The sequence below is a fragment of the Canis lupus genome, chromosome 32 (assembly GCF_011100685.1).
Source record: "Canis lupus familiaris isolate Mischka breed German Shepherd chromosome 32, alternate assembly UU_Cfam_GSD_1.0, whole genome shotgun sequence".
NCBI lineage: Eukaryota > Metazoa > Chordata > Mammalia > Carnivora > Canidae > Canis > Canis lupus.
Window position 1 is genome coordinate 1,756,160 of NC_049253.1, and position 264,672 is coordinate 2,020,831.

The 264,672-nt window shown below is 39.3% G+C and overlaps 1 protein-coding gene, 1 long non-coding RNA gene and 1 pseudogene across 5 annotated transcripts; 1 reads left to right on the top strand and 2 right to left on the bottom strand.

Annotated features, from left to right (window-relative positions):
• Positions 1–13,384: 13,384 nt before the first annotated feature.
• On the bottom strand, positions 13,385–25,191 carry LOC111093665. The gene is made up of 2 exons (XR_005382510.1): positions 24,983–25,191; positions 13,385–15,020 (listed from the first exon to the last, which is right to left on the bottom strand). It is a non-coding gene; the product is annotated as an uncharacterized LOC111093665 (long non-coding RNA).
• Positions 25,192–49,069: 23,878 nt separating this feature from the next.
• Positions 49,070–230,678, bottom strand: SYNPO2 (synaptopodin 2). Of its 4 annotated transcripts, none has more exons than XM_038581761.1 (5): positions 230,399–230,678; positions 89,295–89,446; positions 84,687–85,498; positions 80,039–82,230; positions 49,070–52,667 (listed from the first exon to the last, which is right to left on the bottom strand). In XM_038581761.1, exons 1-5 carry the CDS (start codon positions 230,501–230,503, stop codon positions 52,128–52,130), a joined length of 3,801 nt encoding a protein of 1,266 aa, XP_038437689.1. In that variant the 5' UTR covers positions 230,504–230,678; the 3' UTR covers positions 49,070–52,127. The 4 variants fall into 4 exon arrangements, with proteins under 4 accessions (XP_038437689.1, XP_038437688.1, XP_038437691.1 ...); XM_038581760.1 differs by having other exon boundaries at positions 49,070–52,670; XM_038581763.1 differs by lacking the exon at positions 230,399–230,678 and adding an exon at positions 173,568–173,636 and having other exon boundaries at positions 49,070–52,670.
• An 11,181-nt stretch (positions 230,679–241,859) lies between these two features.
• LOC100684713 lies at positions 241,860–242,711 on the top strand (annotated as a pseudogene).
• Positions 242,712–264,672: the final 21,961 nt, after the last annotated feature.

The following is a 264,672-nucleotide window of genomic DNA, read 5'->3' on the forward strand; positions in this document are numbered from 1 at the left end:
CCCTTCTATCTTCTCCCTGCTTCCCTGTCCCTCTCCAGAAGTCTCATAGTAATAAATACTTTAAGTCATTTCCTGGGTCATCTTCATGGGTTTTCCCATGAGCATGTATGCATTGCTAAAGTATGTGGTTTGTTTTGGGCTATTTTGGAACTTTATAAAATATTAACAAATTATCTATGTTCTTCTGCAACTTCCTTTTTTCACTGGAAAAATGTTTCTAAGATTTATCCATGTTATGTTATAGCTGCTGGTTCCTGATTTTCACTACCATTTAGTATCCATTGTATAAATATTCCACGCTTTTACTAATCCGTTCTCTTACTGAGAGGTGTTTGTTTTCTTCCATTAGAAGCAGTGTTCCTATAAACACTTGTACATGTCTCTTGGGGTCATTTATGCAAGAGCGTTTCTTAATAAAGCTAGGAGTTCAGTTCAGAGCTCATAATGATTATACCAATTTATGTTCCTACTAGCAGCAGATATGAGTTCTACTCCATTTTGTTCCTCCACACCTGGCAGATTAGACTTTTATAATGTCACCAAATAGGTGTAAAATGTGGTTTCATTTGTAGTACCCCAATAACTACAGTAAGGTTGTGTCCTTCCCAAGTTTATTGGACATTCATTCATATTTCTCTTTGAAAAATGTCTGTTCTTATCCTTGTCTCTTTTTCTATTGGGTTGTTTGTATTTTTCATCTTGATTTTTAGGAATTGTTGGGCAGCCCGGGTGGCTCAACAGTTTAGCACCGCCTTCAGCTCAAGGCGTGACTCTGGAGACCCGGATCGAGTCCCACATCGGGCTCCCTGCCAGGAGCCTCCTTCTCCCTCTGCCTGTGTCTCAGCCTCTCTTTCTCTCAGTGTCTCTCATGAATAAATAAATAAAATCTTAAAAAAAAAAAAAGGAATTGTTAAGTAGTCTGGTAACTAATCCTTCCTTAGCTATTTGTATAAGTGAATATTTCTCTGTTTTCCTTCTTCAACTTTGTTTTGACATCTTTTTTTTTATAGATTTGGTTTAAACAAAGTTTAACCTTTGATGTATTTGAATACATCAATCTTTTGTTTTATGATTGGTGCTTTTCCTGTCTTTTCTAAATGGACGTCATAAATCTATTTTCGTCTAAAATTTACAAAGTTTTGCTTTTTCACATTAAAACCTTATTCCATCTGAAATTAACTTTCTTGGCAGGTATGAGGTAGTGATCCAATTTCTTATACTCAAATGGGCAACACTTGTCCTAGCTTCAATTATAGAATGTGCATCTTTCCTACCTAGAAATTCAACTCTGTCATATATTAAGTTTTTATTTATGTTAGGTCTGTTTCTATGACAGCTGTTATTTTCCATTGGCCCACTAATCTATTTCCATTTAAATATTGCACTCTCTTAAATTATATAACTTTATAATGAACCCATATTTAGCAAGGCAAGTACCCTCTTCCTGTTCTTCTTTAATAAGATTTTGGCTCATTGTAGATCTTCTACATACATTTTCAAATTATCTTATTCAGTACTGTGAGAGCAGTGACATTTTACCATACTTGCAAGCCAACAAGTTATCTTACCACAGACTCATAGACACTGGCAGAAGATATGAACTCCTGAGCTGGAGATAAAGGACTTTACTTAAGATACAGCAAGTAGCATAAGCTTTATGTTTGCATCAGTTCTTGTTTCCAACTCCACTTGGGCAGCATGGATGGGCTCAGATGGATGCTTACATATGCACTGGGTGGCATTATAGGAGAGAAACCCTAAACCTAGGGAACCTGAATCTTTTTTAATTGGCAGTAAGTGTGACTGCTTTTTGCTCCAGAAGGAGACACTGTATCTTTTATTAATTAATTTTATTTTTATTTTTAAAAATATTTTATTTATTAATTTGAGAGAGAGAGAGAGAGAGTGAGAGAGCATGAGCAGGGGGGAGGGGCCAAGGAAGAGGGACAAGCAGACTCTCCACTGAGAGGGGAGCCCAATGTGGGTCTTGATCCCAGGACCTTGATCATATCCTGAACCAAAGCCAGATGCCCACCTGACTGAGCCACCCTGGTGCCCTGGAGTTACTGTATCTTCCAAGGCTATTCACTATGCAAACATCCCTGACAACTCCAGAACAAAAGACAGTGTCTCTTACCTTATGTATTCTCTTATCTTTAAACTTTCTGCTGTATCTGGAGTATTACACATTTTCATTCCTCCTATTGTTGATTTTTTTCCTTTACCTTTTTGTCTGAATCAAATTTGCGAGGGGATTGCTATTTTTATTAGTCTTTTCAAAAGCCAACATTTCATTTTTGTTTCTCTTCTATTACATGCTTGTTTCTATTTCCATTCTTTTCCATATGATTTTCCTTTTCCAACTTTCTTTGGGTTTATTTATTTTTAATTCCAATATTTAAAAATGTTTATTACACTCTTCTCTTTAACTCTTGAGTTACCAGAATTGTGTTTAAAACTTTGCAACTGGAGAAATTTTTAGCTCTCATCTTATTTTTATAATTTCTGTGTTCTCATGATAAGCTGTCAGTCACAACAAACAATTCCAAATTTAAAAGGCTTAACACAGTACATGTTTATTTCTTGTTCATTCAAAGTCCATCCTAAATATTTCTATGTGTGACACATAGAATAGGTTTCTTCCTTTTTTTAAATTGCCAACATTCTCAACATGCAGCTCTGTATGTTTTAGATGAAGAGGAAGCAAGAGTGTAGAAGATTGTACAGGATATTCTGTGTTCAGGCCTAAAATACATGCATCACTTCTACCTACATTCCACAGGACTGATCTAAGTCTCCTAAATATAAAAGAGTTTATAAAACTGGGGTTTAAGTCCACACCCAGGATTGATAGGAAAATCAGAACCCTTGCCACAATTTCTAATGGTCAGAAAATGTGTTCTGTCTGATACCAATTCTTTCCAATTACTGGATGTAGACTTCTATATGTATCAATGAAATCAATTTACTTTTATTGTTCACATTATTTGCAACCTTACTGGTTTTTCTTTTTATATTCCCCCATTTTATTTTTTATTGAAATACATTTGATGTGCAACATTGTGCAGATTTAAGGTGTATGTGCCAATTTTATCAATTTATATATAAATAATATAAATCTCTAAGTATGATTTTTTAAAATTATATCCTGTTATTTTTATAGAGTTTTCTTCTTTATTATTAGTATTTTTTCCTTTAAAGAATAATTTTGTCTGACATTAATTATGGCTATATTACTTCCTTTTGGTTAAATTTGCCTGGTGTCCTGAAACTCTGACTAGATATATTTTGAACTTTATTGGTTTTCCTTGTGTCTTCAACTCTTTTTAACATTTTTCCCATCTTTTATCTCTATTGCTTTTTTCTGAATAATTTCTCTTTTTGCCCAAGAATTTTCCATTTTATTAATTCTGTCCACCATAGTATTTATCTGCTGTTTGTTACATTGAATATTTACTTTTAATTGCTATACTTTTATTTCTGGATCTCTTTTCCCAAATCTACCTAATCTGTTGCTTATTTGTGAGGTTTTTACCTCCTCTTTTCACCTTTTAAGAATTCTTTCAACATATAAATTTATTTTCTAGTATATTCTCTGTATTTGTACATTTCCAGGACCCAAGTTCCAATTGTTTATAATTTCTATGACACTGTTTGTGGTGGCTTAGTTTCTCATGTGTTTTTGTGATTTTTCTTTTATTGTAAACTTTTCTTCACAATACAACACAATCCTTTGGACTTTCCTAACTTATTCCTGTGTTTCTTTCTGGCACATATATGAGGCCATTACAGACCTGAGTCTGGTTTAAATGGGTCCAGAAATGAAAACTTTTAGCTTGTGATTTTCCATATCATATAGACAGTGAAAATTTTGATTCTAAATCCATGGTTGAATCTTCCAGTGGCTACAAATTCCCAGGAGAGTTTTTGGCCCGTATTTAAATCTCTTTTAGATAGTTTTCTTTGCTGCTTGCCTCTGTGAGGAAGGGTTGTTTATTCAATTATTTATAGTGAATACTTTTCCTGTGTACCTGGCTTTTCCTGAGCACCTAGCTTTTCCTGAGCGTGGCTTTCATGCTGGAGGGTCACTAATGGAGATTTCTGCTCTGGGAAGATGCAAAGTTCAAGGCATCCTGGATATATACGTTCTCCTAGGGCACCCAGTTGCTTCTTACTTACTTCCCTGGACTCATACGCCTGCTTAATTCCTGGCAGCTTCTTCCATTTATTAATAAAGTGCTTTTAGGATTTTATCTGGCATTTTTCAATGAGTTAAGAGAATTCTGAAAGAATGTCTTTGTTATTTTTTTAAGTGGCATTTAAATACTGTTGAAAACAGTACAGCTATTTGTGGGAGAAATCATCGTTTTTGTAATCTACTGCTAAAGCTTGGTGCCTCAGTGAATTGGTGGGTCCCTTCAAATGACTCTACCAATGATCAGAATTAGTGAATTCTGAATGGCATATAGATTGGGACTACTGTTCATATGAGGCATGTGAAAATCCAGTGCTTGCTCTCCTACTAAGTGACTTTGTTAAACTTTCTGGTGTGAAGCCACCTTTTGGGGCTTAAGCTTTCTCCTAAGATGCATTGATTTATCTAGTATATCTTCTCGAGTATTATGGGTTACAGAGATTCTGGGAGATACTGAGCTCTTTGACACCTACCCACTGGCAGCAGGAGCCCCTTAGCCAGTCACCTATAGTCTCTTTATCCCAATGTGCCACACAAATACCATTTTCTGTGTGCACTCTGTCATGGAAAAGGTTAAGAAGTATGGTCTAGAAAACCTTCTAACAGTCTTTCTGTCACTAAAACTCTTGATTCTAAAGTTAACTTTAGAAGGGATCAACTATTAATGCACTTTTCTTCTCTGGGCACTTGTTCAATGAATGAGCATATTGTACCCAAGAGAAAGGAGGGTGGGTTTTGCACAGAGTTACTTTGAACTAAAATCTTCAAAAGGAGTTGCATATCTTTTTGAATGAGGAAAATCCCAAGAATTTTGCACTAAGTGACTTGTTTAGAGCTAGTAATGGCATTCTAGGATAATAGTTTTGCTGATTTGAATAAGCCAAGGCCCTTGGTGGCTCCTTGACACAAATCATTTTTTTTTCTAATAACTAGTTTCATTGTGCTTCTTCACCTCCTCACTTTTTTCCCCCATGAGTACAGTGTTATAGACACAGCTTACATGACTTTATATCCTTTTCTTTCTTTTTTTTTGTCTATATTTAATAATTTATTCCTTTGTTTTACTTTTTTCAATCCCTCCATTTCCCTGGTATTTTTGAACAGCTTGAAATAACAGAAGCTGATTTCACTTCCCAAAGACTCATTTGCATAAAACCTATGAAAAACAATGATTGGTTTTATTAATACCTGAAAGTATGGGTCCCAAGATGCTCCACTTCTGGCTGTTTCTAGCATGATCCTGAGTCATGCTTTAAGAACAATGTTTAGCACTCAGCAATGCAGAGTTCAGTCTGGCCCAGAACTGAACCGCATTCAGTCTGGCATTGTTTATTTTGGGATGTAGTGAGTTTTTAAAACAACAGATTCCTGTCTCCACTCCACTTCTGCAAAATCTGAACCTCCATTAGTAGGGGTCAGAGAATGCAGTTTTACAAAACTTTAGTTAGCTTTTGGGATGACTTCTATGGAAACAGCTGAAAGAATGAATCACTTGGCTGGAAAATGGAGGAAATATTGAATATATATACATTATATATACTTTATATATAATATATATAATATCTGTAGTTTTTAACTGTATAAAATAAATATACATTTGTCCTTGAAGGATATAGCAAATATTTGCCTGATAAGGAAGACTGTAGTAGGATATTTTGGTCAGAACAAGTGGCATGAGTGCAGAGTGAGAGTCGATGGTATATCTTTGAGAACCATGAATTGTCTAGTGTGACTAGGCTGATGCCAGATACAAGAGGTAGAAATGACAGAAGATGGGTCAGGAGAGTATATTAGGACTAAACTGTGAAAAGACTTGAGTGATAAGGAATTGCATTTTTATTTCATAGCCAATAAAAGTTACCAAAAGATTTATAAACATGACAATAAAAAAAACATGACAATAATGTAGCAAGGTTTTTATTTCATAATATAATCATGACAGCAACATGGAGGGTAAATCCAAGGGAAAGCAATGAAACCAATTACAGATTATTAGAGTAGCTCAAAAGAATGATTATAAGGCAGAAGCCAGGGACACGGAGAAACGGGGCATAGATTTGAAATTATTCATTTACTCAGTAAATATTTGTTCACTATGCGGTAGGCCCTGTGCTAGCTGCTAGAAAAAAAACCAAAACAATCTATGAATGTTCTAAGACAAATTAATATGTAGCATGTGGTGTGCATGTGAATGTGCAAGTGTATGTATATGAATAGAAGAGCTATTTTTTAAATAATGGTGTTTTCTTTGTGGAAGAAATATAAATAAATTCACATTTTTATTGGACATTATTGAGTTTTCTTTTTTTAAAAATTTATTCATGAGAGACACACAGAGAGAGGCAGAGACATTCGCAAAGGGAGAAGCAGGCTCCTCTCAGGGAGCCCAATGCAAGACTCGAACCCCAGACCCCAGGATCATGCTCTGAGCCGAAGGCAGATGCTCAACCACTGAACCACCAGGCATCCCATTATTGAATTTTCTTTATTTTTTTTTAATTTTTTTTTATTTTTTACTGGGGCCTTCCTTCTGCTTTTCTTTTTTTTTTTTTATTTTTTATTGGTGTTCAATTTACTAACATACAGAATAACCCCCAGTGCCCGTCACCCATTCACTCCCACCCCCTGCCCTCCTCCCCTTCCACCACCCCTAGTTCGTTTCCCAGAGTTAGCAGTCTTTACGTTCTGTCTCCCTTTCTGATATTTCCCACACATTTCTTCCCCCTTCCCTTATATTCCCTTTCACTATTATTTATATTCCCCAACTGAATGAGAACATATAATGTTTGTCCTTCTCCGACTGGCTTACTTCACTCAGCATAATACCCTCCAGTTCCATCCATGTTGAAGCAAATGGTGGGGTATTTGTCATTTCTAATAGCTGAGTAATATTCCATTGTATACATAAACCACATCTTCTTTATCCATTCATCTTTCGTTGGACACCGAGGCTCCTTCCACAGTTTGGCTATCGTGGCCATTGCTGCTATAAACATCGGGGTGCAGGTGTCCCGGCGTTTCATTGCATTTGTATCTTTGGGGTAAATCCCCAACAGTGCAATTGCTGGGTCGTAGGGCAGGTCTATTTTTAACTGTTTGAGGAACCTCCACACAGTTTTCCAGAGTGGCTGCACCAGTTCACATTCCCACCAACAGTGTATGAGGGTTCCCTTTTCTCCGCATCCTCTCCAACATTTGTTGTTTCCTGCCTTGTTAATGTTCCCCATTCTCACTGGTGTGAGGTGGTATCTCATTGTGGTTTTGATTTGTATTTCCCTGATGGCAAGTGATGCAGAGCATTTTCTCATGTGCATGTTGGCCATGTCTATGTCTTCCTCTGTGAGATTTCTGTTCATGTCTTTTGCCCATTTCATGATTGGATTGTTTGTTTCTTTGGTGTTGAGTTTGAGAAGTTCTTTATAGATCTTGGAAACTAGCCCTTTATCTGATATGTCATTTGCAAATATCTTCTCCCATTCTGTAGGTTGTCTTTGAGTTTTGTTGACTGTATCCTTTGCTGTGCAAAAGCTTCTTATCTTGATGAAGTCCCAATAGTTCATTTTTGCTTTTGTTTCTTTTGCCTTCGTGGATGTATCTTGCAAGAAGTTACTATGGCCGAGTTCAAAAAGGGTGTTGCCTGTGTTCTTCTCTAGGATTTTGATGGAATCTTGTCTCACATTTAGATCTTTCATCCATTTTGAGTTTATCTTTGTGTATGGTGCAAGAGAGTGGTCTAGTTTCATTCTTCTGCATGTGGATGTCCAATTTTCCCAGCACCATTTATTGAAAAGACTGTCTTTCTTCCAATGGATAGTCTTTCCTCCTTTATCGAATATTAGTTGCCCATAAAGTTCAGGGTCCACTTCTGGATTCTCTATTCTGTTCCACTGATCTATATGTCTGTTTTTGTGCCAGTACCACACTGTCTTGATTACCACAGCTTTGTAGTACAACCTGAAATCTGGCATTGTCATGCCCCCAGATATGGTTTTCTTTTTTAAAATTCCCCTGGCTATTCGGGGTCTTTTTTGATTTCACACAAATCTTAAAATAATTTGTTCTAACTCTCTGAAGAAAGTCCATGGTATTTTGATAGGGATTGCATTAAACGTGTATATTGCCCTGGGTAACATTGACATTTTCACAATATTAATTCTGCCAATCCATGAGCATGGAATATTTTTCCATCTCTTTGTGTCTTCCTCAATTTCTTTCAGAAGTGTTCTATAGTTTTGAGGGTATAGATCCTTTACATCTTTGGTTAGGTTTATTCCTAGGTATCTTATGCTTTTGGGTGCAATTGTAAATGGGATTGACTCCTTAATTTCTCTTTCTTCAGTCTCATTGTTAGTGTATAGAAATGCCACTGACTTCTGGGCATTGATTTTGTATCCTGCCACGCTACCGAATTGCTGTATGAGTTCTAGCAATCTTGGGGTGGAGACTTTTGGGTTTTCTATGTAGAGTATCATGTCATCGGCGAAGAGGGAGAGTTTGACTTCTTCTTTGCCAATTTGAATGCCTTTAATGTCTTTTTGTTGTCTGATTGCTGAGGCTAGGACTTCCACTACTATGTTGAACAGCAGTGGTGAGAGTGGACATCCCTGTCTTGTTCCTGATCTTAGGGGAAAGGCTCCCAGTGCTTCCCCATTGAGAATGATATTTGCTGTGGGCTTTTCATAGATGGCTTTTAAGATGTCGAGGAATGTTCCCTCTATCCCTACACTCTGAAGAGTTTTGATCAGGAATGGATGCTGTATTTTGTCAAATGCTTTCTCTGCATCCAATGAGAGGATCATATGGTTCTTGGTTTTTCTCTTGCTAATATGATGAATCACATTGATTGTTTTACGGGTGTTGAACCAGCCTTGTGTCCCAGGGATAAATCCTACTTGGTCATGGTGAATAATTTTTTTAATGTACTGTTGGATCCTATTGGCCAGTATCTTGTTGAGAATTTTTGCATCCATGTTCATCAGGGATATTGGTCTGTAATTCTCCTTTTTGGTGGGGTCTTTGTCTGTTTTTGGAATTAAGGTGATGCTGGCCTCATAGAACGAATTTGGAAGTACTCCATCTCTTTCTATCTTTCCAAACAGCTTTAGGAGAATAGGTATGGTTTCTTCTTTAAACGTTTGATAAAATTCCCCTGGGAAGCCATCTGGCCCTGGACTCTTGTGTCTTGGGAGGTTTTTGATGACTGCTTCAATTTCCTCCCTGGTTATTGGCCTGTTCAGTTTTTCTATTTCTTCCTGTTCCAGTTTTGGTAGTTTGTGGCTTTCCAGGAATGCGTCCATTTCTTCTAGATTGCCTAATTTATTGGCGTATAGCTGTTCATAATATGTTTTTAAAATCGTTTGTATTTCCTTGGTGTTGGTAGTGATCTCTCCTTTCTCATTCATGATTTTATTAATTTGAGTCTTCTCTCTCTTCTTTTTAATTAGGTTGGCTAATGGTTTATCTATCTTATTAATTCTTTCAAAGAACCAACTCCTGGTTTTGTTGATCTGTTCCACAGTTCTTCTGGTCTCGATTTCGTTGAGTTCTGCTCGAATCTTTATTAACTCCCTTCTTCTCTTGGGTGTAGGATCTATTTGCTGTTTTTTCTCTAGCTCCTTTATGTGTAAGGTTAGCTTCTGTATTTGAGTTCTTTCCAGTTTTTGAATGGATGCTTGTATTGCGATGTATTTCCCCCTTAGGACTGCTTTTGCAGCATCCCAAAGATTTTGAACGGTTGTATCTTCATTCTCATTAGTTTCCATGAATCTTTTTAATTCTTCCTTAATTTCCTGGTTGACCCTTTTATCTTTTGGCAGGATGGTCCTTAACCTCCACGTGTTTGAGGTCCTTCCAAACTTCTTGTTGTGATTTAGTTCTAATTTCAAGGCATTATGGTCTGAGAATATGCAGGGGACGATCCCAATCTTTTGGTATCGGTTCAGACCCGATTTGTGACCCAATATGTGGTCTATTCTGGAGAAAGTTCCATGTGCGCTTGAGAAGAATGTGTATTCAGTTGAGTTTGGATGTAAAGTTCTGTAGATATCTGTGAAATCCATCTGGTCCAGTGTATCATTTAAAGCTCTCGTTTCTTTGGAGATGTTGTGCTTAGAAGACCTATCGAGTATAGAAAAAGCTAGATTGAAGTCACCAAGTATAAGTGTATTATTATCTAAGTATTTCTTCACTTTGGTTAATAATTGATTGATATATTTGGCAGCTCCCACATTCGGGGCATATATATTGAGGATTGTTAAGTCCTCTTGTTGAATAGATCCTTTAAGTATGATATAGTGTCCCTCTTCATCTCTCACTACAGTCTTTGGGGTAAATTTTAGTTTATCTGGTATAAGAATGGCTACCCCTGCTTTCTTTTGAGGACCATTTGAATGGTAAATGGTTCTCCAACCTTTTATTTTCAGGCTGTAGGTGTCCTTCTGTCTAAAATGAGTCTCTTGTAGACAGCAAATAGATGGGTCCTGCTTTTTTATCCAGTCTGAAACCCTGCGCCTTTTGATGGGGTCATTAAGCCCGTTCACATTCAGAGTTACTATTGAGAGATATGAGTTTAGTGTCATCATGATATCTATTCAGTCCTTGTTTTTGTGGACTGTTCCACTGAACTTCTTCTTAAAGGGGAATTTTAAGAGTCCCCCTTAAAATTTCTTGCAGAGCTGGTTTGGAGGTCACATATTCTTTTAGTTGCTGCCTTTCTTGGAAGCTCTTTATCTCTCCTTCCATTTTGAATGAGAGCCTTGCTGGATATAGTATTCTTGGTTGCATGTTCTTCTCCTTTAGGACCCTGAATATATCCTGCCAGCCCTTTCTGGCCTGCCAGGTCTCTGTGGAGAGGTCTGCTGTTACCCTAATACTCCTCCCCATAAGAGTCAGGGATTTCTTGTCTCTTGCTGTTTTAAGGATCTTCTCTTTATCTTTGGAATTTGCAAGCTTCACTATTAAATGTCGAGGTGTTGAACGGTTTTTATTGATTTTAGGGGGGGATCTCTCTATTTCCTGGATCTGAATGCCTGTTTCCCTTCCCAGATTCGGAAAGTTTTCAGCTAGAATTTGTTCAAATACATATTCTGGCCCTCTGTCCCTTTCGGCGCCCTCGGGAACCCCAATTAAACGTAGGTTTTTCTTTCTCAGGCTGTCGTTTATTTCCCTTAATCTATCTTCATGGTCTTTTAATTGTTTGTCTCTTTTTTCCTCAGTTTCCCTCTTTGCTATCAACTTGTCTTCTATGTCACTCACTCGTTCTTCCACCTCGTTAACCCTCGTCGTTAGGACTTCTAGTTTGGATTGAATCTCATTCAATTGATTTTTAATTTCTGCCTGATTAGCTCTAAATTCTGCAGTCATGAAGTCTCTTGAGTCCTTTATGCTTTTTTCTAGAGCCACCAGTAGCTGTATAATAGTGCTTCTGAATTGGCTTTCTGACATTGAATTGTAATCCAGATTTTGTAACTCTGTGGGAGAGAGGACTGTTTCTGATTCTTTCTTTTGAGGTGAGGTTTTCCTTCTAGTCATTTTGCTCAGTGCAGAGTGGCCAAAAGCAAGTTGTATTGGGAAAAAGAGAAAAAGAGAGGAGAGAAAGAAGGAAAGAAAAGAGAAAGAGAAAAGAAAGGGAAGAAAAAAAAACGGAAAAAAAAAGAAGAAAAAGAAAGAAAAAGAAAGGAGAAAAAAAAGGGGGTGGGGGAAGGAAACAAATCAAAAAGCAAAACAAAACAAAACAAAACAAAACAAAAAAAAAAAGAACCACCGGGGAGTATCTTCTGATTCTGTGTACTTTAAGTGCCTTGGCTTCTCCTGGAAGTTGTCCGTCTAGCTGGTGTTCTGGGGGAGGGGCCTGTTGTGCTGATTTTCAGGTGTTAGCAGTTGGGGGAGCTGCTGTGCCCCTGCCTGGTGCAGGGCTCAGTGGGGGTTGTTTACCCCGTGAGGCCGCAGGAGGAACAGCCCCAGTGGCGGGGCAGCTCTGGAAACCTGGATTCAGCCCCCGCAGTAACTCCCGAGCTCTCGGTCTGCAGGGCCTGGAGGCTCCGGGGCGGGGCCGCTGATCTGCTCAGCTGGGGCAGGAGCGTCCTCGCTGTCCTGGGCCCTCCCGGCCTCTGCCTGTCCCGGGGGAGGCCGGATCCTGGGCTGTGTCCCGGCGCCCTGTGCTCCGGAGCCTGCGCTGGTGGATTCGCGCTCCCGGGCCGCGCAGCCCCCTCCGCGGAGCCGCCGCCCGCGCCCCTCCGAGCTGCTCCTGGAACCGCGCAGCCCCCTCCGCACGGAGCCTCTTCCTCCGCCCGAGCCCCTCCGAGCTGCTCCCGGGGCCGCGCAGCCCCCTCCGCGGAGCCGCCGCCCGAGCCCCTCCGAGTTGCTCCGGGTCCCACCGGGTCCCCCGTGCGCGCTGCAGCCCTTAGGGAGCCCGGCGCATCTCCCGGGGCGCAGGTGTCCGTCAGTGTCCCCGGGAGCCCGAGGGCATCCCCGCCCTCCTGGGTCCTGCTCCACCTCCCCGCGAGCCCCTTTCCCCCGGGAAGGTCGGTGCAGCTCCTGCTCCTCCGGGACGGGGCTCTCCTGTCCTGGGGACACTCGCCCCGGCCTCAGCCCGGCTCCTCGCGGGCCCCTCCCCCTTGGAGGCCTTTGTTTCTTTATTTCTTTTTCCCCGTCTTCCTACCTTGATAGAAGCGCGAACTCTCCTCACTGTAGCGTTCCAGGTGTTCTCTCTTTAATTCTCAGGCCGAATTCATAGATTTTCAGGATGATTTGAAGGTTTTCTAGGTAATTTGGTGGAGACAGGTGATTTGGGGACCCTACTCTTCCGCCATCTTGCTCCTCCCCCCCCATTATTGAATTTTCTAAGGTGTCTACAATAAGAATGTGTCACATTTTTAAAATGTTATAATTTTAAAATGTATATATTGGTTTGCCTCTCAGAACAGTAGTGAGAAGATAGATGTATGAACAAACAGCTATATAGTTATAAGGCAATTGTTATAATAGAGAAATATTGACAAATTGCTGAAAGTATGAGAGCCCTAGCATCGAAGTGTGCCATCAAGAGACAGGGAATCTTCATGAAGGAGGCAGCATTTCAAGTGAAGCTTGTAAGATTTGTTGGAGTCCCAGAAAATAAATACTCCAGAAAAGGGCAATAGCATTGGAAGATTAATATAAGTAAATAAGCAGACATCAGATTCTGAAGAGTCTTGTATTTTTTGCAGAAGTGTTCAGAATTTATTTTATATACTCCATTTTGAAAATGCAAGCAGGAGAAAGATAAGCAGATGTTCATGCCATAAATGAAGTTACACATTAGCAGTACAGATGTTAGGTTGAAGTGATGTGGACCATGGGATGAAATTAGAGGCAGACAGGAAAATCAGTAAAGAGACACTTGTGATAGTTTAGGTGATAATTAACAGGTAACAGTGATTTGATTGGTTGGGTAGTATGTGTCTGCACACATGTGCACATATGACACATGTGTTTGATGGGTAGATGGCCAAAGGAGCAGAAATTACTTTTTTTTCCCTTAAATGAGAGGATAATGGTGTTATTCACCATAATAGGAAATACATGATTAAGAGACTGATGAGAAATTATGGTGAATTTAAGGTACATGTGGGATCTCCAAATGGAAAATTTTAGTAGGCAGATGTGTATATGAATATAGACCTCATGAAAGAGATAAAGAGTTAAAAAGTCTGTAAGATTCGATGATTGCTTATATGCAATTGGAGGGGATGGTTGTGAGATACTCAAATACAAGATAAAGAATGAGGAAAAGTTTCTTTCTACCCCCCACCCCCAAGAATGAGGAAAAGTTTAAAAGAGGAGTGAAATACTGAGTTTGACCTTGGACATGTTATAAATTATTGTGATTATTAAAATGTAAACTCTCATGATGCTCCAGACTGTCTGGGTTCAAATCCCAGCTCTAGCACATGTTGAGCATCTCCCCATGAGCAAATTATATAACTTCCATGAGGCTCAGTTTCCTCATCTATATAATAGAATTAATATTAGTCTTAACCCATAGAATAATTGCAAGAATTAAATGAGATAGCTTGTGGAAGGCACGAGAAGTAATATCTGGAGCATAATAAGCGTTAGTTATTATTTGGATTACTTGGAAAAATGAAAGAACTTGGGTCTTAAATGGTGAAAAATGTAGCTATGTGAAACTCTTCTTGTACGAAGAAAACGTTCTTTGTTGTGTAGTTACCATAGAGAAGATAACCTCTCTATCTTTATTTTGGTCCATGTATCAAAATGGTGCAAAACAAGTAGTTTTCAATAGAAAGAATAACTGACATGCAGTCAAGTTTTTGAAATTCAGTTTGCAGTTGTTCAGAAATAGATGATAAGAAAACAAATTTGTGATTGTTTCTCAAGACAGGACTTTGTTGTATCCATCATGACCATGAGGCTCTCTTGCTGTTTTCCAGGCATGGTAGATTATTTTGATCTCCAGGTAGGGTAGTTGGAAGACACCTTTTTCATTTAATGTCCTTAATCATCATTTCCTTTTTCTTACGAGTAAGTATTGCAGATCCAGAAGTGAGCCACCAAAGGGAAGAGAAAGCCTGGAATATGATGTTGTTTAGTCATATCCTCTGAATTACTGAGTCATGTTGTTATATCTTTTTGTTTCTTAGAAGAAACTGCAAAGGGATCCCTGGGTGGTGCAGCAGTTTGGCGCCTGCCTTTGGCCCAGGGCGCGATCCTGGAGACCCGGCATCGAATCCCACGTCGGGCTCCCGGTGCATGGAGCCTGCTTCTCCCTCTGCCTGTGTCTCTGCCTCTCTCTCTCTCTCTCTCTCTCTCTCTCTCTCTGTGACTATCACAAATAAATTAAAAAAATTAAAAAAATAAAAAAAAAGAAGAAACTGCAAAGAAATGAGTATTTAGGCTTTCAAGGTTTTCTTGATCTTATCTTCTTAAATGCAAAAAATAAGTGGATTTTAAGAGAGGTGGATAAATTTTGAAGTTTTTTTTTTTTCTGAAAGAATAAATGAATCATATGGTCTGATTATTTAAATATCTACCTCTGGTGATAATAAAATTACCAGCCGATTCACATATCTCTTCAGATCTTTATTCTTAGAAGAACTAATACTTGTGTCTATTGCATCATTGTTCTAGGTACTCTGCATATTTTAATGAATTTAATGTGCACAACAGCTCTGAGGGTGAGGTAGGAGCTATTGTTACATACAATTTTAGAGATCAAGAAATTAATTTGCCCTAGTAAGCGGCAGTTTGACTCAAAAGTTTATGAGCTTAATCCTCATACTCTAATGTATATTATTTTAAAAGAATTGATGAAAAATCATGATGAGGGTTATAGATATGTGTTTTGAGTTATAGATGTATTTTTAAAGAGTTTGAAAAAAATATATAAATATATTAGGAGCCTCATTACATATCTTTAGTAAAGGTTGTACAAAATCATTACAATTTTTAAAAGTATTTTACATGTCTTTTGGTATTCACAACAACTCTATGGGTAAAGCAGAAAACAATACTTTTGTCCCCATTTTCAAATAAGAAAATGAGATTCAACAAGCTTGCATGGCATATGGTAGAGTTGGGACAAGAATATAGATTTGTCCGGTGTCTTACCCATCAGGCCATCTTCCTACTTTCATAAACAGTAATCCCATGGCACCTTTGCAGAGTAGAGAAATCATAGGGCAAAATGTGACATTTTTTGAAATAGATGTTTTGCTGAACCACAGGTAAGTACAAAGTAAGGTAAACATTTACTATTGGTACTGAATTTAATGCCAAATCTAAATTTCAAGTGAAGAGTAGCTAAATCATTTTATTCATTTACGTATATATCTATCATCTATCTATCTATTGGAACTATAAGATCCAATCTTATCAATTCAGTTTTAGAAATGACAGTTTTTCAAAAGGAACATTTTGGAAATTAGACTATCTTCATTGCCTGTTGCTCTTTTAAATATTTTTTCTTAAATAAATTTAAAGTGTTTCTAAGAAGAATCAAAAATTATATTTGATCTCATTTAAAGCCATTCTAAAAACCAATCTCTCCATGTTATTATTCACTGAGAGTAGTTTTGAAATAATTACTTATGATTGTATCATAGATTAGTACAATTTATCCCTTTTTGTTCGTTTGTTTTTAAAATTCACGATACTCTTGGGAGGTTAATCATGTTGCTCTGCTACACATTGTGCATTAATAAAATAATAGTGTTTAGAACATTCTAGAGCTATCTTTTCCAAGTTGCTACTTCAATTCAGTAAACCAGGTTTCCTTCCAGTCATAGTGATTTTCTGGAACCTACTCTGAAAGCAAGAACAATAGATATGCCCTGAGTTTGTTACAAATCTGAGACATAACTATTGGAGAAAATTGATAAATGAGATATAGAAAGGCAAATAAATTAAGGAAATGGATGAGGGTGGAGAGGGAAGTGGTAGCAGTAGCTAAAAAATTAGGACAACTTTTTTCTTGCTAGTTTACTCTTCCTGAAGAAAAAGTCTAATCAAAAGTCTAATCAGTCTATGCTCTCAAAGGACTTAAGAACATGCCTTCTGGCTAGCAGCTTCATCCTTGAGTTAAATTTTGTCTACAGTGAAGCAGACCAGATAATGAAGGAAAGGCTAGCTAATGAAGTCACATAAAGTTGATCTATTTATTTTTTGTTTGTTTTTTTCTTTATTTGGTTGTGTTTTTTTTAATTTTTATTTTTTATTTTAAGAATGTCAAAGTTATTCCAAGTTTATGGAGAATCCGAATGGTCTTACAGAAAATAAAGCCTTAGGCCCTGATCAAGTAGACTGATGCAATGATAAGCATTGCACCACATAGAAATAAAAGGTGACAGTGGCTTTTTTTTTTAAGATTTTATTTATTTATTTGAGAAAGAATGTACATGTGCACACACACTAGCCTAGTTTTTGAGGGAGTGGAGGACAGAGGGGGAGGGAGGGAAAGGGACAAGCAGACTTAAGCTGAATCCTATGAGGGCCCCATCTCAAGACCCTGAGATCAGGACCTGAACCTAAATTAAGAGTCGGACGTTTAACCAACTGAGCCACCCAGGTGCCCTGTGACAGTTGATTTTTAAGTTGGTGTGTAGTGTCCATGTATATAATCACTCCGTAAATTCCCTCACTCTGTATTATGCATGAGACAATCCTCTTTTTTACATATACTTCTCAGCATACAATCTTTCTTATTCTGACGGATATTTTTTAAATTTACCATATCTCCCATACCAAAATTGTGGTGAAGGTGAAGTAGTGTAGCTGAGGGTAATGGAGTATCCACCCTTCCTTGTCCATGTCCTCCTATAGACAGTCTTATATGTGTCTTCCTAAAAATCAAATAAATTCTCTGTTTGCCTATATTTTATTTAATTTTCTCTTTCTCCTCTATGTTCTTACAGCATTTAACTCATGCTTCTGCTATGGAATCTGTTACCTAATATATATGCTTTATATTTGTCTCTACTGCTTGATAATAGCCATCATATTATATTCATCTTCATATTGTTCTCTTACACCCAGCAAAATTACTCCTTGTGCATAGTAGACATTTAATAATTGTGAGATTAATCCATGAGAACACTACTTCCCTATATTTTCTTTACCTCTATTTTTTTGTGAAGCATATTTTCTTCTATTTTCCTTTTTAAGAAACAAAATTAGATTTTGTTATATGAAGAATGTGCTAAATCCTAGATCATTCCTTTCTTGATGATTAGTATAACAGTCCACCAACAGGAAGCCCCCAAGAGATTTTTAGAACCATACCTGAAACAGATACCAGAAGCAGATATCAATGAGTCTAGATATATGTCAGAAAGAAAAGTCATCATTAGTTGATTATCACTTTCTGTGCAAAATTTGTCCTAGTCCTGTTCTTGTAAGGTCCTGCAAGCCCTGTTCTTGACTGGCATGTTGATTAGCCTTAATGCTGTGGCTAGAGAAAAGGGATGGTTAGTGGTAGCAATGGACATACTAGGCACTGTACTTTCCACATGCATTATTTCATTTAATCCTATGTGGTAGGCACAAAGAATGTAAGTGATTATCCCAGTATCACACATTAGCACGTGAAGGAGCCTGGCATCCAAACCCACATAGTTTGCTTCTAGCCCTTACACTTAACCACAACATATTCTGTTCCTGTCAAGTTTCCCTTTCTGGAGAAAGAATGAATTGAAATGATAAAAGGCAAATTGAATTTTCTCATGGAAATAAAATTAGTATGGAGCGTTATTTGCTAGGTATGTTTAATGGTCCTTTTCCTAATATTTTTTAAAAGATTTTATTGATTTATTCATGAGAGACACAGAGAGACAGGCAGAGACAGGCAGAGAGAGAAGCAGGTTCCATGCAGGGAGCCCGATGTGGGATTCCATCCTGAGACTCCAAGATCACGCCCTGGGCCAAAGGCAGACGCACAACTGCTGAGCCACTCAGGCGTCCCCCTTTACCTAATTTTTAATAAAAGTGACTATGAATATATTTAACCTATTGAACATATTTAACCTATTGAGTGCATGACATGTACCAATATGTGTATGTGAATTAGGGCAACTAAGTAATGAAACATCTTAAATTATAATAAATGTACACTATTTCATTATACTGTTTGGAAGGGTTCTTCTTAATCTGTGCCTTATTTTCTACAAAGCAGAAGAGGAAGTAATAGTTTTTACTATAACTATGTAATTCAGAAAGCCTTCTCTGGTGGGATATTTATAGACATTCTCAAGGAGGATATTGTGAATACTGGGCCACTTCATAGATTTTTGCAGTTTTTCTTTTCATTCAACAAAGCTTCCCATAGAAAGAACAAATAGAGAAGATCAAATTTTTAATTATTATATTTTATACATGTTTCAAAATGAAGATCTATTCTTCTTTTATTACTTTTTTAGATCTTTCTATCCTTGACTTATTTCATTGTCATTCATAACTTTATCTTAGCTGAATTTTTAACTATTTAATTCTTTACCACAATTTCACTATACAGTTGATCTTCGAATAACATGGGAGTTAGGGGTACCAATACCCAGGCTGTTGAAAATTTCTGTATAATTTTTGTCTCCCCTGGAACTAAATCGTTAATAGCCTATTGTTGACCAGAAGCCTTACCAATAACATAAATAGCCAATACATATTTTTTATGTTACATGCATTAGATGCTTGTATTCTTAAAGTAAGCTAGAGAAAGGAGTTATTAGAAAATCATAAGGAGGGGATCCCTGGGTGGCTCAGTGGTTTAGTGCCTGCCTTTGGCCCAGGGCATGGTCCTGGAGTCCCGGGATTGAGTCTCACATTGGGCTCCCTGCATGGAGCCTGCATCTCCCTCTGCCTGTGTCTCTGCCTCCCTCTCTCTCTGTGTCTCTCATGTATAAATAAATAAAATCTTTTTTTTTTTTTTAAAAAGAAACTTATAAGGAAAAGAAAATACATTTATACCACTGTACTATAAAAAAATCTGCATATAAGTAGACCAATGCAGTCCAAACCTTTGTTGTTCAAGGGTCAGCTGTACAATATATTTTAACCCTGAAAGCATTAATGGTGTTCAAACTGAAACATGACTCAGATTGATTCTGAATCCAGAAGTATAAAACTTTTAATCTTGCTTTCGAATCCTGCATTTTGTTTTCTGATTGTGTATAATGCTAATTTTCAAATGGGTAATTTTGCCCCCTGGGGTCGGTCATTTGACAATGTCTGCAGATATTTAGCTGTCAGGACTTGGGGTATTACTGGCATTTAGTGAGTAGAGGCCAGAGATGCAGCTAATCATCCTTTACTCCACAGGAACCCCCCCCACCCAACTCCCCCAGTTATCCCATCCAAAATATCAAGAGTGTTGAAGATAAAAATCTTGATTTATTCACACCCTTATTGAGAACATTGCTTTGCTACCTTTTCAGCTACTCTGAAGGATTTTTAGACATTGTACAGAAAAGTTAATAGGTCTGATTTGTGAGGGAATTTTTACATTCAAACGAAAGTCATGCTTCAAAGTCAAAGAGACAGGGGATCCCTGGGTGGCTCAGCGGTTTGGCACCTGCCTTTGGCCCAGGGTGTGATCCTGGAGACCCGGGATCGAGTCCCATGTCAGGCTCCTGGCATGGAGCCTGCTTCTCCCTCCTCCTGTGTCTCTGCCTCTCTCTCTCTCTCTCTCTCTCTATGTCTATCATAAATAAATAAATAAATCTTAAAAAAAAAAAAGTCAAAGAGACAGAAGACAGAATGAAAACTAGACCCTAGCTTGAGGAGCTTGGTTTTTTCCCAGGAGAAGGAAGTTTTTCCATAATGAAAGCAGGAAAGAAGGAAACAATGGGTGAAGGTGCAGATAATGTTGAAGATGTGCAGATATAAATTTCCAGATATTTGTATCAAATGTCTTCTGTTCACTCTTGGGATAGGAGGTTAGATTATCTGTTGGGAGACTGAAAGGTAGCAGTGGTAAACTAGGTTTAAGAATAATAGAAGTTGAGGGGATCCCTGGGTGGCGCAGCGGTTTGGCGCCTGCCTTTGGCTCAGGGCGTGATCCTGGAGACCCGGGATCGAATCCCACATCGGGCTCCTGGTGCATGGAGCCTGCTTCTCCCTCTGCCTGTGTCTCTGCCTCTCTCTCTCTCTCTGTGACTATCATAAATAAATAAAAATTTAAAAAAAAAAAAGAATAATAGAAGTTGAGGGGATCCCTGGGTGGCGCAGCGGTTTAGCGCCTGCCTTTGGCCCAGGGCGCGATCCTGGAGACCCGGGATCAAATCCCACGTCGGGCTCCCGGTGCATGGAGCCTGCTTCTCCCTCTGCCTGTGTCTCTGCCTCTCTGTGTGTGTGTGTGTGACTATCATTAAAAAAAAAAAAAAAAAAGAAGAAGAATAGAAGTTGAAATAGCTTCTGTAGAGAATGGGCAGTGGCTGGGTTTGAAACTAAAGGGACAGGTGCATCTTGATTCAGAGAGCTCATAAACTTTGTGCTGGAAATAAACAAGGGCTCATTTCTTGCTGAGTAGACTAGAATGCAAGGCAGTGTTCTAGCTATAGCAAGGCACTTGGGAAACCAATAGAAAACTAAGGAGAAGCACAACTGGACAAAAACAATGATAGTTAAGGGAAACAATTGTATCTTTTTTTTTTAATTTTTATTTATGATAGTCACACACAGAGAGAGAGAGAGGCAGAGACACAGGCAGAGGGAGAAGCAGGCTCCATGCACCGGGAGCCTGATGTGGGATTCGATCCCGGGTCTCCAGGATCGCGCCCTGGGCCAAAGGCAGGCGCCAAACCGCTGCGCCACCCAGGGATCCCGAAACAATTGTATCTTGATTGACACGGGAGGTCCCAGGTTTATGGTGCAAGATTGATTCTTAGTCCCAGCTGCAGATGGGAAGGGAGGTCTTACTCATGTTTCAAGCATTAGCTCCACACTTACTAGAATAAAGTGTAGCGTGTTGTTGTTGTTGTGGATGCTCAATAAATATTTGTTGAAATGAATAAATGCCACATACTGTACTGGGCACTGAAGATATATACATTGCTAAAGAAAACAGTCTTTTCTTGTATAAGCTGGTTTGATTCATATTTTTGGCCTTTTGAGACTGAAAGAGAAATACATGATATAAGCAAGAAGCACAGTGTTCTCTAACCAAAGGAGGGCCATTTGATCCAATCTCAAGAGTTCAGAGACATATTCCCAGAGGAAGTGAGATTTGTACAGTATGTCAAAGATGGGGCAGTATCACTTTATTCTTGTAAGGATGGGTCCATGTGGGCTAAGGTAGGCAGAAATTCACCCCCTTCCCTGAATTCCTTTACCTTCCTCACCAGAGAAAAGTTGTTCAGGTCTGGAAAATCCAACAGAAGCTTCTAGTCTGGGTAAGCTTTACACACATTAATTGTGAGCCACCTCCCTATCTTAAATACTTTAGCAAGTACCATATGTAGAAATTCCAAAGTTAAATTGCACTAAATTAAGGACAGTTGATTGAAGATGAGATGAAAGTCCTGAATTTGGGGTGGGAGACAAGGATTTTATGTTAAGTATCATCACGAGTAATGTTATTAACCATAGCAGGGGAGCTGTTGAATATTCCTACTTCAGTTCCCTTTTAGGCAGCATGAAATTTGTATTGTCTCTCATGTGATATTAATCAGTACCAAAAAAAGGACTCAGAATGCTTGGAGCAAGGAGTACTAAGAAAATTCATTTTCTTATTCAAGATACATGTTCAGGTACATTTACTGGAAAACACATTTCTCTGTACTAACCCATAATTTAGATATTAGATTATAGAGCAAAAATAGCTCTATAATATTTTTCTAATGAAATAAAAAAATTTTTCTCCTTCAGGCTTATGTTTTAAATTGTTGGACTTAATTCTTGCTAATGTGTCTTTTTTATGTTAGATGTGGTATACATGCTATAAATAACCTGATAGTTATTAGAATATTTCCCAGGGAATCTGATTCATAAAATGAGGCTGAGGGAAAGACAGTCCTTTGTTTGTATCAGATTCCAGAAATCTACTAGTTCTGAGGAAAAAGCTAAAAAAGTATTTTTTGTAAGTTATTTTATATTTTTCAAGACACTTTTTAATCATATATTAATTTAATCATTCCTCATAATCATTCTGAGTTAAGTATTATAATTTTACCCATTTTTATACTTTAAGAAAGTAAGGGGGTTAAAGAGCTTGGCCAAAGACCCAGGAGTTACTGGGGTACAATCAAGTTACATGGGTTGCCTCACTCACAAGGATCAAGTCTGTGCTAGCTAGCCTCCTTCTTGTGGAAAACTGCTTCTCTACCTTCACCTCCCATGTATGTTCTGACTAGGAGCTGCCTCATCTTGTGACCTCAATTCCCTGGACAACACTAACTGACCTTGGAGTGGCCACTTGACCTAAACTGGACTAATAATAACTCTGCTGGCCAGCTCATGAATACATGAAGGGAGCCTAGACAATTAGAACCTTCCCTCACTTTTTTTTTTTTTTCAACCTGGACAAAGAGAGACATGGAGGTAGGTGAGGGAGGTGATGTGGAGAGAGGTTTCTCTTCTCTGTCTCGGATGCTGTCCTCTGGGAGCCAGAAGAAGCCACTGGAAGTTGACCCAGTAGGCTCATCGCGAGTGCTGGTCCAGGAGAAAGAAGCTGACAGACAGAGAGGCACCTGGCAGCACTCATCTCCCTGATCCAGTTTTCCTTCATGACAACAGTGTTTTTAACCTGCTGCCTGTCTGGTTTCCTGAACCAATAAATACCTCCTCTTCCTTCTGACTAAGCTAGTTCTAGCTGGGTTTTTGCAACTTCCCACAAGGTCCTGACACACAACTATGAAGAGGCAGAACCAGAATTCAAATGGATTCTCTTTCCCCCATTTCCATGCTGTTTCCACCAAACTACAATATCCATCATGCCTCTGTTCTGGGGTTCTTAAGTCCTTCTGGAATTAATGTTCATTTACACTGGGCATAGTAGATGAGTTGTGCCAGGTGCAAGTTTCTGGCTTTCTGTCTTGGCTGTCATGATTTATGCTTCCTGAAAATTCCAGAGTGGTATTTCTGGTAAGAAAAGTTAAACAGCCAGGTGGACTCAGGATAAGCTAAGTTCTGGGCTGAAGGAAGTTGGTCAGATTTTGCACATTTAGAGCTGCCTGGAACTCTTTGTTGTTAGGTATCTGATCCCATTTTCCCCCTTTCAGTGAGAAAAGCCAAAAAAGTGGGAACATGAAGGTTTTTGTCTGTGTCTCTCTCTGCCTCTCTCTCTGTCATGAACAAATAAATAAATAATCTTTAAAAAAAGAACTATACCAGATCATTTGATGTAATTATACCCCTTGCTCATTGTATTCACTAGAGTCAAATGACTGATTCTTCCTGAATGACAGGAGGCAGTTCTTCACTCTTCTGAATTCATTATGTATGTTACCACTGCATATTCCAACACCTTTTATTTATTTTTTTTAAAGATTTTATTTATTTATTCATGAGAGACATACAGACAAAGGCAAAGACACAAGCAGAGGGAGAAGCAGGCTCCCTGCAGGGAGCCCGATGTGGGACTCGATTCCAGGACCCCAGGATAACGACCCTAGCCAAAGGCAGACGCTCAACTGCTGAGCCATCCAGGTGTCCCTCCAACATCTTTTAAAATCTTATCTCTAATCCATTCCACTTGTTTTAAGAAAAATCTTGGTTATTCAGATGTCATGGAATCCTTGACCCAGATTCTTATTCTCAAATAACATATAGATTTACACTAAAAAAGCATGTGCATTTATAGACATATAATGCATGCATTATATACATATAATTAACTAGACTTTATCTTTAATAAATTACAAGATTTTTTGGCATAAAAGTAGGACACTCAATTAAATAATTTTTTCAAGCCTTATAGTTCTTATTATATTCTTCAAATAACTTTGTGATTGATAAATCTTTTTAAATTCATTTCAACTTAGAGGAAAATAAATTCATTTATAAGGACTACATCATGCTCTCTATAGTCACAAATTAATATATTCATAGGATATATCATTTATGACAAGAAAACATCTCTGCTTAGTTCTTGACCATTGGGTAGGGCCATTGTCATTGAACTAATTGCATAATAGCAACGACAACAGTAACAGCAACAAATACTGATTCAATATAAATATTTAATGAAGAATACTAAAGACAAAACCAACCTGAGTTCCATAATTCAATTAAGAGAGTGACCAAGATTACAGTGAAGATTTTTAGAAGGTCAAATCAAATTCTGCTTGTGTTCTCACTGACCTGCAATGCTGTGTGACAGGATTCAGTGCCAAGTCAGTTTTAGCTGTCTCTTTTTTCCTTACCATGCTCGCAGCTTCTACTGCCATAAGTAGAGGCAATAAAAGGCAATACAAGTCAGAGGCAAAAACAATTAAAGGGAAGCAGACTCTTGCTTGAGTTTTCGAGTTTCTCTTCATCCTGGTTTATGTACTTTCTGTGAATATGTATGTGATTTCTTTTTCTTTGCCAAGTCACCTGATTTCTCAAGTCCTGGCTTAGGAAATGTGATGAGTAGGGAGGCATGCCATTGGCTCACAGAAAACTGTGTTACAAGTGCCATTTGTTTTATTTTTACTGAACTAACTTTAATGTGCCATGTAATTACAAAGCTTGATTATTTATATTCTGAGGTTAACAAAGGTAAGGATTAGTCTATTTTTTTAATTCCCATTTCTCCTAGAGCAGTTCTGCTTTGCTAACCTCTTACATTCCAAGGTATCATTTGCCAGGACAATGATTGACATTTTGATATCCGATGCACAAATGATCTCTCCAGAATAACTGGAAATTTTAATATTTTGGGGATCTGAAATAATCCATAGAGGTAAGCTATAGAATTTGGTGTAGAATTTGTTTTTTCCCCCAAGAGAGACAAAATGCTGATATTCATCTAAATTTAGTGGATGATTTAGAAGAATTTAAGAAATCACTTCTTCCTAAAGAATTTGTTAAAGGCTCTGAGTAGCTGAAAAGTCAACAACAAAATTACTCTCAATATTACACACGTCCACACTTTCCTCACTTATAAAAACCAAATTTAATTACACATCAGATACTGCACTATTTGCTATATATACATTTATTTTTTATATATACATAATTTTTAGTTTATTTTATTAAAGATTTTATGTATTTATTCATGAGAGATACACAGAGAGAGACAGAGACATAGGTAGAGGGAGAAGCAGGCTCCAGGCACAGAGCCCAATGCGGTACTCAATCCCAGACCCCGGGATCACGCCCTGAGCCAAAGGAAGACGCTCAACTGCTGAGCCACCCAGGAGTCCCTATATATGTAATTTTTATACATATATTTCCTTTGCTTAAACTTCACAGCAATGTGCACGGATTAGGCATAACTACCCCTCTTTTGCAAATGAGAAGGCTGGGACTATGCAATTAAGTATCTTTCCCTCATTCGCAGCTAATAAACAACCAGGACTACACACCTAACCCCTATGTTATACTCTTTCCTTTAGGGGGGCTTATTAAAAATAGCAATAAAACAAATTTAAAATTTGACATTCCGCAGTATTGTGGGAAGGAGACCCGCCTGGAGCTCTATTTCTTCCTCATCACTAATCTGCATCCTAGTAAGTGAGGGCATTCTTCCTAAACTATAGCTCCAAACTGTTATATTTGGTGAGAATTCTTTAATTATACTAGCAGATTAGGACGTGAATTCATAAATATACTGTAACGGTTCAAAAACAGACACAGACACACTTATTTCCACCTAGACAGAGTCACAGTTTGAAATCCTGTTTGTGTGGACATCATTGAACTCCATCTCTTGAATTAACTATCCCAGTGCCTGTGTTGGAATAGTTCAAAAAAGAACATTTCTGGAGAACATATTTGTAATGTAGTGGTAGAGATACTCTGATAAAGAGTGAATTACTTTTTCTTTACAGATATTTTCCTTTTTTCTTAGTTACCTATTACTGTTAGCTGCTGGTAATTATAAATAAGAAATTGTCTCATATTTTTAGGATTTCTTAGCATTAGATCATTGTTTCTAGATGGAAGGAAGTTGAATGTTTGGAACTTAAGTGACTTACTCAAGATTACAACAAAGTCTGTCAAAAGAGAACAAGAAACTTCCTGCTTGTGTCAGATGCTGGCAGCTCAATTTGCCTTCTTGCCATTGCTTTCCCTTCAAGCCCATGGGCTTTTTCATATGGGGTAAATGGGCTTGTTCTTGGGTATGACCACCACTGCTGCTCTCTGAAATGACATCAACTTGAATCAAAGTTTATTTCTTATGGTTGGCATATAAACCTCATTGTTTTATTATGAGATATCAAATCTAGAAGTGAAGATTCCTTGTCAGTTGCTAATTTCTTTGGACAAACCTAGCCTTAAGAGTTGATTGTTCCTGGCAAAGGTTTTGAACTTCAGGCAGTCTTGAGTCAAGCCATAAGTAAGCCTAAGGAATAAGACAGTGTGACCCATTGCCCTCTTATTTCAAAACATAGTTTGCACCCACTAGGTATCTACCTGGTATGACGTAATATATCAGGCAGGGCACTTTTAGCTCTGACTCACACAGGTATCACTGTTCTCTGGGCATGAATGATTTCTATAATTCATTTATCGTGAAATAAGATTTAATTCAGAGTTCTTTAGAGCTTAGAAATTAATTCTGCATATGTTCTGATCATTCTTAATTTTATTTCTGTCTGTTGCCAATTCTATAATATCATGTCATTTATCCTGTATAGCAGTTTTCTCATGAGCTTTAATTATATAAAATTTGTTTTGTTGACTTAGACTTTATATCTTTTACGGGGCAAGCCAGAGATGACACCAACTGAACTGGAAGGACAGGCCTCTTTGTTGGTTTCTCTGAGTACACCAGACATTGATAGACAGTTTCACTTTCCTTAAATATCACTTCTTACTTCCACTTTCATAGAATCCTGTGGGGTCCCCATGGAATGACAATATTGTTGATTAAATAAAATTAAAACTTTGAATAATGTTTCTAAAACTCATCTGATTGCTTCCTAACTTATATAGGTAATAACATTCACTGCACACCAGAATACATGTCCCCTTTGAGCCCTGTGTCCACGTCATATGGTGTTTCTTTCGCCATTGCACCATCCACACCAGTCATTCTTAAAGTGTATGCCCCCCCTCCCTAATTTCTGCTCCTTTAAAAATGCTGTAAAATGTCCTTCAGTAGATTTATTATTTGCCCACAATACTTACTGAACTTGTCTTCAACAAGTTGAGCACAGAAATAAGAGGGTAAATGTGCTTACTGTGTGGCGCTACTCACCACTTTCCATCAGTGATCAGAAAAAACACGAATATTCCCCTAACCATATATACCAACTTACTGCTTCTGCAATGTTATATTTTATCTTCTATCCTATTATAAAAGATTCTTTGTCCACACTCTTATGTAGAGTCAAGCCCTCCACCTGTGCATGGGATCCCATCTTGACAGCCTCACTTAATTCAGGTTCTTTGCCTGTTATCATTAGAAAGATTTTCTCTAACAGCCTAAAATAGCAGCTCCTCTGCACCATTACCTTCTATCCTCTCAGCCTGTTTTACTTTTCCTCAAGGCATTTATAATGACCTGAAATGATATTGTACATTTATCTGTCTCCTTCTACTTAGAACAGAGGTTGGCAAACTATGGCTGGAGGGCCAAATCAGGCTGCCATCTATTTTAACAAAATTTCATTGGAACACAGCCATGGCCACTTGCATGTCCTTCAATGACAGCTTTCCCACATACAATGACAGAGTTAAGTAGTTGTGACAGAGACTATGAGGCCCACAAAGCCTAAAATATTTATTATCTGGAACTTTATAGAAAATGTTGGCCAACCTCTGCTTGAGAATATAAACTCCACAAAGGAAAGTATTTTGTTTTGTTCCCTCCCTTAAGCCCAGTGCCTAGAAGAATAGCTGGCACTTAACAGAGGCTCAATAAATATTTGTTGAAGAGAGAATGAATGGACAGGTCCTCTATGGCACCATCTTATCCTTTACCCTCTCTGATTCAGTCTTCTGTTTTTATTATCCTTCCTCCATTTTCCATAAACTCTGGCCTCTGATTTGTTTCTTCCATTAACCTTTTTCTTCGTATTCATCAGCTTTTCCATTTGGAGGAAAAGTCCTAAAAATAGCTCAACAAAATTTGGAATAAAGGTTAGCTTAAAGGAATTTTTTTCTTTGGCAATAATATCAAAAATGTGTCCACTGTTTCCTTGCTAGCATCTGTATCATTGTGTTCATTCTGGAGCAGAAACTCTGTCAGGAAGAAATAGTATTTGTTTTAATAGTTATTCTTCACAAATAGTTACCTAGCATATTGCTCAATGCTTTTGGTAATGTTTGCTAACAATGTTGTCATTCTTTACCATTTTATTTACTCCATGTTTTGTGGAGTAAATTCTCTTTATATTTTGTTGACTGAGCATTTTACTTGTTATTATTAATGTGTTTAATGCTTACCCTATCTTCAGTTTTTGCTCATGAAACTTTATCCAAAAAGTAAACACTCCTGACACATGCAGTTCTTTTGATTTCACAACTTATCCATGCCGGAGATACTTTCCATACTAACTTTGATTTCTTGCAGATGTGGAATAAAACCAGTACTAAATAAATGAACTTTCTATGCCTATTCTTAAAACAAAAGAAAACAAACAAAAATTTATGCTGGATCTGATTACTCCTAGGTGACTAAAAATTCTGTGAACCTGTGGATACTGGAATGTACTGGCAGCAAAGAGCCTGGGTTATCTATTGGAATCTTAGATTGTGTTTTTGAAATAGGAAGTTAAATCGTTAATGTGTCCAAAAATAATCTCAAGTGTAAATTATTATTGCTCCCATAGAGGGAAGTTCACAATTGCATAACATCTTATAAAGGTAAAAATGTGACTCTCATTATACAATTATTCACATGTTGTGAGTGAATGCATCAAATCTGATCCATCAGAGCTGTCCTGACATGATCATTTCTGTGATTTGGTTCTAATACCCAAGAGACTTTCATGATTCATCAGTCAAGGTGATTTGCTGCTGTCTTATTATGAGTGGTGATGAGATTACTTGATCCTTCTCTCTGTGTCAACCTCTGACCTCATTTATTTAATTGAGTTCTGAGGTTTACTCCTGGCAGGTCTCCAGATCACATTCAATCTCCCCTAGTTTCTTAATTATAATTTATATGTGTCTTATAAATTGTGATAATGGCAGAGAAGCCTGATGAAAGATATTTACTTCTAAATATCTAAATACATTTCTAAGTTTATTTCAAAATTTAACATATGTAAGTAATAAAAGTTTGATTTTTAATAATAATAACATCTCTAAGTAACTTTGATATATTCTAGTTTTCTAATTACCAAGCTGGCAAGGACAACTAAGATATCAGAAAATAAAAAGATTAGGGATCCCTGGGTGGCGCAGCGGTTTGGCGCCTGCCTTTGGCCCGGGGCGCGATCCTGGAGACCCGGGATCGAATCCCATGTCGGGCTCCCTGCATGGAGCCTGCTTCTCCCTCTGCCTGTGTCTCTGCCTCTCTGTCTCTCTCTGTGTGACTATCATGAATAAATAAATAAAATAAAAAAAATAAAAAAAAAAGAAAATAAAAAGATTAGCCTATGCCATGCAATGGAAAGGTTTTTTAAGCTGTTGTTTTTCATTTTGTTTTTGAGTTCCAATGGATTGTTTTTGCTTATTTTTCACAAATCTCTGTTATTAGGTACTCAATCTAAAGTAATAAAATCTACTAAGTTTATTGCACACGTTTATCATTTTCTGGTGAACCAGAAACTACATAGTATATGACAGCATGGCAGAGCTGAATCAGTTCCTAGGAATCAGGAGACCCAGTCCCAGAATGGCTTCTATTGTGTGATGTTAAACAGGTCACATAACTTCTCTGGGATTTGGTTTCCTCATCAGTAATGAAAGAGGGTTGAATTAGGTGATCCTCTCTTCCCTTCCAGATTAGTAGTATCACACTCTATTTTAGGGCCTCTGGAAAGGCTTTGTGTTGTGGAAAAAAAAATTCACAAGCTGGAATCCAGGTATACATTCCTATTTCCATTTTTTATTACTTATTTCAAGATTTCCTTGAAAATGAGGATAAAAATTTAATTTATTTAGCTTATTCATCTTTTGTTATTCCAAAGGCACACCCAACCACAGGGTCAGTAAGAAAATGTTCAAACATTTGTAAACAATCAACTTTCCTAATGTGAAGGCCAACTCAGCGGAATCTTAAACAGGGCAAGGCAATGAAAACAGTCTAAGCCCTGGCTTGGACTCCTTTAAGGGGTCCAAAATTCAGATTCGTTGTTAACCATATCTTCTTCATCTCTGTTTCTTCTACAATAATATTTTATTGCTTAAGGCAAAAAGAGTAGAAAAAGACAATACAACTGACTCACTGAAGTATAATCTCAGCATAAAGATTTAAACACGGTGACTCTGTATTAGGCTGATCACCAAGCAGGATGATCAGGCAATCTGCCTCATATTAGCCTGCACAAACTGTGAAGGGCCACCTGGTGTTTTAGGTGCCCAGACTGAGCCTGTTGCTAAAAACAATTTATAACGTTGGTTGCTAAAAATCTCAATTGTATTCACAAGCTGGAATACTCAGGCTGTGAATTATATGAAAGAGGGAATGAATCCAGAGAGGTAAGCAAAGGGCATCATTTGAGAGTTTTTCCTGACCTGGATGAACTTGAGGGTTAATTTTGTATCTTTGCAGTTTTATAGGGATGGGAAAGGAAGCCCAGGGTTTGCCTAACATGGGAAGCTTAGTAAGAGACACACCCCCTCCATAAAACTGGGACACACCAAAGGACTATACTCTAATTAAAAGGGTGAACCAGAAATAAACCTGCATGTACCACACACACTGCCCCTCCCTAGGTATTTCAAGAAAAACTGCCTGTATTCAACCTTGATGATAAGCTGAATTTTTAAAAATCTCCTGAGCATTTCTAACGATCAACTAACCCTCATATATGCTTGAATATATAACTCCTACTACTAGAGGTGGCCTGAAAAATCTTAAGCCAAGTTACTTTCAAGTGATCCTAGACTGGTAATGCTAAGGCACTTGACAGAAACAAGTGGGAGTCTCTTTCAGACTAAGGGTCCCCATCAATAAAAGCCTAAGGAATAGGAACAACTCATTAAAAACAAAACACATAAGGAAACAAAATACCAAGAGTGAGAGCCAACAGACAAGAGACAGAGAGGTCTGCAAACATTTTGGAGTTAATAGACACATATGTTAAAAGAAGTATGAATTACAGATTTTAAGAAACAAAAAAAGAAGAGTTTAAATTATGAGTAAAGAGCAAGCACAATTAAAACAGAGCCTACAGAAATAAAACATAGTGAAATGAAGAACTAAATGTATGGGTTCAATAGTGGGTTTATTTTTTTATTTTTTTAAGATTTTATTTATTCTTTTATGATAGACATAGAAAGAGAGAGAGAGGGGGGCAGAGACACAGGCCGAAGGAGAAGCAGACTCCATGCTGGGAGCCTGACACAGGACTCGATTCCCGGGCCCCAGGATCACGCCCCGGGCCAAAGGCAGGTGCTAAACCGCTGAGGCACCCAGGGATCCCCTCAATAGTGGGTTTAGACCAGTTCACAAGAGAGTTAATACTCTAGACCTGAAGATACCAGTTCAGTGAGTAAATGAGAAGGAAGGTTAAAAAGCAGAGGATAAAAGAAAAGCAGCCTTAATCCAAAATAAATCTAGTCACCATCCCAGAAGGAGAAGACGGAGAATGTCCAACTGTCCCAACAGCAGTGTTTTCTGAAAATATAATGATTGAGACCTAATAAGAGATATCAGGAAAACTAAAGAAGCCCAAGTAAGATATATAAAATGATACCTATACCTAAATGTATCACAGTGAAATGCTAAGTTTAAAAAAAGTCTTACACGCAGCTCTGGGGATGGGGGATGTTGGAGTGAGAGATGGGGCAGCAGAGAATCACAAATTGCAAATTGCAAAAGGCACAGAAAAATCAAGCGATGAGCATTTTGAGGCTTTTGAGTTTCCGGGGTAGAGTAATAATGGAGTTACCGAAAGCAGTGAATAGAGAGGTTTAATAGGTTTCATATTTACCAAAGCTCTGTCATGAATCAGGAGACCTTAGTTGTATGCCTTAATTCTCTGACAGTCTGACGATGTGGATATAGATATCTTCATCATATAGTAAGAAAAATGAAACTGAAAGACATTAATTTTTCAAGACCATAAAGCTAGTAAGTGGTCAAAGGAGGTTTCAAACCCATGTCCATTTGCCTCCAGAGCATGTAGATAGGGGAGTTTTGCTTTATGGCTAGAAGGAACAAGGGAAAGAAGAGAGTCAGTGAAAAAGGAAATAAATTCATATTGGCATTTTTTATGGATCCCTGTCAGAGTTACTGGGAAGAAGAGAGTTCTGAAGTTAACCATGACCTAAATGAACATTATAAAAGCACAGTTTTCCAACATTTGAGATTGATCACGAAGGCCATGACATGTATTACTTTATAACGAGGATCACTAATACTAAAGTCTATGTTGTTCATTCATTCCATAATTCGACAAATACAAATTGAGCTCCTAGTTTGGGTCAAGAACAGTGTGGGGTACTGGGGATGCAGCAGCCCTGATCCCTGCTTTCACAGAACTTATATTCTACTAGAGGACATGCAAAATAGGAAATTTAAATGAATTATGCTGAGTGATAAGTAAAGTCAAGTTGGGGTGCTATTGTAGGAATGTAGGCAGCAGAGTTGTTTGGGCTGTGGAGTTGCAGGGTTGTTGGGGTTGCAGGGAGGTAAGAAAGAATGATCCCAAAAGTTTGAAACTTGAAGGACAATGGTGAAAATTAAGTGCACTTGGCACAACTTTGAGTTGCAAACAGTACGGTTGCTTGGAGGATAAGATGAGAAGAAAATATAACCTGTTATCCAGCATTTTATCTCCATCAGAGTTATAGCTTGTTGGTGTTTTTAACCCCCACCCTTACCCCCCACCTTCTAAGGAGGGAGGGTACTGGTAATGGAAGTGTGGTGCAACGAGGCCGGTCCCTGTTGGAAGGGACACCTTTGCTAGTAACCTGGCAGGAAAGGGGACTCTGGAGAAGAAAAATAGAAAATTCCTATGAGGAATTTTCAAGTGGTCAACTGTAGAGTATGTGCTATTAATGACCTCTTCCTTTTTTTTTTTATTTTCCATAAAATCTTATAAAAAGTCCACAGTTCTCAGCAATAATTTTTATGAAGTAGATTCATTACTTTTTTTGGTGGAGGCGGAGGTTGGGGAACTCAAAGAGAAGGATGAGGGAACAGATGAAATCCAGGTTACATTACACATGATCTCCTAATTTAAGCCCCCAAGGATAGTTTTTCAACCAGAGCGGAGAGGGTGGGGAAGATAGAATAAGCCTTGAATAAAAATTAAAAAGGCTTTTCCTCTAAAAACTCCGAATGACATTAGGGTAATGTGGCTTAACCCAGATGCCAGAGTAAGACACAAACTGGGGAGAGAATCTCCTTCCCACTTTGGCCAAAGTCTAGGCATGGGCTGTAGAGCAGGCTTGCAGCAGTCTCTCTGAGCCCACCATCTCTGCTCCTGAGCAGCTGCACAAGGTCTGTCATGAGAGGCATGCCAATGACCTAGATATTTCAGGAGACACATTGTGGGCATGTGGACTTGCTATTGTGAACCTGGTTTTAAAGATAGGAGATAGCAGGACAGAGAGGTTAAGAAACTTGCTCAAGGTCACCAAGCAAGAAAGTGACAGAACTGGGATTTGAGCCCAGGACATGTGACTGCAGTCATGTTCCTCACCACCGTTCTAGACTGTAATTAGGAGGTGGGTTCTGGAAACCAGACACCTGTGCTGATCCCAGGCTCCACTGCTATGGAAGTCAACTAGACAATGCAAGGAATTATCTACTTTGCTCATCACTGTACACTCAGCAGCTATTAAATGGTAGGTATCCAGTAAATATTCGTAGAATGAGTAAAATCAGATGTATCACTGCATATACAGGATGTCCTCTTTCATCCAGACCAGAATTCTCTACCCTGTACAAGTCATTAGAACACACAAGCCAGAGCAGAAATATTTTAAATTGTTTTGTTTTGAAAGATTAAAGAGAATTCTAATAGATTCTGGAATTAAAGGAACATGACATACCAACCTTACAGATGGGTAACCAGACCCAGAGTGGTAAGGGACTCTCCCAAAGTCCCACCATCGGTAGGGACCAGAATGGAGTTAGAATAGGCAAAACCAACACATATGGGGGTGGGGGAGGGAGAAAGTCTGGCTGGACTCAGCATGTCCAGTATGTAAAGATGACAAAATATAGAAAAACAGTTATCATAATTTCAGCATAAGCTATGTGTCATTTAAAAACACTTAAATGTTATATGAATTACAGAATGAGAGCAGTGGTGACAGGATACTCTTCTCTGTGCTTGGGCCTCGGAATTTGAATCCTGCTCAAGCTACACCAGGAACGGGACTCGGATCCCCCACCCCCAACTACCAGTCCATGTATTACTTTTTCTCCCTATTGTCACATGGAGCTATTGTGCCAGGGCCTGACTTGCTTCTGAAGGAAATGCTGAAGGAGGGGTGGGGTTGGGAGAAGGAATGTGTATGACGGGTCCCCACCCATTATTCCTTTCTCCATGCTCAGGGAAGCCACAAGTGACACAAGGAAGAATGGAACACATTAGTCATGTTCCTTGCCTTTGTCACATGTTCTTCTCTTTTTCTCTTGCCTCTAACTCCCTCTTCTCCTCACTTCCCAACCACAACAAACATGTTTTACTGTGAAACTGCAGCCATGGCACAGGATCCCTATGAACCTGGTGTCATTGAGTAAGCTGCAGTGATACATTTTCAGTTGGTAGCTCAGAACCATGATATTCTGCTATTCTTTTATTATTTATTTATTTATTTATTTATTTATTTATTTATTCATGAGAGACACAGAGAGAAAGGCAGAGACACAGGCAGAGGGAGAAGCAGGCTCCCTGCAGGGAGCCCAATGTGGGACTCGATTGATCACAGAATCCCAGGATCACAACCTGAACCAAAGGGAGACGCTCAACCAGTGAGCAACCCAGGTGCCCCAGTATTCTGCTATTCTTGAAGTGTTACCTTTTTCTTTCCTTGTTTTCTAAGTCACTCCTCTTTTAGGGTTCTGGGTGACAGGAGAGGAGGGAGACTATAGGAGACTCTTTCAGAGGCTGATCACCCTCCTGCTTTACTCCAAGGGACTCGCAAGAGGAGGCTTTGAGTCACTCCCACTCAACACTCAGAGCCAGCCCAAGAGGAAACAAACCTGTGCCACCGCCCGTCAACCCTCCCCAATCACTATTGATTTTTCTTTAAGCTTTGTTTACAAAAATTCCTGACCACAGATAATGGTCCAAGTCCTGGAGCCAGGGATGGCCGCAGATTGTGTGGGGCCTGCAATGCATACGATGTGAAGACCCCCTTGAAGAACAAATGACCTGAAATTTAAAAAAATAAAATTAGCGCAGGACTTTAAAAGAGGCCTCTCTAAATCAGGTCCCTTATACTACATTAAACTAGCTAAAATTCTGTTAGCTTCAGGCTAAATTCTGGGAGAGCTTTCAATTCTGAAAGGTTTCATTTTATGACCACAAATAGATCGTGAAGGCAAAAGATTGTTTTATTTGCTTTTTCCACTTCTCTAGCATTTGGCCACAGCACTACTTAGGGTGGATAGTAAGTATTGGTCAAAGAATCGTGTTTGTGCCTAGGAAACCATCCGGCAGACCTTGTGCCGCACCAATGGGATCACCACGACAAAAGTGTTGTTGAAATGGTCTGCCCTGGAAGCAGTGAGAACTTAAAGAAGGAGAAAGTCAGTTCTATCTGGGGCAGAGGCACAGCTATCACAAAAAGCTTCAGAGACAGGTCAGTCTGTGAATGGAGACTAGAAAGATGAGTAAAGGTGTGGGGATGGTGTTGAAAGGCATTTCAAGCGGAAAGCATGTGAGCCAGAGCGTGGAGGTTTGAAACCACATAAGGAGTCGAAGGAACTGTGAATGCTTTGGTACAGGCGGAGGAGAGAGGGCAAGAAGGGCTGTTAGCAAGACGGAAGCTTTAAAGGCAAGAAAATGGGAAATACCAGAGGGATGCACAGGAGTTTGGACTTTAGCCTGTAAACCACAGGGGCCATTAATGGCTTGAAAGGCAATAACTCCATGTACGTTTTTGTACTATTATTTTGGCACTTGAATGAAAAACAGATTGAGGATGTAGGCAGCAAGACCTTAGGACCTCACTGCAGTCATCTTAGTATAAGGTCATAAGGTGCAAGTATAACCCTCTGAGCAGGCACAGCGACAGGCCTGCAGGAGGGCGAGGCAGATAATGAGAAACACTATGAAGAGGGGACTCACAGTTTGATGATCTATATGTTGAATGAGGGTTCAGGTGAGGAGAAAAACCAGGACAATGTGTCCAGTCCTGTCCTTAGCAGTCGGATGGGTGGCTGGTGGCACCAGGGAGTGTGGAGAGGAAGTGGGCACTGAGTGGGAAGAGGGTGAAGTCTCTTCTGCAAGCATTCCATCAGTGGTGTTCTGGAATCACTCAAGTGGTGAAATCTAATGAGTAAATAGACTCAAGGATGGAGCCAATGAGATCATTCAAGTTAGACTTGAATATGGATCATCCATCACCACAGTGTATGTGGGAATGATTCAGGTGGTTGTCAACTGTATTACCAGGCGAGGACCCTAGAGAGAGAAGAGCAGGTGGCCTGGGACGGAGCACTGATGTTTACAGCAGGCAAAGGCCATTCCTGTATTTGCTGTGTTTGGAAGTTCTGGAAAACTCCTCCCTGTGTCGAATGGCACAAATGCTCCTATGTAATTTCCAAAGTGCTCTGCTAGCTTCTTCTCTTCTCTGGCTAAGAAATTTTGAGCTGCTTTCGGTTTAATCCTCCCTCCCTTTTCAGGTCTATGCTCAAATATAATTTCTCCAGAGTATTGGGTCCTCCTGCCCATATCACAGCTATTTCAATGGGTAGATGGACTGACCGATGAATTTTTTGTCTCCCTCTCTAGTCAGAAGCTCTGTGAAGTGAGTGTGTATAGTCTAGCACATGCTTATTCCATGTCAGTTACGTTATAGATGGTCAGTAAATAGTTTCAGTTGGTCTGACTCATTACAGATGGTCAGTAAACAGTTTCTCAAGCAATAACTGTGGATGTAAGTGGGTGTCTGCCCGCAATTGCCTCCAGGCAAGAGAGCTAGATGGCAAATCCAGTTAATCCCCCTGGGAGAAGTCATTGTTGATCCCTACTTGGTCCTTCTACATGATGCCATTTCTATAAGGGTGTCCACGATAAAAGTTATTTGGCGCCAGCAACAGGACTGTCATTTCTTAAAATCAGTGTTTAGTAAATCTTGCCATGTAGTATGTGGAGAGTTGTGTTTGCTTCCTGTTGGTTTTATTCAGAAATAAGTTGGTTTTATCCAGAAATAATTTATTCAGGAATCCTGGCACTGGGTCATTAGTTTTTTGGATGCCAAGAATAAAAAGGCCAGGATCTGGAGTCAGACTGCCTGCATTTGAATCCTAATCTTCCACTGACAAACGTGAGATCTCGGGGAGGTAACTTGACCATTCCATACCTTACTTTCCTTGTCTATAAAATGGAAGTCACAGTAGTAACTTCCTTATAGGGTGATTGTGGAGACTATATGACTTCATATGTAAACCAAATCTGGCACATGTTGAGCAATCCCAATGATTTGTAGCTATTATTATTGTTATCTGGTGGCTCTTTTACTTTATGAACAGTTTTCCACAGTAAAGCTTAAAATGTCCATACTTAATTCAGTAAGTCCAAATATGGACATATTTTTAATTTTCCCTCCTAAATTTCTCACTTGAGTCTTCTTCATCTCAGTAAAACATAATGCCATCCATGTAATGGTTCAAACCATAAAATCTAAAAATAAACTGTAACACCTCCCTTTTTTTTACTGCCCACATTCAAGAAGTTTCCAAGATCTGGTGAGTCTATCTTCCAAATAGAATTATATTCTGTCTGTGTTTTTTTTCCCATCTCTAGTGACTCCACTTTAACCACAGTTTGCCTGCACTTTGTAAGAGCTTGCTAGCTAGCTGGTCTTCCTGCTTTTATCCTTGACCTTCTTCAATCCCTGTCCCTCATTTTTAAATGCACTAGGTATTAGATGAAAAGGTGAAAAAGTCATCATCTCTAACTTTGAGTATAAGGGAAGTATTATGGAAATGCAAGGGAGAGGGAGTGAGTGGTAATTTGGAGAATTAAATGCTTAAGTGAGTGATATCTGAGCTAATTCTTAAAGAATGAACAAGTCGATAGGCTAGGAAAGAAGGGTATTTTAGACAAAGGGAAGAGCATGCTCAGATACATAAGGAAAAGAATATGAACAGCAGGATTGTGGGAATGAATTGTCTGTAGAGCAGCTGGAACAGTGGTGGGAAGTGGAATGGAAGGATAGATTGGTGCTTGATAAGACAGGGGGCAGGCCTTCAGGAAAAAGGAAGAGAAAAACATTTTTTAAAAAGATTTTATTTATTCATGAGAGACATGGAGAAAGAAGCGGAGACATAGGCAGAGGGAGAAGCAGGCTCCTGCGGGACTCGACCCCCAGACCTGGGATTATGCCCCAAGCTGAAGGCAGGTGCTCAACTGCTGAGCCACCCACATGCCCCAAGAAAAGCATTTTTTGAAGAGTTTAAGTAATTCAACATTAACAGATGTGATTTTTAGAAATATGATTGGGATAGAAAAAAAGATGGAACTGGAGACAGAGAGACATGGTCTGATGCTATTTTAATAGTTCAGGTGACAGGTGATGAGGACCTGAACTTGGTGAGTGGCACAGGAGCCAAGTACTTCTGTACTCCACTGGGTGACCTTGGCCATTTTGTTCTGGGTAGGTCTCAGTTTCCTTTCTATAAACTGAGAGTTTTGACTAGATAATCTCTACAATTACTTTCAGCATTATGATCCCATATATGCCTTAGAATGTTTCTTTTGTCATAGGTTTATCTGCCTAGTTTCCCAAACATGGAGATACCATGCCATCTACATCTTTTTATCATGTGCATATAGACAAGCATATAGAATGGACTGAGGAGGGCTGCCCTGGTGGCTCAGCAATTTGGCGCCGCCTTCAGCCCAGGGCCTGATCCTGGAGACCCGGGATCGAGTCCCACGTCCGGCTCCCTGCACGGAGCCTGCTTCTCCCTCTGCCTGTGTCTCTGCCTCTCTCTCTCTCTCTCTCTCTCTCTGTATCTCTTTCATAAATAAATAAATAAATCTTAAAAAAAAAAAGAATGGACTATACAACAATTCTTTTTTTATTTTTTTTATTTTTTTTTATTTTTTTTAAACTTTATTTATTCATGACAGACACACACACACAGAGAGGCAGAGACACAGGCAGAGGGAGAAGCAGGTTCCGTGCAGGAAGCCTGACATGGGACTTGATCCAGGGTGTCCAGGATCACACCCCAGGCTGAAGGCGGCGCTAAACCACTGGGCCACCAGGGCTGCCCCAATTCTTTTTTTTAAAGATTTATTTATTTATTCACGAGAGATAGAGAGAGGCAGAGACACAAGCAGAGGAAGAAGCAGGCTCCTCACAGGGAGCCAGATGTGGGACATGATCCCTGATCCCAGGATCACGCCCTGAGCCAAAGGCAGATGCTCAACCGCTGAGCCACGCAGGCATCCCTGGAATAATTCAATTCACATCACTGATCTACTACTTTCTAGTGGTGTGACTGTCAGTTATTTATGCATTCTGTGTCTCTGTCTCTTCATCTGTAAAATGGGGATAATAACAATACCAACTGCCAAAAGATAAGATTAAATGAGACAATAAAGTCGAAGTATTTAGTATAGGTTTTGGTACATCGTGAGTGCCTATGAAAAGTGGCTGTCATCACCATCATCACTATCATCTTTGTCGTCATCATCATCAGCATCATTCTTATGACTAGTAGAATGCTTAATACCTAAAAAGTACATGATACATTCCTGATGAGTGGTTGGATAAGTGCAGTAAATGAGAATAACAATTCAAGTAAATTATTTCAAATAAATCACTACTTAAATTTTTCCTTGCTTATGTAAATAAGATTTGTGATGATTCTATGAAAGTAGATTAGCAACCATTAGGTCTCCCATGCAGATATTCAGCTTGCCATATTTAGGAAGCTTCATTTAGAGTGACATATATGATGAAGTCACAGTAGGTCAGAAGATAATGTAGCAGAATTGTCTGGTGTTTAATTTTTATTTTTTTAGAATTGTCTGGTTTTTATGACACTCTAAGATATTTTCTGATTTTGAAAATCAACAATCATGAAATTCTTACAAATTTCTGTGTGTCGTAACTTTTCACATATCATTCTGTTGAAAGATTTTCACATCTTGCTTGAGCTTGAACTATTTGTGTGGGTATATAATAGCTTGGCAATTTCCAGATTACATAGCTGCTTTAGTTAGAATGGGTTATTATTGTAGACAACTCTGGCTTTTTCTGTTTTACTCTTTTAGAAGTACACATTATTATACATCTTCCACTACTGTGTTCTTCTTCACTCTATGTTTCTACATTTTGGAAGGATTTCAGAATGGAGATAATGACATAGTGCTACATAAAGCTGTTCCATCAATTGCCAATGACATCATCTCTGTCTGTAAAACAGGAAGGAGGGGGGATGTTGACATGGCCCATGTCTAGAACTACATAACATTTGCTCAGGTCTATAAACATTAAGTGCCTTAAGAGCTTAAAATGAAATTAATAATAGAGCAACATTAATGTTTGGAAAGGGCATTATACCAAAAGTAGGATAACAGTGCCATCTTAAATCTAGCCGATGTTGGGTTAAAAAAGCTCTGTAATCAGTTCTTTGAAGAAAGAACACGACATTGAAGGAAAGAGAACCTGGAGCTTATTTTGTTTTTTTAAAATCCTTCCTGTATTTTATTACACAATCACTAGGTCCTCTTCTAATTTTAATAGTCTGTGAATGACTGATGCCATGTTGGACAAATCTGCCATGATGACTACCTGATGACCTGAAGCCTTGAGCACAGTCCTCCTCTCCTACTAACACACACACACACACACACACACACACACACACATTTTTGTTTAACCACACCCTTAAGTATATCCTTGAGGCATAACGTCTTCAGTGTGCTCTGGAGATGTGATTATGACACACAGTTCTCCTCAGATAACTCCTCCCACATGGTCCACCAGCACAGACTCCCCAGCCTCTGGGGCTCTAAAAGCAGATTTGATGGGAGCTGGGTTTGCTGAGCTCTACCAGGATTATGGAGATCTACTGGTCTTGCAGCCAGCCACCCAAGGCATACTTCCTCCATAAATGCCCTTCATAAACCATTTCCTGTCAAGTTGGATTTGCCAGTCTTTTTCTTCAGTCCTGTGACTCTTTTGACCTTTGGAGGTTGTTCTGCATATACCTCTCTTTCACAGAACAGTGAATTTTGAAAAACTCCCTAAAATATTCCCATTTTAGTTCTTAATCTCTTGAAAATAATCTTTTGCTTCAAAGCATTTTTGTGGCATGTTTAATTTGAAATGCTTTGAAATACAGACTATTTAGCAAAAGACAAAGTCTTCAATCATGATACAGGAAAAGAAGCTAATTGGTTTAGTTTTATGATATGGCATCCCTACATCTGTCAGATGCAAAAAAAAGAAAAGAAAAGAAAAAAACTTATTTCTGTCAATAAGAAAACAACTGTTGCAAAGATTGTGACCACATCTGTAACACATATTGATGGCTTGCAGGAAGGTTGGGTCATTCTAGCACTCGCTCGGCCATCACCATCTTCCCAGAAGTTAGGGAAATGGATTGCTGGGAGTGATTCTTTTGATACAGTTCCCTGTTCTCTGCTCTGTTGGGACAATTTAAAAGAGGAAGCCAGCTGGCAATCACAATGTGTGCTTGGGTTGGGGATAGGAGGAGGCACAGTGACAAAGAGAGAAACAGGTAGTAATGAGGGAAGGAAGGGACACTTTGGGGTGATTTAGGGTTGATGATTTATTACACAGTGTTCTAGAAGGCAAACGGTGCCTGCCTTTTCACACAGGAAGAATGGACAGCTCTGTGTCCTCCTTTCCCCTTGTGCCACCCTCTCAAATCTATCTTCGACAGTGCTGCCAGAATAAACTTCCTACAATAAGGCTAGATCATGCCAGTTCCTTGTTTAAAATCCTTTAATAGTGCCCCATTGTTGCCCTACAGAAGGAATCAGCAAACTACAGCCAAGGAGCTAAATTTGGCCTAACACTTATTTTTGTACAGACAGTGAATTTACAAATAGCTTGTCCATTTTTAACTACTCGAAAAAAATATTTTAAGAAGATTTCATGACTTGTGAAAATTATATGAAAGTCCAGTTACAATGTCCATAAATAACATTTTATTAAGCCATGTTCATTTGTTTCATACTGGCCATGGCTGCTTTTGCAGAGCAGAGTTGAAATCACATGGTTCTGCAAGCCTAAGGTATTTACTAAATGGCTTTTTACCAAAAAAAGTTGAACCTTCCCTGTAGGATAAAACCCACTGCTTTCTGATTCTCACCTTATTATCCAGGAATAACACAGAACTGCCTGGAGTACACTCCTCTGTCTGTAATGGCCTCGCTCTTGGCTGTACTCATCTCTACCAGTTACCCCTACTCAGCCTTAAGATTCAACTCTGCCATAAATTCTTCCAGAAAGCCTTTTGTGAGGACCCTCCACACTTAAGGTTGAATTATTTTTGTTCCCCGGCAACAGAGGCCACATTTTATTCATTAATATATCCTGCAGCAAACATTGGGTATGGCACAGTGATAAAAGGTAAAGGACTGCTGATCATTCGATAAATGAAAGAATCCATCTCCTCTTGACAGTAGTTTCTGGAGCTGCCAGTAGAAGGGCCTTGTGAGCCCCTGTCAAAAGTAGTACATTCTAGAAGAATTACTAAAGGTCTGCTGATTGAGACATATCAATCTCCATTCTCGGGCTTTATTCTTAAACTGTAGAGAGTCTATAACTATAGACTGTGGTGACCCTATTTATATTAGCTTTCTACTTGGGGAGAGGATTTGAGTTTGCTGTCACTTTAAATCTAATTCTAAATATATTCATTGTGCCAAGAAAAAAAGTCCAGGGCAGGAACAGAAATACCATTTCATGTTAATTAAACCTACTGGCTGCTCATGCTGATAAAATTTAATGTTTCCCTTTGTCAGAGAAATTAAAAATCAGAACAAGTATTACATGGGATGCCAGGGTAGCTCAGTGGTTGAGTGTCTACGCCTTTGGCTCAGGTCTTGATACCAGAGTTCTGGGATCAAGTCCTACATCGTGCTCCCCTCAGGGAGCCTGCTTCTCCCTCGTCTATGTCTCTGCCTCCTTCTCTGTGTCTCTCATGAATAAATAAAATCTTAAAAAAAAAAAAAAAAGAACAAGTATTACCTGCTAATTCTGATGTCTTCATGAAGGCCCCATTGTTGTCATTGATAACTTCAAATAATAATAACTAAGGGAAAATGGGTAATTTAATGCCTGAAGGGAGGTTTCTCTTAAAAAAAAAAAAGATTTTATTTATTTGAGAGAGAGTGCGAGAGCATGAACAGGGGGAGGGGCAGGGGGAGATGGACAAGCCGACTCCAGGCTGAGTGGGGAGCCAGATGCAGTGCTCAATTCCAGGACCCAAAGACCATGACCTGAGCCAGAGTCAGATGATACTTAGCTGACTGAGCCAGCCGGCGCCCCCTAAAGGGACATTTCTTAAAATGAATGCAATGTACATGTTTTAAATATCAGTGTCTTCATGGTAGTAAAAATATTTGTTTCATACTCACAGCTAAAATTCACACATATATCCTTTTTTTGATTTTGGAATGGACCTCTTCTAATGTGCTTTGTTTTAAGAATAATTTTATTTAAAAAAGAATAATTTTGGGATCCCTGGGTGGCGCAGCGGTTTGGCGCCTGCCTTTGGCCCAGGGCGCGATCCTGGAGACCCGGGATCGAGTCCCACGTCGGGCTCCCGGTGCATGGAGACTGCTTCTCCCTCTGCCTGTGTCTCTGCCTCTCTCTCTCTCTCTCTGTCTCTGTGACTATCATAAATAAATAAAAATTAAAAAAAAATTTAAAAAAAAAATAAAAATAAAAAAGAATAATTTTATAGCAGGGTACTAGAGAAATAAAAATGTATAACAAATTCTTTTGAAAGTTCCTCAGGCAAAATATATATAGAATTTGTTCCTATTTCTGATTTTTTTCTACATGATAGCATTTTATTTTATTTTTTTAAGATTTTATTTATTTTTTCATGATAGACACACACACACACACAGAGAGAGAGAGAGAGAGAGAGAGAGAGAGAGGCAGAGACACAGGCAGAGGGAGAAGCAGGCTCCAGGCAGGGAGCCCAACATGGGACTCGATCCTGGGTCTCCAAGATCATGCCCTGGGCTGAAGGTGGCACTAAACCCCAGAGCCACCCGGGCTGTCCCATGATAGCATTTTAGACCTTGAACAGTAAATTCTTATTTCCTTTGTAATGTCTTCCTTTTTATGCAATATGAGAAACCCAGATACTTCGCTTATTCAAACATATTATAGAAGAACCAGTTGAGTCTCCATGAGAAATGATTTTCAGATAACACCACTGGAGAACACTACAAGACATGAAACATCTACCCTCTTTTTTGGTTATTTTCTTTTTCAAGTTCATGCTAGGGCTTAGCTGAACATTGAAGTTTAGCTGTTCTATCACAAAATCAATGTTCTTTTTTACTCTTCTCAGCCCTCTAGTAATTATCAACTTCAATAAATAATAGGCATTTTATATTGCTAATGATCAGGGCTGTAGTTATTGTAGACAGGAACCAGAGAGGGATCATCTAAATTCTTTTTTTTTTTTTTTTTTTTTTTGAGATCATCTAAATTCAAGGACAAAGAGGCATTTAACCTCGCATAAAAGCCCAAATAAGTTATGGGAATATATGCAACCCTCTCCCCTTTATTTATTTATTTTTAAAATAGTATCCTTCTCTGTCCTGTGTACTAGTCTAGCAGATAGCTGTGGTATGAATAACATATAGATCAACAGGAAAAACAACCAAGGCAATCTTTTGAAATGAGCTTAGTTCTGATAGGTCAAGGATTAATCCCAGGAGCTGCAAAGTTTCTGCTGACTTCTGGTTTGGTTTTCTAGACTGCTCTGAAAATGGTTGCTCCATAGAAGTGGGAATAGGGGCAGTGCAGTGTCCTTTCCTTAGTTTAAGGATGGCTTTTTACTTTCTAACACATGCACTGTATTTTGTGAAAAAATATCCCTGCAGAATACATCTATAGCTCAATTGTCTAAATAAATGATTTTTTCTAGAAAAGGTAGTGTTGAAGAAAGGCTAAGGAGAATCCTATCTATACATCTGAATGTTCATAGTAATGGAGACAGAGTTCTTCAAGGGCAATGTGGGTTTAAAAACGATTTTGCCTTTATCTACATTATCAGGAGGGAAGAAATTTTCTCTGCCTTTCAAAGTCCTTCTAGTTGTGCTAGGACTCAAAATGACATGAGACATATTTGCAGGAGAAAATCAAATTTAATTCCATTCATATGAAATATCCACACAGGCCTGAAATTCTAAAGACAGGTTAAATGAAGGATTATGTCCTTCTGTCCTTCTCATATAGCCCCAGGGGTTGGGGATTTTGAAAGGAAGGAATGAAATTCACAGGAAGATGAAAAAGAGTAAATGTTTGGTAAATAAATGTTCACTGGGCCACAAAGAAACAATGGGACATAGAGAGGAGTTTTAACAAACAGATTTTGCTAAATTCCTCCTTGTTTACCACCCCTAGTTCATATTATAATGTAGTTACCTGTGGTGATTAATCTCTTCCTGGAGTGGGTCATCCATCTGAATTCTTTGTAGGCAATCGAGAGGGAAGGTAAATAGCTTTTTTCTGAATCTGCTGGGGTTTGATTACGTTTAACTCAAAATAATCTTCATGCCAAAGTGGCCCATCATGGGGGGTGGCCTGCCCTTGGTCCCTACAGTATACTCTATTATAATTTATTTGGTAATTTGGGGGCAAACCTCACACATACTCAAATCATCTTGGTAAGATAGTCATTCTTTATAAAGTTTTTCCAGACTCTCAAGTAAGAAATGCAAATCTTGGGCTGGATGGATGGCTCAGTCGGTTAAGTATCTGCATTTGGCTCAGGTCTGATGGCAGGGTTCTGGGATGGAACCCTGCTTCAAGCTCCCTGCTCAGTGGGGAGCCTGCTTCTTTCTCTCCCTCTGTGCCCCCCTCCTCTCTGTCCTGCTCAGTCTCTTTCTCTCAAAGAAAAAAGAAAAAAAATATTTTTTTAAAAAAAGAAATATAGGGCAGCCCCGGTGGCGCAGCGGTTTAGCGCCGCCTGCAGCTCGGGGTGTGATCCTGGAGATCCAGGATCCAGTCCCACGTCGGGCTTCCTGCATGGAGCCTGCTTCTCCCTCTGCCTGTGTCTCTGCCTCTCTCTTCGCTCTCTCTGAATGAATAAATAAATAAATCTTTAAAAAATAATAAAATAATAAAATAAAATAAAATAAAAAAAGAAATATAAATGTTGATGTGATGAGCATTGGATGTTATATGCAAGTGACGAATCACTAAAGTCTACCTCTGAAACCACATATTAGCTAACTAGAATTTAAATAAAAACTTGACCAAAAAAAAAAATATATATATATATATAAATTTTGAAATCGTTGAAGAGTTAAATGAAGCTTTTTCCTCTTGGGCAAGATGGGAGCAGAGGACAGAATTCATGAAGACTGGAGATAGAAAAGTCAAGGAGAAAGAAGTTATAATATAGCAAATCTTCACAACTTCAGAGAGAAAAAATACCACAGCAAGATTTACTGGAGGCATTTCCTCTTTAAATGCCCTTTTGTAATTACTTGATTTTTGTAGAGAGATTGCCAGATCCTTCCTAGAAATATAAACTGTCACAATTTATTAGGCTGTAAATAATGAAATGCCCCTTCGTGGAAAATACTGTCCTATTACATTTGAGAAGTCACAAATTGTGTTGTTTTCCAGAACCACTGAGGAAAAGGGAGTAGTTGGTACTAAATACTTTTGGTAGTAAATAGACTGGGGAAACTGGCTAGTTTTGAAGCAGCTCAATAAAGAGCCAGGGAACTGAACTGGCCTTGCCTCAGGCTGTCTCTTGGCTCTACGTGGAAATGACATTACCTACTTCCTAAGTATGTTTTGAAATTCATGATCTACTAAGCATTAGGCATTCTTCAGAGAAAAGGGGATTTTTCTATGGTATTAGCATCTTAAGACAATATAGTGTTACTAGTCTTAGGTCATTTTAATCTTTAAAAGAGTCTTCATTTTTGAAGTATGCTTCCAGTGCTGGCCCTTTAAAAAAATTTTTTTTAAGACTTTATTAATTTATTCATGAGACACAGAGAGAGAGAGGCAGAGACATAGGCAGAGCTCTGATCCCAGGACTCTGGGATCACGACCTGAGCGGAAGGCAGACGCTCAACCACCCGGTGTCCCTAAAATATATTTATCAGAATGCCAAAAACAGCCATTCTATTCAGAATTTACAAAAAAAAAAAAAAAAAAAGAAAAAAAGTCAGAAAGCTGTGGTATGATATTGGTATGATACCAATTGACCAGGGAGCTCCTGTTCCAGTTGATAGTTTTAATCTCATCTAGGAAGAGCCAAAGTCATTTCTGGAATGACAAACATGATAGATTCTCTGAGTGAGTCCAGAGCAGCTTCAGAAACCCAACCAACATGTTATCAAGTCATATACCATTGGCTATTCTTATACTTAAGAGTAATTTTCAACATACTATGAAGGAAAGAATTAATAAAGAATAATATTATGTTTGAACCCCAAACTTTTAACTTACATGTCAAATTGACCCATATTTTTAGGTAAGGTTTTCTAAAGTTTTTAAGTGTTACAGTTAAAATTTTGCAATCAGCATCAAATTCTTTTGATGTATCTCGAAGCTAATATAGAAACTAAAATTCAAAAATATGCAGTAGATAAGATTAACAATGCACTGTATATAAGTAAGAATATAATGTATATCATGATATATATCAACTTTCAGATTTAGATTATGTCAAATCCCAGTTTTTTGGAGTGAAAATTAATTCAAAATCATGTTTTATAAGGAAAAATTAAAACACTCTTTAAGTTTATTTTCAAGTCTTTTTTATTACTAATGTAGTTTTGATATTCAGTATGCATTTCAAATACAGTCTTTTGGGATAAACACAGTTGGAAATGTCAATCTAACTGGCAGGGGAACATAGTCATTTTTAATAGAAAAGTGTGGACAGTGTAGATACTTCTACTTTGAATAGAAATCAAATGTGAAAATCTACTTTCTCTGAAAAAAATAAACATTTCTGTAATTCATCTCTAATTATAATAACTGAGCCTATCTGCTACAATTTTTCATCCAAAGTTTCAATTCATTAATACGTATATATGCTTGAGCCCTAATAGGGTGACCCTTTGCAATGTGAGTGATGGTGCCAAAACATAAGAGACATACTCAGAAATAAATGGACTCAAATCTGTGCATCTATAAAACTAAAAATACTAAACAAAATTTAAATCATTTAATAGCAGACAGTTCATACACATGCAATGATGTGATATTTAAACTCCAGATGTAGGAAAGGTGACAAATTAGTGTCTCTATAATTGGCATACTGTAACATTTTAGGGCATGCTTTTTAATCTGTGGTTAAAAAAAAAAGGACCTCTGTCTACCTACGTGATTGCTACGGTAGAAAAATGTCTTAACAAATGTGGTATAAAAAAAAAAAAAAACAAATGTGGTATATATATTTACAAGCAACAGCTCTTTTAAAAATGCTGTTTTTATCTTATAGATATAAGGTATTCTTACCCATAGGAATTGGATATCAGCGTGGCAGGTCTCCTGTCTCAAACACTAGCTTGAATCCAAGCAATCTAACTTTACTCGTTTTTAAATAAACTGGCGATTCAATTTCCACAATACATTCTGTGATGATTTGACATTGGCATTTCTGCTTCTTCAGAATTCTATCTTCAATATATGACTCCTTAAAATATCAGTTTCTAATAAAAATATCAGATGTTCATTTCTTTGTGAGTGAAACACGTACAACTTTCCTGCCATGTATTGTCTTTCCCTTGACATCTAGAATAAACTCAGATAGCTTCACACAAAGATAATTTTGATCTAGTACATCCGAAGATGGGGATGGCTATTTTATTACAATAATGTTTAACTTTAAAATGTCTGCGTTTTCATTTTGGGTCCAGTGAAAGTTTTAGTGACTAATACAATAAATGTCAATTTCTGGAGTTGGAGTATATTAAATCCTCGGAGTAATGGAAACCACTTCTAGCATTTATAAAAGAAAGCAACAAAATAGGATCTGATCCTGTCAGGCAGTCTTCTCTGCCAGATGATCCTTATTTTAAGATGCAGACATCTAGAATGATTCAGCCAATATCATCAAGTTTGAAGCAAATAAGACTTTTATGTAGGGGATTCTTGAGAATTTGCTGACATACTGATAAATATACCAGGCATTATTTTTGAAGATTTCATAGAAAGTCTTAGGAGTCATCAATAATTATGTTTTATAATTTGAGAGAACTGACAGCATATAAGTTTAAGGGAACTTAACAATATAGCTTTAGCAGTATGCATTTTTTCTTTTCTTTTTAACTAAACAAATCAGTATCTGATTGGGTCTATCAATAATAGAACTTACTATCACCTCTTCAGATTTTTTATATTCTACTTCCAAGATAAGGGATCACTTTGACCCTAGAATTTTTTTCTTTTTAAACTTTATCCTGTGAAAGACACCATTATAATGATAAATTCAGGAGTTAAAGAGCAAAACAAGGCAAAACAATCACATTTAAAAATCTAAGAAAGTTTTCAGTACCTAAAATTTTTTTTTTTATTTTAAAATGCTGTCAATTCTATGACGTTAGATGCTTTGAATTTCCTTGTACTGAATACTTTGTGGATATGGCAGCAAGGAGCAGGTGTTTGATTGTCTCATGGTCCTGCTAACAAGGCATGGGTCATGAAATTGACCAAGCAGCTGTTCAGCTTCCTTTGAACATCCTAATGATGGCTTTGTTTTCTGTAACTAAATAAATGGTCATGACCTACGGTTGCATAATAACAGACACATCCATCTACCACTTCCTTAAATCCATGAACAGTTTTTTTTTCCTTCCCATCAACCCTCACTCCACATAACACATAGCACAAAACCTGTCCCCCAACAATTCCTTTTGGACCTTTAATTACATAGGTAGTGACACTGATGATCTAACCCACTCCTAAATTAATCCTATGTTTATATGATGAGCAACAAAAAATGAATAATACACCAAAGGCCATTCTACCAATGAGAGAATCTCAGAATATCAGGGTTATTAAGGATGTAAGAGATTAAATAATCTGATCTTCTCAATTGACAAATGAGAATACCTGAACCCAGAATCTATTTCTGTCTCAGGCTGCTGGCTTTAAATGGATTAAAAATAAATTCTATACCTAAATCTTTCTATTCCCCATACATGACACAATTTGCCTCAAAAATCCTTCTGAACTGTATAATTATCTTCTGTCAAATATTTCTTTCATTCTGAGAACACCAATATTTCAGTTCTAAAAGACTGAATTTCATTGGTTTTTTGATACTGTTTCAGAGAAATGCTTAAAATAACACCAAGGAAATCCTTTTTTATATAATTATTATTCAATGGCTTGCTCCACTGAAAAATTCTCCAACGTTATATTCCTTGCCGTTACTGCTAATGACAATTAGTACATCATGTTTCATTAATTCCTTCCTGGACTAAGACACTTAGAAGAAAATACTTAATATCACTTTAAATGAGCAGTGTTTAGTTGCCTAGACTACCACATATTAATGGAATAAATGGAATTAAGATTATGAATTAGATATAAGTGCCAGCACATCAATGTAGAAAATGAATTTGTTCCTCAAAGAAATTCTCTGTCATGAGCAGACAAGGAAGAGATCACTCTCACATGCATACACACACACACACACACACACACACACAGAAACTCAAATAAATGACTTCTGAGAACAAGCCAAGACCAAAAGTGAATCAAAATCTACTGGAAAAGTGAAGCATTCTACAAAGGAACATTTCAAAAATTACTATTATACATGGCACATGATCAGTTTTTCTAATATTCATGTCTGGCGTCTCCATCCCCTTGGGTGTGGGTTGTAGTTGCAATCAGCTATTGAAAGACAGTAATCAGATCTAGTTTCCATGGACATTATTTCAGAATCATTTCTGGAAGGCTGCCTATAATATACATATGGCAACTGTGAACCATACTGGTAATTGGTAGACATATTATTATTAAATGAGGATGCAACATTATACTCTTGCCTTGCAAATGAGCTCACATTGGCCTTTTGGGCTTGAGGAACATAGGACAGTCTCTCATTCCAATCCTCTGAGCGTCCTGGAAGTACCTTCCTCTTGGCTGCTGAGACCACATTTGCCACAATGGACTCCTGGATGTTTCTGGGCTTAAAGGCATCATCCACTAGACCAAGAGGAGACTTTGCTGCTGCTTCCCAAGGAGTTAGTCTCTTGTTTGCTTTCTCTAGCTCATCAGTTGATTTGCTGGAGTGGTTATAAGCAGGCTGGTATACCCAAGGAGATGCTGTGGAGATGGTGGGTGGGACTGGTCTTCCAGGAAGAGAAAGGGAGTGTCCAATCTGCTAGAAACAATGAAAATGTTAGTATAACTCATTCATTTTGGTTTGTGCTGATTAACTGTTATTCCAAAGTAATCTTTGCAACATTACTGAACACAAAATCAGACCCCCAAAATACTTAGCCCTAAAGCCAAGACAGGCTGCCTCTGCCTTGTGTATTATTAGCTCTGGCCTGGGACTTGGTTTCTTATTGCTCTCCATCTCTGAACCCATAGTTCTAATCGCTACCATCTCTCTTAAGCACAACCACCACTGCAGGGACTCTGTTATGACGGGGAGCCACCCTTACTTATCTGCCCTCCACATAATCATATCTATATACACAGCCTGTGCTCATTCAGGTCCTGTTTTCCTGGTACAAAATAAACAAAACATATTTCACTACCCCCAGAAACAGACCATGAGCTACTGGACTCTTTACCTTTCCCAAGAGACTTCCAATCTGTTATCTTATTTTGGTCCACCAAATAAATCAACCCCCCACCCCCCACATACACACACAAAAACAAGAGCTACTTAGATGATGTATTTAATGTTACTGATCTGATGGAGTGGATGATTTTTTTTCTTCTCAAAATCTATTTATACTTTGCTGAAGATCCTGTGGATTTCCATTTCCTAAGCATGGGATATTGCCTATGTCTCAGAGAAATACTGCTGCTACTTGTTTCATTTGTGTTTTGCTTCTTTCTATGTGGGTAACATTCCTTGCTTGAGAGTTTGTGTCCCTGCAACATTCCCCTGTGTATGTTAAATGTTTGGTTTGTCAGTGTGCAGAAATATAATTTATTGAAAGCTCTTGTATTCTCTCTCTTTTTGCCCCCCTGTGTTTCTAGGAACCCTAAAGACTAGTTATCTACGTTAAGTCCTCACACAGTCCCATCTGCATGAACTCTCATGGACAAGCTTCTGGCAGAAAGTAGCAAATGTACACCTAAGGGAAATGAGTCAACTTTGAAAGTATTGTAACATTGTGTGTTTCTGGAATAGAAAGCATCCTCATGCTTAAAAATGCATCTAAATTTCATAAACTGTTTCCACAGCTTTTCTTTCTTAACTCAGTCCTTAAATTTTTTTTTTTAAGATTTTATTTATTTATTCATGAGAGACACAGAGAGAGAGAGAGAGAGAGAGGCAGAGACACAGGCAGAGAGAGAAGTAGGCTCCATGCAGGGAGCCCAACATGGGACTCGATCCTGGGACTCCAGGATCACACCCTGGACTGAAGGCAGGCGCTAAACCGCTGAGCCACCGGGGCGGCCCAGTCCTTAAATTTAAAGTGAATACCAATACCTGGATTTGACAAAACTATCTTACATTCAAATGGTATGGTTTGTTTGTTTTTTCCATTAGACCTACAAAAAAGGTAGATGGTTCATTCTGGGTTTGCATATCAAGAATAAAGGGGTCAATATACTGAATCTTGCCTCTCTCTTTTTTATCATTAAAATTTCACTAATAATGGTTGGATCCTAACAAATCTTGTTTTCATTAATCTCTTTATCCTAATCTATATCTAATAATAAGTTCTCTGGACTATATAATCAGGGAGGGGAGAAAAGCCTAATTTGAGTTACCATTTTGGACTTGATTTCCATTTCACATGATTCATGCATTGGTTTCATTCATTCAACAAGAATTTTATTGAACACCTAATATTTCCCAGGATTATCTATGAGTCTGGAAATGCAAAGATGATTTAAATGAAGTCCTTGCCCTCCAGAAACATATAAGAGTACTGTTGTTGGCTTTGCAGTGGCAAGTTATTCAATCATGGAAGATCACTTTAGAGACTCTTTACGTATTTTGACAGGATCAATAGGGGATTTTCTAAACTGTGAGAAGTATTAACATACAATATGATAAAGAAATATTCAGCTCTTGTCTCCCATAGTATATGTCTATGTCTCCCTTTTGTCCTTACTAATGGAAGAGAGAGGACACATTGGCCTATAGAATCTTTGGACAGTTTTCAAATTCCAATAATATCTGCTTTATGATATCTCTTTGATCAGTTATAGCACCTCAAGGGCCTCTTTTAGTCAGGGCTTTAAAACATCAGAGACTTGAAGAGATGTTAATAAAGGCATCTAAGATTCTACAGAAATACAGGAAGTGATCCAGAATACACACACAGGTGATTAACATCACTGGCTCATAACTGGAAAAAGAAATAATTAGCAATATATTTGGAAGAATTAAGTAGAATGTGGACACATCCACTTCAGTGATAGGGCTTCCAAAACACTGGATGAAAGTGGAAATTTTATTTTCCAATTTTTTCCTCCCCCACTTCTTAGCTTGAAAATCTTCAGAAGAACAGAAACTTAACAGAAGTTAGCCTAAAAGCACTGTCGAATGATATTCTAATTACAAAGAGATCAGTGATTTTTTTTCCACCAAGGCATCAATGTTAATCAGTTGAATATGTGAGCAAAAAAGTAGAACTTTGAAGTATGATATTGCAAGAGTGAGTGAAGGCTCTCTGAGGAACAATTTTAAATAGCATCAAAGTTAAAAAGCATCTCCTGGAGAATATAAATATACCAAATATAGCAGCAGGACTGGTTGTTGGAGGAAGAGAGCAATCACCTGAATGAACAAAATGACTGTTGCTGTCCTGAGACAGCCAACCATGTCTTCATATTCCTTTGAGAGCTAACAATAGAACATAAACTTACAAACTGCCATAGATGAGAGCTGCAACTGTGGTCTAACTAAAGAGTTCTTAGGTACGTTGTTGTTTCTGTTTATGCCCAAAATATTGCAGGTTTCTAGTCCCTGCCTCCTCCCAAACCCCTAATTTTAACGTATTTCCCCAAAGCAATTTTCTCATCTTGTTCTTTGGTGTGTTTCCTTCTGTTAGTCTCTGTCCCAAGGCTCATGCTGTTCTCTGCCTGGTGGGCTAACAGAAGCCATGTGATATACCCCAAGCCGGAAATGACAAAAGGGACCTGGAAATAACAGTTGTTTCTTCTATTTTGGAGCTTGAACGTCTGATGGAAGAACCCTAGCATAACATAGGTTAGATCCTTGGTTTTTGTTTCCACCGTGGGTTGTTATTATTATCTGAGGAATTTTAATTTTTGATATGTGAGCACTTAACTGTAGCCAGTATGTTAAATTAGCATTATATATGACGCATCATCAAATTGCTTCTTTCTTCTTGTCTCCTGTCACGCTTTAACTTTTTTTAATGAAAGAAGTTTTCCACTGTCACTGGATGAAAACTTAACAGGTCCTGTGGTACTCTGCTTTCTTTCGGAATAGTCCTGTGGCCACTCTAAGTTACCCAAACTAGTTTATTCCAAAATAGAATATCCCATCCCTTGCAGTAACAAAACTCTAATCTCAATTTAGAGTTAAATCTCTTCTCCCTGGGACCTGTTTCAGGAAGATCCTCTTCCTTCACAGAAGGCATTGTGATTGGCCTCTTCATGTTTTCTTTTCTCTCCTCCCTCAGCTTGCTAACTGGGATTTCTTGTTCCCTGGACTCAGAGTATAAGGATGGAGAAGAGACAAAGAGCTGAAGGGAATTTTTACTTGCTGTGGTAACATTGTATTCTGGCTTTTCACTCTCAAGAGCCAAGTAGGCCCAGATAAAGAAACTTTCATGGGATCTTTAAAGATTCCTGGCACAGGGGACATTTTGCTTATAGTCCTCAATTCATGCCAAGCCATCCCTATTCTAACAGGTAACTTGTGACTCGTTCTGCACCCCTGGGAAGCTGAAGCTATGGGTCCTTTTGAAGAGGCCTTGAGACCTCCAGCCCTCCTTTGCTCCTGGCCTGCTGTGGTCCATGGGGAACACACATCATTTGCCTTTGGGAGTACAGAAACAGATTTCCTGTTTTTTTTTGTCCAAACAATGTGTCAGTCCATGTCTCACCTTCCAGATCTCTTGGGAGTGTCAGTCCCCAATCCTCAATGCCCTCCTGTCCATCCTCATGCAGATATCTCATATCAGGCTCTCTAAGAAGTGACTTTTTAAAAAGAATTTTTTTTATTTTTTAGAGAGAACAAATGGGGGGAGGGGCAGAAGGAGAGGGAGAGTTAAGCAGATTCTATGCCTAGCACAGAGCCTGACGCGAGGCTCAGTCTCACAACCTTGAGATCACAGCCTGAGCCAGTATCAAGAGTTGGATGCTTAACCTACTGAGCCAGCCAGGTGCCTCTCTAAAAAGCTACTTTGAAACTCTTCTCTAACAGGAGTGGAGGTGAGGCGGTAGGACTCCCTCTAATCCACCTACTTCAAGCCCACTCCCCATGATCTATGGCTACCAGAATTCTTCCTCAAGAAATCCTCTCTCCTGGGGATCCCTGGGTTGCTCAGTGGTTTAGCGCCTGCCTTCGGCCCAGGGCGTGATCCTAGGGTCCTGGGATCAAGTCCCACATTGGGCTCCCTGCACGGAGCCTGCTTCTCTCTCTGCCTGTGTCTCTGCCTCTCTCTCTCTCTCTCTCTGTGTGTCTCTCATGAATAAATAAATAAAATCTTAAAAAAAGAAAGAAAGAAAGAAAGAAATCCTCTCTCCTTGTTGTACTCTGATCCCTTTTAATAATCTGGACCTGACTGAGGGGTTCCAACAGGAATGGCTCCCTGCTGTGTTCTTTGCCGAGGCTGTAGTTTCCCTCTGAAATCAGACTTTCGCATTTAATATCTCTGCTATCTGAGGGCCTCAGGGGAACTTTCACTTTAATATCCTGTCATATAACATTACCATTTTCAGTAGAACACTAGAGTCTTTTTCTTATTTTTCTTTTAAAAATGAAATATAGGCTAAAAATAAAATGAAAAAAAAAGTTCTATTGATTAATTTCAAGAAATTGGAATCGTCTTAAGAGTTGAAACCTTACACCTCATTCAGGCCTTGCTCTCTAGAAGAGCCCCATTCTAGAGAAAGGGGTTCACTTGTTTTCAGGGCACCTTGGCCAATCCTTGGGCTTTAATGGTTGAGAACTTCCTCTTTACATCGAACCAAATGTTGCCTCTCATAACTTTTACCCCAGTGATCCTAGTAACATAAAATCATCTGCTTCCACTTCCATACAGCCTTTTCTTCACATATTCCCAACTGCTTCCACCCTCTTTGGAAATCTTCACCATGCTGTTTCTATCCTTCATTTTCAAACTAAGGAGAAATAACATCTATGGTGGTCATTTTTTTCAAGGTTTCTGCATCCTCTTCTTCCAGTTTGTTAGGTAAGGCAAATGCAGATATAGTATCTTTAACTTTGTGAGAGAGCGAGTGCACAAGCAGGCAGAGTGGCAGGCAGAAAGAGAGGGAAAAGCAGACTCCCGCTGAGCAGGGGGCCCAATAAATCCCAGGATCCCAAGATCATGATCTGAGCCAAAGGCAGACACTCAACTGACTGAGCCACCCGCGTACCCCTATCTTGATCTTCTTAAGTAGATGTATATACATAAATATAAACACCAAAAGCAAACCAACGAAAACATCATTCAAACTGACTGAGAGGTCTTGTCATCTGGCAGATGGCATAGCTAATGTTGCATGTAGAACATTCAGTCTGTGTGTATTTAGAGTATGTGTCCCTTAAGTGCTCAATACAGGAAAGTGCATGCTACTCTTTAGTCAGTCAAATACAATGCCTACAGCAAAGGCTGCAAAGATTCCCACTGAACTCACAAATCACCTGGTGTGAAATATTCCCACTAAAGGCTAAACACAGAGGAGGCATTTTCCTACCTCTACCTTTAATTATAGCCAACACTAACAGCTCATACTGTGTGCCAAAAGGTGGCCTAATTGCCTTACATAGAGTATTTCATATAATCCTCAGAACAAACCCATGAAGTAGGCCTTATTATTATCTCTATTATCAAGGACAAGGACATGGACAAGGATGAGGAGACTTAAGGAAGGTAAGTAATGATAACTAACTAACTTCCCCAAGGGTAGAAAGCTAGAAAGTGCTGGAGTGGGGAAACTAGACCCACGCAGTTTCAAACCAGAGTTCTTAGTCAAATATTATACTGTACTTGCAATGAAATAATTTTGAGAAAACGTCTCTTTAAAAAAGATTTAGGGGATCCCTGGGTGGCTTAGCAGTTTAGCGCCTGCCTTTGGCCCAGGGCCTGATCCTGGAGTCCTGGGATCGAGTCCCGCGTCGGGCTCCCTACATGGAGCCTGCTTCTGCCTCTGCCTATGTCTCTGCCTCTCTCTCTCTCTCTCTCTCTGTGTGTGTCTCTCAAGAATAAATAAAATCTTAAAAAATAAAAATAAATAAAAATTTAAAAAATTAAAAAGATTCAAATCCAAGCAAGCTAAATGAAATGAGATCTTAGAAATTTTGGAAAGAATCACTTAAATGTCAATCAAGTTTGGATTAATTACTGTAGCCATCTTACCATTTGTCACAAGAATAGGTAGCTGGCATCTAGGGAATACCTCACATTAAATGCGCTCCCTTTATATGAAGGTGAGACACACACCGGTCAGCTGAAAAGCTTGGAGGAGCTGAAGGCCTTTCTCAGTTTACCATGACCAACTTTTCATGTCAGTTCAATGCTGATTTATCCACATAAAACAGTTAATGAAGCAGCTTAGTTTAGCTTCCTTATTAAGCCGTCTGATAATCAATTTAACTGGTAGGAAACACTTGACCTTTAAAAAAGGAAGTGTTGTCTGAGGCTTACAAACAATGAAGTGAATTCTAAAGCAATGCAAATAGCTCTAGAGGCCAAAGACGTTTAATAGGACATATTTTGATGTTTGAACTATTTCTTTCTTTTTTTTTTTTAAGATTTTATTTATTTATTCATGACAGAGAGAGAGAGAAAGAGAGAGAGAGAGAGGCAGAGACACAGGCAGAGGGAGCCCTAAGCAGGCTCCATGCAGGGAGCCCGACGTGGGACTCTATCCCAGGTCTCCAGGATCATACCCCAGCTGCAGGTGGCGCTAACCCGCTAGGCCATCAGGGCTGCCCAGTTTGAACTATTTCATTCCATAAAGCTTGTAAGCTAAAAACCTTCTCTTACCTGAATTCCTACTTAACTATGCCATAGTAGAGGAAGTATCTGAAATAACTGACAAATGTTATTTCAACGCCTTCAACTTTCTCTCTTAAACACACGATCAGTAAATATTCATCACAAACATATACTTTATCATAAGCAGATTCCCAACAGAGGCAAACAGAAATAAATGACATTTCATTTGCCTTTTAAGTCATTCATAAGAATTTCTGAAAAGCAAGGAGCTGTGAAGAGACACATAGTGGAAGATAGCACCAGGGGGTTGCCAGCTTCCCATCTGCTCAGGCCAAAATCCTGAGAGTCATTGTTGATGGTACTTTGTCTCTTAAACTCTACATCTGATCTGTCAGCACTGATTTTAAAATACATCCAGTCTGCAACCATTTCTCATGCCTCTGTTGGTACCATCCTAAACTACAGCATCATAATTTTACCTGGATTATTGCTATGGTCCCCTAATTGGTTTCCCTGGTTCCACTCTTGCTTCTCTAGTCTATTATCAAATGGCAGCCAAAATTACCCTGTTAAAACTTAAGTCAGATTATGTCACTTAGTCCTCTGTTTAAAATTTTGTCATGGCTTCTCATTTCAAAAAAGGAAAATCAAAGTCCTTTCCTAAACTCCTACACCCACAGGGCCATATAAAATCTGCCCACCCCACCTCTCCTTAATCTCTGATTTCATCTCTTCCTGCTCTCTCCCTCTCACTTGGATGTAGCCACACTGGCCTCTGATGTTTTTTGAAAACACAGATACACTTATGCCTCAGGACCTTCACACTTGCTAATCATTCTGCATGGAACACAGTACTCCAGATACCAGCATGACTCCTGTTTTGTTTCCTTCAGGCCTTACTCAAATAGCATATGATCACTGTTTGTCTATTGTCTGTCTGTCTCTCTGTCTCTCTTTCTTTTTCAAAATTCCCTATCCCCTTCCCTGTTTTATTTTTCCCTTTAGGCTTATGTCTACTTACACAATAAATGTTATATTTAATTATTTTGTTTATGTACTTCTTACCACTAGAATGTAGCTCATGTAAGAGTTAAGCGTTACTGTTTCATCCTGTTTTATTTACTAAGACATACCTAGACCTAAAACAATTTACTAAATGCTTAATAAATGTTTGTTGGATGAATTAGTGATATCTATATCAGACTGCTAAAACCAGAAAACTTGGTTAGCTTCACCAAAATGTTTGGTCATGCCTCAAGATATAGCCCTTCTCACAACAGTTACATGTGGTGAGGGACTCATGCAAATAGACTCATCCCCACCACCCAATATGCACAGCAAGCCATGTTTGTCAAAACAAAGAGGATGAATCAATATTCACAAACAAGTTTTTCTAAACAGGTAGATTTTAACATGCAAGTAAAATCATTTGTATTTAGGTCAGGGCAAGTGTGAGGGTTTTAAGCTGTTTTGACTCCCCAGATGAGAGAAGTCCTAGAATTTCATACATGAATCCTAAAGAGAGCCTAAAATATACTTGTAACAGTTAAAAAAAAAATAAGAAAGACCTAACAAGTAAAAGATAATAGACATTGGGATTAGTTAGAATCATGGAAGGAAAGGGTGCCTGGGTGCAGTCCATTAATAGTCTGACTCTGTGGGATCCCTGGGTGGCGCAGCGGTTTGGCGCCTGCCTTTGGCCCAGGGCGCGATCCTGGAGACCCGGGATCGAATCCCACGTCGGGCTCCCGGTGCATGGAGCCTGCTTCTCCCTCTGCCTGTGTCTCTGCCTCTCTCTCTCTCTCTCTCTCTCTCTCTCTCTCATTCTCTCTCTCTCTGTGACTATCATAAATAAAAAATTAAAAAAAAAAAAAGAGTCTGACTCTGGTTTTGGCTCAGGTCTGATCTCAGGGTCCTGAGTCGGAGCACCACACTGGGCTCCACACTCAGTGTGGGATCTGCTTGGGATTCTTTCTCCCTCTTCCTCTGCCCTTCGTCACTGCTCACTCTCTCTCTCTCTCAAATAAATAAATAAAACTTAAAAAAAAAAGGCAATTACAGAAGGAAAAGCTGAAAGTTGATTTACCATTTATCATGAGACTGCTAGCAGGTATAGGAAATGACATTTTCTACCATCAATCTCTTAAGGGAACTCCCATTTTCATGTGTCTCGGATTAATTTTCCCTATAGGGAAGCAGATTAACAGGAAAGATATTTCTCCTGGGGATGTAGAATTCCTCTATCTAGAGATCTTTAAATGCAGGATAAATGCTCCTTTGGGGTGATCAACATACCATCAAGCTTGACGTCAAGAAATAGGGAATGTTTTAAGGTCATTTTGTTGTAGTCTCTTAATAAAACAGTCTCTATCTCATATTTCCTGGAGTCTGCTTTCCTAAAGTGAATCTTATATTTTCTTCACCAGTGGAGTTTTCGGAAATTCCACTGTAGCCCTTTCTTATCTACAAAATGGAGGAGAAGGTCCATTTCTTTAGATGGAAATCTGCAGCATTATGCTGCTCATCAAGAATAGTGCAGGGGATAAGGACTAACAATAAGTCATATTATTGAACAGAAAAGTAGCCAAGTAATAATACATTGCTCAGATAGTTCCATAAATGAATTAAATATACTTAGACATCGGAAAAAGAGGTACCAACTTGTGGCTATTTAAAAAGTTAGAACAAGTGCTTCTCAACTTGGCTCTGCCACTGACTATTCATCTTTATTCACTTTAGATGAACTTTTAGATTAAATTTGGGTTCTAAAACAATGCATGTTTTGAAAGTTTTGTCTGAAGGAAATTCTTTTATGAGAAAGGGTAAGGGTCACAAATGACAACGGAAGCAAGCATGATATTGGGAAGAATGGAAAGTTGGATACTTGGGTGTCACACTGACCTGGGAGCCCTGTGGTTGCCTCCTGTTATGCTTCGATCTCGCCAACCATCCTTTCCTTGGTTGTAACATGGCAATAATCTGGCTAGAGTTTCAAGATTAGGGGTATAGGAGAGATCTTGTTTAGATATCGAGTGCCGCACAGCACAACAGATGGTGGTGATTCTTGTTTTTGTGAGAAGAGACTGTGAGGTCTTAGAAGGTGTTGGAGTCCTGGCAGAACCTTTTGTTCAAGAGGCAACTGCATGGGCAGGCTGCCCACTCGGGGTAAAAATAGCCAGGAGCCTTGCTTTTGAAGTGGCATTAGCACCACAGCCTCAGATACCGCCGTGCCAGCCACTGCGTCTCCCGGGCAGCAGAGCGGGCCACAAGCGTGCACTGACCTCACCTCTCCGCTAACTCTGGGTGGGCCAAAATACAGACTTCTTGATCTTTCACGACCCTCTGTTATAAAACAAATAAATAGATAAAGATGACCACGTTCAATCTAAGGTCATGAAGACTCATGTTGAAGAGGATTCTGTGCTTATGCTGCTGTGGACCCTTTCATCTTAGAGCAATGATAGCAAGAACTAAAATGTATAGAATTTTTACTATGTACGAATCACAGGGCCAAGTAAGGCTTTCTATTTACTCATCTAATCCTCTCAACAACCCGATAATCCCAATCTTGCAAATAAGGCAGCTGAGACATAAAAATTAGGTAATTTACCCTAGGTTGCATAGCTGGTATCCATCTGCATAGGGAGATTTAAAAAATAAAGTTATAGATAATAAAACTGTATCTAAATAATTCTTTTTTTTAAACTTTGTTATTTATTCATGAGAGACATACACAGAGAGAGAGAGAGAGGCAGAGACACAGGCAGAGAGAGAAGCAGGCTCCATTCCATGCAGGGAGCCTGATGTGGGACTCGATTCCGGGTCTCCAGGACCACACCAGGGACTGAAGGTGGTGCTAAGCCACTGAGCCACCGGGCTGCCTGTATCTAAATAATTCTAAGGCATTGAATCTTTTTTTTTTAAGATTTCATCCATTTATTCATGAGAGACACGGAGAGAGAGAGAGAGAGGCAGAGACACAGGCAGAGGGAGAAGCAGGCTCCTTGCACGGAGCCCAATGCGGGACTTGATCTCAGGTCTCCAGGATCACACCCTAGGCTGAAGGCAGGCGCTAACCCGCTGAGCCACCCAGGCATCCCTAAGGTAATGAATCTATTAGTGAAAAGAAACTGCAAAGCAATGTTTTACCCTCTCATCTTCCTTTATCCTCAAAAAAGAAGTATACCATTCTAAAAATTAGAGTGAAAATACTCCTATTAGTATACTGTGTTCTATTTAAAAAGTTAGAATTGCCACTTTAATTTTTTGTTGAGGAAAAGTCTTTTTTTTTTTTTAAGATTTTATGTATTTATTCATAAGAGACAGAGAATGAGAGAGAGAGAGAGGCAGAGACACAGGCAGAGGGAGAAGCAGGCTCCCCCGATGTGAGACTCGATCCCGGGTCTCCAGGATCAGGCCCTGGGCTGAAGGCAGGTGCCAAACCGCTGAGCCACCCAGGGATCCCGGGGAAAAGTCTTAAATATGTTTTTATAAAGCCTAATTTTAAGGCTTGAACATAAAAGCTTTTAAACACATTTCAAAATATTTTCTGAAGAGAAGTTCTCTCTTCCCAGAAGATTTAAACAGTAAAAGTAATATGCATTCCCACCATAGAAAAAAAATGAATAATATATCAAACGTTCAAGTTTCATCGGTTCCTATAGAGAAAAAAACAACGGAATTTTCACAATAAACAAAGGCTGATGATCCTGTCTGAAATAAATGAATTGTTGATTTTGTGGAAGATTTTTCTAAAGAAAACTGTCAGTGTCTGTCATATAGTAAGCACTTAATAAAAGACAGTCATCATCATTATTAGTATAAAATTAATACGCTATAAAGCCTACTTAAAATGTGTTTAATTATCTGAATACAGCTTTAGCTGTCCACTATACCCTGGATACTTTTCCTAAAACAAATCCAGGTAACCATCCTCTCCCTCCCTTATCCACAAAAAGGAAGTCACTCACCATGAATGTGTACTTTTCCCTGGGAAAAAAAGTGGGGTTAAGAGATGATTTTTTAAATATATTTTAGAGATTATGTGCTTGCTATTTGATAGAGCTGATATCCCTTAAGCAAACTCATTTCCCAAGTAGAATGGCTTTGACTTTCTCAGAGGAAAATTTTACGTTAATAGTTTAAGAAAAATTCTTAAGAAATGTGTGCATAGCTTGTAACAACCTTGATCAGGCCCTTTACATGGTGACATTCTCCAAGTTTCTCTAGGGCATGGTTTTAAGCCATTATCCTACCACAACTCCTAATTACATTAAAAAACTGACAAACCAAAGCTGGTTAACGATAATGACAAAGACATAGCAACAACTATACAACCCGTGACAATATTATTTCACAAGGATGTGGAAAATTCAGTGTGAGAAAAATTACTTACTTGATCTTTGTAACTGTTTTTCTGTCCATTACATTTCTAAGCTTATGAAATAGATCCTTTGATTCATTTCCTGGTCCCTGGGGAAAATGTTTAACCTACTGTTCCCGGGAAATTTAAGATTTACTGCCAAATCATATTTATGTTTCCTTCATCAAAAACATGGCTCCAAAGTGATGTTTAAAATTAGGAATTAAAAAATACAACTCTTCATCCAGGAAATAACCAACAACTTATTTTCGTAAGCACAGAATAGGAAAAATTTTGCTTCGTTGCCTTACCACATCTCTCTGGTGCAAGTGGTTAAGTTTTATTTCATGATATCTTTCTTGTCTGAGGGATTTATATAGCAATTTCGTGTATGTCATTTCATTTTATAGACACAGGAATGCCATAAAGTAAGCGGGGTTTTCAAATGAATGATTGTTTTTCTGGAATAGGTAAAAGGCCACTTATTAGCTGTTATTAGAGCTTTTCCTATTGCTATAGCTTTCTTTCTTTTTTTTCTTTAAATGAGAGAGGGTAAAAAAAAAAAAAAATGAGAGAGGGTGTGAGAGAGTGCTTGAGTGGAGAGAGGGGGCAGAGGGAGAAGCAGGCTTCCCGGCTGAGCAGGGAGCCCAACACGGGCCTGGATCTCAGGACCTGAGCTGAAGTCAGCCACCTAACTGTTTGAGGCACCCAGGTGCCCCTGCTGTAGCTTTCTTAATGTTCTCACAAAACTGTATTATGTAATTAGACATAATATTGAAAATACTATAGCAAATTTTGCTATGTAGGCCACACATTTATTCAAAGGACCTCATTCTTTATCATACCCCTGACTACTCTTCATTCCAAGGTTCACCTTCATATTGATTTAATGTTAGGGAGTTTTGACTATCAATTACCAAACAACTTTTTCCTCTTTCAGTATTGATTCATGCAGATACATAGGTGAATAAACAAAGCCTCATGGACTAGCTACAAACACTTCATCAGCCCTCTAAGCCACATTGGATGTATAGGCTTAGCCTGAGATAAAAAATAAATTCTTCTGGTGGTACTAAAATATCTAGGCCCTAATAAATACACATTTGAGATTGAGAGAAGGGACCCTCCAGTAATATGTATGTCTGAAGTTCTTAAGCAACTACAGCAACTAGCCATTAAAACAAACAAAAAATAAAAAAATGCTGGGGAAGGGATGGATAAAGGAATGTCTAGAGTTTATCTATTTGTAAAAAGATTCCTAAGTTACACCCATCAAAAAGTTCCTCTCAAATTTGTTTTGATTGATTTCTTAAATATTTTGAGACACTTTCTGATAGTGGTGTGCAGACTTTTCAGTTCCATCCTTGTTTTTAACCTTGCCCATCTCCGAATTGGTAAGTCTGAGATAGGACTTAAACAGGTAAGTTCCTTTTAAAGTATAATTAGGGATGCCTGGGTGGCTCAGCGGTTGAACATCTGCCTTTGACTCAGGGCATGATCCTGGGGTCCTGGCATCAGGCTCCCTGCATGGAGCCTGTTTCTCCCTCTGCCTGTGTCTCTCATGAATAAACAAATTAAATCTATATATTTAATATATATATAAAATTAGTAGAGTGATGTCCAGGTGGCTCAGTGGTTGAGTGTCTGCATTTGGCTCAGGGCATGATCCCGAAGGATCCTAACCTGCTTCTCCCTCTGCCTATGTCTCTGCCTCTCTATGTCTCTCATGAATAAATAAATAAAATCTTAAAATATATATATAGTAGATCAGCAGTCATTGACCATCTGGAATCATACATGGGTATGACCTAGGGTAGGGCTTTTGTGTATGCTTTAGCTGGGAGAAAAGTTATTTCCAAATTCTTTCATTGAGAGAGCCTGAAGGAGGTAGGGACAAAGGAGGGGGGGGCGATTGCCTACAATTTATCACTGTAGGTCAGTTATTCCCAGGTGAAATGTGACTTTGATGTTATGAGTTGCTAAATAAAGTTCAGTCTAGATCAGTACTTTTTTCTTTTTGCAAAAAATGAAGTCTACATGAGACCAGATGAATTCTGACAATGCAGTGCATCCCCAACATGATACAGTAATGATTAAACATTTATGCACCATTCATAAGACAGGGTTTTGAGTTTGACCATGGTTGGCAGCGCTAGGTAGAATGTTATAGAAAGTTAAGAAAACAAAGCAAGAGGATAACAAAACAGAGGTTGAACAGTGAAAGCAAAGAAGATAAATACTAACTGGTTCTTTTTTATAAAAGATTGCTTTCTGTATGAATGTACAGTACAATTGACATAATTTTGTACAATGGAACATGTGTATTTTAACAGCAAAGGACAGAGATCTCATGATGCAGGTGAAACGATAAGCAAAGGGTACTGGAAATTCTGCTTGCCAGCATTGCCAGCTGTTTCTCACATTACTTCAGGGTGCCTCATGGACCTCAGAGGTGGTCCCTCTGCGCTTCGCAGTGCTCCCCCTTCTCAGGAAGGATCTATGTATATTTCAAGAACAGTCAGGAGGAATTATAATTACACATTACAGACACTAGAACCGAAGCAAATCATTCTAGTCATGGCTCGAAGAAAAAAAAATTATTCTCGACTAAGCTTGCTTTTTCTCAGAAAAATGATGTATTTAATTTTAAGATGTGTTATCTCAGAATTAAAGGGATAAGGAAAACGAATTTTGTCTTGTCAGGTATTAAACTGACCTTGCTTTTTAAAAAGTATTGAATGACGTCAAAATACTCACAAAACCTAAAAACACGCTATTTTAGAAGATATTTATATAGTAAATTATAAAATCTCAGAGGTGGAAGGGATTTGAGATCTACAATCAAGCTTCAGTGTGATTCAGGAGTTCCTTTTACAACACACACCTGATAGGCATTGTAGTGGGACAAGCACAGGTTATGTAAACAGATAAACTTGGAATCAGCTGGTGGGTCTGCTGCCTTAAGACTGGCTGTGCGCCTTTGGGCGATTTTCTTAACCTCTCTGAGCTCCAGTTTTCTTATCAATTAAAAAATTATAATTTTCCTCCAAATAAGGTTGTTTTGAGAACTAAATTAAGTATGTGTATTAAAGCTCTTAACACATTTTATATGTCCAATACAAATATGAATTCCTTCCCCATCTCTTCCCCCACAAGATTTTGAAGTTTTAAGTTAAACTGAAACTTACTTTCTTGTATTGTGTCCATTACTGTAACTTTTCTGTTTCATCAATAGACACATTTACTCTTTCCACACCATAAATTCCTCAACTATTCAGCTCTCCTACATCTTGTTGGTCTCTTCTGCTCCCACTGGTAAATATACAAACATCCATCTCATATTACGGAACTTCCAGAGGTCACCATCCTTTTTCGTTTTAGAAATAAACTGTAGTGCATCAAAGATCTGAAAACAATAGTCTTGTTGGGATCAAAGCTGCTACTCAGTGGGTCTACTAGTCCCTTTGTTCTGTACAATCTCCTAGTAGTTAAGCAGCCTCTGATTGATTTTGCATTTTGTCAATCAACCACACCATCTGATCATCAAAACGGAGAGGCTTAGCAAAAACATTGGGATCTTCCCCTGTGGTCTTTAAAGTACATGGATATATATATTGTTTTGGTTTTGAAAATTTTACAATCATATTTGTTTTATTTTTTAAAGACTAATTAGCATTCAAAGTGCTCCAAAAACTCCTTTAGCCTAGATCCCAAAATAAAAATGTTTTCATTACTGCCAGAGAGATTTAAGTTAGTTATTAGTAAGAACATTTTTGATGGGAGATAACAGACTCTACTGCCCTACAGCCAAGGGATGTCACACAATCAATCCCTTTCCCCAGAGATAAAAAAAAATAGCCAAGGAACTTTGTACAGTCCTTTCTCTAGATGATAAAATTGTATCATTCTATTCCTAGAAATATTTACTCTCAGCCTTGATTAGAAGCAGGGAGTCAGATAAAATCTCATCTGAAAGCCCTCTTTATTCTTCTATTTAAAAAAATAAAAAGCATGTTTAGAGCAAATTATTCGCAAGTTTTCCAAGGGCTGGCTGCAAAGCGCACCTGCCCAGCGGGAAGAGGGTTTGCTGCCACCTGCTGGACCTTTGAGATGAAGCCCGCAGGATCCTCGCTTCAATACCTCCTCGCTTGAGACAAAGCACCGACAGTTGAAAGCAGGCGCAGTTTACAAGTCTGGCCGTGTCTGACTGGGTACACTGGAAAACTTTACAGGTTTTAAAGAATAAGGTTGACCTAAGTGCTTTGTGTGTTAGAAAAGTGTTTTTCAAAGTGTGGTTCACAACCATTAGCTTCAGAAAACCTGGAGTGTATGTTACAAGAACAAATTTCTGGGCCCCACCCAGACCTACTAAATCAGAATTTCCACAGTGGGGTTGGGGTGAGGAGAGGTGGGGGGTGGAGAGAGAAGGTGGGGAGGTCTTAATTTCTGTCTGGGAGCAAAAGTTGGAAAACTGTGTGTTAGAACACTCTGAAGGCAATGATTGGCTAAAACTAAAGTGCTGTATATAAAATAAATCTTATTAGTTGGTAAACTGAAGTGTAAAATTAAAATAAAAAATTCTAAGTGATGTGTTTTGCTTTGTTTTTTATTTCAATGATAGTGCCCACTCTGAGCTGTAACATTTCACTAGGTGTCTCATAATGTAGAATTCAAAATCCAGTTAGCTTATTTGCCTTTTATGAAGAATTATAATTGGCACCATCTGATAAACATTAACAAGGTGCCCAGTGGGCCAGACTATCAATATACTCTTGAGTGTGATATAAGGAAAAACAAAACCTAATTATGGAAGGATTGGCATGACACTTAGCATTTTATTTATATTAATCCAGCCTATTCTTTGGTGATCTTTGGCTCTAGAGGATGGTTTTGTGAATATTTCTTTACCCATCTGGGATATGTTAGGAGAAAACAGAAGTAAGGGGTATGTAATTCAAGAAAGTCATTTTTTACTTTACAAGAAAAAAAATGTAATTAAATGGCATAAAAGGAAAACAGAACTAAATCAATTTAAATGGGTATGAAACAAAAGTGATTTGGGATTCAGATAAAATTTTCAGCATCCCAGCTTGTTTTGATTTCTTCCCCCCTTCAAGCTTAGTTCTGACTTCCACTTCTGACTCAGATTCTAGAGGCACACCAGAAAACCCACGAACATTCCCTGGGTTTGAAAGGCAGCTGGAATTCTAGGTTCCTCCCTCCAGCTGTCACTCAACTTCTGAGAATTGTTTTTCATCACTTGCTCTGTGAACTGGGAGTTTGCTCTGTTCAGAGAAAGGGTTCACTCTGTTTTTGGAAACTGCTCATGCTTCTCAGGCAAGGGGATCAATTACTCTAAAAAGGCCAGGTTGCTGACCCTTTGTCCTGGGACAGTGTTGGGGAGGAGGGATAAGAACAGCTGTCTGCAGCGCCTTCCAAGGTCAGCCAGGTTATGTCAGAGCCCCAAATGTTGCAGGCCTGAATTGGGGTGGCCTCGGGAATCGGCTGGCCAGCTGTTCCACTTTCCGTAAGACAGGCCTACTTAAGCTTCAACGATCCTACCAGAACCTTTCTCAGGAGACCAGAGACCCAAATTTGAGAATATATATTTACAAGCATCCTCCCCCTTAAGAATTCTCTTTATATTGCTAAGTGCACCACACTGGCTTTTTATCCAACATGGATACTTTGAATAGAATGAAGTCCCTTATAGTGGAGTCTCAAAGCTGATGTTACGGTTTCTTTAAAAAAAAAAAAAAAAATTTGTCCCATCTTGTTGAATCCTGGTCTCATTTTATATACCATTTTAACAATGCTAGGACAATAGATGAAGACAAAGAAGAAAAAAAATTTCCAACAGGCTGAATAGAGAGGAACACCGACATATAAAAGCTCAGTAAGAAGAAAATAGAAGAGAAAAATGACTTTTCAGGATAAGCCTCTTGAGAAAAGATTGCTTTTGTCAATGGGAGATTTATACAGACACTGCTTCTGCTTTTTTAATTTTAGTTGTGTTAGATCCCTAAAACTGGGATTCACATTAACACAAAAAACAAAAACCAAAAGAACCACTCTAATGGTTGTGTGTGTGTGTGCGTGTTTTCCTCCTTGGAAGATTTTGAAATAGTAGCTGTTGTTTGTTAAGTGGCCTTTGCACTAACACGAGTAGCTAACACATGTTGAATGCTTTCACTGTGCCAGGTGCCGGTCTATACGCCTAACACTATGGATTCATTTAATCTGCACAACCTATGATATGCACCCATTATTGTCTTCATGTCAGAGGGAGGGGCACTGAGGCTCAAAAAGGCAGAAGCATCTGCCTAGAATCTCCCAAGGAGTCAGAGGCGGGCCCGAGATGCAGCTGTAGGCAACTGGTCCTGTATCCACACTTACCCACTTCAAAATGTACCTTTGTACGCCTGGGGCCGTCGTGCCTTGTCTCACCCAATCATAGGTGAATTTCATTTAAGAAATGGTTACCTTTTGCAACGCCTAAATCAAACCACGACTTTTTAAATTTAAAAACTAGGCAGGGGGGGATCCCTGGGTGGCTCAGCGGTTTAGCGCCTGCCTTTGGCCCAGGGCGCGATCCTGGAGTCCCGGGATCGAGTCCCACGTCGGGATCCCGGCATGGAGCCTGCTTCTCCCTCTGCCTCTCTCTCTCTCTCCCTCTCTATGTCTATCATAAATGAATAAATAAATCTTAAAAAAAGTGGGGGGCATCTTTTTCTGCATTATTGTTTTTAAATTTTGAGAAATTTCTCATTACTATTCTTTTTTTTCCTCTTAATTTACCTGTAAATTAGCACAGCTCTAGCAATAATATGTGATCCTAGTTGGCTCGAAGGGGGTGCTTGAGGAGTTTGGTCTAGTGCAAATCTGTTCAATGGTAACTAGCAAAATGTTGGGCTCCCCCCTTCCATGTATTGAGTTATAAGCAAATAGGCTGACAGAAATACAACTACAGCTTTTCTTCTCCCCTTGTACCTGCTTAAAAGTGTCTATCATTTGGGGCTATCAAACTCTTAAGATTTTTAAATATTTCTTACTTTGATTTAGAAGACTTAAAGTAACTTTTGAGTTATTTCTGAGACAGGTAAAGCTTATCCCTCTGATGGACACTTCCTTTCATCTGTGATCTTTGTCTTGTGATCAAGAGGGCTAATATAGCCTTGTGATCAGTGAATCGCTCTGGTGCTTGACTGTCAGAACTTGAGCTTTATCCCCCCCTCCTTAGACAAGTTCCTTAACTTTTCCTCACCTCAGTTTCTCATCTATAAAATGGGTTGATCATAATATCTACTTTATTGTGATGACTAAAAGAGTCAACATTTGTTAAGTATCTAGAGTGGCATCTAGCACATAGTAAGCCCTCATAATTATCACATTAGTGGCTCTATGATTTTTAAAATTAAGGCAGCGAAGCCCTGCAAATATAATGAGGGGGTTTTTGCAATTAACTTAGAAGTTCACATCTTCTCTCCTTGAAATTAGTGATGGGAATGTTCGAACCCATGTTTAGAATCCATCACACTAGTTCCTTGGGAGATGTTTTCAAAATAACAATGAGACATAGCTGAAGAAAAAAAACTGGAAAAAACAAAGGTGTAGAAAATGTCTTTGCTGGGAAGACTTTGCGGAAATAACTGTTGAGAAATCCTCCACTGAGGACACTGTGGCAGGAAAGTTTTGCTGCCCCATGCATGTCCAGGAGAGACATGCCAAGAGGACTTCATGGAATTCTAAGATTCCAGTGACAACTATTTTTTATTTTTATTTTTTTATATATTTTTTAATTTTTTTAAATTTTATTTATGATAGGCACACAGTGAGAGAGAGAGAGGCAGAGACACAGGCAGAGGGAGAAGCAGGCTCCATGCACCGGGAGCCCAATGTGGGATTCGATCCCGGGTCTCCAGGATCGCGCCCTGGGCCAAAGGCAGGCGCCAAACCGCTGCGCCACCCAGGGATCCCCGACAACTATTTTTTAGATTCTCGTTTGAAACACAGAAAGCTTGTGACTCTCTCATCATTATTCTATTTAAAATTTTTCTTGTTGAAATGTCTCAAGCTATTATTGGTTTAGTAGCAAGCCAAGCTGGGTGCTGTTTCACTATTTAATAAGAACGTTCCCTGAATTACATTTAGTCAGAATGGCACAAAGCCTAGGGTGACACTTCCTTTTATGTAGAGACTTTAATTTTGCTTTATTTTAAGTTACATTCCTCCCTAGTCTCAGCCCACAGATATCACCCATTCATCCTGAAATAAGAAAATAAGAGAATCTGGGTAACTAGTACAAAAACACTGTCAAATCCACCTTTTTTTACTTATCAAACAGATGCTTCTTTCTCAGAGACTGTTTTTCACTTCCAACATACTAACAAAGCATGTTAAGCATCTGATTTTATGACCAATCTTATGAAAGTAAGGGGGTCCTTTTTTTTTTAAGATTTTATTTATTCATGAGAGACAAGGAGACAGAGAGAGAGAGGCAGAGACACAGGCAGAGGGAGAAGCAGGCTCCATGCAGGGAGCCGGACGTGGGACTCGATCCCGGCTCCAGGATCACACCCCGGGCTGAAGGCGGCACTTAACCACTAAGCCACAGGGGCTGCCCAAGGGGGTCCTTTCTAATGTCATTCAGCATGGTCAAAGTCACCTACAAAGCCTATACAGAGTAGGCTCTTGCTAAATAGTTTGGGGAACACACAATTAACAGGTCTCGGGAGTGGTATTCTGGTGCCACATGAGACTGTGGAAACCATGTGGTACTGAAGAGAGGGTCCAGGCTTGGATGTCAGACAAATGTCCAGTTCTAAACCTAGTCAACTACTTATAAGCTTACTGATTGCCCAACAAGTTGTTTAGCCTCTCTTGAGCCTCAGACACCTCAGCTGTAAATTGGGAATAATATCTTCCTTTCAGCATCATTCTGAGAAGTAAATGAAATGATAGTATAATTGGTTAGGAGTCCAAGTCCACGTTGAATCCAGAGTCCACTAATTAACACTGTGTGATCTTGGGCAAGTTTTTTTCGCTCTTTGTGCCTCTGAATCCAAACTATCATCTATAAATTGGGGATAATGATAGTAGCTATTTCCTAAGGACTACCGATTAAAGAGATAATCAGTGGTGATCACCAGTGGGAATGGAGGGGGTGTGGTTGAAATGGGTGAAGGTAGTCAAAAGGTACAAACTTCCAGTTTTAAGAGTCTTGAGACTATGATGGTCAGCATGGTGACTATAGTTAATAATGATATACTGTATATTTGAAAGTTTCTAGGAGTGGATCTTAAAAATTCTCATCACAAGAAAAAAATGTGTAACTGTGCAGTGATAGATGTGAACTACGCTTATCGTGGTTATCATTTCACGATAAATACAAGTATCAAATCCTTATGTTGTACACCTGAAACTAACATAATGTTATGTGTCGATTACCTCTCAATAAAAGAAAATAAGATACTCTATGAGAGATACTTGGCATAAATCAGGGCCCAAAATTTGTGCTCAGTTAATATTAGCTATTGTTATAACTTACGGAAGGATTTTAACACAGTTCTTGGCACACGGTAGAAATGTGATACATGAACCCCCCGCCCACCTCCTGTCTTTTCCTCGGGTCTCACAAGGTTGTTTGAAAAGCTGCCACAGCTTCCATCCCATCCATGTAATCCTATTTGGGGCTGTAATACTTGACTCAGGGCCTTTGGGTGGTCTTAAAAACAGATTAATCCACCAAGGAAAGATACCAAAGATTCCCTGACTTCTAAAATGTCTTCTGAAGAACAAAACACTCTGCTGTTTGATATTTCCTCCCAAGAAGAAAAACTTTCTCCGTTTATTCCTTGATTGTACCCTTCTTTTCAACTTAGAGCTAGTGGGAGTCCCTTATTTTTTGTTTTGTTTTGTTGTTCCATAAACAGACTATTAACAGTTATCAAGTTGCTCAAGAAGTAGAGGCTGTGAAAGCAGGATTCCTCTGTGGCACATATAAATGTTATTAGTATTTTGAGTATTATTATCATTATCAGGTAGAGGAAGAAAGGTAGGCTGGAAAGTAGGTCCTTAGGACTATTTTTATTAGGGACCCTGAATGTATATTTCACGAGTCATAAAGCATACATAATTTAGATAAACATGTCAAGAATGAGGTAAATAGGTAAAATAAATTCTATGTATCAATAACAAAAAATTGTTTAGACTATAGGACCCTGTATAAACCTAGCTTCCTTTATACTTGAGATACACTTAATTAGCTATCAAACTTGGTATAAAATCAGGAATCTGAGAAATGTCTGACAGGATTTGAAGTTTTCAAATTAAATTTTTTCTTCATCCAATTGTCTCTGAGTAGTGAGCTCTGTGATTTCCAAGTGCCAAATGGTAATTTAGTGTACAAACACACATACCATAGAAATCCATTAACTTTTTAAAAATCTAAGAAACTGACCGTACCTGATAATGTTAAGGAAAGAATAGGTCTAGTTTGGGGGCTCTTCCAGAAGACTAATTTTTATTGGCCTGTTGCTCTATCCTATGGGATAGACTACAATTTTCGTACTTTTTTTTTTCTTCTTAAACCATAGAGGGAGAAACGGAGACTGGCCTCTTTCGTGATTTTGTCTGGTGTCTGGGTCCTGTGGGAATTTGCTAGTTTGCTTTATGGCCTTTGGCCAACCCTGGTGGGAAGTCTAGAGAAGAATTCAATTCTGCTTTTTCCCAGAATACTTGTTGACGAACTTGGTAGCACTGAAGTGTTACATGAATCTTTGTGTCCCCCAGAGTCCAGTGATAAGGGGACATGAGACCAGTGAGGGTCAGTGTGCCTGGGAATATAATGTTGGTTCTTAGAATTTATATATTTTTCTCATGAGCTTTAGGCAATCTTTAAAACAAACTCAACAACACTGATTTTAGGAGGGAAGGAGCGCGCTGCCCCCTGCTTCCCTCTGGAAGCATTTTAAGCATTTGGCTTTTCAGAAAACAATCACTTCTTTTTGATAACTATGACTTCAAATACCCTTCCTGCCAGGCCGGTTGTGACTCATAAAACAGCAGCGGATTTCAGGAACTCACCCTTAGGATACGGGTGCTTGCAGCTTCTCAACTTTATAACTGGATGAAAGGATACATGGCGAGGGCTTTTGTCTGAAAGGTTAATTCCACACTCGGACGCTACTAGCCATGTCTTCCTCGGCTCTTAAGAGGCTTGCCTGTGACAGTGCCACGGAGTTCCAGGGTTTGATATGCCTGTCAGCAGCAAAACGACCTTCAAAGTTCTTTAACCTAGGACCTGTAAATAGGACAATGGTCCCATGTTTGCCAGTCCACACCCTTTAAATGTAGATCATTTGTTTTTGACACCTCAGATGTGACTTTTGCTGCCAGGCTAGAATTTAGGCTGTGTGATGATATGCAGCTGCCCTATGAAGAAACCCATTTCTTGAAAGAATTAAAGTCCATTTCCATCTAGAATTAAAGAACCCCAGCTTTCTTGAAAGAACTCTTTGAAACTCGGATTGGGGTTCCTGTAGTTAAATGAGTTGCTTCTGGTGCAGATTAAGTGAGATACATGTTATCATTAACAATCGTGCTACATATATTTTGAAGTACAAACATTTACATGCTCCCGAATGACAACCCAAATGTGTCTTATAAAAACACATTCCTAAAAGCTTATGCTTTGTACTGCCAAGGAATAGTCAAAATGCAGAAGCAGTGTGATTCTTCCTCTCTCTCTAAACAGAATGTGTTTCTTATTGAAATACTAGAAATAAAATCGTAAACGTTTTAAGACTCAAGTGACAATGCTCAGATTCCCAATCTTGCCAGTTCTGTGAGTCAATCTACTCTCCTACAAGACTGAGAGGAATATGCTGTATATAGATTTACATATGCCTCCCTTTCTAGGATATCTAGTGTTGTGCGTACTCATTACAGCACAACGGTCCAGGAAGAGAGGTTTGAGACACTGTGAAGGGGAAATTCATGGGAGAAAATTGCATGAGATCCCCCAGCAAGTCAGTGATGACTGTGACTATTTTATTTTATAGTCCAGTGCCCATGAACCGTGCAATGGATTCCTTGGGATAAGGTCCATAAGGCACCAAACAGAACATAGGCACTCAGTAAATGGTCATTGCTATGGTGTTGATGACGAAAACCTGACTTCACAGGTGCTCTGCCTAGAAATTAAGCTCACAAAGGACAGAGGAAATGGCAAGGTGCTAAAAACTAAACAAAATCTGCCTCCTCCTACCCCACAACCAACCAAACATCTGCTACCACAACAAAGCCAAACACACCCAGATTGCAAAGGGTGCCCAGTGGGCAGGAAGCTGAGCTCATGGGTTCTAAGGCTCGCACCTCCCACACTGACATCATTCCCATAACTCCAACCTGAAACATGGTACATATAGCTTATTCTGCATGCAAGTTCCCAGGAGGCTCTCTGGTTGAGGAGAAGAGGCAAAGGGAATCCCTCTTACTCCAGGGGGCCAGCTCAGTTCTTTTTCCTCCCACTCCCCTATCCTCATAAGTGGTCACACTCTGTCACAGATAATAGTTTGGGAGGATTCCCACCCCTCCTCCATAACGTAGAACCGTATAATTCAAGATGAGACCTATGCTTCCAGTTCCCAGTCAAAGTTGTGGAAACTTTGATTGCATGCCTAGCATGTTTCTTAGAAGCTTTTTGGGAACCCTATGACACTCCCAGTTATGCTAGTGGGGTGTTTAGTCATCAACTCCAAATAGTGGCTCTGCTAAGATTGCCACCTGTCCTACAGGAAATGGACTGAAAACACTTCTCATTCCTACATACCACAAACCAGTGGACAACTGGGAATACTTGTGGGTCATTACCATCCCAGGCTACATCTGAACTGGTGATCTCAAATTAACTGTTTTGTGTTCCATTATCTTTCCTCTACTTCATACTATTCTTTAAATGCTATGTCAAGAATGCAAAGTTATAAAAATGATCTCCTTTCCTGCTTCACCTTAAGAAGCCTTTTTTGGTTGTCCTATTAGAAAAGAATGCGCAATGCACAGCATTTAACGGACTTCCTTTGCAAGGGAACAAGTAATACAAACAATGGTGTTAAATAATGGATAGATTGCTTTTTCCTTCACCCTGTATTAATCTTCCTAATTGATTTCCCAAAAAAGGCAAATGGAAGACTGAGCTACATCCTGTGGTTATAACCTCTAGGTAAACTGCCACCAGAGGCAGTGGAAGATTTTCCATTAAAAAAAAAAAAAAAAAGGCAGAAGAACCACCCCATTGTCCTGTAGCTGACTTAATTATTTTTGTGTGTTCTGTCTTGGAGTTTTACAACGTAGAGCTTGAATTTTTACTATATACAGAGAAATGAATACTCTCACAAGAGGAAACTCAGATATTTCGGGGGCAATAGAAGAGAAATCCAGAGTATTGGCTTAGGTCAGAGTAGCCCATACAGAGAAGATTATTTTTAAACATATGTACATTAAACAGATAAAGAAGAAAGTGATATTTTAATAGGATAATGAAAAATATAGCAGGTTGACAGTGACAGCAGTAAAAGAACAGGAATACAGACATTTTCAGAGGATAAAAATGGTACCATGTACCCTCAGAGCAGGCAAGTTTTTGTAAGAGGTCTCTAAACATATCTCCTATATTGAGTAGGTGGTTTTCCTTGGAGCTGTCAAAAATGCTCTGTGGTTCTCTACGTTAATTCGTGTTGAATATTTTCCGTGGTTGGTCAGACTTGGACTTAAAATAGATTTGAGAAAGGTCTTCAGGTTTACTGTCAGTAACATTATTAACTTCATAGCCAGCTGGATGACGGCATGGTGTGTGACCAATCCAAATTTAAAAGGTAACCTTGCCTGAATCCTCCTGGTCCATCAAATATAAATTACAAAGTGAAGATGCGAGAATAGAATTGCAAGGAACAGTGGGAGAAGCAGTAGTCAGAAAGCAAAACAAACACAAGGAAAAAAAAATCTGTGAGGTCACTCGGAAATGATGCTAAGAATTGTGTGTTCTCACCCTACGGCCTCCACACACATGGGGTTCCTCGTGCTTCACAATCAGCCCCTGTAGCCAGCAACCCTTCATGCCTCAACCGCGTGCTTTCCCAAGGGAACAGAACAGTCATGTGTACCTTTATCTGCAGCCTGCTCACCCTTCTTTGTGTTATTCCTTTATCCGCCCTCTACCACTTGTCTCAGCTGAGGAACAGAAGCTTACACTTTCATGGGCAACTGGAGATACACTCCCTTAGTTTCTTAAGTAACTGGGAAGAGAAGATGGAAATCGTTCTCTATAATTATCCTTCTTGCCCTCTCTCATTTACTTGAGAGAAGTCTTCCGAAATGAGTTAATACATAGGAAATATCTGGCGAAGAACCTGACACATAATAAGTGCTCAGTAATTACTGACACCCTCTTCCTTACCCTTCTTACTAAACTATGAACATTTCAACAATCCTCAGAGTACCTTGTCTGCAATATCAAACAGGTGGCTGAGGTTGACAGACCAGAGCTGATCCCTGTCCTCAATAAAGTTCTTATCCCTTAACACTAGGAATAGAGATAAAGCACTACCTAAAAAGGAAATCTCAGTCAATACAGGTTATATTTTCACTACATTTGAACCTTTTCGCCAGAGGAACACAGCTATTACGCTGCATCAAGGCTGTGTGCAATGTTTGATAACACTGATCACTGTCTTTCTCGTGACTAAAGCATAAATCCTAAGTATCCTGCTTACTTAACATAGTGGCACATGTCTATTTTGGGGTGCTCCCATATTTCTTAAGTGTGCAAAGAAGATAAATATGTTTTAAGTCAATCTGAGTTCTATAGATGTTTGACTCGTTAAAAATACTACGCTCCTTGGACCCAGATTGGGAAGTGACATTTGAAATTAAGTGAATTGAGGACTTTGCTAGGCATTCTCGGGGACTCAAGTAACACTGCAAACAATCTGTTTCAAGCAAAGCAGACTCTCAGCTTCGGCTACAAGATTACTCTTCCGCAATAGATGGTTTCCACACCTGAACTGGGACACCACTTTTCTTGGCTGAGAACTTCGGCCTCGGTGCCACAAAATACGATGTAGAGGCTGACTCTTGCTTTGGAGAGGTGGGAATGCCCACGGGCACTGGGGATGCCCTGACTGGTGAGGCGGCCTCTGCAAAGTAGGAAGGCTGGGAGCTATAGGCTGGTACCGAGTACACAGAGGAGGCCTGCGCGGTAGTGGGCGAGCCAGCATTCACGGGCCGGGGAGGGAGCGCTTGCTTCGTGGCTGGCACCGAACCGACCCTGGCGGATGACTTTTGCAGGAGGCCGTCCTTTGCATCTGGGGGTTGGAAAGTGAACAAGGATGCGTTGAGCTGATACGGCTGGTGTTTCATGACGTCCAGAGCATTGAGGGGTTTCTTGCCCTTCTTCTTGCTTGTCTTGGAGGCCTGTGGGGCTGATGGCTGAGACTTGAGGGCCGCCAGAGGATAGGAGGGGGAGTGGATAGGATTGTAGGCCACGGGAGGAGGCGCTCGGACGTTGGAGGAGTACTTCCAACCGGCCGGCAAGGACGGGGTGGGAGACTGGGCCCGAGCGGCGTGGGCCTGCACCGTGTCTGAATCCACCACGTACTTCTCCATCCTGGACTGCCTTTTAGCGAAGAGCTGGGCTCCTTTCCCGCTCATTGCTGGAAGCTCACGGGCCGCTCCCGCCGCAGCGTGCGCAGCGTTCACTGTGGGCGCGGGGGCCGGGGCCGGGGCCGGGGCCTTAGGTGTGCAGCCGGGCGCGGCCACTGCGGCGTGCGGCCCCCTGAAGGGACCAGCCGGGGTGAGCGCGCTCGCGGGCCGGCCGGGGGCCGACGAAGGCTGGGCTATTTTGATGGAGGAGACGACGGTGCCCTGGGCGGGGCCGGACGCGGACGCGGACGCGGGGAAGGCAGGAGGGAGGGTCGGGGCCACTCCTGGGGACCAGACTGGAGACGCCGGAGTTACCGGCTGGGCGGAGGGCGAGGACCTGACGGCAGGCTTGGGAGCCACGGGCGGTGGGGTCTTTTGCTTGGCGGAGGAGCCCTGCAGGAAATTGCAAGCCTCTGCCCCTAAACTGAGGTAGTCTTCCTCGGGCCCCGAATCGCCCCCAGCCCCAGTTCCCTTCTTGCCCTCCGAATTCTGAAGAAGTGACAAGAGTTCGGGGTTGGGGCTCACCTTGGGCTCTTTGAAGGTGAACATGGGTTTCGTCGTGCTTCGCCTTTTGGCCTCCTGCAGGATCCCGGTCCTTTTGGCCGGCACGGCGATCCTCTCGTCCCGGGACGCGATGCGCTCCGAGCAGTCGTAGAAGGCCGCCTGGGGCCACGCGGCGGGCTGGGGCCACGGGGGCGGCTGGGGCGCGCAGAAGCCTTCGGGCGGCGGCGTGACTGCGGAGTAGGGCGGCGGCGCCGGGAGGTCGGCCGGCGGGCTGCCCGCGCTCCGCGGCGGGGACAGGGGCGTTGCAGGCTGGCTCCCCGGCCCCGGGAAGGGCTGCGCCGTTCTGTTCCGCGGGCCCGTCCTCTGGGCCTCCGCTGCCTCGGGCCCCGGCCTGAAGCCGTTCTGCTGGGGCAGCTGGCCCAGGCCGCGGCTCACCTCGACGTAGCTCCTGCTCACCGAGCTCTGCGCTCCTGCAGACTCTGCCTCCTTCCTCTGGTAAGAAGCCGCGGCCCCCAGGCCGTGGGTCTGCGCAGCACCCGGCTCCCTGCCCGGCATCGCCCCCACCCTCTCCTCCTCCTTCTGGGCCGCGATCTGATCCATTCGCTCCCTCCTCTTGGCAAACATGAGGGCGCCCTTGCCCGTGGTGTCCGGCAGCATCTCCATCGCGTCCCCTCTGTTCTGCTTCTTTTCGATGTCCACCAGCCCCGAATCCCAGTCAAAGCTCACAACCTGCGCTCCGTCGTCGACGTCGGACGGTAACTCTTCCTCCACCTCCGATTCACTCGTGCCCAGAAGTGCTGTGTCGCAAGGCTCCTCTTTGTCACCCTCCTCCTCCTCCTCCTCCTCCTCGTGGGCCTGGCGCTCAAGCTCACCGGTGCCGTAGCTGACCAGGGTGTACTTCTTGGCCCGCCTGCGGCGCTTCTTAAACATCAACACCCCCTTGGAGTTGGGGTTGGGGGCGTCCGTCAGAAGGAGGGCAATGCTTTTGCATTTAGACTTTGCTTCTTTCACCTGCTTTTCTGATAGGCTTTCACTCCTCCTGAGCCCTAGGGAAAGCACAAAAATTACACTGAGTTGATGAATTCCGAGAAGACCTCCTAGCAACCCAGAAATCAACCTTCCCGGAGGAAAGTGAATATGGAAAACAACACGCTTACACGTGGCCACTGAATTTTAAAGCAATCTATCTCCTTTCTCTTTCTTATTTCTTTTAAAATGTATACTTCCGTGATGATAGACAGGGACATATATAACTCTACCCAATGGTCTGTTTCGCTTGCTATACATCTTACCTATCGTGATTAGGATGTAGGTAGCATATGGATCTTTATATTTTAACAGTAAACACTGGCTACTAAATGTCAGTCGATAGGATGTAATCAAAACTAAAAAGGAAACAATTTAAGGACATAGTATTTTCTGAAAAACTACTTAAGAAATACCTTGTACTTCCATATCTAAAAAATAAAATGGCAATATAAAACTGTTTCCAAGCATTTTTAAACAGTGGAGGTGGGGGGGCAGGGGAGCAAGAAACTTATTTACTTAAGTGTTTCAATGTAATGAATTTAAATATTTAAACTTTCTTCTCCTTCTTTTTTTTTTATTTCACGTCTCCCTAAAGTCCTTGCATTCATGGTGACTGGATTAATATAAATTTAAAAAAACTGAATGAATAACAATTGAAGGCACTGAATCAATAATTGCTAATAATTCAGAACATGGGATCATTGTCAATACATGCAAGAAATTTAAGCTACAAAGTTGTCACGATAAATTTGTTTGAAATGTATTGCTCTTTGGAAATATGACGACATTTTAGTTGCAGCAAGAATGTGTCAGTCTTGGGGGAAATTTAAAAATTATGTGACTAGTGACCCTCTTAACTGTGGGTAAAAGCTGATGCAGAAATTAAGTCATTTAAAATGAGAGTTTGACAGTTTCAAAGTAACACACATTTATATTTAGATTCCTAATTTTATCATGATTGGTATAAACAACGAATTGGTGGCAAACTGGTTTATAGCATCATTTAATTGTCACCATGTATTTAATGACTCTGAGCATGATTCACCAGCAAGTTTTGAATTCTTCAAAATAGTTAAATGGAAATTTCAGAAAAACTTTCTGAATATTTCATGATTGAAAATTAGTTTTTTTGTCACTGGAACAAAGTCAGACTTCATGATTTAAAAAAAAAATAAAACAGAATCAGAGTGAATTAGTTTTATAACAAAGTAACAGATATTCCCTGGCAATCAAATTTTATTTCAAGAAAATAGTAAAAAGTGTGATCATTACTAAGTGTAACTCCTTTTTTTTGACCAGGGTTATACAACTTAGTATTAAATTGACGGTCACAGTTGTTGCTAACTTCACTGCCAATATGTAAAGTATGTGAATGCTGCCTTAATACACTTGTTTAATATGCTATAAATGTGAAGATGCATACAGATGCTTCAAGTATAAGGATGATTAACAGCACTTGCCAATAAAGCTACAAATGGTTATGCTAAAAATATGCTTTGAAGGGAATAATGAGAGGATAGAAGATTTAGTACAGCACTCTGAATAACTGACTTCATTACCGTTGTGTATCATTCATACATTCAAGTGCCTTTGCCAATCAGCCTTTATCTCCTCGAATGAAATTCTAAAATTTGTTTTAAAAAAAGGAAAAAAAAGACAGAGAGAAAAGAAAAGAAAAATCATAAACCTAACTGATATTCTTATCTTCATTCTCCTTTCTGTAATCACTCCCCTGGGTAAAACAAAACACCGCAAACGGCCTTGAATTTAAATATATTTTACGTTTGGGGACATTTAAATGCCTCCACAGGGCCCAGGAGACTGACTTGTGTGTCTAGAAGGTAGAAGAAATGCTTTGCAGTCGAGTGAAGACATCTAAAACGGAGAGGATCATGTAACTGCTCAGTATTCCACATGTCCTTGTCTGTCAAACTCACTTCTGCAAGCATCATCAAGCTGCACAATGATATTTTTTCAAAATGAGGATCTGCTTTTAATATTAGCGGTGGAGCCTGTATTTTCAAGACACCTCTCGCAGCAGACTCAACAGTTTTTGACATTTAGACGCAGAGTCCACATGACTTCAAATACTCCCCTCTGCTATTTTACCTGCAATATTACAACATTCTGAGACAAGTCAAAGAGACACATTAATAATATGATTTTTCTTTAACAGCTCCTGTGCCTTTGGGGATACAAGAAAATGCCTTAAATATATTTACATCTACAACAAGCTGCAAACTTACTGCCTTCATTTCAGAAATGGGTGTTCTCCACGATTTCACATTTGTTATTCTGTCCATTAATTAAAAAAAAAAATTTTTTTAAACCACAGGGAGACAGACACCAAAGAAATCTTTAAAAAGAAAAGAAAAAAAAAAAAAAAAAAGTCCGTGTGAGTGCAGCAGCAGCAAAACGCCCTGAGATCCCAGGCCCCTTCCAATAGCCCGGTAGCGGCCCAGGCAGGACTTACGTGCGTGGCGCGCTCTGTGCTTGTGAGGTCTGCTGTGATCCCTTTCTGAGCGTGGATCCTCTCCCTGCTCTGTGCCTTCTGATGAGACTGCAAAGGATACCAGAGAAGGAGGTGCTTCGGACTGCCCTCCTTCCACCCGGGAATCCACACACCCCTTTCCTGCCTGAAGCCTGCACCCTCCCGTCGGCTGCCTCTCCAAGCAGTCGAGTATCACTTCCACTCGGGGCAGCCCAGTGTCTCCCGCTTCACTTCCCTGGATCACTTTTAACTCTTTGCCACTGGAGATCTGGATTATCTTGCTGGACCTCAGAGAAGGCTCCCCTTTCTCAGCAGTGGGGACTGAATTTATGTGGACAATCCCGTCGTGTTGTACATGAGGATCTGGCTCAGGAGACTTGGATTTTTCAGACCCCAGGAGAGCCACCACGGGGACATTCGTGACCTTGTGTCTCTCTTGTGAAAGGGAGAGTTGTAGCTCAACCACAGGGCCTGGCTGCCTAACTTCTGCTTTCTCCCTTAAGATAATCTCCTCTGCTAAGCGTCCTCTTTGGGAGTCAGGCATTTGGGGGGCCACATGGTAGCTCAGGCCTGTTGCTTCTTTTATGCTCCCAGAAAAACCAGGACCACTCCCTTGGTCCTCAGCTCGAGGAGCCCCACTCCTGACCGAGGCAACGTAGACTTCTCTGTGCTGGCTCTTTGCCGCCGGCCGAATCTGCAGGGTGGTACTTTCCACATGCCCTTCATGGGTGAGATGCTCAGGGGTTTTGTTTTCAGTTTCAGAGACGGAAGTCTCACTTACTCCACTGGATGGTCTGCACACAGAAGAATCAGTCCAGATGGTTAAATCAGAGCATTACACCTGCCAAAGAACTTCCTGACACTTTTATGATACATGATACAGTCAAAATATTTCCTCCTTAAATGCCAACTGCAACATATTTGAAAGCAGAAGTTGGCAACATGTTTATATTATTATTTAAATATCTTCCAAATAAACTTTTCTTTAAATCAAAGCAAAAATCCTTAACAAAAGATTGTGGAACCTACATCCATCCTAAATTCAGCTTTTATTTTTCAAAAGCACAGGTTAGAGCTACACAGATGTCCTTTATCTGAAATTACTTGGGTGCTTTCAAATAACCATGTTTGTTCTAATATGACAAAGCATTTCAATGTCTTACTAAGTTTATGTCTGAACATTATAATGTCACGTAAACATATTCAGCAGCTTCAGAGAAATATTAATATACAGATAATTCAAGTAATCCTTTTAGAAGCTGTGCTTTCTTGAAAGGAACGAAATAGAAGCTGTTTTTCAAGCTCCAGTGAGCATGTGTTTTGTAATAAGTGGACCCCAGCCCAGTACTCTTGTGTAAAGAGAAATCCTTTCCATGCTGCAATGAATCATTGAGTCATGGAGTATTTATAATCAGGGATGTCTCCCCTTCTCCTATTTGAACCTGTCTGTCAGAGCACTTCCTTACAGGATCTCTGAAGTCAAACTGTTCTTTTTCTTTCAGCTAAGAAGCCCAGCTCTGCTCACCACCACCATCCTTTGCTTTTGACCTTAACCATTCCCAGCTGGTTTTGCAAATCTGGGTTTGCAAGAAGCAATGTCAGTTTAAGAGTCAAACGACTTCTTGCTAAAACTCTAATTTAAACTCGAACTGCTTTTCGAAGAGAGGCATCACTCACAGAACAGCTGTAGGAGATGCCATCATGTCTCACATTTGTAAGTTTTTTTAAAAAAGCAGCAGTGTCTATCTCTGCCCCTTTCCTCCTTCCTCAAAACGCACCTGATTTTTTTTTTAAGATTTTATTTATTTATTCATGACAGACACAGAGAGAGAAAGAGGCAGAGACACAGGCAGAGGGAGAAGCAGGCTCCTTGCAGGGAGCCGAAGGTGGGACTCGGTTCCGGGTCTCCAGGATCACACCCTGGGCTGAAGGCGGCGCTAAACCACTGAGCCACTGGGGCTGCCCACACACCCCGATTTTTTTTTTTTTTTAAGATTTTATTTATTTATTCATGATAGTCACACAGAGAGAGAGGCAGAGACATAGGCAGAGGGAGAAGCAGGCTCCACGCAGGGAGCCCGATGTGGGATTCGATCCCGGGTCTTCAGGATCGCGCCCTGGGCCAAAGGCAGGCGCCAAACCGCTGCGCCACCCAGGGATCCCACACACCCCGATTAATGCCAGATCATCATTTGAAGGAAGAGAACTCCTACTCAAGGGGCTACCCAAAGGAATATACTTTAGAATCTATCTGACATAATTTCTGACTAACGTTCAAAATCATTGCTAACTTTGCTTTTGATGGCATTTAATAAAGCAAAACTAAGCAAAACAATAAAAAATTAATAGTCAAATGAAATGTAACTTTCTCTAAGGAAATGATCTGTAAAGCTTCCTGGTAATTAAAAAATGATAATAAAGCATTTTAAAAACACGATGATAGCAAATTAAATCTTTCTTATATAGGAAATGATTAATATACTCTATGCAACTAAATTTGATGGTACCAAAAGGTCAGAGAGTTTTAATTTAAGAAGGCCTCGGATGGAAGTAGATTAAATCACTTTGAATTATGTTAGCAATCAATTATGAAGCTGAGAAGAGAGTCATTTGAATTTATTCCAGTCTTAGAGAGTATAATACAGATAATTGGGTCAGAAAAATGTTAACATTTACTAGTAGTAGAAGTAGAATGAATATACACGAATAAAAACCATAAAAGCACTAAAGGTTAAAGATTTGTACCTTACAATGCTCATTTTCTCTCAGTCTACATAGGTACAATGTTCAGATACTCAGAATGGTCATGATGATGATGATGATGATTGCCTTTGGGCTGATTTTAATTTGAGATTGCATTTGAATCTCATCAATTAATTACTTATTTTGCAGAAGTCAAAATACTTAAGAGAAAATAATATTAATCAAAATTCCAGTTATTAAAAGTAGCAGAGAACTAGTTCATTTATTTCTGAAAGTAAATATGTACCTAAGGCTCTGCTTTAAATCACTAAGGATTTTCCCAGTGATAGTCATTGTAATCAAAACAAGAACTAGCAGGGAATGTCCCAGACCACAAATATGTTCCAAAGAAATTGGCCTCATTAAAAGAGTGAAGACACTAAAAAGGGAATAAATTAGAAAAAAAGTTTTCCCCTATTTGGGATGTGTTTAAGCCTTTACAAAGATGGAGGTCCTCAAATACCTCAGAGATTTATGCCTGATAATGGCAAACACTGTGTCCACACTTGGCAAGACCCCTGTTAGTTTTCTTTTAAAAGCAAATGGCAGCTTTATAATTAAATAGGATCCTAAAGGCTTAAGCATTGGCTTGATGGGTAAATATTTAGATGGGAGATTCTAGGAATAGTGCTACATTTCTTTTATTTTCATAAGATTATGTCCATACCATAGTATGTTATATGTGTATAGAAACGGAACCAATAGTGAATGATTATCAGAGGGGTGATGCTGCACGTCGGGTTTTTGCAGAGTTAAGACAAAATTGGAGGGCTTTCAATCCTGTGTGAGATTGTCCTCTGGCATCTGCCTGAAGGCTACTCTCCAGGAAGCCAAAACTTTCCTTTCTGGATTCATTACAATGTCATGGTCAGAGCCTCACTTGCAAAGTCAGTATGGATCTGTGTACAGTACTGTGATTTGCACACCATGAAAATGTTGATGCTGTAGTTTTTTTGTTTTTTTTTTTGTGATTGCCCTTATTGTTTTTTTGTTTGTTTGGATGTTTAAAGTTTACCACTCCATTTTTAAGCAATTAGGTGGAGAGGTGGTATTTGGGGAGAGCAAATTAACAAGTGATTTCCATTACTAGTCCAAAACTTTTTTCTAACCATCTGCTCTTGTCCACTCCCAAATGGTTTTACTGGAGGTACTGAGAAGCAGAAATTGAGCTGTTTCTGGGTTTTGTTGTTCTTTTCCTTCTCCTCGGCATTCTCTTTCTATAAAAAATTATTGTACAGTGTAACAGTTTAAGACCTAAACATTTTTTTATGGAATTGACTGCTGTTATTTTTTTTATTTTAATTCCAGTAGAGTTCACATACAGTGTAATATTAGTTTCAGGTGTACAAAATAGTGATTCGACATTTCCATACAATACCTGGTGCTCATCATGACAAGTACATTCCTTAATCTCTATCACCTATCTCCCCCTTTCTTACCACCACCACCCTTCTGGTAACCATCAGTTTGTTCTCTAAAGCTAAGTTAAACATTTTTAATTCATCAGTGAATCTGGAATTATAATTTAATGGTCCTGACCCACCACAAAATCTTGACCTAGAAGTATTAAATTATGTACAACATACAAGCTTTCTAAGGAAAATACTACTCTAAAATACCTAAGATTTTCGACAAAGTTCATGACACAAAGATTTTCAAGTTAATTCCCAATTAACCAGAAAATTAATTGCCTATTTTCAAACATGGTGGTTTTTCTGTTTAACTATACTTATCTACTACAAAGCACCCCAATTTCCCCAAAAATGACAAATTATATATTTAATAAAAGCTATAGTCATTCCCATCTAACTTTAAGAGAAAATATATATTCCAACAAATCTTTTGTACCTTTTGATAAGCATTTGGAGAGAGTCTGTTATGCTTTCCATGAGCTTGATGACTTGGGGGTAGGTGAGGTCCGCACAAGGGTTGCCATTGATAGAAACCACTTCATCCCCCTCACAGAGGCCAGACCCAGAAGCTTTGCTCTGGCTTCGGATCTGAATAGAGTGAAAAAGAAAGCTATAGTTAGAATCATATAACTTGTAAAGAAAACAAAAACAAAACAAAACAAAACTCTTGCCACCATCTCTGAAAACATTTATTTGGGAGGTACATAGATCTGCAAACTATAAAATCAGTCCTGGTTTTTAATCCATCTGTTGACCTAGAAGACCACCTCAAACACAATGTATTATGTACCATCATGTCAACATTTATTTTTTAAATTTTTTTTTAATTTTTATTTATGTATGATAGTCACAGAGGGAGAGAGAGAGGCAGAGACACAGGCAGAGGGAGAAGCAGGCTCCATGCACCGGGAGCCCGACGTGGGATTCGATCCCGGGTCTCCAGGATCGCGCCCTGGGCCAAAGGCAGGCGCCAAACCGCTGCGCCACCCAGGGATCCCTCAACATTTAATTCATAGTGCTGCATGTAAATGTAAAAGGAAAGAAAATCTATAGTAAAGGAACTGGAATAAAAGAAATAAAGAATAGAGAAGAATGAAGGCAGACATGTTAAAATAATTGAGGTTACATTAAAAATAACTCACATTTCAAGATCTGACCCCAGTCAGAGTGACCTCTCACATTCAAAAAAATTTTAAAAGCCTTTCCCATTGCTGAGCTGAGTGGAATACTGACTATAAGCAGGAGGTGGAGGGCAGGACGGTTAAGGAGAGAGCTGTACAGCTAAATCAACTAATGAAAGCCATCCCTGCATAATGGGGAAATTAGGCAGCCAGGATATTAAGAATTATGTCAAAGAGAAAAACCCTTTATTGAAATCAACTATTCAAGTCTTAGTACTAAGCAATGTTTAGCAAAAAAGAAAGAAAAAAAAGATGATTTTGCAAATAATAAAAAATCCTTGCTATATCGATTGCATTGTATTCTTGTACAGAATGACACCAGCAAAAAAACTGAATAAAAACCTCAAAGAGGGCACCCCTGATGGCTCAGCGGTTTAGTGTTGCCCTCGGCCCAGGGCGTGATCCTGGAGACCCCGGATCGAGTCCCATGTCAGGCTCCCTGCATGGAGCCTGCTTCCCCACCCGCCCCCCCACCTCTGTGTCTTTCATGATTAAATAAATAAAATCTTAAAAACAAAACAAAACAAAAAAACTCAAAGAGAACTTTCAGAACCCAGAAAAGAGAAATTCAAAGAAGTAGAATAATGGTAGAGAGCTCCCACCAGCTCCTTAGTGAGGAATAATTGGAGGTTTATATCCCATATGATTCTGATTATGATAAAATGTCATGCTAATTATTCTCCCTCTGTCCTTCCAGGTTCATTCTCCACCTTCCTCTGTGCTGCGCTGTGCCAATGGGGGACTGGCCTCTAGAGACTACTGGCTGAGCTCCCCTGTAGGCTGCCCCTGATTGGATCAGGTCAACAGAAAGCCTCAACTAGAGATCAAAGAGCAAGAGCAATGAGGGATAGGGTACATAGATGTTCTCCTTACCGAATGTGCTGGGTCCCAGTGTGGCAATGGCTCTGTTTCTCCATCTAGAGAATCACAGCTCCTGTCTGTCGGCCCCTCTCCCCTGCCTTAGCTTTTGTTCTATTTCAATAACATGTACCATCTTCTTGCATCTTCAGGCCAAACGGTAATAATAGTTTCCTGCTTTTTATCTCCGGGTGCTTCATTATCATTTGTCGGTTCACTTAAACCTGACTTCAATCCCTGCATTACATTATCTTTAATTACTCCTTTGAGCATGCCACCTATTTCCTGCTGGGAACCCAAGTGATACTGTTGTGTTTAGATTTCATTTTACAATGTCAGTTTAATAGTTCTCAACGAACATGTAACATGTCATACAACCTGAACTTAACACTTTTTTTTTAAAGATTATTTATTTATTTATTTATTTATTCATGATAGACATAGAGAGAAAGAGAGAGAGAGAGGCAGAGACACAGGCAGAGGGAGAAGCAGGCTCCATGCCAGGAGCCCAGCACAGGACTGATCCCAGGACTCCAGGATTGCGCCCTGGGCCGAAGGCAGATGCCAAACCACTGAGCCACCCAAGGATCCCCTTAACAACACTTTAAATACTATTCTAGATATTTTCCACCAAGATGACCCCTTTCTGACTATTAAAATCAAGATTCTGATTCCAGAGAGATCAAAGCCTGGTAAGCAATACTTCCTGAAGAATGTTTTCATAGCCAAGCTCATTTCTGATTGGGCATGAAACCTAAGTCAGCTTATCGTCAATAGGTGCCCCCTAATCAATGACTGACATGTTGACTAATACAGGTTTAAGTTTGTACCTCCAGGTGCATTTACATTTTAAGTGGCACTCTTGAAAGTAAAAGAATACGTTTAAGTGCCAAAAGGATGACACACTATTGAAGTTTGAAGTGATTCAGTTAGTTTTGTTCTGGGAGGGTCTGTCCTTTGTCATAAATTATAATCTACAGTGGTTTACCCTTTTCTGACAGAACCATCTCACTTTTATTTGTTTTGGAAGAACACACTAGTTTATTGCAAAATATTTCCAAGGCTATAAGGAAGCAACAAAAGCAACAAGAAAGAGAATATGCCCCCAATTTTGAGACATATCTATTTAACTGCCAAATGTATTTATTTTGTTTTGTCTTGCATGAAATAGTTAAAATTTAAAAAATCTCAAGAGAATTGCTAATAAATCAAGGATAAAACAATATCCAACAAAAACCTGTTTGTTCACACTTCAATCATTTCAATTTATTTATTTATTTTTTATAAAATAAGATGAGGTGGATAATAGAGTATTTTTTGAAGCATAGGCCCATTCATTCAATTGAGTCAGATGTACTGAAACATAGATAGGAAATTCATCCTTTGGAGGACCAAAGAGATATGTTTGTAAGATAGATGTATCGTTATACCTGAACCACTCAAGGCTCAATCTCAGGGATGGAAAGAGAGGGTTTCCCTTTATCAGCAATAAGTTGTGTGAATTTTAAGCAACTTCATGGATTTGCAGAGCAAGATGAAAAATTGGACCTTGGAAGAAAAATAAATCAGAGCTGTCTATCACGCAAACATGTATTGCTTGACAGGAAAAGTGCAGTCCATCATTATGCTTGTCAAGTGGAGCTTTTAATGGTATCCAAATAAGCAAAGCATTATTGGAGGAGTAGTTGGCATTCCTTCGGAGCATGCATCCTGAGGTCAACATTCAGAATCAACTCCTGCGATTGTGTTTCACTGACCTATTACATTTGTCTGAACAGCAAGAAATATTTTCCTGAAGAACCATGTTAAATATGGTGATACTTTCCTTGCCACAAATGTTTTTGTGGCAAGGACTACTCATTCTCCATTTTTAATAGGACTACCCAAACAAAGATGGTATGACAATGTCTATTATGCCCAAACATATCCTTTGCAATCACCAATTTCACCAATATTACACCATTACACCATTTATTAGTGTACAAAAGATCCTTACCTTACATTGTGTGTAATCAGGTATTTTGGAATGCATATATTTGTCTATTATTATGTATGTGAGCAAAACTTCTAACTCCTGAAAATATTCTTATTTGTGAACATGAAATACACTGCCAGTAGTAAGTCTGGATATGCAGATCATTAGCACTGACAATGCTGAATATCAGTGAATTTATCAAGCAGTCTTCTTACGCCATTAGTCCTAGAATCATAAAATACATTGTGGGAGAGAGCACCAACTCTAAAGGAAGAAGGGTTTCAATTTTGTGGCTCCAATGGTTACTAAATGACTGAACTTAGATAAATCATATTGCACTTTTGGGCTTTAGTTTTCTAAAGTGTAAAATAGAGCTAATGAATTTTATTTCTCTAGATTGTTAAAGAAATTAGAAGTAACATGTATTAGGTTCCATGTCGCACATATAGCTCCTAGAGGTGCGCAAGAAGGGGCAAATAGATAAAAATGAGTTGGCTTCCCATACATCTACACCCACGAAATGAATATGCCAAATAAAAAGAAAAGCTATAAAATGGTACTTTGTCTATAAGATGTTTGAAAACATCTAAATTTATTTTCAGTTTTTATGCCTATATTTGGCATTAACCCGTTATCATCTAAAGCTAAATGTTGTATCTGTCTTTTCCTAAGTACACATTTCATAAATGAAAGGTGGAAGAAGAAATCAAGCCTATTTGTTGTTTTCTAGCAGAAATAACAACCCAAATATTTAAATACTGGTGGCTTATCTTCCTTGAACACTTCCATGCTAAGCCCTCTACATGCTTACACCATTTATCCCTACAAAATCTCAGTGAAAAGTACAAACACACTTCCACTTGTGAATGTTCAGAAGGACTGCCATTACTTTCATTTTATGGATAAGAAAACAGTGACTCAGGAAATTAGGTATTTTGCCTAAAATCACACAGCGAGAAAAAGAATTTGAACTCAAGGAATCTGACTTCAGAGCATGTGTTTTTAACCATTATACACATTGCCTCTGTAGTTAATAGTTTGAATTCTCTACCATAAATCTTTTTTTTAAAAAAAGATTTTATTTATTTGAGACAGGGAAGGGGCAGAGGGAGAGGGAGAGAGAAACCCAAGCAGACTCCGAGGTGAGTGCAGAGCCCCACACAGGGCTTAATCCCACAACCCTGAGATCAGACCTGAGCTGAAAACAAGAGTTGGATGCTTCATTGACTGTGCTACCCAGGCACCTCTACCATGAATCTTAAGGAGAGAGAGGAGTGTAGCAACAATTAGCATAGGCCATAAAGAAAGTCAGGGAGGAAATAAAAACCTGCCCAGCCAGTCCATGAGCTGGGAAAGGCTTTCATTTGGTTTTCTTTTTTTCATCTTTTTATTTTAAGAGCTATATATAAGGTGTTCTTTAAAGATTGGAAAATAATCAATATTATGACCCAATATGTCAAAAATTCACACTTGACTATAATTATCTTTTGCAAACTGTGATTTGACCCAACATACCTACCTATATCAGCATGCAATGTATGCTTTTTTTCTCAAGAACATTCCCCTAGAGACTTCATTCTACATCTAATACATTAGACAGATAAGGAGTTTCTATCCATAAAATACTGCATTTCCCATTAGTGTCTCTCAGTTTAATCAAACCACAGAACTAAAAGATACTGATAATGTAAATATTTACCAAATACTGTATTTTTTGCTTACTGCTTCTTGATCCATGTCAGGAAAGATTTATTTTACTACAATCAAGTGAACATAGCAAGTTAGAGCTTCTCTGGGAAATTCAACAACATTATTTTCATTTCAAAGAATAAATCTGAGAAGAGTTTCAGCTCTGCTAATTTGGTTTTAGGAGTTAATAATTCCCCGGCAAGATACAAAAAGCTCCTTTTCTATTCTTTTATTATCACTTCATTTCCAAGTCTTCCAGAACTGACTAGACAGTAGGTATCAGATATGAATTCTCATAGAACCTTGTAGTTAAACTATTTTGTGTTGTGTAAATGGTCAGCTTGCTGTCCATGAGACTAAATCTTACCTCATGGGTTGCATTTTCATGTATAACTCATTGACAATCCCTCTTGGAACATGTCACCGTAAGTGGCAGAACCAAGACCATCTCTTCCTTAGATTCCACTACTCTATGTATTAAAATATATGGAACAGAAAGAGAAAATTAGCATAAATCTAACGTATCACATGTGGGCTATTCTCAGTCCATAACCATGAAGTCTCAGGGACCTGGAGAGAACTAAGAGGATGAGCGACATGATCTCAGATAAGTAAAATTTTAGAAATTAGAACATTTTGGGCCACCTGGGTGGCTCAGTGGTTGAGCATCTGCCTTTGGCTCAGGGCATGATCCCGGGGTCCTGGGATGGAGCACCACATCAGGCTTCTCGCAGGAAGCCTGCTTTTCTCCCTCTGCTTGTGTTTCTGCCTCTTTCTCTGTGTCTCTTGTGAATAAATAGATTAAATCTTTCTAAAAAATTTTTAAACAAAATTCAAACATTTTTACGGAAATTGGAAAGTAGTCTATGATCTAGCAGCTCTTTCTGAAGCTCCAGCCTTTCCTCAGTTTTCCACCACAGGCCTTCAACGAAACTTCCCTCAAACCTCTAAGACTAGACTTACTAAGCATCCCCTCATCCCAGCTGGCTCTCACACTGAAGCCGTAGGTGGGTCTGTATTCCTCACTTGACCAGAGAAATGGTCAGCATGGTCATTAGGAGACACAGCAAGAGGAGTGATGATGATAGATGAAGTTTTAGAAATAAGGAAATCATCCTACTTTCAAAGGGATTCTTTTTTTTTTTAAGATTTTATTTATTTATTTATTGAGAGAGAGAGAGAGAGAGAGGCAGAGATACAGGCAGAGGGACAAGCAGGCTCAATGCAGGGAGCCCCATGCAGGACTCGATCCCGGATCTCCAGGATCACACCCCGGGCTGCATGCAGCGCTAAACCGCTGCGCCACCAGGGCTGCCCATCAAAGGGATTCTTTAAAAGAATCCAGATTCTGAACTCCAACCTCCATCTTTGGTGGTGAGTGTCCTAGTACCAAAGATGAGTTCACAAGTTGTTGGTAATTCATGTTTGCAGTGGTACAATATTTCTGGAAATCAATAGTAAATAGCAATATAGTTTCAGGATAACGGGGCAAAAGAAAACAAGAACCAGGGGTACCTGGGTGGCTCAGTGGTTGAGTGTCTGTCTTTGGCTCAAGTGATGATCCCAAGCTCCTGGGATCAAGTTCCACATCAGACTCTCCATGGGGCTCCTGCTTCTCCCTCTGCCTATGTTTCTGCCTCTTTGTGTCTCTCATAAATAAATAAAATCTAAAAAAAAAAAAAAAGAAAAGAAAAGAAAAGAAAACAAGGACCAGAATACAATGGAATAAAAGTAATAAGAACCCCCAGGAAAATCTTTATTGTGGGAAGCGAAAGGCATCCTGGAAATTAGTGCAAAAATTCAAACAGTTAAATGAAAAAAAAAAAAAACTTAAGGAAAGTACCTAGAATATGGTAAATAAATAAGAAATATAACTAATAACTGAGTAAATCAAAAGTCGTTGGAGAAGACAGTAGTGGTAGCATTGGATGGATGGCTCAACCTGTGTCCCAAGCTCATTTGTGTGTGCCTTGAACGTCACAGAGGCTGAGAAGGTAACTATATTTCCCAGACTCTCCTTCAGCCAGGGCTCTGGGGGTGATGTAGTTCTAACCCAACAAGTGTAGCTGCAAGAACACTTGCATTTGAGTTCAGAGGAGAGAGATGCCTGACTGAGGCATCCATTTTCCTGGTGTAGATATGGGAAATGATTTTACTCTGGATACAACAGTTCAGCTGGCTGCTTCTTAATCCCAGATCATAGCTAAGGTGTGTAAACAGACCCAGTGCTGGGCCCCATGGCTCCCGACTCCCCTGCTTCCCTATTGTGGCAAATGTTGCCAATCCCTTGGGAAGTCAGTTCTGCAGAGTTGTTCAAAGTCATTCCTGGAGGCCTTGCCAAAAGCCTGCCTTTCCAGACCTTTCGACAATTCTACAAGTACTCACTGAATTCCTTTCTAAGTAAAATAACTAGAGAGGTTTCTATTTTCTGCAAATGAACCCAGAACTGATACAGAATGATAAAATTAAGGGCAAACACAGAAGAAGGTAAGAGGGGAGGGGTGACTAGTCAAATACAGATACGAAGAAAAAAAGATGGATACAGAGTCCGATAGGACAGGAAAGACAATGCAGAAACATGTACTAGATAAATTGTATGAGGTCACCATCTGCTAAGAATAAAGGAGGAAGAACAGGCAGGGGGCATGAAAACTTGAGGACAATGAAGGAGGCTCAGAAAAGCCATTATAGAGTACATCCTAGGAAATCAGTATAAGAGAAATAAGAGTTTTGTGAAGAATTTGTAAGGAAAAAAGGGAGATGATTATTACCATGCACAGTTATCTTAGACAAATGTTCCAAAAGGACAGTAGTTGATTCCTAAAAAGATAGGAGGCTTTTCTCCATTAAAGAATTGGCAAAAGAATGGTATAAGGCATTCAAGTTACAAAATGTCTAAATAGCGAAAATTTCAAACTGTATATTCTGATCAGGTCAAGAGTGCAAATACAAACAGACTCTAGGATTTTTCAGTTATTCTATATTCACTACCTCAATTCAAGTTCAATAGCCTTTTCTTATGTTGAGTTTGGGTTTGAAGGCTATGAACTTTGCTAATCTGGTCATGAATATATGTACAGATACTGGGTAAAAAGTTTTCCTTTTGGACTACTGTCTTTACCCTTAGGGACCAAGTCTCCATAAAAGTAAAAAGCATTCCTGGTAGCAACCTTGGAAAGATTCCCGGAGTAAATAAATGTCTTTGACAGGAATGAGAGCCCTAATCCATGGGGCTGCATACTTCAGAATCTGCATACCAATGTGATTTCACAGGCAGAAATGATGCTGCAATATAACTGCTTTGGGCTGTTATTAAACAGCCACCATGATGCTAGAAAACCAACAAGTACAAATATGGAATGGTATTCTCTGCTCTTCTTTTCTTCCTAAGAATGTAAACATCCTAGCTCTTTCAGGAAAACACTGATGGACCAGAGCCTAAGTGGACATGTCCCTGTCCACTTTTTTATTGGATTAAATGTGAAAGACTGCATAAAGACCTTTGACCTATAAGGAACATTCTTCCTATAAGCCTTTATACAGAATATTTTTTAAAAATAGTTTTTAAAGCACTCATTAAAAAAGCATATGTGAAATCTAAGACTAAATAAATATGCAATCAGTAGAATCAGAATTACTCAGAAAAGACAGCCGAACTAGAATTTACTATTTTCAAATATCTTTTTATGTTTATTATCTTTTAAACTGTACACACAACTATTAACAAATTATTATGTTGCAATACCTCACACAATACAAATTTAGTCAGTCATCTAAAGAACCTATAAGTAAGCTCAATAGTCTTTTGAGTGGTCAAATACAGTTTAAATAAAGCTCACTAAGACCTATGTGCATCACTGTAAGTGTCTGGTCGTTTCTCATCCTATTTGCTCAATTTTATACAATTCTAGTAAGTTTTTTTTAATTGGGGTCTACAGAAAATTAGAAATGGAGAGATGAACATGCATCCTGTATAAAGACATTATAGTTAATATAGTGCAAAAGCCAGAAGGTAAAAGCCACAATTTAAAAACACATGAAAGTCTAAAAAAAGAAAAAGACTCAGAATATGGAATCATTTAATGAAGGGGTAAAAAAATCTCACATGCTCAATGGGACTTGATGCCTCTCTTGTGTTTGAGTAGAAGAATGGGCATTAATAATAATGATCTCAAGTCATTTAAAATGTTTAAATCTTATTTATTAGATTGATTAGATGCAGAAAAACATGTAATACCTTTTAGACAGTACCATCCCAAATAGGTAAAACAAAAAGTTTGCTATTTAAAGGTATAATTGGCTCTAATTCATTGCCACATTAGGTACTGGCTTAGAGTTCATAATTGGAGGTCCTAAAAACTTTTCTTGTACTGATGTGTTTACTGAAATGGTTTAGCTTTAGACACTGACTATGTCTCACATATCCAGATAATCCACCTGTCTGGAATGTTGTTTTTGCACAGCTCTATAGCCATCTGAAGTTTTACTATATTTGACTAAACTAGACAAAACAGCTTTTTCTTCAGGTTGCTCACACATAAAACTATAAAGAAGGTAGACGTAACATGAAAAATGTCCTCTACACAATAAGGGTACAGATTTTTTTAAATATATAAATTCTATTATTTTGCTCTAGTAGCAAACTGGAGATCATACCTTAATTAAGCAACTAAATCATGTGACAAAGCATTTAGGATGTCAGGAAATCATTTTCCTTACATGAGATTGAGGAAATCCCCTGCATATTGCTAATTTGAGGCTCTGTTGAACTGCAGTACACACATACGTGCATATACACATGCATACATATAAGATACATCATGGTGCTTCCGCTTTGGAAAGAATCATGCAAAATTTTTGAAGAGATTTTAACTAAAGAGCTGTCAATAGCACAAATTTATAAATGTTTTGTATAGTTTTAATCCAGGAAAGTTGAATTCATTGCACCGAACATTTCCTTTAGTAAGAAAATGGGTAAAAGACAATGCCAATACTGTCTTCACATAAGTGGAATACTTGTCACCACCCCAGCCACAGGAGATGCTGAGCCGTCTGGTTGCAAAAAGGAGCAAACTAACTGATGCTGAGGCCTGGTGAAGTTAACGGAGGACTGTGCCCTTTCAAAGGAACGGCCAGCTTAAATGATCACCTCCAGAGCTTTGGTTAACTGGAGTTTCATTTAGCCCATTATCAGTGTTTAAAAGTGTGTGGCCTAGAGCAACAATTCTCAAACCTGTGGTCTTAGGACCCATTTACAATCTTATAAATGATGGCAAACTTTAAAAATACTTTGTCCTTAGGGGTTCTATTGATACTTGCCATATTAGAAATAAAGAGTGAGACATTTATAAATTTTGTTCATTGATCATAAAATACAGTAACTGGTATGTAAACATACATCATATGTTTTTACGAAAAATAAGCATTTTTTTGATGGTAGGATAATTTAATGAGAATAGTGACATTGTTTTCCATTTCTGTAAATCTTTTTATTCTCTGAGCTTAATAGAAGACAGCTGGATTCTCATATATGCTTCTGCAATCATTTGGAAGTTTTTAAGTACTGAGAAGCTGTGAAATTCACAGTGGCAGGTGAAACAATTTTCTCTTGAAAGTTAAAATACTGGCAGTGTTTTCCTTGAAGTGACAGGTTCATATTGCTCATTTTTTGGAAGGTGTCTACTGAATACTCAGTCTGATTAACCACAGTGTGTCTATCAGTCATTCTTTAAAGTAAAAATGGTATTCCGTGAAAAAAAATGGCTAGAAGAGCATGCAGTGGAAAGGACTGCCAAAATGCCTCCTTAAGACAAATGTTCTTCAGTATTCAAAGTACTTTATGTGTATTTTCATTTTGTCTCACAGAATATTTTTTTATTTTTTAAAAATGTGAGCTCCAGATTTAATAAAATGCAAGCTTTGGGGGATCTGGGTGGCTAATTCCATGAAGAGTCCAACTCCTGATTTCAGCTCGGGTCATGATCTCAGGGTCTTGAGATTCAGCCCCATGTCCGGCTCTGCTCTCAGTATGGAGTCTGCTGGGGTTCTCTCTACCTCTCCCTCTTCCTCTCCCCCAACTCACTCTAAAAAATAAAAATAAAAAAAATAATAAATAAAATATTTTATTTTAATTTTTTTAAAGATTTTATTTATTTATTCATGAGAAACACAGAGAGGAGAGACAGAGACAGAGACAGAGACACAGGCAGAGGAAGAAGCAGGCTCCATGCAGAGAGCCTGACGTGGGACTCCATCCTGGGTCTCTAGGATCATGCCCTGGGCTGAAGGCGGCGCTAAACCGCCGAGCCACCCAGGCTGCCCCCCTGTTTTTTTTTTAAATGCAAGCTTTTACTGCCTTATCAAGAATATCCTCGTATGAAGCCAGAATCTTGTTTCTTAAATCACATGGTGACAGTGAGGAATACAATGATGCCTAGTACAGGTAGGAGTCATTGCCCCAAATGCTAAGGTGCATGTGACTTCATCCAGCCTTGCTTTTGTCATCTGTGCAAATGTCAACACACTGAAAAAGACAAGCAACAATCTTGGTATTATTATGCAAATCATTTGAACTCATGGATCCCCTGAAAGCATCTCAGAGACAGGCCCTGGAGGTCTGTGGACCACACTTTGAGAACTACTGATCCAAAGGGACAGACGTATGTGATAAGCATTCTGGATATCTGAGCTGGACAGAAGGAAACTCCATCAAAGGTAATGCATGGGCAAACAGCCCAGGGAAGAAAAGGTTGACATAAACTAGGGAGGGATGCCTTTTGAAAACCTTGCACTGAGAGAGCACACCTGAAACCATCAATTCCCACTAAAGGCAACTCCGATGACCTAGGGAAATAAAGAAGCTCATTGTTCCGCCCAGTTCTGGAGATTAAAAGTCTACAGCCTGGGAGTAGACAATGAGAAGGAGAAAATCTTCACTGGGCTGGAATGTCAAGATTGCAATGCAAACAGCCCCCATCCAGTTTCCAAACTAGTGGCTGGTTCAAATTCAGTGAGCACTGTGATTGCAATACAAAGATCTCTGCGTTGTTTACCACCCAAAATACGTCTTGCACACAGTAAGGATGCAGAATAAGTGACAACGGGAGAAAACTGAATTTCCAAAGTCTGTCTCATTTCCCTTCAGTTCTAGGGCCAATAGCCACTCCCAAACCTACTTTGTATTTATTTTCTTTACAGTCTCTTTCAGATAGGAGATTACAACAAGGGTCTCATGGGATGAGTAGGGAATTCTCGGTGTGTTTGTGGAATGAATTGATCCCATTGAACACTGCACATCAGAGAGAGCGAAGTTTTCTGCAGCAGAGGCAATGGTCACACCACGACTCCCCAAAGCAGTTCTGCAGCTGCTCCTGCCAATCACTCCATTTCACCATCATCCCTCTGGCCCCAGAAGAGGTAAAGTCACAAGGCAATCAGTAAAACCTAAACCTTTCCAAAGTCTGGGCTTGGTTGCAATTTGTGGAGATAAGCACCTGAGCGGAGGCGGCACGAGGTGCCCGAGCTGAGGCAATGCTGCAGGTGGCAGGTGCCCGGGCAGTTCAGATCCGCTGCGTCAGCCCTGGCAGGTCCGCGGGAGCGCAGCGGGGCTGGGGCAGTGCCTTCCAAATCGCGTACTTCAAGAAGGGAAATTAGGGTCATGCCAAGTGCCCTGTGGGTCCACCTAAGGTTCTGTTGGTGCATTTTAATACCAGTCATGCCCCCTGCTGTGATTGACTAATACCTCTCCTATTTATTTCTGATTGAGGAGAGCCCACATGAATGTCATCATCTTGCCAAAAACTCTTGGGCCAGAGCCAGCCAAGGAGAGCCTTGCAGGGAAAGGCAAGAGCCCTCAGCTATCCTCTCTTCACCTAGTCAGAGGTCTTTCTTGAGTTTCTGTAAGAAAATGGAGTTAGAACTTGAAGTTTTGCTTCTGTTATCTCATTTGATTAATTAGTTAAGTAGGTAATTTTGCTACATATTTACTGATTGTCTTTTATGTGGCTGACAGTGTCCTGGGTTCTGAAGCACAGTAATGAGTACTGCCCTCGACAGCTTTATGTTCTATGGGCGCCTGGGTGGCTCAGTGGGTTAAGTGTCTGACTGTTGGTTTCAGCTCAGGTTAGGAACTCATGGGTAATGGGATGGGGCCCTGCTTCAGCTCTGCGCTTGGTGGGGAGTCTGCCTGAAGATTCTCTCCCTCTGCCTCTCAGCCCTCTCTTCACACTCCTTCTCTAAAGGAAGTACATATTTAAAAAAAATCTTTATGTGCTAAGATAAATAAATTAGTAGATAAGTGTAACTGCTATCATTCAAGTCCACACAGTATGCAACGGGAGCACATAGCAGGGCAGCACCAGCAAGGATTCTTGGAGGAGGTAGGGTTTCCTAAAGGACAAATAAATGTTAGCCTCTTGAGGAGGCTGCAAGGAAGGCCTGAGATGCACAGACACAGAACCTAGTACACAGTGAGTGCTTGGTGAGTGCTGTTGTAGGACTATCCTTCCGCAGTATGATACAGCCTCTAATTAATACTACAGTATCTTGCAGAGTACTTCAAATCAAATGCCTGTTAGCTCCAGCCTACAAAAGGGCCATAAAGATTCCATCTTTGCTATTCAAAGCCTTGGAATCACCCTAGAACTTGTAAGAACCATAGAATCCCTGCCCCCACCCCAGATGGATCAACTGCATTTAACAAGATCCTCCATGATTCATATATTCATTAGGGTTTGTGACATGCTAAAGGCTCATCAACCAGTGATGGCCTTCTAGGATAGTGGTTTATAACCTTTGGTGAACATCAGATCTCTGGGCAGGACTTTCAAAATGCAAAAACCCAGTTTTTATTCCCTATCCTCCAAGGAAACCAAATCTCAGAGGTTGGGATGTGTACCTACATTTTTAACAAGCTTCCCAGGGGCCCCTGAAGCTGGTGTTATTTTCTTTCTTTCTTTCTTTTTTTTTTTAAAAAAGATTTATTCATTTATTCATGAAAGACACAGAGAGAGAGAGAGAAGCAGAGACACAGGCAGAGGGAGAAGCAAGCTCCTCGCAGGGAGCCCGATGTGGGACTCGATCCCGGATCCCGAGATCACACCCTGAGCCGAAGGCAGACGCTCAACCCCTGAGCCACCCAGGCGTCCCTGGTGTTATTTTCTATAAAATGCTGTAGAGAGATATTTTTGGGCCAATCATTTCTCTGTGTGGGTGTGCGTGTGTTTATGTGTGTGTGTGTGTGTGTGTGTGACAAATAGTTCTATATTGAGTAACTTTCTTTCAAGGACTATCTCATTGACTCTATTAAGCTTCAAATAACCATACTTTTCAAGAAGACTAGAAGATGAGTTTATGATCACTTATTTTCAGATATTTTTGGCATATTCTTTTATTTTAATTATACAACTTTTATTACTCTGAAAACAAAGATGTTCCAAAACAAGATTGTCTGGTTTAGAAGTGGTAAATATAATGTGAGCCAGAGCACTGCTAAAGACTGCTTATATGGAAGCACTGTTACCTAAATTTTATCTCTACGGAGATCATGCAGGCAAATAACTAGTTCTTCAAAAAACCTGTGTAGCCTCCAGCCATACAAAAATAAAGGCCCAAGTACTGTTTGACAATACTTGGGCTAAAGGTACAATGCAAATATGACGACACGTTCAAATTCTTATTTACCTTACCTATAATGTTTGTTTTTTAGCTGGTCACAAAATCTAACATGCTAAAGACAATGAATTTCCATTTATTGTTGATTTTCATTTGAAACTAAATATGATAAAATTTCAATTTCCTCTCTATTATTACATCAATCTGAAGCAAAGAAATGCAATTACCAAGTGCTTGTTTTATAGGAAAAATTGTCTCCACATTAATTAAATTAGTTGTGCATGATATTTGGAGGAAATGGAATAGTCAAATGGCAGATAAATATATTAAAGTAATTTAATGAATTAAAGTTTGGTATAGAAACATTTGAGACGATTTAAGCAAGCTGTATCACAGCCTATATGAATTACAATTTAAAGGAAAAAATAAACCATACTAATTTTTTGAGACAAAGACTTTAATTTACAAATTGCAAAACAACATTTATGAAATACTGAGTTTTCTCCTCTTCCTATGAATCAATTTAGATTTCCAGGAAAATATCAAATCTTTTCAATTTTTTTCCAAATGAATGGTTTGGTACCTATCATTCACAATACCACAACATAATCTCTGTCAGTGTTTAATCTCATTTATATTTGCTAAGACATAGTTTCTTTCATTTATAGTTTGCTGTTTTACAGAGAAATTAAAAAATCGGTGAAAATTAGACCAATATGCTTACAAGTTTCCACAGCTCACTTCACGTCACTCCCGAAGGCATTCATTCATCTACCAACTACTGAGTGTCTCCAGCAGCATGTATGTTCCAGGATTGCTTTCCAGGCTAGCCCCGGAGATCAGGAAAAACTTGATGATTGTACTTCCATCATAAAAGGCTGGTTTTATGACATTCCCGATAACCACAGAAAATTACCAGGATTCACAGTGAGAGGGGCACCTAACCCCATAAGAACTGATGTAATCCAACAACAAATATGTGTTAAGCATCTCTATGTACTTTGTTTTATTTATTTGCTTGTCCTTCCCTGTCGTCTCTCTCTCTAATAATGATGTCTTACAAATTCTTTATGGACTATAATTATAGTTGATGGACTCATTTCACTTGTCATTTTCAAGGATGTAAAGAATGGTTTCTTGTATCTGGTTCTATATCTCACAGATTCCTTTATTAGCACACTTATATTTGACATGTATGAGCTGATGTTAGCATTTAAGTGTATCAACCAGGTGTTCTGTTTCCCAATATCAGTGTTAAAAAATTTGAAATCCATATCAAAATGGGAAAGAGTATGATTAGGAGAAATATAGATTGACACTCCTACATTGAGAAGTTTCTTTGATGTTTGAATTAATTATTGCAAATTACTGCAAATTTACTGGATAATTTGTATTCTAGCATAAGATCTTCTTTTTTTTTCTTTAAGATTTTATTTATTCATGAGAGATACACACACAGAGATAGAGAGAGAGAGAGGCAGAGACATAGGCAGAGGGAGAAGCAGGCTCCATGCAGGGAGCCTGACATGGGAATCGATCCCAGGTCTCCAGGATCACACCCTGGGCCGAAGGCAGGCTCTAAACCGCTGAGCCACCCAGGGATCCCCAGATCTTCTGTTCCTAAGAGTGTTAGCTGTGCTTCCATTTCGATGAACACTCTATCTTGAATAAGTTCTTCATCAAAATCTCCTTTTGCCTTCATATATTGTAAAGTATAAGAAAGGTGTCAGGCTTATCTTTGGGAAGTTTTTTTTTTTAATACAATAATTTTTTATTGGTGTTCAATTTACCAACATACAGAATAACACCCAGTGCTCATCCCGTCAAGTGTCCCCCTCAGTGCCCGTCACCCACTCACCCCCAGCCCCCGCCCTCCTCCCCTTCCACCACCCCTAGTTCGTTTCCCAGAATTAGAAGTCTTTATGTTCTGTCTCCCTTTCTGATATTTCCCACACATTTCTTCTCCCTTCCCTTATATTCCCTTTCACTATTATTTATATTCCCCAAATGAATGAGAACATACACTGTTTGTCCTTCTCCGATTGACTTACTTCACTCAGCATAATACCCTCCAGGTCCATCCACGTTGAAGCAAATGGTGGGTATTTGTCTTTTCTAATGTCTGAGTAATATTCCATTGTATACATAAACCACATCTTCTTTATCCATTCATCTTTCGATGGACACCGAGGCTCCTTCCACAGTTTGGCTATTGTGGACATTGCTGCTAGAAACATCGGGGCGCAGGTGTCCCGGCATTTCATTGCATCTATATCTTTGGGGTAAATCCTCTTTGGGAAGTTTTGTATTGTTTATTGCTGATGATGTGAGAGTGAGTGTGGCCTGGGTGGGTTGTTGCTACCCCTTTCTCTTGCTCACGGCTTCTTCTTGCTAAGACATCTTTGCCTTTTTGGTACCCCAGTGCCTCTGGCTAAAACTCAGAGGACACCCTAACTTCTCTCCATGGACATACCTTGAGCCAATGCATTTTCTTTTTACTATCAAACCATTTATTTTCTTTGCAGAATATAGTAGTCATAGTTGCTGAATGCTCCAATTTAGATATGTGCTCCTAAGACTCTTGGTGTTAATGATCTTTTTTTTTTTTTTTTAAGATTTTATTTATTTATTCATGAGAGACACAGGCAGAGGGAGAAACAGGCTCCATGCAGGGAGCCTGACGTGGGACTCGATCCCGGGTCTCCAGGATCACACCCTGGGCTGAAGGCGGCGCTAAACCGTTGAGCCACCTGGGCTGCCCATTAATGCTCTTTTGAAGCAATTATTTAGTTGTTCTCAGCAATGCTTTTTGCCCAATAGTTTTCTAAAGGTAGATATTTATTTGCCATTTTAAAACTTTCCTCAGTTATCAAAAAAAAAAAAAAAAAACAGGTAATTTTTAGCAGTTTCTACAAACAAGCAGACCTGAGAATGCTGACTCTTAGGTCAGGAAGGGAGAAAGCTAAGAAGCAACACAATTTACTCTGTAGAATTCCCGAAAGACTCAGGAATTTGTGGGAATAATAGCTCCTTCTTGAAGTAAGGATGAGGGTAGGATGAAAACAGGAAGATGAAGAAGACATTAGAACACCCCTCCCCCATACTATTTCTTAATTCCCCCCCATCCACGCAAATGTCCTTTATTAATCCTACAGGACAACAGGCACAGTTGAAGGTGCCATATGGAAAAGGACTTAAGTGAAAGAGTAACTACTGGATAGTGAGAAGGCCCCCCAACCCTGCCACAAGCCCTCTTCTGTCTGGGCTCCCAGAACTCTGGCATCTGGACTTTATACCTTTTGGGAAGGAGATTGAAAGATTCTGATTAGCTAATCAATAAAAATAGACATATTAGGACATTACCAAGAAATGTTCCAGTTTGATCACTCTACAGTAAGCAGATACCCAAGGAAATCTCTTTTAATATAAAGGAAAGCTTCTATTATAAAAGTCAGACCAAAATAAGCAAAGAGCAAACATAAAGACTGCCAGGAAAGGAAAACACACACACACACACAAATAATCACTAATATCTTCAGAGTGATATGAAATTCATGAAACAGAAATGGAAGGATATAGAAAAGAATGAGAAAGACTCTCAGAGATTAAAAATATCTCAGCAGGAGTGAATAGCTCAACAGAGAATTTGGAAGATAATGTTGAAGAATTTTTTTAGAATCTCCTAGAACCTAATAGGTTTAAATATCAAGACAAAGAGATGAGAATAAAAGGAAAAAGCTTAAAAAATTCGAGAATGGATGCAAATAGGCTAGTGTCTGAATAATAGAAATTTCAGGGTGAGGAAACAAACAAAAATTATCAAATAAATAATTCAAGAAAACTTCCCCAAATTAAAGGACCCATACACTAGAATAAAATACACACAAACCAAGGCACATCACCATGAATTTTGCAAAAAAAAAATCTTATAAGTTTCCAGGAGAAAAAGTTATATACGTAAAGGATCAAAAATCAGAACTGCTTTGGTTTTGTTGGTTTGGTTTGGTTTGGTTTGGTTTGGTTTTAGAATTGCTTTGGACTTCTTACTAGCAATACTGAGGCTCAAGCACAGACTATAGTACCTTGAGAATTCTGAGAAGGTCTTTCCAGCTTAGAATGTTTATTCCTAGAGAAATTATGAATTAAGTATAAGAACAGAATAAAAATGCTATCAAATATTCTAGATCTCACAAAATTTAGCTCTTATCACCCTTTTTTAGAAGCAATTGGAGAAGGGTGCCATATAAATGAGGAAGAAAACCAACAAAGGAGACGTGGGATCTAGGAAGTAGTGATCAGCTCAAGAGAGAGAAAGAGGACTCCTTAGGAAAAATCAGAGAGGGAGACAAACCATGAGAGACTCCTAACTCCAATCAAAGGGTTGCGGAAGGAGAGATGGGTGGGGGGATGGAGTAACTGGGTGATGGGCATTAAGAAGGGTGCTTGATGGATTGAGCACTGGGTGCTACATTATATGTTGGCAAATTGAATTTAAATTTAAAAAATTAAAAAAAAAAAGAGGACCCCCTAAGATGATCACAAAGAAAGATTCCAGGAAACAGACATGCACCTCGCAAAGAGAGTTACTGGTCCAAATTAGAGCAGGTCAGAAGACTCTAGCATACAAAATAGATGATATTGATAGAGTTCCTGATGTGATTTAAAAGAGTAGAAGGATTATTTAAACAGATGGGCAGAGTTTGGGGACAAATTAATGACAAATACTTAGAATACTAAAAAAGAAAGACAGCTGTTAATTCTAACAAGAAAAAATTGGGGCAAGAAAGGAAAAAGTACTCATAGCATATTATAAGGCTTAGCTTTATAATCTAAGCATTGAATATTGATTCAAACAAAATATGATATGATTATAATGGAAGGGTAGACTAGGAGCAAAGGGGAATTATGTGAGCTTGAGGCCAGGAATAGGGAGGGGTGGCAGCACTATATAGATCTTCACCTTCCATCTTGATAAACCAATGGGTAATGTTTACAACAGAAAGAAAAAGAGGAAAGAAAGAAAAGAAAAGAAAAGAAAAGAAAAGAAAAGAAAAGAAAAAAAGGAAAAGAAAAAAAAGAAAAGAAAAAAAAGAAAAGAAAGAAAGGAAGAGAGGAAGAGAGGAAGAAAGAAAGGAGAGAGAGGAAGAAAGAAAGGAGAGAGGAAGAAAGAAAGGAGAAGGGAGGGAGGGAAGGAGAAGGGACAGAGGAAAGAAAGAAGGAAGGAAGAAGGAAGAAAGGAAGGAAGAGAGAAAGAGAGAGAAGGAAAGAACACAAATAAGTGTGTAGTTTCAAATAAGAAGAAAAACGGCCAAAGGTAAAAAAGTCGCTTTTGGGAAATCCAGAGCTGTGTGGTTTTCTATCACAAGTTTTCTTTTCTAGAGCTATTTTGTTCTTCAGGTGCATGCAACTCTGATAAAGAATAAAAACTAAATTTAAAAAACATCATTATTTTCTTCCCCAAAGTTTTGAATTTTTAGTATTCTGGTTACCAGGTATACTGGATTTGAGTACCTGGGAATCTAACTTTGTATATATAAAAGTTGTTTTGATTTATTCAAGATTCTACAATAGAATATTAAATAATTTGGGTTTTTAAACCATGAAAATTAGCCTAATTCTTGTCTAATTCGTCAGTGAACACCGCATATGTAGTTAAGGAAAATATTAAAGTGCTGTTTTTATCCCAATATATTTTTTTAATTTAATTTCAATTTGCGAACATATAGTATAATACCCAGTGCTCACCTCATCTTGTGCCTTCCTCCAATATCTGTTCTTAACCTATAAGCCAGTATTAAAATAGGAGTGTATATGTAAATGTATAAATGTGTGTGTGTTATATAAAAGACTATGCTCTATATAAGATATTGAAGTGAAAAACAGCTTTCCTTTTTTTCTGGTCAATTGATTCATTCTTCCTTTAGCTGTGTGTTGAAGGCCTGGAGGCCCAGGATGCTTTACAACTTCAAGGGATGCCATAGGATACATGTTAGTGACACCCCCTGTTGGGCACAGGGTCAAGGAGAAAACAAATAGTAGATGCAGAATTGGATTGATTTTTGACCTCTTGAGAGGAAAGTGTGAGGGTAGAAAGAAAACCAGTGTGTGATACAAATTCTATAATGGAGAGCTCAAATAACATTCCACTTCGCTCCACTCATATGAAACCCTAGACCTAAAAGACTTGTCCCCAGTAAATGATTGAAGAAATTTGGCACTGAAATTTTCTTGACTTATGTCTGAGCAGAAGTTGAAAAAGAAGGAAGGAAGGAGAGAAGGATGGAAGGAGAAAGAACAACACACAGACCCTCTGTGCAAATGGTAGAACTGAATTCCAAAAAGTGGAATTAAATGTTTTAATTCCTTCAACCTGCCTATCTTTGCTTCCTGTCCCTCCTGTCTACCTCCCTTCCCCTTTCTCCTGGAATCCAGCCCTGGCAACTCTGATGGTGATGAAGTCATAGGCTCCAAAATATGGCCATGGTATGAAGGCAGCAGCACAAATTTTTAAACAGCATTTCAGCAGCACACCACAGTGCCGAGAAAGGAACCTTGTGTAATGTGAACAACTATGAGCTCGTGCTATTTTATTAATCCAGGGTGGTGATCCCTGGGTGTTGCATTACCTGTGTGTGTGCGTGTGTGTATGTGTGTGTGTCTTCTGCAGTCTCCTATTTTATACAGCAGTCATCAAGAAGTCTTCCTCTTCTTGAACATGGCAGAGGCAGAATGGAGATTACTCAGTATTAACCCTAACTCTGGGGTTCTCCCCAGGGATGTCTTTGACATCAAAAGCAAAGAAAGGTTCAAATGAGAATGACCTTCTCTGACATCCCTTTCTAGACTCCGCCTCTGCATGTGTCAGTTTCTTTCTCCTTATCACCTCATTAAGTCACCAAACATTGCTACCTGGAAGGAAAGATTGATGGAGTGATAACTGGCAGCTCTCTTGTGACCTGCAGCCAGTGCATTTCCATTTGCTTATTAAAGGAGTCTTGCTTTTCCCCAAACAGACCCATATTCTGAAATTCCTATTTAACTTGCCATTCTCCAAAGCTCTTTAACTTTTCCTTTGCCAAATCCTCCAGAGGAAAAATAACTTCTTGGGCCAGAACATGTTGGTATTTAACATCTTTACTTCAAAACCTTTTACAAATGTCAGGCAACAGTGCAAACCTTTCAGAGAATAGTAGATTAAAAGAAAAGTCTTCTCTGTGTTTGGAATCCACCCTGTATTTCCCAGCATGTCCATCCTGTCTTGAAATCTGATTTCCCCTTCAGAGTCCAGATCAAATAGCTGCTCTACCTGAAAGTTCTTCCCTTGATTCTCCTCTTTGCCCTCCAGACAGAAATATTTGCAGTCTATGAACTCATTAGAAACCACTTTGAATTTCTCTTGTGGCAGTTTGTAACTTATATTTTAATTATCAGAAAACATAGCATCTGCACTCCTAAATTACATCTTCATGAAAACAGGAACCTTGTTTTAACCTCCTATCATTTGACATGGTCAATTAGTAATAACAAGAAGCACAGCTAAACTGTTTGCTATGCACACACCATCTCTAATCCTCACGACAACCCTGAGAGGCAAGGAGTATTAATTAATTCCATTTTGCAGAAGAGAAAACGAAGTCCCTGAAATGTGAAGTGGCTTGCCTAAGATCACACCTTCAGGGAATGGCTGGTATTTCAAGAACCAGGTCATTTCAACCAGGATCTGTCCTCTTCATACCCTGCTATAAGACAGAAAGAAAAGGCGGGAAGGATGGATGGAGGAAAGAAAAAGTTTAAAATCTCCGGCTTTCACTCACTTGTTGGAATAATACTTCACAAACTCTCAGAGTTGTAGAGTTGTGAGAGATTGAAGAAATTAACACAACCTGGCCTCTGCTTCCTACACAGAGAACAATGAAGACCAGAGAGGTTAGAAGTCTTCTGGAGACTAAGAAGGAAGAATTACAATTTCTAAAAATCTTCTTGAACAGTTTTCTCATTTGCAAATACATAGGATAATGTCTAAATATACAAGATAACATCATTCTCCTTTGTTGGTTCACAAGAAAGGAACTATTTTGCCTTTAAAAGGTGCTTTGCTACTTAGTAGTCATTACAGTACAGTTAATGCTTCATGTGTCAGCAACCTACCTCCTCCATACTTTTGGACAGCATGAAGGCAGCAGAGTTTAGAATATGACCAAGCCAGTGAAGCAAATATGTATATTCAGGGCCAAGTTCAAGGGCTTGTAATTTTCCCCAATTAACTGCTATATACATTAGAAAAATGTGATTAGCAAGCAAGGACAATTATTAACCAAGTCCTACATGACTCTCAATCCAGAACTCTGGGCTTTCCTAGCTCCATGCCAATCCCCCACCCCCACTGGTCTCCAGAATCCTAATACCATCTCCTCCAGGAAGCTTTCTTTCCTATTCTTCCTCAGTGCCACCCACCCCCACCCCCACCCGCAATCCCCAGCAAATGCACTGTGGCAGGAATCAGGGAGGTCTAAGATCTTGGAAATAAGGAAAGGGGGCTGGTTGTATATGAAAGTTAATGCTGAGGTCAACAGTAACAGATGAGAACAGGAATTTTCAAAGTAACTTTAGATAAATGGACTTAGCATAGTCCAGAGCAGCCTAATGGAAGGTATTACCATATCAAAGGAAAGAATGTGTCTTTCTGAATGAGTTGTCCAGAAATAGAAATGAGAATGGGTAGGGACAAAGCAGTGCCCATAAAAGTACTGCCCAGAAGAGAAAGTATCCAGACACCGGCTTGCTGTGTGCAATACCAGGTGCTTTCCAACCATGGAGACAGCAGGCACCCACCATCTAATCGTTCAACTTACACACTTTGTTCTCATTCCACACTCACAAATTCCAGATTTACACAATCATTTGGTTTCTAAGGGAAGACAGGCACTGGCCAGAAGATGCAAATATTCAGTCTTCTGGTCATTATGTTTTTTCCCTCTCTTTAAAGGAAGAAATCAGAATACCAGCTTATCCTGAGTCTCCTTTGTCTTAGGTAGCATGAATTAGTACCCCACATTGGGTTACTGCCTCAACAATGAAGAGATTGCTATAGAATCTGTATAACTGAGGATCAGGTCCTGGACTGGGCCACCTTGCAGAGATTTTTCCTCAGCCAGTCAATCAAACTGCCCTACCTCATCATAGCTTCTTTCCAATTTCAGTCACAATGAATGGACTTCTCCTCATCTCACAAATAGATATTTATTGATCTCTGTCTTAGGGCACAGTTTATGCCTTGTGTTATGTTTATCTTACAAAAGTGTATGTTGGGGCACCGGGGTGGCTCAGTTGGTTAAGCATCTGCCTTGGACTCAGGTCATGATCTTGGGGCCCTGGGATCAAGCCCCACATTGGGCTCCCTGCTTCCCAGCAGGGAGCCTGCTTCTCCCTCTCCCTCTCCTCCCTGGCTCATGCTCTTTGTTGCTATCTCTGTCTCTTTCTCAAATAAATAAGTAAAATCTTTTTAAAAAGTGTATCTCTCCTTTTGATAGTAGGTTGTTTTATTTTATTTATGTATTTATTTATTTATTTAATTCAGTCACTGTTTTTTTAATGACAAAACAGAAATGAGTAAAATACTGTCATGTCCTCTATACTCAGGTTGGTAGGGAATGACAGATATAAAAACAAGTTATATATGTGGAAAGGTGATAATAAAAATATTTATAAAGAACAAGAGTATTGGAAAAGAGTATTGTTGGGTGGCCCCCCAGAGAAGGTGTTGTCTGAGATAGATTTTGGAAAATAAATAAAACTTCACCAAGAAAACCAGAAAGAAAAACCAAGGGGAAAACATATGCAAAGGCAAAAAATTATGAAATGACCTGGGAACCAAAACACAGTTTAGCATTGCCAAAATGTGAAGTGCAAAGAAGAGAGTTATATAAGATGTGTGGCTGACCAGGTGGAGAGAGGATAAAAAGTTGGTGTATGCCCCAGATGAGTTTGGATTTTCCACTGGAGGTGATCACCAAAGCTAGCAAAGGCTTTTAATTACAAAAAGAGACTGGATCAGATTTGTGTTCAGGAAGATATATTTAATACTACTATGGACAAGGGAATAGAGAGAGGTAAGACAAAAAATGTAGGATTAGATATATAGATGACTAGATAGATAGAAAGACAGATAAATGAAGGAATTTGGAAACATCCAGACTAGCACTAGTCAGTACAAACATAATGTGAACAACAAATGTAAGCTATATGTATAATTTTAAATTTTCTAGTAGCCATATTAAAAACATAAAAAGAAACACGCAAAATTAATTTAAATATATATATTTAGGGTGCCTGGTGGCTCAGTTGGTTAAACATCTGTCTTTGGCTTTGGTTGTGATCCTAGGGTTCTGGGATCAAGCCCAGCAGAGCAGGGAGTTGCTTCTTCCTCTCCCTCTGCCCCTACTCTCCCACTTCCACTTGGGCTCACTCACTGGAGCTCTCTCTCTCAAATAAACAAAATCTATATATCCAAAATACTTATTCCAATACATCCAAAATATTTTTCTTTCAATATGTAAGCAATATAAAAAGTCGTTAATGAGATAGTTTACATTATTTTTTCATTCTAAGTCTTTGAAATCTCTTGTGTATTTTATACTTGTAGGGCATCACAAGTCAAATTAGCCATGATGCAAGTGTTAAATAGTCACGTGTAGCTGGGGGCTACCATATTGGACAGCAAAGGTCTAGACAATAAATGATGAGGCAGTGACTCATACAGAAATGGGAAGGATGGGATATACTTACAATGTATTCACAAGATGAATTTTTTTTAAGATTTTATTTATTTATTCATGAGAGACACAGAAAGAGAGAGAGAGAGAGAGAGAGAGAGAGAGAGGCAGAGACAGAGAGAGACAGAGGGAGAGGGAGAGGGGGAGGGAGAAGCAGGCTCCATGCAGGAAGCCTGACCTGGGACTTGATCCTGGGTCTCCAGGATCAGGCCCTGGGCTGAAGGCCACGCTAAACTGCCAAGCCACCTAGGCTGCCCCACAAGATGGATTTGATAGAAATTAGGAACTGATTTATATCAGTAATGAAATACTAGTTGACTATAAAGTTTTCTAGCTTGGAAACCTGAGGATGACAGTTGCTCAGCCAAACCAGGGAAGCAAGTTTAAAGGAAATGATATGATGAGTGTGTTTGGGTCTTATTGAATTTGAGGTGTGTGGAGGCCATCATGACTACAGGTACAGTAATGCGTACACTAGATGTGAACAGCGTACACTATATAATACTTCTGTGTTTCAAGTTCTGTTCTGTTTTTGGTATATGAACACATTTAACCCTCAAAACAACACTGTGAGATGGGTATTACTATCATCCTCACTTTACAAATGAGAAAACTGAGGTTCAGGGAGAATCAGTTATTTGGCTCAGGACTCAGAGTCAGCAGTTACCAAGTGGCAGAGCAAAGACTGAAACCTAGTCTGGCTTCAGAGTCAGAGGTTCTGGTCACACATTCTACTGTCACTCAAAAGCAGGGCCTATGGAAGCACCCAAACGTGGGTTCAAGTAACTCCTCCTTCACTTACTAATTGCAAGTGACTTTGAGCAAGTTATTTAATTATTGAACTTCAGTTTTCTCACCCTTAAAATGGGAATAATATGCCTGTCGTAGCCATGATTGTTGAGAGAGATGACTGACATACATAATATATATAAAATGTTCATCACAGTACTAGGTATACAACAAACAGTCAATAGTAGCTGCTGGGATTATTACATATGTTGGGTTTGGAGCTCAATGTAGAATTCCAAATTGGGATATATATTTTTCTTCAAATACCTAACACACTAACTGGTCTGAGTTTTATCTTTTGAAGAAATGGCTTTGGCTCATTACTAAGACATATAGTTAAGAACTCCACAGATGAGAGCTATCGGCTGGGGCCATCCTGCATCAAAAGCTAAAACAATCATGGGCATTTGGATAATGAGCTAGCAGAGATGAGTGTTCATGGCACTGAGACACTGGAAACAATTGCACTGGAAGTAAATCTTGCTCTTACCTTTAAGGAGACTAAAAGAAGAGACTGAATACATCATGAGGACACATTCATTTGTGTGCACTTTTATTAATTAGTGATAAAAAATGGCAAATAAAAAATATTTTAGCAAACAGAGATCTACAGTTATTTGGTTAAAGTCCAAGAAAATTTAATCATAAGGTCTAGGTTTATCACATTTCCCCACCAGATAATCTCATTCTTGTACGGGCAGGCTTTTGGATACAAAAACAAAAGACAAATTAAATAAGATAAATTACCAAAAACCATAAACAGAGGACATCTTGCTCTGCAATCCCTGGCATCTGTAACTTTAGATTTCCAACATGTTAATGTTAATTACATGCCATTTCCTGCCAAGCTTATGGTCATGTGATCTAAATTTGCATTGTAATTAGCTTTGCCTTTCATAAAACACTGCCTTTTTTCTAGATGAGAAGATGCTGGATGCAGAACCTCTTAAATAGCCTTCAAGAAGCCCTCGGAAACCAGCTAACACTCAAACTCTTCTAATCCCCCAGTCCATATCTTGAATCAACATTGAACCATCTAATCCCAATTGTCATTCCTTCCCTCAATGCTTTAAATTCCATTTAGGTGGTAGGTCTTCTCTTTCAAATCAGGGCTAAACTAATGACCCACTTAATGCTCTGAATGCCAAGCTCATTTGATTCTTCTCATCTCAGATTCCATCATGAGGACTGCCTAGGAAAGCTCTCCTCTACAAGATGTTCAAGTGGGCCACATACCTGGCTTGCCCAACAGGCACAGCAGATGAGTAACAAGTATGTTTATAGATTTTGTGGTGCTCCAGCTGTCACTGATGTCAGTGTTTTCTGCTAAAATTGGTGTATTTTTTGCTATATGCCTCATCCCCTGGGCAGTTCAAACATCACCAGCAGGGCACAGTGGTCTGAGGACACCCAGCTCCAGAGAAAGAGTAGATTCTCTGTAGGAATAAGACTACTTGTCAGAATGTTGCCTAATATAATGGCAGTGACTGAGCCAGAGGCCTCCTAGAAGAACCAAATGTTCAACAAGAATAACAAAGACCATTAATTAGTCCAAGGACAATGCACAGATCTACAGATCAGCCAGTCCGGCTATGGCCCAAGTCTCTCCCAACTTGATGGGTTCTAAGACTAAGCAAAGCATTAAATCACTCTATGCTTCCAACACTGTAACTCCAGGGATTAAATTAGTTAATGGAATACATTTTCAACCCATCTGAATATAATCAAACATTCATTTGAGACTCTTACATTGGAAAATCCAGAATAATATTTCAAATGCAAAAATATATACATAATGGAGGAAAAGTGTGGGAAGAGAGAAAAGAATCTCAGAATAGTTAAACAGATTCTCAAATACACTTCTAGAGACACCTTACTAAGCTGTAGGTTATGCAAGGAAAAACCTGTGTCATGAGAGTCTATAAGCTAAGAGTTTTGTATGCTAAGAGAATTGTGCTTGTAGAGCAAAATGGAGGAGGGAGGGAGTTTGCTGGCTCATGCACAAGTATTCAGCAAGAGGATGGATGGTGAGTTGTTAAAAGAACTTAGAAATTCATGCAGACATGTTAACAAGCTGCATTTGACAATTTGATCCAATGGAATAGGTTTTTTCTCTGAATTTTAAACCAGACAAAATCAAGGAAGGGTCATAAAACAAGGTAATTTTGTCTAAAGGAAAAGATTTCCAAATAAATGTCAATCCACTAAAATTGCATTTCTCTACCATGGCAAATCCCACACACTATCAGGTTTGCTATTTCAATTCCACATTATAAAGTACTTTTTCCTTTAAAAAAAGAGCACACACACACACACACACACACACCACATTTGGCTGTTTTAGTCTCTTCCTCTTTTTTTTTTTTTTTTTATTTATGATAGTCACAGAGAGAGAGAGAGAGGCAGAGACACAGGCAGAGGGAGAAGCAGGCTCCATGCACCGGGAGCCCGATGTGGGATTCGATCCCGGGTCTCCAGGATCGCGCCCTGGGCCAAAGGCAGGCGCCAAACCGCTGCGCCACCCAGGGATCCCTCTCTTCCTCTTTTAATGAATTCTTCAAATCAGTGTCAAATGGGTTAATAAATATTTCTCTTTTGTTGCTTTCCTATTCAAGGTCTAACATGGGCTTCCCATTAACTCTCAGCTCTCCTCTGCTTTCAGTTGCGTTCTTAAGAAGATGAACCTAGCCTTGTCTGACCACCTGCCCAGGGTCCAGAGCAGAAAATGCTCTTTCTATTGTCAGAATGAGAGCTCCTTCTCAAACAGATGATGCCTCATATCTGAGCAACAAGAAAAGCTAAGGTCATCCCATGTAGAGAAGTAGGGATCCAAAACTTGGAAGATAGTCAAGAAGGCACCATGAGTGGGAGGGCTTCAAGACAGGCTTGGAAGTTTAGGCAAGGGTTGTTTCCCGAGGCCCAGAGTTCCAAACTGAAAAGGTCAGAGCAACCCCAAGTGCAAATAACTGCAGATCACATGCATTTATGAGGTTGTTGGTGGTGGGAAGGTCATGAAGAGAGCTCAGGGATGGGGTAAGGAGTCCCAAGGAACTGCATAAAATAGCAGGTCTCAAAATATGGTTCAAGGACCCTGAGGGGTCCCTGATACCCTTTCAGAGGTTCTGTGAGTCAAGACTATCTCATAGTGATAAGGCATTTTTTGCCCTTTTCATTCTCATGAACATACAAGGGAGTTTTCCAGAAGCTACATGGTATGTGTGACACTGTCACTCAGATGGCTAATAGAATGTGTGCCTCCCAAACTGGAAACCTCATTGTTATCCCAACTCTTCCGTGCCCTCACTCCGTATCTCATCATATGCTGTTGCTTCTACCTCAGTATGGTCTCTTAAATCTGTCCTCCCCACCACTACCTAACTTCAGTCCGGCCTCAGACTGTTTTAGCAGCCTGCCATCTGACTGCTGCCTTTCCAATCTCTTTGCTTTGAATCCCTTCTCCACGATCAAGTCCTGCATCCACAATCCCTCATAAAAATATGTGTAGTCTTGCTTATGAGCAGAACTAGATCTGAGTATCTTTACATCACACAAGCAAGATCCTGTACAATTGCTCCCATCTACCTTCCTACTCTACCCCCTGCCACCTTTTTCTCTCCCTCCCTTCCTTTCTCCAGCCTGGAGCACAGCCACAACAAGTTCACCAGATTGTTACAACATGCCAGACTCTTTCATGACTCTATGTCTTTTTACGTGTGAGCTCTCCTGAATCTTTCATGAAATCTCCTGAATGCTATCTTTTCCCTTTTTCATTCTATTCTTCTTTCACTTGCTCATCCCAGCCCTTCCCTGCTTTAGAGCAATGAAACATGCTATTTCTGCTTAGAATGTTCTTCCTTTCACTCTTTACATGGTTTGGTCCTTCTCATCCTTTGGTTCTTGGCTGATATCAGGCCAGATGTCCTACCATCCCTTTTCCTAATAAGCACAGATGTTAAAGCTCCATGAGCTTCACATGTGGCTCTGCCCAAGCACCATCTGGTCAACGCAAATGTCCGTGGCTAAGAAGTCTCAATACGCAACATGCATTTCTCTCTCTCTTTTTCTCTCTCTCTCTCTACTCCCTTTCTTTTTTTTTTTTTAAGATTTTATTTATTTATTTATGAGAAACACAGAGAAAGAGGTAGAGACATAGGCAGAGAGAGAAGCAGGCTCCTCGCAGGGAGCCCGACCTGGGACTCGATCCCAGACCCCGGGATCACGCCCTGAGCCAAAGGCAGATGCTCAACCCTTGAGCCACCCAGGCGTCCCTCTACTCCCTTTCTTTTCTATTTTTTGTCTCTCTCCTAAAGTCTAAGCACATCAGTCTTAAGGGTCTCCAAGCTCTGACAGAAGGCTCAAGTTTAAGACTTCTCTAGAAGAACACTTAGTGGCATTGATGATGAACAGCAGGTCATGCAGTCTCCATCTTTGATTAAAAAATAATAATAATAAGGTTTTCACCCAAAAAAGGAGTCACTGAATCAGCCAGACGTGGATGTTGGATATGAAATTTAAAGCCCTGGAACCAGTGATCTTACCTGCATGATTTCACGTTTAATACACAAAAGAGTTTATTAAGAAAGGCATCTCAGCCTGGTCTGGGCTGAATTGTAGTCTATGATAGCTTGGTGCTCTTGCCAGAAGACCGAATACATTTGAGAGTCACAGTTCCCAATCTCCACTGCCATGTTTATTCTTGGCATATCCATTTGTTTGGTTTTGTTCTGTCTCCTCCTCCACCAGGTAAGCAATACGAGGTCCAGCATCACGTCTGTTTTGTACACCACTGTGCTCCCAACATCTGGCATAATATTTGGCACATAATAATGCTCTATAAACATGTGCTGATTAAATGACTGAACTAGGGATTAGTTACTCTTCAGGATCAAACAAAAAGTGTTATTTCCTAGATGGAGTCTCCACACCCTTTTTCAAGCAGCCATTGGCTCCTGCCTCTGAGCCTCCATCATACTGCATGTTCTGCTGTTACATAGCATGGAATCAAATGTTTTCTGATGGTCTGCCATATGCGTTGTGCTGCTGTTATTTATGTGTTTCTCATTTTATTCTTTGAACAATCCTAAGAGATAGTACTTTCCAAATTATAGATGAGGAAATAGGCTCAAAATATCCAAGTCATACAGTGAATAATAGGTGGCAAAGCCTGTATCCCAAGCTAGCTCCATTTCCTTATTCTATAAAACTCGTTTTCATTAAATCAAACTATCATATGGTATTAAGCTTAGATCATAATGTATCAGTTTATAGTTAGTCTCACCTCTGGACACAGGGACCACATACATTCATTGATCTTTGTGTTCCTAGCACTGAGCATGATGCCTGCCACACAATATTTAACATCAGAATTAAAGAATATATGAATGAATGATGTGGGCCTGTCCATTGATGGACAGTGACTTTGGAGCCTCAAGGCCTCAAGGCTTGCTCTCGAGGACTGTTGGTATTGACCATGCACTCCCTGGAGAGCTTCGGCTAGGGTGCTCAGGTCCCTGCCTGAAAACAAGTCAGGTGACCTCCAAATACGTAACCCTTAACCCAACCACCTGCTTCTTCTGTCTCTGCCACAAGATTCCCAGATACTTAGTACCATTCACCTATTTCTGCCTCATAGGGTATTTCCATCTTGGTGATCAACCCACTACCACAGAGGCATGACTACATGACACATTCTTCTATCACTTGGAACATAACTGTTTTTCTTTATTTGCAGCTGAAGTCACTGCTACCAGTGACTGTCAATCAACAAGGTGAGCCCATGACTCTGGAAGAATCTTGTGGGAAATCAAAAATAGCAATGTCTCTGTCTTCTGATGCTTTCAGGCTTGTGAGGGACATATGAGCACCCATAAAACAATTAGAGAATGATACAAACAAGTTTAGAGTCATATGCCAATTTAAGTCACAGTTTGAGGACCTGGCTCTCGGTCTTAAGCTTGCCAAAGTCTTAGCTACTCTCAGTTGCACTCCAGAAATCTCTACAATGCTGTTCACTCCCCTAGAGGCTGACAATCTCCTCCCCAGCCACGGGCACAGAGTCTCAGAGGCATAATCATGACCCAGGATCTGATGTTCTCAAGTATTTTCAGAGGCTTCTGGTGAGAACACCAAGCTAACACAGCCAGTGATTCAGCTGAGACCAGGCTGAAATGCCTTTCCTAATCCACTCCTCTGTGTGTAAACATAAAATTATGCAGGTAAGATCACTGGTTCTGGGACTTCACAGGCATTTCCAAAGTCTAGTTCTGGCTAATTCAATGACTGCCTTTTTGTGAGACCATCTTATTCTTATTTTATTTATTTATTTATTTATTTATTTATTTATTTATTTATTTATGAGAGAGAGAGCACAAGTAGGAGCAACAGAGGGAGAGATTCTGAAGCAGACTCAGTACTGAGCACAGAGCTAGACATTGGGCTCCATTTCACGACCCTGAGATCAGACCTGAGCCAAAACCAAAAGTTGGCCACCTAGCTTATTGTGCCACCCATGCACCTCCCCCCCCTTTTTTTCTCTCTCTCTTTTTTAAGATTCGTTTATTCATTAGAGACACACAGAGAGAGAGGCAGAGACATAGGCAGAGGGAGAAGCAGGCTCCATGTAGGGAACCCGATGTGGGACTCGATCCTGGGACTCCAGGATCACACCCTGAGCCGAAGGCAGACGCTTAGCTACTGAGCCACCCAGGGATCCCAACCTCCCCCCACTTTTTTTTTAATCAAGAAAGGGAACTAACTGCAAGACCTGCTGCTCATCAGCAACACCACTTGCGTGCTCTTCTAGAGAATTTTTAATCCAAGTTGAGCCTTCTGTCAAAGTTCGGAGACTTAGGACCAAAGAGATCAGACTTTGAGAAAGAAAGATCTTTAAAAAATAGAAGAGAAAGGGGAAAGTGAGGGGGGGGAGAAAGAAAGAGAGAGAAGGGGTGTATGTTGCCTATTGAGGCTCCTTAGCTATTGACTTTTGCAGAGAAGCCTGACCAGAGCCCAGGCAGAGCCAGATGTGAGGTTCCTGTAGCTCTAATATCTGTGCTTGCAGGGATAGAGGCTGGAGGTCTGATCTGGAACTCTTCATTATAATGTAAACCGAAATCCTTTTCTTCTCTCAAAATGAAAGCTATGGCCACTTATTAATTTATAAATACAAGTCCAAATTCTTATAGACTTTCTTCAGAATAACTCATAGAATAACTATCACTGGAGTTCTTCTAAAAGAAATGTGGGATGTCCTTTCTAAAATGTCAGTTCGAAATAAAACAGAATCCAAGTGTCCCACCTCATAGTGTCCAAGCAAGCCCTATTTTTAGAATGAGGTGTCACTCAACCTGCTGTATAAGGCTGTGCTAGGAACCTCTGCTTTTAGGGAAGTTCCATGCTCTCCCTTGGAGCAGGACTGTTTCATTTCACATTTATATGCCTCTTGATTAATACCTTCTTCCCATTCCCGGGGGGGGTGGGGGGAAGCTTCACTCTTAAGTCTAAAAGTTTCTTTAAATGCATGACAGTGTACAATACAGCATAAAAACCTAAACACAAAACCAAAACAGAATAAGACAAGAAGACATTCAGGTGTACATGCACATAAATTAAAGTTAGAGATGTTGACAGATAAATATAGTTTATGCAATATTTGCTCTAGCTGGTCAAATATATAAGAGTAAAGTCACTTTTTTCATAAAATCAACTATGAAAATTGAGACAGTGTGTGGATAGTGTCAAAAGCATTCTGTTATATTTGATTTTGAATTCACATTCTTCCACGTAGTAGCTGTGTGACCTTAGGAAAAATACTAATATTGACTGAGAAATTGTTACAAGTCAGGCACTGAGCTCATTAATTCAAATTACATAACTTTTGTGCAATCATTTTCCTTTTCTGTAGAGTCACAATGATAATATGTACTTAATACATCATTGTGAAGAATATAGAAAAATCATGTAAAACACCCAGATGTGGAGTGAGAGACTTAAAATGGGTATTTTAAAAATAAAAATTAAACACAGTGATAGCACTGCTGGGATATTTAAACCACAATATAATTATTTTCTACTCTTAGGTGCATCAGGATTAAGTAAAAGAAGCAGCAAGTCTGGTGCATATTAGATATTTTAATAAGTGAAGGAAGTAAAATTAAAAATAATTAAAGCCACATTGACTTTAAATCAAAGTGAAATCCCAAAGGATGAAAATTATTCAATTTTTCTTTGATATTATTTGTGTGAGGCAGTCTATGTTACAAGAGAAAATATATTTTATTAAGGTCCTAGAAGAAAATTATTAGGCCTTCGTTCTTGGTCTGTCCTACCTTTATTAACTTGTTCTGTGAACTTGATCCATCCAATCGACTTTTCCCCCCGTGTCCATTTGGATATCTATGATCAACTCATTATAGGTATTATTTATTTGTAATTTCACCTAGAACAATGATAAGGATAACAAGATACCTAAAGAAGACTTTGTCTTGGTATATATAATTCAGCAAAACTGTAGTAACTTTATTGAGTGAGACATACAACACATTTGTAATACACATGAATGGACAAAAGAAATCCACTGGAATTTTCTGGCCCTGTCAGAGATGTTGATAGGGGAAGTTGTTGGAAGCTTTAGGGGGCAATATCAATAGCTCACTGCGTAACATTCTATTTCCTGGTTCCTCTGATCCAGCCAGGGCATTTATTTAATGGCTACATGAGATGGAAAAAGGAAGAACATGTTACAACATTAAGCCTGAAATAGAATGTCAAACAATGTGGAGGTAAAATTACTGGCCCGAATCCCTCTCAGCAAAGGACCATGCTCCCTGCCACCCAAGGTGATTTGGATTAGTTCTAAATCCAGCCCACTTACAAACTAGAGATAGCAGAAAGAGCCACAGGTGCCCATTATCACCTCTCAAACCTGGGATGGGCCAGCAATGCTCCCCATAGATACCTTTGGTGCTATCAATGCTAACTGAAATCAGGGTCAAGTTTTGGGGCTACCTTTAAAACCATATGAAATCTAAGAAAGAAAAAACGCCAAAAATGTTCAGATCTTGTCCATGGGAGTTTGTTTCAGATACCGGTTCCCTCCAAGTAGTCTGTGATAGCTGAATTTTGATTTGCAGCACCCAGAATGACCTAGCAGAATGTGTGCTAACCTAGGGGACCCTGGGCATAGATATCCTACTTTGAGTTGGCATTTTCAAACACATAGCAGAACTTACTTTGCTATCTTGGGTTTGTAAAAAACAGTAAGCTGGCCAAAAAGAGCAAAGTGGGTTTGTACACACACAGTTATGGTTTCTATTGTGACTGTTAGAAAATTAATGAAAATACTTGTAAGTGTTAGTAAATGTAGCCTGTAGAATAACGTATTCTTTCTGCATATTGGTTTTAGGAAGGGATATAGAATTGGGGGCCGTGGGGGTGGATAATTTTCACATATAAAAGGATTTCAGATTGTGAAAATGAAGGCCATCGATGCTGAGGATGGAGGTTTTTGAGTGTATGTGGATTAGAAGGAGAAAGGAAAAAGATTTCTTTCACAGAGTCACATGCTTGTCTGCAGAATTTCTACTTTTAATTCAATGGAAATCCAAGGAAAACCAAATATTGTCAGAGGTATAACATCAAGCTGAGATTGCCAAGTAGTTGGTCATGTTGGAGGAGCTGGCCTACCTTACTCTTCTTAACTTCATTAAGGACTACAGAATTCTGTAATAAATGGTGGTACTGATGTGAAATATAGCTCAGCAACCTGGCATGATCATAAAGGCAGCAAACCGTGGACAGCACGGTACACAGGGATAATATAAGGTCACTGAACCAGGTTCTGTGCCAGCCAGCAGTTGTTAAACAAGACACTTCTGGATGTCTATTTGGCATTTAGCAAATACTTGTTGATTAACTGATTGACTTACTGATTGACAAAATGGCCACTGGGAATGCCAAATTGGATGACAGGGCTTTTGACATTAACTCTATTAATATGTCAGAGGCTTAGGCAAGTCTCAACATTTTCCTGCCTCAGAATCCCCATGTCTACAACACAGAGATAATCACTTGCCCACAGCAGTTACAGGAAAAAAGAGAAGAGTGAAAAAAGACGAGATTATTGTTGAAGTCTGAGGCACTCAATCGTGAGGTGCCAGCACCAGCTTCTGCAAGGAATCAGAGCTTGACAGCTCAGCTGTCAGCCTCTTGAAAGGAGATACAGAGGGCAAGCCTCGATCCAGGAGCAAGAGGCACAGCCAGGTATGCGGAGCAGGCTGGGCCACGGTTTGAAGGGCTGGCAGAGACCGAGGAAACTGAGCATTCAAGCAAAATGGTGCTGAAGAAACCTCAGCGGTTCTCTCTGCTCAAACCTTCCCCCTAAATCCTGCTCTATCCAATGACAACAAACGCTCTCAAAACCGGGAGTATGTGAGGATCACCTGAGAGGCTTGCTTCGATTACAGATTGCTAAGCCCTACTCCCAGAGACTCAGAACCAGCAGGCCTCAGTTGGAGCCCGGGAATTTATATTTTGGTGAGCACTCCAGGTGCTCCCGTGGCAGGTGGTCTAGGACCAGAACTGCAGAAGCACCAACCTGAGAGGGAATCATCTACCTCTGTACTTCCTGATGGCAATGCCAAACATCAGTGGAGATACAAAGAGCCCCCTATCCAAACAGTTCTAATTTTGGATTTCTCAGTGTCCTGGGGCCAATGACATTCAGAAGCCATTTACTGAGAACTCATCATGTGAACAGCCTTCAACTAGGGGTGTAAAAACAGACAAAGATACCAACAGTCACAGGCATAGGGTGACTCGGATAGGACCAATTGCTCCGGGAAATCTACAGAAGAGAAGGAATGGTTTTAAATGCAAGAGTCTGGAAAAACACTTCGGAATTGGTGACATATGAGGTGAAGCTGGAAGGAAGGTAGGACTGCACCTGGTATGAAGCCGGGCACCTCAGGCAGAGGGGATGGCTTAAACAAGAGAACGGAAGCCTCAAAATCCAGAGTAATGGCACATGGCTGGCCTGTGCAGTAGAGACAGCAAAGAGGAAGAGCAGATTAGAAGGATGGGTGTGGTCAAATCTAAGGAAGCTTTCAACGATGGCCTGAAATTTGACTTTGTTTTGAAGTCAACCCATGTAGGATTTTGAACAGAAGAGTAACTGAAACAAAACGTTTTGTTTATTTTTCTAAACTTAATTGGCAATACTTAATGTTTAACTTATTTTTGCTTTATTTTTTTTTACGTAAGCTCCATGCTTGGCATAGATCCCAACTCGGAGTTTAATTCACAACCCTGAGATCAAGACCTAAACTGAGACCAAAAGTCGGTGGCCTAACCGACTGAGCCACCCAGGTGCCCCTAAACATTATTTTTAATAGCTAATATATTCAGAGCACAGAATTTTAAAGGAACAAGATGGTATGTAAGTGTGAATTTCCCATCCCTTCCACACTTGTCTCCCAGCCGTTTGTTTTGGAAGCAACTAATATTACTAGTTTCTTTTGTATTGGGGAGACTTGGAAACTAGCTAATGGCCAAATATTGATTGGGCTGGAATAAGGATGAGAGAGATTAATGACAGAGACACCAACTTGGTGATCGTTTCTGAAGCCCAGGTCATGAAGTCTTGAAATGGAGCACTCTCATGGTGAATACAAGGGAGAGTCTGAAAAAAGCATTTCACAATCTTTTATGCCCCATGTCTAATCAATTTACAAATGGCACAGAAGTGGAGGATGACCAAAATTTTGTCTTGAGACATGATTGGACAGTAAGGTGGGAGAATTAGTTTGGGACAGACAGATGGGGAGGCTGTGAGCAAAGTGAGATACAGGACATAAAAGTGGACATAGCAAATATTCTTTTGGAAGGTGAGGCATATAGCTTAGAAGAGAAATGCCTGCTGGGAAGTCAAGGGCAAAGAAGGGGTAGTTAGAGCTGTAGGAGTAGATGAGCTCAGGAAGAGGGCACAGAAGAGGGCAGCCCGGGTGGCTCAGCAGTTTAGTGCTGCCTTCAGCCCAGGGTGTGATCCTGGAGACCCAGGATCAAGTCCCACGTCAGGCTCCCTGTATGGAGCCTGCTTCTCCCTCTGCCTGTGTCTCTGCCTTTCTTTTTCTCTGTGTCTCTCATGAATAAATAAATAAAATCTTAAAAAAAAAAAAAAAAGAGGGCACAGAAAATTGAGGGGATGAGTACTGAAAATCCCTACCTGTAAGGGGAAAGGAGAAGTGGGGCCAACAGGGATTGAAGAGAAGTAGCCAGATAATTAGTATGGGTGTTCCTGAATCCAAGGGAAGAAAGAATTTCAAGGAGAGAAGCGAGGGTAGAATTTGTCAATGCCACCACCACGGTGCTACACCTGTGATGTCGTAAAGAGAAGAGCTGAGGAGAAATCACTGACCACGTGGCAATGAGAAGATTACTAGTGAGCTTTAAAGGGTGGTTTGTGAAGAGTGGGAGCAGGGTGGAATAATGCAAGGGAGAATGTAAAGGGAGGTGAGAATGTGGTGGCCCTGTCTAGACCTTTCTTTCAAGAAACCTGCCTCAGATGGAGGGAGGACGGATGGGAGCTGGAAAGGTGAATGAGATGGAGAAAGAACTTTTTCCTCAAGTGTGGGAGAAAAAAAGTGGAATTAGGGAGATACCCAATTGAACAAGATCCTGGAAGAGCTTGAAAGAGAAAAACTGAAGTGAAGGGAGGGAAACAAGCGAGTTTACACCTAATCACCTTGGCCATCTCAGCAAAGTAGCTGAGGCCACCTCCATACTTGAGGGAGAATGAGTTTGGTTTTGGATGTTTGCCAAAAAAATACAGACAGAAATATGATAGTATATGGACTTACGATGAAAGAAAGGATTTTCAAGGGCACTGAAGGTCCAACTGACATTGGGCTAAAGATGCCTCTCATGAGTCGCTTCCATTATCTTCCAGAGCTTTCCTCTAGTTCTTCACCACAATCATGATCTTAAAAAATGAACAAACCCATACACCATGTGAAGAATTTGGCTTCCTCCGATAATCTGGGAAATGTATTCAAGAACTGTCATGTTCTTTCTACGACTCATAAAGAGAAGCAGAGGGAGGGATGCAGAGTGACTTCCAGATAGGTTTCTGGGAGTCAGTTATCTGTCTCTGTTATTTAGGTTGCTTATGTAGTGATACCTGGAAAGAAAACAAAAATATCTCAGGCTGATCAAGTGCAAGTTGTTAATTAACATCATGTGAAAACTACCAAAAGGTATTTACAAACAACATATTGGACAGGGGTCAGAGATAAGTGGCACACCTCCCTGTGATTTGGGTTAATGTAGGCTTTTCCCTACAGATCACTACCCGTGATTCTCCAAGGACAGAGTGCAATGCCTACTTCTCTTTTCCCCTAAACCTCCTCTGTTTATCTTCTCTTGCCATCCTGGACTGACTCCCAAAATACAGAATAAAGACAGAGAGGTAGCTCTCCTGTTTAGGTTAAAAGAAGTAGTAATAGGAACATGTTAGTTGTGAAAAACCATGTCTCCAAGAGGAACATAAGGACCTGTAAACATATCCAGGATTTTGTTCCCAGGTCAACTGTGCAGTATATTTTAGCTTAGCCTTTTTTTTTTTTTTTTTTTTTAACTGTTTGGGACCCTTTTTTGAGAGCACTCAGTTTCATTTCATTTTATTTTTTAATTATATATTTTAAAGTTTATCTTAAATGTGGTTAACATGCAGTGTTATATTAGTTTCAGGTGTAGATCACCCATGCTCTTCACAAGGGCATTCCTTAATCCCCATCACTTATTTAACACATCCCGCCGCCCACCTCCCCTCTGGTAACCATCAATCTGTTTTCTATAATTAAGAGTCTGTTTCCTGATTTGCTTCTCTCTCTTATTTTTTCACCTTTGCTTGTCTGTTTCTTAAATTCCACATATGCGTGAAACCATATTGTATTTGTCTTTCTCTGACTCATTTATTTCACTTAGCATTATACTTTGTAGCTCTATCCATGTAGCTGCAAATGGCAAGATTTCATTCTTTTTTACGGCTGGATAATATTCCAATATATATAGACACCACTTCTTCTTTAGCCATTCAACAATTGATGGACATTTGGGGTGCTTCCGTATCTTGGCTATTGTAAATATTGCTTCTATCAGCATAGGGGTGAATGTATCCCCTTGAATTAGTGTTCTTGTATTCTTGGGGTAAATACCCAGTAATGCATTTGCTGGATCTGAAAGTAATTCAATTTTAACTTTTTGAGGAACCTCCATGCTGTTTTCCACAGTGGCTGCAACAGTTTGCATTCCCACCAACAGGAGAACACTGTTTCAAATCTCTTTTTCACATGAATGGTTTATATAGTGTCTGCCTCAAGCAATTATGTTGTATAAGAAAACAATATAAGTACGTTTAAAATTAGACATGTATTCCTTCATCCTTAAATTTAGTATGACTTTCAAGAAGTATTTTCTCATTATTTATGGTTTAATCCCTGAATGACAGTAATGTGTATATGAAAGTCACAATACCTATTTCCTCTTTACATAGTAGTTGGTCAAAAAATGTGCTCCTAAGGCTATGCTGCCCTCAAGTGGTCTAGCTAGAGAATAATCAACAATTTTTTTTCTGGATGGAAATTCCAATCTGACCTGTTTTGACTAAAGCATTAACTCCTGACAAAGAAAGAAGAGAAAAGAAAAAAATGACAATTATGCGCCAAGTCTGGGAGACATGAAAGAAAAGGAAGGTTTTGTGTCTCCCTAGTCCTCTAAATGTTATAGGAGTAGAAAGTACAATACAACAGCCACAAGCTTGTTTTTGTTAATCATAGAGTAACTGGTTGCATGCATGTGGCCGTGGAGACGTGGCTGTGGGATATAAACTGAATTGACTCCTTTACGCCTTTGGGGCCAATCCTCAGCTGCTCTAGAGAAACCCCCTCATCAGAACTCCTGACATCATCTTCCACAACTAAGGACTTACAGTTGTTTGGAAACAATGTACTCAGAGAAAACTCTTGCTCTTGTGGCCAAGACCTCAAAAGGGAGACCAGTAATTACTGTGATTACATTAATCACAAGGAAGGCTGTGGAGGATGGTCTTGATGTGGATGGCCTATAATGATAGCTCCGAGGGGGCCCTGCCCTAATTAGCCACCATCGAGGCCCTCTAATGCATAGGGTTAGCTTCCCAGATTGCTGATGGAGAAAGGAGACCACCCATCGATGTGACCAGTTGACTCAGGGTTTGCTGGGCTGTTCTGAGCTGAGCTTATGAAGCAGGTCGGTTGCAGGGCTTTAGGCTACTCAGCTAGAAAGCCCATCATGGAACAGATGGGCCAGCTAAAAATGTACAATGTGCTGTCCCTTCGGGTTTGTCACACTGTTTCTGGTACTTTGGGTGATTTCAGTGAATAGTGAATCTCTTTCAATAAGAAAGGATTTGTAACAAGGAAAACACTAGTTCTCATACGCTGCTCTTGGGCATAGAGATGAACTGTGCTAGTCCACTGAGCAGAAATGAACTCTTTATTTAGCAGTTATCTGTGGGAAAAGCCCTGGAAAGGACTTTGTGCTCAGTAAGTTGGGATCTAGAATCAACTCTGCAACAAACTCGTTACATGACCTTGACCGAGTCACTTAACCTTTCTGGGCTCAGTTTCTTCATCTGCAAGCTGTGACATTTAGTTCAAATTAGTGGTTTACAGACTGGTATGTGGAGAATGTATGCCTCACGGGCTATCACCAGGCACAGGGCCCCTTCTTCCCTCCCTCTTTACCCAACAAGGCTCACTATGATCCATTTTATAAATCAGACTTTGAAAACCAATGGATTAGGTGGTCTATACATCTTTCCGTTCCAGCTAAACTATATTGTGATGGGGAAAGATACTCAAAATGGTCATGGTGACACTTGCTGATAAAGTTCTTTTTCTTCCTTAGTGAATCTTTTAAAAAAAATATTGAAATATAATTTACATAGTGTTGTATTAGCTTCAGGTGTAATATAAAGATTCAACATTTCTTTATTTTTTTGAAAGCTTTTATTTGGGACACCTGGGTGGCTCAGTGGTTGAGCATCTGCCTTTGGCTCAGGGTATGATAGATACCGGGATCTGGGATTGAGTCCCATATCGGGCTCCTTGTGGGGAGCCTGCTTCTCCCTCTGCCTGTGTCTCTGCCTCTCTCTCTGTGCCTCTCATGAATAAATAAATAAAATTTTGAAAAAACAAAAGCTTTTATTTATTTATTTGAGAGAGAGAGAGTGATAGAGCACAAGGAGGGGAGGAGGGTCAGAGGGAGAAGCAGAAGCAGACTCCCTGCTGAGCAGGGATCCTCACATGGGGCTCCATCCTACAACACTGGGATCATGACCTGAGCCAAAGGCAGACACTTAACTGACTGAGCCAACCAGATACCCCATGATTCAACACTTCTATACATTTCTCAGTGCTCATCATGGTATGTGTACTCTTTTTTTAATTAATTAATTTTTTTAGTAATCTCTACAACCACTGTAGGGTTGGAATTCATGACCCTAAGATCGAGTCCCATGTTCTTCTGACTGGGCCGGTCAGATGCCCCAAGGTAAGTACTCTTAATCCCGCTTATCTATTTCACTCATCTCCTCACCTCACCTCTGGCAACCACCAGTTTGTTCTCTATATTTAAGAGTCTGTTTTTTTATTTTTTGTATTTGTTATGTTTCCTAAATTTCGCATATGAGTGAAATCATATGGTATTTGTCCTTCTGACTTTTTCTTTTTTTAAGATTTTATTTATTTATTCATGAGAGACACAGAAAGAGAGGCAGAGACATAGGCAGAAGGAGGAGAAGCAGGCTCCCTGCAAGGAGCCTGATATGGGACTCAAGTCCGCGAATCTGGGATCACGCCCTGAGCCACAGGCAGGTGCTCAACTGCTGAACCACTCAGGTGTCCCTCGAACTGACTTATTTCACTTAGCATTATACCCTCCAGTCCATCTCTTTTTTTGCAGATGGCAAGATTTTATTCTTTCTACGGCTGAGTAATTTTCCCTTGTATCTCTACATCTTCTTTATTCATCTATCAACGGACACCTGGGTCACCACCATGTCTTGTCTATTGTAAATAATGCTGCAATAGACGCAAGGGTGCTTATATCTTTCCAAGTTAGTGTTTTATTTTCTCTGGGTAAATACCCAGCAGTGGAATTACTGGATCACATAGTAATTCTATTTTTAATTTTTTGAGGAAACTCCATACTGTTTTCCACAGTGGTTGCACCCATCCACATTCTGCCAACAGCTCACAACAGTTCCTTTTTCTCCACATCCTCACCAACACTTGTTATTTCTTGTGTCTTTTTTTTAATCTTAAGTGAAATCACATACGGCTCTGAATCCAAACACTTTCCGATAAAATGAGTCCAATCTGACTCTGAAATGATTCACGTGTATATGTTGGAAGAGGAGAGAAGGAAGGAGTGTGAACCACTGTGGTCCCACAGCTCCTTGGAGGATGCTCGCCAAGGAAGGAACTAGGTAGAAGTTACCAAGCAAACACCAGACAGTTCTAGGAGTGGGGGTCTGTGTAATTAGGGTTAGACCCTGCCAGGGAGGCCAGCCAGAAAATGGTCATGGCTCAGGAATGGTCTGGGAAAAGTAGAATGTGTGCCTCAAGAATATATATTACAAAGAAAAATATATAATAATAAAAAGTTGAGAAATCAAGATTTCTAGAAAATAGAGGAAAAGTTTCAACTACATTGTACAAGAGGATATGTATCATTATTAGTAGCAGCCATCGTTAATAAAATTAATATAATTCACTTCCATCTAGGAAATTCTCTTCTTAAGTCACTTAAAAACAAGATACAATATAAAACGTGTACAACTTTATTTCTCAAACACAAAGAGCGTTTTTTCCTCTATAGTGTTTAAGTCAGGATGATACAAGTGCAGATGAGTGAGAACCGGGCTCTAGTCCCTTCTCTCCATAACATGGGATACAGACAAGGAATTAGAATCATGGGATATACAATGTTGTAGTTCAAGTATGCTGAATGACTGCAGAAGAAAAAGTCTTTCCTGTTGATGGTTTCATATTTCTTGGTATATTTATCAAGAGATTGTAATTTATGAAAGTAACTGCCGAAACTATAGTTTGTAGTTGTATGAATTTCGGAGGTCTGATTTGTAATCCCCTCCATTGATGCCTCTGTTGACACCTCATTGTTGTGCTACAAACGTGGTATTGATATAGTGAAAGAATATTCATCCAGTGAACAAATATTATAGGAAAGGCATTGAACTAAATAATATGGAAATACAAAGATGGACCAGGCATAGTCCTTGCATATAGCCTAGTAAAAAGTTGTGTGTGTGCAACTACAAAATAAGGCAGTATATAGTCACTACTAGGAATATAGGGTAGTAATATATGCTTCTGATACAAAGCTGAGGGTAGGATTTTAGGTAATGTGCTCGGGAAAGGGTTTATGAAGTAGATTGCATTTGATCTGAGCCTGGAAGCACACATAATATTTTGTAGGTAGTGGGACGCCTGGGTGGCTCAACGGTTAAGTGTCTGCCTTTGGCTCAGGGCATGATCCCTGGGTTCTGGGATCGAGTCCCACATTGGGCTTCCTGCATGGAAGCCTGCTTCTTCCTCTGCCTGTGTCTCTGCCTCTCTCTCTCTCTCTGACTTTCATGAATAAATAGATAAAATCTTTAAAATAAAATTTGTAGGTAGAGATGGGAAAAGAACATGGCAGGCAGGAAGGGCATGAGCAAAGATCAGTAGGAAAGCCTAGCCAATGTTCAAGGTATACTGGGAGCATGGAAGGGTGCAGATAGAGTGGGAGGGAAGGGGAGAAATAGAAAGCAAGTCTAGACAGGAAGGTCGGGATTATATTATAGAGGTATTTGTATCTTGTGCTAAGGGGATGAGAGATGTTATTGGGTTGTAAGCATGGAAACAATGTACAGAATGTTTTTTTAATTTATTATTATTTTTGAAGATTTTATTTATTTATTCATGAGAGACACAGAGAGAGAAGCAAAGACATAGAGGGAGAAGCAGGCTCCTTGCAGGGAGTCTGATGTGGAATTTGATCCCAGGACCCTGAGATCATGACCTGAGTCAAAGGCAGAAAATCACACACTGAGCCACCCAGGTGCCCTGTACAGAATGATTGAAAAGGGAAAGTGACAATCCAAGAATGCCTCTAGAAGACTATCAGGTTAGTCTAGCTGTAAAATGATAAAGGTATGAGCCAGAGTGATGGCATTATAAATGGTGGGTCAGTGGGGCGGCGGGGGTGTGGGGTAATTGAAAAATGGAATTCAATTCAAGGCCACTACAGAGGTTAAATAAAATATATTGGACAAAAGGGAAAAGGTTAGAGTCCTACACATAAAAAGGTTATAGCCACTTTCCAACAAATACATGTGTGTGTGATGTTAGAAGTAATTTGTGTGACACACGCAGGTATATTTGTACCTACAATTGGCCAGAAAGTCCTGGCATGGTATTCCAAAGTAAAGAACATTAAAAAAAAAATGAAAACAGGGGATCCCTGGGTGGCGCAGCAGTTTGGCGCCTGCCTTTGGCCCAGGGCGCAATCCTGGAGACCCGAGATTGAATCCCATGTTGGGCTCCCGGTGCATGGAGCCTGCTTCTCCCTCTGCCTGTGTCTCTGCCTCTCTCTCTCTCTCTCTCTGTGGCTATCATAAATAAATAAAAATTAAAAAAAATGAAAACAAAAAAAGAAGTAATAATAAAAATCTGGAAGCAGGGAGATGTGATTGGATACTACTAATCATTACTATGTAAATGAAGCGGAGTATTTTTCCATTTCATTTTCCAAATGGAAAATCCACTGGAAGACAGATATCTAGTACACAGACAGAAAAAGATAATATAAATTACCCTGATTCCTGGTGATAAGAAATATGGGTAGCCAAAATCTCCCTGCAAATGGCTTGTCATGCTTTTCTTACCAAAAACTTGAGTATTAGACTCAACTACTTTGTGTTCTACTTCTCTTTCTATTATGCAAGTGAAAATGTTATATTTTATCTTAGATGAAACTAGACAATTGAAGTAAATGATTATATTATTCCAAAAATTACACAGAATGATAACAAGATGTAGTCATTGAATTAATCACCAACTGCAGGTTGAGTGCTCACTATGAAAGCAACTTTAGGCTACATTTAGGGATAACCAAGAGAAAGAAGAGACTTGCCTCAATCACAGAGAGGCTTGAAATTTGGTTAAAGAAATCTGGCTAAAGAACAAGAGGCAATTAAATCAATAAATCATAATATTGTAGGCCATTGATATTATCAAGGGATTCATCCAGAGAACTTAGAAGATTCTCAATCCTCAAGTTCCAAAATAGGATATAATTCCCTCACAAAACATTCATGCAATAACAAATTGGTATCATCAAAATTATGTTGGACTATGATGGAGGCCAATTTGTGGGGTTCACTCACTCGGCTGGTTTTGCAGAACTTCTGTGGAAGTTATATCTTTGCAACATTACAAATGACAATGCTATGAACTTTAGGGATTACTTGAAAGAAGTCAAAACTTGGATTGCTAATATTATACATGGTCAAGTAATTAGCAAAATTCCAGTTCAAAAGGGGTCAAAAGAATGGAGAGATTCCTAGAACAGACTTGGTGCTTCACAGAAGAGGTGCAGTTTTTTTGAGAGTGACTCATGTTCAGGATTGGTAGAGATTAAGAGGATGGAGGCATGAGGAGGGAAGAAAGAAGAGGGATGAAAGAAGGTATCCCAGAGAGGAGTCAGGCCATGCGTGATTTCTTGCCTCTGGACTCTCCTCTGCCATCAGTGGAATGGCTGGTTCCCACCCACAGGCTTAGCACCACCTCAGCCACGAGGTCAATCTTTTTCTCAGGCAGGAGAGGTTTCAGAAGTCTGGCAGAGAGCACCGAGGCTATTATTAAATGGCACTGCCATAGCCGGCACTTTATTTAATCATCACAGCATATCTATAAAATATTTATGAGTTTCCTCATTATTATACATGAAGAAATCAAGGTTCACAAAAATTAAAGACCTTGGACATAAGCATACAGTGTCAGGAGGATACAATTCAAGTCCAAAGGCTTTTAGTATGGTAATTTCCCAGCCTCTGGAATGCAAACTTTTAGCCCTGTGTTTTTTGGGGTATGGGACTGGGTCACGTGATGATGACTGGCGCTGATTGGGTGACCCAGTTTTCACAAGCTTCTATATTATTCTAGGGAACAAACCCTGTCACTGCATTTCTGCTTGTCTTACTCTTTGTGATTTAATCTTACCCTTGATAAATTGCATGATAACCCAGCTCTTCTAGGATGGGAGTCTTTTCTTGTTCTTGTCATATCTCCTCGTCCTCCCAGGGATGGAAGTCATACTCCTGAGTTTCATCAAGAATTATTGGACTCCACTGCCACTTGTGAGGGGATATTCCAGATGCTGTTTGTATGTCTAGATTTCTCAGAATGGCTGTGCTGGATCCTTCATCTCTGTCATCCATATACTAGCCTATTCCCACTCTTGAAGTTTGGCTTTTTCTCAGAGGAACTACTCGCCCAGACTGCCCCAAATTTTCTGTTCCTATACTTGTCCCTATTCTATTTGTTAGACTTGTCCTCCCTCTAGTGCTAGTACTAGCCAGATTTGGTAATCTGACTCCGAAATGGTTTATCATTCCATGTGCAAGTCTTTGTCCAGCTCCATTAGCCACGTAAATGGGCTGTGTGTGAGCCATAACGTAAGCACAGCAGAGAAGGGGTGGGAAAAAGCAATGTGTTCTGGTGAGGTGCAGAGCTGACCTAACTAGGATAGGAAGGTGTGTGTGACAGGTCATTGACAGTAAAGAGGGATTAGTAGGGTGGAGCCATGTTAAAAACAGTTTACATGCCAGGATGAGACACTGGATATGATCCAGTAGCGATGAGACATTATTATTGATTCTCAAGCCTTCTCAGAGAGATTAGTCCATGTGCAGGATGGACTAGAGAGGAGAAGACTGAAGATAGAAAAGGAAACCATTAAAGTCATGCAAACAGGAAGTGATGAGAGCCTGGATTAGACTTTATCTGTCACAGCCCACAGGAAAGAGATAAGAGACACAACTGGAAGCAAAAACTATAAACTAGGAAAGAGACCAGATTTACAGGGAAGTGAAGATTAAGAATGACTGCAAATTGGTAATTATGGTGATGTTATTGGTAGAAGCAAGGGAATCTAGGAGGGGGCATCAAATATTGGGAAATAAAAATAAAGCCCAAGCTCTCTTTCCAAGACATTTCATTAATAACACTGATGATATATGAGAGTATTGCTAGCAAGTTTCCAAGCAGAGGGATGTGCTAAAATCAGTTGAATCATTAAAATGAAACTAGAGGGCAGCCCCGGTGGCGCAGCGGTTTAGCACCGCCTGCAGCCTGGGGTGTGATCCTGGAGACCCAGGATCGAGTCCCACGTCGGGCTCCCTGCATGGAGCCTGCTTCTCCCTCAGCCTGTGTCTCTGCCTCTCTCTGTCTCTGTGTCTCTATAAATAAATAAATAAATAAATAAATAAATAAATAAATAATCATTAAAAAAATAAAATGAAACTAGAAGGTAAATGAGAGATTAGGGCTAAGCACATCAATTTAGGAGTGGAAGTCATAAATGTGGATGAGGGAACCGTAAGGGAATTAAAACCTAATTTGTCAAAAATCCCACAGTTTTACACAATATTCTGGGTCTGGGCCTCTTCTAGGCTGGTGGCCAAGAACAGGCAAGGGAGTTACAGATGGACTAAATATGCATAAATAAGAAAATCTGTTGTATAACTTATCTCTAAAAAAAAAAAATCCACCTCTCTACCTACACATGGTATTTCTAGTGCATGAGAACTCATGATATTATGCCTGTGCGAGCACTTCTTATCTCTTCCCACTGAGAAAAACTGCACCTGCCACTCAAGCACTGATTCCCTCTGGGTGTTAAAATGTACTCTCCCATGAGAGGTGCCCACATGCCTCTTTTCTTAAATCAAATGCAATAATTTAACCCTCAGTTGTGTTTCTTATTCTTAACTCTCCTTTCCAAATTTCTATCATCTGACCATGATAAGCAAGTCATTGCCTGTTAGTGTCCTCACCTATAAAATGGAAACATTAAGAACCAGTTTCCTCTTTGGTGAAGAAAGGAATCCTAAAACAAGTCAATACGGAATTTACACTTTTAACAAGATGTTCTGAGGCACTGCAGATTGCTCATTTCGATGTGGTTCTTTTTAGCATGTGCGTTCAGAGACTGCTGACTGGTATAGCCCATATAGCTTTTATGTAACTTCAAACCAAACTAGGCTTCTTTTAGTTATGATCCAGATTAAAACAAAAAGTAAAAGGAAGAAAAAAAATGTGAATCTTTATGGTGGTTTTTTTTTGTGGGGAGGGAACTTTTGGATATGAACTGGCATTTGCCCAATTGTATTCTGAGTTCAGTAAATAACTCAGCACACATGGGTTGAATTTCCAATGAAAAACATGAGGCTTACAAAATAAATGGAAAGTACTTGGCAGGACACATATTTACATTTGATGAAGGGAAATTTGGGGAGTAGTTGGCCAAACCTGACAGGCACAGGGATTAACCCATCCTCACTCATCACCATAATAGAAATTGCCAGTTATCACCAGCACTGGGCTGTGGCTTTCTCAAAGAAATCGACACCACTCTGAAGGGAAGATGACTTCTGTGTGAGCTTATGTGTGTGTGTGCTTGTGTACAAATTTAGTGCACAGGTATGCCTTACAAGTGAACCAGTCACTGAAGAGATAAAGACCCCATATAATATATAAACCACTTTCTAGAGTACAGGAATAAAAGCTGGTATTTGATGTGTGTACTATCATTCTCTGCTTTAAGATGGGAGTCTGAATATAGGTCTCTTTCCTCATCATGATTAACATTTTTAGCACAGTAAGAAAATGAGAACCTTTAGTTGATTTATCCACAGTCACACAGCTAATAAATGATATAACAGAAATCCAAGCCCATGGCTGTTTCATTCCAACGTTCAGATTTTTCCACATTTGCTGCCTGCAAAGAAATGGTGTGAGTTCGGAGACAGAGCAGGAGGCCGGTGGGTATGGACAGCTTATAAAATATATATTCTGATTCTGTCTCTAATTCTTTGCTAATACTCAAAGGAAAGGCACTAAAATTAGCAAGCACTCACCCTGTGATGAAAAATCAACTCAGCTTCAGACAGATTGTAGTGGCTTGCCCAAGGTCACAGAGCTAGTTCAGGGGAGAGCCAGGATTCAAACCCAGAGACATGTAACTTTAACTGTTAGGTAATAGGCAAAATGTTTTCACTTATGACACCCTTTCAAACTAACAACAATCGTAGGAGAAGACTGTTAGAAATTACAGAAAGAAATTGGAGTCAGCTCATACGCAACAGATTTGCTAGGCTTCCTTGTGGGTTACTTTGGGCAAATAAGCTCCTACATTTTGGAAGGCGGGGGAGGTAGAAAGAAAAAAATATATGAAATATTCTATTTTCCCAAATGGGAACCATAAGGGTACAGATTTTGCTTACAGGCTCAGATTTCTTTTTGTATGTATGGTAAATATTATTCTATCTTCTTTCTTTCAGGTTTGGATGAGGGTCTCCATCAGAAGAAGCCAGGATAACTCCTGCTCAGAGTTTCTACAGAGATGAAATAGAGTTCTACATGTAACCTGAAGTGGTGTTTAGGATAATTTGCAGAGCACTATGAAGATCACCAGGACTGCACTGTGAGGGTATACCTGTAGAGTAATTCAGTGTTGGTGGAGACCATCATTTCCCTTTTCGTACTGTCTCCACAAAGGGGAAATTCCATTCCTCTCACAGATGGGACAATATAACTTCTAGAGGTCTCCTGTCACTTCTCCCATGGGAGAAATAACTAATTTGAGTAGTGGAGAGCTGAACACCATTGAGCCATGATTCTTCCAAATACTATGGTTGTTGAATGGAAAAGTTCGTGACAACCAATCCTTTCTCTTACTGTCTTACACTGGCTGTACTCATGGGCAGTGGGCTCACTTGTGCTTCTAAATCTAGGAAACAGTTAAACTTTACCCAGGTAGGCCCAGTGAGGGCCTGTTCTTGCCAGCTTTCTTGTCTGTGAATGGGTGAGTCAGGTTGGCTTGTCACCAGAAGCCAAACAACCTTAATAAATGTTAATTCCCTAAAAGGAAGTGCTAGCCTCAAGTCCAAGCCACATTGTCCAGTCCACCTTTACCGTGAGTAAAATTAATAATTTGAAGTTAAAACCTGAGGAAGGTGGGATGTGTGACTGTTACTCTGAGCCTAGCACATTTGGGGCCTTTGACGTAGGCATATCACTCCTCTGCTGTCTTAAAAACATTGGCATCGCATAACCATCAGCAGGATCTGGCTCCCCATTCTTAAGAGTCATGGGTTTGTTCTACTTTTTTCTTTGCTTTCTGCATAAAAGGCACATAATAAAGATCTGTTGATTGACTAGAATAAGTTGTTAAACAGCAACTGGTCTTTAAGTTAATCCTACTTGAGCCCCAACAGCTGGCCTAAGGCACTGAGCAAATCTCTGAAATCAAACATATTCATCCTCACGTCAGAGAACAACATGTTGTATTTTAAGATGAAGGGGGAAGAGAAAGAGGAAAAAGTGCTGATGGGACCTTTCACTGGCAACAGAAAGTGCTCAGTCCGAAAGCCACTCCCACTTTTGGTCACCTCTGAGAGCAGCTGGGCAGGTCCAAAGAGGCAAATGGTCACGGGGGTCAAACAAATGAAAAGATTTCCTGTACTCTAGGATTTATATTGATATTCCTCTGAGAAAAAAGCAGAAGTAACCTTTGTGATTGATTGGTTTATTCATTCATGTATTAACAAGGAGTTACAAAGCACCTACAATTCTAGGTAAAGGTGTTCTCTGCACATGCAAATGCTTCCACGAAGAAGGGAACATGTAGGAAGACAGATGTGGTCACAGGTCACACCATCCTCTCCAAGTCAAGCCTACCAATAATAAAGCTGATTTTTTTAGCTCCATGTTTCTCACTCTGGTTTAGTTTTTAATTGGTTCTGCAGTTAAAAGAGGAAGAGGAGGATGATTGTTGCCTACTAAAGTTTCACAACATGCTTATTAAATAATAAACAATTTATGTGGAACTTTTTCTTAAAATATTTCTTGGTGTGGACAGGTTCTCATCAACCACGTTTTTGGTAAATATTGAAGGACAGTAATTGGACATTACACTCCCTGTGTTCTTGTGATACAACTAGTTGAAGAACCATATTGACCATAGGATGGAGGAGATTAAAAGAAGTTGTCCCAAAAGAAGGCTATTCTGCTTCCTCATGGAGGTGACCACAGAAGACAGGTTGGGCTTGGCTAAGGTTCTCAAGAAGCTTAAGGCTTCCATTCAAGTCTCGTATATGTGGAAAGATGATAAAAGTCCCAGTGGCACACATACAGTATGATTTCAACAATTTAATCCTGGAAAAATTTTGAAGCAAGTATAACTAAATGCCTACCTTAACCATAGCAAAATGAAAAGCTTTATCAAAGCATTTAACTTTGAGCAGTCATTTCCCATGCATTCCTTATGTGGTATTTGAGGACTTAAGCAAAGCCCTTTGTGTATTCTTTATGTTTTCAAAACATACTCTTGGGAACCAAATAAACTAACTTGCTAAAGAGGATTATTAACTCCTAGCCAGTTAAAAGTCAGAATTATCCACAAAAAAAAAAAAAAAAAAAAAAAAAAAAAAATACCCACTTTGGTTCTGGAGTGTTGGGTCAATAGCTCTCCGTTTTGGCAGTAATTGGATATAGCAGAACCAGGTTTCTATTACAATCCTTTCAGAGTTATCAAGATAAAATAAAGGTTATCTGAACTTGGAAGCGTATTTATCTTTCTGTTGTTTACAAACACATTTGTGATTGGAGAGGAAATGGGATGTTTAGGGTAGATACATTTTGTCCAAGGAAGGTATCAAGTTATTAAAAGGTATATAGTAAAAAAAAAAAAAAGTGAGAAAGAGAGAGAGAGAAAAAGAGAGAGAAAGATTTGTAAAACCCATTTCGGTTTTTCTTAGTGAGTACTGAGTATTACAAGTAGAATTAGTCACTAGTGACTGTGTCTTAGATCCTGATCAAAAACAATCAGACTTCTGGGGCTCTTGATTGGCACAAATGGGAAGATGACCTTTGGAAATTTCTGTTTTTTCCCCTCCCCCTCACCTCTGGAAATTTCTCCATAAGACCCGTTTATTTATATTTTGTACCCACTCAATTATGAGCATCTTAGATCAGAAATGCAGTTTACATCCATCTATAAGTTTGTGCCTGATACATAATAGGCATTTGACACATGGTTAAAGAGAATAAAATCTGTTTCTAGCTTATACTTCAGGACTAAAATAGATTTCAGGTAAGGATTTTGCTAGGTCAATAATGAATAGAAATAACAAGCATATCTCCTGGAATGCTCATGAGTATGTTATTACTTTTCACTATTATTATTAAACAGAAGCCCTAGAGCATAGACAGACATGGCACTTAATGTTAATTACAAGTAGATGAAGCTATAATTCAAACTATGAAAGCATTAAATCTTTTCCTTATGCTAAGCAACCAGTATTGAAATGCAAACATTAGACTATTCTCACAAAGCAATTCTATTAAGCTTCATTTCACTTTTTTTTTTTATAGATTTTTATTTATGCATGAGAGATCCAGAGAGAGATGCAGAGACAGGGTAGAGGGAAAAGCAGGCTCCCTGCAGGGAGCCCAATGTGGAACTTGATCCTAGGACTTTGGGATCACGACCTGAGCCAAAGGCAGACACTCAACCACTGAGCCACCCAGGCGTCCCTTCATTCCACTTTTTAAAGAAGCAAGGTTCTCATCTCAGATCAGTGTTGTTGCTATTTCTATTAATTTTTCATGTTTTAAAAAATAATAGGTACTGTGGTGCCTGGCTGGCTCAGTCGGTGGAGCATGTGATGCTTCATCTCCAGGTTGTGGGTTCGACACTTACATTGGATGTAGAGATTACTTAAAAATAAATATCTTAAACAAATAACATGTATTAAAGAAAACCTTTGTAATCAACTTTTAAATAAATAGCTATTTCCATATATATATATATGTGATATTGTAGAAAAAACACTCATAACTTAAAACCACAGAAAATCCTGACTCACAAGAACACGGAGCTTATATGGTTTTGGGTCATTGGTCACTTCATTGTTGAGTTTTTCCAAGTCAGATAGTGTTAGACTTGGAATATACTAGTGAGCTTTAATAACAATGACCATAAAACGAAAAGTTGGCCTTCCCCAATCAAATGTAGGACTAAGCTTTCCAAATCCTCTGTTCTCTTTAAAGGCAGCAGAGGGCAGTGAAAGCACTGCTAATTGATCATATAAACCTTTTATTACAATCTGGAGAGAAATATTGTATTTCCTTATAACTGCATTTTCCATTTTAAACACCCTACATGTAAGTCGTTTGAAAGACAATACATTTTTAGCCTCAGATGTGTTACTGAAGCCATAGAAAACATTTACATGTACAATGAAATACCTACCTAGCATTTCAGGGACTCAGAGTTCACTTGAATATAACAGAAAAATGTTTTAGAGGATAATACAACATTGTGACCTTGATCTAAAATCTGCCTACATGGATTTAGGAGGCAATAAAACTGCAGTAACCTATCAGACAGAGTGCTGTGCTTATATTAGCAGAGACTTTAAGAGCTTCAAGGGGCCCTGAAAGTCAACTGACGATCATGGAAACGTTATCAGAGTCTCTCAACTGGATGAGGCTAAGGTATCAGAAGAGAGGTCTTCTTGCTCCTCTCACTTTAAAGTTTATTTATTTTGCCACATGTATTTCATTATATTGTATAGTTTGACTTAGGACGTCTGAGGCATTTCTCAGGGTTCAAAGGTCTTTGGAAACCTCACTCGAAAAACTCAAGTGTTCACCATCACTCTTGTCTCTGCAAAAGTTCTTGTTTCTGCAAAAGTTCTCAAGAGGTGAGGAGAAAATGAACCCAGTCAGTTACCCATTTAAATTAAAATGTATTTCATGATTTTCAAAAATAAGACCCTGTTACTCCCTGAGCCCAGCCCCAACTGAGAAGACACTATTCTTTGAACCTCAGCCAGTGCATGCATATCTGTCCCCCTACTTGGCATGCCCCAGCACCGTATCATGGTTCGAAATTCTACTCAATGTGACTGGAATTAGCTATGGATGCTTTCTTAGCTGTAACCTTCCAAAGCCTTGGCGTCAGTCTGGAAGATCTGCCACTTGCTTTCCCTGCTGAGTTGGGTATGTCAACATCAGGGGAAATGGTTAAATGGCTAATGGTAAAATAACAACTCTGGGAGAGAAGACATCTCAGCGAAGCCAGGACGCTGCTGTAGCAGTCACAGTGAAACATTTTGCCTCCGGATTTTGCTGATCTGTCTGGAGCACATGATGTCTGATTGGCGTTAGCAAGTTCCAGGGCTGCCAGTGACATTCCTCTGACCCTGCAAGAGTTCTTCCTTCTTTAAAGAACACACACTAAGCCTCTGGCCCAGGACCTCTTACTTTCATTTTCAAGCTACTTGGCTTCTCAGCCTGCTTGCTCTAAGTCTGTAGTCCTTCAGCAAGTCAAGGGCTAAGCTGAAATCCCAGAGCAAATTCCTCCAAAGCCAAACAAGGAAATGTTCGAAAAATCTTTGGAAACCATTAACCAAGAACACTAGGTTATCTTATTTGGAAGTTTATATATTGGATATTGTCCAGTTTTCACCAAAATTAGACATTTTCTGGATTAGCACTCATTATTGTCACAATTTTTAACAAAGCTTAAAGGTACATGATTAGGTCTATATTTCAAGTAGATGCAACATTTTTTTAGATGATAAAGGTTTTTCAAAACCAAGTCAAGGGGAGTATCACTATTGTGGCTCCGATTTTTAACTACAAACCATTAAAATGGTTGTGTATCTTCACGGTTACACCATGGTTAAAATGGTTGTGTATCTTCTGATATTTTTGAGGAGATGGCCAATACCTAAGGGAATTATCCCAAGGTGTGCCACAAACAAGGAAAACATGAAGCCTCTTTGTAGAGAAACTATCAGGTACTCTTCTGTATCTCTTTTCCCCAGATGGCATAATCTAGAAATGACCATGGATAGGGGCTTCTCCATTGTGCCTTCAGCTGGGCTGGCTAGAAAAGCCACAGATCGTCTTGTCAAGGGCCAAGTGGAGCTTGTTTTCTTGTGTACTGACACGTGTTACCAGCCAGCAAGGATTAGGCTCTAGGCTTGACCTGCTAGTTTGAAAACCTGAAGCCAGAATTTTCAGATTCCAGGGCTCTTAGGCATACCCCAAACAACAAAGGAAAGCCCTGTCTCAGGGACTGTCAGAACTAAGAGATCAGTTGTAGAAATATCAGGAAGCTCAATGAATACCTTATTTACATGGCTCCTCTGCAAGGTTTCTTTCCCATTGGGCAAGAGAGAGAGAGGGAGGAGAGAGAAAAGAGGAGAGCAGAGGGGGAAAAGATAACAGGTAGTATAGAGTGAGAGTTAAAATGGGCTCTAAGTTAAAACCCACATACTAGCTGAGTTCAACCACCTAAGCCTCTGTGTTCTCAAATATTAAGTGGGAATAATGATATGTAAATTATAGAGTTGTTGTAAGAATTCACTGAGTTATCTTCTATAAACTACTTAGTGCAGTGCCTGGAACACGTCAAGTACACTCAATAAAGGTTAACCATTATAGGGCACCTGGGTGGCTCAGTGATTGAGCATCTGCTTTTGGCTCAGGTCGTGATCCCGGGGTCCTGGACTGAGGTCCCATATTGAGCTCCCTACCTGCTTCTCTCTCTGCCTTTGTCTCTGCCTCGCTCCCTGTCTCTCATGAATAAATAAAGTCCTTAAAATTTTTTTCTTTTAATTAAAAACAAAGGTTAACCATTATTACCATTATTTTTAAATACTTGGATAAGAAGAAGGGAAAAAAATGTACCTATTGTGATGTACATACAGTTCCTTAAACACTGCCATTTAAGTAGCCAATCACTCAGAGCCTTGTGAGGAAAGACCTGCAACCTGCGGCCATCAGTGGATTCAGGTACTATGAGAACCTCATCCATCTATTCAAACTACATTTATACAATCTGTACATCCCGGGACAAAGCGGATCACCCTTTGTTCAGGCTGCACCCTCAACAAGGGAAACTGGTGGAGGGGACCCTCCCCTTCTCTAGGCCTGCACCTGGCTGTGGGTGTCATCCTCCCATGAGAAGTGGCACAGTCCTTTTGTTTTCCTTTGTTCTTTAGTTTTGTATGAATGCTCCATAAGAACTGACAACAGCCCAGGGACCCAATCCCAAATCCTGAGGCTCTCTATGAGCATGACCACACCCTCCAGCCATACCCTGACTCCCATTCTCCAGGACAAGATTGCTGAGAAGCTGCTTCCCTGGGATCGACCTGAGGGAGGAGAGAGTTGTGCTCCAGGGCTCAGACTCTGGGAAAGAAAAAAACAATTCATATTAGACCCTCATACCTTTGACTCTAAACTGAAAAGGGTGGGAGACTGTGCCTTGTCTTCCTCTCTAGAGAGCTCATATCTCAACTCTGCCCAAAAACTACTGCTTGAGTATTGAGGTGTGGGAGCTGGAGGGAGAGATGATGGAAATAAACCACAAATTCTGCTTCCCTTTTCATTCCAGTAGCTTGAATGAACAATGGAGAACTTCATAGCCAACTTTTGTCATTGAGTCCCTCTGTCTGAAATGCTATCCTCTGAGTGACCTAGACCAATCCTGCTTGTCCTGGCAGACTCAGCTCTCCATGATGTGCAATCCCATCCCAGAATGAGGATGGGGCCTTGTTATTTCTTCCTAGCACCCTGTACATTCTTCCTGGAATGTAAATCCATGAGGACAGGATCTGTGTCCAACTCGTACACAGTCTTATTCTCGGCACCCAGAGTGGTACCCGATACACAGTGGCTATCCAGCAAATATTGTTTTTTTTTTCTTTTTAAATTTTTATTTATTTATGATAGTCACACACACACACACACACACACACAGAGGCAGAGACACAGGCAGAGGGAGAAGCAGGCTCCATGCACCGGGAGCCCGACGTGGGACTCGATCCTGGGTCTCCAGGATCGCGCCCTGGGCCAAAGGCAGGCGCCAAACCGCTGCGCCACCCAGGGATCCCTCCAGCGAATATGGTTGAATGCACGTATAAATGATTTGATACAGATAAAGGAGAGGTGAAAACAGTATGCAGCCACAACTGCCTTCTATGTGGAGAATAGAAAGTAGATTCTAGAACATGAAAGGCTCATTGCCTGAGCATTACCAAGAAGGATTTTGGTATGAGTAAGATGAGTCCGCACTTGAGTTTTGGAGTGCATGACAAGGAAAGGCTTACTCTGGACAATGGAGAGCAAAAACATCCCAGACATGGAGTTTGGGAGAGAGGCAGACTACAATGCAGGAGGGATGGCATGATGAAATCAGGAGGCAGAAGAGAAGACAGGAGAACAGCTGAGTGCTCTGTGAACTGAAGCAGACCCTGAGAAAGCCCTGGTGACGGGTACCAGATAGACCCATAACGGGAATGTGCTCTATGTGGTTTGAAGTTTATTGCTGTGCTCTCTCATGACCCCAAAACTCTCAGTTCAAGTTCTGAAACATAGTGTCAGTATAGTAACCTTGTTTTCATGATTGCTTTGTGTGGGAGGAGGAGAGGCCCACCCGGGCGTGGGAGGGAACAGAAGAGAAGGGAGTTGAGTCCCAACCTTGGGTTAATGTCAGAAGGGAAATAAAAGAACAGCTGCAAGATGCAGAGAACATCAGAAAGCAGGAAATCAGAGCAAAGCTGACTGCAAATGCAACAGGAATCTTAGGGACATGCTTTGGCCTTCAAAGAGACATGAAATGAGAGCTTTGTGTGGCTCATCATTGCCAAGTCTCAAGTGGCCAAGAGGGCCCAGCTAATACCTGGGACACATTATACATCATGCCATAAAGGTTATTTTTCTTTTCTGTGATGCCATTTGTTGAATGAATAGATGAATGGCTTTATCACAGATCTTCATTAAGAACTACCTACGATTGATGAAAGAATCCAATGGGAAAGAAGAAGGAGGGTAGACAGGAATAGAAGAGACAGAGAATACAACCCTAATATATAAAACTTGAAGTGTTCCTTAGGCCATGTTTTTTTTTTTTCCTTTATCTCTGATTATCTCTTACCCTCTAAAAACTCCCTTGGCATCTGCTCCATGTTCTAGAATTAGGCTGAGTGGCGCCAAAAGCCTGGTGGCTGGTCTTCATAAGATAATCCTCCTCTTTTGCAAAGGCCATGCACCTTCTACTAGGCTGCAATCCCATCTCAGTGAAAGCCAAGTATTGTCTGGCCAGTACTTGATTAGAAATATTCACATTGTAAGGACAGGATGTACCTAGGACAGCTCTGGCCTCTGAGCTCCCGGATTTGCCTACAGCCAATACTGAACTGATGATAACAGGTTTCCCAGGACTTTATGCAAAAAACTTAATTCAAGTCGTGAGGTCAGAAGATTAGGAGAGACACCCTTACAATGAAGGTTTTACAGACAATGGAATGAATCTTAACATTTAATAATACTAATTTTTAAAAGCCAGTTGATCCTCATTTCCCTGTTTTTGATTAATCGACAGAAGTAAAATCTAATGTTCTTTTAAAAAGTTAAAGATAAAAAACTTAAAAATAATTGTTGGGACCAGGTCTAAATACATGAAAATCTCAATGTCTCAAGTTTCTCTTATTGTTAAAGATATGTTAAATGTTTAAAATAGCAGTTACGATAATATAGATCAGCAAGTCAGGCAAAATGACTTCTGAGTCTGTTGGCCTGGATCAATATGCCCTCAAACTGAACTAATCCTCCTCTGAAATTGAAGACAGGATTAGAGTTTAGTTTTTCCTAGATGAAAACATGCTGAAGTAGGATAGAAAGTACTATCTGCCAACTCACTGTAATGATCGAATGGGATAGATATCTGCCCAGGATGCCTCCTGCAAGTATCAGACAAGTTTTTCTTTCTTAGAATAAAATGTAGTAATTGAGTTCATTCTCAGATATGTTTACCTCTCATTTTCCACCCGTGTTTCAAATATGTCCTCTCCTTCACTTCTCTCATGTGATAGGCCAAATACACCTCTATAAGGCACTCTTTGATGTGTGGCTGCAATGCAGTTAGTTCTTACACGATGGCTGCACCCACAATTTCAGTTGGTCCTCGGTTTATTTGCCCTCAGATTCTGGACATGAGAGATGGTTTGCATTCCCCAAGGCCAGGATCATGGCTAGTGGGTGGTAGAAAGAAAAGTGCCTGTCATCCTGCAAAGATATGACCTGCCAACAAAGCGTGGCTCAAAAAACCATTTCCAAACATGGAAACAGGACTGGATTAGTTTGGGGCAGATGGGAGCTTTTGCCAATTCTTAATTTTGCCAATCTCCCTCTATGATTTCTCAACCACTCAACACAGGGTGAAAGGGAACAGAATAAATTCCATTTCCCAACACTTTGAAGCTATTAGAAATTATCAGGCTTTTCCCTAATAAGTAAAATAGATAACAGAAAAATTAGTGGTCTCAGGACTACCCCTAAACCCTTTGGGATTACAGGAAATTCATTGCAGGGTTAACATTTTTGCAAAGTAAGAACTGAATATTTTCATTACCTTTTCTGTTTGTAGGCACTTCTTTATAGCTAAATTTATTTTTGCTTTGCCAAAATTTTTTTAGCTATTAGCTGATTAGTGGAAGGAACATGTACCCCCAGCACAAAGGCACAAAGTCCAAAAACGCATTAGCAATGCTTCTTTCATTTATTTTTTTATTAGTGTGTGGGTGGGAGAAATTGGCTGAGCCATCTAAAGCTTTATTTGGGAAAAGACACTTGAATTGGCTTTTAGTTGGGGGCATCAGCAAGAGGGGGTATCAAGGGCAGTAGACTCCCCAGAAGGTAGGCTGAGGACCTGGACCAAACTTTAGGTGGGTCTCCTGTTCCCGATGCTCCCTGGCACAGCTCCTTCCCCCAAGGCTCTATGGTAACGACAGGATGGGGGAGGCTGCGAGGGACCACAGCGGTTGTTCACTTGGACCATCAGACCACTCAGACACCAGCTTCCCATCACGGTCTCGATGTTCTTCACAACCACAGCCTTGTTAGAGTTGACACAGATGAAGGAACTGGAGCCCCTGGCCAGCTAAAACTGGTCTGGAAGGAGCTCAGGCCATAGCTGAGGCCAGGACTGGTGAGGCTTCATTAGGCCCAGCTCAGCCCCCCTGAGTAGCCACTGGTCTTAATATGGTCCTCATGTTCTGCATCCCAGACTCTAGCAGGCTCTTCTCACCCTCCAACAGCTTTCAGTAGGTGGAAATCTCAATGTCCACAGCCAGCTTGACGTTCATAAGCTCCTGGTACTTTTTTTTTTTTTTACATTTTTTTTTTAATTTATTCATGAGAGACACAGAGAGGGAGAGAGAGAGAGGCAGAGACACAGAGGGAGAAGCAGGCTCCATGCAGGGAGCCCGATGTGGGACTCAATCCAGGGTCCCCAGAATCACACCCTGGGCTGAGGGCGGCGCTAAACCGCTGAGCCACCTGGGCTGCCCTAAGCTCCTGGTACTTGTACAGCTGCTGCGCCATACCTTGCTTGGCTCACTGCAGGGTGGTCTCCAGCTTGGCCAGTTTGCATTGTCATCCTTAACTGCCAGCTCCCCACCCTGCTCAGCATCAGCTATGGCAGCCTCCAAGGAAGCCCTCTGGCCTTTGAGCCCCCACCCACCCACCCCCCGATCTCAGCCTGGAGTGGGCTGAGGTTCCGGTTCATCTCAGAAATCTCTCTTCATGCAATGGAAGTCCTCCCTGAGCTTCCTAGCCAATATCTGCAGCTCCCCGTTCTTGATCTGGTACATGTACCAGACTGGTGCGGCTGCCCACCTGAAAGGAAGTGGAGGAACTGATGTGGGCACCAGGTGTGCTTATGTAGGACCACTGCTGAATGCCCTGGGGGCCGGAGGAGAATAACCTGTAGGACCTCTGGGCTGAAACTGATGGTGAAAGCTGGAAACAGGCTGAAGCTGAGAGAGGTCCAAGAAGGAGCTGAGAATCTGCTTCTAGGTAGGTTAGCAATGCTTCTTTTCTAAACTGACTGTCCTCTATCACTCCATGACTTGGGGCTTCAGAGACTTTGTGTTGTCTTACTTTCCTATTACTTTTCTAACAAGTTTTCTCTATTTCCTTTGACAGCTCTTCTTTCTTCTCTGTTCCTAACAGTAGATTCTTTCAGAGCAAATTCTTGTTTCTTCTCTCCAAAAGCAATCCCTCAGGGGACTTCTCTGCTCACAGGGATTCATCTGTTACCTCTACGCAGATGCTTCAAAATCCACAACTATATTAACAAGTGGTTATCAGTCATCTACTACCTGACAGCCTGTTTTCATCTTCAGAACAACAGAGTCAAAGGTAAAATTACATCTTTTCTACAAACAAGGTAGGCTTAACATCCCAACCACTCAGCCTGTCATCGGAGTTAAATCTTTGATGGAGGTAACACCCAGAGCCATATACTAGAAACTAACTAGGGCTAGAAATAAACCTGCCTTCCTGGTGATTCACTGCATCACTTTTGGCACCAAACATCGTATGAGTTATTTAATTATCCTCAATTACATAATTTGTATGATTTGACAATTATGCACTGAGCTCTTATTCTGTGCCATGTACTACTGTAGGTGCAGATAGCAAAGAGCTTGGAAGACCTTTAAAGGACCTTAAATCTTAGTGCAAAGAAGCCAACAGGAGACCAACACCAATGTAATTAAGTTAAAGTACCGGGTGGGAGTGAATGGGTGACGGGCACTGGGGGTTATTCTGTATGTTAGTAAATTGAACACCAATAAAAAAAAAAAAAAAAAAAAAGGTTAAAGTACCAATAAGAGCAATACAGAAGGTAAAAATAGGTTAATGTGACAGAGCAACTGGGGGTAGGATGATGGAGGCCACTTGAGATGGGGAATGCTTCTCTGAGGAGGTAATATTTGAGTTCATATCTGAATAATGAAGATACAGAGATGCAAAGAACTAGGAAAACATGTTCCAACCCAAAGTATATGCAAAGGCTCTGAAATGTGGACAAGCTTGGCATGTTTGTGGAAGAGTTGAAGGAAATGAGACAACAGAAGGCACGTATCAATCAGCTCATGTGGCCCTGTAGGCTAAGATTTCTCAACCTGGGCAGCATTGACATTTAGGGCCAGAAAATTCTTTACTATGGGGAACTGTTCTGTGTAGTACAGGATGTTTAGCAGCATTCCTGGGCTCTACCCACTAAGTGCCAGTAGGCTCTTCCTAGTAACAACCAAAAATATCTCTGGAAATTACCAAATTGGAAGCAAAAAAGCCTCCAGTTGAGAACCATTGTTGTGGACCAAGGGAAGAAATCTGGATATTACTTTAACTGTAACAGAAAGCTATTAAAACATCGTAGGTAGAGAGTAATAAGACCTGAGTTACACTGCAGGAAGTTTATGCCGGCCTTAATGGAAGAGACAAGGGTAGAGGCAGAGAGAATTGGAAGGCTATAACAGAAATTTGAGTCAGAGATTATGGACTAAGGTAGTAGCCAAGAATAATTCATCTAGGAATTAAGTGGCAAGTATTGAGAAGAAGAAAAGAATCAAGCATGATGCTTAGGTTCTTTGCTAGAGCCATGAAGTAGTTGGAACTAGCCCTAAACCTGACAGCAGTGCCAATTATTGAGGGGAAAACTTGGAAGTAGATTTGGAGTGAAAAGGTTAGAAATCAATAATTTCCCTTAGCTATGTTAAGTTTGAGATATCTCTTGATATACCCAGCGCAGACATCCAGTAAGTAGGCAGAGGTATGTTGGGTGTGGCACTCTGAGGAGAAGTCAGGTTTGAAAATTTAAATCTATAGATGGAATATGAAGATGAGAGAATAGATGGGATCACCTAGTGTATTAGTTTCCTGTGGCTGCTGTAACAAAAGACTACAAACTGGTGCCTTAATACAATAGAAATTTATTCTCTCACAGTCTGGAGACCAGAAGCTCAAAATCAAGGTGTCTGTAGAGGCTGCACTCCCTCTGGAGACTCTAGGAGAGAATGCATTTTTTGCTCTTCTAGCTTCTGGCAGCTGGCAGCAATCCTTGACTTGTGACCTTGTGTGAACATATCAGTCCAAGCTCTACCTCTTTGGTCACAATTGCCTCCTCCTCTTTTTGTCTGTCAAATCTCCCCTGTCTTTTTTTTTTTTTAATTTATTTAAAGATTTTATTTATTTATTTGAGGGAGAGAAAGAGAGAGAGAGAGAGAGCCAAGCAGTGGAGAAGGCCAGAGAAGCAGACTCCCTCCTGAGCAGGAAATATGACATGGGGCTCGATCCCAGGACCCTGAGATCATGACCCGAGCTGAAGGTAGATGTTTAACAGGCTGAGCCACCCAGACACCCATCCCCTGTGTGTCTCTTACAGGGACAGTTATCATTAGATTTAAGTTCTACTTGAATGATTCAGCATGATCTCTTCATTTCAAATTCCTTACCATAATTACATCTGCAAAGACCTCTTTTCCCAAATAAGGTAACATTCACTAAGTTCTGGAAATTAGAGAGTGAACATATCTCTTCGGGGACCACCATTCAGCCACTACATAGAGGGTAAGAGTGGAGAGAAAGAAGACAAAAGATTTCTTCAAGGAGGACACTCCCAAGTATAAAGCCTTAGAGACCCCCACATATGAGAAGTTGGTAGAGGAGGAGAAGCTAGGAAAGAATGGCTAGGGCAGCAGAGCAGTCAAACCAGAGAGGGCCTGTGGGTCATGTTTCTTCTACACCTCATTTCTTTCTTTGTACCAGATTTGTCCCAGAGTAAGTTTAAAAGATGCTCCTTGAATTGAAATGAATGTTTATAGTGATCTTCTCAAAAAGCCCATTGTCCATGCCATTAAACTGCCTTGAGATTATTGGAAAAACTCAGGAGTAATCATCCACACTTTTATTGCTTTAGATGAGCATATGGAGAGAGAGATAAAGAGAGACAGAGAGACAGGCAGAGAGAGAGACAGAGAGAGAGAGAGATAAAACCTGTTTCATTGTGTGACAAATTTTTATTGTAACTATAATTATCATTCTTCCTTTAATTCTTCATTCCCAAGCCCACAAAGCACTAATATTGAAACCTATTTAGGAAATTCTTTGGAATTTGCAACAAACTTCCAAGGTTAAATTTAGGATTCAAATCTCCATGATTGGTCCATGAAGTGAAAAGGATGGAGAGTGATGATTTGAGGGAGCTGCTTTCCTTTGATGCTTTGATGTGGGTGGGGATGGGATATACAACTCGATGCTGCAATTAATTCCTCATTCCCAGGGAAAATATACTCCTTGTCTTTTCATAAAAACAAGAGATTCTGTATTACCAATAACCTTATAGTCAATACATCTCAGCATTACTTACTGATGAACAAACATATCCTAAAATCCTTTGAATAGATATATATTGTATAGGATCAAAATGTCATCTGTCCTGTAACATAAAAATTGGTGCCTTGGGGAAACATGTCTTTTAAATCAAAATTGAATGTAATCTGACCTTGGAATGCAGAAACACTGGTCATTTTTCCCCCGTATGGAAAACCCTTGGCGGCTGGTAGAGCATTCTAGGATTTAACCCTCAAAAATTCAAGGGGGAGCAATTTGAGGGAGAATTTCAACTTTTCTTCTAACACAGTCGTCTTGCTTGTAGAAGAGAAATGATGACTGAAGCAGTCTATCTGAGATGGTTGAAGATTGCCAGACTAGGTGTGAAGAATTTTCTATAGTTTCCCTCCACTTGTGCAACTGTGGGCAAGTTGCAGAGCAGAGCTGTTTGGGATCCTGATCTCACAGTCTTATACTTTTTGACCCTCTCTCCTCCATTTCCCACCCCCTCTCCTACCTGCCACAAGGTCCTAAGAGGTAAACAAAGTTACCTAAGATTGCAACTTATTGTGTAGGACCTTATGCCTCCCAAGCAAGTATAAAATTTTATTAAATAACGGACCCATCAATTAATTAACTTGGTGTACAAAGTCAAAGAAAGGCATATTTTCTATTTAAAATCAGAGGATTCAAAGTAATATGACATATCTCAAAATCCTGGAGATGAATTTCGCTTGCACTTTCCTCATGTTAACTAACATGCACCCCCCACCCCTTACACACACCACATGTTTTCAAACCAACATTCTGATTTGACTATTTGGATGGGTAATGTGGACTAATGGGAATATACCACACACTTTTCTGAAACATGAAAAAAATAAAAAACAATGCCTACTATTCAAGAATGCTAAGAGTAAATTTCAAAGTGCCTTCAAAACTAAAAGTTAAAGCAGAATGAATGTCAAAGAACTGCTGAGGCTGAGAAAGGATGCACGACTTGCCAAAAGTCCAAAGTTCAACAAGCAGCTCTTTGATGTGACTAGAGAATTAGCTCATTTCTGCATTGTGTTCACTACATAAGTGGAAGTGTTTTTCCACAAGAAAAGAGGCAGCAGGCTTTTTCCCATCAGGCTCTGACAGGAGTGAACAGCCCTGGGTTCCAGTTCAGGCTCTGTGACCTCGTTTGTGATTGAAACAAGTCTTTGCCCATTTCTGGCGGTCCTTCCCATCTGCAAAATAGGAGCAATAACAAACTCACTGACTCATTCACAGGTCTGTTGTGAAAATAACATGGGTTAATGGGTATGGAAGGGCTTTAAAAAGATTCAAAGATGTAAGCCATTTTATTACGTAGTAAAAGAATCTGGATTGAGACTTTCTGACACTCCTTAGGCCTCATCATCAACTATGATAAGCACCATTCTTTCCATTAGACGTCCTTAATTAATAGAATAGCTATCATGTATTTAGTGTGTCACATGGGGGCGCCTGTGTGGCTGAGTCGGTTAAGCATCCTAGTCTTGATTTCGGCTCAGGTCATGATCGCAGGCTGGTGAGATCAAGCTGAGTGTAGAGCCTGATTAGGATTCTTTCTGCCTCTCTCCCTCTGCTCCTCCCCTTCGTGCTCTCTCAAATAATAAAATAATAAATAAAATAAAATAAAATAAAATAAAATAAAATAAAATAAAATAAAATAAAATAAAATAAAATAATAAAATAAAATAAATAAAATAAAATAAAATAAAATAAAAAAATAAAATAAAATAAAATAAAATAAGTAAAATAAAATAAATAAAATAAAATAAAATAAAATAAAATAAAATAATAAAATAAAATAAAATAATAAAATAAAATAAAATAAAATAAAATAAAATAAAATAAAATAAATAGTGTGTCACATGAACAGAGCATTTAACAACCATCTTTGATATAGGGTTATTACTTCAGTCTCTACAGATGATGAAAGGGATTAAATGGCTTTCCAAATCATAATTCTGATAGATAGAGGAGCTGGGGTTTGAATGCAGATCTGATCCCCAAGCACACACTCTTACATACTTGGTCATACAGACCAAAGGCCAGAGAGATATGAAACCTGGCCCGATTTCATGGGAGGGGTGTGTTGATGGACACCAGCCTACTTTCTCCTTCTCTTCACTAACTCTCAAGAGCCTTTTAAATCAGAAGCATCTGGTATCCCTGGGTGGCGCAGTGGTTTGGCGCCTGCCTTTGGCCCAGGGTGTGATCCTGGAGACCCGGGATCGAGTCCCACGTTGGGCTCCCGGTGCATGGAGCCTGCTTCTCCCTCTGCCTGTGTCTCTGCCTGCTTCTCTCTCTCTCTCTCTCTGTGACTATCATAAATAAATAAAAATTAAAAAAAAAAAAAACAACTTTAAATCAGAAACATCCTGGGTGCCTTGGTGGCTCAGTGGTTGAGTGTCTGCCTTTGGCTCGGGGTCCTGGGGATCCTGGGGATCAAGTCTGGCGTCGGGCTCCTGCAGGGAGCCTGCTTCTCCCTCTGTTTATGTCTCTGCCTCTCTGTGTCTCTCATGAGTATATAAATAAAAGCTTAAGAACAACAACAAAATCTATTGAATTACAGATCCTCACCTTTAAAAAATATACAAATTTCCAAGTAAGGCCCTGCTTCCCTTTTGTTATCCCATCTATTCCTCTTCCACATGGTTGCCAGATTAATATTTCTCAAACCGTTTTTTTTTTTTTCTTTTTTCCATTCTTGATCTTGACCTCTTAAGGTAACTCTACTTTATCTATGAAATGAAGCTCAAATGCTTTGCATGATAGTCACATCTTTGTAACATCTGGATTTAAGCAGACTTTCTAAATACATCTCCTATCTTTGTCTACTTGACCCTGTTGGGCAGACTGGTCTTCCTACTGCTCCTCTATATATAACGCTTTGTAGATTTTTATCTCTGAACTGGGCTCAAGTCCTTTCTCCCCCCTTAGAATGCTTTCATGTTCTCTGCTTCTCTCATCCAATTCCTCCACTGAAGAAGGCCCAATTCAATTCTTGCCTTCCTAAGAAGCTTCCCTGGTTATCTCAGTTCACAGTAAGATAGATGGGAAACAGACACTGTCAATCTGCAGCTACCACTGCCTCAGGACTCATGCACCATCTAAATGCACATGGTTGTGGGACGCTCTGTATGGTGGAATTGAGGCATTTAACATTTCATATGTGAATATCTAAACTTCCCATTATGTTATACCTTCTCTGAAGATGGAAGCAGTTTGGCCTGATGATAAGAACATGAGGACTAGAGCCAGACTGTTTGGGTTCAAGTCATCACTTCCTACCTGTGTGATCTTGGGCAACGTATTTGCCTATGCATCAGTTTCCTCATCTGTAAAACTGAGAACAATATCATACTTCTTTCATAGACTTATTGTGAGGGTTAAATATATGTAATATATTTTACATATTAATATATGTAAGGTGCTTAGACAATGCCTGGCACATAGTATGTACTTTGGAATTGTTATTTCTCCTTGCATATGTCCCGGTATATAGAAATAGATATATAGAGAGATATACATAGATAAAGATATATCCATACACAATATTGATATATATATATACATATATCTCACATATAATATATATATATATAAAAGGACAGTTGATCAACTAACCAATTAATCTGGGGAATATAGAAATATAGATATATTCTATTTCAAGAATATAGATATGTTCCCCTCTAGCTCAGATTTATGCCTAGGTTTGCTTCAGGTGCTCATTCTTCTCTTCCTGACTACACATAAGTTTTCTTCTAGGACAGAGAGATGGGCTACACACTTAGTTTCAGACAAGACTTTCATTAGCATAGTAATGCCCATTTTTAGTTGAATATACTTTCACATTTAAGACATACACATTCCCCACATGGCAATGATGAGTCTATATAAAATTATAATACAAATTGTATTATAATTTGTGTTTAGTTTGGAAATAAGGCCTAGGACTTTCCTCATGAATAATGTTTAAGTTTAAAGTCTAAAGTTAAAAAAAAATAGAGGAAAAAAAAACTGGGGAAAAGGCTTCACTGTTGAATAATGAAGACATTTAAGGCATCTGTAGGCAAAGTATCAGTTTTTAAAACATCTTTTTTTTCTTTTAAAGATATGTATAGACTATAAGATACAATTATGTGGAAATCCATATATTTACATATTTTTAAAAATGGAAATAAAACTGTGATTTTATTAGCAAGTGAAACCTGTGTGAAAAGAGCATATGTAGTTGGTAGGTAACGCTAAAGAGAAGGTAGGTACAGGATCTGAAGAGAGATGAGCAGTCACTGTGTAGACAGATGTGGGCTACATTTCAGGAGGGATGAGCACCTGGTAGGAATCCTGCATTCTGGGAAGACAGAGGGGGAAAGGAGGCCAGTGACAGGGATTCTGCTCTATCTTTTTACACTCTGATCCATTCCTCACCAAGTCCAGAGGGGTCCAGCTTTGTTAGAGGAAGATTCACTGGAGAGGACCAAAGGAGATAACCTTCCCTGATCCTCTATGGACCTCATCAGCACTCAGTCTCATGCTTGCTTATGATCTTCACTTTGGTGATCCTTGGTAGTATATATTAATTCCTAGGAATCTATAATAAGTACAGTGGTTTTGCAGTTACACATACAAATTATGAAACTATAACAACATATTCTATATGGTACAAAGTGTTAAAGCCTCATGATGTGTACATTTACGACCAATTTTTAATTTTCAAGAAGAATGCTGTAGTTAGAGAAAGGCTGGGTCCTGCAGTGTCTCTCCTTTTTCCTACCTGAAGTTCATACTTCCACCAATCATTTCGAAGAACCTTCTGCCTTTAATTGTTAGCACATTGAAATGGCCTGTGAATGTTTAATGAGCACCTATCCTGTCCAAGTGTGATGAAGCCGTAAGAGGGAAGTACAAGATATTACAGAGCCTTAAACCAATGGTGTGCCCATTTAAAGCTTCAAATTAGAATGAAAAAAAAAAAAAAAAAACCTGCTTCATATTACCCTAAACTCTCAACACAGTTTGGATAATAAACCAAACATTTTAGCGGAAAATTAATAATCTGTTTATTTTTTATTGATTTATTATTTTTTTTGAATAATCTGTTTAAAATAATATGTGAGGGTTAAAAAAGGCTGTCTTCCTATCTCTCATTACACTTCCACTAAGTAAAGTTCGAAGGTCACTTCTGCTGGTAATGCTAATGGAACCACAACATTGTTTTCTTTCTTTTCACATGAGATTCTTCCCAGGGGACATATTTAAAGAGAAGAATGTGGGCTTTGCTGAATTCTGAGTTAGAATTCTGACTTTACAACCTTCAATCTGTATAATTTGGGGAAGATTATTCAATCTCTCTGAACTTCAGTTTTCTCCATTATCGAATTGGGATAATAATAATTCCTGCTACAGTTGGTAAACAATTAGGAATAAAGCTTTATAAAGCACCTGGCACAAGGCCTGATAGATAAAGCACTAATAGTATATTTTAGTATCATCGTTGAAAAATACCAAGTTCTCATTTGCTGATGACTGGTATATATATATATATTCATGAAGAATGTGCTAATGTGGAAAGATGAATTAAATATCTATAATCCAATGTGATTAATTAAAATACCAACAAGAACAACTGAATGGTATGATTTAAAACTCATGTTTACAGATTGCTATTACATTTTTTCTAACATTTTCACCAATCTGCAGTCTTACTGGAATGGAATTCATATATAAAATCAATCAGGTAATTCAGAATACATAATTACAGGTAAAGTGGATTCAGACAGTACATCCCCTTTTTTCATAAATTAAAATATTTACTCTTGGAAATTGTATAAGTAAAAAAATAAAGACACAAAGGACAGCCATTTCACTGAATTTCACTATCAGGAGAAGGAATCATACATACATGTGGTAAGTGAAGTCTTGATGAATTTATCTACCTCTTTCCATTTAAAATGTTTACTTTCTGGCTAGGCATCTTGTATATTTAATCTGTTATCTATCTTAATAATCCTTGAAATACTGAAGGGGGATTTCCAGTTCCTACTTGTACTTTTTCCAGGGCAGGGAGGTGGGGACCTACGATTTCCTCTTTCATCCCTCTTCACTGGCTCTTGGATCAGGGGGATGAGCGCCCTTCCTATTTGTTGAGACTGGGAAGAGGTACTGAGCTAGTCTAGATGAAGTCAGCCCCCTATGGTTCTTCCTACTCTCAAGATCCCTTACTCAGGATGCATTCTCAGCTAATCCTTGTGAGAAGTTTGAAAAAAATGGGCTCTCTCCAGCTTTGCCTGAGACTGGGCAAGGAAGTTTAATCCTGGGGTGAAATATTAAAGGAGCTCGTTATGGCCATACATCCTCAAATTCACTTTAGTTTAGTTTGTTTTTTTAAGTTTATATTTGAATCTTCATCTGTTTCCTATTTTTTGTTTCTCGGTTGTTTCCAATCTCAAGAATAGATACAATTTGCATTTTGTAAGGAAAAAACCCTAAGTCCTAGAAGTAACATCTGTAGCTCAAGGTTATGCAGCTAGTGAAGAGCTGACTTAGAATTTCAGCCCTCGTCTACTTTATCACATAGCAGAGTTTCTTTTCAGGTCATAATGCTGCTTTCTTTCTGTTGAGCAATAAAGGTAATCATTACGGCAATAATGAAAGTCCTGGCCCTATTCTGAAGCCACAGATTTTCACAGTTGGGTCCCAGCAAACTTGCTGTCTCTTCACGTATTCCTACGTCACAGAGAGTATCTGCTCTGAACCTCCCTCAGTACACACTGTGTCTGCACGAGCTAAACACACAGAGAATAAAATGGGCCACAGGATTATCCAGGCCATAATGTCAATCAACTCCTCCGGCCAACAGTCTCATTGGTCAGGACAAGTGGTTCTTTATTTATGTATACAATATCAGAAAAGCTTCGAATGTCTTTATACTTGCTTAAAACTTTCTCCTGTACAGAAATAGACCAGAAGACTTAATAGTGTCTGGTTATATTCCTTTTACAATATTCAAGTATCTTCCTCCTTTTTCACAACCAAGCTAGTTTACAGCCCTGACTTTTGGGGACACAACTTTGTATTAACTATACTTAACTACATTAACTATATTTTTAAATTTTCTGTATTCTTGATGCTCTGACATCTGAGGTTTTACCACTAGCAGAGGCTGCCTTCCCCAGGTTAGCTAATTCCCAGAGATAGTAAACAACTTGCTTTGCCTTTGAGCAAACCTTTGATGTCCAAACCAACCAATCTAGAGTTCAAAACCCCTTTTCCTCCTCTGTCTGGCACTCCAGGAAGAAATATTCCTTTGCTCTAATTATCTCAAGGCCAAGCACCAGACAATAGGGACTATTCCTCCTTCCCCCATCACCATAGCCCACAGCACACATATTATTCAAACTATCCAACCCTAAAACTGTTCACCTTCCCATGCCCATTCCCTACCTGGAAAACCACACTAAAGGCTTTTGCCCACACCCTCCCCTCTCTCCTTCTGCCTCCTAACCAACCCTGGTTCTTCCACTGTGGCCCTTCATGGCTTGGTGTGGCCCCTCCTCTTAGGAACTGTAACAAACTATCTTTTTTTTTTTAATTTTTTTTTAATTTATTTATGATAGTCACACAGAGAGAGAGAGGCAGAGACACAGGCAGAGGGAGAAGCAGGCTCCATGCACCGGGAGCCCGACGTGGGATTCGATTCCGGGTCTCCAGGATCGCGCCCTGGGCCAAAGGCAGGCGCCAAACCGCTGCGCCACCCAGGGATCCCACAAACTATCTTTTTAATGGTGATTGTCTCCTGATTAGTTGGCCACACTAATCCTGGGTACCTTTAAAAAAAAAATAATCTTGTATAAGGAAATCCTGGGTACCTTTTAAAACAATCTTGTACCCTTGCAAATAGCAAAAGAGCATTGCAACCATAATTTTAATACATTTGCCTATTTTATAGCAAGTTATACTCTGAAAACTGTAGTATTACAAATTAATGAAATGATAATTTTCTAGACTTCTTTAGAAAAATAATACTATTGAAACAAGGGTTTGAAGGTTGTTTGCTTTTGCAATTTCTTTTAATGGAATGCTATGTTTCCCAAAATTGATTAAATGCATTTGATAACGGTTTAGAGTGAAAACAATCTGAAGCCGCCTGGTTGCCTCACAGCTTCAGATGGAACTTTTCAGTAAGCCTCACATGAAGGCAGTAATTATTTTCATTATAAAATATTTTGAAAATGGAATGAAGCCAGAATCAAGCAAACTTAATATAATTTTGATGTATATTCTAAAGGAAAAATACAAGGTAATGAGGATTAACTCAATAATACATGTAAAAGTATCTCACTAGATGGCCAACATGTAATAGTATTTAAAATAAATTTTTTCCCTACCACTGTGTCTGCAAGAGCACTCAACTAGACTCATGTTGCATTTTACTGTTTGTTTTTTTTAAGATTTGTATTTATTTATTTGAGAGAGAACAAGCAGAGAGATGGAGAAGCAGAACCTTGGGATCATGACCTGAGACAAAAGCAGCCACTTAACTGACTGAGCTACCCAGGCACCCTTCGTGTTGCTTTTCTTAAATTTATTTATTCCTGAGAGACACAGAAAGGCAGAGACATCTGCAGAGGGAGAGGCAGGCTCCCATGGGGAGCCCGATGAGGGACTCCATCCCAGGACCTGAGACCATGACCTGAGCCGAAGGCAGATGTTCAACCACTGAGTCCCTTAGTTCAACCACTGAGCCCCTCAGGCGTCCCTCGTGTTGCATTTTAGAAGGAAGACACCTTACCAAAAACTTACAGCAGTCTTTCAGGGTTAGGGCAGTATTTCTCAACCTTTTCTCATAGTCACTTCCTAAAGAATCTTTTTTTCCTATTTTGCCCCCATTCCCATGAAATGCTAGTATTACAGATCTACTATATACCTGTGTTGTACTATGACCCTTTGGGGGTCCATAAATCATTATAATACCTAAGGTATATTTTAGCCCCACTCCAAGAACTAATTTTCTCCCCTGTGAGGGGGTATCACCCCACTGATAACCAGTGAGGATATATGTTCAGGGTTGCCACTGGTTCTGAACCCTGGCGGCACATGAGAACCATCCCAAAGGCTTTTAGTTACCAAGTCCCCACTGAGCGATTTTTATGTCATTTGTCTGAGATGGGACCCAGGCGTTGTTATTTAAAACTTTCCAGGGGGTTGGATAAAAAAAGATCCTCAAAAAGAGGACAAGTCTAAGTGCTTACTCCATGCGTTGAACTGGAGTAATGACAAACCAAATGACATAGTATGTTTACAATTTAACTTGATTATAAATTTCCATATGAGAATGCCTGGTGGCTCAGCAGTTCAGAGTGTGCCTTCAGCCCAGGGCATGATCCTGGAGTCCTAGGATCGAGTCCGATGACATTGGGCTCCCTGCATGGAGCCTGCTTCTCCTTCTGCCTGTGTCTCTGACTCTCTCTTTCTCTGTCTCTCATGAATAAATAAATAAAATCTTTATAAATAAATAAATAAATAAATTTCCATGTATCAAGTCCTTCACGCTGTAATAAAAAGAAAACTTGTATATTTGTATGGATTCCCCATGTACAGTCAGAAGATGGATGTAGTGGAGAAAATACTTCTAGAATAAGAAGAGAAAGTGAGCAATGGTCACAATTCCATGAACATGGCATTGAAAGAAGAAAACCCCCCTTTTTCATTTTGGGGTCAGCACAGGGATGTTACCTGGGCCTAAGAATACTGGCAGGAGAGCACTGTTTGCCCTCTGATCCCAGGAGGGCCTATTTTGGTAGAACAGTAGTTTTCAAAGTGTAGACCTTAGAATTCATTAGAAATGCCAATTATCAGACCTTACCCCATACCTCCTGAGTTAGAAATTTGGGGGGTGTGGGGACAGTGTGGTTTAACAAGCCTTCCAGGTCACTGCAACACACTCTGGAGTTTGAGAATCACTGTGGTAAAACCTGGCAATCAAGTACTTTATGACCCAATCATTTCTTTTTCTTTTTTTTTTTTTTTAAGATTTATTTACTTATTTGAGAGAGAGAGACAGCAAGCTGGGGGGTGGGAGAGGAGGCACAGAGGGAGAGGGACAAGCAGACTTCCCACTGAGTACAGAGCCAGACTTGAGGCTGGACTTCTGGACCCTGAGATCATGACCACGGCCTAAATCAAGAGTTGGATGCTTAACCAACTGTGCCACCCAGGGACCGCCCTAACCACTTCTTTTCTTCTCAAGAGAATTTACTTTTCATTCCTATTACTAATTTTTATTCTATACTTAATTAATTTGTTATTAATTCTTATAAATAAGAATCGTAACAACCTGGATAGATTAGTGCAATCAGCTGACTTTAAAAGTTCTATTTTCATAAACCACAATTGGTTACATTAAACCAGACAGAGGTCTAAACTGACCACTCTGAACCTCTCTTTAAACAAACTCTACAGAGAGGGAGGGGGGAAATTGAGGTGTTTTTTTGTTTTTGTTTTTTTTTTGCTTATAGGGTTAACTAGTCAAACAACTTTCCTTTTGGACCATTACAGATATGTAAAATTCCTTATGTTTTGCTGAAAATACCAAACATTAGTCAGACCTAAAGCTAGAGTGACATTAAACAAAAAGCAGTTTAGACTACGATGATAATGGTATCCCATCTCTTGGTATTATTTAAATCATGCCAATTCCACCACCTACACTGTCCTTCTAAAGTTATATAAATACAATAATATGGAAGTACTTCCTACTAGAACTTAAAACATCCCACATGCTAGAATTAAACTGTTCCATCCCCTTAAGTTGTTTTCATTGTTGTTTTAATTTTATACATAGTTCAAAACTGCCCTGTAACACAAGAATAAATCCTAAAGCAAAAGTGTGATGATTATTTCTTCGGGGCTGGGACTTAAAAGAACACAGATTCCGTTCTCACAGGGCAGAGAGAGCAGAAGGCCACAGAGGATAAAAAGCAGAATGTGAGACAATAAACTTATTTCAGGTGGCTTTAATCAAACGGAGGAGGACTGAGGAATGGAAAGCCATCTTCCTCCTCTATACTTCAAGAGGAAATGCTGCTTTAAATAAGGCTCAGGTTGTTGACGTGAACGTGCTTAGAAACGAAGATCGTATGGGAATCCAGGCATAAAAACAAAGTGCTGTGTCAGATTTGCTATGTAGCTTAAAAGAGAAGGCTGCAACACATTACATGTCTCATTGCCCATAAAAGGTAATATAACTCGGCTTGTGACCTTATTGTTCAAATATACGTTGTGCCTGAGTGCCTGATGTAAACCATTTCCCCCTCTGGCTGTAAAAGAGATAATACAGAGATGATGGAGAAGTTTATCGCCAGAGACTCTGAAGTTAGTAGAATTAAGTCAGTCTGCTTAAAGATTAATTAAACCAACTGGAAGCCTAGTAAGAATGTGATTTTTTTAAAAACCTGAAACCCCAGGTTTTAGATAGCAAAAAAAAAAAAAAAAAAAAAAATTTCATCCTCATAGAACAGAGAGATGAAGAAGGGTATTTGTTCAGGATTTTTAGCTATGCAAGAGCTAGACAATCAACTCAGTACAAAATCGATCAACTCAAAGTACTTGACCCAAAAGTCCTAGCCTAAGTGGATTTCTGATTTTTACAGAAAGATAAAAGCATTTTATTGATTTTATTCTTGAAATACTAATAGAATTTTCTTTATACTTTATATAAGTGATTTAGAAAAGAGAACGTGCTAAATTATTTCATAATGGATTTGCAACATTAGAGAGAAATTATGACACTAACACACTTTAGTATAACTTTCTAGAATTTTACAATCTTCAACAACATAAATGAAGGCATAAAATGTATTGTAGAAATTTGAATAAAATTTAAAGAACATAAAAGGAATAACTGATTATACTTTAATTTTGTAGTTAGAATGCAACGGAGAGTGAGCAATGATATATAGGGTTCATATAGGAAGGCAGAGCCTAAGTCAGGATCTGATTGCCAGACTGTAACATCCTTTGACAGCTATTCTCTTCTTTTTGGCTGGCAATTTTCTAACACTGGATCACAAAAAGAATGAGAAACTCAGTGACCTCTCCTAATCATCTGTCAGCTGTTTTCCAAAGAGCATTGGAGTTTACCGAACAGCACATCTTGTATCCTCATTTGGCAAGAAAGTGTTATCTTTGCCTGATGTATTATCTTTCTTTCTAATGTCAGATCTCACACAGAAAATAAAACCCATATACACAACAGCAGAACACATATTTTTAGGGTTATACATCTGGATCTACTTACAGTATTTTATGTGGGGAACTTTCTGCATGGAAGCTGCTTTGTGTGCCTAGCCTTCCCTTTTCCTTTTCTTTCAGTCTCTGCCTCTGATTATCTTGGTAGATGACCACATGATCTCAAACTGCCTTTATCTACAATGACCGACAACAGACACATCTTGCTTTCTCCAGATATCTTCTGATCAGTGTTTTTTAAGAAAGTGTTATGCTCTTCAGTCAAATAGCTGCTTTCAAACCAGCTATAAGAAACTTGGGAGAGAGAAATTGTTGACTATTTTGATTCCATTTTATGTAACACTCTAATTCTCAATGCAGTCTATCATGGCATTTTGGAAGATAGCTAAATAGGAGAATTTGAGGCATATCATCTTGCTTTTTAAAACCTGTGTAGTGGGGTGCCTGGGTGGCTCAGTCAGTTAAATGCCTGCCTTCAGCTCAGGTGATGATCCCAGGGTCCTGGAATCTAGCCCAGAGTTGGGGCTCCCTGCTCGGTGGGGAGTCTGCTTATCTCTCTCCCTCTGCCCCTTCCCTCTGTCCTCTCTCTCTTTCGCTCTCTCTCTCTTGCTCTCCCTCTCCCTCTCTCAAAACAAAACAAAAACAAAAACAAACAAAAACAAACCTGTGTAGCAACTACCTTGGAATATCATGTCTTAGTTTCTAGTATCTTTAGCTAATAGATATGAATAACACATCTTACTTTCTTGTCCCAAGTAACATATGTTTCGATGTATACTAACTACTTTGCAAGAGAAGCTAAAGATATATATATATAAAGTCATTGCAAGGTATATTTGAGAGTAGTTCAAATCTATTTCCAATGTTATTAATTCAAGTCTTTTTTTTTTTTAATTGTGCAGTTTTAGTTTTAGAATTTCTTTTTTTTCTTTAACCCATCTTGTTTTGGGGACAATTGCAAAGACTTTTATGGTGGATGATTTGTTTCTATCAATATTCTCCTTTGGTAACACTACACTGATTTTGGAACCTAGATTGATACATACTAAAACATCTTGTGTCAGAATTCTCTGTGCTCTTTGTATATTTTAAAAACATGATCCTTCTGCAAAAGAGAAATGGAGAGGAAATACGAAATTAAAGGACAATATGGCTTTAAAATATAGTCAGAATACACTACTATCAAAAATTCTGGTAGGGGCAAATAATAATGGCTTATATTTCTTGAATCCTTACTCTGTGCTGGACAGAGCATTAAGTATTATATATTCATTATCATTTAATAAATAGCAATTCCAGGAGACTGGTACCTAAATTGTGTCTATTGCTTGTTTTATGAAGAAGCTGAGGTTTAGGGGTGCCTGGGCTGGGCATCTACCTTCTGCTTGGGTCATGATCTCGGGGTCCTGGGATCAAGCCCCACATTGGGCTCCTTGCTCAGCAAGGAGTCTGCTTCTCCCTTTCCTGCTCCCTTTGCTTGTGCTCTCTCTCTCTCTCTCTCACTCTCTCTCTCTCTGTTAAATAAATAAAATCTTAAAAATAAAGAAGAAGCTGAGATTTAAAGCAATTAATCAAATTTATACACCAGTAAATGGTAAGGCAGGACTCAAACACAGTTCCTCCTGACTTCAGTGCTCTCTCTCTTATCTGTAGTGCCCTAAATCCCTCCTCGATGATGTACAGTTTTTGATGTTAACTCAAACTCCCTCATAATTTATTTTTCAGGCATCATAAATAACTATTTGGTCTACTTACAAAGGCTTCAAAGGCCTAAATAAGCCAATTATTTCCTTGTCCAAGGACATAAGTTGTCAAAATTTCTCTACTCAAGAATAATAATATGGTAAGCAGGATGGATAAAACTTATACACTTGTATTACTATCCTTGTAATTGTTATTATTATGGTTGGTAAAACATGGCCTTAGCTATCACTATAAAGTAGGACTTAACTATTGTCAAGTTTGAATCAGCATAAAAGTTAGTGACTAGCCCAACCTACTTTCAGCTAAGATATGTTGCTGTTTGAGTCAAGTTGCTATGCTACTCCCAAGAGTATGTGTCCTGTCCTGTCCTTTGTTTACGATGAAGGGTCAATGTTTCTTTTTCACTGTAAATAGCCCAAAAAGAATGGAGGCGTTAGCTAAAAAGCTGGGAGTGGGTAACTGTCTTGATTTGCCCAGGACTTATGGGTTTCCTAGGAAGCAGGACCTTTGGTTTAAAATTGGGATAGTCTGAGGCAACTGGAACACATCAGTACTAGGAGATGACTTGTAATTTCAATAGTTCTTCCATGACAGCACCAATCTATCCTCAAGTACCCTAAACATGCCCTTGATTTGACACGGAAAAGCTTTCTAAATCAGGCCTAGATGGTCAAAGTAAAGCGAACATCGGAGGGAAAAAGCTTAAAGATAAATACTTCCTTGCCTGTAGTAGGAATTCCAATATTGAAATGTGGTGTCACAGTTTACACTTTAACATATTAAAAAATACAATAAGATCTGTCCTAAGCATTATTACTCCATCAGAAATTAGGTTGTACACAAACTTGGTGCTACTTCCACATGTTTATGGCATTGCCAACTACATGACTCCCAAGTAATGCTTTGCTAACACTCACATCTCAATGTTGAGCATTTCTCCTGCAAACGTAACTCCGGCAATGTTGACTTGGCTCAAGACATTTCTAAACTCCTTTCAAAATTGCCTTTAGAGTCAGATTTATTTAATTTACTGCCCATCCTCAATTTTTATGAACATGGCATTAGGAACATGGATTATTTCCCTTATTTGCCATATACAGTTCCGAATAACTTCATTTTTTCCCCTAAAACCAAACTCCTGCCTTAGAGGGCAATGTATTCAACTCCTGATGTTGACATGAGCTCTGACAGCATTGCTTCAATCAATGGCAGCACGTTGTGTTGAGAAGACGACTCCAATTTTAAAAGAGAGCAATTTTGGAGTTATAAGCTCTATGTGATTGTTCCTTCTCCACCAAGTCACTCGGGTTAACTTAAAGTCACATCAGCTAAAAAGCCTGTGACTTTAGCGCTCATCTTTAGCCCAGACCTCAATGTTGTCGTGTTACATCTCGATCTAGGTAGGTTTCCTTTCATGGTATCCGCTCAAAAAATGAGCCCCTCACTGGAATCTTGCTATGTGTCCTCCTCTAAAAATTACTCTTCCCCTCAGGGCTGCTGTATTTACCTCTAAGATATAGGGCAACTAACTTGCAGTTGCTTCATGGGAGAATCAGGGGACAGGATTGGTTGTGTGAAGTCCCTTTAGGTAGACTTGTCAAACGCATCATCCTCTAACAGAAGGAGGTTTTTCAACATTAGCACTACTGACGTTTTAGATTGGATCATTGTTTGTGGTGGGGGCCATCCTGTTTATCGTAGTAGGTTTAGCAGTATCTGTGGCCTCTATAGACTAGATGCTAGTTGTGACAACCAAAAACATCTCCACTCGGGACGCCTGGGTGGGTCAGTGGTTGATTGTCTGCCTTTGGCTCAGGGCGTGATCCTGGAGTGCAGGGATCGAGTCCCACATTGGGCTCCCTGCATGGAGCCTGCTTTTCCCTCTGCCTGTGTCTCCGCCTCCCGTGAATAAATAAATAAATAATCTTAAAAAAAAATCTCCACACATTGTCAAATGTCCCCCTCTAGGGCAAAATCACCCCTAGTAGGGAGCCATCAGCTTTATGCTCCACAAGGAACATAAAGATATATTGTTTCCTTTTTTTAAGAATTTATTTATTTATTCATGAGATACACAGAGAGAGAGGCAGAGACAGAGACATAGGCAGAGGGACAAGCAGACTCCCTGTGGGGAGCCTGATGTAAGACTTGATCCCAAGGCGCCTGATGTATTATTGTTTCTATGGAATTTTAAGTAATACACTTTATGCTGAGCCAGATTAAACCTTACTTAGTTTGTAAGGAAAAAGACCTTCACGTTTAAACCCAATGAAAATATATTTTACTCAATTAATTAATATGACAACATCTATACTTAGAAAAACAAATGCTGTGCTTTCCCAGTGAAACACTAACCACATACACCAGGCAGAAAGGTGTCCATTCATTTTTTCATTTCACTAATATTTACTGAACATCTACCAAGTGAGACACCACACTGGGCACTAGGGTTGTTACACGGGTGAACAAGTCAGACAGGACACCTGCTCTCAAGAAAGCTACAATGAGCGAGTAAGGGAGATGTAAATAACATTGTGAAATACACACTATGCCACAACAGGTGATAGGGTAGTGTATTAGCCATGTTTTTATTTTCTATATTTTATAATGTTCTGATATTTTGGTGGGGGAAGGGGTTTGCTGGCTGGAGACAAGACTGCCCCTCCAAGAGCTAGTTAAATCCTAAAATGACCAACAGCATGCCTGACAGCATTCCTTTCATATGCAAGCCAACCTACCCTGAGTTGGAAACGACCTCCTGTAACTAACCCTCACCCTACAAGCCAAGATTTCTCCCACCCTAAATCAATCAGAAAATGAGGACAACCCTTATGCCCCAAAACCCACTGGAATAATTCAAACTAACCAATCCTAAACTGTTTGGTCTGCTGGCCTAATCTTGCTATCTTGCAATCCTAAACCTTTTGCATGTTTTTTTCCAAGCAAAACACAAAGAAGGCTGTGACCTATGCCTGCTCCTCAGTGTTTTTTGCATCCTGACCAATAAGAGTGCTTCCCCATGTGGCTACGCATGTTGTGGCATGTCCCTTCCTCCCTGGAAATGTAAGAAATAAGAATCTTCTTTTAATGGCATTAGCCTCTCCATGGTGCCACCCAGTCACCTCTAAAAATTAAAACCCCACAGGAACAATAACGGAGACAGCACAGAGAAAGGGTATCCTACTCCAGTCAAGGGGACCAGAAAAGCTTCCCTGAGGAAGGATTAGACTTAGGTGAATACACGGGGAATACATTTCATGAGAAGAGAAAACAATGTATAAAGGGCCATGAGTGACAACGTATAGCAGGAGAGTAGAAAGGCAGATCCACTCAGTGGTTCATCCTGAAGGCGCTAGAAATCAATAAATACTTAAATCACATGAATAACAGGATTTTATCTGTTTTATTAGGGAGATCCATTTGGCTGCATTGTGGGGGAACAGGTCTTAGTGGGGAAAGTTAGTAGGTTTTTAAAGCAATGTAGGAAAATATTGATAGTGTCCTCAATGAAATTGGTGACTGGGAATGAACAAGAGTTTATAAAAAGATGTTCAAGATGAAGAACTGAGCAGCGCTGCTGAACTGAAAGAAAGGAAGAGGAGGAAGTCAAGTTTTCTGGCTAAGGCAGATGCTCAACCACTGAGCCACCCGGACACCCTGCCAGTCTGCCACTTTGAAGTGCTCTGTCAGTGTATGTGAGTATGTATGCTTCTAGTTCCATCTCCTCTCCGTTTTTAATCACCTATAGGTTAGAAAATGTATTAGAATTATTTCCAAAATAAGAGTAAATTGGCTTCAAGTGATTACCTAAGGACGATCCCATGCATCAAGCATGAGAACTTAGTTTTCTTCTTTTATTCAACAAAGACAAATTGAATGCCTACTCTGTTTCACTGAGATAAAGAACCCAAGGGGAGAATCAGATTTGGGGGAGGTCTGGAAAGATAGGAGAGATGATGCTCTAGAGATAGAACATTTAAAATTCATATCTGAACAACTGAAAGTCATCTCTAAGAAATAGAAGTGGCAGCTATGAATGATGCAGGAAGCGTGAGCTGAAAGAAAGAAGAGTTCAGTTGGAAGCCAGAAAAATATCCACATTAACCAACAGGAAGAAGAAGAACCATCAGGGGAGACTGAGATAGAATGATCGGAGAAGCAGGAGAGCAAACTTTTGCCTGGAATTCTCAATCTTCCATCTTCACCCCATCATCACTAACTTATTCATCTGAAAAACTATTCTGTCAAGATTCTTCATTGAAAACTCACCTTCAAGCATTGCCTCTTTTGTGGTGCTTCCTCTGACTCAACCCAGGTAGGCATAAGGGTCCCTCCTCAGTTACAGTGTAGGTCTCGGCAGATGCACGTCTCCCTGATGGCAGAGACCGTTCTCACCATCATGTCCCCAGGCCAATAATGACACAGAGTAGGCATTCAATTTGTCTTTGTTGAATAAAAGAAGAAAACTAAGTTCTCATGCTTGATGCATGGGATCGTCCTTAGGTAATCACTTGAAGCCAATTTACTCTTATTTTGGAAATAATTCTAATACATTTTCTAACCTATAGGTGATTAAAAACGGAGAGGAGATGGAACTAGAAGCCTACATACTCACATACACTGACAGAGCACTTCAAAGTGGCAGACTGGCAGGGTGTTCGGGTGGCTCAGTGGTTGAGCATCTGCCTTTGGCTCAGGGTGTGATCCCAGGGTCCTGGGATCAAGTTCCACACTAGGCTCCCCACAGGGAGCCTGCTTCTCCTTCTTCCTATGTTTCTGCCTCTCTCTGTGTGTCTCTCATGAATAAAGAAATAAAATATTTTTTAAAAAAGTGGCAGAGTGGAGCACCTGTGTGACTCCGGTGGGTTAAGTGTCAGCCCTTCAGCTCAGGTTGTGTCACACTCCAGGGGTAGCCTGCTTCCTCCTCTCCACTGCTTGTGCTCTCTTTCTCAAATAAATAAATAAATAAATAAATAAATAAATAAATAAATAAATAAAATCTTTAAAAAATAAAAGTAAAAAAATAAAAGTGACAGCTTAAAAGTGAGAGAAAAGAAGCTAAAAAGCTTTGTATGTGGCAGTCTAGTGCCCTTCGGTATAAGTGCCAACACGTTCACAAATTTTAACACAATATAAATCAGAAAGTGATGCTCGTGTGCGAACATTGAGTCTCCAAGGAGGTTGAATTATGACAGGTAAAACTGAGTAAGTCAAGAACATAGGTGTACATTTTTGACAGATTCATAATACAATGGAAATTATTTTTAGTTTTTTGCTTTTAAGGCAAAGGTTATATAAATGTTAGAAAGAGTCAAGAAGTAAAGCGATTACGCATTTTAGCTGAGCTTCCAGTTATCTGGAATATGCACATTATGTGGAGCAGCTCATTCTCTAACAATGGGACTGCCCTATAAACAAGTTGCTGCCATATGTGGGTATGCATTACTCAGAATTACAGAATGGAATTTCTTGTCTTTCTCATTTATAAACTCATGAAGACAATGTTTATTACAAAAGCATATTAAGCATAATACAACATTTCCAAGTGGCTGTCCCATTGTTACCAATGTCTTCTATGTCAGGATATACAAGAATTTAAGATTTCTATAACATGAGTTCTCTCTCTGTTCTTCATGGAAGAACACAGAAGTGTATTCTGTTGCCTTTTGCAAGGCTGAGCTTCCCCACCACCAACTATGACTGTATTCTTGGACATTAAAATAAAGCTCACTCAAAAAATATTCCTAAATAGGGCACAATGGTTAAACTGGCAATGCTATAAATATTACAGGACCAAAGTATATTTTTGTCTTTATTTCTCTATGCCAGACACTGTTAAACCACTGCTAATACACAAACTTTTTTGTTGTTGTTGTTGTCAAGGAGAGTATGCAGCTTCTTTAGAGCTATTTTAAATTCTGTGCCTCATTTCATATAAATATTTACCCAAAGGAAGGTGTCTGACAGTGAAAATCTATACACTGTCATAATCCTTTTACACAAAGCAGTATTTTTACTCTACAGATCGTACCAAAGGTATAAAAGACTCCTCCATGAAAATCCCATTATGAAGAGAAAGAAAGAACAAAGAAATAACTACCATTATTATCCAAAAGTTGAAGTTTATAAAAACAAAGCATCTATGTCAAGAAGCCCAACCAGTTTGCCATGTGTTTGAAACCTGCTAAACTGGGGTGCCTGGGTCTCTCAGGTGGTTAAGTGTCTAACTCTTAATTTTGGCTCAGGTCATGATCTCAGGTCATGATCTCAGGGTCGTGACACTGAGCCCTGCACTGGGCTCTGAGCTCAGCACAGAGTCTGGTTGACATTTTGCCAAATAAATAAATAAATAAGTAAATAAATAAATAAATAAATAAATTATTTTAAAAAAATCTGCTAAACTAAGAAATCTCAATGGAAAAATAAAACATAACAGTGGATTACTTTTTCAAAGCATCTGAAAATAAGTATTTATATTATAATCTGCACATTAAAAAACTCAACATATTTTAAGACAACCTCTGAAACAAGTCACATTATGTATTAGCTTTGCTAAGTTGAAATATTTGACAATTATAAAAAGCAGAACAGTGAAGCTACTGGTTAAAGACATTTTTAGTGCTATTCTAACTGGTATAACAATAGCTTTTCTAGAGACTTTTTAGAATTATTCAAGGAACTGAAATAATTTCCCCATGGCTTTTGTCTACAATAAGTAAACATATCCTCAAAGCAATATCATACTAATAACCAATATAGTTTGAACTCCTATTATATGCCAGGCACTCCATACAGCATTTTACATGGAATTTGTAATTTGATTCTTGCAGTAATCCTGTAAAAAATATTACTATATTTTCTATCATACAGGTGAAGAAACTGATGCAGAGTATTTAAGATATAGCTGCCAAGTGAGGGCACAAGGATTCAAATTTATGTACCTCAATGACACTCTGGAGATCCAGTGGTGAGCCAACCCACTCCTCCTGCAAGGAGTGGTCTACTGACTGAGGTGGACTTCAAAAACTCAACAGTACACACATAAGTGCTCTGAAGGAAAGGCAGAGGATACAGTTAGAAAATAAAACACAGGATCTGACTTTGGGCTGTCAGGAAAAAAATGGAGAGTTAAGGAAAACCAGGGTGAGAGTCAATGATTAGTAGGAGGTAGACAGGCAATGCAATGGGGAGTGTTTCAAGCAGCACTGAGGGCATATGCAAAGGCCCTGAGGCAGAAACGAGTTTATTTTAGTAATGGAACTAAAAGAAAATGAGTATATCTGGACTGTATTGAACACCCAAGAGAATAAAGAGAAATGGGCTTGGACAAGTTGGCAGAGCCTCACAGGCCTGAGACGGATTTTCTATCATCCTAAGTACAATGAAAAGCAATTGAAGACTTTTCTATGAATAAAGAGAGGCATGATCCTATCTGCATTTTAAATTTCTCTGGCTACAGTGTGGACAACAGACTGGAGGATGGGAAGAGACCAGACTGGAGGCCATTGCAGGAGTCCCAAGTGGCTGGAAAGATGCTTGGACTAGCGGTGGCAGGGAGGCTGGAAGAGAGAGAATGTGCCTACCGTGTACTGTACAAGTAGATTAGGAGCTGGTGGCAGACTAGATGAAGGGGGAGGCATGACAACACTTCATCAGAGGCTTTCCTTAATCAATGCTTAACCCCCTCCCACTTCTCCTGGGTCTGATGGAGACTAGTCCTTTTCAGAGTTAATATCAGTGTATATTTTTCATAATACTCAAGTGCTTCATGTTGTGGATCCCGGGAGGTTGTCACTCTGCTGGAGAACATATACATTAAGAAGAGAACTGAGAGTTCTCTCATGACAAACAGAATCTGACCAAGCATCTTGATATAATACTTTCTCGTTAATTTTTATAAGACAAAATAAAAAGATTTTTAAAAAACAAAATAGTGTATGTATTATATTGTAGATATTATATACTAAATATATTAGACACTTATTAAAATACTAATAATTCATAATATTTTACAAATTAAATACCAAGCCTCCAACCAAAAAAAATCAGTAATTAAGCCCAACGTTTTAATGGTTAGAGATTTGAGAAATCATGTTCCCAAACATATATTCTACACATATTCTAGCTGCAGATAATTTATTTTAGCTAATCAGTCTGAGACTGGCTTCTTCTATAGACTGCTGTTAAAGTAATTCTTTATGAGATTTAGCCTCCTTAGGGCACCTGGGTGGCTCAGTCAGTTAAGTGTCAGCGTTTGACTCAAGTCATGTTCCCAGGGTCCTGGGATCAAGCCCAGTATGGTATCAGGTGTCCTGCTCAGCGTGGAGTCTGCTACTCCCTCTGCCCTTCCCATGCTCACTCTCTCTCTTTCTCTCTCTCTCTTTCTCTCATAAATAAATAAAATAAATAAAATCATTTTTTAAAAAATCGTTTAAAGAGACTTAGTCTCCTTTTCAGTAATGAAACACTTTCCAACGGCCACACTGGGAGTCTTTATGTCAGTACGTGGAACTGCGTGTCTGAGTTTTGAATTAATCGGCCAGAACTCAAACAAAGAAGAGAGGCCAAAAGAGTGAGAGTGCTTTAAGGCTTTCAATATCAATAACAGATGAGAGAATGGGGATGTTGAGCCTGGGGCAGAAAGAATAAGGATGACTATCTTAACTTTTTAATACATACTAGAAAGCTTGCATTGTGGAAGAAGAATTTACTTTTTGTGGCCACAGATGGCAAAACAAGGGTCCACAGAAAGAAGGACAAGGGGAAGCAACTTTTTGCTCAATGTAAAGAAAGTCTTTCCCAATACAACTGTTCAAAAATCAAACAGGCTATGGTGGCTCACTGTCATAAGTGGTACCCACAGAGACTAAGTGACCATTTTATATTAATGTTTTGTAAGGTTTGATCAGTCAAAAAGGCACTTGGCTGAAGATTCTAAAGTCTCCTTCTAGTTCCAAAATTCACCATGTAATGATTGCCCCTAGCATCCATTCTTCTTAAAGATAATTCTAACAGTCATACATCTCCATGTGATGATTTGTGCAGTTCACTGGCATCATGTTGGAAATTGTAGGGGAGGAGGGTTTGAAACTAGACTAAGTAATTAGTACATTCCATTTCTCTGACCATAATGATTGGGTAAGGGGTGACCATGTGACTTCATCCAATCTGATTTCTTCATCCATCCAGGAATGCTGGGACAGATATGCTTTATTACCACTATAGGGAATAGAGATAGGGAAGCCTATAATAACTGGTAGATACCTCAGGATCACACAGGAATGAGGTGAACAAAGACACCAAGCAAAGACCTGGACCTGTCATGTCATGGACACCAGCCTATCAAGCCATGCCTAAAGCCAGTTCTCCCAAAGGACTTTTCAATTACGTGAACCAAAGAAGTCCCCTAAGCAGTTTGAGAGTGTTTTCCACACATGTAAACAGAGGATTCCTAACTTCTCATTCTTATCCAAATATGCCTAAAGTAACTTGTTCTCAGAAAGAAAGTGAAAAAGAACCCAGCTACATTTTACATCCAGAGATCCACTTAGCAACCAAGAGGTTTCTCTAAACTGATCCCTGAGAATCATAAAAATCTCCATTTGGGTCTCAGTAACTCCTTCAGAACAAAGCATATTAAGATTTCAACTACAAAATTACTAAGCATTTAAAACAGGTTTGGGCAGCCAGGGTGGCTCAGCGGTTTAGCGCCTGCCTTCAGCACAGGGCCTGATCCTGGAAACCTGGGATCAAGTCCCACGTCAGGCTCCCTGCATGAAGCCTGCTTCTCCCTCTGCCTGTGTCTCTGCCTCTCTCTCTCTCTCTCTCTCTCTCTCTCTCTGTCTCATGAATAAATGGGTAAAATCTTTTAAAAAAATAAAATAAAACAGGTTTAAGCAGTTTTAAGAAAACTTCTCACTCCACGTGTGTAAACTTAATTCTTCTTCCCCCATGCAGGGCAATGAAAAAAAAAAAAGCAGTTACAATCAATTTATAAATCTTACAGTGTTAATGATTTTGTGAGTTGACTATATTAAATGCTTAAATGATTTCTTAATTTGCTTAAAGTTTTGTTAACTTCTCAACCCTAAAACTGTGAAAACCATCAACTATTCTGCATGCTGTTTCTCCGTATTTCTTATTTTGATTCTATAGAATGACTTTTGACCCACATCAGCAGATTATCTCCAACTAGGTTCAAACCCCCAGTCTTTGCTTATCTATGCCTGGATGTAAATTTCAAAATAAAAAGTGAAAATCACAGACTTCCACTGAAGCCAAATACTAGCATCAATTTTGCCTGCTGGCTTATGGCCTATTAGTGTGTTGAGATATTGATTTTTTTTCCAGTCCTCAGGAGAGTTAGGTAAGGCTCCGGGTAGACCAAGATCACACATCAGTAGTTTCTGGCCAGGAACAGCTTATCTGTTCACCCAAAATCCAATCAAAATATTTTCATTTCTTCTGTGAAGCATTGCAACAAAAATTCTAGGATGTGCTACCCTGAGTAACACTATTTGAAGGTTCTACCTTGTTCTTCTTTTATTGAATCTCACAGATTCCAGCTTTGGGAACCTCTGAAACATTGCTTTGCCAGCATATTACTAAAGGCAAGTAAGACTTTCTTTTCAGTTAAATTCAAAGAACTCAAGAAAATTCAAAACTTTTTTTTTTCCAGTGCCGAGATAAAACATTTTATCCGGTTTCTTTTCCCTAAAAATTATTTTTATGTCCTTTTACTCAGTTCTCCTCTTAGAAAAAGGATTTTAGCAAGTTCCTCTTAGAAAAAGGGATTTTAGCAAGTTCTGGCTTAAAAATAAAATTGTGGATTTTCAGGATGGAACATGTTACAGTACATTTCTTCACATTATTGCTGTTCATGGACAAGACTCCTACAGCCAGATGAAATGTGAAATGTTGCAGAGACCACCCAACAGAATTCTTGGAAAATTTGTAAGAAACACTCCAGAAAGATGGGTTCTTGTTCTGATATGATGATCCCTATGAACTGTCAAGCACTTGTCTATTAACAAGGGTCATTTAACATTTCTGGTTCTAAATTGCAGAAAAGAAGTTCTTACCTCTCAACCTAATATTCACACAGAAAACACTATTTTGTGACAAATAATAACCTTAAATAGGTTCTGTGCCCAGTTCCCACGAAGGTTTCTTATTTAACCAGGATAAAATAATTGATTATCTATAGTGCTTGAAATCTAGGTATTGTTGGCTATAGTAAGCAAGAATCATCCAAAAGAATTTAAATTTTACAATCAGTAAGAGATAAATTACTCAAAAATGCTCACTGTCATAGGAAAAAATATTTTATTTTATTAACAATAACCCATCACATATAAACAAGTATATTTACAAGCTCAAAACTCTTGGCTCTATATTTTTGACAGCAAGAATGAGAAGCTTTTCAGAGCATTTCTTCTCTGAAACCAGGACCTTCTTTGAATTCCACTCTAAATGCTCCCTTATCCCCTGTGGGGTCATGCTGCCTCTATCTGAAAATACAGGTATGACAAAGAAAACATTCTCATCTATTTTTGAACATCCTGAGATCTTTGAAGTGAAAACTCTTATAAGTAGTTGTAAGCATATTATTAGATGTCCGCTTAGAAACCATTTTGGTCAGAAAAAAAGATAACCTGCAGGGGGAAAAGATTACAAGGCTGTGGATAACCACAAAATCAAATGATTTATAGCCCCTGGCACATACTTCTGCTTCACTGTGCTAGATTGACCTTCCAAAATGCGTAATAGAAACAGAATGGTTTTCAAACCTGTAGACGTGTGGAGCAGTGATGTGCTGAATTCAAGGGGGGGAAAACGTCCCTGTAACCCAATAAATTCAAATTAATGACTGATGTAGTAAGGAGTTCTCACCCAAAAAATAAACAAAGATTTGCTGAGTTTTTAAATGATGTGTAAGACTGGCCCTATATTAGGCATTCCATAAAAGCCCGAGGCATGCATACACTGGCAATCTCAACCAAAGATTCACTAAGCCACAGGAATGGAAAGAGATTCACTGTATACCAGTAGGCAGTAATAGATTCAGCATAGAGCTAGTTCTGGAGAATCTGCCATCCCACTAATTTGCTTACATAATTTTCTGTGCCTCGCTTACTCTGGGCTATTTCTGGATCTGTGCAGCAGAGCACAGATCTTTGTCCAGTTTAGATCACAGAGAAAAGAGGTGGTATGGATTCACTTCATATAGAATTGCTTTTTTTCTTTTCTCCTTTTACGGGGAGTCAAACTTCTTCAGAGTATAAGATAGATGTATAAAATTTTTCACAATGGAGGCTACCATTTTGTAGTGTTCAATAAATAGTAAAAAATAAGATTAGCCTAATGACCCTGGATATGGGGGGTATTAAGTGTGCTCATAAATTGAAATGTCAGCTGTGAAATATTTTAATATCATGGCAAGGAGTCAAATTAGTGCTCAGAAGACCTATATTTTTATCCCAGCTCTGCCATTTACAGCTCTGTAAATGCAGAAAGACAAACTCTTTGATGGTCAATTTTCCTCACTTATGAGTTTCTAATTTCTCAAGTTTATTCCAAGAATACAACAACCTTCTTTCTATATTGGAAGGCCCTATAAAGTGTTATATCTACCCTTATGAAAATCTGCAAAAGATGTGATAGTATTCTCATATCTTAGTTAATACAAATTATTTTGCACTCATTTTAACCCTTAATTTAACTCAGTAAATATTCATTTGAGTCATCACCATGGGCAAGGAATTTATAAGTCAGCTACTTCTTTATCCTTGAGGTAGTCATAATCTAATGAAGGTGATAAACCCAAATACAACCACTCATTTCTTGGCAAATATTTATTAAATTCTTATTTGATGGCAGGCACTATACTAGGCCCTTTGCTATCAATATGCAAAAGTCCTATACCATGACTTCAAGTAACTTGTGTCCAATGAGAAAGACAAAGATTTAAAGCTGCAAACTGTGCCTACACAATACATAATAAATGTGGTAACAGGGCACCTGAATGGCTCAGTTGGTTGAGCCTCCAACTCTTGATTTTTGGCTCAGGTTGTGATCTTGGAGTCCTGGGATCTAGCCCTGTGTCAGGCCCTGGGCTCAGTGGGGAGTCTGCTTGGAATTCTCTCTCCCCCTCTGCTCTTCCGCTTCATGTGCTCTCTCTCTCAAATAAATAAATAAATAAATAAATAAATAAATAAATAAATCTATCTTTAAAAAAACAAATAAATAAATGTGATAACAGAAGTATGCACAACATAGCTTAAGACTGGGGGTGGAAAGGAAGTAATGGGGAAGTTGGTAAGAAGGTTCTAAAATAAGATAACCAGAACAGATGAAAAATCCAGGATTAAATCTGTGTTAAAATTCTAGCTGTGCAATCTTTTCCAAGTTACTTGCTTTATTACTTTCTGAATGTGTAAAATTGGGAAAAAAAAATAAAAGAATATTATTTTCCTCATAGGACACGTGTGTGGATTAAATGAATCAATAGAGACAAAGCTTTAGCATTGTACCTGGTACATAACACATGCTTAACAAATGTTAAGTTGTTCACACATGTATACTTCTGGTTGAGTACCTACTGAAATGTTATACATATAACAGGTTCTCTGTAAGTTCTTAGTTACAATCTGATAGGGTGACTATGAATGCTAATCTAAAGGATTATCATCATAAATATCTATTCCAACAATATAATATTGAAGATGTAGTTTTTCTTTACTAAATTAATACTATCCACTTGTTTTTCTTAGTTCTTTGCCTTTTATTTTAAATGCAGAATGTAGAAAATAAATAAATCAGAAACAAAATATATGTATCCATGATAAATCATTTGGTTGAGGGTTCCAATTAATGGAATTTGACTTACTCCCTATCAATCTAGCTACCAGTTACAATAATCACTACATTATTTTTATTATACAAAGTATACATGTACTTTTAGGACCTTTCCATCATAGTTAACCTAGTGAAAGTTATTTCAATATTGTAGGTTCTTGGGAGATCACTGAAGGACTCTGTGTAAACAACAACAACAAAAAATGAGGATTAGAAGATATTAGATTTGGCTAAAGTAAGGGGTAGGATTTAACTGAAGAAGAAACAAAGTACAAATTATTTAATTAAAAATTAAAAGTCAGCTCTCCACTACTTGGGAAAACACAACCAATGTATTTCTTTTTTTTTTTCTGTATAACTAGCAAAAACAAGATTAGAAATCCCTTGATTTTTAAAACTTTTAGAGGGTACCTGATTTTCTCAAAGGACGTACTGAATTCTTTATGTTGATATAAATTAGAGATATAAACTACTCAGTTTCCGTTGCAAACCTGAAAACATTCATCTGAATTTTTTAAAGGTCCAAAGAACTAGCCGGTTCCTTGTTTTTATTGTGAATAGTAAATAGCCACTCAGCTAGCTTTATTTTTTTAAGATTGATTGACTGATTGATTGATTGATTGATTGATTTGGTAAGGGCAGAGGAGCAGAGGGAGAGGGATAAACAGACTTGACGCTCCATCCCAGGACTCTGAGATCATGACCTGAGCCAAATTCAAGAATCAGTTACTTAATCAACTGAACCACCCAGGAGCCCCTCAGTTAACTTTGTTTCTGCTCTCCCTTCCTCTTCTTTTCCTTTCTCCTTCTTCTTCTCCTTCCATCCTTCACTCTTTCTTTCTCTCTTCCTTCTTTGCTTCCTTTCTTCCTTCCTTCCTTCCCAAAGTTCTGGCAAAGAGACAATGAATAAAACAGACATGGTTCTTCCCTCACAGAGCTTACAATCTTCTATGAAAACTGTTAATTACCCAGGTGTGTTTACGACAACATGTTAAAGGCTATTATCAGGTAAGGACCTCAGGTACAGTGTAGGAGAAGAGCACATTTCTGTGGAATGCGGCTTAGTTCACGAACAAGAAACAATTCATTACCCAGCATTTTAAAAGTTGCTTTACATCTTACCATGTATTTATATGTAAGTATATAAATATAAAAATACAACATGTCAAACTTTGTCTTACGGTATTCCAGGGTAATTAAGTTTAAGCATTTCGTTTCGCCCTAATAAATGGGTTAATCCCCTCCAACAGACATTTATTAATATAAAGGAACAAATAAAGGAGATTTTTTAGAAAACCTATCTTTGTGATGATCAGAGACTTTTTGAGTAATGTCTGATCTTTCTAAAGAAATGTCACTGCAAACATTTGGATGTTGTTGGAACTGGTCTGGATTTTCAAGTCTCAGAGTATCAGTTATGACCTAATAAGACCTATGCCATCTGTTTTTTTCTTGCTTGGAGAAGCTTTTTTAAGTTTACTATAGAAGGACATATTTTAAATGTATTTCTTCCCACACAAATTTATATGCAGGTTGGCAAGCCTTCTCAAAGATCAACACTTCTGACTTCATCATAAGGGTTTTTTCCTACAGTGTAATCACAGAGGACTATTTTCCAAATGCTTTTTATAAGTATTGATCCTGACAATTAGCTAATAAACCCCTACATGGACTGATTAGTTTTGTACAAACAAACCTCTTGCCATAAAATACCAACACTTCTTAAAGGGTAACATGTCAGCCATTATGGTCAGTTCTAATTTATGGCGCCTACTTGCCTTTCTAGAGGGTGGCAGTGGGCCAGGCAGGAATATTTAAGCTGATTTGAAAGCTCTCTCTGGTTGCCTAGCAAACCTCCCGTCATGGGAGCCAGGCAGCCCGGCCTCTCAGATCTCAAGCATCCTGCAGACACCCTCCTCCCAGGATGTAGTGCAAGAAGTATTCACAAATGCTTTTTTAAAGAGAATACTTTATTCATGTCTGCAATCAACCCATGTACATATTTAATACAGAATGTTATAAAGGTGAAAGTGTGGGAGAAGTTTAATATTTCTAGATTGACACAGTCTCTTGACCAATTTATATGCAATACCAGTACAGCATATACAAGCAGAATGCTTTTTTTTTTCCCCCAAGAATGATAGCACAGCTAGTTTCCAAAAATTCAAATTATACCAATAGAATATACACATAAAGCCAATAATAACTACTAAGTACCAAGAGCAGCAACAGCCTTCACAAACTCTGCATTCAGCTACAGGACAATAAACATCCATCATTTCCAAAAGTTTTGTTACAGTTGTAACTCCTCAATCATTTTTAGGAAGAGAGCTAGCTCTAGAATAGCATTATTAAAAGCAATTCTGGTTCAACATGGTCACCAGAACATATCATAAAGCAGGTACAAGGGATCCCTGGGTGGCGCAGCGGTTTGGCGCCTGCCTTTGGCCCAGGGCGTGATCCTGGAGACCCGGGATCGAATCCCACATCGGGCTTCTGGTGCATGGAGCCTGCTTCTCCCTCTGCCTATGTCTCTGCCTCTCTTTCTCTCTCTGTGACTATCATAAATAAATAAAAATTAAAAAAAAAAAAAAAAAAAAAAAAAAGGAAAAAAAATAAAGCAGGTACAAGTTCCTACATTCACAAGAGGCATAATATAATACTATCTTAAAGCTACACTACCAGAGTATACAATTAAAATTCTACTTTTCAAAGCAGAATTTGAAAATTCTACTTTTCCAGCCTAGCAGAGATGGCCAATGTTTTAAACCTAAGAGACACACATCTTTTCCTTCCCTTCTTCCATCTCACTTGTTCTTTCCTCTCCCCCTCTTTCACTCTCCCTCTCCCTCTCTTTCTCACCCAATGCAATTTCAAAAAAGTTCTTGGAAACAGCGTGGTAATGTCTGAGAGGAGTGTGCTTGAGTCTAGACTTGGTCCAGACACTACCTGGTTGTACAGCTAAGTATAACTCACAATTCACTTTCCTTTCATGTGCCTCATTTTCTTCATCTGCAAAAGGATAGCGCTGGTCAGGGTACTCTTCATGGACCTTCTTCTTTCCAACGTTTTATGTCCCTTTTTTTTAAAAGATTTTATTTATTTGACAGAGAGAGGGAGAGAGAGCATGAGCAGGGGGAGAGATAGGCAGAAGGAGAGGGAGAAGCAGGCTCATCTTTGAGCAGGGATCCCAATGCAGGGCTCCTTCCCAGGACCCTGGGGATCATGACCTGAGCCGAAGGCAGACACTTAACCGACTGAGCCACCCAGGTGCCTCGCAACATTTTATGTCTTGTTAATTATATAAAATCAAGAGAATCTCTTAGTCACTATGAGTTAGGAAAATGAGAGCAAATATCTGAATAATGTCCAATTTCAGTTTTTTTTTTTTAAAGCAGAAAATGTCCATGGCAGAATTTCATCTAGCTTCTGCACCCAGCAGGTGCTAAGGTCCAGGTAAGATTAGGAATGTCAGGCAAACTAATGAGACAGAACCAAGAGGAGTTCATTTGCATGTGAGAACACAGGTTTTGGTTTTTGCTGAAGGGAAAAGACTCCAGAGAAAGCAAATGTGATGGAGGACTGATAGTGTACCCCCAAGGATGCCTCCACCCATGAACAGGGATAGTCCCCGGCGGGGGTGGAAAGAGAGCCCAGTGCTGTTCAGCATCTGCTAGCTGAGCCAGGACCTGGGGAAGCAGGGAGCACCTCACTCTGTGGAGTCACAGGGATCTCTGCAGACTTAGGAGAGCTGAGAGAGAATCCTAACTCCTCCACAGCCAAAAGCATATTTACTTACAATAGTAATAATTTACATTTATTACACTTTAGACCTTAAAGCACTCTACTGTTTTTGTCTTATTACACCTTTTGCTAATGTGGCTCTTTGACTGTGTCTCTTTGCTTTGACTGCTAGAGACTTTGGAGACCAAACCGCAGGCTGGCCGTAAGGATTGCCTACGTCGTTGCACAGGCTTGGCAGCACCATTTAATCAAGGTAGAAAGAAATATTCCTTTAATCACCCTTATTATTCTTTCCTCCTTCTTCCAACTGATCATCAAAACCTTTCCCCTGCATTACCTAAACATTTCTTAACCAGGTCCCATTCTCCTTAACGCACCGCAGCTGACACAGCTCACGTCCTCAACATATTCCATAGCTGCAATAGCATCCCGGCAGCTCCAGACATGTATCAAAAAGGAAAAGACTTTTCCCTCTTCCTGAGAATCCAAGAATTACGTGAGTAAATGTCACTCTTGCTAATAGCTCCCTGTTAACACATTCACAGGACAAAACCCGAGATCCATATAACAGTTTACAAAAGCTTTCCTAATCTGGCCCCTGCCTACCTCTCCAGTTCACCTCCTATAATCCCCAGCTCTGTTTTCCATTCACATGGTTGGAAACACAGCACACCGTGCCATGCCTCCTTGCCACTGAAAATATTGTTCCATCTGCTCCAATTGCATTTTTCCTCACCTGCCTGGTAAAAATCTACTGGCTTCTCCCCTGCTGGACTGTCTACATTTTGGAGGCAGGATCTGTGCCTAATTTATCTTTCTTTTCCCAGTACCTAGCAAAAAGCTTGGCACTTCTTAGACATTTTTTTTAAATGTCTTGGAATTTTGTAACATCAAAGTTGGAAAATTGTCACATGAGCTTTCAGGGGACCAGTTCCCTATGCCCCTACCTGGGCAGAGGAATATAATCACACATCGCAACCCTATTTTTCCTCTCTTAATGATCAATTCAGAATGTTCATGGCTTTGTTCCACCCTAAATGATAGCACCAAAAAGCAGTGCCAAATTAAAAGATTTTATATTTCTCATTAGTCATGCCACAAGATCCTCCTCTGCCAATTCTCAATCAAGAAGAATGGGCCAAAAAAGGAGGAGGAGAAGGAAGAAGAAAAGGAGGAGGACGAGGGGGGAGGAGGAGGAGGAGGAGAAGAAGAAGAAGAATGGGCAAAGATTTCCTGCAGCCCTGCATCATCCTGGAGTACAGGTATACCCGTACCAAAAGGGATGGTTTTGATTATGTCTCTAGCTTTGCATGATCCGTTGGTCCTTAATCCACTGGGGAATGCTACACACCCACACAAAGCCCCTGGGTACTACCTCTCACATTTAACTTGCTGATTTACTGACAGATGTGTAAAATCTGATGTATCTAGACAGCTTCTGTCAACTACATGTGTATTCAAACATAAACAACATAAAAGTGCAGATTATTCCAGCTGAGATCAGCATTAATTGAAACTTAGTATAAAAATCCCCTTAAGACTTTCTGGAAAAACTTGTTGCCACAGGAACTCAGTTTTGTTGTCATTGTTATTTTAGGCAGCCTGTTGAGGAGTCTACCCTTCTTCATGCAAGGATTTTTCCATTAGGAGATGTTCAAGAAGCTAAGAAGAAGCAACTGTGTTACAGAGGAGCACAAAATTGACAGTGATGTTAAGAGGCAGCATTCTCTCCAACAGGATGCCATTTGCAGGCATTTCCTGGGGAGCACACAACAGTCTGCACCTGTGTTCTGGAAGGGGCGATATAGTTCAGCTAGCCATCCTGTCTGTACTTAGAGCTAGGAAGCAACCTCCAAGGTCAATATTTGGGTTCTCAAACTATGACATGTTAAATTTAGCTAAAACACCAATATTCTAAAACAGCCACCACACTGCAAGTATGGCAGAGAAAAAATTTTCCCCAAAATATATACAAGGAACCTGGACACCACAGTTCCTTTATTATATATCCAGGGAATTTCTTGTTTTATTTAAAAGATTAACTTTGTGCTATTATTAGCACAGGTGTATAACTAAAGATATATCCATGGATAAAACCAGCCAGTCCAACTATGGCTAAACTACACTAAATGGATGATAGCTCTGGTAAAAAAAAAAAAAAAAAAAAAATTCTAGCTGTCTGAGATCCCTAAATATACTGTGACTCCTACAGGACACCTTTCCCTGAAATTTAAAATGTAAGACAGCAATATGGGTTTCTATCCTTTTTTTTTTTTATGGGTTTCTATCCTATTATAATAGTCTTATATTCACAACTGACAGAAATTTTTAAATTCCAGGAGTTAATGTACAGGGAAATGGCTGTTAACCGTCTTTGGTTTCATAAATGGATAAATACAGTATGTGTCTCTATGTATGAACATGTAGGTTCCAAGAGAAAATCCAGTTAGAAAATATGTGTGTCCCATGAATCTGTACATCAAAAAGAGTTAAGAGCAAAATCTACTGACCATCCTGTCAGTAAGGTTTGGAGTTTCTTCAGGGAATTCTTTAGAAGGTAAAGTAAGGAGCACCACAAATATAGCATGTTTTTACTTCCAGAAGGTGTCATGTACGTATAGGCCTTGGAACAGGAAGCCAATCTTTCTTCTCTAACACTAAAAGATTTCGTGAGAGAATGAAACAACCTTGCCCATGAGACAGAGGTATGTGTACTTTAGGCAATAGCGAATTAGGATCCAATTATTAGAACTGGGGACAAAAACCATTTGACAGTAAACACATCTATACATAGTTAACTGGAATTAGTTAGTGGCTAAGAAATTACACTGAAATACAAAGATACATCTTCCATGTGAATTTGACTTTGACCTTCACTCCTTCCTCATTTATCTAACCATTCCATAAGCATATGGTAAAGACCAAGCATATGAGATGAGTAGGATACAGTCCCTACCCTCTAGGTGCTCTCAGGGTAGTAAGGGAAAAAGCCGTAGAAACAGATAGTTTTGAAACACTATGTTAAGTGTCAAAGATATATGGATAGAGTATTATGAAAACACTGAGATGAGGTAATTAGTTCAGGGCCAAGACAGGCTATGCTGGGAAGGTGACAGAAGTTAGCCAGGAGGAGGGCAGAGAAATGCATATTGAGAGAGAAGCAAGAATGAAGACAAGGGATGCCTGGGTGGCTCAGCAGTTGAGTATCTGCCTTTGGCTCAGGGCATGATCCCGGAGTCCTGGGATCAAGTCCCACATTGGGCTTCCTGCATGAAGCCTACTTCTCCCTCTACCTATGTCTCTGCCTCTCTCTCTGTGTGTGTCTCTCATGAATAAACAAACAAAATCTTAAAAAAAAAAAGAATGAAGACAAGATGGCAAAAGAAGTATATTATAAATCAATCAATAAATCAATCATATGAAAAATAACTATAAGCAACTCTAGCAATCTAGAGTTTAAAGCTCAAGTAGTTAAAAAAAAAAAAAAAAAGATAAGGCTAGAGCATTAGAGCATCATTAACAAAGAATCTATCTTCCCAAATTGAAGAGCTTTGGCTTTAGCCTGGAAGGGAAGAGTTTCCATCTGAAAAAAGTGACATGGGCCATATGTGTTTAATACATCAGCCTGGCAGCTGTGTAGAGGACAGATATGAAGGTAAGATCTGGGCTAGAGACAAAGATGTGGGCATCAGAAACATGACGACAAAAGCAGAACCCCCAGAATGGCATAATATGCAAGGGCTAGTGCACAGAGTGGGAAGCAGGGGGCTGACCATGAAGCCTTACAAAAACCCAACATTTAAAGTTGAAGTAAGGAACTGAGGTGGTTCTTAATAACAATCTTCCCTGGCTAGAAGAGGTTATTCTTGATCAGGCCAATTTGCCCACACTCTGCCTGGTTATTTCATGATTAGATTGGTGTCCAAAAAAGAAATGGTTTCATATGTGTATTATGAAAATGCTCATTTAAGATTTCACCCTCAGCAAAATTGTTCCAGTATGCAATCTGAATGAAGTTGGAATATGAAATACATATTTCTTACTATATGACACTAATACTACAAGGACGTTTTTTCTTTTTTTTTGATACTTAAATTACTTCCCAGTTTTGAGAGAGAATGCCTAAGGAAGTGATTGCTTTGTTCCATGGTGGATTATTTTGTTTTTTAGGGCCCATGGTCCAAGACAGAACAAGTACCTGGTGATGTGCCCACTGTAGGTGCCAAGTATTGCTGCACCTACTTTAATATGTGCGAAGCTGGATCACTTAGATAAAAGTTGTTTTTCATGACATGGGTGATCTCACCCACTCCAATGACTTCAACCATCAACTGTACACAGATGAATTCCAAATCCTTCTCCTTCTCCTGAGCTCCGGATCCTTATAGACAATTGCTGACAAGGCACGGTGGACGGCTTCCAGGAACCTCACATTTCAAATGCATAAAAGTAAACTCATTATCTTTCTTGTATACCTGTTCCTTCTCCTATAGTTACTGTCTCCAAGGATTCTGCTAACATTTGCTCAATCACCCAAGTCATCTCAAATTCCTTTCTTCTTCACTGTTTTCCACATCCCTTCAATCACCTTATCTGACGGAATCAAATTATTTTGATCTGTGATATGCATCCCCACTTTTCTCTCTCCCTCATCTTCCATCTTGCCCCTTACTAGGACAATAATCTTCTAACTGCTCCACCGGCCTTCAGTCTCTCATCCAACCTCTCTCCATGGGTTGATCATATTATTTCTTAAATTCAGAAGATGTTTTTAATGGGATTCCAATTGCCTTTCTGGGCCACAAGCCCCTCCATGTTGTGCCTCCTGCCTAATTTCCCAACTATATCTTTTGTCTGCTGATCTCTGCCCTCAGCCTGCCCCACAGAATTGGTTACATCCCAAAGCCCTGGTTGTAATCGGCTCCTGCACTCAGAGGCTCTTAACAGGACATGCTGGTTTATGACTCAAGGCTGTTCTTAGAACACTTTGTGTGACCCTCTGCTCCATCCTGGTACATCCCATCTTATATTTCAAGCCGAAGCGTGTATATTCCATCTTCTAATGTTTTGATCATCTCTATCCCCCTTCCTTGAGGACAGCTTCCACTGTTCCCTATACCGCCTTCAACAATGCTTACAAATCTTATCACTGATTGCATCACATATTTGACTGTCACTACTATAGTGCAAGCCTTCTGAAGAAATGAACCTTAAAATATTCATCTTTGTGTTCCTAGGACCTAGTCTGATTGATGGTAAGCCCTTAATTGATGTTTACTGACATGGATAAACGTATCAAAACAGCTTTAAAAACTGGCATTTAGATTAATACATTTTCCTGTCCTCCTCCCTCTTTTTTTTTTTAAGTAGTCTCCACACCCAGCATAGAGCCCAGCATGAGATCTGAACTCATGACCCTGAGATCAAGACCTGAGCTGAGATCCAGATTCAGGTGCTTAACTGACTATGCTACACAAGTGCCCCACATTCTTCTCTTTTAATTGAGTCAACTTTGGTACATAAAAATAGCCAAAATAAGAGGGGGAAAGGGCCAAGTATGGTTATTGCAAAGAGGTTTTGGCTCACAGTCCAACTCTAATCAACTGCAAATGGCTGGTAAGGCACAAGCTTGAGGGACAGGGAGATCCAGTTGAGGCCCTGAAAAATGAGTATAATGATAGCTCTTCCTGTAATGTTTGTGCCTTATATTTGCTCTCCTTCATTTAGTGCAAGGGTTCAATAACATATCTTTTTTTCATAAATATTGAGTATTTTTAAAGATCTCACTTTGTGCAATTAGTAAGGTAGTATCTCTGCATTTTAAGAGTATATTACATTGGAAACACTACTAAAACTGGTTGCTGCTGTTTGATACTGCTATAGAATTCTTAAATGTATATTTAATTTTATAACAGCCATAATCTTGGCCTGGGCAGTCTGGTTGGTACAATTATTTTTTTTTATGTAATTTGATGGGTTTGGAAATCTAAAATAGTCATTGCATTATCTCTGAAATACTTAAGAATTATTACTACCTAATATGTGTCATGTCTTTTGTCAAACACAAAAACTAGATATACTGAGTTAAAAAGGCAAATGAGAATTTTATTCCAATGTTTAGATTAAGTAACTGAAAAAAAAAAAAAGGAACACCATATATTATCTACAAAGTAGATTTAAGAAAATGCAATTCCTAAGATTTCCTTTTGAAAATTACTCTCTTGTTCCGCACAGTCTAATTAGGGTCTGTTTCATTATAATTTTATCTGAACTCTATATGCTGTAGCACTGCTCTGCAAATGAGTCATAGGGTAACTATTCCCAGTTTGTGGCCAATTCTCCAGAGAAGCAAAGGAAAAAAGAAACAACTGCCTTTTAAGGAAATCAAACCTGTTTCTAGAGATAAACCTCTTTCTGTTTCTATTTGAACATAGTCTCAACAACTGAAAATGAGAATACTATAAAATACATTACCTATTGGAGGAGCCACCCAGCCAAATACATCTGTAGGTTTGTTTAATGCTTTTCCTATACCATAATGTATTATATAAACACATTATATAAACATATGCACCTGGACATACATGAAATGGTAAAATAAAAGGACAGTTTTGTTTCTGCAAACATTAAGACACCTGGTCACAGTTTGGAATTATATTTTGGCTATTTTGTTAAAGAAATTTGTTTTTAAGAGTGAAAAAAGAGAACCTGCAGTTTCTAGGAAATTTACAAGGGAATTTGTATTGTGAGGAGTTTGCATAGAAAGCTAAACGGGAAAGATGTTTAAAGAAGGTTTATAAGGGCACATGGGTGGCTCAGTCAGTTAAGGGTCTGCCTTTGGCTCAAGCCATGATGCGGGGTCCTGGGAGCCAGCCCCATATAGGGCTTCCTGCTGAGCGGGGAATCTGCTTCTCCCTCTCCCTCTGTCTCTGCCCCCTCAACACCACCACTCATGCTCTCTCTCTCAAATAAATGAATAATTTTTTTAAAAAAAAGGCTTCATGTAGCAGGCATCATTCAACTAATTTCCTCTTTAACAACTCAACAATTTGAGGGGAAAACTGTCGCTTCAGTTTGGACTTCTCTGTAACTCTTCTCACTCTGAATTTGAAGTGAGAGAATTTAAACTTTAGTATATGGTGGCTGGGTATTTAGCTATTTTTCCAAAATTTTGCAATTGCTTTATCCTCCTTACATTATACCAAAATATTTCTAACACTAATCTTTTTTTGTCTGTGTCTTAGAATGGACTAGAAATAACTCCCGGCATAATGAAATTCTTCTTTTAAAAGCACAAGTAATTAATGTTTATCCAGTAGCACAAAGTTATTCCTACAGATTGAAATATTTTATTAGTGTTGCCACCTGGAAGTCATACATAATAAGGGACTTATAACATCTACATGTAGATACACATATCTACATAGTATAAAACTGGGATTTTTTTTTACTAAATTCTTTCTACCCTTAGCTGATCAACATAGTTACAGCTGAAAAGAATTCAAAAATTAAAACCCTTGATTCCCATCTACTAAGTCACAAAATCCTGATACCATTATTCAGTTGGGGAATTATAATGGTTGAATTCTCTGAATCTAAGGGAGTTTTTTTGTTTGTTTTTAACCAAATTACTTTTAATCTCCAAAATGATTAAAATCAAATTTGTAAAATCAACAAAATTGATCTGTAATGTAAAGGACAGCATTATCTAAGAAAAAGTTTATTTAAAAAACATACTTGGCGGGGTGGTTCAGTTGATTAAGGTGAGGCATCTGACTCTTGACTTCGGCTCAAGTCATGATTGCAGGGTCAGGTGATCAAGCCCCATATCAGGCTCCAAGCTGGGCATGGAGCCGGCTTAAGATTCTCTTTTGCCCTCTCCCTCTGCCCCTCCCCATGCCCCCCCACCCCTGTGCTTGTGCTCTCTCTCAAATTAATTAAATAATTAAACAATTACTTGATGAAATTATTAATTATTTAATAATTTTAATTAATTAATTGATTAATTAAAATATCAAGTAAAACGCCTTGAAAAAATATTTAAAATAATAGTTTAAAAACCTAAGGTCTGGGGCACTTGGGTGGCTCAGTGGTTTAGCATCTGCCTTGGCTCAGGTGGTGATCCTGGGGTCCTGGGATAGAGTTCCACATCAGGCTCCCTGTAGGGAGCCTGCTTCTCCATCTGCCGATGTCTCTGCCTCTCTCTCTCTATCTCTCATGAATAAATAAATAAAAATCTTTAAATAAATAAATAAATAAAATAAAAACCTAAGATCTTATAGAAAATGAGTGTATATTTCTTAGACTATGGCATAGGTAAAAGGTTTCTCTAACAAGACCCAAAAAACATGAAGTATAAAAGAAAAAAAATATTTGATTACATTAAAATTTTTATTCATCAGAAGAAACCTTAAATAACATGAAAAGACAGGTTATCCAATTGGAGGTCACTCACTATACATACAACTGACAAGGTTTGATATGTAGAAAGCGTAAAGTACCTGTACTAGTCAATATGAAGAACACAAATAACCTAATAAAAATATTCTAAAGATATGAACAGGCAATTTGCATAAGAGAAAACACATATAGACAATAAACATAAACTCAATTTGCCCGATGATCAAAGCAATACAAATCTAGACCACAATAAGATACCATTTTACAACCAGAACAACGAAGTTAGAAACTCTGATCATATCAAAGGTTGGAGAAGATGTGTAGCCACAGGATGCCTTATACATTGCTGATGAAATTGTAAAATCATGCATCATTTGAAAAAGAGTTTGGCATTTCCTAAACCTGATCATTCATAAATACAACCCAGCAATTCCCCTCCTGGATGGATAACAAAAGAAAGGCCTTGCCCATATGCAACAGGAGATGTGTTCTATTAGCAATACTCACAATAGCAAAACCTTGGGGCAATCTACATGCCCATGGACAAAAAAATGGTGAGTGAACTATGGGGTTAGTCACACAATGAAATTATACATCAGACAAAACAAATGAGCCAGAATTGTAGCTATATGAGTATATCCTAGCGACAGAGTCTTAAGTGAAAAAAAAGTCTCCAAAGACTACATAAAACATGATATCCTTTTATTAGAGTTAAAACAATTAAAGTAAAAATACTTACTTCTTAAGTACGCATAAATATTCAGTAAAACCATATAAAAAGAAAGATATGTAATGATGAATATGGGATTCAGGATGACAGTAACTTGAAGCAGGGAGAGGCAGAGTGATTTGTGGGGGAACATAATGTTAGCTGTTAAGGTATTGTTTTAGTTTTTGTTTAGAGAGTGAGGGGGATTACATGTGCTTATGATATTATTAAAAATAACTTAATGGGCAGCCTGGGTGGCTCAGCGGTTTAGCGCCGCCTTCAGCCCAGGTCGTGATCCTGGAGACCCGGAATCGAGTCCCACGTCAGGCTCCCTGCATAGAGCCTGCTTCTCCCTCTGCCTGTGTCTCTGCCCCTCTCTCTCTCAATCCTCTCTGTGTGTTCTCATGAATAAATAAATAAAATCTTTTTTTAAAAAAAGAAGTATGCTATGAACCAAGGGGCATAATTATTACAATTACGGGTTCATGTTGTCCAAAGTATAAAAAGAAGTTTAATTTTAATTAATTAATTAATTAATTAATTCACAGTCCATGACTCGAATGCTTTGGAAAGCTTTCAGATAATGACCTTGCTTGTTTTTATTTTTTTTTTCTCATTAAACTTTTGTTTTAATGGGTCTCAAAATTCTGACAGATTTTTGGTCAAAGTTGTTTCCATTAAAAAGTACTGATTTTAAAAACTAATAACTTAAAACTGCCACACACGCACAAAAAAACAAATGGTCCACAAAGCCTTCTCCTTTCCGAAAATATGAGTGGGAAATATCAGAAAGGGAGAAAGAACATGAGAGACTCCTAACTCTGGGGAATGAACTAGGGATGGTGGAAGGGGAGGTGGGCGGGGGGTGGGGGTGACTGGGTGACGGACACTGAGGGGGGCACTTGACGGGATGAGCACTGGGTGTTATCCTGTATGTTGGCAAATTGAACACCAATAAAAATAAATTTATAAAAAAATAAAGAAGAAATAAAAAAAAAAACCTTCCCCTTTCCTTCTGAAGGTTTTACGACGCATTGTTATCATTAACCAGTCTTTTACTATTAAACTTCAAAGGCCAATTGACACAAACAGACCATTCTTCCACCACTGATTAAGATAGGGGGTGGCAGGGCAGCCCGGGTGGCTCAGGGGTTTAGCGCCTGCTTTTGGCCCAGAGCGTGATCCTGGAGTCCCGGGATCGAGTCCCATATCAGGCTCCCTGCATGGAGCCTCCTTCTCCCTCTGCCTGTGTCTCTGCCTCTCTCTCTCTCTCTCTCTCTCTGTGTGTATCTCTCATGAATAAATAAAATCTTAAAAAAAAAAAAAAAAGACTGGGTGGCAGGTATTGGGGATAATGTTCATTTAGCCTTCTGAGCTTTCTGGGTATACTTGGTGACTTTGCCAGCTCCAGAGGCCTTCTTGTCCACTGCTTTGATGATACCCACAGCAACCGTCTATCTCATGTCACAAACAGCAAATGGCCCAGAGGAGGACAGTCAGAGAAGCTCTCAACACACATAGGTTTGCCAGGAACCATATCAACAACGGCAGCATCCCCAGATTTCAAGGACTTGGGACCATCTTCCAGCTTTTTTCCAGAACGACGATCTGTCTTCTCCTTCAGCTCAGCAAACTTGCAAGCCATGTGAGCTGTGTGACAATACAGCCTAGGTACATATCCAGCACTGATTTGGCCTGGATGGTTCAGGATAATCACCTGAGCCATGAAGCCAGCTGCTTCTATTGGTGGATCATTTTTGCTGTCACCAGCCACATTGCCACAACGAACATCTTTGACAGGTAGGTTCTTGACATTGAAGCCCACACTGTCCCCAGGAAGAGCCTCACTCAAAGCTTCATGGTGCATTTCAACAGACTTTACTTCAGTTGTAACACTGACTGGAGCAAAGGTGACCCCCATGCCAGGCTTACAAGCTCCAGTCTCCCCTTGGCCCACTGGGACAGTACCAATACCACCAATTTTGTAGGCGTCCTGGAGAGGCAGACACAGGGCTTATCAGCTGGACGAGTTGGTGGCAGACTGCAATCCAGAGCTCCAAGCAGTGTGGTTCCACTGGCTTTCCCATCTTTACAGGTGACTTCCCATCCCTTGAACCAAGGCATGTTAGCTCTTGGCTCCAGCATGTTGTCACCATTTCAACCAGAAATTGGCACAAATGCTACTGTGTCGGGGTTGTAGCTAATCTTCTTAATGTAGGTGCTGACTTCCTTAATGATTCCCTCGTATCTCTTCTGGCTGTAGGGTGGCTCAGTGAAATCCATTTTGTTAACACCATCATTTAGTTGTTTTACACCCAGTGTGTAAGCCAGAAGGGCATGCTCACGGGTCTGCTCGTTCTTGGAGATAACCTGCTTCAAATTCACCAACACCAGCAGCAACAGTCAGGACAGCACAGTCAGCCTGAGATGTGCCTGTAATCATGTTTTTGATAAAGTGTCTTTGTCCTGGGGCATCAGTGATGGTCACATAATACTTGCTGGTCTCGAATTTCCACAGGGAGATTATCAACGGTGATACCACGTTCACATTCAGCTTTCAGTTTATCCAAGACCCAGGCATACTTGAAGGAGCCTTTTCCCATCTCAGCAGCCTCCTTCTCAAATTTTTTGATAGTTCTTTTGTTGATTCCACCACATTTGTAGATCAGATGGCCAGTAGTGGTATCCTTGCCCGAATCTACGTGTCCAACGTTGACGATGTTGAAGTGAGTCTTTTCCATTCCCATTTTGGTTTAGGTTTAGTGTGGTTTTCAAGACACCTGTGTTCTGGCGGCAAACCCGTTGTGAAAAAAAAGTTTGTTTTTCTTTTTTTAATAGTACTTTTTAGCATTTAATATTTCTGGGCAGCCTGGGTGGCTCAGCGGTTTAGCGCTGCCTTCAGCCCAGGACCTGATCCTGGAGACTCCGGATCGAGTCCCACGTCTGTCCGGCTCCCTGCATGGAGCCTGCTTCTCCCTCTGCCCGTGTCTCTGCCTCTCTCTCTCTCTCTCTCTCATGAATAAATAGATAAATAATCTTTAAAAAAACATTTAATATTTCTCATTACATAAAAAAACACTTCCAACTGTCAAAATGAAATATATAAAACATCAACATATTTGGCACTAAGTTCAATGGATTTACTCCTTCCCAGCCCCTCTGATTTTGCTATAAGAGTAACTACTTTGTCTTACTTGCACTCTTTTTCTCCTTTTCTCCTTCCAGTGTTCTGAAAAACACTTTTCTGAACCATCTTTTCCCTGGAAGAGATGGCATCTTCACTCCTCCTATTTTCTCACCACTCACATCCTATTTGCCATCTTTCCTTCACTGCCAAACTTTACATTGTCTATGCTCCTATCTGCATGTGCTCTAATTCCCATTCGCACCCCAGGCCAACCTCAGTGTGGCTTCCATCCCCACCATTCTAGTGAGAGGCTATCACCAAAACCTCACAGGGTCAAAGGTATGTATGGTCTTACAGTCCTCTTCCTTGAGCTCTGAAATACTTGTCACTGATAACCCATTCCTTGAAATATCCTCCCTTCTTATCTCTATCTCTCCAGAGACCTCTTTTAACTTCTCTTATTGTCTCCTCTTTCTTTGTCCACACTTTATATATTAGTTTTTCCATGTTTCTTTCCTCTGCTTCTTGCTTCATCTGGTTCAACAATTAACCCCAGATTTCCTCTAGCATTGGCCACTCTCCTGAGCCCAGACCGATTCTCTTAGCTCTTCATTATACAGATCCTTCTGTGTGTCCCATAGAGAACTCAATTCAATTTATTTAAAATTCAATTCGTTTTTTCCCCATAACTGTTCCTCCTACACATTTCATTTTTTTTTTAAAGATTTTATTTATTTATTCATGATAGTCACACAGAGAGAGAGAGAGAGGCAGAGACACAGGCAGAGGGAGAAGCAGGCTCCATGCACCGGGAGCCCGATGTGGGATTCGATCCCGGGTCTCCAGGATCGCGCCCTGGGCCAAAGGCAGGCGCCAAACCGCTGCGCCACCCAGGGATCTCATCCCTACACATTTCAATAAATATCTCATCCATCCTCCAAACTGTTGTCCACTCTTCCCCTATTCTTCCCATCGACATCTGAATCTTTCTAATTTGCTGCTTCTTTTCCATCCCAGTGCTTTAGCCCAATCTAGTCTCATTATCCATTACTGGAGTATTGTAATCCCGCCTCACTGTTCTCCCTCCTTCCAGCTCCTCTGTCAATAATCACCTCCACACTGCCATTGGGTCATCTTGCTGAGCACACACCAGAGCTTACCATGCCCCTGTTTAAAAATATTTAATGAGAATTTGAGTGTTTGTGAGAAATAAGATCATGAGTTGAAAGGAAGACAGTGATTTAATCCCTGGGTCTTCTCAACTTCTGAGATAACAAACCTAAGAGATTCTAAATTTAGTATCTTTTAACTCTTTCCATGATGGTGAGGTGGCAAGATTTTCATTACAGGCTTCCTCACGAAGAGTTTTCTGTTGATGGTGACCAAGGACTTCAGGCATACTATGTTAAATGGGTATAGACTTTTCGAATGTTATCAGAGGAACGTGCCATTCCTGTTCCTCTGTTATCAGAGGAAGAGCCTTTACACATGGGCAAAGAAAACAAAGTAATAAAAAAAGGCTTGGGCATCAAAGAGGAACATTTCAAATCCTATCTGATTGCATTGTGTATTATACAATTCACGAAGATTTATCCTACTCATAAAAAAGATCACTGCAGTACCAAAACTGAACAATATCTCAGTTCTGGTGTCGCAGCTCCTTGGTTCACTGAACATGCCTTGCTCTTAATGGCTCTTGTGTCCTGGTTGAACCAACGCCAGGCTCCCTAGGCCTGGAATGGCTTTGTCCAATACAGGGTCCAGTTTGAACTGTGACTCCTCTGTAGTGCTCCCTGATGCTACCATACAGAATTAGGTTATTCATGATTTTTATTTTATATATTTCTCTTGAAAGCCTTGTCATGTTGTATAATAATTGTAAATCTGCCTCTCCCGTGGAAGTTTAAGTTTCTTGAGAGCAAGGACAATGTCTTATTCACCTCAGAATCGAGCATAGTTGTGGTACAATCAGAAATATAGTTAGTCTTTGTCCTTGCTACCTGGCATGCAGCTCCTAAACACTTGGAATTTCCTGAGTGATAGGAATGTTTTTATAGTTACTCATAAGGAGCCTTTGTGAGCACACCTGAGTTTATTTAATGAAGTGACTTAGGGTGGCATCCCTGGATAGCCTCAGGATGGGGTGGTCACCAGAAAGACCAAGTGATTTGAGAGCTGCAGCTTTCAACCTCATCCATCAACTTCTGGGAATAAGAAGAGGGCACTGCAGATTAAGCTTTACAAAAACACATGAACAACAAGATCTGATAAGCTTCCAGGTTGGTGAATGCATCCACTTGCCAAGTGGTGCACCCCAGTTTGGTGCATGGGGACAGAAGCTCCTGCACTGAGGACCCTTCTTGACTTCATCTTATGTACCTCTTCATCTCGCTGTTCATCTCTATCCTTTATAATATCTTTTATAACAAACTGTCAAGTATAAGGTAAATGTTTCTCTGAGTTCTGTAAGCTTCCCTGCAAATTAATCCAACCCAAGGAGGGGGTCTTGGGAGGCTCCAATTTACAGCCAGTTGGTCAGAAGCACAGAAAATAATCTGGAGGGACACCTGGGTGGCTCAGTAGTTGAGCATCTGCCTTCAGCCCAGGGCATGATCCTGGAGTCCTGGGATCAAGTCCCACATCGGGTTCCCTGCATGGAGCCTGCTTCTCCCTCTGCCTATGTCTCTGCCTCTCTCTCTCTGTGTCTCTCATGAATAAATAAAATCTTAAAAAAAAAGAAAGAAAGAAAGAAAACTTTATTAAAAAAAGAAAAAAGAAAAGAATCTGGATATGTGACTGGAGCCTGAAGAGGTGGCAGTCTTGTAGGAATTAACCCCCAGCCCGTGGGATCTAATGCCATCCCCAGCTAGATAGAATCAGAATTGACTCAAATCCGTAGGACAATCCAGTGTCTGCTGAGATATGGAGAAATGCTTCTTGGTATTGGATAAACACATCAGAATAGAACTTTTAATAAAGCCAGTGGTGAAAATGCTTGTTAAATTAAAATGAATAGCAGAAGCTAAAAATTAGATGGAATCCATAAATCTGGGAAGTATGGTTGATTTTACCCTGAAATAGCCAACCCTAATAATGATTATGCATGCAATAATAAATAAAATTACATGAAAAAAATCCTTACTATGAAGTTGAAGCTATCAACATAAATAATAACCATGCACTTAGCTCAACATTTTCTTTAGTAATGATGTCTGAGATTATTTTATAACTGCTGAATGTTGGTGTTAATTAATAGTGGGCAGCCAACTAAATAAAACCGTGGTACAGCTAAAGCTTTGAGGTGGATGTCTTCCATTGCAAGGATAAATTACAGGGAAGGAATAATTGACATTTCTGGAAGACTTTATTTGAACAGCTGTCATAGGAAGTAGTCGGCTCATTTTATATTGCATGTAAGACAGAGTTTGAATCAATGAACAAGAGTTATAAGGAAGAAGATTTCATCTAAATATAAAGAAAAATTTTCTTTGAGTAATGGTGACCAACAATAATTTAGATTTCACTGGGTCCCATTATCAGAACTATTTTATAAAAGGCTGGCTTTTTTTAAGATTTATTTATTTATGAGAGAGAGAGAGAGAGAGAGAGAGGCAGAGACACAGGAGGAGGGAGAAGCAGGCTCCATGCTGGGAGCCTGATGTGGAACTCGATCCTGGGACTCCAGGATCGTGCCCTGGGCCAAAGGCAGGCGCTAAACCGCTGAGCCATCCAGGGATCCCCTAAAAGTCTGGTTTTCATATACCAGTGGTGTTGTAAAAAGAAGTCCTCCATCTAGAGGTAAGTTGTACCAAAAGAGGGGTCTCTTTCAACTCTAAGGTTTTATGATCCCATTAATACTTTCCATATTTTTCAGTTGTTGTCATTCTGCAATCAATCTTATTTTGCACATAAGCGTAAACTCATCAATTGGTAACCTGTTAATTCATGTCTGTGCCTCAAGGGAAATTTCTCTTTATAAAATAAGTCTGTATTCTCATTGTATATACATCTATTATAAAGGGAGATAAAAGATCTCTGGATAAAAATGAGACTTGTAAACAAAATGATTTTTAGTATATGTCTCATCTCAACTCTCAGAATTAACGATCTAAAGAGCTTCTAAATGTTAGTATTTCTTAACTCTTCTCATGATAGTGAAATGGCAAGACCTTTGTTATGACCTCTCATGCAAAAAGTTCTCCTTTGGCTTTGACACAGAAATTTCATGCAAACTATAAAGAGTGTAGAGTTTTTAATGTTATCAGAGGAGCATGCCAAAAAACTTTTATGCATGCATGAAGAAAATAAAACAATAAAAGAAAGAACAAAGGGGATTAAGCATCCGAGAACATGTTGATATTTCCACTCCAGCTGCTTGAAAGGTGACTACATTCAATAGAAAAACAAATGGTGAAGGGGGAAAAACAAAGATTGAATTAATCTCAGACATACATCTGGAGTCTATAAGAGAGGAGAAGAGAAGTCTATGTGACTGATCCATATTAATGGATATCCAAGAAAGTTCATGCCGGTATAACACATGCAATTACCAATTATCCATGATGCTGGAACCCAGGATAGCATAAAATGATTTGAATCTCAATAATTCAAAGATAAATTTGCTTAAAAATCTCACCCACATAACCATTAGTTTCTTTTTTCTAAGAGTTTATTTATTTATGAGAAACACAGAGAGAGAGAGAGAGAGGTATGGACACAGGCACAGGGAGAAGCAGGCTCCATGCAGGGAGTCCAACATGGGACTGAATCCCAGGTCTCCAGGATCACGCCCCGGGCTGAAGGTGGCACTAAACCGCGGAGTCACCGGGGCTGCCTTAACCATTGGTTTCTTAAATCAAAATATTTTCTTATCTTTACTTTATTCATATGACAGTAAAAGTGCTACCCAGCAATAAAGGAATGAAGGGACAGAAGATGGATAGAAAAATCCAGACTAAACATTTTGTATATTTATTGAGGGTTTTTTATATGTAAGGAACTACGAGAGAAAAGAAATGTAAAATACACTTTCTGCCTTTAAGAGACTTAGCATTTGCAGGGGGCAGGGGGAGGAGGCGGGTGGAAATCACATACTTGTGAAAAATCAAATAAATTAACGGTACATATTCAAACACCAAATGTACAGACATTGACAATATAAGGCACCCACAGTCTTAGAAAACAAAGTACTCATATTTTATTTGGAAGGATGCACTAAAACAACTGGACTGAACTAAACTTTAAAAGATTATTAGGGGGGAAATGGCTGCATAAAATTAGAAAGATTTGTTCTGGTGCTGTGTTCATCTTAAACTATTAGACGGGAGTCTCCCCCAACCCCAAGCATCCACCCACACACTAAGCTTTAAAGAATGTAGCTGTTTTATGAAATGTTTACAGGTAGTTGGTTAAAGTCCCCTAAAGCCACTTAGTCCCTGAAGGCACTCTGCCCTTTTTTGGAGACTGGTGCCTCAGTTTTCCTCTCTATCTTATTGATTAGTTGAACCTGGCAATTCATAAAAACACCATATTTCCCATAATCCCATGAACATACACCAAATTCAACAAGTCATTTCTAAGCGTCTGTGTTCATGAAGATTGATTTTGAATGCTGTGAGACTGGAAATCCCCAGTGCAATGCTCCTCTTTTAGATACCAGTATAGGCATGTTCTGCAAGGTCAAGAGCAAATGAAGGGACAGAGGGCAAAACAAAGTCCTAGCACAGAAAAGGAAAAGTTGAGTGATCCAGTCTGCCTTCTTCACTGACATCCTTTTTCATAGCGCCATCCCATCCCAAGGAGGAACGGGTTCAAAGGAAGCCAAGTGGTTGAGGTTACAATGTCAGGGTTTCTCTCTGTACCTGGAGCCACCTTCAGAGCGAAAACAAGAGTGAGAAACAGCAACATGTGTTGCTGCAAAGACAGAATCTAAGATTAAAAGCAGCAACACAGAAGGGACTGGTGAACCTTCAATCCTTTAGCTAGATTAATGATTTGGGGGTCACTGCAGAACACAGACTCTGAAAATGGAAAAAAATAAGGGGGGATCATGTTCAGTTCATCTGTTTTCAACACATGGAAGAGACCAAGAACACACTGTGAGTGATCTATAAATGCCATTGTGCAATTGCTGTGTCATCTCATTTGTAATTATTTTAGTTTACAGATAGCTTTTGGTATGTGGATGCTAACTTCTGGAAAGAGTCAGAGCTGTGAATCCAGGCTGTCCATATTCTGTCCGTAAGTGTAATCACAATGCCCCTGGGGACACTAATAATCGGAAGTTTGCTAGCTTCAGCTCCATGCTTACGTAGAGTTCACTCACATCCTTCTGCTCCCGCCTTCCCACAGATGGGTATGGCCCTCAATCCATCCATGGCCACCCCTATCAACCACTCTTTCCGGAAGCCTCCATGACAAGGCTGCCTTTCTGCTAGAAGAGTTGTGGTTCCTGTGCACAAAGCTGCAAAGCTCTCAAGGAAATAAACTACGATGTCTTCAGCCCTTGTCATTCCCTCCTTCTACCCAAACCTCACCACACATGAGAAAAAATGCCAGAACATCCCCCTCCACAGGGCTGTGTCACACATCATCATCTGGACTCTGGCAGACTCTGGCCCTCAGTTTCACAGAATTCAGTTTCTATCGCTTGCATCTAATCTCTCTCTACTGGAATGAAAGGTTGTCCTCCAGCAAGGCTGAGGAACAAGCTTCGCCATTTCCCACAAACTCTCCTCCCTTCCCACACACCCAAACACGTCAATTCCTATAAGTCAAGCCCCCCACCAGCATATTTTTAGCTTGGGCTGCCTCAGAACCACTCTGTTACCACCACAAAATTAAGCTAAGGGCCAAAAAAGAAAGAAAGAAAGTAATTAAACTAAACATGTAGAAGGAATAGATGGTCCACATGTATATAAGTTCCTGTTCTTTCAATGTTTCCATGAAAGGAGATTTATCTTCCATATTATGTTTCCCCAGAGTGAATTTACAATCATTGGTACTTTTTTGTTAAGATCTAAAGGATGTTTGAGAGTACACAGGAGCCACACTCTCATCTCTCAGCACCCAGTCATTTGGACCTGTACTCCTAGCCAGGTTGCTGGGCCTGCCTAGGGGATCCTCTGCTGAGCCAGAAAATTTAACAGAGGACCAGAGATGGTCATTGCTCCACGCTTTATACTACACAGGCTTGATCTTCTACTAAATAAATCAGCTTTTTCTAAGAACCACCCATATTAGAAACCTTTAAATTGTATTAAGATGAAATTATATAAGCTATATTAAAAACCAAACAGAGGTTTTGCAATACTTTTGTAAATTAAAACAAAAAAAAATAATTCTAGGGGCACCTGAATGGCTCAGTCAGTTAAGCATCTGCCTTCAGCTCAGGTCACGATCCCAGAGTCCTGGGATGGAGCCCTCCATTGGGCTCCCTGCTCAGTGGGGAGCCTGCTTTTCCCACACATTCTCTGTGCTCTCCCTCCCTCTCTCAAAATAAATAGAGAAAATCTTTTGTTAAAAAAATAATTGTAAAAAAAAAATAATTGTAAGATCTAAATTTCGATGATGGTGTTTCCCGTAAGGAAATCTTTCTCTTGAAACTGACACTGTAACTTTAGGAAAACAATACAATGACATTTTTTGCAATACTTTTTTTATATGTGGCCTTATCATGAATACAACTTATTTTCATCTCTCAAAAGAGAAATATCATCCTTTTGGAACTTCTCTTATCTTTAATTCTCCCAACTCCGAGGTACATAATCACTTGCTCCTCATAATCCCAGAGCAGCAGAAGTAGCAGGCAGCAATGGCCACAGCTCTTTCTGTCCACAGGTCCGGTCCCTGTGCTTTAATAAGGAGCAATGGAGTTTAGTTATTTCTTTAGGACAGGTTGGGAGAGAGGGGAGAGGCGGGGCAGAGGGAGAGAAAGACGGGGAGAGAGAATCTTAAATGGGCTCCATGCCCCGTGCAGAGCCAACAATGGGCTCAAACTCATGACCCTGAGATCATGACCTGAACTGAGATCAACAGTGAGATGCTTAACCCATTGAGCCACCCAGGTGCCCCTAGAATAGTTGTGTTTTTTTTCAATCTGATTTATCTGATTATCTTCTCTTGATAATACTATGAAAAGCTGTAAACCCTGATTCCCTGGGCATTAATATTGTGGGTTTTTTAAGTGTATAACTACTTTATTTCTATACATTCTTTCAAAATGTATGCTGGTTTGCTTTGTTTTGTGTTTTCTGGTCAATTATGAGAAATATCCTTTCTTTCTCATTCCCATACTTCATGGATGAATTTACTTTTGTCCTTCTGGAAGCATGGAAGCATGTAGAATATTCTCTTTATTTTCAAGAGACTGTACAGGCATGGGATCTTGGTGTGCCTGCAGGTAGACAATTTCGATCTGAAACTCAAGCCCTCCAGCTCTAAGGAAGTGTCTTCCGGTATTTACTTGATAATTTCTCCCGTCTAGTTTCTCTGTTCTCTTCTTTTGGGGCTTCTATTAGATACTGCATCTTCTGGATGGTTTCTATATATGTTTTTGTCTTTTTAACTGTATTCTGGAAACTTTCTCAACTTTGCTTTCCATATTTTCTATTCCTTCATGTTATTTGTATTTAATTTACCCATTTAAATCATCCTTCTTGTTTTATGGTCATAAATCTTGTTGAATCTTGTTGATTATATTAGGCATCTTGCCTTTTTTTTTTTTTTTTTTTAAGTTTCTATTCCTTAAATTGTCTGTTTCCTCTAGAGTCATATTTTCCATTTGTATATTTTGGTCTTTCCCTTCCATCTTGCCGATGCTCTCCATATTCTTGGTGATCCTTGGGTGGCCTCTCATTTGTACGTTTTTTTTACTAGGAGCTCTGTGTGGTGTGGGGAAGAGTATGGTATCCGACTTCAGACCACAACCCATTTCTCCCTGTGCCAGAATGAGAAGGGCTTCATTCTGGGGTACTATTATCCACACAAAATTCCTTCATGTTCTCCACATATTATTTCAGTGTCTTTAGAGAAAAGCCACCTTGGGCTTTGCTTAGAAGAATACTGTATTACTAAGTGCCCTTCAATGAGAATGGTGAGTGGGGGTGGTGGCTACTGGTATAGTGGTATGTGTTTCCAATAAGTTCTTTTGTTTTCAATCCCTTCTCCCCCCCCCTCTTCTTTACATATGTTATTTATTTATCATGAGAGACACAGAGAGAGAGAGGCAGAGACATAGGCAGAGGGAGAAGAGGGATCCCTGCGGGAGCCTGATGTAATACTGAATCCCACAATCTGAGCCAAAGGCCTACGCTCAACCACTGAGCCACCCAGGTGCCCCTTGTTCTTATTCTTCTTCTTTTTTATGTGTATCTTTTAAATAACCTTACTGAGGTATCATTGATACAGGAATTAATACCTTTTGCCCATTACTTTTAAGACACTAAACTTTTTGCAAATTTTTCATCCTTTTTTTTTTAAATATATTTTTTTAAATTTTTATTTATTTATGATAGTCACACAGAGAGAGAGAGAGAGAGAGGCAGAGACACAGGCAGAGGGAGAAGCAGGCTCCATGCACCGGGAGCCTGACGTGGGATTCGATCCTGGGTCTCCAGGATCGCGCCCTGGGCCAAAGGCAGGCACCAAACTGCTGCGCCACCCAGGGATCCCTAAATTTTTCATCCTGAAACAATCTGGAAATTTAATAGAACTGAAAAAAGTTGGAATTTTTTTTCCTCTCAAGAATTCTTCTTCCAAGACATTTTTTTAAAGTTACAAATAGGGCAGCCCGGGTGGCTCAGCGGTTTAGCACTGCCTTCAGCCCAGTGCCTGATCCTGGAGACTGGGGATCCAGTCCCACATCGGGCTCCCTGCGTGGAGTCTGCTTCTCCCTCTGCTTCTGTCTCTGCCTCTCTCTCTCTCTCTCTCTGTGTGTGTGTCTCATGAATAAATAAATTAAAATCTTTAGATAAATAAAGTTACAAATCAGAACCAATATTTTTAAATGTTTAGAGATCAAAGTATGTTACATAGATTATTTGACTTTTTATATTTACTTATTTTATCAGCTAAAAACAATTATACTTGCCAGTGTAATAATGCATAACATACGCATAAGAAAACTTCTCTTTATATCTTTATTCAGATAGTCTTCATTTTCACCAAAGAATATAGCATGCCCTCAGACATGTGATTTTACTTTTAGGGATTTATTCTGCAGAAATGATCAGACCAGTACACAAATATATTTTATAAAGACAAAAGTATTCATCTCAGTACTAATTTTAATGTTGAAAATTTAGAAAAAACTTACATGTTCAAGAGGGGATGGGTTATATAAACAGTGGTGAGTCCATACAATGCAACAGCATGCAGCCATTAAAAATTATGATATACATCAGTATTCATTGACACAACATGGTATTTGTGCAGCGTTACTTGATAAGGACTTCATTTAGTACCATTCATTTCACATAGAATTGAATGTAAGTGTGACTGTAAGTTAGCACATGTGCTGGAAGAGGGGTCTAAATAATTCTTCACTGAAATGTTAATATTGTGGGGTGCCTGGGTGGCTTAGTCAATTAAGTGTCTGCCTTTTCTCTCCCTCTGCCTTCTGCTCCCACTGCTTGTCCTCTCTCTTTCAAATAAATAAACAAAATGTTTTAAAAAAAGAAATGTTAATAATGTATCATTTCTGGGCTGTATGATTTTTACTTTATTTTTATCCTTTTCTGTAATGTTTGAATCGTTTTTATAAGAACAATGTGTCATCTTTCATAATCCAAAAATAAAAACCGTTTTCAATTCTAGCTATTTTCCTTTTTTTAAAAAAAGCCATAAACTCTGAGCAATCCACTTGTGGGATAGAGACACGATCTGATTAAGAATCTAGCACTTTAGGGGGATCCCTGGGTGGCTCAGCGGTTTGGCACCTACCTTTGGCCCAGGGCACGATCCTGGAGTTTCAGGATCGAATCCCGCATCGGGCTCCCTGCATGGAGCCCGCTTCTCCCCCTGCCTGTGTTTCTGCCTCTCTCTCTCTCTTTCTCTCTCTCTCTATGTGTATCATGAATGAATAAATAAAATCTTAAAAAAAAAAAAGAATCTAGCACTTTAAGATGGGGAACTAAACTAATCAAGGCCAATATGTTAAAAACTCTCCTTTTCTTTTTTGAGACATTTTTTCCTAGTGAGAGAGGTTTAAGGAATAGATGAGGAATATCAAATACATTCCCTCTTCTCCATCTAACTAGAATACCTCACAGAAGTGAACAGCTAGATCAGAACGAGTGGTTTTACTGGATGAGATGGTCCACACCCATTGTCTCTTTGGAATTTCTAGTAAGGTAAGGAGAACAAAACTTAAAAGTTATGAATTATGTCACATCCAGGGTCTGAGTAGAGAAGTTAGATTTTTAAAAACATCAACTGTGTTTAAATCCACAAATTCTTAATGGTATTTTTAAAATATACTGGTTACATTAGCATATGCTAGGGAACTCTCTCATTATTTAGAAAAATATAAAGAAAAAGAATTGAGTGTCTACTGAAAAAAGAAGCATAAGAAAATGCAGTGGTAATTCACTCAATACAATTTTAAGCATAGAAAAAGAAAATCTTGTGAAAGAATACATTAAATTGATACCTTTTTGATAATTTTTGTGTTTTTTTTTAAAACAAATATGTTTAAATTATAAGTTGGAGAAAGGCAAATCAAATTACCATAAAATGCTGTATAAAGATTTTCCCTTTCAGAGAGCCTGGCTGGCTCAGTAGGTTAAGCATCAGACTCTTGACTTTGGCTCAGGTTATGATCTCAGGGTCCTGGGATCAAGCCCTGCATCCGGCTCCTTGCTCACTGGGAAGCCTGCTGGAGATTCTCTCTTCCTCTTTTGCAGCCCCTCCCCCCACTCTCTCTCTCAAATAAATAAATAAATCTTTAAAAAAAGAAAGAATTGCTCTTCCCAAAAATTACTACTTTATTTTTCAAGCTAACAGAGAAAATGCGACTATTTATGGACATTTTCTTGCACCTATTATCTTCTTGATTTAAAATAGATGCTCGCTAATGGGTGCCTGGGTGGCTCAGTCAGTTAGATGTCTGCCTTTGGCTCAGGTCATGATCCCAGAGATCATGCCCCTGAGATCAAGCCCCTACCTCAGGCTCCCCATCTAGTAGGGAATCTGCTTCTCCCTGTCCTGGTTCCCCCTGCTTATGCACTCACTCTGTCAAATAAAAAAAATCTTAAAAAATAATAATAAAAATAAAATAAAATAGACCCTAGCTGAAAGAGACCTTAAAATCATCTATCCTAAATCTTTCCTTTTATAAATAGAGAAATTGAGAGTCAGATAATTTTAATGACACCACACTTAAAGGTCACAGAGCAAAGTCACATCAGAACCATGCATAGAATTCAGGCTTCCCAGTTCTCAGTTCAGTTCAGGCTTTTCACTGCACCCTTTGGATTGGTGCCTTGTTACTACATAATATCAAATAAAAATATGATCGCACACATATAAAACATATATTATTATTCTAATTACCCTTTAAATAAATTGCACATTTAAAAAAGCATCAGGTAAAGTTTCAGTGAGATCAGGCTTTATAGTGGTTGCCATTCTCCCACTAAAGAATAACAGATGTACATCGAGTCATTCATTTATTTATTCAACAACACTTCAATAAGTATATAAGTGTGCCCTAAGTATCTAATGACACATATGTATAATATACATGTATATCATCCACCTTGAAGAGCACTATTTTATTTATTTTTTAAAGATTTTATTTATTCATGAGAGACAGACAGGCAGAGACATAGGAAGAGGGAGAAGCAGGCTCCCCGCCAGGAGCCCAATGTGGGACTCCATCCCAGGACCCCAGGATCACACCCTGAGCCAAAGGCAGATGCTCAAAGAGCACTATTTTAGAAGATCCCAATAGCTATGGTCTTGCTTTCAAAGAGCAAGGTGCCAATAGAAGTATGGAAAAATGCAAACTTTTTAACTAGAAATGCTAATTAGAAATGTCCATACCAAAAATAATATTTTCTTGTTTAAGTGCAAAATATGAAGGTATATCACACACTGACAACACTCTTTGCCACCTTGGCTCCGGGACACCTAGGGCCTGAGTAAGAGTTCCAGTCTAGAAGTATTGTAAATACCTAAAGCAAATATCTCCTTGTTTCATGCTGTGCTACAGACCCTAATCCCTGCCACCCCAGTCCCTGCTGTCCTCTGTCCCCATCTCTGTCCCAGCCCTCCAACCTTATCTTCAATCCCGAAGCATAACTGTCTTCAGGTTCCCACTTGGCTTTGATGCAGATGTGAACTTCAACTCATGTTTTCATCCTTAAAGGTTCTGATGAAGTTATAAAATTCTCCAAACAAATATGTATTTATTTTTGACTGAATGCAATGTTATCACTTGGTCAATTACAAAGAGGAGTCAGTATTAACCAATCAGCTAAAAAGTAACAGTCTTTATTGTATACCTACTAGGTGCCTGGGAGAAACAAATAGAAGAACATTCTATTTCAGGAAAGGTCATGGGCAAAATTACAGAGGACCGAGGGAAGAACAAACATGTCATGTTGGGAGAAAATGAGAACAGCCTCACAGGAAGAAGCAAGCAGCTTAGAACAGAAATAGTGAAAGGAGGTGAAAAGCCTTTAAAAAATTTAAAAAGGTGTTTCTAGGAGTGAAGTGCTGAACCACTGAAAACACACTCCCAGAAAATGCTTATAAAGACAAAATAATCCTCCATTGCTGTTCATCTCATGCCTGAATCAAAAAATCCAGTATGTTATTACCTTCCATGAAAATCAGTTAAGAGAGACTTAGCAGAATTTCTTGTATTTTCTCTCTCTCTTTCTCTCTCTCATACACACACACACACACACACACACACACACACACACGGTATCTCTCCTCTTTCTTCTGCAGATAAAGCAACATCAGATTTGATGTCTTAATTTGCTTAGAAAACTCTGTGGGGTAAGAGACGCATAAAAAGAACTAGATAAAGAGTGAGAATTAGGAGAATGGAGGCAGTGAAGATAGAGAAGAAGGAATTTACTTTCTCAAATAAGAAAGAAGCAGAGGCTCAGACTAGTGAAGGTAATAAAGAACAAAATGGAATAAATATCATAATGGGATCTTTAATTGAATTTGTGTCTCCCCTCAGCCCTGAAGGAACCCTGGTAACTCACTCAGCATGAAGCTCCAGGGTGATCTGGGCATAGAGGAAGCACACAATGATGCGTTTCCATTCCTGATAGCAGCTCTGCCTCAGGATGAAATCTCTTCTGATCAACATTTCCCCATCTGGCAGGCAAGCAGCCAGGAGACTGGAGACCCAAAATGGGTCACTGCATTTGGACTCCCTGCAGCAGCCAATAAACGTAATATAATATTTACACAATTCAACCTAATATCAGTCATGCTAAGCGCCATCCAATGGAAAATGTTGTGTTTCTCACAAAAGAAATAAAATGAAGGTGAGTTCCAGGGTAATATCTGACTCCCAAGGCCTGAGCCTTTCACAAATTTTGTTTTTCATTTTCATTTGATCTTGACTGATGAAAATAACTCATCACTGTTTGGAAAGCTAAAAACACCAAGAGCTTAATGTATTATCATTTACTTAGAAAAAGCAGCCTTATATAGTAATAACTTCTAATTTGGAAGAGAAGAGTGCGGGGGTGTCGTTGGGGGAGGGAATGAAGTACTCATTAGCCTTCGCCAAAGGCCCTGGCACTGAGTTCTCCTAACTACTCAGAGATCAGTGTCCTATATTTACTTACCAGGGACAATTTATTTTCTTTTATATTTTCAAAGCACTTGAAATGATTCCTTTTCTTTGTGATGATTTCCATATGCTGTTTCCAAGGAAAGGGGCATGGCTTCTTACTCAGGGAGTGTGAGGCCACATTCTGAAACCATTAAATGCCATCCCACAGGGAGGGATCCCAAGGACTGCAGGGGCCCTTCCAATGACATTGAGATCCAGATTTTAAAAGGTATTGTGTAGAAGACAGCAAATATTCCTTCAATTTCACAAAAGTTGGTTAAATAAATTAAATAACCACAAGAGGTGATACTAGTAATTTTTTTTAAAACCACTTCATGTTTCCTCTGTGTTAAGTGACTTATATTTATAATTTCTAACCCTGAAAATAATCCTTAGAGATCGGTCCTAACACTATCCTCACTTCACAAATGGGGAAACTGAAGCACAGAGATTAATATGCCTGAAAGAGTCAGAGTCCACTCACTCTAAACAGAGCTCAACACAATTATATGCTATTAATTCTTTATAGCTTCAGGTACTTTCCTTAAAAAAAAATCTGGGCACATCTGGGTGGCTCAGTCATTTGGGTGACCAACTCTTGGTTTAGGCTCAGGTCATGATAATAATAATGAATAATAATGATGATGATGATTTTAATTATAGTGCTTGATTAATAAAGGTTGTGAGTTCGAGTCCTGCCTTAGGCTCTGTGTTCAGCAGGCAGTCTGCTTGAAGACTCTCTAACTCTGCTCCTTCCCCCACTCATGTTATTTATCTAAAATAAATAAATAAAATCTTTTTTAAAAATCTGTACTATATTTAAGCAAGACAATCATTTTATTTGGCCTTGTATAATGTATAATTTTAGGATCCATTTGCCTTAAACTAATTAAACTGCATAACAAAGAAATTGTGGTTAATCATTGATACTGCAAACATTTTGCAAACTGTTGCATTTTATCAAAAATAAATATTGACACTGGGTGAAAGAAGTATCACATCTTGTTCTATTTGCCTTTCATGCTCTTCACTTCCATTTGTATAAACCAAAGGTTTGGTTTAGTGCTTTCTTAACTTCTGAAGAAAAAATAAACTTGCGTAGAAGACAATTACTTCTTCCTCTAGTTAGAACAATGATGATGATGAGAGACTCCTTTACTGCATGATTACTATGTGATATCTGAATACACAATATCTACAGTTTGGTAAGATACATTATTAACCAGTTCTTTGGGTCTCAGATTCACCTGTCAAACTGGTGACACCTTTTATCTACAAAAACAGAAATTTCATTACATAGCACCCCATTTTACAAATAAGGAAAATGAGGCTCAGAAAAATGTGTTTAAAGTTACACAGAAATGGCAGCATTAAAATGCTTTTGTCCGTTCAAAGGTCAGTTCCCAAACAATATCTAAATAAGGATATCTCTTTTTTGGGATCCCTGGGTGGCGCAGCGGTTTGGCGCCTGCCTTTGGCCCAGGGCGCGATCCTGGAGACCCGGGATCGAATCCCACATCAGGCTCCCGGTGCATGGAGCCTGCTTCTGTCTCTGCCCCTCTCTCTCTCTCTCTCTCTCTGTGACTATCATAAATAAATAAAAATTTTAAAAAAAGATTAAAAAAAAAAGAATATCTCTTTTTTGAAGGAGAAATGAAATTAAGACACACTAGAAAATACAAAACTTTTCTTTATCCTAGGTTTGACATCGAGGTCAAAATAAACAGGCTCCATGTATCAAATTCTCCTTAACACTCCTTAAATTATTCTTCTCTCCCTGGGAGGATCAATTTCAGAGGAAGAGAAAGATTCGTTTCATATAATTTCTAACTAAACTTCCACATGAGAGGCAGTGGCAATTTATTCATTTAAATAAAGTGTTCTAGACACTGGTCAGTAGGCTGTTGCATTATGAAAAGCTGAAATGGATAAGGAGGACATATGAAGAGGACAGTTCAAAGTTGTCCTAGTAGGACCAGTATGTTAATCATTTAATGATGGGAAAATAACCACATGCTCCGGGTTCCCAGGAGAGAGGGTTTTTCACTTTTATCACTGTTAAGACAGGAGGCCTTCTATAGCAATTTCTAATGGAAATATGTACCAGCTATACTGGCATCTTTAAGGTTCCATGAACTTGCCAAGGATGCTTCTGTTCCAGGGCCCTTTTTCATACTTGTAGGGCACAGTGCCTGGACATAACTGCACGTAGCTGCCAAGGCAGCTGAAACATCTATGGACATTTATTTTCATCTCAGAAATGAGAAGGAAATGAGTACCAACTAATGTTTAATCTACATTAGCGTAACAGCTAACATAGGTGCCCTGGTCGTCTAGTCCAAGCAGTTATGAGTTTCATATAATATTTGAGGTGACCCCACTGAACGGGGGACCTCCCAACATGGCAGAAAGGAACGATGGTTCCTTACATGTTCGTTCTCTCTCAGCATATTATAATATATAATGTTTTACAGTGCTTGATTAATTTCCTTGATATTACCCAATTTTAACTCCCACAAAATGACACAAGTTTTAAAATATTCCTGAAAGGAAGCTATTAAATAAAGGTAAGATTTACATTTCAAGTACAAGAGAACAAGAATATGGCAGAGTTAACCCTTCTCTATAATCCTACAGAAACTCTTCATCAGCCATTTTGTGAGATTAAAAATCATTATTGCCTAATCATATGACAGGTAGATAAAATATCCCAAATTACCAAGAAGACTATTTGGAATATTAATTTATATTCACTGTTGTTAGAAAGGAGCTTTACTATATTGTGCAGATCATATTGAGGTAGGAACGAGTTAGGGGCAGGCAGGGCTAGGCAGGGAAAGATAAGGGAAAGGCCCCAGAGTCAGGCTCCTACCCATCCCAAGAAAACAGAAAAAATAAACCTGGTTCCCTAGCTCCAAAATGTTAGGTGTATCCTTCTTTAATGGCTACTAAGTAATCGCAGAAACTCACCAGACCACAAAGAAATATGTCATTAAGGTGTGATGAATAGTCCCTGCTCAAACCAAGAAGGCACAAGAATCTCAAGGCCATGGACCACTTGACTAGGCTCACAGAAATCTCAGATGTGGAGAAATGTTATGGAGGAGGTATTAACCGGAGAGAAGGGAACACCTTGTTTGGGCTCATGATATCTACAAAAACATCTTGTTTGTTATTATGATAGTTACAAGTCCACCATGTTTGTTCTAAATATCCACCCTGATATTGACAAGAAATTTACCAAGTTCCCTGGTCAGTTTCCTGTAAAAGACAGACCATAAAAGCCCTCAGTGACAACCCTGTCCTGACCTTTCTCACTTTTGAGGGTTTTCTCTGGATGTCTGGTTAATAAATTTCTATCACTTTGCTCACTCCCTGTTGTCTGCGGGGATTCACTCTTCGACTCCATGAGACAAGAACCAAGCTCTCCAGTATCAATGTTAGCCAGTGTTAGAGTGAAGTAGTGGTCAGTTAAGATATTTAATAACACATCCAGAACACAAAAAAATTCTAGAGTTGTTTTCCCAACAATGGTTAAAGTCAGGCAACTCAGTTTAAAACTACACAATTTAAAGCAAATGATAATGTTCAGAAAATTCTTCATGGATGCAATAAAAAAAATGGCTAAAATAGTACACTTGGCAACAAACTAAAATGTATTTTTTGTTAGCAAATATCGTTGAAAATATTATTTAAGATGCAAAAACCCCCCCAAGAAATTGGTAGAAACAATATTAGAACAAACTACATGCTGGGGGAAGTTTGTTGTAAAATTTAATAAAAGAACATGTTGTTGGTATGTCCCAACCTACAGTATTTTCAAGATTCTACTTTGATATTTTCATAGATGAAGAACTATTCCTTTGGAGAACTAATAGGAAGATCATAGAGATAAGTTCTCAAAGGTAAATGAGTTATTTAATTTTTTAAAAGTCAGCATTTATGGAGAAAAATGTACATAACACTATTGAGAAAGCAGCTGCTTTAACATAATCTTACCCAAGAAAAGATTCTAGGGTATGGTTATGGAGGTGCCTTCCATAAAAATCATTCAGTGCATAATTTGAAGGCAAATTTGTATAACAAAATAAATTGAAGACAGTGCAAAAGTGCTACAGATGTCATCAGTATGATTAATTTTATAAAAGCTCATATTTAAAATATACTAGGATCTTTAAAACATGTTGCAGTTATATAGGAAGTGACCAGGAAAATTTTTATATCATAGAAATTTCTATCTCTGAGGTTCAATGGTATCTCTTGCAAATCTTTATAAGAGTTGTAGAATCTAAGAATGTTTCACAGTTTTATTTAGCAGATAAATTAATATTCCAAATTTATTGACTTTTTTTGGAATAAGTAGCTCTTAGTCATCGGTTACCTGGCCTATGTTTTAGAATAATAAATACAATACGTCCCCTACAATAAATTGCTTTGAAAGCAACTTTTCAAAAGAAGAAATTGATGAAACAAAGATTTTGAAGAGTTACTGAAGATGTTTCTATAATGATGTAATTTTTCTAGTTGAGAACTATTTGTGTGTTATTCTTTAAAATGTCTTATCTAGGGGATCCCTGAGTGGCTCAGCGGTTTAGCACCTGCCTTTGGCCCAGGGCGCGATCCTGGAGTCCCGGGATCGAGTCCGGCATTGGGCTCCTGGCGTGGAGCCTGCTTCTCCCTCCTCCTGTGTCTCTGCCTCTCTCTCTCTCTCTATGTCTATCATAAGTAAATAAATAAATCTTTAAAAATAAATTAATTAATTAAATGTCTTATCTACACACCTAACTAGAAAAAAAAAAAGAATTTCCTTTTTTTTTTAAAGATTTTATTTATTTGACAGAGTACATGTATGTGCAAGCCCAAGCAGGGGAATGGCAGGCAGAGGGAGAGAGAGAAGCTGGTTTAATCCTGGGACCCGGGGATCATGACCTGAGCCAAAGGCAGATTCTTAACTGGACTGAGCCACTGAGGTGCCCTGAAAAAAAGAATTTCTAACAGGTTTTCAATCTTTCAAGTAAAAAGTATCAGTGAGATTTTAACACTAAAATATGAAAATGTAGCCTATTTTATTAGTTTGTAAGGACAAAATGTGGTTATTAAGGAAGATAGAAATCTACTCCTCAAATTACAACAAAACATTTGCATTATCAGTTGAAAATGAAAAATAATTTCTAGTTTGTGTTTTATTTCCTCAATATGGATCTACCTATGTTAAGAGGTTCTCTTTTTCATCCATGACAGTCTTTAGATTCAAGTATTGAAATGAATTAAAATTTCACTAGACCTCTGAATTATATATACCACATGGGGTCAAACTCGGATTTTTGGAATCATAGGGTCTATTAATCACATAAGTCTCACTGAAAAAAGAAACTTCTGGTCAGTGAGAATGAGAAGCTTTTTTGTGCTGTCAAAGTAAAAAAAAAAAAGTATTAGTTTAAAACAAAGATAAAATCAGCAATATTTTTTATTCTTAAAATTTTTTTGATATATTGTATTTAGTACACAAAATATTAGCGCAGTATTACATATATGTATATGTACTCATTTCTATATCCTATATATATATATATACACACACACACACACCATTCAAATGTATATGATGTATATATAAATGGACTACACTTAAAACTGTTTTACTTAAGGAGGCCCAATCAAAACATTTTGGATATGACTGGTGTAATGGAAGAAATAAACATGTGTACAAAAATTATAGCCAGAGGTAGCAAAGTGTACAAGGGCATGCAGTGAAACCTGTGTGTGATAAAGGGAACACAGCTGAGCAAATGGTTACTTCCCTCTGACCAGAAAATTGACTCAGATCTCCCAGAGAACGGACTCTGAACACAGTTGTCCAGAGTGAGTAAAATTTCTCCCAAGTGTGTTAGGGTAGGTGCCAGAGGAAGGGGGGCACACAGCAGGAATGAATCTTAATAGCTAGAAAGGCAGAGTGTTTTGAGAAAACTGTCCTATTTTCTTTTTTCTTTTTTTTTTTTTTTTTTATGATAGTCACACAGAGAGAGAGAGAGAGAGGCAGAGACACAGGCAGAGGGAGAAGCAGGCTCCATGCACCGGGAGCCCGACGTGGGAGTCGATCCAGGGTCTCCAGGATCACGCCCCGGGCCAAAGGCGGGCGCCAAACCACTGCGCCACCCGGGGATCCCAACTGTCCTATTTTCAAATGGCTAAGTGCTCATTTAAGAGAGTTCCAGGTGATGGGGCTGGACAGTATGGCAGGGACCAGATCATGGAGGGTTATGGGTGCCACAGTGGAGTCATAAGCCAGTGAACAAGCCCTGGTTGCGGGGAGCAGCTCAGAGCATGGGCTTTGGCATCAAACTGGCCTTGGTCCTGGACCTACTACCATTTACCAGCTGTGTGTTCTTTTTATTTATTTATTTAGTTAGTTAGTTAACTTCTCTAACTCTCAGTTCCCTTATTTGCAGAAAAAAAAAAAAAGGAGGTAAAGCTACTGTGTACAATATAATTCATAAAGTGCTCAATTGTCTGTACATAATAAGATTTCTTCAATGTTAATGGCTCTTTTGATGACTATGATGGGGGAGACTTTGAAGTATTTTAAGCAGTGATATAACAGGTGATTTAGAAAAATCTCTCTGGCAGCTCTCTGTAGCACAAATCTGAGGAATGTGAAACCCAAAGCAGGGAGACAGTTAAAAGGCTTATAGTTATCTGAAAGACAAAGAGAAAGGGCCTGGGCTGAAGTCCTAAGTGAAGGCATACAGAACAGGAAACAGACCAAGAGCCATGCAGGAGGTAGAAAGTCAGTACCCAGTTACCATCTAAATTCACTGACTTTATACCCCTTTGTGAAAATGAATAAAATACACCAGACCCACAAGAGTTGTGTGTGTAGAGTACAAATCCTGGAGCCAAATCCAGGTCTAACCCTAACTACCTCTGTGACCTGGGGAAGTCATTTAACCTCTTTCTGACTGTAATGGGGATCTCAAACAATGATAACCTCACAGAATTTTCACATCATATTTAAAAAGTTGTTAAAGAAGTGCTTACATTCAGGAAACATTATATAGGAATTTCTTAAAGAAAATTATCTCCAGGGAGATCCCTGGGTGGCTCAGCAGTTTAGCGCCTGCCTTCGGCCCAGGGCATGATCCTGGAGACCCAGGATCGAGTCTCACGTCGGGCTCCTTCCATGGAGCCTGCTTCTCCCTCTGCCTGTGTCTCTGCCTCTCTCTCTCTCTCTTTCTGTGTCTCTCATGAATAATAAAATAAAAATCTTAAAAAAAAAAAAAAAAGAAAATTATCTCCAGAAAATACTATTTCATCAGTAAGATGTTTGGGGAAAATAACACTCATCGGCTGTTATTATACTTTTCTTAGGGGGCACCTGGGTGGCTCAGTGGTTGAGCATCAGGCTCAGGGCATGATCTCGGGGTCCTGGGATGGAGTCCCACATTAGGCTCCCCACAGGGGGCCTGCTTCTCTCCCTACTTCTGTTTCTGCCTCCTGTGTCTCTCATGAATAAATAAATCTTTTTAAAAATTTCTTAGGGAAAAAAATCATCTGTATCCTAAAATGGTGAAATTCAAGCCAGGAAAATTTTGGTAAAGAGAACGAAGGAAGAGTAGTAAAGGAAGGAGTATTGCATAGGCATAATTAGAGAATAAACCTGTAATTCTTTTCAGGAAAACTCATCCACTCAATCGTTTTACCAATCCAAGACCCAAACTGCTTCCAAATAAAAGCAGAAAAGCCAAACATGGATGGGCAGGATTATAAAAACCCAAAATCAAGGTTAAGAATACTATTTGTTGGATAATCAAGAGACAAGCACTTTTGCACAATGTTTCAAATGCCAAATCCAGAGTGTTTTTCAATATATTTATCTGAAACACACCACATTTAAAAGCAAGTTAAGAAAACTACAAACAGACCATCATAACACCAAAGTGGACCTACTATTGCCAGTGATCTGTCACATACCAATGGATTTCACAAAGACATTGAAGACAATTTGCTGAGAACCTGGCCAACTCTACTTTTTAATAATAAAAAAGAATTTAAAAAAATAAAATGCCTAAGGTCATTCAATACTATAAATATGTTCTCATTGAGGTGGTCAAACAATGAAATAACTAATACTTTGTTCTCATATAAGGCTTTTAACATCATGATGTTCTTCACTCTTAAGGACTGGGTTTTTAAATTTTTTTTTAAAGGTTTTATTTATTTATTCATGAGAGACACACAGAGAGAGGCAGAGACACAGGCAGAGGGAGAAGCAGGCTCCCTGTGGGGAGCCCGATGTGGGACTCGATCCCGGGACCCCAGGACCACGTCCTGAGCCAAAGGCAGATGGTCAACCACTGAGCCACCCAGGCATCCCTGGTTTTTGTTTGTTTTTTAAGATTTATTTATTTATTTACTCAAAAGACAAAGAAAGAGTGTGTTTGTGAGCACACAAGCATGCAAAAGAATGGTGGGGAGGGGCAGAGGGAGAGAATCTTCAAGCAGATTCCCCACTGGGTGCAGAGCCAGATGCAGGGCTCCACCCCACGACCCATGAGCTCATGACCTCAACAGAAACCAAGAGTCAGAGGCCCACACAACAGAGCCACCTAGGTGCCCCACTCTTAAGGATTGTTTAATGAAGCTATGTAGGCATTCTCCATTTCCTTTTATAAAAGTCTCATGTCTTTCATCATGCATCTAGTAGAATAGACACAACACAAATCTTGGAATCCATGTATTTTTTAAGTTTAGCTACAAGTAAATTGGTTCACTTTCCAATCTTGTCTCTCTTTGCACATGACCTTGGAGATGCATTTCCCATAATCCTTTTCCTCAAGCCCATTAAAAGAAGAAATTGTTACAAATGTTTTTAAGAGGGGATCCTTGGGTGGTTCAGCGGTTTAGCGCCTGCCTCCAGCCCAGGGCGTGATCCTGGAGTCAGGGTATCAAGTCCCATGTCAGGCTCCCTGCATGGAGTCTGCTTCTCCCTCTGCCTGTGTCTCTGCCTCTCTCTCTCTCTCTGTGTCTCTCATGAATAAATAAATAAAATCTTAAAAAAAATAAAAAATAAATGTTTTTAAGAGTTAAATCTTAGATGGTAACATGCTATTTCATACAAACTCTAAATCACAGTTATGGCAGTTTTCAGCATTACTATATGATAGCCTGTTCTCTTTATCCAAACTGAAGCAGAGAGTAGTATGATGCCCCTGCCACAGGAGAAAGAATTATATTTGATTTTGGATTCCCTTATATAAATTTTTGCAAATAATTTTTTTCAGAATCAGTTTTTTTTTCATCAATAAACTGAGAGTAATTAATTAAACTGTCTACTCAACTGGTATTAAATGAGATAACATATGTTAATATACTACGATTATAAGATATACACATGTAAAGTATTTTTAGCTAAATATATAACTTAGCTTATATTCTTGGAAACTTATTAACTGATGGAGGGAGATTAAATTATTTTGGAAACCACTACTATTAGAAATATACAAATATTATTCAATTAGGTATAATATGTAGGTCACAATGATATTACATACCTTTTGGAATTTGCAATAGGACTTTCTTTAAAAAACAACAGTTACCCTAGATTAATATCCAGTAAAAGTTCAGAATACTTATATTTAAATTGAGAGCTCTGGACCCTGACAGTAATGTTCAAGAAACACATTTTTATTTTTTATTTTTTTTATTTTTTATTTTTTAAATTTATTTGTTTATGATAGTCACACAGAGAGAGAGAGAGAAGCAGAGACATAGGCAGAGGGAGAAGCAGGCTCCATGCACCGGAAGCCCGACGTGGGATTCGATCCCGGGTCTCCAGGATCGCGCCCTGGGCCAAAGGCAGGCGCTAAACCGCTGTGCCACCCAGGGATCCCAAGAAACACTTTTTTAGACTAACTGAAAGTATGTACCTACCTAATAGCAAAACGCACACCAGGTTATTAAAGTGCTGATTCACACTCCACAAAAGAGAAAGAAAAGAAAAAAGAAGTAGCTTACATTTCTTCTTTTGCCCAAAGTCAGATTTGCATTCATTCAACCTAGATAAAATAGCTTTGACATGATCATCTCTGGAAGTTATATGAGTTGGTGGCAAGTTTTCAAGCTAACATATATCAAATACGTGTGCTTGATAATATGAACCTGATGGAACTGGTGTTTTTTAGGTGTTTTTTATAACTCATTCAGTTATAAACATGAATTTTTCATTTCTTCCAGCAACTGCTTTCAAGTATGATAAACCCTAATCCCTCCCTTAATAATACTTTGGTCAGACCCCATGCATTTCCATTGGCTTTTGGGTATTAAAATAGTCTAGTCCAATTACGGCTTCAATCTAATGTCTATCTCTGGGCTCTCTCCCTAAGCGGCCCGAGAGGCTCCAGGGCTTGGCACCAAGAGGTGGGTGTTGTCTGGTCTTTCCCTACCTCCCTCTAGCTTCTCTCAGGTGGAAGGCAGGAAGACTGAAGAAGGAGTGGGCTGGTAGATATAGTCATAACTGAATGAAGTGACATTTCTCTCTTTCTGGTTGTCGCACTTCTTTGGTTAACACTGAGTGGTCATCTCTGTCCTCTCTGGGGCTAGCGTCCAGATGCTAGGGTGCTTGTGTGGTTTCTTCAAGGAGCCCTAGAGAGCTTTACCACAGCACAGTTCTCTACCGTGGGAAACAGGGCTCCTGCCCAGCTCCCTTCCAAGCTCACCAATAGTTCCTTAGGAGGCCAGCTGGCACCTTCTGGTCCCTAGCTAAGAGTTGCCTATCTGGGTCAGGTACTGGCAAGGTAGTTCAAATCCTACCACTTTCTGTGACAGTCATTCACCCCTGGGAGATGCAAGGATCCTTGCCTTACCAAACAGTTAAGTTCCTACTCGTTCTCTCTCATTCTTTCTATCCATCTCATCTCTGTCTTTTTCTCTCCCTCCTCTTGTACCTTTGTTCAATTTTATTCCCCACACCCACCCTTCCTTACTCTCATCCCACCATTCACATAGGTACTAGGTAGGCCACAATTTTTTTTTAAATTTTATTTATTTATTATTCACAAGGGACACAGAAAGAGAAGCAGAGACACAGGCAGAGGGAGAAACAGGCTCCATGCAGAGAGCCTGATGTGGGACTCAATCCCGAGTCTCCAGGATCACGCCCTGGGCTGTAGGCGGTGCTAAACCACTGAGCCACCCAGGCTGCCTGGTAGGCTAGAATTCTACTGACAAAGAAGACATCCTGCTAGGGAATATATTGCCAGATGCCCCTCTTTCAGGCACCTTCAATCTTTACAATGATCATTTTTAAGCTTCCCAGCACCTCTTTGCCTCCTGGCATTCCATAGACCATGGCTTCAGAAAGGGAAAACTCTCCCATTACTAATGATAACTTTATCACAATGCTAAAGACTCAGACAGTTTATGTGTCTCTCTGGTCCTCCTCTTATATCATCTGGGAAAAGGACAGTGAGGAAGTGTTAGACCATACCATGTCACCCTTTAGGAATCCCTGTGGTGACATATCTGGCCTCAACTTTCTATAGCACTGGTTCTGAATCTTCACCACACATTAAAATTGCCTTCAGAGTGTTTATAAATCTTGATACCGGGGGGATGCCTTGGCTAAATAAATCACATTTGGATGAAGAGCACACTATTTTTTTTATAAGGTTTGTTTTTTATAAGCCTACCTTTATTCTCTCAGGCACCTGTTTCTACCAATTCAGAAGTAGAAGTCAAATTTGCAATCAAATCCCACCATTTCTTACAGCGTAACATTTGGCAAGTAACTTAGCCTTTCTGGGCCTGAATTTCTTCATCTCTAAAATGAAGATATTTTTCAAACTACTTCTTAAGTTTTGGGGGTCATTTGGAGAGAAAAATACCTGCAAAGAAAATACTGCAAAAAAAAAATTTTCCTGAAAAGAGCTTGATAAATGTCCACTACATACATGTCATGTTCCAATAATGGTGAAGTTTATGGCATAGTCATTATCTCAGCTGATTGTCTTTCAACAAACAGTGATCTGTCTTAAAACACACAATTTCAAAACAAAGATTTTAAACAACATATGCTTAATAGATTTACACAGTGTGCACTGGACTTGTATAAGCATATTTGATTTTAGAATTTCTAGAAAGCACTCAAAAACTCAATAAAAAATTATCAGTCATGTTGTCTAACAAAGATGTTACTAACTTTCCATATGTAGTAAGGAGCACTTATCCTCAAATACACATATCCAAACACATTAAAGTATTTCTTTTCCCTTTAGAAATAGCTATGTTTCCAGAATTATTTTATTTGAAACATTTCAGAGACCTCACTGATGGCACTAATGGATAAGATTATGTTATTTGATTGTACTTTACCTAAATAACATACCTTTATTTAAAGTTTTAAACAGAGGGCATACAGAATCATTAAATCCTCTTCTGCCTCATAAAATAGATGATTACAATTTGTCACCTCAATTTTAATAAAAATTCTTTGAAACTTTGAATCGAAATTTAGGGGCACCTGGGTAGCTCAATAGGTTAAACGACCAACTCTTCATTTAGGCTCAGGTTATGATCTCAGAGTAGTGAGATCGAGCCCTGCATTGGGTTCCACACTGGGCATGGAGCCTGCTTGAGATTCTCTCTCCCTCTGCCCCTTCTCCACCCTACCTCTTCCTCTTTCCCTCTCTAAAAAAGAAAAAAGAAGAGAAGTTTAATAAGAGAATAATAACTATATGTTTTGAAGAAAGCTTAAAGTTCTAAACATTCAAACATATAAAGGATACAATGGAAATATTTCTCTGTTCATTATTTTCAAAATGTGAGTTATTTCTGAATTGTTCATAATATTTGTTTGTAAAACAAAAATTTCTCCTCACTTCTTTATATGAAGATTTTCCAAAGTGATCTGTCAAGAGCATGTCCAGAGACATGGCCATGTAAGTATATGTTCCAAAAAAGAGTTTTGTTGGAAATCCCTGGGTGGCTCAGCAGTTTAGCGCCTGCCTTTCGCCCAGGGCGTGATCCTAGAGTCCTGGGATCGAGTCCCACATCGGGCTCCCTGCGTGGGGTCTGCTTCTCCCTCTGCCTATGTCTCTGCCTCTCTCTATCTCTCATGAATAAATAAAAACTTTTTTTTAAAAAAAAGAGTTTTGTAAAGTAAAATGCTAATAGTTTTTCTAAGAATATCTGTATACATACAATGAAGTTTCATGTTGAAAATGTCTCAGTAAATGTTTCTATGAATGATCTCCTGAAAATATACTTTACAGAATATTGTCCTATAACTGTATTAGAATGCTTGCTTTCTATCACATGTATTTAGAGCATAAATTAAAAGATATATAAACACTTAAAAACCAGGCAACTGTTATTATTTGAGCCTCTTAAAAATTCAATTTAATCTTGAAAACAAAGCTGAATTTTATGTCCTTGAGCATCAATGTCAATGAAAAGCTTGATTACTAATGCTTCTATTAGTGATCCTTAAAAGTTTGAGTTTGCCTACAGTTCAATCAGCCAGCCAAATACTAAAAATGTGTGAACATCTCTCAAAATTGATAAATGTGTCACTAGAAGGCTATTTACCGGGAATTATAAAGCTACTCAACTTCTAATCATTGTTAATAACATTAGACTAGGGTTTTTTTTTTTTCACTAATTCAGCTTGATCAATTTTCATTCGATACAGAACCATGAAAAATCTGAACATCAGATACTTTATAACAAGTCAAACTGTTGTTATCTATAGAACTGCTTTGTACCCTTCCCATTTTAAGAGGCCTGTCAAGCACTGTCTGATATTTCCTTTTCTTTGCTAATATATTTTTTCTTTAATTCCCAAATTTATCGTCTGCATGGTCTTCAAAACTGCGAGCACTGTGTTTGCTAGCAACCATCTTTGCCCAGCCTTCCTGCCCTGTTCCTCTCCCATCCTGCTTCTTGGAGGCAACTTAGCCCTCATAAGTATCACCATGGAAAAGGAGGAAATCTATGCCATGCAACGTTCACTTCATTGAGCTGAGCGACCATTACTAGAATCAAGTTGACTTGAAGTTTTAAATAAAAAACAGTGATCCCACTGAGGACATGACCTTGATAACATAGAAAGTGACAAGCACTTTGTTCCAAGGATTTTCTAGAACAAATAATGCTAGTCTAAGAAATTAAGTATAAGTTTGAATTAAGGAGAAAAAATAGACCAGCAAAAGTAGGCATTGCCATGCTAACTCAGAAATTTTATTTTCTTTAGAAGGCTCTCTAGTCACCTTTAACACAAAGGAAAAAACTAGACTGCACACTGCAGTCTCCTCTCTCTCTCTCTCTCTCGCTCTCTCTCTCTCTCACACACACACACACACACAAGGATTAAGGCAAACATCCAGATGCTTTCATAATGATATTTTAGAATAAACAATTACTCATACTATCACAAACTAGAAAATTAAAACAAACATCCAAATACTTTAATAATTTTTTTAAAAAATCACAAATATGTTTCCAGGGCATTTTAGGAAAGTTGACTTGGCGGAAGAGCAAGATTGAATTTTTGACACACACACATCATAAACCTCTCTGAATCCTGTTGATAGAGATGTCATCAGCAGAGAAATGGTCCCAAGCACCCTTCACTAGCAATTTGCCTTAGTTCTTCAAAAAGAATCACCGTATAATAGTTCTGCTTTGCAATAAACACATTGAGGACGTTGGAGAAACCCAATACCCACCCTATTCTTAAGATCTGGCCACAGAAGAACTAATAGAGAAAAACAGCACCCAGCCACCTTTGTCTCTACAATTTAACTGGTAGGCAAGAGATTCTAAGTTGTGCTATTAGAACAGTAAAATACTAGAGCAATAGAGAATCTCACTGAGGGAAGAGTACAACTTCCTCTTTACTTCCTCTTTTCCTACCTCACTCAAAAAATTTTCCTTTCTCCCTCTACACACACACACACACACACACACCACCTCACAACAGATGACTCAGGAAGGGTGAGAGATTTGTCTCCGGCCCGGCTACAAGTTAGATCAGAGCTGGAATTAGAACCCAAATCTCAGTAACTGGAGCCAGCCAACTGCTATTCCAGACCCAGAACAAATCCAGTTCAGTCTCATGAATTCTGCACACTCCAAATTAGGTATCCCTGTTTCATCTGATGTTTCCTGCCATCGACTCCCACAGCAACACAATGAAACCATCTTTCCAGATTCTTCAATTACTGCTAGTTGGAAGCAGAGGAAAGTTACTTAAACTCTCTGGGCTCTTTCCTTATCTAAAATCCGCAAGTTGAACTGGAGGTCTCTGAGAAACTTTCCAGTTCTAAAAATTCTGCTTTTCACCTTCTGTTTTATGCTTCATTCTTGATGTTTGAAATTTTCACTAGGTGGCAGGATTCCACCATTGCATTGTGAAAGGATTTTGCAATGGAAGCCCAGGAGCAGAAAATTTCATAGAAATTCCTTTCCTCACAGTGAACATTAAAAAAAAAAAAAAAGGCCAAGAGAAAGAATAACTACAAAGGCCAGTAGTCCACATATTTCCTAAGAATCTAGATCAATTTTATATATATATATTGGAAATTAATCAAACATGTTCTTTTATACAATACTACAATTTAGTACTTAAATCAGGTAAAATGCTTCTTAAATTTCATGCATTTTAACATTTATTTTAGCTGACTTCCAATTTAGACAATATCATATCCCCTCCAGAAAACTGGTAGCAAGAAACAAGCAATAGGATGGGAACATCTAAAACATTTAAAATTGTTATTAGATGCATTTCAAAGTTTCCTATAAGTTACTTACATTATATTTCTAGTGTCTTTGAATTTTATTTTGAGCACTTAGCTAGATGAGTAAGCATGATGGAATGGAATAGATTTTTGCATTTATTTGTCAAATCCTTGAAAGAATATTCTTTCAAATAGATTTTCTGACCTTTTCATAGAGTATTTAAAAGTATCGTCCAAAACTGGCCTTTCAATAAATGTTGCACTGTAAATATCACTACCAACGCTTTCTACAAGTCCCCAAAAGCCAAGTCAATAGGTTAGGCATTTATCTTCTCCCAGAACCAAGTAAAGTAACACGAAACAATAACTCAACTGCAAATTCTAAAACTGCCTAGAAGAAACTTCCCAAGTGTCTTGCTGGGTGTCAGAGGAGCTGAATTAACTAGGCTTTTTTTGTTTTTTTTGTTTTTTTCTTCAGCTGATAAATACGGCACTCCCTCCCCCCCCCCCCCACTTTCAATTACTGGTTAATTACATAGATGCTATATGCTACTCCAAAGTTTTTTCGAAACACGAACAAACCCGCATCCTAGGAAAATTTAACATCAGCGCCAAACTCAAACTAATATTTAAACTCCTGAATCAGAACTTGAAAAAAACCATCAACAGGTTGCTCTCACTCCTTCGCAGCACGCAGCGGCGACAGCACCTCTTCGGTGGTCCTACCTTGGCCACTTGTAAGGGCTGCTGCTGCTCCTTGCCACCTTGCAGTCTGAACCCCCAGGGCGCCCCTCCGGTCATGGAAATGCAGATAAAATCCCCCGTGCCCATTCTCTCTCTCAGTTGGGGGGCATGCAGAGCTTGAAAAGACAGACGAGGCTTGGCCCGGGGCGCAGCTGAGATGTGTCCTGAGCTGCAGGCGCCTGGCCAGGAGCAGCACTGGGCGCAGGGAGCCCGAGCCGCCGCTGCGGCCGCCGCTGGCCGGGCCCCGGGAGGCAGGGGCGCTGCGAGCACCGCGGGCACAGCCCACTGGCGCGTCACGGGCCTTCGCTCGGCCCACGGCAGGCAAGGGAGGGAGCCTCGCCGCGGGAAGGTCCTCTCTGGGGGCGAGGGGGGGCGGGGAAAGCAGAGCTCTGCGGCGCTCACTCATTTCCTGCCCGCTCTTAAGGGAAAGAACGATCGGAAAACTTCCGTTTAATAATCCTATGAATAGGGGATCCCTGGGTGGCTCAGCGGTTTAGCGCCTGCCTTTGGCCCGGGGTGTGATCCTGGAGACCCGGGATCCTGGAGACCCGGGATCGAGACCCGGGACAGAGCTCCAGGATAGAGACCAGGGATGGAGACCCGCCTCGGGCTCCCTGCATGGAGCCTGCTTCTCCCTCTCCCTCTGCCTATGTCTCTGCCTCTCTCTCTCTCTCTCTCTCTCTCGTGTCTCTCGTGAATAAATAAATAAAATCATTTTTAAAAAATCCTATGAATAGGGCAGCCCTGGTGGCTCAGCGGTTTAGCGCCGCCTTCAGCCCGGGGTGTGATCCTGGAGACCGGGGATCGAGTCCCACGTCAAGCTCCCTGCATGGAGCCTGCTTCTCCCTCTGCCTGCGTCTCTGCCTCTATCCATCTGCCTCTCTCTCCGTGTCTCTCGTAAATAAATAAATAAAATCTTTTTAAAAATCCTATGAATAGTAGAGACCACGAGAAGGTTTTAATCTCTAGGCTGCGAGAGTGAGTGACATCCTAGAATATGAGCTCGGACAACTTCACTACCAGACAATTTGATTTTCTCAAATAAATATTTTGAGAGTGACCCCATTGGTGATTGAAATAGACAAAAGTCCAAGAGGGCGAAATTATTTTTCTCCGCCTTTACTGTCTAATCCCATAAGAAGAGGAAATAAAAGAAAGCAAAACATTTGTTTTTGTTTTTAGAAAACCTCCTACTCTGAAAAGTACTTTTTTTGAACTATGAGATAGGTCTATATATTTTAGAGTTGGAGGGAGGGAGGAGGAAGGGGAGAAGAAAAGAATTTCCCCCTGGAAACTGCATTCTTTTAACTATGTCTCTTGCATGGTTTGAAGTATTTATTTTATTTTCTTTAAAGATTTTATTTATTTATTCGAGAGAGAGAGAGAGAGAGAGAGAAGCAGGCTCCATGCAGGGAACCTGATGTGAGACTCGATCCTGGAACTCCAAGATCACACCCTGGGCAAAAGGCAGGTGCTAAACCACTGAGCCACCCAGAGATCCTGATTTGGAGTATTTTAAATTTAAACAAGTGTTTCATTTTCTTCCTCCCTCAGCAGGAAAAACACTTCTTAAACCAAAATAGCCAACTACATACAATATCACCTACACGTTTCTTATTTTTGTAGTCCTTCATCACAGTGTTCCAAGTCTGGGTGGTCCAAAATACAAGTTGCTTTTACATGTGGTCCAAAGCATTTTAATGTTTTAAATCTGAATGCAATCTACCAAAAATTGTACAAATGGAACATTTGTATTTTCCCATATTTTTATTTTCCAAGACATTCATCCACATTAAAACATACTAAATAAAGAAAAGCTTGGGAAAGTTAGCTTGTGTTACATGTGGTACCAGACAAAACTGTCTTCCAGACAGTTTCAGTACTAGGACGTGCTCTGCAGCAAACCTTTATACAATCTTGCTCCCCAGAAGTCAAATGTGTCGAGTGGTTTTGTTTGTGCCTTCTCCCTGGAGTAAGGAAGATGACATAATGAGAGTAGTCGGCGCTCAAAGGGACTCTTTGAAAGGCATGAGACGAGACACACATCTCTAGCTTAATTCTCTCCAAAAAGGTGAATTGACAATACCCAAATCTTTTTTTGAAAAAAAAAAAAATTACAAGTAACATCCTAAAATATGAACTCTGAGAATAGAAGAAAAAGAACTATTGACATGTGTTCTTTCTCCTTCCACTTGTCTTTGTATTTCTCAACCCAGTCCACTCTAGCTTTTATCCTCACAATAGGAAAAGCTCTAAGCAAGGTCACTTACTACCTCCTTGCCTTTATGAGCACTTGAGATTATTGACCGTGTCCTCCTTAGATTGTCTGCTCTCTTAGGCTTCTATTCTAGGATACCAAACATGACATCTCCTCTTGCCTCTCTAGCCACTCTTCGGTCACCTTTGGCAGCCCTCAGCTTCTACACATTCATTAAATGTGTGTGTTCTCTTCCAGGGGTATGCCCTGCTCTACTTTTCTCACCTTACATCCTTTAAATGGGTTCTCATATTCACCCCACAGAATTTAACCTGCCCCCTCAAGCTCAGATGTCACTCTAGGCCAATATATTCAACTGCCCACTATACCTGTTTTTAGGTAGCTATATTACAGAAACCTAACACTCTGTATATTCAAAATCAAGTTCATTATTTTTCCTCTGAATTCTGCTTCTTTTCCTGTGTTTCCCATCTCAGGATAATTGACAAACTTATCCCCCCTTTATTTTATGCCTGGTCCCCCTCAATCCTGACTTAAATGTGAATATAATCTGGAGGCTAGAACTGGGCAAGGCAGCCATATTGTGACCATGAGATAAAGCTGAAGATAGCTGCAAAGACTCCAGTTCTGGTTGAATTAATGCAATAGCTGTCCACCTCCAGTCTCCATATTGTGAAAAAAAAAAAAAACCATATTGATTAAACTATTGTAGGTCCAGTTTATTGTTTCTTATAGCAGCACACTCCCATCTGCTGTACTTCAGGAACAGCTGCTCCATCCAACCAGCTCCTCCAGAGAACCAAGGACTCAAATATTGCTCAATTTACTGAAGATTTACTCTGTGTCAGGAACTTGACATATAGTATTTTTTTTCTTTTTTATTTATTTTTTTATTTATGATAGTCACAGAGAGAGAGAGAGGCAGAGACATAGGCAGAGGGAGAAGCAGGCTCCATGCACCGGGAGCCCGACGTGGGATTTGATCCCGGGTCTCCAGGATTGCGCCCTGGGCCAAAGGCAGGCGCCAAACCGCTCCACCACCCAGGGATCCCTAGTATTTTATTCATCCACAAGTAACCATGCTATGTACTTAGTCATAGTGTCTCCCTTTTACTGGTAATTAATTCAGCCTTAGATTCTAAGCTGTAGAGATCTGAAGTTTTGCCTGCCTGAATTCAATATGCTGGTTCCTATCATTGCTATCCTGTTTCCAGGACTGATAGACTTCCTAATGCACATCTCCTGTGTCCAGTTACTCATTAAGAAGTATGGCTCCAACTTTTAAATAGACTGTAGATCTGCCCCTTTCATTCCATTCCCACTAGTATAATTCCTTCTATCTCTGGCCTTGATTTCAACGGTCTTCTAATTCATCTGTCTCAGCTTTGTTTCCACCCTCAATTCATTTTTGACTTCACAGCCAAGGTGAAATTTCTAAAATGAAATATTTATTTCTCCCCTTTGTTTAAAGCCTTCAAGGGCTTTCAGGATAGTCAAAACTCTTTAATATAGAGAATATGTTCTGCCCCTACTCCTCACTTCTTCTCTGACCTCATCTCTCACCTTGAATTTTATGATTCAGACACATGGAACTACTTTTAGATTCTTTAACCTGCTTTGCTGTTCCATCGCCTAGGTCATGCTTCTGACCAATCCCGTCCTTTCCACACACAGATCACCTGATAATTCCTACCATCCTTCTGGCCTCAGATTACATATCACATTCTCCAGAAAGCCTTTCCTAACCATCCTCCTCTGCCCCCATGTCCAGGTCAGGTGTTCCTTCCATATGCTGCCATCACCCTGCACTTTCTCTCATTCGAATGGTCTCTTAAATTGTCTGAATCCACACCAGATGATTAACCCTGTGAGGTTAGCAGATGTTTCCAATTTATTCAAAATTGTACCCCCAGGTCTAATACAATTCTTGACTGCTAATTGGTGCTCAATTAATATGAGTAGAATAAAAAACTAGATAAGTTTTCTCGGAGTAAAGGTATAAAAAAGAGAGCCAAAGAATTCTCATTTATTTTCTTTTTCTCACCTCATTTGACTTGGAAAAATCTGAAATACAGCAAGATTCTTGAATCATACCACTTAAGGTCTATGTAGACTATTTAGTGACTGCCTCCCTAACATTTTCCCCCTCCCCCCATTGGGCAGTAACTACTAGGTTAAGTAAAATTGATGTTCCCACCCCAGCAACATGGTTACCTTGATCTAAGGCAATCAGAGTAATCTTTCCCCCTTAACACAGAGATTTGTTCAGGAATGGATACAAAAGCTAGGCCTAAATCAAGAACATTACCCCAGCCCCAGTGATTAAGTCATATATGGTCCAACCACAGGGAAGCTTAAGGCTTTTCCAGGTAGCTGTCAGGGACAATACTGTTCCCCTCAGTGTATAATGATAACGGCCAATGGGGAAAGCCAATGTGAAGGTGAAACCACCACAAGGTATATTGGGAGAGTCTTCCATGGGGCTTTAGTGCTCCTAGATGTCTTTCCGAATGTGTCAGAATTCAAGGTCCTAATGCTTCTTTTCCCGAGCTATTTTCTCAGTGTTGTGTTTGTAGCAAGCAACCTTGATGGATATGGTAATATCTCCATGTGAGACAAAAAGCAAGTTTGCTAGCTGATTGCAAAAAAATAAAATAAAAGCAATGGGTTCACTAGGCTTAGTGTACCTTAGCTGTTACGGAAATCCACTATGTAAGTAGCATCCATCTGGGTAATATTTTGTAAACCCTATGGAGTTTGAGGCAAGATAAACTTGTAAATATGCTGATATTCATGCTGCTTACCGTACCTTGTGTAAGAAAGTTCTTTGTCATTGACCAAAGAATCCCATATCTTCTTCCAGCATCCATGAAACTTAGTAGCTTGCAAGGAAGGTGAATTCAAGTCCCAGACCCAACAAAGTGAAACTGAGACACAAGTGGTGAAACGGAAGCAGAGCTCTGGTCAAATAGCACACAGCCTGCTCTTTATTTTATTAGGGATTTAAGAATTAAGGCAAGAGTAAAAATTCACTTTCTTAAGGGAAAAAAAAAGTAACTATAGTGGTTTTGAAATTGACTTTCTTTAGGGGTGCCTGGGTGGCTTATTGGTTTAATGTCTGCCTTCAGCTCAGGTCATGATCCTGGGGTCCTGGATGGAGCCCCACTACCACGTCGCTGCTCAACTGGAAGTCTGCTTCTCTCTCTGCCCCTCCCCAGCTCCTGCTCACTATTTCTCTCTCTGTCTCTCAGATGAATAAATGAAGATATTTTTATAAAAATTTTTTTAAAAAGAGAAGAACTTTGATGGTGTTACATTTGTGGTGAGCATAGCATAACATACATACTTGTCAAATCATTATGTTGTACACCTGCAACTAATGTAATATCGTGTGCCAACTATACTTCAATAAAAAATTATCTTCTTAGACTAACTCTACTTCTATGCCATTTAAAGGATTTAGCAATGTATTAGATGTTCTGTTTTATACTACCATCCATTCATTCCCTTGATTATTCATTGCACAAATAATATCCATACTATCCTTCCCAATTCTGACAGCACAGTAAGATTTCTGAGCCTAACATGAATTGAGAAACCACATTATAAAACAAAAATATTCCTGTAGGAATGACTTATTTTATAGTAATTTCACATTGGCCACCTATGCTGGCTCGTGTCCCTTTGTTATTTTTCTAACTCAATCTTTTACTAAAAAATATGTGGAGGTGGGAGTGAGAGTGGAGAGTGTACCTCACTCACACCACCAACAGGAATTCTCAGAACACTGGCAGTATCCAAGAATTCAACGCGATTTTGATACTATCTACCTGGAGATAGTATCAGATCCTATAGGTAAGGGCTTAGTCCCACAAGACTTGTCTCCCTCCCCACCCCCCAACAACACACACAATACATTTCAGAAACCAGTGGCAAGTCCAGGTTATCACCTATGCTTCTGATCAAACGGCTATAGATCAGAGGTTCCAAAGATCCCCTTCTTAAATTTGATTAATATGCTAGAGTGTCTCACAGAACTTAAGGAAATACATTTAACTGTAATTTTAATGTTTATTAAAAGATATAGATGAACAACCAGATGGAAGGTAAGGCAAGGTATATGGGAAAGAATGAAGAGTTTCATGCCCTCTCCAGACATACCACTTTCCCAGCACCTCCAAGTGTTCACCAATGAAGCTCTCCAAGCCCTGTACTTGGAAGCTTTATAGAGGCTTCATCATGTAAGTATGATGGCTCATTAGCTCTTCTCAAGAAAATGGATGACTGAGCTAAAAATTCTTAGCTTCTAATCATGGCTTGGTCTTTCCAATGGGCAGCCGTCATCCAGAAGCCCACCCAAAATCCCCTCATAAGAGCAAAAGACAATCCCACCACCCAGGAAATTACAAGGACTTCAGGAGTTATATATCAGGAACAAAGGTCAAAGACAAACATTACAAGAGATGCTCCTAGTATGCCAGGAACTAGGGGCAGAGACTAATATATACTTTCTATTATCTCACAACATTATTGTAAAGTTATCTGAAATTTAGAAAAACCAAAACTGTAATAATATACCATGATTTGGGGGCACCTGGGTAACTCAGTGGGTTAAGCATCTGCCTTCAGCTCAGGTCATGATCTCAGGGTCCTAGGATCAAACCCAGCATTGGGCTTCCTGTTCAGCAAAGACACTGCTTCTCCCTCTTCCTAACCCCTGCTCATCCTCTCTCTTGCCCTCTCTCTCTTAAATAAATAAATGAAATCTTAAAAAAATACCTTATGATTTCAATATCTATACGAGACCTAACTCTTCCTTCCTTTTGGGTCACCAAAACTTAGTGCTTATCAAAGGCCTTTAAAAACAACAACAACAACAACAACAACGAAAAACCCAGAAACCTAGCAGGCATCTTAAATGTTAGCTAATATATTTATGAGAGTTAAATTTAAATGAATCACCAGGGATCCCTGGGTGGCGCAGCGTTTGGTGCCTGCCTTTGGCCCAGGGCACGGTCCTGGATATCCAGGATCGAATCCCACGTCAGGCTCCCGGTGCATGGAGCCTGCTTCTCCCTCTGCCTGTGTCTCTGTCTCTGTCTCTCTCTCACTGTGTGCCTATCATAAATAAATTTTTAAAAAGTTTAAAAAAAAAAAAAACATCAGAAAGAGTAAAGATGATTTTAAGGAAAAATGTAAGGTAATGTCAATGAATTATTGAAGATAAGATTTAAATGATAGCATGTATATTTTTAAACAAACAAAACCATTTTTTCCCCATGGATTATAATCATTATTTGGTACCATCATTAAATTGTACCTACCAAAATCAGGGTAAAAATTTAGAGCTTTGAGACAATATATTTCATTATTGTTTTGTTTTAGTTTTTCCTTCTGCAGAAAGGGACTGACAACAATTAGACAAAAAAATTGTGCATGTGGAAAGAAATTAATATCCCAGACAAAGGCAACAAGATATTTTCAAATGATCATTCTTAACATTTGGAGCAAACATGCTGGTTGGAATCAATTACAGATAACAGAACTTTATCCTAAGTGGTAGAAAATACATATACAGATAATCAACATGATGGATAAAATCTGTGAAGTCTTATTAACCAGTTACACAACTCTCTGACTATTGGAGAATCACTAATTCATTGTCAGCTGACCCCACCTAGGCCTGTCATGACTCGAGTATTTGTGCTGTTTCCTGGAATGCACGTGCGTGAAATGCCATCTGAGCAGGTGGTGATGGTGCACTGCAGCATTCCAGGGCAAGAAAGAAGGGGCAGTGTGAAAGAAGACACTCGCAAAGCGTCCTAACAGGATTTTCCCTGCTCATCAACGTGCTCTCTCTTGCTCTGAGGCTGAATGTGGTTTGGTGAGAAACTATCACTGCTGCTGCTGCTGGCTTTAAGTCCCATCATCCAGGCTTGCAGAGCTAAGGAGACCCACACCAGCAATGCTTACTTCTACACAAAGCCCAGAGGCCCTGCCTTGCCCAACCTCAGGGCCTCACCTCCTGAGGGAGTATATTAGTTTGCTAGGTGTCTGTTACAAAGTATCACAGACAGGGCATCTTTAAAAAGAGAAATTTAGGGCAGTCCAGGTTGCTTAGCGGTTTAGCACCGCCTTGAGCCCAGGGCCTGATCCTGGAGACCTGGGAGCAAGTCCCGTGTGGGGCTCCCTGCATGGAGCCTGCTTCTCCCTCTGCCTGTGTCTCTGCCTCTATCTGTGTGTCTCTCATGCATAAATAAATAAAATCTTTAAAAAAGAGACAGAGAGAAATTTATTGTCTCACAATTCTGAAGGCTACAGGTCTGAGGTCAAAGGGTCAGCAGAATTTTTTGAGGCCTATTTTTTTGGCCTGTCTTCTCCGAGTGCCTTCACATCATTTTTTCTCTATCCTGTCTTTCCTAACCTCCTTTTTAGAAGGACACCAGTGATAATGGATTAAGGCCCACTCTAATGACCTCACTCTAACTTAACTGCCTTTAAAGACCTTATCTCCAGAAACCATCACATTCCAAGATATTGCAGAGTAGGACGTCAACATATAAATTTGGGGGGTAAATTTCAACCCATAACAGGGAGGCAAAGCATACAGACAGCCAGAGTACCAGTTGGTTTCCTTCTCAATATGCAAAAATATTATTTATTTATTTATTTATTTATTTTTCACAAAAATATTTAAAACGTATGTGACAAGGGATCCCTGGGTGGCGCAGCGGTTTGGCGCCTGCCTTTGGCCCAGGGCGCGATCCTGGAGACCCGGGATCGAATCCCACATCAGGCTCCTGGTGCATGGAGCCTGCTTCTCCCTCTGCCTATGTCTCTGCCTATGTCTCTGCCTCTCTCTCTCTCTGTGACTATCATAAAAAATAAAAATAAAAAAATAAAAAAAAAAGGAATTTGAAATTTAAAAAAAATAATAAAAAAATAAAAGGTATGTGACAAGATCATTTTTGAGACTTTGATAATTTTGTTCATTCTTCAAATTTCCCCCTTCCTCTTCTTCCAAGGAAGTAGTCAGATCCTTACAACTTTCTGAACTCGGGTTTTTGCTGCGCAGGAACAGAAGATAGTACCAGCAATTCCCAGTTTTGTAAGGCCTAAACTCCGTGAAATGATTTTGCAAGGTGCCCCCAGGGGAGAGAAAAGCAAGCAAAGTGGGATCCCTGGGTGGCGCAGCGGTTTGGCGCCTGCCTTTGGCCCAGGGCGCAATTCTGGAGACCCGGGATCGAATCCCACATCGGGCTCCTAGTGCGTGGAGCCTGCTTCTCCCTCTGCCTGTGTCTCTGCCTCTCTCTCTTTCTCTCTGTGTGACTATCATAAATAAATAAAAATTAAAAAAATAATTTAAAAAAAAAAAAGAAAAGCAAGGAAAGTGCCCTTGAGAAAAGCAAGGGAGGGATTTAGTCCAAACTAGGAGTGTCTGGCAGTCTGGGGGTCTCTCAAGTAATGCTGACCACCATGCTGCCGCCAGAGAAATAAGGGCAAGTTGGAAACAGCTACAGGGTCATGGCTCTCAGCCTTTGCCAGCACTCTCCAGCCACACACATATCACAGAAGCTGCAGTTAGGTACCTGACTGCTGGCCAAGACTGTGGCGGCTCAGTGACCAGTGAAGGCAAATGAGTGATGACCTACTGCTCTGCTGAATCCCAACAACTTTGCAAGCCCTGGGGAGGAAGTGGCTTTAACAATACTTGAGATTGGTTTTTCTGTCAATCCAGGGAGATGGGGGGTTAGAGTTGGAATAAATTTATTAAAACTGTAAAATAATACTCTTGAGCTAATTAAAAAGATACATTTAAGCTTATAGTTCATTGATTAATTGATTAATTGATTCATTCATTCAAATGATTTTTTGTGAGCATCTAAGCAATATTCTTGCTCTCATAGAGCCCACATTTTACCAGAAAAGGCAGACAATAATATGCACATAAAATAGAGAGAGAGAGACGGGGGCTAAAAAGAGAGAGGAACAGGGGATCCCTGGGTGGTGCAGCGGTTTGGCGCCTGCCTTTGGCCCAGGGCGTGATCCTGGAGACCCGGGATCGAATCCCACATCGGGCTCCCGGTGCATGGAGCCTGCTTCTCCCTCTGCCTGTGTCTCTGCCTCTCTCTCTCTCTCTCTGTATCTGTCATAAATAAATAAAATATCAAAAAAATTAAAAAAAAAAGAGAGAGAGAGGAACAGGGGTGTATGGCAGAGAGTAATGGGAGCGATACACACAGGAGATCAGAAAAAACCCTCTGAGCTGCACCACAAATGATAAGGATTTGATTTGAAAGGCAAGAAGAACAGCAAAAATATGCTTTGTCAATACGAACAAGAGATGAAAGTTAGCGGAGCTGAAGTGTGGGAGATGTGTACCCATCATTGGAGAATCTAATATGAAGTTAGTGAAACTAAGGTTCAGGACCCTCCCTTCTGGGATCCCTTCCAAGGCTCTGGAAGGAACACCAACAATGTGTTTACACATTCATATGCCATTGTAAAATTTGCCAAAGTAAAATACCTCAACCGAATTTGGTTAAGATTATTGTCTTTTTCACTCCAACTTCCCCTGCAAGTGATGGTGGAGTACCAATGAGCCTTTTTGGAATCCAGCAAAGGGGAAGATGAGGTGAGGATGTGTTCAGCTTGGGTTTCATGAAATCTGTTTACGTGGTTCACAATCACATTCACGAAAAGTTATTGCCAGCTGCCCAGCATAGGAATGAAGAGCTTCCAGGCATACTCTTACCATGTGTTGTATCCATTTGCCTGGTGTGAGAACATTAAAGGGCAGGCCAGAGGTCCTTTCATAGTATCATCCCATTCTAAGATGCTGACACAGTGCATATTTGTGTAGTAGGGGAAAACATAGGCTGAAGTGTACAGTATCACAAACTAGTCTGTGGAATACTCTTCTAAAAGCTAAATATAAAAATTGCTAGTGAAGAATTAGTTTTCTTATTGGTGTCTAGTCAAATGCAAAGGTGCCTCCTTTCGGAAATATGCCAGATAATGCATTACATACAATTACAAATGCACTGTACATTCTTTATGGTTATTATAAAAAATAAAATTTATTAGAATTAGTATGTTTATGGGCACATACCTGTAGCCACATGACACTGAAATCTCATGTTGTATGTAATACTATTATAACTTATAAAAACTACTATTGAGCATTGCCCTGGCGGAGTGGAGATAGGCCCTCTGGTTGGAGAGATGTGTAACACACCGACTTACTGAGACCTAGGAAAGGCCGCCAAGGATTTCTTCAATAAAGGACATGGATTCAGCATGGTCAAAATAGATCTGAGAACCAAGTCTTGTAGTAGGAGTAGAATTTTCTACTTCTGGTCATGCTTACACTGATACAGGGAAAGCATCAGGCAACCTAGAGACCAAATATAAGGTCTGTAACTGTGGACTTACTTTCACCCAGAAATGGAACACAGACAATACTCTTGGAACAGAAATCTCTTTGGAGAATAAGTTGGCTGAAGGGTTGAAACTGACTCTTGATACCATATTTGTACCGAACACAGGAAAGAAGAGTGGAAAATTGAAGGCCTCCTATAAACGAGGTTGTTTCATATTGACAGTAATGTTGATATAGATTTTTCTGGACCAACCATCTATGGTTGGGCTTTGTTATCCTTTGAAGGTTGGCTTGTTGGCTATCAGATGAATTTTGACACAACCAAATCCAAACTGTCACAGGATAATTTCGCCCTGGGTTACAAGGTTGCAGACTTCCAGCTGCACACTAATGTGAATGATGGCGCTGAATTTGGAGGGTCTATCTACCAGAAGGTTAATGGGAAGATTGAAACATCAATAAACCTTGCTTGGACAGCCAGCAGTAACAATACCCGTTTTGGCATGGCTGCTAAATACAAGCTAGATTATAGAACTTCTCTAACTGCTAAAGTCAATAATGCCAGCCTAATTGGACTGGGTTATACTCAGACCCTTCAACCAGGAATCAAACTGACCCTATCAGCTTTAATCAACAGAAAAAACTTCAGTGCAGGAGGTCACAAAGTTGGGTTGGGATTTGAACTAGAAGCTTAATGTGGTTTTGAGAAAAGCATCCTATTTGTCCCTGGAAGTGAAGAGAAGCCACTATGTTTTGGCCTTAAAATTCTTCTGTGAAATTTCAAAAGTGTGAACTTTTTATTCTTCCAAAGAATTGTAATCCTCCCCACACTGAAGTCTAGAGATCGCAAGTCCATCCTGCGGGAGGTACTTGAAGGCAGGCCTGGAAGTTGTCATGTTTGTGCCACATTTCAGTTGAGTTCCGCAGTGTTATTTTAAACGTGTTCCTCACGTTTAAATGTAGTGTCACATTACAAAGGAAATGACCCAACCCTCCAGTTTGTACATCATGTCCTGCATGTCCCACACCACTTTTTCATGACCTTTTAATAATATATTGGTCTCTGTGCTGTAGTGGAAATCTTTGGTTTTGCATCAGAGTAAAATAAAATAAACCCATCACATTTGGAACATAAAAACAACTATTGATTAACTATGATAGATGTTAATGGAAAAAATGAGATCATGAGATTTCTGTCATGTAAAGAAGAAATGAAAGAGCATTCAAGCAGGAAATGTAGGGAAAAAAGAAGGGTGTCAGTTAATTAATAAAAATATTGCTACTTATCTGAATTTTGAAATATTTGTGGGAGTTGACTAATCTATCTGGGGCTTTTTTAATCGATAAAACTAACACTTTCTAGATTTTCATAGCTTAGTTGTCCCTCTTTTGATCTTTTCATTCTTCATTGGTCTTTCCACCTCTTTTACTTCAAAGCTTCGTAAAGTGAATTAAAATGTCTGTGCCCTCAGGCTTCTGGAAGTTAATAATATTAAAAATAGATACATTTATACCTAGAATGTCAGAATGCCTAAAAGTTGCAATGGTAGTGTTAAAAATGCTTAATAAATAAAATAAATAATGCTCATGGGGTCCCTGAGTGAAACTTTATATCGGAGCCAAATTCTAGATACGGGTAGTGCGTTTAAGTTAGGAATCACTTTTAACCTATTAAGCAAAAATATGATTCAAATTGCTGCATTTTCTTGTATCAAAGTAATGTTTTCCAGACTAAAACATACTCTGTTATCAACTTGCCATGTGCTTGCTGTCCACCCTGGCTTTAAAAACATGGCAGAATCCATTCATGTAACAAATGTTTATTATTTATTTCAGTCACTGTTTTAGGCATGAAGGACATGGAAATTAACAAGACAAGGCCTATGCTTTCTAGAAGCTCATATTCCAGTAGGCAGGGCAGATAATGAAGACAAATAACCCTATGTTTTGTCAGATGGTGGCAAGTGCTATGATGAGCAATGAAATGCGGGAGTGGATAGAGGTAGGCTGACTACTTCAGAGGAAAGCTTCTCCTCAGGAGGAGGTGATATTTGAACAGAGCCCTTTTCCATGTAGTTGCAGTGCTGGTAGTTGCCACTGTTGTTTTACATCATAAAATCATAAAAATATTTTAACCAAACAAGATACACTGCAAGCGTATCCTTTTCAGAGGCAGCACAGGTTGCGGGAAGAAGCAGGGGCTTGATGTGAATTCAAACCTCTCACTTTGCTATTTTCTGCACAGCCTTGGGTGCATCATTCGTCTTTTCTGAACCCTGGTATTCTCTTTCAAAGTTGCTCTAAGCAATAAGTGAAGTGTTTTTAAACACCTATTTTTTAAACAAGTGCCTGGTATATAGTAACTGTTTCAGAATCTTCCCTTTAACTTCTCCCTTTGCTATCTAAGACGGATCTTTCTGGATGGGAACACAGAGGCATTAACTGAGAGTTTTTGGAAGGAAATACTTTTCATTGCAGATCAGTGCAACAGGCTTCCCACAAAAGTGAGGAATTTCCTGGAAAATTGCTAATCACTTGCAAGGCAGCCAGCAATAACCGAGCAAACAGAAAATAAAGTTGGCCACTACTGCGTCTGAGGAGCATATGTAGCTGACTGGAATTCGTTACTCTTCATACCTCTTTCGAATTAGACAGGCCTGGGTTTGTGTCCTGGCTCTACCCTCGCACACCCCCTCTCCCACTTCACTAGCGGGTTACTGTAGCTCCTATGCCTCAGTTTCTTCATGTGAGGAAAAAGGCTATTGTAAAGAATTGATGAGGTAAATTGGTATTCTGCACTGTGCTAAAATATAGGAGGAGGCACTTGGTTTTTTTTTTGTTATTATTGTAATTAGTAGTGATTTATTAATTTTTTGACTCAGGACACTTTGCCAATTCACTGTCTTTCATGTTTCTCAGAAAACCCTGAAGTAGTAGAAATATCATTACTCCCTTCAACAGAATTATGAAATGAGCCCCTGAGAGAGCAACTCGTTTCATCCATGACTGGGATTCCTTTGCTGTTCTCCTAATTCCCTAGCAATCTCAAATAGTATATATTTGCTGATGGGTTGACTATGCTATCTTCCACTGTGCATCAAATCCAGATCTAATGACATTGCAAACCAGATAGAGCCTTGGGAGGTAGACCAGATGAAGAATGGTGGGCAGCAAAGCAAAGTGCATTGATCGATAGCAAAATGATAATACACAGCTCCCGAAAAGGGAGGGGACCCAAGAGGGTTGCCACCAGAGTTTCTAAGTCTAGGAGTTTTTATGGGGCTTTGATGGGCTGTCTTGATCTGATTAACCCTCCCTGCACCCATCATCCAGTCAGGTTTTTGTCATCTATCACGTGGGAAAGGGTGGTGTAAAATCCTTGTAATGGTGGTTTCTTCTGGGGGTGAGGGTGGGGGACTTGTGTCTGCCTGCCTTTCTTCCAACTATCCTTCATCAATGATACTTTTCCTATCATGAAAATATTCTCTTTGGAATTTTGAAGTGGATACAAACATTAAGCCCCACCTAGTAAGTGTCATTTTCTAAACTCTCTGGAGAGAGGGAACACTGGCAGTCATATCAAGTAAATTGCCTAAGGTCATCCTGGAATCAGTAAGAGTGCAAACCAAGCTCCAGAGCCCTCTTCCCACATCAATGGAACACAGAAAGAGTTACATGGATATCACTTAGGCCATTGCCCTGACAACATATTCTGGGGATTTTCCTGAATTTTGTATTTTAGCACTTGACCAGATCTGGCCTTAAATATTTTAAGGATAGTATTTCCTTCCATTTTCCGTTTTTTCAACCTGGATAATTAGGCCAGCATCCAAGAGCTCTGACTTCCAGGAGGAGTTTTTCTGTCATTTGAAATATGACTTCCAGGTCTTTTAAAAATATTTCTAGTTCTATTCTTCCTATTACTATCTTTTTCTTCCCTTTTAGTGCTAATACTAGTAATGATTAGGATTACTTGGAATAGGACCATCATACATGAAAAATTCTTTCTCTGCAATAATTTTAAATTTCTTTCATAAATCTTTCTTTCCATCTTTAATTAAAAATAGTTTTTAGGGACACCAGAGTGGCTCAGTCAGTTAAGCATCTGACTCTTGGTTTCAGCTCAGGTCATGATCTTATGGGCCGTGAGATCAAGCCCCATGTCAGACTCTATACTCAGTGGAGAGTCTGCTTGAAGATTCTCTCCCTCTGCTCTTCCCCAGATTTGTATGTGTGTGTGCTCTAGTGCATTCTCTCTCTCTCTCTCTCTCTCTCTCCTCAAATAAATAAATAAATCTTTAAATGTGTTGAAGACCTTAAAATCTAAGCTTAATATCTTCAATATAAGAGCAACTGAGAAAGAACTTAAAATTAAAACTTTAGTCATGTTTGAGAAAGTCATCTGCCAAATATTTATAGAATTTCAAGAAAATGTAAGGAAAGATTTTTGAAAGACACAAACATGCATGAACATGTGCATAGATTGACAATTAAACTTATGTTATCATTATATGAAAATTTAATGTGCACATTAGATAGTTCAAACATTCTTTCTGATGTATCTCTTTTATGAATGAATTTTGAAAATCCAAAAATCTAACCCAAATTTAGATAATTAATTTGAAAAGCTGTAAAATACAGAGTAAGTATATTGTACTTTTAGAGGAATAAAGCTTTTTAACAACTGCAGGCTATTAAAATAAATATATATATGTGAACATTAACAGAGTCATTGCACAGAAATTTCAGGTAAGGTTATCTCTTATTCCAAAATTTTTCATTAAGAAGTTTTTTAAAGTCAGAGAGAGAATAGGAGTGGATTAGGTCACCACAACTTTTATTCCTGTGAAGTGCACATTCAAAGTTAGACATGGAAGAGCCTGACTTGCAGGGAAATTTTCAGTCTAAAATTAAGATAATGATCACTAAAACTGATTTCACTTCATTCTTTCCAAATCCATCTTATCCTGCTTTAGCAATAAATGAAATCCAGATGTTGGAATGACGCAAGATACTTTGTTTGCAGCCCTGTTAAAGAGGCATGCTTTCTAGTTAGTATAACCATTCATTTCAAAAACAAACCCTTTAGTTTCTTTACAAAATTGTTTGGCTGAGGAAACTCCGGGATATAAATCATTAAGGGTTACCGATAGCCCTCAAGAGATGAGTAAAAAAGTCATAGATACTACCCAGGTACAACCCAAAGTCATAAAATAACTATGTCTGATAGTTTTAAGTCACTTTTTTTTTATTTGTATTTATTTATGATAGTTACAGAGAGAGAGAGAGACAGAGACACAGGCAGAGGGAGAAGCAGGCTCCATGCACCGGGAGCCCGACGTGGGACTCGATCCCGAGTCTCCAGGATCGCGCCCTGGGCCAAAGGCAGGCACTAAACCGCTGAGCCACCCAGGGATCCCCTTTAAGTCACTTTTGTTCAAGACTGGTAAGACTTATTGTATGGTAAATACGCTTTTGTCATAGAATTAACGGAATGACAGATATCTAGATTTTAATATTCAAGATGCTAAATGAATTCAGGATAACAACCGACTAACAGTATTCATCATTAAAAATTAGTGGAACAAATAATTAATAAGTATTATAAGATTTTAAAGTGGAAGCCTAGGGGGTGCCTGGGTGGCTCAGTGGTTGAGCATCTGCCTTTGGTTCAGGTAGTGATCCTGTGATCCTGGGATCCAGTTCCGCATCAGGCACCCCACTGGGAGCCTGCTTCTCCCTCTGTCAATGTCTCTGCCTCTCTTTCTGTCTTTTATGAATATATAAATTTTAAAAATCTTTATATAAAAATAATAAAGTGTAAGCCTACAGGTAACAACTGTCTATATAACAACACTAATATTATTTTGGTCCAATGACAACTAATAACAATGGTGAGCTGGTAAATAATTTCCTTTCTTTGGCTTATGAGTCTGTGAGCTACTTACTGCTACTTTTTGTCTGTGACAGAAGAGAAAAAGGTAACTGTTTCAAAGGCTATTTGCTCCTGAGGGAAACTACATAGAAGGCATTTTTATTGAATAATACATTATAAAATATATGAAATATAAATTATGATAGTCTTCAGATGAATTTCAAGGAAAGCATGTACCATGAATTATTTACAGATCCATGTGGATCTATCAACAGAAAGATAAAGTAAATGTCCAGTAAAACAGTAAATACACTATTTTTAAAAGATCTGTAGCATTGCCTGGTGGCTCAGTTGGTTAAGAGATGGACTCTTGGTTTTGGCTCAGGTCATGATCTCAGGGTCCTGGGATGGAGCCTCTGGTCAGGATCTGTGCTCAGTGTGGAGTCCCTTTGAGGATTTCTCTCTCTCCCTCTGCCTCTTGCCCACTTACTCCTGCTTTGTCTCCTTCTAAAAAATAAATAAATAAACCTTGAAGAAAATCTGTAGGGATGACTGATTTATACTGAAGCATTTACTTTGTCTTATTCCCTTTGTAACAAATAATACAATTTTTTTTTTTTTTTTTGCAACACAGGTAGTGAAACGGACAGTCTATCACTGAAAAAAATAAAACAATGGGTACAATTAGGAATCTTCTCTCTACTCTTAAACCTTTTGGTGGTGCATGTGGGTGGCTCAGCTGGTTAAGCAGTGGACTCTTAATTTCAGCTCAGGTCATGATCTCATGGTTGTGAGATGGAGCCAGCCTCAGGCTCTGCACTGGATGTGGAGTCTGCTTAAGATTCTTTCTCCCTTGCTCTCTGCTCCTCCCAGCCAAAATAAATAAACCTTTTGGCATTATTCTTTAACTAACCATGCCATTTGACCTAAATAATACATAATAATGTAGCAAATATACTAACATCTTTCATTGCCTTTAGGCATTTAAAAGAAAGTGATTGGGGATCCCTGGGTGGCTCAGCGGTTTAGCGCCTGCCTTTGGCCCAGGGAGCGTGTCCCACATGGGGCTTCTGGCATGGAGCCTGCTTCTCCTTCCTCCTGTGTCTCTGCCTCTCTCTCTCTTTCTATGTCTATCATAAATAAATAAATATTTTTAAAGATATATGAATAAATAAAAGAAAGTGTGTTCAATGTATATTTTTGGATGCATTTAAGAAAATTTTAATATGCAGTCATTTGTCTACAATATATTAAACACTAGAGATACAAACTCTTGGTTCTTGCCTTCCAAGGTTTTCAAGATCTAGAGCAGGGTTTGGCAAACTGTGAAGTCAAGGCCTTAGCTTTCTGTGGTAACCACTCAGCAGTCTTAGTGCAACCACAGATAATCTGTAAATGACGGTGTAACTGTGCTGTAATAAAATTTTACTTCCAGAACAGGCAAGAGCAGATTTGGCCTCTGAGCTGAAACTTGTTGATCAGTGGTTAGAATAAAGGAAAAATAATATAATCAACTAGCAAAATAATAACATTAAAAGATAGTTCCTTGGACTTGTGTTTCTGAATATTAGGTGATATCTTTCAGCAGAACAAAATGGCCACGGAGACTATTAGAAAAGTCAAACAAATTTTTTAAAATATCCATTTAAACATACCAAAAGTGGGGTGCCTGGGTGGCTCAGGTAGTTGAATGTGGGACTCGATTTTGGTTTAGGTTCATGATCTCGGGGTCATGAGACCAAGCCCTGCATCAGGCTCAGTGCTCAGTGCAGAGTTTGCTGGAGATCTCTCCCTCACCTTCTACCCTCCCCGACTTGTGTGTGAGTGTGTGTGTGTGTGTGTGCGCGCACATGCGCAGTCTCTCTCTCTCTCTCTCTCACACACACACACACACACACACACACTAGATAAATTAATTTAAAAAAGGAAAAGACAGGACACCTGGGTGGCTCAGTGGTTGAGTGTCTCTGACTTTGGCTCAGGGTGTGATCTGGAGATCTGGGATTGAGTTCCACAGTGGGCTCTTTGTAGGGAGCCTGCTTCTCCCTCTGTTTATGTCTCTGCCTCTCTCTCTCTGTGTCTCTCACAAATAAATAAATACATCTTTAAAAAAAGAAAAAGAAAAAGACATCAGAAGTGCTAAACGAACCAGGATAAGGAGGTGCCAAGATTCCAGATGGAGAAGCTGAGAATATAGATTTTGCCAAATGGGCATTATAACCAGGAGCCAACAAGTTAGCAGAGCCTTTGTTGATCTCTTGGAGCAGGGCAGTGGTTCTCAGTTGGCGATAATTTGCCTCCAGGGGTCATCTGACAATGTCTGAAGACATTTTTTGATTATCATCATGTGGGGGAAGGGATAATTTGCTTTGGGCATCAAGTGTGTAGCAGCCCGGGACACCCTACAAAGTAGAGCAGCTATACACCCTACAAAGCATAGGACAGCCCCCACTCCCAGCGAAAATTACCTGGCTCCAAATGTCAGTACTATCTAATTTGAAAAACCCTCAGCTGCAGAAACAAAACTGGAGGCTTAGAATCTTACACACACTTTCGCTCCAAATGTATATAATTCTTAATCCTGATTTGGGTTAGAGATTTTCTAGAAATCACTGTCAGATTCTTACAGTCTCAGATCTGGAATAACCTGCCTCTACCAAGTTCCACCATGAAGTGCTCTGAATCATCTTCATTCCCCCAGGTCTCAATCCCACTATAGCTACATTCATTCTCAGTAAAACACCTTACTTATCACTTACCTTAATGATTCAGTTAAAATTATCCTACAAAGGGCACACTACTTCCTTTCTTTCCACATAATATTTTTTTCTATAACTTCACTCATCCCCCCCCATCTTTACTAAAGTATTTCTTCTTTTTAGGTTACTCCATCTCCTTCCTTTTGTAGTTCTTGAAAAAGGAGTCAGCATATACCATGTCCACTTTATTATAATGCAGTGCCTGTTTCAATGACTCCACAAATGCCTTCCTAGCCAAATCTCAATTGTGAAACCAATGGTCTTCCTTCAGCCACAATACTTAACACTGCTAAAAACCGCCTATGTCCTACTCTGACATTTACCAAGCTGATTCTCCTTCTGTAATCTCCCCCCCACCCCCACCTTTTCACATTCCACCCACTAAATACATTCCCCAGGGTTCTATGTTCAGTATGTCAGTTATCACACGGGGCCTTTCCGCTTCAAATCCACCCTTCCACAGTCTGTGGTGTGACTCCAACGGGAGTAGGACTCTCAAAATTGCATTTCGGGGATCCCTGGGTGGCTGGGATCCCGGGGTGGCTCGGCGGTTTAGCTCCTGCCTTCGGCCCAGGGCGCGATCTTGGAGTCCCGGGATCGAGTCCCGCGTCGGGCTCCTGCGTGGAGCCTGCTTCTCCCTCTGCCTGTGTCTCTGCCTCTCTCTCTCTCTCTCTAGGTCTATCATGAATAAATAAATAAAATCTTAAATTAAAAAAAATTGCATTTCGGCTTTGCCTGCGGCTACTTATTCAGTCTGCCGATAGGGGGCGCTGGAGGGAGCGTGCAAAGCCAGGGAAGCGAGGAGCGGCCCGTTCCTACCTGGTTGGTTCCTCTTCACATAGCAGTTGAGTTCCAACAGCAGCCTTTGACTCCGGTTTGTTAGCTCTTCCAACACTTGCAAAACCGGTCTTGTGACTCCCTTCAGAGACATCAGCACCAGACAAGCTGGAACCCCTCCCCCTCAGAGGTCTGGGCCAGCCCCATGAAGTCCCACCTTCAAACTCCCATGTTTTAATAATTCCAATTTCTTCTTTTTGTTCCCCTATCTGGCTGGCCGGGGCAGAGTCACTTCATGCAGTTGCTACCTCCAAAATGCCCTGGTGTTCTTACTTGCCTTTTCAATTACTTAATAATAGAGCCAGCAATCCATAGAATAGACATTATTATAGCCATCATCATGTTGTTTCTTTGACAGAATAGTTTTGTAACTTGCTTTTATCTTAGAACATTTTTTAAAAGATTTTTTAAAATTTATTTATTCATAGACCCTCCAGATCAGACCTCTATTACTTGATATGGGATGATGGTGGTTATAGTATAGGCAGAGGGTGGACCTAAAACTGGAAGTTTGAATTACTGAATGAGAGGGGGGTGCTTTTTTTGGTGACTTATATATAGCCTTGGTGAAATGAGCACCTTTGGGCTAAACTAAGGACATTTGTAACACATGCCTCATGACACATCAGGCATTATGCATTAATAAAACCGAAGATTCACTCATTCAGGCTTATTTATTGTATCATTCCCCAGATACCCAGGAATCATGACTATTCAAAGGAAGGTTGTAGATGTGGTAATCACCATAGGAGAGCATCCTGTATGTTGACTTGTGAGGCCACTGAGAAGGGAGTCAAGACTGGAAGGCCCTGAAACATGTACCCCAAAAGTAACTTGGACATCTACCTATTGTTTTGCATCTGTAGACCTGTGTAACTGGGAATGCAGGCCTTTACGTGAAATCTGCCACCAAAAATAATAGAGCAGAGCAGTGGTCCTGAGAGTTTCCAGGCCTTCCCATATCAGGAAGTTGTGAGGAGATGATATGCATTAAAATGTTGGGGATCCCTGGGGGGCTCAGCGGTTTGGCGCCTGCCTTTGGCCTAGGGTGTGGTTTTGGAGTCCCATGATCGAGTCCGCATCGGGCTCCCTGCATGGAGCCTGCTTCTCTCTCTGCTTGTGTCTCTGCCTCTCTGCCTCTCTGCCTCTCTGCCTCTCTGCCTCTCTCTCTCTCTCTCTGTCTCTCTGTCTCATGAATAAATAAATAAAATCTTTAAAAAAATGTTATAAGGATGGAGACAGCACTTATATTGGAACTCTGCACCTTCTCTCATGAAACAACTCTAAAACAGTCATTTAAAAAAAATGTAAGTTTTCTTAAACATTGTGATTTTTAGTCTGATTATTTTTATCAAGACTCTCTGTTCCATAGTGAGTAACAGTAAAATTCTTACATAAAAAGTGTCTCCTAAAAAAAAAAAAAAGTGTCTCCTATGTTTTTAGGGAAGTAGGAGCTGGAGAGATGATACCCTGCTCGTTATAGAACCAGCGAATACTAGAGAACATGCTAACGATGTTAAAGAGAATGGTGGATAAGACTGAAGCTCTTGGGGCTGGATAGCAGGGAAGAAATGAACGCAGAGAAAATCAGCCTAGCATCGAGAACTGACCCCTGAGAAATTAATGATCTGGAACCCCTGTGGTTTTCAATTACGCTGAAGTATAAACTCAGAAGAAAGCAAAAGAAATGCAAGCTAAACAAGAAATGACCACCACTTCTTAATTCCTACACAGTCTTGCATTACTATTCTCCCAAAATTAGTCAAGTATAAGTCAAGGTAGCTAAGACTCCCTCTTTTTAATAAATAAAAATACTCTACATGTATCTTAGTTATGATGTAATGATCAATATTATTCAAATAAATGGCTCTAGAAGAATCCATATGACTGCTAGTGTAAAGGCATTCTACTCAACTGGATGTTAAATACAAGCTTAAGCTTTACACTGAGTTTTCAGAGATTTTTTTTTTAAGATTTATCTATTTATTCATGAGAGACACATACAGAGAGAGGCTGAGACATAAGCAGAGGGAAAAGCAGTTTCCCTGCAGGAAGCCTGATACAGAACTCAGTCCCAGGACCCTGGGATAACGACCTGAGCCAAAGGCAGACCACTGAACCACCAGGTGCCCCTTTCAGAGATTTTTTCAAACTAATTTTCATGTTCTGTTGATCTGCAAAGAAATTTAAAATTTTAGTAATTTCACAGATTACTTAAAACATTTGATTTAAAAAAAAAAAGGCTCCTATTTCAATGAACCATATGCTCTGTGTAGTTTTTTATTGGCAAAACCAGAAATTTTTCCATCAAAGTTTTTCTACTGACAAATGCAATCCAATATACTATTAATTTATTGTATTTTGGCTGGCCTTTGGGGTTATCATTTCCTTATTTATTATACACTGTGCACACCTATCATAGTTCATGCTGGCCTCTGCTTGATATGGTTACCATTTGATGAAGTTTCCTGGGAAACTGGGTTGCCTTATCTAGCTGTTACTTATGCCCTCCTATAAATAATTGCTTGAAATGAAATATTTTCTCACATTTAGTGTTTCTTTTGCACTGCTTTGTTAAATTACCTCAGTGCCCTCTTTAAAGCAAAAACTCAAAGAAGAAATGCTTATTTGGGGATCCCTGGGTGGCGCAGCGGTTTAGCGCCTGCCTTTGGCCCAGGGCACGGTCCTGGAGAGCCCGGATGGGGTCCCACGTCGGGCTCCCTACATGGAGCCTGCTTCTCCCTCTGCCTGTGTCTCTGCCTCTCTCTCTCTCTCTCTGTGACTATGATGAATGAATAAATAAAATCTTAAAAAAAAAAGAAATGCTTATTTGCTTTTTGTTTCATTAATGTTTAAAAAAGAATGAAAACAAGTTCTATAAAGATTGCCACAAATTTAACACAATATAATCATATAAATAACTTAATCATGCATTAATTAATTAATTAATTAATTATTTGCAGTCTTGCAAATGCAAGACACCATTTTTTATAGATACATTATATATATATTTGAAATACTTAATTAAATACTCTGTGCATCTCAGTATAAACAGTGACTTAATATGAATCTTTGCTAGTGAGGAGGCCTTAATTATCCTGTGGTAGGTTTTATAATACTCCCAAATTAATCCATAGGCATCTAGGAATTAGATCTATACTAACTTCAAAGAACAAGAAGGTACAAGGTTACTCATTTCAAAAAATACTTATGGAGAGTCATCAATGTGTTTGACCCTATTAGATGGCCCCCCAAATAAAGAAATCATTTCACAGGACATTTTTTGAACACTTACTGTGTACCTTGCACAAAGTGGTAGATGCTGAGGATAAAGGTGAATAAAACATGGCCCCTAAAACAACTCATTAGTTAGCTGGGGAACTAACTAGAAATGCAAATCACAATGTATGATATGATACATGCTAAAGTACAGGTTTACTATGTTATGGCATCTCAGAAGAAAATAGAATTTTGCTGGTAATGAAAGGGGTGCATATGGGACACTGCCAAGAAAAAAAGTGAGCTGGACTTTTGCCTTCACAAGGAGATGGGAAGGGATAGGGAGTGGGGAGAGAGGGAGTGAGTAGAAGGGAGGTAGAAGGTAAAGAGGTAGGGGATGAGGGAAAGAGAGAGCAAGAGAGAGGGAAAAAAAAAAGAGAGAGAGAGGGAGGGAGGAAGACCGAAAGATACTGCTGGCAAAGAGAGAAATCCTAACAAGGACATGGAGACACAAGTAGGTATGAACATTTAAGGACTCGCTGAGAGGGGCAGCCTGAGAATAAAGGCTGGAACAGTGAGCGGTGCGGGTACTGGAAGCTAGGTTAAGGAATTGATTGGCATCAGATTAAAAAGGTCTTTGTGCCATGGAAGACTGTATCTTAAAGCAAGGAAAGCTGACAAACGTTTTAAACAAATTAAATCAGCAATCAAGGATATTATGTGGTTATTGTACTTTGTTTCTGTTTTGTTATGTTTTGGATGCTGCTGCTGCCTAGATGGGTGTTTTAGAAAGTTACTTTGCAATATGGGAGGTAGAGTATATTCTATAGTGCCTCGGCTACTAACAGCAATGAGTCAGATATTGAAAAATATCCGGAGAGGAGAGGATTAAACTGCATCAGTGACGATAGAAATGGAAAATAATTATCAGCTATTGCCTCATAGGTGATGTAGTGTGGTAGCAGGCTCTAAAACAAGCAGCTCAGATTGGATTTCTTGATTTCCAGTAATTGATTGCATAAACTTTTACTAGTTACTTAAGTTCTCTATAACTCAGTTTCTTTATCTATAAAAGAGTAGTACAAATAATATGTAGCTCAGAAGGTTGTTAGGAGGATTAAATGAGTTACTATATTTAAAGTAGTTAGAAAATAGTCCCTGACATATAGTCATGGTCGTATAAGTGTGTGTGATTGTTAATATCATCTATTCAGAGGAGAAATAAATCTCACACTTTGGGAATGGAAGAAGAGAGCATTTAATTTGAAATGTAAGATGTAGGAAAAATGCCAAAAGGCAAAGATTGCAAGAATTCAGAGGGTATTCTAGATGGAGGGAAATGCAAGAGCAGAGGCTCAGAAAGGATATATGATCAGGTTCCAGAAAAGGTTCAGAAGGCCATGCTTCAACAGAAAAAAAATTATTTTTATCTGAGGGCCTAAAAGCAAGGAAGAACCAACTTTGCCGTTAACAGTTTCCCTACATTAATAAAGGGCCACTAAAATTTATCATCCATCCGTGACACTTTTAAGCCCTAAAAGAGCAGCAAAAATGTTGAAAATTAAATAAATTCATATTTATTTTAATGTATTTTCAATACTTAAAATATTTATGTATTGACTAAAAAATGTTTTATTTAAAAATTATTTTCAAATATAAGTCTTCCTAGAATAAAACTAAATATATCCATATATTAAAGGAAATTTAAATTTTTATATCGATTACCTGAACATTTAAAAATGAGGGATCCCTGGGTGGCGCAGCGGTTTGGCACCTGCCTTTGGCCCAGGGCGCAATCCTGGAGACCCGGGATCGAGTCCCACATCGGGCTCCTGGTGCATGGAGCCTGCTTCTCCCTCTGCCTGTGTCTCTGCCTCTCTCTCTCTATCTCTCGAATAAATAAATAAAATATTAAAAAAAAATAAAAAATAAAAATGACTTAAGTGCAATTACAACAAAAGAAAATTGTAGATTAATATATCCATGAGCATAGATGTAAAAATCCCATATAAGATATGACCAGATTCAATACAGGACATAAAGAAAGAGTAATACATCAAGACCAAGTGAGGTTTATTCCAGAAATGCAAGACTTGTTTAACATGTAAAATTCATCAGTGCAACTAATTGGAAAAGAATATATAGTTATTTCAATAGAGACAGAAAAAGTATGATCAAGAAAAAAAAAATATCTCTCGACAAACTACAGTTGACTTTTGAACAATGCAAAGGTTAGAAGACTCAACCTCCTATGCATTCAAAAATCCTCATATAACTTTTGACTCCCCATAAACTTAACTACTAATAACCTACTGTTAACCAGAAGCCTAACCAATAACATACAGATGATTAATACATATTATGCAAATTATGTGTTATATACTCTATTCTTACAATAAAGTAAGCTAGAGAAAAGAAAATGTTATTAAGAAAATAACAAGAGGAAATACATTTATAGTACTGTATTGTAGTTATAAAAAAAAATCTGGGGCAGCCCCGGTGGCCAGCGGTTTAGCGCTGCCTGCAGCCTGGGGTGCAATCCTGGAGACCTGGGATCGAGTCCTGCATCAGGCTTCCTGTATGGAGCCTGCTTCTCTCTCTGCCTGGGTCTCTGCCTGTGTTTCTGCCTCCATCTCTGTGTGTGTCTCTATGAATAAATAAACAAAATCTTAAAAAAAAAAAATCTGTATATAAGTAGATTCATGCAGTTGAAATTCATGTTAGTAAAGGGTCTACTGTAGGAAAAGAACTACTAATTTCATCAAGAGGATCTCTTTTTAAAAATCAGCAACTACGTTTTACTTAATAGTGGATTTTGAACATTTGCTTCATGAGTTGGAATTAAAACAGGAATGATCACTATCACTTCTGTTCTACATTGTACTGGAGGTACTAGTCAGTGCTATAAGGCAAGAAGAATAAAAGAAACAAAAGGTAGAAGAAAAAGTAAAAATACTTTTTTTGGAAAAGAAAAAGTAAAGTTGTCATTATTCTCAGATAACATGATTATGTATGGAAAAAATCCAAATGAATACAAAAACTATTAGGATTAATAAGCACAATTACTGGAAACAATCTCAGTATCTTTTTACCTCCTTTCAGAATAAATTTTTTCAATAAATGTTTTACATTCAAACAAAATTCATCAAATTATCTCTCTCTGTGATTCTTTTGAATGTTTTGCCAAATTTAAATTCTTTTAAATTTTATTCTATTTTAGCAGAGAGAATTATTTTCTCCAAATGAAAGCTAGGAGCACAATCAAAAGACATTCACAATATTCCAAAGATCTATTATCTAATCTGAAAATCAAATCTTTTACAGTATTTGAGCTTTCATTTAATATATTTAAGTCTTCTTTTCAGTAAAAATAAATTGCAAAGTCATCTGCTTGCAAGTATAGCTGACCATTGAACAATGCAGGGGTTTAGTGTCCCAACATCCGTGTACAGTAAAAAAATCTGTATCTTTTGACTCCTTCCCAAATTAACTAATTGCCTACTGTTGATCAGAAGCCTTACTGGGACGCCTGGGTGGCTCAGCGGTTGAGCGTCTGCCTTCAGCCCAGGGCGTGATCCTGGAGTCTCGGGATTGAGTCCCACATCGGGCTCCCTGCATGGAGCCTGCTTCTCCCTCTGCCTGTGTCTCTGCTTCTTTCTCTTTCTCTGTGTCTCTCATGAATATATAAATAAAATATTAAAAAAAAAAGAAGCCTTAGTGATAACATAGTCAATTAACCCATATTTTGTATGTTGTTTAGATTATATACTATATTCTTAAAATATAGTAAGCTAGAGAAAAGAAAATGTTGTTAAGAAAATCATGAGGAGGGCAGCCCAGGTGGCTTAGCGGTTTAGCACCACCTTCAGCCCAGGGTGTGATCCTGGAGACCTGGGATCAAGTCCCACATCGGGCTCCCTGCCTGCTTCTCCCTCTGCCTATGTCTCTGCCTCTCTCTGTGTCTCTCATGAATAAATAAATAAAATCTTTAAAAGAAAAAAAAAAGAAAATCATGAGGAAAAGATAATGCATTCACATTGCTGTACTGTAATTACTGGAAAAAAAATCTATGTATAAGTGGGCCCATGTAGTTCAAATCCATGTTGTTCAAGCCTCAATTTATTGTTTTTAGTAACTGCAACTTGCTAAACATTTCAAAAGCTGAACTTCTGGGGACTCTATTCATTGATTACTTTGTTTTTATATTTACAAGTACTTTCAACCCTTATAAGTGAGTTCAGTATTCTTGTATTCCACTTTGATTTACAAAGAACGTAAGGGTTCAAATATTTCTAAACTTTGATGAGTGGCAAAGAGAAACAGTACCTACCTCTACATGGAATCTGAATTATTTTTTATTTCAACATCAAGCTTATAAATATATATACGCGTATATATGTGTATATTTACATATATATAGTTCAGTTACTCTAACTGCATGTATGTACAAAATATTTATAAAATTTGACAACTCTAGCTTATATTTCAGTTAGTAGATCATCATAGCCCTTTTAAGATGCATTTATGGGGATGCCTGGGTGGCTCAGTGGTTGAGCACCTGGAGGCCTAATCCTAATCCTTGGATTCAGGCTCCAGTCCCTCATGCAGCTCCCTTCGGGGAGCCTGCTTCTCTCTCTGCCTATGTCTCTACCTCTCTGTGTGTCTTCCATGAATAAACAAATAAATTTAAAAAAAATAAGATGCATTTATGAATTTTGTAAGTACCACAACCAATACAAGAAGCACATTTATTCAAGGTATATTCCTTAATTTAGTGGAACATTATTTTTACCGTATTTTTACAAGGTTCTCCATCACAATTTGAATTCATTTTATTACTATATAAAGCAAATAATTTTATCTCAATGTTGAACTTTTAAACTAAATTTATAATGGCTTTAACAATAGTGTCAGATGTTTTACCTTGACAAAATAAACTCTATATAATTCTACTTTTTTTTTAAGATTTTATATATTTATTCATGAGAGACACACACACAGAGAGAGAGAGAGAGAGAGAAGCAGAGACCCAGGCAGAGGGAGAAGCAGGCTCCATGCAGGGAGCCTGATGTGGGACTGGGTCCCAGGACTCCAGGATCACACCCTGGGCCGAAGACAGGTGCTAAACTGCTGAGCCACCCAGGGATCCCTATGACTACTTTTATTCCATGATTTGTATGCGGTGGGGGGTGGGGGGGGGGGGAGCAACCATTTTTGACTGGCTGATGTTCTATTTGTAACACCTGATATGTTGTTCTAAAATTCTCATCACTTAACTATTTGTGAAGTTATTCTGTTAAAGGAACCAATAAAGTAATAATTATTGTTTCAATTTTTATATGGTCATAAGAAAAATTGGAATCTAAAATGAAGTCATTTGATACAAATGGAACGTTGTAATTTCACAGAGTGACATGTAAATACACTTTCTGCAGCTGCACATTAATTAAATCATGATCTCCAGGCACAATTACCTTTAAAAGAACAGTAACTTTTGAACTGGGTATTTTTAGTTTTCAGGCGGGCAGCCACTATGACCCTCTTATTGGATGGGACATTTTAACATTTTTGCAAGTTACACCTTCATTGTTAGCTTTCTTGAGAAACCTAAACTCAATACTGGGATGCCTGGGTGGCTCAGTGGTTGAGCATCTGCGTTGGTTCAGGGCATGATCCCCATCCCTGGGTGGGGGATCCAGTCCTGCCTCAAGCTCCCCACAGGGAGCCTGTTTCTCCCTCTGCCTATGTCTCTGCCTCTCTGGAGCCTGTTTCTCCCTCTGCCTATGTCTCTGCCTCTCTCTGTATGTCTCTCATAAATAAATAAAATCTCTATGCCGTCCTGAACATCAATTGTTATTTTGCATCTTAAAAGATTCTGGGGAGTGCCTGGGTGGCTCAGTCTGTTAAGCATCTGCCTTCTGCTTCTGCCATGATCTTGGGGTCCTGGGATGGAGCCCCAAAGTCTAGCTCCCTGTTCTGTGGAGAGCCTGCTTTTTCCTCTCCCTCTTCCTCTGCTCTTCCCTCCCTGCTCATGCTCTCTCTCTCTCTGCACTCTCTCCAGTAAATAAATAAAAATTTAAAAAAAATCGGAAATAGGTAGGTTATCTCTGGTTGTTTTTATATGTGTTTAGGTGAGAATCTTTTAAATAAATATTTTATTTATTGGAGAGAGAGGAAACATGAAAGAGAGAGAAAGCTACCATGAGGTTGGGGGGAAGGAGCTAGCACGTAGGAGTGTAGCAGAGGGAGATGGTGAAGCAGGCTTCCCGCTGAGCAGAGAGCCTGAGGGGCTTGACCCAGGAATCTAGACCTGAGCCAAACAAAGGCAGACAATTAACGGACTGAGCCACCCCAGTACCTCAAAGTGAGCATTCTTTTCCAGCATACTGGTCTCACACTTCTAGATGAAACTAGAAGTAGTAGAAATTGCAAGTACAAAATAAAGGCCCATCATATTGATACTCACTTATTTTAATACAATGCTTAATACTACTTGTTTAAACAGGGGGGATCCCTGGGTGGCGCAGCGGTTTGGCGCCTGCCTTTGGCCCAGGGCGCGATCCTGGAGACCCGGGATCGAATCCCACGTCGGGCTCCCGGTGCATGGAGCCTGCTTCTCCTTCTGCCTGTGTCTCTGCCTCTCTCTCTCTCTCTCTGTGACTATCATAAATAAATAAAAATTAAAAAAAAAGTTTAAAAAAAAAATAAACAGGGAAAAAATTAAACTGGATAGTGCACTGAGGAATAGGCACAAATAGAGATTGCCTCAGGCAAACTGGTACACATGGAAGCCATACATGTTTAAATTCATGGAGAAAATAAATTCAATTCAAAGCCACAGGTACTTGTTGAGGACCCACTAAGCCCAAGAAGCTTTGTTATGAGCTAAAAGGAAATACAAATAGGAATTAAGCCAATTCCTTCCTCTTACCTTTAGAGAGGACACATATACAGAAAATTCACATTCAGAGTAGAATGGTATGACATTTTCTGGAAAATTAAGGAAATGAGCCTCCCACATTGAAGAAAATGATACGGTATTTGTTTCCTATGATAAAACTTGAGGTTTTAGGGAAAAATGGGAATTTGGAAAAAATGTATTCACTACTCTGTGAGCTTGACAGTTTCCCAATATTTAAAGACTTACCTGAGGAGATTGATGGTAATAATAACAAATGTGATCATGAACTATGTCAACATTTCAAAGATCTCCATAACTCAGTGAATCATTAGTTTCTAAATGACAAATGTGAAAGTAATTTACAAAATCATATATGGCCATTCAAATAGCAAAACAAACCAATGGATTTTAATATAATAATTTGAACATTTTATTGATATGGTTTCCAATACTACATTGCAACTAACTTTTAATGAACAAAACCTTGCTAAGTTTTGATTTAGTATACAAAAAAATAAAGAATATTCAATTTTCTGAAAAGACTGTCACAACATGCCCTGCTTTTCCCAACTACACATCTGTGTAAGGCTGAATTTTCTTCCTGTGTTTTAACCAAAATAGCTAATTACAACAGACTGAACACAAAAGAGGTTATGATAATCCAGCTGTCTTCTCTTAAATCAGGCATTAAAGAGATTTAAAAAAATGTGAGACCATGTCACTTTTCTCACAAATTGTCTATTTTTAGAAATTTTTTCATTAAAAAATATTTTATATTTTATATTTTTAAAGGAATTAATAAGTAAAGATTGCCCTAAGTAATACAATTGGATCCAATTTCATAACTCTAGAGCTTTTGAGAAAACAGGGGAAAAATTATAGCAGTAATGAGCAGGAAAATTTTTCACAAAAGATCTGGTATTCCAGTTAGACCTTGAAAAGTGGCCAGGATTTTAATAGGAACTATTTTTAAAAGAATGAAAAATCACAAGTAAAGGCCTAGAAAGAGAAAAGCACCTGAAAGTCTAGGTAATAATCAGTGGTGAGTTCAGTTTGCTAAAATGTAAGGAAGACACCATTCCTTCCTGCTTCTCTTCTTACCTCTCTAATCATTGCTTTTGTCTCTTTTTTGGCTTTTCTTCCTTCTCATTCCATAAATATTGATGCTTCCAATGGTCTTGTCCTTGGATCTGTCTTCTCACTCTATCTAACAGTGTCCCTCGCTAATCACATCTGTCCTCAAGACTGGAACTTCACTTCTTGGTTTCAAATACCGGATATTCATCTCATTTTTCCTCCTGAGTAAAGTCAACAGAACTCATATGATATAAATGTCTTCCTTGAAACCACTGTCTCTCCTACATCCCCTTTCTTGGCACATTCCATTAGGAGTACCTCAGGTCAAAACAGCAGAACACCCCCCACACCCAGTCTCCACTCTCACCTTCCTCCCCCATATTCATTCAATTCCATCCCACTGTTTCACTTTTTTCTTTTTATACTATGGCAGTATTTTTCTTCCCCTTTTTATATTAAGACATAGTTGACATAACATTGTATTAATTCAGGTGTGCAACATAATGATTTGATATTTGCATATATTGTGAAGTGCTCCCCACAGTAAATCTAATTAACATCTTTTACCACACATAATTACAAATCTTTTTTTTAGTGATGAGAATTTTTAAGATCTACTCTTTTAGCAACTTTCAAATACAGTATTTTTAACTATAGTCACCATGCTGTACATTACACCTGTGACTTATTTATTTTATAACTAAAAGTTTGTCCCTTTTGACAATTTTCTTAGCTCTTTCTGCCACTAGTCTTACAATCTTTCATTCCACCCTCCATATTGCTGCTAGAGTCAATAGTACAAAAGCAACACTTATAAACATGTTGTTTCCCTGTTTTGAAACCCTTCTGTGGCCCCCTCCAGGAATTCTTAGCACTTTAGTGGAACATAATAGGCCAACCATTATCTGGCCCTTGATTACTTTTCCATCCTTAATGCTTGGCAAGGACACTACTCAACTCATAACATATTTCTTGCTTCTGCCCATATCAAAGAGCTTTCAGTTCTCCAAATGTCTCCAGGTTGTTTTACTTTGCCATGTACTAGATCAGGTAATTTCTCTTCTAGGAATGCCTTCTCTGCTCCATCAACAAAGACTACCAATTCACCTTTTATGATTGTTCTCATGATTTCTTTTAAGAATCATTCTCTTTACATTGGGTTAAATAATATTATTTATTCTCTCTTTTAATAGTAATATTTTATTTATTTTCTTATTTTTAAAAAGATTTTATTTATTTATTCATGATAGTCACACAGAGAGAGAGAGAGAGGCAGAGACACAGGCAGAGAGAGAAGCAGGCTCCATGCAGGGAGCCTGACGTGGGATTCGATTCCGGGTCTCCAGGATCGCACCCTGGGCCAAAGGCAGGCGCCAAACCGCTGCGCCACCCAGGGATCCCTTAATAGTAATATTTTAAAAGGGATTATTAGAATGTTTCTGAAACTATTCTTAATTGATTCCCCTCTCTACAGCACAGAATACTACTGTGTGAAGCACTTTGTGTAAGCTCATGTTGTTTTAAATAAGATGCAAAGAAAATTTCAAAGTCTAATGGAAAGAAGCCAAATAGGTTTTTTCTTCTAACTTTCTACTGTATAAACTGGCAAACAAAGAGCTAAGATTTTTTTTTTTTTTAAGATTTTACTTATTTATTCATAGAGACAGAGAGAGAGACAGAGACACAGGCAGAGGGAGAAGCAGGCACCATACAGAGAGCCTGATGTGGGACTTGATCCCAGGTCTCCAGGATCACACCCTGGGCTGAAGGCGGCACTAAACCACTGCACCACCAGGGCTGCCACAAAGAGCTAAGATTTAAAAAACACACATCCAATATCCAAATATGTATTGTGTCCCTTAAAAACTTCTTTCACAAATGATTTTATATTGCTGGAATTCCCTGAATACACAAATTTAATTTTCAATAGATTTGAAATTCTTTTATATCCCAGACGACATTTTGTTTTGAGAGGGGTTTTTTTTCCT

Coding starts and splice junctions, on each gene's coding strand:
- SYNPO2 (XM_038581760.1), bottom strand. CDS start 230,503: ATGGGCACGGGGGATTTTATCTGCATTTCCATGACCGGAGGGGCGCCC. Junction 89,447..230,398: donor AGCCCTTACAAGTGGCCAAG/GTAGGACCACCG, acceptor CACTCTATTCAG/ATCCGAAGCCAGAGCAAAGC. Junction 52,671..80,038: donor AAAGTGGTGTCCCAGTTCAG/GTGTGGAAACCA, acceptor CATTGTTTCTAG/CAGATTGGACACTCCCTTTC.